This window comes from Carettochelys insculpta, chromosome 10 (genome assembly GCF_033958435.1).
Source record: "Carettochelys insculpta isolate YL-2023 chromosome 10, ASM3395843v1, whole genome shotgun sequence".
NCBI classification, from domain to species: domain Eukaryota; kingdom Metazoa; phylum Chordata; order Testudines; family Carettochelyidae; genus Carettochelys; species Carettochelys insculpta.
The window spans coordinates 21,514,413-21,778,263 of NC_134146.1; the positions used below are offsets into that span (position 1 = coordinate 21,514,413).

Genomic DNA, 263,851 nt, shown 5'->3' on the forward strand with positions numbered 1-263,851 from the left:
TATACCAGGGTGGGGAATTAAAAAAATGGCAGCTCACCAGGCTTAGTCCCTGGCAGGCCACTGCTGCTATATTTACCTGCACCTCTGTGGGTATTGGGCACCTGCAGCTCTCCTTGGCTGCGGATCACCATTCATGGCCATTGGGAGCCACAGGTAACTGCGCAGACCATGACACCATTTTCTGCCCCTCCTATTAGCTGCAAATGGTGATCGGCTGCCAACATAAGTTGCGATCAGCTAATGCCTGCAGTGGCACAGGTAATTCTAGAGTTGGGGGCCCACCAGGAACTAACCGTGGTGGACTAGATCTGGCCTGTGGGTGGATATTTGCCCACCTCTGCCATATATAAGCCCAGGTATGTGTCTCCACCACCCCACTCTCCCAGAACCATACTCTGCCCTCTGTGGGTTTCTGTTCACAGAAGAGTCTGCGAATTCTTCTTAGCTATTGTCCCCTTTCCATGGCTTGCCACAGGGATTAGTTCTGACCCTGCAGCATTACTCAGGCTTCCTGCCCCAGGCCTCTTCCAGAGAGAGAGGGAACTCCTTTCTTCCAGTCACTTGTTTCCTGGAGTTGTGTGTTTGGTAAATTTAGAAGGTTGGAGTGAGTTTCCACATTACACAACTTTTATGGGGTGGGCATATAAAGGTAATGATAAGCCACTGGACTTTGATGAAGGAACTATAATGAAATGTATCTGGTATTGTTTTGTTTTTTGTTTTTTGTTTTTTGTTTTGCCAAGCAAGTAAAGGAAAGGGTAAATACAGGGTACAAAACATTTTAGGAACCTCAGATGTTCCTGCAAGTTTGAGGAAAAACTTGCTCCTGACAAGATTCTGAGAAGAATTCTTAAGTGGCATCACATCTCATTAACCACTCTGAAATGTTTTTCTAAACATACATTATTTCATAAGGATATATCAAACATCTGTAATTTCAAGGTCAAACCCTGTATTAACAATATGAGTAAAATAAGATTTTTTAGGAGGATGGTGTTTATTCTTCTGAACTCTTGCTATACTATTTCTCATTGTTCAACTACTTTATAAATGACATTGGTAGCAAATAAGAATAAACTTGATCCTTACAGTTGGTTTATAAATTGCAAGTGAACATTTAAGAGTCCATTTCTTTTAAAAGTTGCAAGATACAGAAAGCAATTTGCTCTGCATTGCCTTTCAGCAAAGTGCCAGTAAGATTAATGTGCACTTTAAAAAGTACCATTACAGAACATAATATATAACAATATGAGAAAGGCAAACCAATTCGCATTAAGAAAATACAATTCCTTGAGAAATGATAATTACAAAAATTTCTTCTAGAGGCAGTTTCTGACATTTTCATTAAAATTGCCATTTTCAGATAAGTACAGTACAAATTAGTGGAAGCAACAAGGACAACTGACATCTCTCTGTTGTGGCAGAGCAATGTGTCAGTGTTTCTAGAAATGTAGTTTTTAGTACTTTAATCTTTGCCTCAAATAACAATGCATAAGAGCTAACAGACTAGTGATCAAAGCAATAACATTTTTTTTTATATTCCACTGTCCTGAAATAGTCAATGGACACCAGTGATTTTTCCTCACATGTGATATATTGACAGCATATGTCCAGCCCTCTTAGGTCGGCTTGAGTTACCAAGAGCTAAAGTAAGTAGATGCTCTTGAAATCTGTTGTGAGGCTTCTTTTATCCTACGTGACATTTTCAGGATTCACAAAGTTTGGACAGTAGTATGCAATGTGGGGTAGGGGCATTAATTTGTATGAGGGGGTGGGGCAAAGGGGATATTTTTAGGAGCATAATGGGGGAATTGCTTGTCTCTTAAACAAGTTCAGATTATTTCTACTTTGCTATGTGTGAGGGAGAACAGGATTCAATGTTGCTCTGGTTATACATAGGGTGAGATCATTATTTGTAGAACAGCAGCAGTTCTTAGCCTGTACTTCATCTAATCCAATTTCTGTTCCTTTGGAGGGACCAGCATATGATAGCAGTGAAATTTGTGCATGGTGTATTTGCAGCTCACAATTATGGGCCTTTCCCTAGAAAGTTGAAGATGTGATGGTTGAGAGTTGAAGGATGTGATGGTACTCATCAATCAAAACTGAGCCATTTTTTCTGCAGTTACGCTCTTCTGCTTTGTGTTTCAAGTATGACTTTTGAATTACTTTTGCATCTTACTAGAGCTTTTCTTCTATTTAATATATGTTTTAGTGCAATTTCCAATACCCCAAAGCTCAGAATACAATGGGAAAAAGTCAAGGAGATTTCCTGTACCCCGGGGCCACGGTGTCATGAGTGGTGAATATATATGTCAGATTTTCGGCCCTACTTCAACGGGCAAAGTACAATCAGGGGGGGGTGTTGCCTGTCCCAAGCACATTTTCAGAGTGGAAGGAGCCAATAAATGGTAGGCGAGAAATTCATGGCAGGTGCCATGAACAGTGGATGTGGGTGGGAATTATGGTATATTTAAGGAGCAGGAAAAGGTCTGTGCTGAGGGTCATCAGACAAGTTGTACCTATTCAGTGACGACAGTGGGAAGGTTTTCTTGGGCTGTCATCCTGCTGCCTATATATAGCAGGCCCAAAGCTCCTTAGAGAGAAACCTCTTACCAGTCACTTTCCACAAATGGTACATACACCTAAAGAGACTTAGTGAAAATCCTTGAGAGGTATTTAATGCTAAAGCAGCTAGTCTCCTCAGTGTCCCTCTGAAGCCCATACACAGGCAGAGAGAGGTGCAGGACTGGCCCACAAGCAGTGAGTAACTTTGCTCCACTCAGGTTTTGCCACCCCAAGAGTTTGCCAGGATGTGTGACATGGGGGGCCTGGACAATTTAATTGCCAACACAGCATATCTGCAAGCCAGGAAGAGCACGGATGGGGACCTCAAGGAGATGCAGAGGAGGCGAAAGAGCCTCTCACTGCCCAAACCTGAGCAGTGCACGGAGGTCAGGAAGGCTCTCCTGGCTGACTATGAGAGTATCTGTGAGCAGCAGCCCATTGGCAAAAGGTTCTTCAGGGATTTTTTGGAGACCATGCCTGAATACCTGGTGGCCAAAGACTTCCTGGATGAGGTGTCCAACTGGGAGCTGGCAGAGGACAATGCCAAAAGCAGCATCATGCAAGGCTTGGTCACCAACTTCCTAAAGTCCGGCTCCAAGAGCTACCTAGCTTTCATGAGCTCCAGCTTGGCCAGCAAGTGCCAGGCAGCCACTGAGAAGGACTATGAGAGTATCATTCAGCAGGCCAAGGAGGAGACAAAGGCCTTCCTTCAGGGAAAGCCCTTCCAGGACTTCCAGAAAACCTCCTTCTATGACAAGTTTCTGCAGTGGAAAGTTTTCGAGAAGCAGCCAGTGACTGAGAAGTACTTCTATGAGTTTCGGGTACTGGGCAAAGGCGGCTTTGGAGAGGTAAGGCAGCTGCCATCCCTCCCCTGCCTGGACTAATGGATGGGTATGGGCAATGCAAAAAGGAGCTTGCAATAGACTAGGCATCTGTCAGAGACCAGGGCAAGCTAACTTCCTCCTTGGGCAAACAAGTGTGATATAACGCCTTTTCCACTTTATTGCCACCCCCTGCCCCCACAAAAAAATCCACATGGTGGTCATTAAAGGGAATTTCTGAAATGTCCATGGGGTTCTTTGGACCTTTGAACTAGAATAAGACAAGCCCTCCTCAAGTAGTATGGCCAGCTCTCTACTCCCATTATCCAGTGCTGATCATTAGGAGTGCCTTCTGAAAGGATGGCAATGTATATCTTTCTTCCTTAGTCCCCATCCATCAACACTCTTCAATCACCTCTAGTCTTCATTTGTAATGCCCCTTCCTTTCTCTTTTTGTCTTGATCCTCTAGGTTTGTGCCATCCAGGTGAAAACCACAGGCAAGATGTATGCCTGCAAGAAACTGGATAAGAAGAGGCTGAAGAAGAAAGGTGGGGAGAGCATGGCTCTACTGGAAAAGGAGATCCTGGAGAAAATTAATAGCCCTTTCATAGTCACCCTGGCCTATGCATATGAGACCAAGAGTCACCTGTGTCTTGTTATGAGCCTCATGAATGGAGGGGATCTTAAGTATCATATCTACAATGTGGGAGAGAGGGGCTTGGAAATGAACAGGATCATCTTTTATTCAGCTCAGATCACCTGTGGGATTCTGCATCTCCACTCTATCAATATCCTTTATAGGGACATGAAGCCAGAAAATGTTCTTCTGGATGATAATGGCAACTGCAGATTGTCTGATTTGGGCTTGGCGGTGAAAGTCAAAGAGGGGAGAAGCATCAACCAGAGGGTGAGTGCATGTTCACAGCGCAGGGAAGGGAGAGAGGGAAGCCACTGTATTTCTACTGCATTATGAAACCAAAGCTTAATTCCTCAGGATCTGTTCTTCACTAATGACCTTATGTGGTCATTTCATTCTAAGTGACAGGCCGTAAGAGGATTTGGTTAATTAACTCTTCAGTACTATGCACAGTTAACTCTGTGTGCTTCCTAACAGAAATAAAAGAACAAAACTGATCCGATTTTATTGGGATATGTGCTTAACTCAAGCTAGTTATTTGAGAGGAACTACACTTTTCCTGGGCTACTTCATTGGTTGATCCAGGCATGAATCATAAGTATAAAAAAAGACAAATGTCTGATTCCACCCCCAATCACGAACCGTTATTTCAGAGAATAGCATTTTTACCTTTTTTGTAAGTGTGTTTGGGGTTTTTTTTTTATTTGCTTGTTGGTTATGTAATAGTATTATTCATGATTCATTGTGCTAAGTGTGCTGCACAATAAGTGAACTGTTTCAAACACAAACCTAGCAACAAGTTCTAGTCTCATAGACTTTGCAGTATAAAGATCTATGAAAACTAGGTGAGCGTTTAAATAAAAGTGTGTTTATCTGTAAGGGAAGGGCAATGGCGGGCTATTTTTTGGTGCTTCGTTTAGAATGTGCACCACATTAAGAACTACCTGCGGTGATTATAAATTGATTCAGATTTAAGGTGATAGTATCATGGAGTTCACAAGAAAGGTGTAGTTTATCATGTAGCACATTTATCTCCTGCTGGCTAGAACGCCCAGGCAGATAGAATGAATGAACATTCCTGATATATAATTGACCAATTATAAAGTGATTTCTAGAAATGCTACATCTGGGTCCTGTAAGTGTTTGCATGGTACTCTAACGGTGTCTGGGGATTTAAAATTTCTACATCTAACTCCCAGTGAATTGAAGGTGGTAGGCATAGACTGGTCAAGGAAGACAAGGCTCTTTATCTTTTTTCCTTCTCACACCAACCAGGCTTGAAAAAAGATATTTTTAATATTTTGCTAAGTACCGATAAGATGGGAATTTTTATATTGATGACCAACTTTTTTTTCCGGTAATTAATATTTTGAATTGTCCATTGCTGAATTTTCAGCCCAAGAAAAAAATACAAAACTGTTTTCCAGATACAGGAATTCAAACATAAATTACTTGTTTTAGAATGTTAAATATATATCATTGAAGGTATTATTTCAGGGATGATTAATATAGATTTTATTTTTAAATGGGTATGATGCTGATTTACCAGTTCTTCTGATGACTAGTCATTTAATGTTGGTTTTTCTTGTTAGCATTGTTCTCCTGACCAGTATGGGTGTGTTGTTTTGGTTTTTGGATTTTTTTCTAAAATAATGTTACCATGTTGTGTTATAGAACAATCATGGTTCTAGTCATGTTTTGGCTCTCATGTTTGCAGAAACATGCAAAATCCTGTTTCCCAATGGTCAAGAATTCTTATTATAGCAACTGCTGAGTAGAGCAAAATTGTTTATATTATATAATATATACTTGTTTTGCTTTCAGGCTTTCTAAAATCTAGGTTGAAAGATATTGTATGAATAACGTAGTTTATATATATCTGTATAGTTTTTAAGTGACTGTCAGCAACTCCGATAGTTAAGGTTGTCTAAAACTGTCCATCTTCGTATGTTATATGTGAGTGCATATTTGTGACAGTAAAACATAATTTATGGATCAAATTAGAGTATGGAAGCAAAACATGTATTTGAGTTTTATTTTAGTCTTCACATTGAATTAGATCACGGCCACAAAAATCTGTTTGTCACTGGATTAACACATACTGTGTTATTTAAGAAAAAGTGGAGGAAAGTAATTTTAAATGTTAGGTCATAATGTTAAGGATCTGGTATTAAGCCAGGCAAGAAGATCCTCCGTCACTCATAGGCACATTTAACTATCCTCTTCTATACTAGTTTTTGAATGGAACCTTGTGTGCCAACCTTTTAGGAGTCCTAACTTTGGATTTTTTCACTGTGGTTTTAAGGTTTTCATTATTTTAAATGTTGCATTGTTAGTGAAAAGGAAGAGAGAATTTAGATGTCTCTAGCCTATTTATTTATTTATTAGTTGTACTGTGATACCATCTAGAGGCTAGGGGTTCCACTTAGTTAGGCAAAAGTACTTTTCATTCTGGTCGCCGATAATGTGCAATCTTTTTCTATAAGTGAGATTATCAGTTTCTTTAAATTGTGTGTACAAAAAGATGTCATGAGTAGGATGTTGAACATTATTCAGTAGTTTGCATTTAAGCATAAACCACAATGGAATGGAATTCCTGAAGTGCTGTTGCAGAACTGGTTTGTTGTGAGAAGTGAAATCAATGTCTGAGTGTATATAACCTTCCGTTTCATCACTGACACCACTAGTTTTCATGCAATAAAGTACAGAAATTGATGTCAACATCCAGAAGCTTTAGAAATGCTGGAATTGTGTTTTAACTGGGTTGTGGGAATCTTTGTTATAAACTTTTCTTTATGCAGCTATTGTCTTTACCTGTTCAGGTAAATCTGTTATTTAGATGAAGTCTAACATTGTCTATGCATAAAAATCAACAGGTCATATTTGTGATGCATGATGATGAGGTGAAAATATAAAAACAATCTTATTACATTGTTGCCGCCCTTAAAGGTGACGTTAGGGAACAATAACTTTAAATAAAGAAAGTTGGAAGATTTTGTTTGATCACATTTTTCCTATGTTTTAGCTTTAAAATATCAGTAATATGAAGTGTTGCTTTTGTTTGTTTTCGCTGGCACACTCATCAGAGAATTAGAGTGGCAGCCTTTTTAGATCCTGTAACAGGGATGGCTGCTACCTGAGCTCCCCCTTATGTCCAGGTGTGCCTTGGCTGTGCCTCCTGTCTGTTTTTGACAAATCCACAGCCTCACTTTCAGTCACAGCCCTATATGGAGTCTGAGGGTTTTTTAATTAACTTAATAAAGTTCTCAGAGACCAAACCAATTTTCCACCCAAACTTAAGTGACCACTGGAGAACACCTCTCTCTCTGCAGCTTCACTCTGCAGTCCCCTCACTGCAAAAGTGCCATTCCTGAAGCTTTCTGCTACCTTTTACTTTGCGATCACCTAATTACAACCACATGTTTCTCATCCTGTAATCAGAGCTGGCTTAGTCCTCCACTTACAGCTCACAGGCAAACCAGCCTGTTACAAGGCAATATTGTGATATTTTACAATAAACCCTCGAAATACATGGCTTCAAGATGCACGAGTTACACACAACTTGAAGCTGCTCTGTGGCCCCTTCCCCCGAGGGCAGCTAGGCATGCTAAAAGCCCCCCCGGCTTTCCTCCAGCCACACAGAAGGCAGGGAGAAGCAGCCAGGAAACTGGCCATCTCTGGTTCCCACTCCCCCTTGACTTCTGCAAAAATTCAAGTTATGCTGGGGTTGAAAGAATGCAACCCCTGTGTAACTCAGGGGTTTACTGTCCTCATATGGAATCACACTACACACCAGAAGCTCCCACTGAAGTCAATGATGTTACTTTTAGAGTAATGAATTAATCATTGTTCATAAAACTATTGCCATCTGGCCTGTTGACAATAGTGAAAGAAACAGGGTGGTGATTATTTTCACAAAGAACTTTCCTCCCAGTTGTTTGCCAGGTTTTGAAGTTTAATGTGTGCCACAAAAGCAAAATAATTAAAAGGGAAACCCCTAAAATTTTAAACATCAGCCTAAAATGCCACCTTCTCACAATTGCTCTGATGTCTTTTCCTTTATATTCATCATGTCGTAGTCTAGCTATTTCTCTAGTTATTCAGAGACTCTTCTAAGGAAAAGACAGCAAAGAAGAAATCTAAATTTCTAATATAAATAAAACAAAACAAAAAAAACTGCTAAAGAATCAAATAAATAAAGAAAGATAGAAATCCACTTCTTTTTTCCTCTCCAGGTTATCTTAAAATGTTGCCAGTTGCATAAGTAACAAAATAATTTTACCTCCTTGCCTGAAAATTTCTTATATAAGCATAAGAAAGTCTCTACAGAAGGAGAACACTCTGATTTTCTTAAAATCCATTTCAAAATGTTAACAAGGATACTGTATTATTAATTATTATTAATAATAACGTAATCAACAGTCTCAGAGAGGTAGCTGCATTAGTCTGTATCTTCACAAAGCAAAAAAGCCGTCCTGTAGCATCTTAAAGACTAACAATATTCTTTATCAGGCAGACCCACTTCTTCAGATCTGGAGAATCCTGAAAACGGAGAGGGAGAGAATTTAAAGAAAAAGAGAAAAAAAATGAAAGAAAAAAACTGACAAATCAGCTAGATGGGAAGGGAAGAGAAAAAAATCCTCTGCAAGTGTCTGCAGCCATCCCACTTAATTTAATAGACACTTTATTTTTAAGGTGCTAGAGGACTGCTTTTTTGTTTTGTGAACATAATCAACAGTCCATCTCCATCTCTGCATATTTATCTTCTGTAATACTATGCTGGGGAAATACAGAAGAAAATCTTTGTTGTTTTTTTCTAAATTTAGACCTTAATCCTGAAATCAAAACCAAGGCCCTGGCTATGCCTCAACCTTTGGTTGTTGTATGAGCATACCCTGAGATACTCCCATTCGGGTTATGAGAATTCGAATTTACGAGGAGTTTGATTTAAAACCTCTGCGTTTTATGAGGCATTTCCTCAAATTAACGATGACTGATTTAAATTTTGTGCACCTCAGTGGGACGCGGACACCCAGCAACAGGAGAAAGGCCGTGGCTCCAGGCAACAGCTACCTGCAGCTCCATCCCACCCAGCGCATCTCTCCGCAGCGCCCAGAGGCGGTTTCCCGGAGCCCCCGGCCCAGCCTTTACATGTGGCTGGTGTGGGTCTCTGCCTCGGCGCTGCAGCAGCAGCGTGCCCTGGCCCAGCAAGTGGCTGCGGGCTCCCAAGCACTCCTGCAAGACATGGCTGCTGGGCGCGCAGCCCATCCTGGCGCCGCCCCTGCCACTCGCCGCCCACCCTGCACAGCTGTACCTTGGGCACCGCTTGCCACCTTCAGCGTTCCTTTGCATTTAGCGCCTCGGCCACCACTGCTGGGGCCTCTCCACTGCGCAGCCCCACACGAGTGAGGCATTACCCCTCGCCAACCGGGGGCCCCCTGTGCCTGCCTAGCTCCCCGCGCAGCCAGCCCCTGGCACCGCCTCCTCCCCGTGCAATATAGTAATCCTTCAATGGATTTTTATTCAATTTCTTCATAGTCCTCCATCGTTTCACAGAACTGTAACATATCAAGCTGGCAATGCATTAAACATCTGTGAGTGGCAAGTGGTTTTCTCCTATGCCCACGTTTCTGAGTCTGGTGCTATTTTATGCCCTTCCAGACAAATTCAATTTCTAGTGATCCTCACGTTATGGAATCTGTTTGGCAACAAGTAACAAAATCTGACCTTTCGAGTATCCATTGCAGCTTGCGTCAGCATGTTGGAACAGTGGCATGTTAAATTTTAAAGATCGTATTGGAAAGAAATGTATTTTTGGGTGCTCATTGGCTGCCAATAAATTATGCTACTTATGACAAAAACAATGTGATTGGCCTGCTTTGGAATTAAAATGTAGAAGTTACTCTGTCATTTGCAGTAGTACACAGTAGTTGGTGTGTGTTGCATTGAGTTCTTCTCTCAGAGTACTCGTGGTTTGATAGTTTATAGCAGTGATAAGTGTACGGTGCGTAATAGCTACAAAAAAGCTTAACGAGAGCAGGTAAACAGCCATATTATAGAGTAATTAATGAAGGGAAAATGTCTTGTTAGGTTGGCATTGTTTTAGCGTAAATGGATGTAAATTTTGGGGCTCAGGAACACATAAAATTTTTTCCCATTGAAATTAATGGTAATTACATTTTCAGCTTACAAGAATTCACCCTAAGAGGAGTTTTTCAGGAACAAATTACCCTCGTAAGGCGGGGGAAGACTGTACAGATACCAAAATTTGTATATTGCTTGTAGCTATGCATACTCAACTGCTGATAGATGTACTGTGTGTACTAATCAGAAGTGCATGTGTCAATGTAAAGTGTGGTGGACCACACTGCATTTTGGGAAATTTTCACAGTTTGCTCTGGAATAGAATAACTTACCTTGATCCTTGATGTCTGGAAGCAAGAGGTTAAATTCTCAGCATGCAACTTCTCCATCCCATAAAGTCATCCCGTCATTTTTGCACTTAAAAAAAATGAGACAGTTGGTCATCCTAGGTTGAGGAAGGCTGTAAAAGAGCACTGTAACATTTTGCCACAGTAGCATTCTCTACTTCAGTTTTCTGTGGGCCTGGAGTTTTGGGTACTGCTAGGAACTGTGTAGTGCTTACTGTGCACTGATAGGTATGACTTTTTGTTTTCCTAAACTGATGTTATGTGGTGCTTCCTTTACATTTAGACGTACTATGTAATTTGGGTACTCCTGTACATTCTGAAGTATGTGTAGTGAACTAAAAAAGATCAATTCCAAAAAACAGAAATGCATTGAGTGGCAAAAGCAGTAACAGTAACTGCTGGTAAAAACAGATAGATGTATCACTGGATTTATAATCGCGGTGGAAAGGAAAGTATAGCTTTCAAAACTCTCTTACATTAGTCCCATAAAAAGTTTTAACACAACATGATTATTGACACTTCAGCTTCAGAATATCTCTATGTAGCATTGCTCTCCAGCCACAGCCAGGGTGAGTATGGCCCACGAGGAGGGTGAGAGGAGGCGGACATTTCAGTTTCCTGAAACAATAACATTTTGGTCCGTATTCCATTTGTACAAGTGTTCTGTGCTTTGTTGTGTCTGGATCATATAAAAATCTCATTCTGACACAGTGTTAATGAACAAATTCCAGCTTTATTTTGGCTGCTTAAAACATGGATTCTTCAGTCTCATGGTTTTCAGACAGTTCCCCAAGCGGAGTCTCTTCCAAACAGTTTCCTCTGGGAAACAGTATCCTGCCTAAGAGAGTATGCTACTACTTTCATACTTTTACATCTCTTCTCTTTTCAAGAAAACTATCAAAAACCCAAGAACAACTGACAACGTAACCTAACGGTCATTTCACATGCCAACTGGGCTTGGAGTAACTGCATTCATTACCTTATCAGTTTTGCTAGCTATAACTGTGTACAACTTGGAAGCCCATCACACAAAATGCTTCACACGACCAAGTCTTTTAACAATCTGCCCTTCTCTAACATGGTATAGTTCACTAGTGCCTCCCTGGTTCTGTCTTCTTCCTGTCTAGTCAAGCACAATCTGTGGACTTGTATAATATTTTGAGGGGTTCTGGGCCAAGATGAGATAAACAGCCCTGGGCAAATAGCTTAAAACACTTACGGCTCAGGCTAGAGTCTCCTCCTCAGTAAGGCAAACCAAGCCAGCCACAAAAGTACCTCTGCCAGTCCCCCTGGCCAGCCAGAAGCTTTCCAAGCAAACGCACAGATTCTCCAGCTGCTCCTAATGCCCTGACCAGCAAACCCTCCTTATGCAGGTGAGAGATTATGAAAACCTATTTCACCAAATCCACACAGATTTTTCCAGGCCACAGAGGGTCCAGCCACATTCCCAGGTCAATATATATTTAGATCTTACCAAAACAGCACACTGTGCCAATCCTTTAGAATTTAAAATCTAAAGAATTATTTATGAAGAAAGAAAGAATAAGGTGAGGAAAAAATTGTTAAAGTGATACCGTACATGCATCAGTTAAAGCTATTGATGCAGGTTACAGCTGCTATTTTTGAGAGTCCCTGGAAATACATCCTCTTGAGAGCTGGGCCACCCAGTCCACACAGGCCGAGTTCATGAGGAATGAAGAACCAAATGGTCACTGCCAGGGACATCTTTATAGACTCACTATGTGGAGGGAAAAACCCTTTCTTCTTCACGTAAGCAATGGGAGGTCACCTGGTCAGGTTGCCTGTTGTGGCATTCTGCCAATGGCTGCTGGGTTAGCCAGCATGTGTCAGTCAATGTGGATTCAACGTCCAGGTCTCTGTTCCTTTGTTCAGCCCATGTCATCTGACTGGGGAGGTGATGACACCTTCCATTGTGAATCTCGGCACTAAAACATTTCTAATTTAGGTATAGAGCCAATATCTATAACTTTACATGGCAGACATGGCACAGATATTCCAGTAGCATAAACAGAGTCAGTGAATCACCAGCTTTCATTAGAGACCTCATTTGGCCCACCTGGCATGAGATTTGGTGCAAATTGAATGTAGTGATTACAGAAATGGTTTTCATATTTAATTTAAAAATCCAGTAATACCACAGCTTGTTGCTGCAGTTGCCACTGAGGCACACTCTTCCTCCGTGTCTTTGTTCTGATAGGCCCCTGGCATGTTTCAGTATTGTTCTTAGAGATTTCTTTTATATTCCTAACATTCATGTGTATTTTGCATCACTGATTTTCCATTGTCCATTTACGCTTTATATGATCTGTGGTTTCTTGGTGACTCCGCTGTAGGTTTGTTTCAGAATTCATCCTATTTTGTTAATAGTTGTATATGCGCTTTTTCACTTGGCTCCAGATCTGGAAGATTTCTCACGGATCTTATGACAAGTTGGGACTCAGCATCATGGTGCATCCTGCTGGTCACTCCAAGGATTGATTAGCTCTCTTCAGCACTGGAGCACCCTCTTTTGGTGGTGTCTCACCCTTTGCTACCTCTTCCACCCATCATCCCATCAGGACCCTATTACTTCAATCCCACAGCACCCTTCCCCAGGGTCCTGGCCCATGGCAGTCTCCACATTCTGGTATCCTCCCCTCCAGGGAACTCAGTTACCCATCAGTAATCCACTTGCCTCAGCAATCCTTTGCCATTCTTCATCTAGCACCTTCCCTCAGGGCAAACTTCAGTCAGGCTTGGCCACTCATCATAGGCAAGGGTGGGAGGGATGGATCTGCTGCTTGTTCCTATCCTGGCTGCCCCTCTGCAACCCTTCTGTCTCCTCAAGCATTAATAACAATGCCTCAACCTGTGAGTTCGCCAAACCAGAACATCCCAGCTCCTCCTGTCCTTCCCCAGCACTGCTGTTTCCAAATGCACCCCTATCTGCATAGGCAATTGGTCCTTCTCTCTCCCAAGCTGGAGAGAGAATGAACTCCCTCTGTTCAGCAGCCGTTTTTATAGAGCCTAGACTGACCCTGATTGGCTGCCTCAAGCCTTCTCCTGATTGGTCCTCAGAACAGCCCCCTCTCAGGGTTGTTTCAAACCTTGTCTTGCCAGTGTGAGGCAACTGCCATGTCACAGATCTGTCACAGAAAAAATGCTTGTCTTTTTTTGTTGGTGGTCCACCAAGTGAAGGATTTGAGTTCCCAGACTCTGGACCAAGTGGCAAGACTGTTTTCATTCTACATCTCGTCATTTTTTGGGCTGGACTAGGATTTAAGTCTTATGTAGGAGTATTCCTCTGATACAGTAGTGCTAAGTATGGGGAAGCATCAGCAGCTCTGACTTTTTTTCCAACAGTTTCTTGGCCGTTTTTACTGCCAATTCCACGTTGTCGTTCCTGTAAGGATACCCTGCTGAAGATATGTGGTCAAAATCCCAGTCCTTACTGAAAGGCTGCAACTCTTCTGAAACAAACTTTGGTCTGTTGTTGGAACATACACTATTCAGTATCCCACAACATGCGAAGTAAGTTTTTATTTTCTGTACAGCTGTTCTAACTGCTGGGTCTGGGTGAAGCTCCCAGAAACCGGAAAAATCATCTACAACAGTGGTTCCCAAACTTTTTGGCATCACACCCCCCTTTTGATTTTTGAGAAACCCTCTTGCCCCCCCAATCTCTTTTTTACCATGGGCCAGCCACCCCAGCAGCCTGTGAGCTGCCTGCCTGAGCCCCGCCCCTCCCCTCCCCGAAAGCCAGGCACTGCCAGCCCCTCATCTAACCTCCTCCTCCTCCTCTGCAACCCACACTCACTCACCTCTGCAGGAGGCAGCTAGCTCCACGTGGGCCTTCACTGTCTGCCTGCTTTTTATAGGGGCTGCACCGGGTTGCCCACATGAAGTGGCAGGGGCTGAGTGCCGGAAGCAAGGGCCAGCTTTTTCTTCGGGGGGGGGGGATGACTGGGTGGGGGGACCTGGGTTGCTTTGCAACCTCCCCCCCCAGAATTTCTTCACAACTCCCCCCAAGGGGGCACGCCCCCCGTTTTGGCAAACCATGATCTACAATGATCATTTCCTCAAATGCTGCTCATGTCCGTTCCGTGCCAGGGATGGAATCACTGCAGGCACTGTTGGTAATGATTTTTAACCTCAGTGGCATCCATCTGGCTGGCTCCAGCAGCCTCTCTTGCCACACATTCATGTGCAGGTATAAGGGGCATGGCTGGCCCTACACCAGGGGTCTGCAGCCAAAACAGTGAAAAGAGCCATTTATCCAAATTGGGTTTCAAAACCAATACTTCTAGGGCTGCAGTGCAGGTGAACATGAGGCAGTCCTCCCCCCACACGGTCCCTTCCTCACATGACCACCTCCCCATGCACAACTGCCCCATCCCCATGGAGCACCCCGGCTCACAGCCACCCCACACACCCCTGCCACAGCTACCTCCCATGCTTCTGCATCCTCTCCTGTCCCCCATGGCTGCCCCGCAGCACTGCGTGTTCTAGCTGCAGTCTCCCCTCCCCCACAAGCCATGTGCCACCAAGGGGCCATACCCTGACCACCTCCCCCCACCATGCAGCAGTTCACTCACACACTCCGACGGGGAGCGGGAGTGAGGGATCACAGTGGGGCAACTAAGGGAGAGGGAAAGTAGAGGGTCAGGCAGGGGCAGAGAAAGAAGCCACACTCCTGATGCAGCAGCAGCAGCAGCAGCTCTGGAGTGCTCCCCACTGCCTGTGCCAGAGGAGAGGAGCTGGGGGCTGCACTTACCCCGCTGGCCAGCAGCCACAGCCTTGGGCCTGCTCGCCCTCCCCCCCACACCATAGCCCTTACAGTTGGGTTTTTTCCACCACCCTTTCCCCCTTGGCTTCCCAGCCTGGCTCTGGCTCAGAGCCTCTGCACTGCCTGTGTGCTGCCTCTTGACCCCTCCTTTTTCTGCTCTTTCTCCTCCTCCTCTGCAGTCCAGGCAGGGGAAGGGGGCTGCCTGTGCCCAGCCCCCTGCAGCATGCTCAGCTCGCAAGACAAAGGCGCCTCTGCCCCTTGTTGCATTACAGCATCTGCAGCCGCAGAGCAGTCAGCATCAGGAGCAGTAAACGACTCCTTAAAGAGCCGCAGGTTGCCAACCCCAGCCCTACACCCTCTGTTCCTGCTTTTTGGCTAACTCTGGCAGAGGGGCGGGACAGTGGGTTTTGCAATGGCCATGAGCAGGACAGCTCCACGAACAACAGTTCCAGAAAGGTTAGTAAATGTTGTTTATCCTTCGTGTCCAAAGGTAAACAAAAGCCCTTCCACTTTTGCCTGTTGTCTTGCTGGAACTTTCTGTTGTCAATTGACAGTCGTCCCAGGAGCCGCATACCTCTCACTTTTCCATCCATGTCCAGAACTTCTCATTCATTCCTGGCAGGGATGTAGCCTCTCTGGCCTGTCAGGCGCTTTCAGGTCCCAGATGTGACAAATGAACTTTGAACGTAATCTCATCCCTAAAAGCTGTGGAATAACTGTTCTTTCACCCCAAAGTATGTCATTTTGTACATGTGATGGGTTCCTCCCTAGGGTGTCACCAGGAACTGGGGTACCACTGGGTTCCCTTTAACATTATACTGCTGTGTCAAGTTGCAGTACCCTCTCTAGCCTGCCCCTTCACACCACATATACAGGTAAAGGCAAACCCAGCTGCAATTATATGCAGATGCTGTGATCAGCCCTACATGGGAATGCTCTAGCTAGAGCACCTCAGGCATGCATCCCCTTTGGAGTGTGAGCCCTGAACTATACTGTCTTGTGCCGCACAGGGAACTGTACAATGTAAGCCCAGGAAACTCGCCCCCCCTCCCTCAATGTGGAGAGGACGATACAACTGCTTTCTCCCCAAGTTACGACTTCCCCACACTGTTTTTAGACAAAGCAAAAAGAAGTTTAACTATAAAAGATAGATTTTTAAGTGATTATATGGGATAGCAAACTCAGCAAAGCAGATTACCTAGCAAATAAGCTGAATACATGCATGCCAGCTAGAGACATGAAGGCTGGGTTTGCACTGGAGGGTTCTGTAGCCAGAAGGGGCCTTCTGTCTCCAGAACTCAGGGACAGAGCAATCACTGCGTCAGTCTGTATTCTATCAAAACAAAAAAGTAGCCAAGTAGCACTTTAAAGACTAACAAAATAATTTATTAGGTGATGAGCTTTCGTGGGACAGACCCACTTCAGATCATAGCCAGACCGGAACAGACTCAATATATAAAGCACAGAGGTCCAAAAATTGTTATCAAGGTTGGCAAATCAGAATTACAGAGGGTCAGCAGGAGGGGGCGTGGAGTGGGGAAGTTAAGAGTTAGATAAAACAAAGAGTTCTTATAATGGGCCTGGTAATTGCTGTCCCAATTCAAACCATGTGCTAATGTGTCGAATTTGAATATAGATGGCAGTTCTGAGCACTCCCTCTGTAAATGGTTGTTAAAGTTCCTTTTCAGTAAAACCCAGACTTTCAGGTTGTGAACAGAATGGCCCACTCATTAAAGTGCTGGCTGACAGGCTTGTGAGTTAAGAGCTTTTTGATGTCTGATTTGTGTCCATTCCTCTCGAAGGCCATGGCATTCTGGCACCAGACTCCTGTCTGATGCAGGATGTCGTCATCCTCCCATGGTGCAGGAGCAGGTTGGGGCTGGGATAGTCAGGCAGGAGTGGGTATAGGGGTGGATCAGGACGGGGAGAGTCAGGACCCGACCAGACCTGGGACAGTGTGGCGAGACGGGGCTCCAGGAGCTGACCAGGGCTGAGAGAGTCAAGTGGAAGGGTGCAGGACGCTACTGGGATTGGGAGAGCCAGGCCAGAAGGGGTCCAGCAGCCAAGGGGCATAGCTGGGCAGGAGCGAGGTCCAGGCGCCAATCCAAGCTGAGAGAGTCCGGCTAGGAGAGCAGGACCCAGCTTGGGCTGGGAGAGCTGGGCTGGAGGGGTCTGCAGGGACTGGGCAATGAGGGGAATCAGGGAGGGCACTTAACTGACTCTGTACTTCTGCTGTGCCCAGGTTCTACCCTCCGCTGCTCCCATTGGCTGAAATCCAGCCAACAGGAACATCGTGGAAAATACAAGTAGTTTCTAGCCCCGCCCCCGCACATTGGGACACACTTCTTTCTCCCTATGCATGCTGGATTCTGCCTGTGGGGCTTTGAGTTGCCATCTCCCACCTGCAACAGGAAGCCGGTGCAAGAACCTTGGTTGCAGGGAATCACAGAACTGGAATGCCAGTGTGGTCTCCCTGCTGGGGCTGGGGGGGACGGGAGGTCAAAACCGAGCCTCACGGCCCACCTGCTGGGCAGCTGTGAACCCTGCAGTTTGAGAACCAGTTAGGTAGGGGATCAGGCACGTTGGAGGTAGTTGAAGACTTCACCTTCCTTGATAAATGTATAGTGAGACAAGGTCTAAGTCACAGGGAAAGATGGTTCTGTATGGAAAGCAGTATCGGACCAAGACAAGCAGGGACCATGTGAGAGAGAGATTAAATAAATGCTACACTGGTAACTGTGAGCAGTAAAATTATGCAAGCACTTCAAGGGATTCTGTTGACATTATAGTAATTGTAAAAGCAAAGCCTCTTAAGATGTGTGTATAGGCTTCTTAACAGTTTTCCTGTGCCGTGATTTATGTGTTTGAAGGACATCATAATATTTCAATGGGAAAAACATGTTTTGGTTAAAATCATATTCAAAATGTCCCTTTGCCCTTTGCTGTGTTTGTTTTTTGTCAGATGAAGTTGCTTACGAAAACAAAACAAAAGAAAAACTCTGTACGTGTTCCTGAAACTTGCAGTTTCATGTCAAGACAGCAAAGAACTGGGGACGGGGGTCATAGTTCTGAAGTGAAAAATAACGTAACCAGTTATGATATTGCTAATCTTTGTTCCGTAGCGCACACACCAATTGTTGGTTAAGGTTCAACAGATGTTATTCCTCCTTTGTGCTTTTAAAGTGACAGCTTGGCATTTGTTCAGAATTAGCAGCAAAGTGATTATTTTATATACAACTACTATTTAATATTTGAAAATCAGCACTGGTTTCATCATTGCTCTGCTAGTGGGATTTTAACTAGTGGGATTTTGCAATTAAAAATAGATCCTGCTAGGTGGTATAAAGTAGTAGTTTTCAACATGTTGTTCAGGTACTCCTGGGGTCTACAGCCTATGTCTAAGGGGCCCACGAAAGGTTGTTGTTACCATAAAACAGTGATTTTCAACCTGTGACCCAAGGAATCCTGGAGCTCAGCTAACGTAGTCTGAGATTTCCAAAGGGGTTTGCACCTCTGTTTGAAATGCTTTAGAGTCCCACAAAGGAGAAAACGTTGGGAACTGCAGTTACAAAGTGTCTGTCAGTGATAGTATAATAGTAGTACTTAAGTAATAGTATGAGATGGTAATACTTAGTTTCTTTACCCAATTCTTTACCCAATACTTGGTTTCTTTATGTGTGAATCTCACAGCACTTTACCAGGACTTGATCTGTAGAGGTGTCATGCTAAACAGAGTGGGGAAAGCAAAGATGACTCTGTCCCACCTTTCTGCCTCCCCAAGTCTGCGCCTGGCAGAAGGGCTGTTTCTCTGGTCTAATATCACCAAGAGTGCTGTAGACACCTGCTTTCCTACTTCTGACCCACAGTGTACACAATCGGGGAGACTAGGTGACCACCAGGAGGATTCTTTAATGTCAGGGAGCCACTGGAGTAGCACAAAGGGACTTAGTTTGGCATTAAAGGCTTAATCCTGCACAGCCCAACCTAAGAGTCATGCGTAATTGCTAACCAATAAAAAGCAAGGTAATATGCCATACATAAAACAAAAGGGCGTTATGAGGATTAATTAGTGAACATTTATGAAGCTCTTGGAAGATGAAAAACACCATGTAAATATGATTATTAATTTGAGTCAAACAATTCAAACAAATTTGTTGTTTGAAGCATATTAGTTATTTTGGAAACCATGTGGCATGTTCATAGTGGAGTGACGTCTTCAGGTACCATCTAGCAGTTTCTATAATGGTTTGAGATTCACAACATTATCTGTGTAATATAGGAATATATCTGACAGTTTTGAGCAATGTGGTATGAATGCACAGCATACATTTTGTGTGTAGTTATTGAATCTTGCCAGAAACATGCCTGTGGCATGGAAAGGGTTATATGGCCTAAAATACTTAGCCAGTCATATTATTCTTTGAAATGTTGATTTGGCTACCTTTGCTGAAGGAGTTTTACATGACACTTTTGTGAGCAATCTGTAAGGTGAGCTACTGTAGACAGAGGCTGCTCACAAAAACCAGGTACCCTTGATCACATCGTACAAAAGTCTTATTGGCTTCAGAGTAAGGTTCTATTCAGTGTGACTAAGGGTATCAGAATCTGGCCCAAATGACTGGAAAAACCTCCTCCTCCTCATTACACCCAAATATGTAATAATACATTGTTAAAATGCAAAACTAGGCCAAGATTTTGCTGCCAAAGGAGCAGGTGAACTCTCTGGGCTTGTACCCATATATGTGTTGGCTGAAGCTGGGTCTTTATTTAGAGTGAATTTTAAGCTAATTGTATTACTACCATGAGTCCTGATTCTAAGAAGTGCTAATAAGATCCAAGCACTCTCAAATACCACAGATTTTAGTGGCTGTTAAGGGTGCTGAGCACCATAGAAGATTTAGTTCATCATTTGCTGCTACTATTTCTTACTAAGCTATGGAGAGAAGTAAACAGAGACCTTAACAACAGAGAGGGAAAATACGTACGTTCTGCTGGGAAATTCAAGTTATGTGAGGGTGTGTGGGAACGCAACCTTCCCTTAACTCAAGGGACTGCTGTAACATGATGGGAACTGTAATTCTGTATCATCGCTTTTAAGTTTTACTCTCTTATTTCCTCCTCACAGTGGCTCAGAAAAAAAATAAAACATTCAAATTACCATTATTACGTGAATGCAAAGAAAGATCAGTTATTCTCTCTCCTGGTCCAGGGTCCAGGAAATCACGTGCAAAAAACCCCCCTGAAATTCAGAGCTGTCAGCAGTTTCCTGTGGTCTAATGTTACATTCCTCCAAGGTCTGCTCAGGACACTGCTGAAGGAGTAGAGGAACAGCTGGAAAAGAGAACAAAGCAGTCAGTGGCACCCCTTGGAGGAAAGAAGAACTGAGCCCCAGGAAAGAGCTGATAGAGCTAAATTCAGCTTGGTTTTTTCACCCTGTTCAACAGTTCATGTGCCATGGTAAACAAAAGATAGACGTTCCTATTTGCTTTGCTGTTTCGTTTATGATATCAACTGAATTTGTTTTGTAAAGATTGATGGGAAAAGGGAGAGAGAAAGAGAAATCCTATTTTTTTTCAAGAATTGTGTTATGTTTCTTCCCCTACCCTTTTTGCTAGGAGCCAAAATGCCACAGTGTTCTGCTCAGGAAATTGCTAGTACTTTGCCCTTCTCAGGACAGTGTAGTCAACATATACTTATTTAAATTTTCAGCCCAGTTCTACTGAAAGGCCTCAAAGTCTGCTAAGCTCCTTTGGCTCCAACATGACTTGCATTCATTTAGTGACTCCCACAGTTGTCTTGTATTATGATAACACATTCAAAACAATGTGGCTTTTTAAAAAATATATCCAAAAAATTCAAAAAAGAATTTTCTCTTTTCAGCATGCTCCTGACATCCATTCAACTATATCTTGTTGTCAATCTGTTCTCAAAATACCTCTTTGCCCTTACTGGAAATTCCTTGTGTGGACAGAGCCTGGCTAAATCTGGTATCTATTCTGGAACCTAATTTTACCCTTGTATTTAATCTATGGGTACATAGCAATATGATTCATGTATCTGACAGAAGAATTTGGTTATTGACTTTCACTATATGTTTCTGGCTGTTTTTCTTTAAATAAAGAATTAAGTTAGAACTTGCTTTAAAAGTCCCACTTAAAGTTAAGTTTAAGGAAAGTTTTTTTTAATGAAGTAAGGAAAATAAAGCATATTACTCATGCTCTACAATTCAGATGCAAGGTTTCCATGACAGGGGTGAATGGAAGCACAGAATGGTTGGCATTTAACTTTATCTGTGTACCAGAAGAAATACAGTAAACCCCTGATAAGCACAATTTCGATTTGTGCTTAACTCAAATTGAAAGGAGTGCAGCTTCCCTGCTCCAGCCCCCAGCTCCCCCAGCTGGTGGAAACTGGGCAAGCAGACAGCTGCTGCAGTGCAGCTTCTTCCATTTCCCCACAGCTCCTGCAAGCCCAGGAGAGCCAGGAGCCAGCTGCCACCTGGTTCCCAGCCTGCTCCCCGACTTATGCAAAATATGAGTTATACAAGGGTGCACAGGAGCACAACCCTTCCATAACTCGGGGGCTGACTGTACAGGCAGAGAAAGAGGCACATGGGCTGCTTGGATTTTGCCTCCTCCAAAAATTGTAGAGAAACCACATTGCTGTGGGTCCTCCAATATTTTATTCTGAAAGTACCTAATGGGACTTGCCTAGCTGGTGCAGGGGTTGGTCTTGACCAGTGGTTTTCAACCTTTTTTTATAAAGCACCCTTTAAAAAAATTATAAGTGCCCCCAGTACCCACAGTTTTCAGACAAGCAAATTGTCTTGACCAATGGCCCCCAGGCACAAATGATTTCTGCTCTTAGCAGGATACTGTGTCACAAAAGAAAGAGTTGGTCTTAGGCTAGACTGGAACAACAATGTTTTGGCAATACAGTGATATGACTGAGGTTGCATTTACTACACCTGTTTCCAGGCACTCAGTAGAATTTGGCCTAATATTGATAAATCTTTAGTTACAAAATACCTTTCCAATTAGTAAAAAAGACCTTTTAAGCCTGTTGTGGCAGATCACAGCCAGCAGCTAACAGGTGCCTGGGGGAATGGGAACATTTTGGGCATTGGAGGAACCCCTTTTTGTTCCCAGAGGATGCAGTCCTGCCGGCTGCAGAGGCAGCTGGGGCTCATCAAGGGTCAGCCAGCATCAGGGAACCAATAAAGTTCTTCAATAAAAGGGTTTTGCCAGGCAGCAGGAGGAGAGGGGTGTGGTGCCCAGAAAGAACAAGGCTGGAGATGTGGAGACTGGAGACCAGACCAGCCCAGCCCCAAGCACAGCGACACGGTACTGGGGAAAGCTCTCAGAAGGTGGTGGTGGGGTGAAAAGGCTCAGGGAAAGAGCTGTTGTGGGGCAGGTGCAAAAAGCTCCATTGGCTCCCTCCCAGCCTAGGGTCCCTGGGCCAGAGTCCAGGGCAGTGAGTGGGACTGGACTCCCCCTCCATTCTCCCTAGTAGGGCTGACCACCTGGGGTAGGGCCAGAACAGCTTGAGGCGGGAGGAGAAGGGAACCTTCTCTGCCCCAGATTTGGACTAGCCTACGATGAACATGGCTTAGTAAAGGGAGACCCTTGCTTTCGGGAAGTTCCAGGGCACCGAGGGGGCCCCCCCAAGTCTCTGAGGCCCACAAGGAGCCGCCTGGAAGTGCTGAACCCTTTAGGGACGGTCAAGTGGTCTGTCACACTATTTACAATTTGGCCCAAGTAAAAACACGAATGTCTGCAAGTTTGTGAGGAATTTTTAGCTTCTGAGAAACAGCACTCATCAGCTTAAGAGCACAAAAAATACCTGACTTTGGAGATATCCTCATTAGTTAACTGAGTCAAGTATTCCATCATAGCCAAGATCAAAATCTCCATGTTGGAAAGTTGAACCCCCTTCTGTGATAGGCACTTGCCACCACCATTTCCTTCCTCCAGTGCGTTTTCATCCCTTTTGCTTCTTATCATGTTCTCCCTTTTATACAGTTAAATCAATGTACAGTGTCTTCCTGTTTGCTTTGACCTGGCTAGGAACAAGTTAAATGGTTTCTCTGATTCCTACTTTGAGGAACTGTGCATATATTTCAATTTAATTCACAGTCTTTTAGCTACTCTAACTACAAAGAGTTGTTCAGTTTAAAACTCACTGGATCAAGATGAGAATATGCTTCTATGCTGGGGAAAGCATCTTGAGTCATTTTGGCCTGAGTCGTTTTTTGCTGGGGTTTACTGTACTAGCTGAGTTATATCATTTTATAATGGTGTCCCCTTTTGACATGTGGAGTGCATAGTTGTCAACACTGATTTGTGCATATAAGAACAAGATTACGCAAATGCCAGCTTTCCTCCAATCCAATTCCATCCCCACAAATACAGCTAAATCTTTACTTGAAAGATATTTGCTCTGCCAGTTCAGGACACTGAATTGTTCTGGGCAGTTTGTTTCCTGACAACACCCTGCATCATCTTATTTCAGCACATCCCTTCCTGTTTTCCATATTTACCATTCAGTTGTTTACGTGGCTGAGTGCTTGTGGTTTTAAAGCCCTTTCTCCTGAACAAAAACTTTTTGCCCAGATTGGTTAGCTATGTAGGAGATAGGAAAAGGCAGAGAAATCTAAATTCCATTTGTCCCTCTGCTTTCCAGTTCGTGTGTTAACTGAAATTGTAGCAAGATTTTCTTTTTCTTCTTTCGTTCTTCCGTTCTTTCTTTTGCATCTGAGTTAATAACTGCATCTCAAACAATAAGCTTGTCAATTGTAACAAAATATTCCACAGAATTCTCGGGGGTGGGAAGATGGATTCGAACTTCTACATTTTAATTCATTCCTTTATTTTGGATTTTGTGTCAGGTTTAGAACTAGAGCTGGGGTTCGTTTCAATTGTTGCTGAAATGTCATGAAAAGAGCTCCTACAAGGTTTTGTGGCACAATGGTGACAACCTTGTGAGAATAGCAGCTCTTACAATTCTTCCCTCACTTTGAACCGAAACTCCGTAACAGCTCACAGAATTACAGGGCCATTACATTAGAATCTCAGCGTCCACATCTATTCAGCCTTTAACCCACATCCTGATCTCTCAGCTAAACCTACTCTGAACCCAACCACCATCTCGCTGACCCATCCTTAATTTCCACTGAAGCAATGATGCACCCATTGAACCCTGTCCTACAGTTCTTTTGAATGTATGGGTACAACTGGAGCTCCCCTTCCCTTGCCTGAGCTCTAGGAACATGAGTGCCATATCAGTCAAAGCCAGCTCTTGTATCGCTTGATTACATGTTTATGTGTATCATAGGCCAGAAGCCCTTGGCAACCATTCCTTCAAGCAGGTGCACTGGAGAAGGGCAAAGATGGGGTGAAAGAAGGTATTGCGGAATGGAGCATCAGTGAAGCCCCATGGATTTGACATTCTGACACGACTGTGTCACATCTGTCTTGATATCGTTCAGCACGGGATGAGGCTGAATTCCAGCACAACAATGTCTTCACAGTTACACAATGTCAAGGTGTAGCATTGTGGTTGTTGTGTTGCTCCTTCTGATTCCATTTGATGATGAAGTGGCTCACCAGCTTATTGGGCATCACTCAGTTAATCACCTTCAGCTCTAGCCTCACCAGACTGAAAATGCTTATTGCTACCCATTAAAACACAAGGAAAGGAAATAATATTACAATGGTTCCACCGAGATTCCCATTGTACCCTCTCCTTAGGGCATTTGTGTAGAAGCCAGACTCTTTATAGTTCTCCCTGATCCCTTATCTTTCCTCCAGGTAGCATGACTCTAGTTTCCAGTCCACAAAGTTACACAAAGTCCTCTTTCTGAATGGAGGAGTTACCATGAATAAGAATTTTTCTCTGCCTGGGGCAGAATCAAATTCCAGTGGGGAAAATGTCACACTGAGAGTGTAACCCACATACCTATTGGATGTGGTTTGCGGTCCCATGTAGTGGTACCCGGACCACTTACATAGAGAGAGAATGAATTTCATCTACAGCCTTAGTTGAGAGCCATTTTGCTTTTAGCTCAAGTTGTAGGGGCTCATGCAGTAAACTCCAGAGGTCCCAGGTTCCACTCCATCTGTCTGGAGTTGCAAGAGCTCCATCCACCCCCAATGTAACTATGCAAAAGCAGAATAACTTCACGTGGACATAGGCTGCATCTACACCAGCAAGTTTTTTCAGAAAATCTGTCCCTTTTTCGAAAGAAGGAAATCAAAAGAACACGGCTCTTCTTACAGAAGCCCTTTTCTGCTCCCAGACCAGGAAGAGCACCTCTTTTTGAAAGGTTCTTTTGAAAAAAAATCAAGCATAGATGCTCCATGCACCCTTTTTATGAAGAGCAGTCCTCAGTCCTCATGTGCCAAATTTTTCAATCCCTGGCCCATACTTTCTAAAGAGCAGGGGCTGTGTGGATGCTCTCTATCAAAAGAGCAGATCAGTCTTTCGATCTCCCTTTTCGTGTGTGGATGCGCTCTTTCGGAAGAAGATTTTTTTATAAGAAATTTTCTGGAAGAACTTTTGAAAGATTGCTGTAGTGGAGACGTAGCCTTAGTGAATGAACAAGGCAAACTGTGCCACTTTCACTCCATTCTTTCTGCACTCTAATTAGTCAGCTATTGGAGGGATAAAGATTGACACCAGCCTATCTAGACAGTAAGGCGCTTCTTTTCATCCAGAGCTAGTAAGTGAACTCAGTTACACAATGTAAGGGATTTGTCTAGGGAACTGTACTCTCAGCTCCCTCTTGTCTCTCAACAACGGGGATGATTTGGTTTCATGTCTCTAAATAAGACCAGTTACTAGCAAAGGGAAGAGAAGGTATTTCATCTATTGCTTATCTTTTGCAAACAATGGGCTGGCCTTGCCATTCTGTGGGATGCAATACACACACACTTGGTAGGAACTGAGGTTTAAAGGGGATTTAATAAGTGACTAGGAAAGGAACGTTGTGCCTGAAGCTGAATGAGTAATAGTCTTCCTACTCTTAAACGGAAATTGCCTCTGCATATGTTTAATTGCATCATTCGCAAATGCCTTTGTGTGCGCCACATGCTGTAATTTCAGCTATCCTTCCCTGAGGCACCTCTGTTTTGGCTCAGGCTATGTCTCCGCTACAGCATAAATTCCAATCTAAGGCACTTCGATCGATTTTAAATTGTGACTGTTCACATATCAAATACCATTATTTCGAATTTAGGGGGCACTACAGCCGCTATTCTTACTCGGACAACCTGAGTGGGATTAACAGGAAGTTTGAATGTAAGCATTTGGATTAATAGTAGCGTGGAAACAGATTCCATTTAAACTGGTTTTATTGGCCTCCAGAGGAGTCCCACATGTATCCCACAATGCCCCACAGTTGTCCGTTCTGGCTGGTTGCATCTCTGATGCTCTCCAGGTGTGCTGGAAGTAAGGTAACTGGAGGCCTGTGAATTTAAGCTTTCTGGGAGCTGGCTGTCACCAGGGGGAAGTCTCCCCACCCATCCCAGTAGCAAAGATTGCTGGGGCTGTCTGTCAGTGTGGGGATGTCTCCTTCTGAAAAAATGGCCATTTGTTTTCCATGGGAGGGGAATGAGGGCAATGCAATGTGGGAAGATGACATCACACACCCACAACCACTTGTGGGGCATTTTTTTCCCTATACCGCACCAACGAAAAAACCCAGATGCTACAGGGCTCAGAGAACTGTGGTATAGGTTCCCACAATGCACTGCTGCAACAGTCAATGTTTGGCGAGTTAGCCTGGCAGCATTCACTCAACTTTGTTGGGGCTTTGTGGGACGGTGAGGATACTCAAATTCAAATTTATAAAATTCAACATTACAAAATCGATTTTAATAAAATTGAATTTATCTCGTAGCATAGACATAGCCTCAGAGTGAGTCTCTCAGCCCAAAGTAGAACTCCAGTACTAATAGCAACCAGTCTTGCACCAACATCATGTCTGTACTAAAAAGAAAAAGAATAAAGATTCCCCTGGGTTCAGAAAGGCATAGAAAAAGTTGAAGTGACTTTCAGCGCTTTTACCCTCTGATAAATAAACCTGCTACATCACAGGTATAACCAATACAGGGGTCTGGTTGTGGAAGACTTATCTATACTATGGCTTCCATCAGCACTGTTGATGATCGCACCCTTGGCAGGGTAAACAGAGTGACTTCCTCCCTGCAAGGAAATCAACTTACCAGAAAGCCAGTTATGATACAGATCTGGCAATGGAAGGGCTGGAAATATACACTATCCATATGGCACGGTCAATTTCTCTTGTCTTGGAGTGTTCTTACTTCAGAATTTTGTGCAGCTCCTAGCTAATGCTGACTCCTTAATTCTTCCCAACTTGATTGCAGTATATAATGACAGTATTCAAGCAAGGCTCACTTGCTGATGCATTGCTTACAAGGGACCTGGAAGAGGGAAGTGAATCTGTTTCCTTTTGTTTCATAATGAATTTTAAAGAAAAACTGAAAGGTATTATTCTGTTGTTGCTTTGTGAACCTTAAAATATTGTGAAAATTGAATGTATTCTTTCCTGTTTTTGCCAGGAAACTACTTAGATGACTCAGAGATGTGGCTTGAGTGCTTTCTCTGCTCTTAATTGAGGGGCTGGGGTTAGCAGAGGTGACGTATAATTTGTGATAGTTGGCCGGGGGAGATGTATTTTGAACCCTCTCCCCCAAAACCTATATATATATATATATATATATATATATATATATATATATATATATATTATATTTTATATCAACATAATGCATGGAAGTGGGGAGGCACATGACCTTGCCTGCCTTCCCCACATGTCGCCTCAGGGAGTGTGACTCCTTCTTAAAGAGAGAATTTTTTTTTTCAAATAGCTAAGTCAAAAAGATGTTAACAGTTACTCAGTTTTCACTTCCCTGATTGTTCCTGATGTGCTGTACTGTGTGTTCCTCAGTATTTCTTAGTCTTCCAGGAAAAGAAATTAGATAAGACCTGAATGTGAAAGAACAGGCAGAAACATTTAAAAAAAAAACAAAAACAAAAAAACATTCAGGTTTTCCTTTATACATCACATAAAAAGCAAAAATGGCACAAATCAACACTTCTCCCTGGCAGATCATATTTAAAAGGTTTCTGTATAGAAAGATATTTAACAAAGAGAAATAATTCACTTACCAAAGCTCTTAAGTGGATATTACGTAGATTCACATCTCTAGAATATCATCTGTAGTTTCTGTAAGTGTAGTTCTCTCATGTTTGCTACCGATAATTTCAGATACATTTTGTGGCTTGAGGTAATTAACTAACTGTAGGAAACTTGTATTTACACCTCTGTATTTCGTTATTGCTATTGTCTAGTAAATCTATATGTTTGATTGTCTTAGGCTGGGACTAATGGTTATATGGCTCCTGAAATCCTGAAGGAAGAGAATTACTCCTACCCTGTGGACTGGTTTGCTACGGGATGTAGTATTTATGAGATGGTTGCGGGTCGGACGCCATTCAAGGATTTCAAAGAAAAAGTCAGTAAGGATGAAGTGAAGAGAAGAACCTTGGAAGATGAAGTGAAATATGAACATGCCAACTTCACGGAGGAAACAAAAGATATTTGCAGGCTGTTCTTGGCTAAGAAATCAGAGGACCGTTTGGGAAGCAGGTATGGTTTATTTTTAAGCCTAGATCAACGATGCAATCAGTATTTCATATAAATGGAGGCCAAAATCCTAAAGTTTCTACACAGATTTCAATCTTTCTTTTTACTTCCATGAGTTACAGTGATCTTGGTCTGGACAATCTCTCTTGGAAAGCAAGGAAGTGGGGGAATGTTGCCTCTGTAGTGTCAGCCCCATTGCCTCCCCAGAAACCCACAGAAGTCCTGCTTTGGGAGTTTTGCAAGGATTTAAGGGAGGAGAGGAGTCAAGCCAGGGCTGGATTCAGACCACGAGCTCTGGGCTGTGCTGCTGCTCACTGCTGTTTTCCCAGCTGAGGGAAGGGCAGGAGCAGCAGCAGCCTCGGCAGAAGTGCCCTGAGGCTTCATACCACTGCTCTGATTGGCCAGAATTCTGACCAATCAGAACAGCAGAGAGCAGTGCCTGGGAGTGGAGGGAGGGGTGCAGCGCCATGTGCAGATGGGGTTGAACAAGTAAGTGCATCCCCGTCGCTCACACCCTGTGCCCCTCAACCACTCCTGTGCTCCCCATCCCCTTCTTGCACCATTCCTCCCGCATCTTGACCCCTCCCTCCCAGACCCCTCACCCTCACCCCTCTATCTCTGAGACTGCACTCCAAACCTTCCCCCCAGACCTCACACCCTGCGCCTGCACCCTTCCCTGACCAGATTACTCACCCACACCTGCCTCTGCCCTTCTCTCCCTGACCCCTCACCCCCACCTTTACCCCTCCCTTCCAGAGCCCACACCCCAAACCCTCGTGCACCCTTCCTCCCCTCCAGATCCTCAGCCCACTCCTGTACCCCACACCTGCCCAGACTGCCCAACCTCAGCCTGCCCCTGTATCTTCCTGCTGTCCCGACCTCACAGCCCTGGCTCCCCTGCAGTCAGGCACCACACAACTGAGGTATGTTTGTTTTCCTTCTCATTTGTGTGGCCCTTGACTGATTTGTCTATGGATCAGTGGCCCTTGACCCAAAAGAGGTTCCCTACTCCTATGATAAATGGAAAGCTAAACATTATAATATTTAAATTTTCTAATACCTTTGTAGTGGTAGATGGTGAAATATTCAATACCATTTCTGTCAAGACAAAATAAATACAAAACAATCTGTAGGACACGAACATAAACTGTAATAAGATAAATACATAGTCATGTTCGTCAAACATAAGTGTAAATTTATCTACCCATTCAAGTAGTTAAAATTTCCAATATAATATGATTGAGAATTTACCAAAAAGTAGCTGAACAGACTTATTTAAGACCTTCATTTCGCATGCATGTGTATCTTGAACAACAGTACAGGGAAATCTTCTGCTGAAATCACTGGGAATCTTTTTTGCGTAAAGATTGCACATTTTTGCCTTAAAACATTTATTATAGCACTGTGAGTTGCAGAGGGTATGGTGAGTAACAGTTTATGAAGCTAGAAAATTATTTAGGAACAAAATATAATATTTGATAACACGTACAGTTATATTGTGAAATATGTATGACAATTAGAAGAAATTAGTGGATGATAAAGTCCAGATTGCTCTATGTGGTATGCAGAGTTAATCTGAAAGATGCGTTGTGGCACTGATAATGCTTGCAATGAATATAAAACCCCTATTTGCAATGGAAGAGCTTAAGATGAAGATATATAATTAATAATATTGACTTGTCATACTCTGTTCACAAGAAAACTAGAGATAATTGAAAGGACATTGAAGAATTTCTAATAGTGTCTTATATCTAATGTACAAGTGAGGACCATATAATTTTTCCAAGGACTTTGTAGAGATGTATGTGTCATTTTAGCACATGAATCTTCTCTCCATCAGGGCAAGTGGAACAGCGACACAAGTTTTTGACAGAAAACTGTCCAAAATACACATTTTTGCATACTGATATAATGTAGTCATGGTTTGATCAACCATCTACTGGACTTCTGTGGGGATTTCAAATGTGAACAAAGGCTGTGATTCCCCATTTTATCGTCAAGAGGAATCTGAAATTTCTAGCACTGAACGAAAACTATGGCTTCTGTTCAGCAACAAATTATCTTGCAACACAGATCACAGAAATTGCCTGGTTTAGCACAATGATAATAATATTCTTCATCTGGAGTATTCCACCTGAAATCTCTGTTCGCTCTCATACATTTAGCCTCAGAAGATCCCTGTGAAGTAAGCTTTATTGCCTTTACTTAAAAGCTTTCATAGACTCATAGGACTGGAATCAGGGCCATCCCTAGTGGCCTGGGCAAACTCTCCATCTGCCCCAGGCCCTGCACCACCCCATCTGTTCCCTGCCCTGCTCCCTCCTGCCCTGCTCCATTTCACTCTTTCCCCCAAGCTCCTTCCAACAAGCAACATGGTCCCGGGGATTAGCAGGAGGCCTCTGATACCAGCAGGCAGGGTCAGGCCCCTCCTGCAATCACTGGCAGCAGAGGGAAGTGAAGCGACCTGGCCCCAGCCCACTCCACTCCTTTGGCTCCCAGCCGTGTCACTCCACCTCCTACCAATGAATGTGGGGAGTGGTTTCACCCCTCCCTCAAGCCCCCTCCTCCGACTGACATGGCTGGGAGCCAAAGGAATGGAGTGGGCTGGGGCTGGGTCACTCCGCTTCTTACCGCCACCAGGAAGTGTGGAGATAGGCCCAATCCCTGCTGCCAGCATCAGGTTCCCTGCCAACCCTCAGGACTGCCCTGGGCCCCCTGGGGCACCCCAAGCGAGAGGCCTGGGGCAGTTGCTCCCAACCATCCGACGCATAGGTCAGCTCTGCCTGGAAGGAACCTTGAGAGGTCATCAAGTCCAGGCCCTTCCCTCGTGGCACGATCAAGCACCATGTAGTTGAGCAAACTGAAGCTGCGAGAGTGAGTGAGCGAGTGAGTTGTTCTGGATCAAACGGTAGGACTGTGGAAGAGCTAGGGATAGATTCTTAGTTATATGCCTTCAGCGCAAAACCTTCCATCCTCCTACTTAATGGTGCATTGGCCTCTAGTGGTTGATGGTTAATGGAATGGGCCATTCTGTCAATGACCTCAAGGTATGTGTGTTACTGAAAAGAAATTATCGCTCCTTGGCCTCTAGTGGTGTGCAGCAGGGCTAACGGCCACTGTGGGCCTGGGGGCTAGTTGGGAGGGAGGTCTGTCTCCACAGCCCTGGAAGGGGCCAGGCAAAGGGCAGAAGAGATGGGGCCTAAGGCAGTCAGGACTTAACCCCCCTGGACTGCAGCACAGGCCTCCCTCCCACCACCCGCCTCATAGCCATGTGGAGTGGCCCAGCAGCGCAGCTGCAGCACTTCAAAGGGGCCCAGAGCTACTTTGAAGCAGCAGTGGCCAGAGCTCCAGGCCTCTTTGAGCACTGGGCTCTGGGGCAGCTGCCCCCATTTCCTCCCATCAGCAGGCCTGGGGGTGGGTGGGAGAAGCACCTCAAGGCAGTTATTTGTCCTGAAATTTTTTGTTTTCTCACTTTGATTTTCCACAATATGCTGCAGCTCCTTTCTTTTCTGTTTGATGCTGCTTCATATGTCTGGGGGCACTTAGTAAAGGATCCCACTTGAATAGAATCTTAGAACTGGAAGGGACCTCAGGAGGTCAGGAAGTCCTGTCCCCTGCACTCACAGCAGGACAGGACCTAGCACCATCCCCATTCCTGACACATGTTTATCTAACCTTCCCCTAGGTACCTGAAACTGTTATCATTGCATTTCACGCCCCAATGAGGATTGAATACACAATCCCTCATTTACAAGGCCAGTGCTCTAACCACTGAACTACTTGCCCCCACGAAAACGTCTACCAGCCCAACAAGCAGAACTACAGAGGGACTGGCTTATCATGTGTTTTATGACACCTTGGGAGAGGAAAAGGGGACTCATTACCAAATGATAAGAGAATAGACCAGTCTACAACTATAATCTGTAATGGCACCTTGAGGTACTGAGAGGGAAGAACACAGTGTAATCCAGTAACATAATGGCCCATTTTTTCCTAACCCTCCCTTCAATGCACAGTTGAATGAGAAATGGACAAGAAGGAGAAGCCCAGCCTTACAGTACAAGATGTTTAAAAAACCTGCCTCTGCCTGTTACACTGGAGATATTGTTCAAGAGCAGCTCATCCTTATGTAAAGATTAGCCTTATAATTCTGCTAAGGTCAGTCAGACCTTGAGTTATCTGCATAAATGCCTGTTGCATAAGTTAAAGCTGCTCAAGGCAGCTTTAATTTGCAAACCTGAGCTTTCAAAAATGTTCCAATTTTTGTATTCACAGCTCAGGGGTGTTGGCATGTTCTGGAGAGATTAACACCTTTCTATCCACTTTTTGACCCTTTGCAACTTGCTCACCCCTCTCCCATGCAATAGTGAAATAATTAACTAAGGAATGTCAACTTGAGAGACATTTGATATGCTCATTCCCTTTTTCTGTCACAGTAATGCAAACACCGGGCTGGCACAGGAAGGGTCATGACTTGGTTGGAGAAGCACCATATGAGAAGGTGCCATTCCTGTAGCTTCATATTTTTAAAGTATTTTTTTATTCTGGATGGTATCAAAAGAAAATACAGGAGTTCCTCATTATAATTCCAGGTTACATTCCTAAAGAATGCAACTGATAGTGAAACGACTCATAAAGGAGAATTATTATCCATAAGGAATAATGTAATTAGCTTGATATAAGCTCCCAACCCATGCAGTTCACACACAGGGTTCATATATGTACTGGGATCCCTTGTTATAAGTCATTTTGCTATAAGTCATTTCACATATACGTTGTTGCGTAATTCAGGAAAGCAGATTCATAATAAGTTGCACTGACCTGCACTTACATCATTTAGAGGCTGAGGGACCAAAAGCCAGGAACATAGCAGAGCCTTGTGGTGGCCAGGTGGAAGTGTGCCCTGAAGTCATGGAAGACTGGCAGGGAGCTGCAGGGACAGGCGGGGAAGCTGTAGGGAGTCAGCAGGGAGCCATGGGGACAGGTTGGGAGCTGGAGGGGACTGGTTGGGAGCCAGAGGAGGCTGGTGAGGAGCTGGCTTAACTTTTCTATTTATTATTTATTTATTTCTATTCTATTTCTATTTATTGTTTTTTGTGAGTTATAGGGACAGGGGGTCCTTGTTATCAGTCCAGGTTACGTTCCTAAATAGTGCAACTTACAGTGAAATGACTTATAAAGAGGAATTAATATCCATAAGAAATATTGTAATTAGCTTGAGATGCGTTCCCAACACGTACAGGTCACACACATGTACACATAATGTACCTGTAACCCACAACTGGCTAGCTGCCAGCTCCCTGCCAGTCCTTGACAGCTTCCTGCTGCTCCCTGCTGGCTCCCTGTAGTTTCCTGCTGGCTCCCTGTGGCTCCCTACAGCTCTCTGCTGCTCCCTCCGGCAACCTGCCAGCTCCCTACAGTTTTCTGCCACACCCCCAGCTTCCTGCAGCTCCCTGCCAGTCCCCCATGACTTCAGGACTCACTTCCAGAGCCCCTGCGCTACAGTGCCTGCCATCTGGCCACCACAAGGCTCTGTTACATGCCTGGCTTTTGGTCCCTCAGCCTCTAAACAACGTTAAGTGCAGGTCAGTGCAACTTATGATGAATCTGCTTGCCTGAATTACGTAACGATGTGTATGCGAAATGATGTCTAGCAAAGCGACTTATAACAAGGACTCCCTGTAGATAGTATGAAGAGGTGGAACGCTGCAGTAATCCACTGTGGAGCCTACACCAAGTTCTGATGCTATTAGTTTAATGTTATAGAAAAACAAAATAAATTAAAGCCTGAATGAATATGCAGAGTATGACTTCACCCAGTAACCCTATAGAATAACTGACTGAGCAGCTTGAGTTACAAATCTGTGCATCCTATTATTTGAACTGCACTTCAAGCTAACAGAGATGGTCAGCAGTTAACTTCACGTTCCATAGCTGTACCAATGTTCGTGTGACTAACTGAAAAGGCCAGATTTTGCAGAAATGACATAAGCTCTGTTGAGCTAGGTTCGATGGGGGCAGGGGAGAAAAGCCCACAGGTAAGTGGAGAACATGGAAACCTGGGAGATGGGTCAGAAATGGGAGGCAGTATGGGCAACAATGTCAGAGTAAAAAGAGGGTCAGGGGAAAACAGGGAGGCAAGATCAAATCAATATCTTAGATGCCTGTATGCGAATGTAAGAAGTATGGGTAATAAGCAGGAAGAACTGGAAGTGCTAGTAAATAAATACACCTATGACATCGTTGGCATCACGGAAACTTGGTGGGATAATACACATGATTGGAATGTTGGTATTGAGGGGTACAGCCTGCTTAGGAAGGATAGACAGGGAAGAAAGGAGGGAAGTGTTGCCTTATATATTAAAAATGTACAGACTTGGACTGAGGTGGAGATGGACATAGGAGATGGACATGTTGAGAGTCTCTGGGTTAGACTAAGAGGGGTAAAAAACAAGGGTGTTGTCCTGCTAGAAGTCTACTACAGGCCACCTACTCAGGTGGAAGAGGTGGATGAGGCTTTTTTTAAACAACTAACAAAGTCATGCAGGGTCCAGTATTTGGTGGTGATGGGGGACTTCAACTATCCAGATATATGTTGGGAAACTAATACAGTGGGGCACAGATTTTCCAGTAAGTTCTTGGATTGTATTGGAGACAATTTTTTATTCCAAAAGGTTGAAAAGGCTACCGGGGAGAAGCTGTTCTAGATTTGATTTTAACAAATAGGGAGAAATTGATAGAGAACTTGAAAGTGGAAGGCAGTTTGGGTGAAAGCGATCATGAAATCATAGAATTCACAATTCTAAGGAAGGGTAGAGGGGAAAACATCAAAATAGAGATAATGGATTTCAGGAGGGCAGATTTTGGTAAACTCAGAGAGCTGGGAGGTAAGGTCGCATGGGAAGCAAAACTGAGGGGAAAAACAGCTGAGGAGAGTTGGCAGTTTTTTCAAAGGGACATTATTAAGGGCCCAAAAGCAAGCTATCCAGCTGCGTAGGAAAGATAGAAAATATGACAAAAGACCGCCTTGGCTTAACCAGGAGATCTTGCATGATTTCAAAATAGAAAAGGAATTGTATAAAAAATGGAAACAAGGACAAATTACCCAGGATGAATATAAGCAAACAACACAAGAATGCAGGAGCAAGATTAGAAGGGCTGAGGAACAAAATGAGTTCAAACTAGCTACAGGCATAAAGGGAAACAAGAAGGCTTTTTATAAATATATTAGAAACAAGAGGAAGACCAGGGACAGGGTAGGGCCATTGCTCAGTGAGGAGGGAGAAACAGTAACAGGGAACTTGGAAATGGCAGAGATGCTTAATGACTTCTTTGTTTTGGTCTTCACTGAGAAGTCTGATGAAGGAATGCCCAACATAGTGAATGCTAGTGGGAAAGGGGTAGGGTTAGAAGTTGGAATAAAAGAAGAACAAGTTAAAAATCACTTAGGAAAATTAGATATCTGCAAGTCACCAGGGCCTGATTAAATGAATCCGAGAATACTCAAGGAGCTGATGGAGGAGGTATCTGAGCCGTTATCTATCATCTTTGGAAAATCATGGGAGACAGGAGAGATTCCAGAAGACTGGAAAAGGGCAAATATAGTGCCCATTTATAAAAAGGGGAATAAGAATAACCCAGGAAACTACAAGCCTGTCAGCTTAACTTCAGTGTCAGGAAAGATAATGGAGCAGGTAATTAAAGAAATCATCTGCAAGCACTTGGAAGGTGGTAAGGTGATAGGGAACAGCCAGCATGGATTTGTAAAGAACAAATCATGTCAAACTAATCTGATAGCTTTCTTTGATAGGATAACGAGACTTGTGGATAGGGGAGAAGCGGTAGATGTGGTATACCTAGACTTTAGTAAAGCATTTGATATGGTCACACATGATATTCTTATAAAAAAACTAGGCAAATACAATTTAGATGAGGCTACTATAAGGTGGGTGCACAACTGGCTGGGTAACTGTACCCAGAGAGTAGTTCTTAATGGTTCTCAATCCTGCTGGAAAAGTATAACAAGTGGGGTTCCGCAGGGATCTGTGTTAGGACCGGTTTTGTTCAATATCTTCATCAACAATTTAGATATTGGTATAGAAAGTACGCTTATTAAGTTTGCAGATGATACCAAGCTGGGAGGGTTTGCAACTGCTTTGGAGGATAGGGTCATAATTCAAAATGATCTGGATAAATTGGAGAAATGGTTTGAGGACGAAGTTAAACAGGATGAAGTTTAATAAGGACAAATGCAAAGTGCTCCACTTGGGAAGGAACAATCAGTTTCACACATACAGAATGGGGAGATACTGTCTGGGAATGACTACAGCAGAAAGGGATCTAGGGGTTATAGTGGACCACAAGCTAAATATGAGTCAGCAGTGTGATGCTGTTGCAAAAAAAGCAAACATGATTCTGGGATGCATTAATAGGTGTGTTGTGAACCAGACACGAGAAGTCATTCTTCTGCTCTACTCTGCGCTGGTTAGGCCTCAGCTGGAGTATTGTGTCCAATTCTGGGCACCGCAGTTCAAGAAAGACGTGGAAAAATGAGAGAGGGTCCAGAAAAGAGTGACAAGAATGATTAAATGTCTAGAGAATGTGACCTATGAAGAAAGGCTGAAAGAATTGGGCTTGTTCAGTTTGGAAAAGAGAAGATTGAGGAGAGACATGGTAGTGGTTTTCAGGTATCTAAAAGGGTGTCATGAGGAGGGAGAAAACTTGTTCTTCTTGGCCTCTGAGGATAGAACAAGAGGCAATGGGCTTAAACTGCAGCAATGGAGGTTTAGGTTGTACATTAGGAAAAAGTTGCTAACTCTGAGAGTGGTCAAACAGTGGAATAAATTGCCAAGGGAGGTTGTGGAATCTCCATTGCTGGAAATATTTAAGAACAGGTTAGATAGATGTCTATCACAGATGGTTTAGACAGTACTTGGTCCTGCCATTGGGGCAGGGGGCTGGACTTGATGGCCTCTTGAGGTCCCTTCCAGTCCTCGTATTCTATGATTCTATGATTGATCTAAACTGGGTTTTCCTCACTGTGGTAACAGGAAACAATGCAAAGGGCATTAAGTATGCCACTGAAACTGGAGGATCTATTATTTGTGTGTGGTGCAGGCACTTGAAAGAGCTGGGCTTTCTGTGGTTGCTGCATCTGGTCACTGAGGCTATGGGGCTTTCACATATTAATAAAAATGATTGACAGAAATTTGCATGATCTCTTTCTTTTAGTCTTATTGTAGAGAGTTATGTCCATAGAACATCCTGTTCTCAGTGTTATCCAATATTGTGGAAGTGTGGTCTTTATTTAGTATGTGCTGTGAGGAGAAGGGATAGCTCAGTGGTTTGAGCATTGGCCTGCTAAACCTGGGGTTGTGAGCTCAACCCTTGAGGAGGCCATTTAGGGATTGGGGCAAATAGACATTAGGGAGGGTGCTTGGTCCTGCCAGGGGGGCTGGACCAGGTGACCTCCTGATGTCCCTTCCAGTTCTAGGAAATGCGTGTCTCCATTATATTTATTTATAAAAAGGTGTTAACAACTGTAGCCCATTAACAACATTGCTATTTACTGTGGCCAAGGACTAGCAACACATCTGTTTTCCCAGTGTTGTCATAATAGTTTGGTTCTTCATACTCCTTTAACTCATGTAGGAGCAGTCCAAGCTGTGTCACCCATATATCTAGGAAAAGAAGAATGTAACTTTCCTCCCTGTTCATAGGTTCTCCAAAACTCAGGGCAAATATTCAATGTAAACCCTCCACCGGTACAGCTGCACTGCGGTATCACATCAGTGAAGATGCTTCCTATGCCAACAGGATGGCTTCTCCAGTCGCTATAGGGTATCCACCTCCCCACAACACTGTCTGCACTGAAGTTAGGTGGATTTAACTGCATCACTCATGGGCATGGACTTTTCACACTCCTGAGTGACGTGGTTATGGTGACCTAATTTCCTAGTGTTGACGTGGCCCTACAGTTCACTTTGCACATTCCTGGCAGCTGGAGTTGCAAAAGTGGCACATTCTAGGATAGGGGAAAATCATGGTCAAAATGTTTTGACTCTATCTTTCTGACTCAGCTTATTCCTGTTTTGGAACACATCTTGGTATCTGAATGTGGATCTGCTTTGCAATAGTTCATGTGTTATTGTTTCTGCTTCAAGAGAAGAGAATCTTAATTCAGTCCATTGCGTGGAATACAGTTATTCTTTTCAAGCTGTACTTATTTTGAAGAAGTCTAAAAATGCTTGATGTATTTTATTTTTTAATTCTTGGATGAATTTTATTAATATTTATGTTCATAGTAGTGAAGAAGTTGGGTAGCTTTAGCTAAGAGAGTTATTGGGCATAAAGGAGTTAGGAAATGCGCTTGCATTCTGTTGCTGTCATACCAATCTCTGGATTTGATCTTGCAAGGTCTTGCTCACTTGAGTAGACCTTATGAGTATCCACGTTGATCTGTGTGGAGCTACCAATGTGAGTAAGAAATTCTTGTGAAAATAAGGGCTTTTGTACAGGGCTCTGTATGATTTTTGTTTTGTTTTAGTTTTTTTTGAGCTGTGGACCAAGGACCGTTTTGGATGATACCCCAAATATCCATTTTACTTGTCACCTGTTTCGCACTGAAACCACTGTTTTCAGAGTTGACAATTGAGTGCACTACTCACTGAAACACCTACTACAATTTCCTGGCATTCTAATTCCAGCTAAAATAAAGCAAATTATCTGTTCTTTTGTTCTTAACAGTAGTCCCCATACTTCCCCCTCCTTGGCATCAGTTCCATTGAAAACCTGACTTTCCTAGCTGAAAAGTGAAAAATAGCTGGATCCTATTATATACCTAGCAGCTCCTGGTTTTTGAAAGAACATACAAAGGGCTGGGTTAATGAAAGCCATTTAAGATTAAAGTAGTCCCATAGTTGTGCAATTGAACTCTCCCAAAATGTAGAAACATCCTCATTTTATGCTATGATTCCACTTTAGAGTTCTTTCTGTTTTATATATATAATTCACGCTCATTAGCTAATTAGCACATCATAGTTTTGCCTGACAATCTCTTGCTTTATTGCAGGAGCAGTGATGATGATCCAAGAAAACATCCTTTCTTCAAAACAATAAACTTCCATAGGCTGGAGGCAGGCCTTATTGACCCCCCTTTTGTACCAGATCCATCAGTTGTGTATGCCAAAGATGTAGCAGACATTGCTGACTTCTCTGAAATTCGGGGGATTGAGTTTGATGACAAAGACAAGAAATTCTTCAAGAAATTTGCAACGGGTGCTGTCCCTATAGCCTGGCAGGAAGAAATTATCAAAACAGGACTCTTTGAAGAACTGAATGATCCCAACAGAGTAGATACTGGAGGATGTGCAAATGGGGGTGAAGCCAAATCAGGAGTTTGTGTATTGTTATAAATATCACATCGTTAACAAAAAGGGTGAAAATGCACCACAGAACTTTCCAAATTCTAACAGCGTTCCAAAAACTCATCTAAGATGTTTAACAAGAGTTTATCAGTCTAAGATATGACATTAACAAGGCAAGTATGACCATAAGTTGAATGGCTATCAATAAGACCAGTAGGCCCACAAATTGAAGGGACAGTCTACTACTTTGTTTTAGCAACAGAGATAATCTGTTTATTGTGTTGGAAGCGATCAAGAAGAAGCATCAGGTTTATTTTAGGAAACATAGGAAGACAGCAGTCCATCACTGTGTGCATGTGAAATATGAAAGCATCAATAGGCACCTGTTCTGAAAATGGATGAGTGTGCCATTGCAATACACTCTTTTCTTGATTTCTCTTTCTCTGCCGATGGCCGCCCCCCCCCGGCCTTTTTAATTCAAATGTTTCCCTTTTTCTACAGTTTCAATGAAGGCTTTTAAATAACGAAGTAATACTCCCAGTAATTAGACAATGAATTTGGACTTCAGACATCACAACAAACTTAAGAATATGTAGCCTATCTAGATTTCTCAGTTCACCTTAGCCACTGAATGTTTCTGTAGTAAAATGTCCAAGTTCTCATTAATGTAAAAACTTCAGTAGGAATAAGAATGGAAAGAATAGGTCAAATTTTCCTGTGTTTTCACTTAATAAGACTGATGGAGAACCAGTGAAACAGAGGAAAGAAATTGACTTAATATTGTGTAAGCTTATTCTTTTGAATAGTTACATTACACCTCATATGAAAAACTGGATATTTGATTGTGAATGTACATCCATTTTTTGCTATCTAGTTCAACTTTTTATCAGGTTTCCTGATACACGTGTTTGTATTTGTTTCAACTGTAGTTTAAATTAAACTACAAATAAATCACAACACTTTGTTACTGGCCTTTAAAAAAGAGTAGTTTCTAAGTATAATAGCAATCTTAATTCAATCTGCCACAAAAATAAAATTCACTATTTTTGTAAGTGATGAGGAAAAATGATGTAAGTTGTATATTAGTCTAAATGTATAGCTTCACCGGTTCTTGAACAAACTTTATATATTTCTATTTATTGTGAGTTAGAATACCCTGAAATTAATTCACTTGGGACTCGATTCCACAAAAACTCTATACCTGACAGAGGTCTTCCTACCAAGAGAAGTCCTCATGACTGGTTGTACATTAGTAATTACCATAGTACACAGTAATTGCTAGCAGGAGTAGCCCCTTTTTTCCCCCACTTTCTGCTGATTTCAACGGGGAATGATGGTGTTCAGCTCCTTAGAGCAGTGGACCATTAACATTCAGTCCTGCATTCTTTATAGAGGCAAGTTTTCTACTAAACTGAGGTTTTCCTCAATAAAAATTGCAGGATTAGGCCTCTATATCTGAAACAAAGAGGAATTGCTAAAAATAGACTGCATCTATAGCCACTTCTAATGTACAATATGTGAGTTTTATAGCCTTAATAAACTATTAATGTAATAGTTTTGGTGATCCCAAATATGTACCTGTCAAACTATATGTTTCAGATATTTAAAAAAAAAATTAAAATTACAAGTAAATAAATAGATATCCTACTATGGTTCTTACCTTTTGTACTGAATGATTAATTGTAGAGTGGTTTCTTTTTCTTCTTTTAAAAATTCTTAACCAGTTTTCTTCTTTCATGTTCTGCACATGCATATGAAAGATATTATATCAGTTGGAGAATGCTGTTCATGAATGTGATTAGGAAGCCAGAAATTGAATTCTGATCTGGATCACACCACCTCAAAACAAAGCAATAAACAACCGCCACCTCGCTGTAGGGGTGAAGAGGTACCTAGCCAGCCTATCAAATTATTGTAAGGGGGTTATTGGCCAGATTCTGACTTATGCTGTTCATATGGCAATAAGGATGCTTTTGAAAAGGTATTAGAAAGTAGATGGACTTACAGACAAAAGATGATGATGTGGTCCAACACAGAAAGAGCAAAGATGGGATCTGTGGTTATTCCTTACTCTGTCACTGACTTCCAGTGGTTTTATTTCTCTCTGCCTCCATTTCCACCTCTGTAAAAACCCTTTTAAAAGCACTTTTGAGATTCACAGGTGGAAGTTGCTAAAGAATTGCAAAGCATTCTAGTAAATGCGCACAAAACTGTGTAGTACAGAGGGGAAATGATCCACAGGTCCGCCAGCTCCACAGAAATTACACTTCTTGTGTCCTTTGTAGTTAGGGCCCCTGAGAAGCATTGAGGAGCAGGTTGTAAGTGTTCTGGCAATACACAGCTGAACTCAGTTTCATAATCCCCTTTCAAGCAGATTACTCCTACAGTATCTTATTCTTGCTCCTGGTAAGATAATATGCAGCAAGGGCTGAGCTCGGGGGTGGAAAGCAGCCAGAATATTGGCTCACATTACTACTACTGTTGTAGTATAAACATGTTCCCGTTTGGAGGGAAGTGATGTATGTATAGAACTAGAATTTGACCCCATGGTAAAAGCATGTTTCACCTGCAATTTGCAAAACACAGCACTTTGCCAAATGGTAGAGCAAAATCTATTGCAATACCTAAATGGGAGAGTTCAGAACAAAGTTTCCCTCCTCACAGGCCCACAGTAGTATATGACTGTGGTTTTAAAAAGATCTATTATGTCAAGAATTCCCAAAGGGTGTGCATTAGTAGGCTATCAATGCATGCCTTAGTGTGCCATGTAAACTGCTCAAAGAAGTACATCAATAGTCTACTGATGCACATCCTGGCATGGCTCTTGCTGAGAGCCTAGCACAGTAGTTTTCCAATTCAGTTTCTAAAATCTGCCAGTGTGGGGATTTGTGACACAGGTGTCTCCATTACAAAGAGACAAGAAAGAAAAGAGAAGCAAGAACTAAAGCTTGCAAATGCATTTTCTCCGCTATTTTCAATGTTCACTTTTTAAAGGGCTTCAGTGAAATATTTGGGTTCCTTTCTCTTTCTCCTCCTCCTCCTCCTCCTCCTGCTGTTGCCATTAATCTTGATATGCTTTCAAGAAAAATTTGGTGGTGGATTAAAGGCCACTTTTAACATCTTGCTTTGTTTTATAAAATACAAGGCCCTGATTCTGCAAAGACTTACGAATGTGATACCAGTACCTGTTGAAGCGAGTGACATTGCTCACATGTATCAGAGAGGTAGCTGTGTTAGTCTGTAGCTTCAAGAACAACAAGAAATCTTGTGGCACCTTATAGCCTAACATATTCTGGAGCATAAGCTTTCGTGGGCAAAGACCACGAAAGCTTATGCTCCAAAATATCTGTTCGGCTATAAGGTGCCACAAGACTTCTTGTTGTTCTCATTGCTCACATGGATAATACTGTCCTGCCTAATCTACTTCACTATGGCAGAATTTAGAATCAAGTTGACCAATTCCCTAATTTAGTTTTTGTAATAGAAAGTGGGATTTGAAATGCTCAGAGGAGAATGACCTACTATCTATGTGTACCCTTCCAACTGATTGACAAAACTTTTGTCATGGCAAAGACAGAAAGGCAGCCACAGTTTGGGGGAGACAAAAGGGGAGAGACTGCTTTTACACCTGATACCTGTAACATAGTCAGTATTTATAGGACTTACTTATTGGTAGGAACGAAGTCCGAGCTGTGCACTTCAAGGAATGTTACATTAGCACAAATGCCCAACTGACCAATCAGAACCTGGCTTTGGAGAAGCAGTTCAACTTGATATTTTAAATGTCCACGGAATTTTCTTACTCCACATCAATAATATATTTGTGTCAGATGAGCCAGTTTTGTACATAAGTCAAAAGTTCCTTGGCAAGTCTATCTCTTCTAGGATCATCTCTCCAACGTAGTCACAAGCAAATTTCAGCACAGTAACAGTAAGTAAAATGGGATGGGCATGTGATTTCTCCTGGACTTCTAAGTATGGTTGAAAGACGGTGTTGTGCAGTACAATAAGCTATTTCGCATCACTACTATTTAAGCACGCAAAATTCTTAATAGTGATCTTCAAAATAATTTAACTTTTACTGTTTAAATATCCAAATAGGGCTGATTTTCATATCTAGAGATAAAAGTAAGCTGAATAATTGAACTCTTGTCACTCACTTTAAAGATGGCCACTGCTCCTCTGAAGCTAGGAAAGTCTATTTTATTTTTATCTGCTATCAGTACAATTTCATAGCAAAATGTTTAAATGCCTGAAGTCCACTGATACAATAAAAGGCTGTAAAATCCAATTTGTGATTGTGCACACTAGTCACTTGTTAATGTTGTATACACAATAAGATTAAGATTTACGATGTCTAAAGAAATACTTTCTAAAAAAGAACAAAAATCACACTTCTTTTTTTAATGTTGAAAAATAATTTCATTGAGAGATGGACAACTCACATCCCAGGTTTCTAAGACAAAACTAGTGTTTTTTCACTAAATTTTAAAACTTTATATATGGGGAAAAATTTCTGGCCCATTTTTGTAATAGAAGTGTTGGCTAACTCATAACAAACATTTTAACTAAAGCCCACCTATGATTACTTCAATTATTCAGCATTAATTGAAAGGCTTCATTCTGATGTTTCTAAGGAGCTCACTTCATAGACATGTTACAAATTAAAGGACATTAGGTGAAGGTAAGTTTTCAACATGACTGATTAATTATGTTTTACTTTATTGAAAAGAACTTTAAAAATTATGTATACTGTCTGATTTAAAATGAGAGTTTGAAAAGTACTCAGGAAATATTGGCTTGCTTTTCAACTGCCTTGCACTCTGTTTAATTATTTAAAGCAGTGCAGTGAGTGGGAAATGTTGGCATTCTTTCATAAGCATTTTGTACTGACTATGTAGTTTGTACACCTGTAAACATAAGGAAGTACAATATCAGGTCTTCCATTTGGTCCAAATTAAAAAATGTTGGGTCCCTGTGCCCTATGGAAATCTGAAGGATCCCCCTGCCTTCCTTAAACTAGAAAGGGATTATTTCATCTCTACTGCATTATGGGGGATATGGGATAATTTAGTCCATCACACATTTTTTGCCCCATTTAGGCAGCCGGTATCATGTCTTCTCTTAGAACTTTGCAACTACTAATCTCTGCAATATAACAAAATGTTCTACTTACAGTCGTTGGTGAAAATTGTTTAGATAAATGAAGGGTTTCATGTTTATGTTAAAAAGAATTCCGGTCTTATTAAATTTAATTGACATTTTTCCTTATCAAACCTATGTTTTGGCCAGTATGGCCTGACTAAGTCACTAATACGACAGTTGCACTTCACAGAGTGAAGAGATATCACAATGCTGAGTCATATATTTTATTACCTTTGCATCCTGTAGCATGAGAAAGTGGAGAAAATGTTATTATAGTGAATACCAAAGGGATTCCTCTGGTTTTGTCACTTGTCATATCTTGTTGCTCAGCTAACAGTAGTAGTGTAACTTTAAAAAAAACAGCTATTGAATGGAGCTGTTCAGGCGGACTGTATTTACTTTACAAGACTGCATGCAAAGATGGTATTGGGGATGCTAGCTTTGTTACATGACTGAATCACAAAGGCAGGCCTGCTGACAGGGGCTGGTGGGAGCTGCGGACAAAGGAGTCAATGGCTCCAGGCCTGGTGATACAAAAGGCCTTGGAATTCCTGATCACTGCTGCTGGAGCCCTGGACCTTTTAAATCACTCCCAGGGCCATGTGCAGTGCACATCAGGCAGCTCTGAAAGGCTGGTGGGTGAGACTACCACCACCCTGTTCCTTCCACTTGAGGCCCCCCCCTGCTATAGAGCAGGTTCTGCCCTTGCCTTGCCCAGTGGCCTGGCAATTCTGTTGGCTTCCCTGAAGTGAGGTGAAAGATTCCCCCTGTGTAACAGGAAATGTACTTGATGGCTTCCATCATACCCACTTTCCCACCAACAAACACATCCACATGAGAACACATACAATGTGTTGGGTAAGCCTAGATATTTTAGAGATAACCAAAAAGCTCTTTAAGCCAGAATTATTGTTGTTACTAGTACTAGTCTTGATTCTTTATTTCATATCCATGAAGCCATAAATCTTATTTAACTACATTGGGTAAATTATTCTGGGTAAAGTATTCTCAACTCCTCAGAAGAGGGCAGTGCTGAGCCCATCACTGAGAAGATTGCACCTGAAGACTTTAGGTCTCCTCCTGATTTCACAACAGTGCTAATTAGAAGTAGCTCAGTGGAATCATTTGAATTAAGCCAATGCAAAACTGAGGCAGGGGAGGGAAAAGAAATGAAGACTGGGTATTTGAAAGGATAAGATTAATAGAAGGGGAGAGGGGAAATTGGTGGAAATGATGAAGGAGAAAAGCCTGCAAACAAGCGTCACTGTCATGGTGAGCTTAGACCATTAAAAAACATTGGCAGGACTCAGGAGTGTTAGTCCTTAATGGTAATGGAGACATTTCCTGATTCCAAGGCTAGCAGTGGAGAGAGCAAAGCGGAACAAATGAGAAAGTAGCACCAAGAGTATTAGATGGTGCAATTGGTAAGGTGCTCCTGATAGAGTTCTTTTCTCACGTGGGGCTGTCTGAGAACTGGAACTTCTTGGGAGCTGTCTGTAGCCCACAATAAAAAGTACTGTGATGGCACTTAACAATGGAGAGCAACTGTGCTTTCCCATGAGGGCTGAAGATAGGGAGCAGCAGATGCTCTCTCTGTCTCTCTCTCCCTCTCTCTCTCTCCCCCCCCAGTCCCCTTTCCTAACTGGACACTGGCAGGTGACTAGAGATTCCTGAGGTCTGTCTAATGCCCACACTCCAGAATTGCTGAGATAGGCCACAGCTCAGAAGGAGTCTATGTTGGCAAAACTTGTTGCCCAGGAGAATGAATGTTCTACCATCGTAGTGACATAAGTTACACCAGCATAAGCACTAGTGTGCTCAACACATAGCTTATACCAGTCACAGGGTGGGGTTAAATGTCTTCACCATAACTGCTGCGGTGGCGCAGTTGTGCTTGTAAACATAGCCTTAGCTGCATGGAGAGCTGTGCTACAGGAGAAGGAGTAGCGAAGACAGGGTGAGGAACAGTACATGATTTCATGCTGTACAAAGCAAAAATAATACTCTTAAAAAGCTACTGTTGCATTTAGTGTTCTAGTCAGTATCTGCTGATGGAAGCAACTGAGTTTAACAAGCAGAGGAGCCTCATTATTATCAAAAGCAGCAAAAACATCAGAATCATCACAAAGAGCCACAATGTCCAGTCAGCAAGACTAATTGGTTTCTCTGTGATACACTGGAGAGAAATGCCTGCTGTACAAACTTAAATCTGTAAGCCAAGGAGAGTTTTGCTTCCTTTCTGAGTAATATCAATAAACAACTGGAAGTTACACATTGAAGTTACACAGAAATGGATGTTTTGGCAAGACATTGATCTCAAAGATGGTGATGTTTGTGTATGAACCAAACTGCAACAGTGGGACTGTAGTTCCACCCTAATAAGTCAAGGAATGTGTATGAGACTAATGTGAAAATCCACAGTAAGTCATTCTAGGAACTATTGCAGCTACCTTTCTGCCAGGATATTACCAAGACAAGATGGGTGAGAGAATATCTTTCATTGACCTGTTTTTGCACATGACAGAGACAAACTTTCCAGCTATATAGGGCTCTTCACCTCTGGGTATTTGTGTGGGAAGTACCAGCACCAGCACATCCAGGTTTTATATGGTGCCCTGATTGCTATTTGCGCATCTGGGGTGCCACTTCCTTGGAACAAAGTCTGGACATCGTGTATGAAGCAAGCAGGAGGGTTTATTACACACAGCACTGGTGGAGTGTCACTTCGCCCATCAGGACTCGGTGGAGCACTGCCAGGCAATAGATTACAATTGATTATATAGATTATTGAAGGGTGGGGGAAAATATAGCATGGGTGTTACCCAAGCCTGGATAGGTCCCAGCAGCAAGACAAAATGAGCACAATAAGCCAATAATCTAAAAAGGTTACAGAGTATCCCTGCCCATTGCTTACAGAACATTTTATCTCTAGTACAAGTGGTTTTCCTTAACAAGTTACTTAAACAAAGCAGACACGTAATGACATGTATGTGTCTAATTGGATTAATGATGTGTCTACAGGAGTAATGATGACACCTTCACACTGGCATATCTAGGAGTGCAGTATCTACAAGATTAAAGCAAAAGAGACAGTAACAGCATAGAGCAATAGCACATTTGTTTTGAGTTCCAGCCTGGAATAGCAAATGGGATGGTGCTATATCCTGGGTCTCACTTTCACAGCCTCTTCTTGCAATCTGGTTGCTGGGGCAACAATCCCTCCCTCCAAACTCCAAGGCCCTGTTTGAGTTGGGATGAGCTTCCCTGGGTCTTGTGAGTGAGATGAGGGGGGTGCAAGTGGGGATAACCTTCTGCTCATACTAACTGGGTTGCTGAACTATAGGTTTACAGGCCTACTCCAGACCTTAGGATTCAAATAGGGGGTCTTTAGCAGAATAACATAACCTGCCTCTGAAATTTCCATCCTACAGGTCTTGACAGCCAGCTCCACTCCCCATCCACTGGCCCTGGACCTTGTGCTCGGTCCTGGCTGCTAGCCCCACTGACTGCCTGCTAACCTGGGGGCCTGCACCCATGGTCCTACTCCTGGGGCATCGGCCCCACTCCTGGTGTTCCAGATGCCAGCCCTGAAGCTGGGGCTCCACTCCTGGCCCCAGGTCCAGTCCCAGCCTTGACCCTCTTACCACTGTTCAGGTTCTCCCTCCTGGAGACATGGTATTGCTCCCAGCCCCAACAATGGTGGGGATGTGCAGGCTGGGTAGGGAACTGGGTTTCAAGGCCCCCACTATTAAAAGGGTTCCAGCATCACTGGGTCTAGGAAAGAGACTCAGTGTTACAAGGTGGAACAGATTGATTAACACAAATATTTAGCAGACCTTGTAAAAGACCATTCACAGTAAAGTGGCCTGTCGACATCTTTGCAGCCAGAGGACTAAAAGGTGGGGGGTGGAGGAAGGAAGGGGTTAATAGGTTACTGGTTGTTGTAATAGGCCATAAATATAGTGTTTTTCTTGAGACCATGATTTTTAGTGTCTGGCAATGATATGAATTTAAGTTCTCAAGCTCATCTTTTGACGTATCCTTCGATGAGGAAAAAAACTCTCTCTGAATCCATCCAAAGGTTCAGACAGCACAAGCTGTGGATTGCCATACCAATCTTTATTTTTATACAAAGACCGTGTGGTGAAGCAACTGGCAAAGCAAAAAGACACACGCTGCTCAGAGTTAGCTGTAAAGTGCCATTGATTTTCTGTTGTTCTTCAAGCCATAAAATATGCTGGCTTCTGAGTCAGAGACATGCCAGCGCTAGAAAATTTGTCAGCTCAACTGATGGGAAAATGTCCTTGAACTTCTTCAAGCAATAGAATTCACTTGTGTAAACCTCAACATCCCTTTTGTTCTCTCTTCTTCCTTCCAGAATGGTTAACTCTATTGTAGGAAGTGATTAAGAATGTGGTTATTGGTAGGTGAAAGATGAAAGAATATAGTGTGGGATGAGCCACACTAATTTGGGGCAGAGGGGGAGCAGGAGACGGACTGCAAGATTCAATGTGCCGTGTGTAATGTTACCCTACTCAATTCTCTTACGCTTCACCAGCTGTGGCACAGGTTGTGGTATAAAGAACTAGGTAATCGGTCCAAAATTTTGGGTATGAGAGAATTGTGGGGCAAATTTTAAAACAATGGAAAGAATAAAATGTCAGTACTAGAAGGGTCACAATAAAGACTAAATCGCTTTACTCTTACAGTCCCACTCTCACATGCCTTCCCTCCCAGACCCACTCCCGCCCAGATTCCACAACCCTATCCTCAGCCCGCTCCCTACACGTTGTCCACATGATGCACTCCCACCCTCCGCCCACTCCTGCACCCTACCTCTCTGTCCCAACTCCCACTCCAGCCTGCTCCCACACCCTGCCCTCCTGCCCACACCTGCACCATCATCCCCCACTCCTGCACACTAATTCCCACCCAGACCCTACAACTCTACTTCAGTCCTTCCTTCTATTGCCTGCCCAGACCCTGTGCCCCCACCCACACACTGAACCCCATTTTGTCCCACCCCAGAACCTAGAAGGCCCCACAAAAATCTACCAGTCCCAGGCCTGCAGAAGGGTTAATGAATTTGTGGAGGGAAGCCATGAACCTCAGCAATCCCCATGGGGCTGGAGCATGAGGGGAACTCTGGTGTCCCTAACTGCATGTGGAAAGTGAGTTCTCTCTCTCTCTCTCGCACGCTCGCTCTTTTCCTGCTTCTCAGCTGGGGAGCCATGTCAGTGAGGTTTTTTTTTTTTTTTTCCCTTCTCACTTGAAGTGCCAAGTCTGCGAGGGGGCTATTTTGTTTGGTGTGGGTTGGGGTTTGTTTGTTTGCTTGCTTGCTTGCTTGCTTTTTGTTTTTTTGCTTTCCACTTGTGTGTGGCCCCCGACTGATGTTTTTCTGTGTGGGTTAGTGACTCCTGACCCAAAAAAGGTTCTCTATCCTGTGTGCAAGAGTCCACACAGACATAAAGGATTTTTTCTTGAATGCATATTTATAATGTATGGTAGAACACATGCTGACAATATCACGATTCATGTTGTTTTTTCCTTTGATGAGATAAATGAGGAATGCATTTTGAGTCTCTGATTTCTGGTCATCATAACAAGGGATGTTGGCTTTGAAATTAGCACTTTTTTTCAATGAAGTCCTTCATTAGCATTTCACAAGGCTTTTTGATGAGTTATTTGGTTATGGAGTATTGACAATTTAAATGTTTGTTATTGCATTATAACAGGATACAGAATAATGCAAGTGATGTCTGATTAGCTTTAGGAAGCCTCAACACCAAATATAGACCTACTTTCAACAAACACTTTGATCTTTAATAATCTCAGAATCATAAAATCCTGGGGCTGAAAGGGACCTTAGGAGGTCATCTAGTCCAGCCCCCGCCCCCCACCTAAAGCAGGATCAACTCTAACTAAATTGTCCTAGCCAGGACTTTGTCAAGCCGGGACTTAAAAACCACTAGGGATGGGGATTCCACCCCTTCTCTAGATAATGCACTACAGTGCTTCACCATTCTTCTGGTGAAATAGTTTTTCCTAATATCCAACCTACACCTCTTCTTCTGTAACTTCAGACCTTTGCTCCTTGTTCTGCCATCCATCACTATGGAGAACAGCTTCTCTGCATCCTCTTCAGAGCCCCCCCTCAGGAAGTTGAAGGTAACTATCAAATTGCCCCTCACTTTTCTCTTCTGCAAACTAAATAAGCCCAAATCCTTCAGCTTCTCTTCATAGATCATGTGCTCCAGCCCTCTACTCATTTTTGTTACCCTTCTCTGGACCTCCTTCATTGCATGCACCTCCTTTCTATACTGGGGTGGCCCAGAAGTGCACACAATACTCCAGATGTGGCTTCTCCAGTGCCGAGTAGAAGGGAATAATAACTCCTCTAGATCTGTTGGAAATGCTTCTCCTAATGCACCCCAATGTGCCGTTACCCTTCTTGGCTACAAGGGCACACTGTTGACTCATATCCAGCCTCTCATCCACTGTAATCCCGAATGGATTTTCTGCTCTACTGCTACTTAGCCAGTTGGTCCCCAGCCTGTAAGAATACTTGGTATTCTTTCATCCCAAGTGTAGGACTCTGCACTTGTCCTTGTTGAAACTCATCAGATTACTTTTGGCCCAATCCTCAATTTATCTAGGTCACTCTGGACACTATCCCGATCCTCCAATATAATAATATACATGTGAATTGGCCTGAATACACTGTGGCCTGACCTGATGTCTCAGGATCACACTACTGTCAACAGAGAGCTTTCTTGTCACAAAAAAAGGCTCCTTCTCCTGTCTTAAACATCAAACTAACACTGGTAGGGCAAATGAGTGCTGCAAATTCAGTAGTATTACCAAAATCAGCCCTATCCACTAAACATGGACTAACCCTCTTATAGCTCTTCTACCTGAGCAAAGACTGGTACCCAAACGCATTAGAAACGGATCACAACTGAGCAATTGTTTTCTTCAAACCAATGAAGGACACTGGTTTGGTTTGTTGCTCTTTTTCCAGCTGAAGGATATATCTGCTTTTGCTGTTGAATAAAACATTATTCTGTGTTTCAAGTCTTCATTTGCTCTGTATTTATTTTGAAAAGATAAACATAGATTAATTGCATTTTTAAAAAGTGAACTGATGTGAAGAGTGCTTTTGGATTTGAAATAAGTACGGGGAAAACCAGGTTGGTTCAATGTATCGGTTTTGAAAGATTGGATCCACCAACTGATGAGGATTCATTATTCTATCATTTACGCTTAGCCTTTAAAGCCGAAAGGGACCATCATGATCATCCTAGTATGATGTCCGACACAATGTAGGCCACAGACCCTTACCTCTCCTCTCCTGTAACACATGGACCTGTCACCTCTGGCTGAGTTACTGAAGTCCTCCAGTCTTCATTTAAAACTTCAAGCCACAGAGAATTTACACTTTACTTAGTTCAAACCAGCAGAGGAAGGCAAAAGCAAAAAACAAAAACAAAAAACCCAACCATCCAAAACAATCTAGGGTCACTGACACAGGGGAAAATTCCTTCCTGACCTCAGACAGGGCAATCAGGTAGAGCCCGATCATGTGAGCAAAACCCATCAGCTAAACACCTGAGGAAAAATTCTCTGAAGTAACTCAGAGCCATTTCCTCTGGTGTCCCATATCTCCAGTCATTCGATATATGTTCCTCTAACAATGGCATATCTGTTGGAGGCAATCTCATAATACCAAACCCTCAGAGAGCTTGTGTGAGATGTGACATGGGAGGGCTCAGGTCCCCCAGCCCCGCTGGGAGGGAAAGGGATTCTGTCCTCTCCCTGCACCTCCTGCCTCCTCGCATGTTTGGACATGCTTCCTGGAAAATGGGCAGGGAGCACGATGGAGACACTTCTGCCTGAGAGAGCCTGGCTGTTACACCAGAGACTGTCAAATAACCTCTATTTGGGGCTTGTTTCCCAAGATAACTGAGATGGCAACTAGTTTTTCTGGGATATACGGAGTCGCAGGATAGGAGTCATTTCAGGCTGACACAAACTGACAAACCATAGTCCTAATTCTAACTCTTAAAATTATTTTAAAATTGGATTTATGAGGCTTTCAATGTCCATTATGGTTGGGAATAGGAACAAATGTATTGTGTTGTATGAATGGCCATTGATTCTCTTCTGTTCTCATGATCTTCCTAGAAAGGAAAAAATAGCAATCATCCTAGAGAGGCTATTATTTTAAATGAACAATGGAAAAATTAACAATGGTAGAGAGGAAATGTTACTGTGCTTGTACAATAAATTAAAAAAATAAGATTGCAAATAATCCCTAATCTAAAGCTAATCAGGAAAACCATTTAGAGGCCTTTTCTCTTATGTTTTTCTAGATAGCAGATAATGAATGCTGCTACTGGTCTTCATTTAAGTAAGCCAATGCAGAACTAATGTTAGTGGGTTTTTTTCAGACCCAAAGGTTATGTCTACCCTAGAGGGTTTTGTCATCAAAACCAGGGGTGTGTCCAGACATCCCAGGAATTCTGTAGACAGCAAATCAACAGAAGGCAATGCTTTTGTTGACAAGCTTATCCTGCTCCTCACAAGGCATAACACCTGTGTTAACAAAGACCTGCCAACAGAAAGCCGGTCTGGAAGTTCCGGAGGGCCCTCTGTTGACAGACAGGACTTCTGAGACACTGGGCAGCCTTGTCTGCTGTGCTTCCAGTTTGCCCATTTCTCAAGAGAATGGCCAGGCAGTCCAGCCTCTCTCTGTTGATAGAGCAGGTTGCTTGGCAGTTTGGCCGCGATCTGTTGATAGAAATTTTGTCAGAAGATAACTTCCGACAAAAACTTTTGTCAGCACTTTGCTGTAATCTAGACATATCCCAAGGACATAAGTTTTGTCATCATAAATGGTAGTGTAGACATCGCCTTTGAATAACATCTAAATTCCTGAATACGTTCCCAATACATCAAAATTCAGAGGAGCTAATATAATATTTAACCCTCGTAAAAAATAAATTTAGTAAAATGAACTTTCTGCATTCATCTTTCCGATGAAATTTGAAATGCTATGAACTTGTTTTCTCTGGGTGTACATTAAAGACCTGTTGCACCAATCCCCGCCGTCCAGAATATGTTTATTTTAGATTAAAGGGACAAAGACAGAGGCTCTGATTCAGCAAACCATTGAACACTTGCTTAACTTTAAATGCATGGGTGTTCTCAGTGGCTGCAAGTTTAAACTAAGCATGGACCTGGTGGATTCGGACAAACAGAGAGCAATCTAATGTTTCTTAGAAAGGAATGGAAGTCTGTAATGTTTGTTATCTATTTATTCCCTTCTTGCTACCTTTGAGGGGCCACTTGCATTTTTGAGACCACCCATCTGAATACAGCTGCTGGCAGTTCAGGTCTGTGTAACCATAGCCATTTTGTGTGTAGCCAGTCAGTGAGTTTTGTCCACAGAACCCGAGTTTTGTCCATAAAACTCTCTAGTGTCGACATAGCCATAGTGCCTGAAAATCCTCTTATTTCTGTAATACAAGTAGTATTAAGAGTAGCTGAAGAATAATGGTAAACTGATTTCAAGAATTAAAAGTTTTCTTTTCCAGACTATAATATAAATGTATTGCATTTCTTAAAAACAAAACAAAACAAAACAAAACTGCAATAGAAATTGAACTTACAATATACTAAACCTGCCCAGTAAAGTTTTATTAAGCGATTATACTAGGAAACCTGACAGACATGATCTATTTGGACGTATATGTAGTTCTAGACAAATGCCATCAGGAAACAGAGATGAACTTAGCTGAAATGAATGGATCAAGATATTGTTTCCCGAAGTTCAGAGGCAAGATTTTTTTCATGGAGTTTTGTTAATTCTTTCTATTATAGAAATGAGGCCTATGCCAAAGTTTTAGATTCAAAGCTGAACTTTCTTAACGTATGAAGGTTTTCACAGCCAAGTTCTGGCCAATAATTACTACTTGGAATTACTGACTTTTCATTATATAGCATCAACAATTCATCAATTACTTTTAATTTACAAACTTACCGATCAATCTCCTTAAATCGATGTTACAGGCTAATTTATATATCTAGAAAGTATACAGTGAAAAGGTGAGATGGACTCATATTTACACAGTGTTATTCTGTATTTTGATTTCCTAAGGGTAAAGAATGGAATACATTCTTATGATATGAAGCTTTGAAAGTGAAAACCGTAACAAAGGATAGTTTAAAATTCAGCACACTCTGCTTTATAGGAGTACACCATAGCTGCCTTACCTGGAATTTACCCAGGAAACTGATTTATTTGTAATCGGAAAGAGTGCTGCTTAATTATTAACACTAATAAAATTGCTTTCTCCTCAAGATCCAGCTCAACCAATTAAGAATGTGCTTGAGGGGCAAATTGGGATAGTTACATTTTGCAGTCAAGTTTTAGACAGAAATTTTCTTGTACAGATTTTTGGGGCTTATAATGGATTTAGGAACACTTCTTGGTGGCATATACAATAGTAAGGATGCAAGCTCTCTGCCTTCTGTGTTTTTCCAAACACCCTGTTTTAGGTCTGCCTACCTCTAGTTCTCTGCCATGGCTGCATAACCAGCAAGAGTTATTCTTCTCTGATATTATAACTATGAACCTTCCTCTGTCCCAAGCTTGGATGGTCTACCTTGGCATGGGGGGACTTCTCTATGGACTGTGAAGGGAAGGACTCCTCCCTTAAGATTAAAGGGAGCAGCTTAATCTCCCTGTGGCCACTACAGAGAGGTTACATTGATGATTGTGAAAAAGCTTCCTATGGTGGAACTGCTTCAGCTCTTAATATACTGTATGTAGAGGTCAGCTACAATTTTCAGCTTAAGCACTTTTTCTCTAGCAGGTTGCATCTGGCCCATGGAGATGGAGTGAACTGATCTGAGAAAACATAAAGCATCCCAATGTCCACATGTTGCGATCGTATTCTTTTTGTAATGACGCAGAGATATTTAAGAGGTGGAACAAAAGATTCACCTTTTCACTCTTTTATAAGTACTGGCCCTGAAACAGACACAGTTAGGAAATATAACTTTAAAACCTTGTAGATCGTTTATTTGTTTTTGTGTCCTTATTGAAAAATCTCAGAGAATTGAAATAGTGGATCAAATTCTGTGTTAGTTGTTTTATAAACAGTTCTATAGGTATCAAAAAGAATATAATTAGCTATTGAATGCTGTAGGATGATTGACCTCTTTATAGTTTGTATTTTATGATTGTCTATTAAATTCTACAAGAGTGGTGCAATATTTTATAACAAATTAAAGGTGAAGGCTTCCATGATGGGAACAGACGACAACAATATGGTGGAGCTGCCACACTTTCCGGCTTTGGGAAAACTCTGACTCATTTCCTATTTTCAGAAGTTCGCATACTGCAAACTTCCTCTGGCACAATAATTTGGGTGAAAAGCGGCTGATTTCTAAACACAGTGATTCATTCTCAAAGTCAATGTCTTGCTACTTCAAATGATCAGAGAAAATAACTTCTTTATGAGTATTTCAGTGCTTTTCCGAAAGTGGAGGTATCCCATGGCATGGGGGGAATCCCATGAGTAAGAAGAAACATACTAAGAGATGCATTTAAGACCTGTTCCTGAAAGGTGCCGGACATTCTCAGTTCTGTCTGAAATCAAAAGGCATTCAGGGTGTTCAACAGTTCACGGAATCCAGCTCTTGCTGAATGGCAGTATCATCCACAAATTATTATTAAAATTATTTTTTAAATAACAGTATTCAAGAGTTAAGTGCATCTCATATACCATCTTATTAAGGCTTTATTAATAATACTATTATGAGGTACCTATTAACTAGGTATCCAGCTGTACTGAATATTGTTTTAATTAAGGAATATATAGTTTCGATTATGAAGTAAAACACACCCTTACACAGCCAGACTACAATCCATACTTTAATACTTAAATTAATAAATCCTGATAAGGAACAATTTATTCCAATAGTTTACACAGTACAGTGAACTTCCTGCTGAACAGTACAGAAAAAGCTACCTTCTACTAACACCTTTTAAACAAAAGTGCATGCTCAAAGAGCTATTAATAGGCACTTTTGAGTCAAGCATTCATTAAAAATGTCATTAGATGGTTCAAAGACAAAATTTGAAAGGCAGGGTGTTTGACGTAAACATGCACATTAACATGTTTAAAATGTGAAAATTGTGTTGAAAGACATTGTTAAATATAAGATCTAATTTATTGTATTCAAATACAGTATGTTGATTCCTATAATAAAGAAAACATCTTCTAGGACTTCTGAGTCTCATGACAGCTCCTGGGTTTTGAAAAGCACATAGAATGCTTGATACCCTGCTGATAGCCCCCCGGTGCAGAGAGACACTGCCTCACCCTTGTTTGTTTATCCAGGAAAGCAGAGCTCAGATGCACCACTTGTTATTTTTTTCCTGAACTGTTCATCTCTACAGTAAACCCTCGCTATATTGGACCCCATTTTACCAGGCACCAGTAATAATGAACATCGACTAGCTTCCCCCTCCCAAAGAAAGTAGAGTATAGTACTGTACTCTACAGTACTGTAAATGGCGACTCACCAGAGAAACCACTGGTCCCCCGGCAGCTAAGACTGCCACAGCTGTGAGGTCCCTGGCTGCGGCTGGAACTGCTGCAACAGTGGGGTCCATGGCCACAGCTTGGAGAGCTGCCACCACTGTGTTCCCCACACCCCATGGCTCAGATCCACAGTGGCGATCCGAGCCACGTTGGGGGGAAGGGACACAGTGGCGGCTCAGAGCCAAAGGAGTCACCGCACTCTGCCCTGAACTCAGATGGCTTGGAGCTGGAGAAGCAAATCCTCGGAGTAAACCCTATGATATTATGGGCTTTCAGTTTTAATGGACACCCCTCCCCTGCCATTAGTCCACTATATTGAGAGTTTACCCTCCTCAGTCTTCTAGCTGGCTTAACACGGGCATAATGAAGTCGAGGGACTTGTCCAAGATCGTATAGTGAATCAGTGTCTCAGCTAGGATGAGAAACCTGAATACTACTTTCTCCCATTGTTTGCAAAGCTAATCAGTCCTCTGCAAACTGGAAGGAAACAATGATTTTATTTCTCACTCCAGTTCACTGTAGAGACTGAGTTTGCATATATATAAAATTTGCATAGGTGGAATTAAGTAAAATAAAAAAAAATAACACACATATTACAAGCTTCTAAGAGGACATGCTAGGCAGAAACAGTTAATAGAAATATCTCTTTTAATCTATGTTTGTGTTAATCTTTTTAGGAAGACCATTTTTTTATAAGGTCTCTCTGCTTATCAAATGTTTAACCACTCCCTGTGATAAATCCTGGGAATCTATACTTATAAGCATGGTCCACTATGTGCACATGTGAAATGAAGGGGTTGGGGAAGAGGGGAGAGGCACTTTTGAGGTGTAATTGCCTCAGCCACCACTGAGTCCCTCCACTGGAGCATCTGGGAAGTGTTGGCCAGCTGAGCTGAAGTCAGTGATGTCATATTCACTGATTGCAGAAGTAGGAAGAAAAGGAGTAAGTCCTTAATATTTTCAATAACTGAAACAAGGGATGAGAAAGTTAGTTGTGGACATCACTGTCAGTCAGGCCATCTAAATGTGGTTGTAAGGTATCCAACTTCATCCATCCATGTTTGAAATTTTTGGTCAACGTGACTGAGAGGTTACACGGAAAGGGAAGTGTTCTAGTCGCCTGGTCTAACAATAAAGATTGTGGAGTACTTTAAGATCTACTAATGAAAATAATTTTATCACAGACAGGTATCAACAGAAAACCCTTCTCTCCCTCTCTTCGCCTCTAGTTATAATTCAACATTAGTGAATACAATGTTGTGTAGACACTTAAAGTGCAGTTCTACCCAGCAAATGATTGTTAAAATAATACAGTGGTTCCCATTGTCAATCTGTCACAAATTTCCACATGAAATTAGAACTGTTTCAGAAGCAGTGCTAGCCCATTAGGGCCTTAAGCAGGAATATGTTGACTCCTTCTCCACCACACATACTACAAAAGCAAACAGGTGGCCCTCCTGAGCTGCTCAGGGCCCTACGTAACTACTGAGGCTACATCTATACCACAACAGTAAATGGACTTAAGCTACACAACTCCAGCTACGTGAATAACGTAACTAGACTCAACGTACCTTGTGTTGAGTTACCATGGCCTCTACACTATGGGGAGTCAATGGGAGAAACTCTTGCATCAACTTCCGGTAGGCCTTGTGTACACCAACCCCCACTGTCAATCTACTTCAGCTATGCAAACAGTGAAGTTGAAGTTGACATACTTACCACTGCATCTTGCGTGCACTGAGCTCGGTGGGGAGTGCTCTCCCATCAATGCCAGCTACTCTTCTTGCTTTGGGGGAGTATGGCGTTGATGGGAGAGCACTTGGAGATCGATTTATTGCATCTAAACAGATATGATAAATTGACAGCTAGGGGATCAATCAGTGTTGTCCCTGGCATAGTGTAGACATACCTTTACTCTTCCCAAGGATCCAAGATCCAAGAAAAAGTAACAGGGTTGACGGGAGAGCGACTGTGATCAGTTTGGTGGGTCTTAACTACACCCACAAAATCAACAACAGTGGGTCAATCTGGGTGAGTCAGTGTGGGCTGTAGTGCGGATGTAGCCTTAGCCTGCTGATTCCTAATATAGACTCCAGAAATTCGTATGTAAAATATCTTTTCCTGCCCCGCCCATCCCCACACACAACTGCTGAACCTCACTCACTCAGGGCTCAGACTCAGCTGGCTTCCCCCCACCCCCGCCCCTTTTGCCCTAGCTCTACCAGTAAGAGGTTTTGCAAACCAAACTATGCCCTCATACAACCCAATTATATTGAATCCCATTTCAGCACAGGAGGATAGGGAACAGCCCCTGCTGCAGGTTGGGGAAGGGAATAGGAGGGTGCGGGGAGCTGCACAGAGGAGGTGACAGTGGCCCAATGAAGGAGAAGTGGGGTGCAGCAGTGCACAGAACTCATGTGAGGTAGGTGAGGGGCTGAGAGGGACTTAAGCCTGAGGTTGGGGGGATCCTACAGCTGGCGCTGCTGGCCAGAGCTCCAAGCCCCAGATGGCTCCCAGATGCAGGTCTGCCAGGGACCCCGCACCTCAGATTTCCTGGTTTTTGGAATTCTTATGCAGGACAGGCACCCCTGGCTGGGGATCCTGCACGTGGGGCTGCCTGTCTCACATAAGTTCTCAAAAAATGTGACAACCCTAGAGAGAGGTTTAAGCTGGGAAGGGGTAAAGGGACATTTCGGGGCTGAGAGGGTTTTAAGCTGGCGGGCGGGGGAAGTCCTCCTGAATTGTCAAAATGGGTCCCCATCTCGAAAAGGTTGGGAACCGCTGATCTAAATGAAGTCAAGGAGATAGCGCAGTTGTAGCTGAGGGAACAAATGGGTCTCTAGAACCTCATTTTCAGAGATGCTGACAAGTGGCAGGTCCCACCTGACGTAGGGAGATTGCAGGGCCTCAGCTCCCCTGAGAAGTAGATCACTTTTGTGCCGACACTCAGATTCAACCACAGTCTGAAAATCTGAGGTCCTGTCACTCACTGTTTCCCTTCCCCTGCTACCCACGTGCTTGACTCTCACAGCCCTTCCCCACGTCCGGATCAACGCGGTGTGTGCGCGGTTGCGGGGGTGGGGCAAAAGAGCTCCTGCGGTGCGGATAGAGCAGCCCCACTGAACCATGGGAGATGTAGGCTAGGCACGGGAGCGCTCCTCGAGGTGGTCTTATGCCGGGGCTCTGCGGCTCAGCACACACCGGCTGCTATTCTCCATCTGGCCGCCAGGGGGCAGTAGAGGCGCCTTTGAGGAAGCGCGGGCGGGGATTGGTTACGGGTGCGCTAACGTAGGTGGGCCCCGCCCTGGTAGCGGGAGGCGGAGTGAGGAGCTTTGCTGCGAGCGACCAGCCCGGCCTTTTTTCCCCTCCCGCCGGGCGCCCGAAGACAGTTACTTGGCGGCTCGGAGCAGGCGCTGCCGCAGTTGAGCTGGGAGTCTCCGCTGGCCGGACGCAGAGAGCCCTCGCCCCGCCGCCATGTCCAAGGAGGAGAAAAAGCCCTTTAGCCAGACCATGGCCGAGTGGCGGCAGTTCGTGTACAACCCGCGCAGCGGCGAGTTCCTGGGGCGCACGGCCAAGAGCTGGGGTAAGGGACTGACGGGGGGCTGAGGGGTGGCCGGTAGATGTGGGGACAGGTAAGAGCCCAAGGAGCCGTTGGGCGGCGGTGGGGGGAAGCCACGAGGCGGTTTTCTGGAAGCCGTTACTTTCGCAGCGTTCGGATCTAAAAATAGCCCGAACATGACAGCGCGTGAGGGAGGGGTTGGGCGCTGGGGGGGGCGCTCGGAGCCCGCGCGCTCGTTCCGCGGCACTCGCCCCGCCTCTGCCCGCTCCAGGCGGGTTTGAGCGCGTAGAGCGGATTGGTAAACGGGCCGCGACGGCAATGGGCTGAGGGAAGCATCTCGCACTGGGTCCCCAGCTGATTCACTCCGCGTAAATGCTGCAGTGAGGCTCCCCTCGGCAGGCTCCTCCTCCATGGCAGGGAGGGGTCTGGTGCTGTAACTGTAGCAGGTTACAAATGCACACGCCTGATGCCAGGGCTGGAGTCATCTCCCTCCTCTCGTCTGGTATATTACTGCAGTTTACACGCATGTCATGCTTCCCATCCACTCCGGATCGGCAGGACAGCTCTGACCTGTCAGTGGTGAAGGAGGTTTCCTTTGGGGTGCTGCTGATGGAAATGTTTGCCTGTTTGCCCCTCTTGTCCATATAATTTTCTCACCAGAAACTGAAACAGGATGGGGATGAAATCAAGTTATTCTCCCAAACTCTTAAATTACAATCACTGAGCAGAATCCATATTCAAGTGGTTTATACATGTCAAGTATTAATAATTGCTACAGTACTCAAGAGCGTACACATTTCCTTGCTTCAGAGAGCACCCTGCCTCCTAAAGTTTTGATATAGTTGAGATATTTAGATACCTGTACTTATGAAATCAAGAATTTCAACATGATGATGAATAGTCACAGAGAGGTAGCCATGTTAGTCTGCATGTTCACAAAAAGAAAAAGCAGTCTTGTAGCACTTTAAAGACTAAAAAATGATTTATTAGGTGATGTACAGGATTTCCAGATCTGAAGAAGTGGGTGTGTCCCACAAAACAGAATTTCCATATTTGAAGAAATGGGTCTGTCTCACGAAAGCTCATCACCTAGTAAATCAAGTTGTTAAAGTGCTAGAAGACTGGTTTTTTGTAACACGATGTTGAGCAGTTTTGGACATGTTCATGGCTACTACGAACTCCATGAGCAGTAACACGTGGAAAATACATGGGGTATGTTTTTTGTGGTGCTAGGGTGAGCTGTCCTCCATTCAGATGGAAATAAGACCCTACTATCTACTCTGTCACTCAAGTGGAGGAGGAGTCACTGAGGAAATTTCCACTCTGCTGTGGTCTTGTGACTTCTCTGTTCAGGCACCCCATCAGCAGGTTTTCTTAAAGTGTGTGGGTTGAATGAATGTGTGTGTGGTGAAGTGATCACAGAAGCTTATTTGTGTACTGAAACAGATAGTATTATTTTGTTATTGTCTTTAAAGTGCTACATGACTGCTGTTTTGTTAGAATACAGACTAACACAGCTACCTCTCCGTTACTATTCAACTTACAAGTGCTTTAAAATGGTTAGCAGATCTTAGGGAAAAACAAATATATTTGTGATTAGGTTTTGCAGAATTTGATTTTTAAAAATATCACTTTGACATGATATGAATATTTTAAAATGTTTTTATTATAACAGTTGCAGAAAATCATAGACAGCAGATAGTTGGCACTTGAGTGATTTATTTAATAACAGAGGTTCAGAAAGTTGGCTTTATAACCATTAAGACACAAATTATTTACTCCACAGGTCAAAACAGACAAAATAAATCAATCTGTAAGTTCTTAGTCAACAGAAGAAAAATGTTGCTTATATGTAAATTTCTATAGTTTTATGAAATTTTTTGACAACTTGTATGTGTATAGTGAAATCAGTTTACTGATTTATTGCTGATTTAAAAAAAAAAAATCTAATTTCAAGCTTGTACCTTGCTTTACTAGAGCACATCTTTGTAATGCTGCCATCTTGGTCTCTTCCTGTGCCATTGCATACTGTCTACTCTATACTTCTGTTTTAATGGCAAACCTACCTTAATCTGGAGTCGAGTGATTGTTCTATTTTGTAGCCATCTCGCTCAATAAAGGTACTTTCCCATATCAAGAATAAATTCAGTGTACATAAATTACTAATGAGTTATATAATGTTTTTTGAACTTCTGCTAAAGAACCAGTTATTTAATAGGATAGTGGTAAAGAGATTAAATGTTCCTAAGTAATTATTCCTTAGTGTCAGTGCTTGGCTCTGCAGTCACACAAATCATTTTTATGCTATGGAAGTGTTTGTTTCATACATTTCATGCTTAATATATTCAGTCTATTATGTTGGGCTACTTAAGTATTCTTTATATTTGGAGTCTTCAGTTTACCTTCATCCATTTATGTATGTTTGTTTTAATTGTAGTAGCTTAAAGAAAAAAATCAGTTGGATTACAGATTTTGAAAGTTGCAAGCAATTTCACATTCTTCACTGTGAGAAAGAAGTGGGAGAGGCTGCTGTTTACTGACTTGCCTGGGAGAGAGTGTGTACTGCTAGTGTCCCTTTCTTGTTGCCTTTTCTGCTAGTCTGTTTGCTCTTCAGGGAAGCCAGATAGTTCAGCTGTCTCTGTCTGAGGTTAGGGTTTTACAGAGTGAAAGATGGCTTCTCATCCTTAGACAACCAACTGTCTAGCACAGTTCAGTAAACCACTAAAGAAGATACAGCTCCCTGATTCTTTGCCTCAGACCAAAGTAGAGCAGCCTCAAAATTACCCTAATTTCCATTGCATTGGCAGCTTACCTGGGGAGTACATTCCAGTTGCCAGCTATGTCTACGCTACTGCTTATGTGGATATAAGCCTCAGAGGGGCAGGTGTATTAGTCTGTAACTGCACAAACAGTCCTGTGGCACCTTAGAGACTAACAAATTTATTAGGTCATGAGCTTTTTGTGAACAAAACCCACTTCCTCAGATAACAAAAGTTATGTAGGATGTGGATAAACCATCGCCTCAGTGACATAAGTTATGCTGATGTGGATATCCGTGTATCCACACGAGACGTTCTCCTGCTGTTATAGCTGTTGCCTCTCATTGGACTTGGATTTATTGTCGACAGGAGAACTTTTTCCTGTCAACTTACAGAAGCTCTAGACAGCTTGCTGTGGTGCAGCTGCATGCTCTCTAGTGTAGCTGTAGATTCTCAAATGTCTCCAGCACTAGGAGCTGCAAAGAGGGAAAGACATAGGTGCTGGTTATGCTAGTTTTGTTATTTCAGGGTACTCCTCCGTGGCAGGAGTACATCCAGTAATGGAAATGCTGGTCATTTTTTGCCAGTCTTAACTGTAGAACAAGTTGTTCAAAGTATTGATTGTAGATACTTGACTACCATAACTCTTTGGCTGACAAGGTAGGATATGTGATTTTTGTTGGGTGTATGTATTGGTAAGTGTTTCGGTAAATAGTCTGTATTTCTCCTGCCTTCTTAGGAGGTTGCTGGAGATGTTTTCTGACCTTTGCATATGAGTTCTCTGTTTTCTATGCTTTGTTTTTGGAAGTGAAGTTCTGAGAGTTCTCATATCTTGATTGAGAGATTTTCGTAGGTCTAAGCCAGTTGTAAGAAAGCTTTGTCCCTTGACTTCTGTCTTGAGGTTAACCGGCTGATCTGTGCTAAACCAACGTAGTGAATAATGCACGATGATGATGTGATTTTAAGCAGAAGGTATTGTTTAGGAGTAGTGCTGTTGTAAGCATTTTGCCCCATTTGGAACTGTTTTAAGATTTATGTCCTCGTTTTAATAAACACAGTAACTCTACAGTAGCAAATCAGATACAAAAATATAAATACAAATCAAAATTCAATTAGAATTTCCTGTGAAAAACAGGAAAAAAATTATACACAGATACCTTTAAAATAAGCTAAAAGGGAAAGATATGGTGATTACCTTGTAATGTAACAATAGTTTTTGAAAGAAGAGTAGATCTAAAACCCTAACATGGTTCATGGAAACACATTCACTAACACCTTTTAATTTTTCAGTGTTTACAGAAATTAAAAAAAGCTCTACAGCCCCTGCATTCAAACTACAGGCAGAACTTTAATTGATGACTCTGTCTAGTATGTTTCCCGTTTTTATTTGTCCTTTTCACCTTTTGAATGCCATGGGGATCTAATCTTTTACACTAGATAGTTAGTTCTTTAGGACCACTGGGATAAGCATACTGCATGTATTTGCTCAAAGAACATTAAACCTTCATTCATTGTATAGAATGCTATTTGTTGTAAAGCATACATGCAGACTTTTTTCATAAAATGTATCTATATACTTTGCTGAGCTAGCACCTTCTACAATTAATGGATTAACTGTGAATAATAGCATGGTAATAAGTACTACCTAGTAGTTCACATGCTGTTGGATATTAAGCACCAAGTGAGATTATTTTGAAAAGTGACATTTAATACCAAGTTCAAGAGTTGTTTAGAGATACAATTTAGTGCCTAAATTATAAACCATTTCCTAATGTGAATTATAAAAATTATAGCAGTGTAGGATAAAACTAACAGTTTCTCAGGATTCCGAAATGTCTCCTTAACTTTTAATTTACTCTAGGGCTGTGGCCACACTTGGCCAAAACTTCAAAATGGCCATGCAAATGGCCATTTTGAAGATTGGTAATGAGGCTTGGCTCTGAATTGAATATTCAGCACCTCATTAGCATTAGGACACTTCCAGCTGCAGTGCTTCGAAAGCACCGCTTTCAAACTCTTGCAGCTCGGCGCAGTTATATGGGGGTCCTTTTTGACAGGACCCTGCAGCTTTCGAAATCCCCTTATTCTCCTCAGCTGAGAGGAATAAGGGGATTTCAGAAAGTGCAGGGTCCTTTCGAAAAGGACCCCCATTTAGCCACACTGAGCCACGAGAATTCGAAAGTGACACTTTCGAAGCGCTGCAGCCGGAAGTGTCCTAGTGCTAATGAGGTGATGAATATTCAATTCAGCGCCTCATTAGTAATCTTTGAAATGGCCATTTTCATAGCCATTTTGAAGTTTTGGCCAAGTGTGGCCACAGCCTAGAGCTTCAAAAAAATCAAATAGTTTTTTACAGAGTTAACTTCACCTGCTTTTCCTGTACCAGAAATTGTCATTTGCTGAGCTGTGCATGTTATTTACATTGACTGCATTCAAAATAGTGCAAGGGACATAAACCAACTAGTATGGTTTGTGCTGTTAGCTCAAGTCCATGTTTGTTAAACGGAATATGTGAAAAGGAAACAATTTTTTGAGGGTTTAGAAAATTCGTGGGAAATAGACTTTGGTAGTAGTTTACTATAAAAGGAGTTCAAATGTTTGCTTCTACTTTGAAGGCAATCAGCAGTGGCTACACAACTTCTGCGTGCATAAGGCCAGCTTCATGTAACTTGAATAGCTTTCCTCTGTCCTGAAGCACAACAGTACCTGGCATAAGACCTGCCCTAATAGTTCAGAAGCAAGTGGCGGTAGCTCTGTGCAAGCTTGCAACACCAGACAGCTGCCATTAGTTGGCAATCACTTTGGAGTGGGCAGATGTACACGGGGTGGGGGCTGCTGTCATGCAGCTAGTCAAGACAATCAATACCCTTCTGCCATAAAGGACAGTGACTCTTGAAAATGTGCAGGACATAGCAGATGTTTTTCTGCGATGGGATTCTCTAACCATGGTAGGACAGTAAATGAAATGCATGTCCCTATCTTGGCAACAGACCACCTTGCCACGGAGTATATAGAAACCACAATGGGTGGTACTTGATGGCATTGCAAGCATTGATGGATCACGAGCAGTTTCACTGACATCAACATGGGATGATCAGGGAAGGTGCATGACATGTGCACCCTGAAGAACTGTGGTCTGTTCAAAAAGCTGTAGAACGGAACTTTCTTCCCAGATGGGGAAAAAGTACCATTGTGGATGTGGAGATGCCAATAGTGTATTTATTTAGGTCACAAAATGAACCACACAGTAAAGGAATTCATGGCAGGAGCTTCAGAGGTGGGTAAGCAAGGGCAAGAAGAGTCTGTCAGGGTGGGGGTGGTTTGGGGCTATTTTGTGTTCAGCCCCCGGAACATGTAAAAAAAATTGCCGTGTGGACCCCCGATGAAGAAAGGTTGGACACCTGTCTTAAACCTTAGGCTTCTCATCTGTTATATTGGCTGCATGCTATTAGTCATTTTGTTGACTTTTCCAGGCCCTATATAAATATTATAGGATATAAAATTACGTACTCTTCAAAGGTTTTGTAAAACATACTTGCATGTAGGTGAGTTATTCACCCAGCATTCTGAATTACTTGTTCAGTTGATTTACTTGAAACACCTAAGCTTCATGTACTGAAAGAAAATCTATCAGATTTGACTATTTTATTTTGTATGTGCAGAATATGCTTTTGTAAATGGGTTATTGGAACAGCTTGTTACAAATTTGCAGAATGGATAGCGTTCTTGTGAAAACTTACAGGTCAGTCTAGGCCAGTTTTAATAGGGGTCACTTACATGAGTAAATACATCCTTTACCTTCACATTGACTAGTAGTGCAGCACTTTTAAGGTGAAAACCTGCCCCACTACACTGAAATGATGCATATTAATAGTACTTCTTCATTGTACCATATCTAGTTATTTTTGGGACCTATGAGACTTTGTAACCAGTTACTTGAAAGTACGTTTTTCTCCTTAGCAGGTTTTCAGAGGAACAGTCCATCAGATATAAAATATGCAATTCAAATAACTAAATGCGCAATTTCTCTTGTTTAATCTGTCAGGCATACAGGATGCACTCATTAAATCAAGTTAACAAAAAACTGTGCTCTAGAGTGCACTGAAGTTTGGAGTAACCCATGCTGTCACTTCTGTTTTTTTGAGAAAACAAGTATAGAAAGGTGTTCCCTTGGAAAAGTTGAGTGATGCTGAAATAAAACAGGGTTGCCTTATGGCATCGCCATTGTGGTCTGTCACCATGGTGTTCCAAAATAAGCTTGTTTAATGCAGCATAAAATAAGACAATGACACTCAGTGGCAACTGGCAACTCTAGGTTTCTCTTACTGCAGTCTTCTGTACTGTATACTTCAGTGATTAATTAGTTAGCTAGGTGTTAGGATTTAACAAGCCATAAGGATTAGTGAAGCGAAACTTTTTCTTTCTAGCAACATCCAACACAGCAAACTGCTTAGGAATTGATTTGTCAAATCATACTTATACTAAAAGGCATGGTGTTTTGAAGAATGATGTATTGTAAAGTGAATTATTTAAGTTACTAACCAATTGATTCACTCAACCACATCCACATCATTTCCTCCCAATAAGCAATTTTCTTTGTTTCATTCTTGCACGTAGGCCCTGCATAATGTGCTTATGTTGTTTACACTTGACATGCTTTCCTTTTTTACCCAGGGATCACACTTCTTCAGAATATTTCCAAGTAGGGTCTTTTATGCACAGAAGCCATGGTAGTTTTTCTGTGGTAAAAGCGTGAGGGGAATATTGGAAGCTGTGAGTGTGCTGAATAATGTCTTCCCTTTTTCTTTCTACTCCACTCTACTGTTCCTTCATATGCTGTCTCCATCCTTTCCTATATATTGTCTCTCTGTCTTACCACAATGTGTTAACTACCTTCTCTGCTGTGCTTGGCCAAGGTCCACCACCACCTAAGCACAGAATAAAAACAATCCTATCCAGCTTGTGTCTGTCTTTGTGCATGTTACTTTTTAGTCTGCTGAGAAACAGAAAATAAAAGTCCAGACTTGTCAAGAGGCAAGAGCTCATAGATTGGACAGATTAGAGCCATTAATTTATTTTTGAGCTTGTAAGTGTATGTGTAGCGTGTTTGTGACAAGATTTAATCGTAGCTGTTACTTTTAAATGAGAAGCTTAGTGTGTTATCAACTTGAACAAAATTTTTTTTTTAAATCAACTCATCTATTCGGCAGGCACAATTTTTTCCCAGGGGTTTCATGCAACAGCTCTTGTGATTTATTTTTGTAAAACATTAATTGCCAGTGTGGTGGTAAACTCTGAGGTGATGAAGAATTCAGGCTTATGCTGAAATAGTATGGTGTAGAATAGAATTTGGCATTTAAAAAAATTTTTTTTTATATAACCATGTGTGTCTGGGTTGTATTAAAGTCTTTTTAGTCTATTTCCTAATTTAAAAAAGTTGAGTTTAACTCGTCAGAAAACTAGGCCAAGATGAGGATTCTACCCAGTTGCATTCCAGCACTGTTACTTAAAATAAGTTTTAAATCTCTAGTGACTGTCACGTTTCATCCCTCCTCTTCCACACAGATTGTTCCTTTTTGTTTTTTAAATATGTTTCACGTGGGATAGCCATTTGGCAACTTGGAAAGCTTCACAGCCATTGGGTTAGAGTGGGAGGCATGGCTGGGGGTGCCTGGCTGTGAGGAAGAGGAGGGAGATTAGGTAATAGTGGCGGGGGGTGGGAGAGGCTGGCTCTGGAAGGGAGAGATTGGGTTTCAGTGGGGAGCTGGGGTGCCTGGTTTTGGAGGAGGAGGGGGGATGGGATCAGAGCGGGAAGCTGTGGGTGCCTGGCTCTGCAGGAGGTGAGTGGGATTGGGTTATGTATGTTGGGTGCGCCATGAAATTGAGCGCTGAAGTGTGCCACAAGGTGATAAAGGTTTCTGAGAACTGTTCTAACTGATGAATCAGTTCAGTGAAGAGCAGGAATGCTTTTTTTGTATTATCACAAAATAGTGTAAGTGTTTTTAATGTCTCCCTAAGCAATAAGATAACATTGTCCAGGATTAAGCTTTTACATACATGATGGTAATAGTCTGAAAATTCTCACTTGTTCTCAGTACCAACACCTGTATATTTTAAGCTCTGTTTTTCAGTTATTTACTGGAGACTTGAAAATTTAGCACTTATGTGTGTCTGTTCAAATTAAAAATCTGGCCTAAACCTGCACCATATTGTTGTCTCATCCCCTTCTTCCACTGTTGATGTTGCAGGTGCTCTTGCTATATCTTCTCATAGTTGTCTTCTTATGTAGACTGTATATTTTTCTGGTTAACGTTCTAGGGGCATTGGAAGGAGCACCATAATGAAACTTGAGTTGTTTTATACTTAAATTTGTTGTTGGTCCTCTTTATTTTCTGTGAAAACTATAGCATATCTTCCCCAAAATTATAGATCTTACTCTTTTTGAGTACAGAATCAATATTCATTTATCCTGTTGTTCTTCTGAACTGAAAGGTTTTCATTCAAGACAGGAAGAAAAATGAACTGCCCACTTTCAAAATGGCTATGTTCTCCTTCTGTTCTTAGTGGCTGCATCTATACTACAGCAATCTTTCGAAAGAAGCTCTTCTGGGAGATCTCTTCCAAAAGAGCACATCCAAACGCGCAAAAAAGCAGATCAGAAAATCAGTCCACTCTTTTGATAGAGAGTGTCTACACAGCCTGCGCTCTTTTGAAAGAACACGCAGGGATCGAAAAATTCTTTGCCATGAGAATTGCCCTTTTGGAAAAAAGGGTCCGTGGAGTGTCTACTTATGCATGGTTTGGTTTTGTTGTTTTTTTGTTTTTTCAAGAGAAGCTTTTGAAAGGAGGCACTCTTCCTGATTGGAGAGTTGGAAGGGGGCTTCTACAAGAGGCACATACTTTTGATTTCAGATTGAAAGAGCATATTTTGTGTGTGGACTTGCCATGCGTTCTTTTGAAAACGGGCCTGACTTTCCGAAAGAACTTGCTAGTGTAACCTGTAGCTCTTTTGAAAAGGGTCTGATTGCTGTTGGCCTCACAGCATGAAGGCTCCCCCCCCTTTTTTTTTTTTGAGGACATCTGTGTCCATCCTTTTGAGAACAATGACAGATGATGGCCATTTGGTAAGGGGGCAATTCTGTGTGGCAAGTAAACTTTTAGATAGAAAGAAGGTAACAAAAAGAGCATTAATTAAATATTTTCCCAAAAGCAATTAATTGCACCAGATCTATTCAGTGCCAAATTGAGGAAGATGCTGGGAGGTGGGAAAAGTGTGTGCCCCCAGGTAGGTGGAGCAAGGCGAGGGATGGAAAACTAGCAGGGATGTGTCCTATTATGGCATGAGGTGGGGAGGTAATGGAAAGATTCTTTAAAAATCAGTTTTAGATGGATCTACAAGCGTTATAACTAACTGTGTGATTTGTATGTGATGTTAGTGTATGACATAGTTAAGGTTTTGCAAAAGAACTTTGCATTATGAAAATGATGCAAAGTTATCATTATTCTGAACAGTGACAACAGAAATCTTTGGATGGAATTTCAGGGAATGTTAAGCAATCTATGACCAACCAATATTCCTTCTAATCTTTTCCATCCATTTGTGGATTTTTTTCCACTCGGGTAAGGAATATGTGGGCGGGGGGGGGAGAGTGTGGTGTGGTGTTGTTTAAATAATAACATACACTTAGGTGCACATGAGTGTGCAGCACCAGTAGAAACAAAGAACCTAGCTGTGGGTGCTCAGTTAATCAGCTGAGCAGCATTTGAATTTCTTCTGAGTGGCTGCTCAAATGCGTAGTTTATAGGGAACGTACTTTTTGACAGGGCAAAAATTAAGTTTGTCCAGGAAAATCTAATTTGATGAATCTCTGTGTCTAGTAGTGGATACTCAGGATTGATCCAGCTCCTATGGAATTACAGTCTTGACTGTCAAAGTGTAAATTTAGAATCATGTTCCGTTTAAAATAAACATTTTATTAATTTGAGTTCTTTAATTTTCCAGGTCTAATCTTGCTGTTTTATCTGGTATTCTATGGTTTCCTAGCAGCACTCTTTACATTCACAATGTGGGTTATGCTTCAAACCCTGAGCAGAGATATTCCCAAATATCGTGACCGGATTTCTAGTCCAGGTAACTCTACTTTTATTTTTTTGTGTCTGGATTTTAAATTAGAATAAACTCAAGTGTATCTAGTAACTTCCATTTAGGATAACACAGATATCCAACTATTATACAGTATATAAACTGTTATATGAGTGAACCATTTGGGCTTTGTACTTCAGCAGCACAGAGCCATTTATGGGCTTTTATCATCTGTCTTTGATAACTGATATCTCTAAATTCATTCCTTTTTAGTTCTTTCTGGATTTTGCCATGTATTTAACTGCAATATTCAATCCCAACAAAGCAATGTTGGGTCATAAACAGCATTGTTGCTTCACTGCAAGAGCAACAGCTAGATTTTGATATTTTGTTGTTTAAAGCGTACAACTGAAATAGCAAAGCAAAGAATGACTGGAAAAACAAACCTTACCATGGAAATATTTTGGGATATTTTCTGTTTGCAGCAGAAGCCACCTTCAGATAATGATTGTTCGAGATATAAGCTGGTTATAATATAGAGGATAGTGAAGTTTTTGCATCCTTTAAATTACCAAACTCGGTAAGAAAAGAAAGTTTTCATAGCAAGATAGGAATATACGTTCTGGATCAGATTAGTGGTCCATTTACTCTCTTGATGCTAACAGTGGTTAGTACTGGATAGACTGCTATGTACGCAATTATAGAATTACCTGCTTTCTTGGAAAATTTCATTATAACCACAAAGAGAAGTGGTCTTAAGTCCTAAAAGGTGAGGGTTCTTCCAAAACTTTGAATATTTAGTATTGCAATTGTTAAAGCATTATCTCTATAAGTGGCTAATCTTTTTGAATAATGCCGACATGAAGTCACTTGGAGTTCCACAAGCTAGTTGTAAGGAAGAATATCTTCTTTCATTGGCTTTGCCCTTGCTATCTTTCAATTTAATTGAATATCCATTTGATCTTGTAGCATGAAAGAGAGTTGAAGTTCCATATTTACACTGTTATGCTATTCATTATTTGTATAGTCAAGTTCTTTTTAATTCTCTCCTTTGAAAGATAAACAAGTTTAAAAATGGAAATATTTTTTTCTTTGGGGATTTTTTTAATGCATATCATCATCATTCTCACCAAAAATAGTTTTACAGATGAGAAAGCATAATTCTATTTTTTATAATGGCATAATATTTTTATATTCTCTAGTCTTATGCATCAACTTTTTGTAAGCCCTGTTGAACATTTAAGTAGAGATCCTCGTTTGTAGGGCTTAGGGCTCAAGCTGAATTTAGAACTCAATAAAATATTAATAGTTCAAATTTTATATCTCCCCACGTGAATTACTTAGTGTTTAACAATATTATATTTGTTCAGTTGTTCCTTAAAGAATTTGGATTCAGCACAAATTTCCCTTCTGCTTTTGTTTTAGCTCCTTTTCTACTTATAGCCTGACATGTTCAGTCAAGCGATGTTAAGTTTGTAAGCAGATACAAGTGGCTTGTGTGCATATTACCTTATATAAAAAAGGGAAAAAAACCCCACCTCACCAAACATTTAAACTCAAATATTGAAAAATCAGTTGCGCTTCTTAGATAAGTGCCTGAATTACTTTCTTGTTCTCTGTGGAGATGCCAGCCTAGTATTTCCCCTTTTTGAATATAGAGTATTTAAAATACTAACTGCAGAACATTAGTTGTAGAATTTTTCATGAATAACATCTTTGGTAGCAAGCCTTGTTCCTTTATTGACTTGATTTTTTTTCTAATACACTAGGAATGTGATCTATGCATGTGAGGTTTATATGTGGGCAAAATAGCTAATGTCACATGGAGAATTGGCTGTTGCAGAACTTTAGAGTTGAATATATTCTCTGAACTGAGGCACTCCCTGCTCCCCAGCACTTTGAAAGATCAAGCTTTTGATGAAAAGCAGGAGTTTTGTTGTTTCCATATGCTGTTTGTCCAATCATGAATTGATGAAGTTGTGTGTATATGATGTGACTGAAGAAAACCATAAAATGGCACAGTGATGGTAAAATGTTGTAGTTTTGGTGGTCTCTGTTATCATTGAATATATTAACGTGTTCCAGGCCTTTCTGAGAGAGTGTGTGTTAAGGTAGTTTGGGAACTTACAAAGTTCAAACTTAACTCTTGTTTTTTTTCCTGGGTTTCTAATTTTTTTTTTAAAGGGCAGTATTCACTCAAACTATTGGTGCTTGCAACTAGAACTTCGACTTTAACGTTTTTATCCTTACTTTCTTTTAAAATGGTCCTAAAGTCTGTTGAAGATTTCAGTTCCTGCACACCCTAGGGTGTAATCAATCCAGCAGACCTTAGAAGGTTTGGGGGGAAATGCTGCTCTGGTCTGCTTGCCACAAAGATTCCTGCTAACTACAGTACCCATCCACCATCTTGTGGAGGTGAGTTCTGTTGCTGCAGACCTCCTATGTGGCTCTAACAGGCTTTGAGTTAGCAAAATAGGGGGAACTGGGGAGGAGAAACTCCTTACCTCTATGCTCCAAGTCCTTTGGCAGGAGTTGTGGGGAGTCAAGAATGGCGTCCTCACTAAGTATTACTGTCTCCAGCTGCTTCCTGGGCCCCCAGTTGGAGATGACATTTTCTCTCATAGTCTCTGTTGTGACACTTAACTTCTGGCCTGTGAACTGTAGGAAGGTCATCACAACCTTCAGGCTTTATTAGTTTCAGGTCATTTCCCTGTCAGCACCAAATGAACCAGTTGGCTTCTGAACCCCAGATGCTCCTAAATAGGTTTGTCTGCTGTGAGCTGCTAGCTGACAAAATGAGGTAAATGAACCTAGCAGTACATAACTTGCTACTTTTGGACCTCTCCCCTATGTGCAATCATCCAGAATGGAACTTGGATCCATAGTTTGCCCCAGAATCTAGATTGAATCTTATGACTATGAGAGGGGAGTCAAGAATTTAAGGCTCACTACAGGTTCTTTCCCCTTGCTCCTCTCAATCACTCCATGAAAAAATTGGAATGACTGTTCCCTCATCCACATAAATATCCTAAGATCTGCATGATTAGGGCTTCGTGCGTGTCTTAGGGCTATGTCTACACAGCAGCATTATTTGGAAATAATCCATTCCAGATTATTTTGGAATAGCACCCAGCTATTTTAGAGTAGCATGTCTGGACACGTTAGTACCTATTTGGAAATGATGCCATTGGATGCCATTATAGCTCATTTCAAAATAGCTCTATTCTGAGTCTTAAGGTGCCTGTTTTGAAATATCTATTTCAGATTAGGCATTGTTCCTCCTGCAGAGAATTTTACGCAATTCAAAATAACACTCCAACTCTTTTGAATTTTTCAGAATAGCATGTGCATAGTGTAGATGCTCACAAAGTTATTTTGAAATAACAGCAGTTATTTCGAAATAGCTTTGCAATGTAAACGTAGTTTACGAGCAAGGACCTAGCCCAGCAAGAAATTTTGGGCACTCGTATGTGATGTTTTCTTGGACCCTGCCTACTCCCATATTTATTGATAGACAGTTTTGGGAGAGGGGCCCTGAACTTCTGGCCCTGACACAGTTGTTCTTGTCCATGCCCCAGCCCCCAATCAGACCTAGCAATGAGCAAGAATAGGTGTTTAGGGGGGACTTGGTAGTTTGTTCCTCCAGAACTCCCTGACCTTTAGAATGGACCAATTTTACCTTAACAAGCCATTCCTACCAATCACATTGCATGTTGAGTTCAATTTCTGCTATGGAAAGGGCATTAAAGCTTTTATTTAATTATTCATTTTAATATAATTTGTATCTCCAGCATCTTTTGATAATATCTGACAAGGTCATCGAAGAAGTGTTGCCTAATGACAAGGCTAAACTAAATATTAAGTCTCACATTTGGCCTTTCTAGCTAGGTCTTAGTTTGGGATTTTTTTTTGTATGTTTTTGTGTGGTGGTTTTTTATTGAAGAAAATAGTTAAAAATTAAACTATATTTGTCAGATCTAATTTCATTATAGTTTAGGAACTCCTAGTATCTTGCAAATTTTGCAATAAAATGCTATTTCATCCCTAGATCTTACTTTAAGCCAAATATATTCTTTGTGCAATTTTTAGAAAAGGAGAGGGCAAAGTTCTAATATCAAGTTGGTTGCTTTCTATTTTAACTAGGAAGTGACTACTAGTTCTCTGTGAAAATTAAATAATAAATGATCACATTTAGGCATGCAGGGAGTTATGCCTCTCATTCTCTGTATTACCTGAAAATTTACCTTTGTTGCTGATCTTAATGTTGAGCCTATGAAATTATTTGGCAGTTGGCACAGGGCTTTCCATTTTTACCAACCTCTCATAGATTTAGGAAGGTAGATTCTTAAATGGAGTACAAATATTTTAGGTACTGGTGGTCAGGTATTGTATATTTAATATTTATGTTTGGTCAGATGGCCTGGTATTTACATACCATAACTGTTCTAGCAAGAGCCATTATAGTATTTACACATTACTTCAAAGAGTGTGTGCGATTTTCATCAACTGAAGATTTTGGTATTTACCTCAAATGTTGCAAGCAATCCAATTTGCTTAGAGATCAATATCAGAGAGGTAGCCAAGTTAATCTGTATCTTCGAGAACAACAAGAAGTCCTGTGGCACCTTATAGACTAACAGATATTTTGGGGCATAAGTTTTCATGGGCAAAGACCCGCTTCATCAGATAAGTGCATGAAAGCTTATGCTCCAAAATATGTTAGTCTATAAGGTGCCACAGGACTTCTTGTTATTTTCTTAGAGATCAAGTAACTTATGTTTTGTCTTTTTTTAAAAAAGATGGTTCAGCAGTCTCCTAACTCTCCCACTGACTCAAATGGAAATAGTTTTGCAGTGACCATTTTACCCAGAATGTGGAGCAACCAGCATGTGTGATATCTGGAGTCTAAACATGGGATGAGATGATGCCAAAAAATACAGATATGTATTTGAACATCTGAGTGCTGGGGGAGGAGGCTGGCCTCCCTGTAAACAGTACCACCCTCTTTTGCATTTGATTCTGTCAACACAATACTGTCCATGAACAAAGCATTACCATTATCCTGTCAGTTACTTTAAGGTGTTTTGTTTAGTTTCAGGATCTTGTTGTTCAGCTATTCAACAGGGTTCTTTTAAGTTTAAAAAAAACATAGTTCCTAGTGTAAACATACTCTCTAACTTCAAAGTTAGACACTACTTCGAAGTAGCCAGCAGAAGTCTATACACTTTCTCTTACTTCGAAGTTAACTTTAAGGAGGGAGCCCAACTTTGAAGTCTTTACTCCATTCGCAGAAATGGAGTAGTGCCCTACTTCGAAGTTTAACTTTGAAGTAGGATGTGTGTAGATGCTCTACTTCGAAGTTGCTTACTTCAAAGTAATTTTTGTAGTGTAGACGCAGCCAGAATGTTCTATAGGTTGAACCTCTCTAGTGCAGGAACTCTCGTCCGGCAATATCTGTAATCTGGTATGATTTCAGTTAACAGGATGACCACTTACAATGGTTGTGCCCATCTTTTCCATGGTTCCATAACGTTTGTTTATAGTCACCAGTCCTTGCTCTGTGTTCTGTACTGTCATTTAGCTCTAATTTTTACCCCTAAATGTCTTCTGAGAGCCCAGTAAACAGTGGAAGTATTGGTAATGTGCTAGACAATATTGACCTCCTGTGGTCTGGCATATTCTTTCATCTGGCTGCGGTCTAGTCCTGAGGGTGTTTGGACAAGAGGGGTTCAACCTGTAGTATATAAGATAGTGAAGTAAAACTCCTGAAACTTACAACAGAAAAACAGCTTATCTTACCTCCTTTCCTGTATGTCTTTTACTAGATAGTCGGTCCCATGCTCTGGAGACATTCTACAGTGGTTCTGACAATTCCCATATCATTATAGGCTGTTGCTTTGCTTGTGTGGAATAGGCGAGTTGGAGCATTTGCTTTCCTTTTCTCTTAAAAATGAATGTCTCCTTTTAAGGTTGTAACTCAGCTGTAATGTGTTAACTAAAGAACTTTTAAGGTAGAAAGACTGTGATGGCACTTAAAATATTTTTAATTTTGTGTTTTCTGTAAATTATCTGCATAATGTATTTATACTTGAAGATTACTGTAATATTGCATACCCTTGTTTAATGTTTGTTCATTTATGCTTGGAAGTTCATTTTCACCTTAAGTTTGTCACATTTGTACTTGCAATGTAATATGTCATAGACCTGGCTATAAATAATAAATGTGTATATAAAATGCACAAATGGTATAGGTCAAATATTTTTATTCATCTTTTAAATTTAATTCATCAACAACAAACATGGGCTCAGCGCCCACTGGTGTCCAGTGCCTCCTTCACTACTTCCTTCAATGTTTCCCTGTCCAGTGCAGAGTGGTGCAGAGCTAGTCTACAGAAACTAAGCCAATCTACTATATCATCTGCCCATTCTGCGTGGGGTCTGCCTCTCCTCCTCGAACTGTCCATTATGCCAAATGCCAGGGTCTTGGGTTTTTTTTGTTTTTTGTTTTTTTTTATTTATCCTTCGTTCTGCAGTTATGCCTGAATAGCTGTAACTTCTGTTGTATAATCTGCGGTAGGTTCTCTTTTGGCTGTGTCTTGCGATATAATTCTTCGTTGGTGACCTTCTGCATCCATCTTATTCTCAGGATCTTTCTATAACAACTCCTCTCGAACGCCAATATCCTTTTCTTCGAATGTTTTGTTATCACCCATGTCTCACATCCGTACAATATGCTGCTGAATGCCCACGTTTTCAAGACACTCAGCTTTATTCCTAAGCTAAGTGCTTTGCTTTTCTGGATCTTATCCATCGCCTTCAAACTCACTTTCTTTCACTATTGTAGTTGCTATTTCCTTCTTTCAGTCTAAATCATATGTTATGTTGCTCCCCAGATACGTGAACTTCTTTATATTCACTACACTGATTTTTTTTTCCTTCCTTTTTCCTTATCATCAAGTACCATTGTTTTTGTTTTATCGATGTTCATAATCAGTCTGTACTGCTTCCCTTCCTCATTTATCACCTGGACCGGTTTCCCTAGCTTCTCCTCATCTTTCCCAGTGATAACTTTATCATCCGCAAACCTCAAGTTGTTAATTCTCATGCTGTGCATCAATATCCCGTCTACCTCTTCCTTGATCTTGTCCGTCACTCTCTCTAGGCGCTTGATGAAGATACTAGGTGATATCCAATCTCCTTATCTCCTACCTCTACTCATTCTAAATCAGCTTCCCAACTTGCCACACATTCTCACTGCTGCCTCCGCATTGTCGTTGATATCCTTCAATAACCATATCAGTCTGGTATCCACTCCATACCACTCCAGCGCCACCCAAGTCACTTTTGGATATATACTGTCAAATGCCTTCTGAAAATCAACAAAGCAATTGCAGATGTTCTTGTTCTGTTGTTGAGCTTTCTCTGCTATCAGTCTTAGTGCCAGTGTCTGCTGTATAGTACTTGGGTCTTTGCTGAATCCCGCTTGCTCATCCGCTAGATGTTCTATCTGCGATCTCAGTCTTTCCACCAGTATCATCATCAGCACCTCATGAACCTTGTTTATCTGGGCAATGCCCAAGCCATCTTATTTTATCAGTTTTATCAGTACTGGCATCAGATTCATTCGTATTGTTGTTTTATGATCAGCACGTTGTCACTCATCTGACCAACCTTCCTCCTTTTTATCCAGGCTTGGGACTGACATGGAACCCCCAGAGGCTTCATGGCGGAGTTTAAATTTACTTACAAAAATATCTGATCTCTTATAATGCACATTTGATGTATATTGAGTGAGGGGATAAGAGTATTCACCTGGGACTGGACTTGAACTCTAGAGGTTCCTTCCAGTTTTATTCTCTGATCTGTGAAATCCAGTGAGTGTAATGTAGTCTAAATTTATCTGGGCAGTTCATGACTAAAACTGGGCTTATTTTCCATTTGTAAGTGCTATCAGATCATTAAATTTGTTAAAAAAACGTTGATGCATTCCCCTTCTGAATGTTTACATGGGTGCTGTGATAGTATTAAATCTTGGATCCTGCGTGCTCTTAGGTCTCTTTCTCCAGTTGTGGGTTTCCTAGAATGTTCTTGCAGAGCAGATGTAGCAACTTTTTTTTTTTTTTTTTTAAAGATATGTAACTTTATAGTCTTGCTGCCTAAATTCTGAAAACCAGTGCTAGTTCTCTCTACACCTCCTCCGTTTCAGTCACATGCTCCTAGAGTTCCACTGAAATAGTGGACCCTCTCGTTCAGTATTTCCCAACCTTTTTGAAATGGGGACCCAGTTTGACAATTCAGGAAGACTTTTTTTTGACCCAAGACAATTCAAAATGGGACAGGCAGGGCAGGGAGAAGAGGTTCTCCCTTGGGGAAAAATGTACCCACATCGCCACCCCTCCGCCCCCAGGCTTAAACCCCTCTCAGCTAGGGCTGCCAGATTTTTTGGAACACGTATGCAGGATAAGCAACCCCACCCACAGGATCCCCAGCCAGGGCTGTCTGTTCTGCATAAGATTTCCAAAAACCTGGGTGAGGGGCAGGGACCCTGACAGCTTGGAGTTGGCTGGGACATGGAGCCCTCGCCAGCAGTGTCAGCCACATGATCCCCCGCTGGGGCAGGGGGATTGTAGAACCCCTGCAGCCATGTGACTTGGAGCCAGCTGGGGTGCAGAGTCCTGGATGGCAGCACCAGCCATGGGATCCCGGTCATTAGCCCTTTGCTGACCCCTCATAAAATCCTAGTTCAGTATGGTGCTTAAAAGGCAACAGTGAAGGTACAGTGCAGTTCACATTCAAAATGGCATTAATCAAGCAAAATGGGGGCTTATTTTTTCATGTATCAGACAGGACTTGGTGCTTATCCTTGGACAGAATTAACTGCTGCTGGTTTCAGAGCGAGAGCCAGTGCTCTTGTCAACCCCACAGAAAAGGTGACTGAGTCAAGAAGTGCGTGGTGGGTGTTTTTTTTTTAAAAGGAATATATAAAATATTAGTCTCTGAAAATCATTCCTTCTGTGAAAACATCTAATTTGTTTAAATTGTTTCCCTAGCTTCAAAAACCCCATCATTTTCTGTGCCCTCATGTGGGGCTTGCAGTGGATCACTGATAAACTTTGGTTTATGTAATTGTACTTTCCATATGTTTTTGGATCAATGTATCCTGATTGACTATATAAATTTAAAAAATGTGACTCTGAGAGAGAGGGAAACTGATTTTTATTGCTTTTTTTTTCTTTTTATGATATATAAAAAGCCTGAGAAGTGTTTATATCTATATCTCCGTATTTTTGTAAGTGGGGGAAGAATCTTGTTCAGATTTCAACTTAGAAATATCAAGAATGGTATGTCTAGTCTTGTTCGCTAAAAAGATGTGTGTTTGCCTTTTTTAGCCTGAAGATGTGGAGCAGCTAGACATTATGTACTTAACAAAACAATTTTTTCTGCAAGGTTTTTCCTTTGTAATTATATAGGCTAACCGATCATTTTAAGCTATCCAAATAAAATATATCCTCAGAAGATCAGATTTTGTTTCCTCAGTGCTTGCTATGCCATCCTTCTAGTTTTGTTGCTTCCAATAATCTTCAAAGTTAGGTACAATCTGATCTCCAGTTGATGGGATGGAAGAAGGGTAAAAGTCAACTTAATTTTGTTTTTTTAGCTTGGGGCCTTTGAGACCACCTGTACGCATTATAAATAAGTTTTTATTATTTTTCAGGTGCAAGTCCTTTTTTGTTCTCTGTAGGTTGCCTTGAAATTAAAATTATATTAGCCTCCATGTATAGTTTATTTATGGAAAGCATGTCCTGGCTTTATAAACCACTCCTTTAAAATTAGTAGGTTTCAGAAGTATCCACAGTAGATCATTAGAAGTACTACATATCCATTATCTAGCACATTTATAATGGAATTAAGAATATGTAAAAACACACAGGCTTCCTGCCACATACTGAGTAAGTAAACTGACAGTAGGAGAGCTGTCCACTGGGCTTTCTTACTCAGCACTTGTCTAAAAATTAAAATGTTCTTTTGAAGCAAAGAAGTCTTAGTATAATTTTGTTGACTCTGGCAAGTATGAAGTAAAGTTGTAATCAATAAAATATTGAAACTGCAGATCATTAGGTAATTTTTTCTATTATCAGTTATTTGGGTTTTGATTATTGTGAATTAAAATTTTCTAGCGTGCATTTAAACTAACTTTGTTCAGGCTCTAATTTAGATTTTGATGTTCAAAATGTATTTTAAAAATCTACCATCAAAATATGGTATAAGGGTAATGCTGAATTTCCGTACTAGATAGTCTGTTCATAATTTGAAAAATGTATTTTTGAGAATAGGGGTGGGAGTGAAAATAGTTGTTTTAACATGACTTTTACTTTTTGTTTTTCTTTATAAGGACTTATGATTTCACCAAAGCCAGTCAATGCGCTGGAATTTTATTTTAACAAGTCTGACTCCCGGTCATATGCAGAGTATGTTTCAACTCTTAAACAATTTCTAAAGTGTAAGTAGTTCTTTTTTTACATTACAAATAGTTCTAATTAAACTAATCCAGTGTTTGGACAGATTGTAGCTGTAGTTAAATGCAGTTAATTTCCTTTAGGGGGTCATCTGTAGATTTTAACATTTATTAACTAAATCTGTGGCCTTCAAACTGTGGAATGCACTCCCCCATGGGGATGTAGTGAAATTTTGTGGGGGAGGGGCTGGGAGGTAGTGTCCCCCAGGTCCTAACAGTGGCTCCAGCTTCAGGTCCCTGGGTGTGTGGCAGATTCCATTAAGAGAGGGGTGTGGTGGGGGAGAGAGGGTGCAACAGAACAGGTTTAGGGGCCACACTTCTTAATCTTATGCTGATTTGTTTCAGTGTTCGTTAGAAATGCTAATGTGCTTATGACTAAAACCATTATAAACAGAATTCTACAGATCAGAAAAATGTGTATATTCTACATTAACTCTGGAACTTGTCTTTTTTAAATGTTTGGTCAGAGTTGACCATGATTTACAGCTGTGCAGCCTTCACTAAAGTCAACAGATAGTGTGCTTGCACAGATGAGGAAGGAATTGGAGTACTGCTGCAATCATTTCTAAGACTGCTATATTAAATTGATTAAAGAAATAAATTTGCATGCAAACAATAAAGTAGTATTTACTTTTTATACCTAATGTTATAATGATGCATGTATTTCACAGGTTTATAAAACATAAAGAAAAATGTCACAACTGATGTTAGTATGTAGAAAAAGATTGTCAGCCAAAGGGTAGACTACATGAATGGAAATGTTACTTATGTAATGTGCTAGTTTCTGGTTTTATGTGTTTATGTACAACTTTAATTCAGCCTGTTTTGTGCATAAGTACCGTGATACAGTCTATAACTATATGATCACCTGCTACTTTTTTCCATAGGACTTTTCATTTTGTGCTCTGAATAAAAGGTGCCCACCCAATAAAACTGTTCAGTATTACATGGTCTCTTTCAGTGTGTAGCCCATGCCTTATTTGCCATACACTATTCAGACCCTGTTCTGAAGACTGAATTATTTGTTTGCCTCAGGGTTTCTCCAGCAGCTCACTGCTATGGCATGATTGTTTCTTAGACATTAATGAATGTATTTTCACATGATTGCTGTAAGCTGAGAGGATGTATTATATTATTCCCATTTTGTAGATGTGCAGAGGTTAAAGGTATCTACTAATATTGGGAGTTTGATCTGAGAAACTGAGAGCTGAATATTTAAGTACTTAGTTTTATGTGTGTTCAAGCACAGCTTCCACTGATGTCAGTTAGCGGTGAGTGCACTCAGTAATTTCACAAATCAGACCAGAGCATCTCAGATTGGATACCTGGGAAATGATGAATACAGTGAGTGGCCACCAGTATTTCCTGTAAACTGAGCACTTGGGCTGTCACCCAGGAGAGAATTCAGATGCCTCTCTTCTTATTAGCAGAGTGCCCATAGTAGGTACCATATATTTCTTTTGATGGTGCACATCTGCACATGCCTTGGTGTACATAGCAATTTATTCTGCCCATCGATGCAAAAAAACTAGAGGGAACACTGGTGGTCACCTTTTAAAAAATTTGGTTTAAACTACTTGTGTAGCATCACCTGGGAATTCCTTGACATGGCGAGGATAGGATCCATTTCTCCAGAGCAGCATTCAGCTGCATCTACCAAGAAATTATCCTTTCCCTTTCTGCAGTCCTTATCCACATTCACTATCTACCTTCCAACTTCTGCAATAAATAAAGCAGGCATCCTACGCATAAGTTGTATATTGGCCTTTTATTGTAATTCATATGCCTATAGTGTTTAGGAGCCCTAGATTCCATTGTGCTAGGTTCTATACAAATGCAGACCCAAAAGACAGTCCCTGCCCAAAAGAGCTTACAGTTGAAGTGTAAGAAGAGACAACAAATGGATACAGAAAGAGATGCAAGGACTCTGACAGTATTAATCAGCATGATAGGCAGTGGTCTCTGCACATCTAAATATTATCTAGTTTTTTGCAGGTGTCATAGCAAAGCAGAGCTTTGAGGGAGGACTAGTTGATATATAATGAGGTAACTTTAGTTGTGTTAATGGGGCAACATGGGAGAGAGCATGAAAGTACTTGTTTGGAAATTTAACAAATCGGTGGTAGAGGATGGCATTATGAGTCAGTTGGAGGGGATCATCAGTTGCTCAGTAATGAATGAGAGGTGATAAGATGGGGATTGGCCAGAAAGGGGCTTCAGTGTGAATGCTATGAATCATAGCTGATGGAGTGTAGAAAGGGAAGTTGGCAGAGGGATTCAAAGAGAGAGGCAACAGCCTAAAAAGATGTTCTTTGCAACAGCATGCTGAATAGGAATGAGCAGGACAGGATTGCATTCATCAAGGTTTTGGGAAAGGGCATTGCAGTAACTGATGTGTGAGATGTTGAAAACTTGAATCCGAGTTTTAACTTTATGGATGGATAAGAAAGCTCATATCTACAATGTTATACAGAGGGAATTGAAAGAGTTGGCAAGATGTGTGGACATAGGGAATGATGCAAGTGAAAGACGATACCAAGTGTGAAAACAAGATGATCTTCACATGATTTTGAGAAAAGACCTGGTAGAGGAGGACTCTGGGGAAGAGTTCTTGTTTCCAACAGTTCTTCATACAGCTTCATCTTAGTCACCTAGTGTGTTCTTTTATTCTTATTCAAATATTAAAGTAAAGATCAAAAAAGCAATGTAGCTGAAGAGTAAACAGTGGATTCTGTTCTTGTGCACCAATTTTTTTTCTTTCCCCCCCTAAGGTATATTTAATTAGTTAAGGGTAGTAGAACTGAAGTTTTTGATAGCTGTAATGTCAATCACTAGGAAGAATTTTATATCTTTTACTCTTTTCCTACAGTCCTGAGATTTTGTAGGTCTGTTCCCCAGACTGGATCATCCTTCCATCTTATGTCACGTTTCTCAGCTTACCCTTGTGTCCTCCTTTCCAGAGACATGGAAAAGCTTGACAGCTTAATCTAGAACTATAGATTCCTGAGCAAAGAACACAGTGCTAATTTGTTGTCTTAGTATAGTTTAATGAATATAAAACTTTCAGTTCCACCTGTTAGTAAGTAACCAAAAATACCTGAAAATAGCTTTTATTATCTTGCATAATAGGAAAAGGAATTGTGGGAAAGTAACAGACTTTATTTTCAGGCTGAAAAATGTATAACTTTATGTAGAGAGAAGGGTCATAGAGAAGTAGATTACTATAGCCTTATGTGCTTATTTTATTAATTGCATGTGTGTGTTACACCAATAGATTGAGAATTTTTTTGTGTTTTTATAGCATATGATGATTCAAAACAATCAAAAAACGTAGTGTGTACCCCAGGAAAACTTTTTGAGCAGAATGAAGATTCAGCTGTTAAACAGGCATGTCAGTTTAATCGTACTAAGCTTGGATCATGTTCTGGAGTAGAAGACGACACTTTTGGCTACGCTAAAGGAACTCCATGTGTGCTTGTGAAAATGAATAGAGTAAGTGCATAGACTTCCCTTCTGGTTTTCTTAAGTTTTAAAACTTAAACTCCATGAAAAATTCTTCCAGAGAATGGCTCAATTATTTGTCCTGGCTTTTCCTTCAGTTTCTTGCTACGTGAAACAAAATAACTTTCTGAAATAACTAACCACTTTTCTGTAATCAGAGAGAGGTAGCTGTGTTAGTCTGTATCTTCACAAAACAAAAAAGCAGTTGTGTAGCACTTTAACAAAATGATTGGGTCTGTGCCATGAAAGCTCATCACCTAATCATTTTGTTTAGACTACTTTTTCACTTTACTTTAGTGGTTGAGAGAGGGTAAGTTGTTTGTCCTTAAAGCTTAAGAATATTGGCTGTGATTCCATGGATCAATATACCTGAAAGCTCAGTTTTAGACGTAAGGGTGCTATTCTTACCTTGCAAAAGAAATGCTTATCCCGTTGCCGCTACCTATCTGGTTATCACAAAAGTGTGTGCGCATTTCCAGAATGCAAGTCTGAACCAGAATGCAATGGTGCTTGCTTTAACTTTTCAAAACTATTTTGTGCTGGTAAAATAGTTCACTGTTCATTAGCTGATGGCAAGTTACATGATTTATTGCCTGGACATACCACTTTGATTCAACCACTAATGTTATATGATTAACTTGGAATACTGCATTGCCACTGACTGTGTGGTTAATGAAAACATTTTAAGGAGCAGGTCATCAGCACTTCAGATTTTTATGTGGCTCTTGCCTATGGGACTCCGTAAAAAAAGAAGTGGCACCTTGTTATTCACCAGGTTGGTTCCTGTGTGTATTTTGTCATATTTGCTTATATAAGGAGGTAGTAAAAACTTCACAAACTTTCTATTTTCATTTGTCTGATCTTGAGAAGCAGTGTAACTGAAGAGTGAAGAGTAGCCTCTAGTCTTTTTATGCATCAACAATGTTTATTTGTTGGTTACTAAGACCTAATTAATTACATAAGTGGAAGCCCCTTGAAGGAAATTAAACTACACAGCTGTGTCTGACCACATGAGCTATCCTCAGAGAACCTTTTGTGGGTGATGATGCCTACATGAGGTGGCTGGGGGGACAAAACAATTATGTCTTTTTACTAGGGTTGTCGACCTGGAAATGGGAGACTTATTCGCTTGTGAACCAAACACATTTATAGAAAAATGTTAGGCTCATACCACGGAATCAATATTGTTATTTTTAAAGTTCTAGTCAAAGTAGTAAATGTCTTCCATATGCTAACTTTTTTTAAATAAACTTTGTACAGCTCCAGCAGAAAAATAACTGCTCATGGTTACTTTTCCCTTTCTTTACTTCAGATAATTGGATTAAAGCCTGAAGGAGAACCACATATACAGTGTTCACCTAAGGTGAGTATTGAATAAAGATAAATACTTGAGGCCATTTTCCTTTGTGTTAAAATGGAAAGAAAAGCAAGTGTAAATGCTGAAAGCAAAGATTTTTAACTTCATTTTTTTCTTTGAAATGTCAGTTAATTTTTAGCTTCTCACTTTGATTTCTGTTATTAGCTATTTCAATTTTGAGTATGCATGTAAGTGCTTCTCTGTTTAATTTTTCCAAAGGGGTCTTTTTTTCTTGTCACTTTAAAAATTGTTCTCTGTTCAGTGTTTCATATCATTAAGACTTTTTTCTGAAAATCAGGAGGTCTGACAGCGCTGAAGACAAGAAGTATTCATGTGACCTTTGTTGTCTCTCTCTTTGCTATTTTTAGTTCAGTCCAAGTTATTTTATTTTCCCATTTCATAATCAGTGTTTTGTTTTTCTCTCCATGCTGCACATGCATCTTAGACAATGTATATAATGATGGGTAAGAGACAAGTGGGAGTCCTAAAATTAATATTCATTAAAATAAGACTTCTTCATACATGATTTAAAGGTAACTTATATAATCAATGGATCTATTCGTGTTTGTTGTATGCCTTAGTTTGTGTGATGTGTTTCTTACAGTCCAGATTATTTTATTGGTTTGACTTCTGCATGTGTATGATGGGTCAGCATCCTCTTGGGACTGTTACCTGATGTCTGAGACTTCATTGATCCTGCATTCCCTGACAGCTTGGGCACCCTGTAACGCTGTCTTTCTGAGCCCAGCTCTCCAGCATGCTTCAATTAGATACAGGGTCAGGGTCACACACCCAAGGCTGTAGACAGACACTGTAAGCAGCACAGTGTGAGCCCTTTTGCCAGCACTTGGGTACACAACCCCCTGGGACCTAAACCCTAGATGAATCTGTCTTGTGCTATATGGAGACCTGCACAGTATAAACTTACAAAATTTGCTCTCATTGTGATTGTTACAAGAGAGGTACAGACTCCTTGTCCCCCCCGCCCCCAGATAATGATTGCTTTACATTGGATTTATTAAGTATAAAAGGTAGGATTTAAATATCATTAGAGAGCATGCAGAAGAAAGTAGGTTATGAAGCAAAATAAAACACCATAAACTAAGATTAATGCACTAAAGAAACTTAATTTAGTTCATTCTAGTTCCTTCCCTCAGTTCAGTCTTAGTTTTTTCCAGCGGCCATCGTGGGTGGGGTGACCAGGGTTACCTCACTCCCAGCCTTAAATCAGATTTGCTTAAGGCAGGAGTCCTTTGCTATAAGTTTGACACACACAGACCCCAGCTTCTTGTGGAAAAGTACAGAATTCAGGGTGGATTCCAGGATGAGGTGACAGTCTCATGCTTTCCCAGGGCTTCTATCTCCATACTTCATAGGCTGACCATCATGTAAGCAAAGTTAAGCTCCATTGTATCTCATCTCTTGTTATGGGCCTTAACAGCCCTCAAGTGTAATCAGTGGGAGTGACCCAAAGGAGTGAATATAGAATTATGGCTACACAGTTCAATATTTCTAATTTGAGCTGCAAAATAATACATGCATACAAATTCATATTCAGTAAATCACAACCTTTCCAGTGATGTGTTACATGAGGCATCTTGGAGAAACCATGTCTCTCATGACACATTATCATACATATTTTCATAAAGCCTACATTACAGTGTTTTCCAAAGTCTGTGTTTAAAAAGGACAAAACAAATTCTTGGTTTTAAAAAGTTTCTAAAGCTATCCAGGTGATTCAGTTGGTAGATTCTAGCTTTGAGTCTAGATTGAGTTATTGACTCTGGGAGAAATGCTTTCTATCCCTTCTTGCCACCTACTATCCCACACAACACATGTACACTTTGTCTGTGAAAAGCCCCCAATCCATTTTTCCCCTGTACAGATGAAGTGAGAGCCCTGCATGTATCAGTCCTGCAGACCCCTTCCCATGATATACATCTGGGGTGACCCACTCTTTATTCTTCAGGGGTGTTTGCATATTGGCAAAGAGTGAAGTCATTGCTGTTAGTAGATGTATAAATTATGCAGACTTTGTCTGTAGTAGGTGCAAGGTGACTGTGCCCTACATTGTTCATCAAGTTTGGAGGTGTCTCGTAGATGATTGTTTTCCTCTCCTCTCTGCACCTTGTAGTTTCTGCCACTCAAAGTGTTTAAACTTCAGTTATGAATGAAGAATGTGCTTTTCACCTTATGAGACTTGGGAAACTTGTTTTATCTCCTTGTGCTTGTATCAACCCAGTAGCCAATTTGAAACTTGGCTATAGACCAAGATTGCACTGTAAACCATATGCTGTATCTGGATTGAGCTTTCCTTTGCCAAAGAAAGATAGCTAAAAACAGTGTGGTATATAAGGTGTTGGATATGTAACTTCATGCAGCATAATTAATGTATTCGCAAAATATACACTGACTTTTTTGTAACTGCTGCAAACTTCCAAATACTTAAACTGATTAAAAATAAGCTGTCTCTTCTGTGTGGCATGATTGAGCACAGATCCCATTATCATGTTCTTTCCATCGGGGTGACTAGTGAGGAAGGATATGGGGAAGGCAAAACCCAGACTCTGGCCTATTCCTGTTTCCAAGCCTGGCTGGCTGCAGGGCTTGGGAGGAGGGCACTCACTGGCATAGTTGGGAAGGACAAGACCAATGCAGACCTAGCTTGCTCTGTTCCCAGTCACATTGCTCTGCTTCCTACCTGCAGCCTCAGAGACTGGTGGGACATATTGCCAGACTGGTATCTGGAGAATCTGGCAATCTGTATGCACACTGCAAAATGCCTGGAGTTTGACCTATCTCACAGTAAGACTCTGACTATGCTCCTGTGTCTGTTTCAAACACAGTGTAAGTACTTGCTGACCTCCACTGACTAGTTTGTATATGGAAATGAGGAAGCGGTTGAATTCAAACTTGTGTCCGAGTCGAGGCTTAGAGTGCTCAGAGTATATTATCCCCTTTGGCACCCATAGTTGCCAACATCACAGTTTTTCAGTAATCTTGATTTTTTTTTTTCTGAGGAAGTCTGAAATTACTAATTCAGACTTCAGTCTACTAAGTTTGCACACTTAAATTGTTTATAGAGAGAAAGTGTGTGAGAGGGAGAGAGGACACATACACCCCACTTAGGTCTGTAGTACGTCAAGTAGGTCATGGTCACAGTGGGCATTTTTCTCTGCTGCGTCTGTGGCACATTCACAGGCTGTGCAGTGTGCACAGGTTAGGGGGAGGGAGGGAGCATATGGAGGAGTAACAGGGCTGAGAGGGTGAAGGTGCACGGCAGGGTGAAGGATGCTGAGAGTAGGCGTATATAAAGGGTCACTGTGTGAGCAGCAGATGTACATGCAAACAGCCACTGCCTGCCCGCACTCACCAGCCACCCCAGCAAGCAGCCAGTGGTGGCTGCAAAATGGGACTGGGGATAAGCGGGGGGAGCCTGCTGACCAAGAGATGGAGCAGGGTGTGGCTGGCCACAGACTTTGCAGCTTTGCCTGACCACCAGCCTTGTGTACACACTCCTTTTTGTCATCCACTGGATCCTCACCACTTATCTCAGGTGGATGGGCAGCAAACGAGCAAGGATCTGACTAGCATAAGACCCACCAGTACTGATGAGAGGAGAGAGATGGAAAAATATGGGACATTTTGCCCATTTTTAAGAAAAAGGGAGATCTGATGGAAGGCTTAAATAGGGACTGTCCTTTTAAAAACAGGACATCTGGTCATCCTAACACTAATTGCCCCAACATGGATCCTCCTCAACTCTGTCAATGTGCTCTAGGTATCCAGAGTACATTAGCAAGGACAATTAGCATGCAAAAGACAGCCTCTAGTTTTGGGCAATAAATCCAGCACTCTAAACTTCACTGACTGGCCATGGTGACAATAGAGTAAAGAGGGAACATAACTCAGGAGGAAGAGGATCATCCTGGAAAGGAAGTCCAGGCCTGGGATTGGTCGTGATAATTAGGGGTCCTGGGTGACATTAAAGGGCTACTTTCCTAATCCTGACCTCCCCTGCTTTTCTGTGTTTGGAAGTAGAGGTCTGGGGCTCAGTAGAGACAAAGGGCAGCCCCTTCCCCCAGCACAGACTTGGGAGGATACAAGTGGAGGCCCAAGCAACATTCCATAATTCTTTCCTATTTCTTTCATAATTTTCTCTATAAAAGTTGTAGAACAAATCTCTGCTCACTAGTCACTACTGCATTTGTCATGGAACATTTCCTAACTTTTTGCAACCCATGTGTGTTTAATTCTATGTGATCACTACACTAGAATTCCATTTTATGTGGGGCAGTTTAGCTTTGGCAGATTTAATCCAAAAGCCAATGGGGAGTGGATGAGGCTTGGGCCTTCCATATTAGACAAGGAGGCTTAATTTCATGATCTTCTGGTTTCCTCGCAAGTACATGTCCTCAAACCTATTTTGTGTCTCTTCATCACTGTGCAAACTTGTCCTACGGACAACTCACAGCCGAGTTTGCAGGTGCTCTATTAACTTGGTCTAAAGCTGTGTCTAGACTGCAGGGAAACTGTCAGCAAAAGGTACGCAAATTACCCACAGCAATTTGCATATCTTTTGCCAGCATTTCTGTTGGGAGAGGCTTTTCCAACATTTGGCCTATCCACATGGCACCAAATGTTGGAAAAAACCCTCTGCCAAGACATCCCTTCTTCCTCTCAGAATGAGGCATACAGGGATGTCAACAGAATATTTTCAAGAGATCTGCAGCCTGGACACACGCTCAGTCAACAAAACAGAAGTTTTGTCGACAGCAGTCCGCAGCTTAGACATAACCTCAGAGTCAAAAATAAAACGCAGAAGCTTTTTAGGTAATGGAGTTTAATTATGTTAGAAGGTGAGATCATGCTTTGTCATGATCTGCTCACAAAAACAGCATTGTAAGAAAGTTAATACTTAAACAGTGGGATTTTGTTTATTTTTGGGGGTAGCCTTTATCCCAGGAGCTCATTTGCCAAATGACCTTGCTCGTCACCAGAAATTTTAACCCTTAACTATGAACTGCTATGCTGAATTTCAAACAGGTCCTACAAGTGTATTTTAGAGAGATTTGAAAACTGGGATTTAAACAAAAATCTAGCAGCCACCTTAGGCAAGGATTGGCTATTGCTTCTTCATAATAAACGTTTTTTAACTTACCTGTGGATATATGGGAATTCACCTGCTGTGGTACCTTAAATATTTTTGTTATAGTAAGGGGAGTATAAATTGAAGTGTTAATTGTTAAGATGTGTGCTTTGGTTTTCTGAATGTTGGTTGGAAAATAAAACTTATGGATGCTTGGACCTCATTTCTAGTTTACTAGATATAAGTATTAATTCTATCTAGATTATACATGCTGCAGTCTTCCATTTTTAAACTAAAATCTGTTTTGGAAATTGGCCCTTTCAACCACAGTTGACTAGAAGAAAGTGGTTAATGCATTAAATGTTTAACAAGTGTAAATCTGTGTATGAATCTTGTACTTTGGCAAAGATAGTTCATACAGTTGTGAGCATTATTATGGTGTTGCAGTGCTCAAATATTTTTGTTGGGTTTTTACACTTTATCATTTGAGTGTCATAATTTTTATTTTACCTCTTTTTGGTAAAATTTGAATTAACTTTTATTATTGTCATCTGTAGGAAGAAGGCAAGGTTCAGATAACTTATTTTCCTGCTGGGGGAATGATTGATTTAATGTATTTTCCCTACTATGGGAAAAATTTACATGTAAGTATGTTTTAATTGTTTTTTGTAAATTTACAACAAAATACATACACAGAATATTAGTTATGTAAGCATTTCCGATTACTTGACAAGACTTTTGTGCTTCGTGTGCCCATACATAAGAAAACAGATTGGGCTTTACTGTCTTCTTACTGAAGGAAGGAAGACTGAATTCACACCAACATGATTTCAGTAGTTTTGCTATAAGAAGTCAGTTTTTTCTTAAGTTAAATGTTCATTGACTTATATTTTACTAGGTCTCAAATGAAAATATTTGAATGAATGGCTATTTCTTATTTTTTTATTTTATTTTATGAATATTTGAAAGAATGGCTAGATCAGATAGGCCTGTGTACTTCATTAATATTTAAAGACCAGTCACTGATGTGCTTATACACACCACATAGTTAAAACTGATTGCTAATAACCATGCAATTAACAGTTTTTCTTGTCCTTGTCAAAAATCTAGGCTGGTACACTGTTGCTTTCTTAATTATTGGCTCAGCACACACCTTTTTTTGACTGGTGCTGTTGGTGTCACACTCGTCCATGCCTTCATTCTTTCTAGGCTTTCCCAGAATTTGCTAGTACTGTTAGCATGCTAAATGCAAATAGACAAACATAATTTTGGTTTCAGAAGAGTGTCCACCTTGAAACAAACTGAACAGCATTACTTGGAAGGAGCTGATATTTTGAATACAAATTATAGTTAAAAGTTGAAAGGCAGAGAAGGATTTCAAAACATAATAGAGCACACATGGGAAGCATCTCCATATCAGGGCCAATGTCTTTCTTTTAAGAAATGTTCTTTCAGCTGGCAGCTTCTTAGTATTTTTGGTCTGACAGATGCACACACAACCTCTACTCTCCATCCCTTCTCCCTTCGTCTGTAATCTCTGAACTATTAGCAATTATATTTGAGAACTCTTGGAGGATGGGTAAGATTCCAGAGGACTGCGGAAGGGTAAGTGGAGTACCTGCCTTGTAAGAAGAGGAACAAAGTGAATGTAGGGAATTACACCAGTTAGCTTTACTTTGATACCTGAAAAGATATTGAAACAGGTTATTAAACAACCAATTTAGGAAGGAAAAGATCACATGTACAAATACAAAATGGGAAATAACTGGCTTAGAGGTAGTAATGCTGAAAATTATTTGCGAATTAGTGGTTCTTGATATATAATTACGGGGTATGTTAATAAGAGTATGGGGTATGTAAGACACATGAGGTAATTGTCCTGCCCCATATGTTACAGGAGAAACTCGAGCAGGAATACTGTGGCCAGTTCGGGGCACCAAATCTTAGGAATGATATGGATAAACTGTAGGACCATGTCTACACTACAGTGAACTTTCAAAATATGATCTTCCAGAAGAGCTCTTCTGGAAGATCTTTTGAAAGAGCGCGTCCACATACACACAAGCAGAGCGAAAGAACAGGCCAGTGATCAAAAAATGCAGCACCATGAAGACCGCCCTTTTGAACAAAGGGCCCTTGGAACATCTACACATGCTTTGTTCCTGAAAGAATCTTTTGGAAAAAGGCACTTCCTCATTTGGGAGATGAAGAGGAATTCAAAAGAGTGCATTTTGTGTGTGGATGCTCCACTTGCTCTTTTGGAAGAGGGCCTGATTTTCTAAAAGGACTTGCTAGTGTAGACACAGCCTAGGAGTCCAGAGAGGATCACTGAAAATTATAAAAGGTTTAGAAAACCTGAATTATGAGGAAAAGTTAGAAAAGCTGGGCATCTTTATCTCGAGAAAAGTAGACTGGAGTGTCAGGGGACACCTGTAAATAATCTCCAGATATGTTATAAAAGATTGTTCTGTGTCCATTGAAGTTAGGAAAAGAAATAATGAGATTAACCTGCAGCAAGAAAAATTTAGGGTAGACAGTAGAAGTGTTTTCTCATTTAAGTATAGGTAAACATTGGAAAAGGCTTCCTCTATACCTAAGTTCAGGTAGGGTAATGGAGGACTATACTGGGGTAAGGCAGATTTCAGTATAATTCTAGACCTATTCACCCTAGTTGATAAGGAATGCTCTTCTAGTATTTTCTTGAGCAAGGACTCTGCAACAGGAGGCTTAGTAACGGGGACATGTTGCATTCTCTTGGAGCTGGGGTTAAGTTCCTCTGGCTCTCAGGATGTCCCCCCTTCTTTCCATTCGGACAAGGCTTATAATTTAGATGGACAAAGAGTTGTCCTGTCATTTAGAAGAGTCTGGACACGATTTGTTCACAGGTCTGGGTTCACTGAGCTGTGACAGAGGCTTTCTGTGTGGCTTTGTTTCCCATCTTTAAAATGGGTATTATAAGCATTGCATAAGAATGTTGTGAGGATAAATTCATTTTTGGTGTTGTAATAATAGTATTATGAGAGCTATCTAAGTACTCTTTGGGAGCCTGGAGTGGCCGCCATCACCACCTCTCACCCTAAGTGCAAAGAAACCTTACTGCTTCATAATCTGTATTACCCAGTCTTTGTGGTGGGTCAAGCTTTGATGCCAAAACTGAGCAAAACACGCTTTGAGAAGTTCTGAGGTCTTCCTGCTTGCTTCTAGGTCTTCTCAGAGGATTGTTTCATCTGCCTGCCTTTTGGAAGGTTTTGAGTACTTTTGGCAAGAGGTTTGAGGAGCCTATCTCTGAACCTAATGAAGGGTTTAGACTTTCTGCTCTCTTGAGTACTTAAGATGATTACTCAAATTTGAAACTGATCTCTGTCCCGGAAAAATCTAGAGCCCCAAAAGCTTGGTGCACTTATGCCTCCTGTCACTCCTTGGCACACTTAACGACTCCCAAAGACCAGATTGCAAATAGCTAGGACCCCTTAGATATCCTCTGTTTCCATTCTAGCATCTTCTACTGAAAGTATTTGGATAATTTTGCCAAATTTACTACTTTTTCAGTTTTTTTCTCTTAATCACGTAACCAATAGAAAAGGCAATCTACATAGCTAAAATATAAAGACTACATGTATGAGGAGATGTGCTGCTGAAAACACTTCCCTAATGGGGTGGGGGAGCAACTATTAAGGAATCCTCTAGATTATATTTTATGGGAAGAATCTAGGAGTGAAGTTTCATCCATCAACTGAATAACATTTTGTATGGCAGTGTTTTGAGCTAGGAATAATTTTCAAAAGATCTCAGGGTTAACTTCACTTAAGCCAGTACAATCTTAAGCTTCCCTGTGGCAGATTTCTACAGAGATGCTGTCCTGAAGTTGTGTACCTTTACACAGCTGTATTCCCTACATTTGGCTTCAGAATGAGGTGCTCAAATTGGTGAAATCATTTTGAAACCTACCATTTATTTCTGCTTATCAAGCTTCACTGAATGTGTATTTATGAAAAAATGCTACACACCTACTCTCTCTTTAAAGGTCTGATTTTTTTTTTTTTTTTTTTTTTTTTTTTTTAAAAAGTGTTTCAAATTGGGCACCTAAAAATTGAGGCATCTGAAATCATGATGCACTTTTGGAAAAAATTGCTTAAGTCTGTGAATACGTAGATGTTCTCAGGTTACAGCATGCCCATGATGTATAGGTTTAATAGCATTTGTTAAACTTGTGTTTTATTAGGTCTTGAAGTGCCATCTGTAATAAATACAAAAGGTCCTTTTAAAAGTTATGGCTTGCTTAAATTGGACTTTGAACTGGAATTCAGTTGTGCAGTTTTTAATATAATTTTCCTTCCTGTATTTTAATTTTGACCACAGGAATTAGTTCAAAAACTCTAGTGGCTCCACAGAATAGAGATCATTGTATAATTAACATGAACATCCTTGTGGAAGGAATTCTACCAGAAACTGTAACATTGATACTGAAACTTTGTGAAAGGTGGTTGCCAAAAAAAAAAAAAAACATCCTAGGAAGCAAGTTCAGTCCCTCAAGTCAAAATTTTGAAAATTGAGAAATTTTTGGCCTCAGATTGAGTGCAACTTAAGTATACTCTTGAAAAGTTATGGAATGTATGCAGGTAAATAAGTAAAGATGGAAACAGAAAGGCAAGAAAATAATTCAGTAACAATGTTCTGTTTAAACTGAAGAGGTATTTACAAGAAGACTGAAGTTCAGCTCAAGTTAAGTGAACAGAAAAGATAAATTGTGGCAGATTTTGCTATATGCTTGTAAAAAGCAAAAGGTTAATGTAGCCTTTGAGTTTAAAACAAACATCCCCCCACCCCCCCAAGAAGAAAAAGAGAGAGAGAGAGAGAAAATGGAGAATTAGGCACACAAATCCCACTGACTTTTAAAGAAAGTTAGACTCAAAGGCTGTTTCTACGTGGCATGCTAATACAGGGAGCAAAAGATGCTAATGAGGCGCAGATGCAAATTCCCCGCACCTCATAAGCATGACATCACATGATTTGGAGTCCAGAAGACCGTTCTTCCAGACTCCGAAATGCTGTGCAGAAGTGTGGTGGTTGGGGGGGGTGCTTCCGGAAGGAAGTCCTTCTTCTGGAGCCCCCTTCTTCTCGGAAATCTTTGGGAAGAAGAGGCCTCCAGAAGAACTTCCTTCTGGAAGCCCCCCCCCACCCCCAGGACTGCACTTCTGCACAGCGTTTTGGAGTCCGGAAAAATGGTCATCCGGATTCCAAATCAGGACATTATGCTAATGAGGCATGGGGCATTTGCATCCATGCTTCATTAGCCTCTTTCGCTCCCTGTACCATGTAGAAACGGCCAAACTGTCTTGAACCCCTTGAAAGTCCTATCTTACAGGAGTTAATTTTATGTTGAGATTTTCAGCTAAGACTCTAAGCAGAATTTAGGCCTCATTAACTACACAAATAGTTTTAAGTGAGCTAGACATATCTACATCTCAAAGGTATGATTGTAGCATGAAGAGTCAGACTTGCATTAGCTTTAATTGAGCTAGCATGGCTGAAATAGTAATGAAGATGCAACAGCACAGTCCGAGCAGCATACTAGGAACAAGAGTCTGTGGTAAGTTTGTATGGGATGGCTAGCTTGGTGCCACAGCCCATACTTCCACATCTTTGCTACTGTTAGCCAGGCTAGATGTATTAAAGCTAGCATAAGTGTTCCTACTTGTACTACAATCCCACCTTTATTTTCCATGTAGATATGCCCATGTATGGGATTTGTAAAACTGGGGGTTTTGTTTGCATTTTGTAGTCTAGTATAAAAATAGATTAAATGAATCTGCAATCTTCATTCATTTTAATTTTAAAAAAGGTTTACTGTGGTATCTGAAATAATTTTCTTCTACCTCTATTTTTCCTAGGCTAACTATCTACAGCCTCTGGTGGCTGTTCAACTAGCAATTAACTCCAACAGTACCAAAGAAGAAGTATCAATTGAGTGTAAGATTATGGGATCCCCCAATTTAAGAAATGAAGATGACCGTGACAAGTTTCTTGGACGAATTTCCTTCAAAGTTCAGATGTCTGAATAGCATGAGTCAATCTTCACAATGTAAACATTGTGGTGTTTGGGGTTTTTTTTGTTTTTGTTTGTTTTACATCAACTGGATGTGCCATTACAAGATATAAGACCCCCTTGGATAATGTGGCACAAATCATTCAGGGTAGCATAATAGTGTGCTTCCAAATCATGTTTAAAATCCCTCCAAATAACTGCCTGTCAAGCTTCTGCCTGCCCCATTGGACCCGTGTTCATACCATAGTTATGTGACATTAGGGACCTGTACATAGTTGATTCCAAACATGTTATAATGGTGGTCTTTGTCTGTTCTAAAATGTGGTTATATCCCCAAGTAGTGTCTCCAACATAACGTGCTGTGCTATGTAAATACTGTATTGATTTTACACTGGTTTGACTGTCATATCTCAATGCTGACACAGTTTTAGGGATTAAGTGACACCTGACCAACATAGTTATTTAAAAAAAACAAAAAACTCTGCAAGAATTGTTTGTCTGGAGACACCTTAAGTTCTGTACTGGGTTGGGGAGGACTAAATAAAGTAGATTTTAAAAGTGTTAGTATGGATTTTTGAAATTATTTATAGTGCTGAACTTTTTTTTTTTTTATGCTTGTCACTGTGCAGGTATTGTGTAAACATACAATATTTGGTAGTTGAGAAATTCAATCTCATTTTATTGTTAATTGCTTGTGGTATGTGGAGCACAAATAAAATCTATACAATGTCATTTAAAAACTTTAGATGAGAAATATGATCTGAAACAGTTTCTTTGAAATGTTAATGATATCAAGTCCAGGTAACATCTGTACTACACAGTTGCTTAAACAAATGGCCTCACTATTCTGGGAGTAGCTTTTTGTTTTCTAATAAAGTCAGAATTTCTTAAAATGAAAGAATTATTTAAAATTAAAAGCAAAATGACAATTGTCTTAAACATTCCTTTGATGTTTATACTTAGTTCCCTCACATCAGTTTTGTTATCTTTTGCTTGTTTTATACTTTCTTTCATTTTTTTTGTGTTCTGCTTTACATCAAAGTGAATTCCAGCCATATAGGGGTCTTACTGTTTCAGTTCCTGTAATCTTGCTGATTAAGTTGAGTTACTGCAGGCTCTACACTGTGGTACCCCCATTGACTTACCTTACTTTTCTCCAAGGTTGAGTAACAGGGTTGACAGGAAAGTGATCTGCATGTTTTGACTAGACCCTCTAAATTGACTGCCAATGGATCAATCTTATAGTGTCCATCCAGGCTATAGCAGAGATGTAGACTGAGTAGCACTTTCTCTGCAGTTGCTCCTCCTGTGCTGTTGGATATTAGAAATGAGAAAAAACTCTCTTTGGGGCTCAGTGTTCCCCTTGCTAGTGCCAGGGTAGTATGGAGGAGATTTTTTAACTAATTAGTAGTTTGTTTTTTTGTTTTGTTTGTTTGTTTTTTTTCCCAGATACTCTTGTTTCTTGATGTAACAATTGAAAAACATTTAAATTATGTGAACTATGCTACTGATTCTAAAATGAGAGGTTTAGTTAGCTTATGACTATGGGTCTGCAAAAGTTTGAATGTGTTTAGAATTTTTTTAATTAGTTGACATTTAATATACCTTTTTGAAAAATCAAACTCTTCAGTAAACTGCTGCACACAATATTTTTATTTAGCATGGGGTTTTTTTCCTATAAGACTATAGAATCCCAAAAGCCCTTTGTTTAGGGTTAAATCACGTTCTTCAGTTATTTTAGTAACCTTTCAGTCAATAATAGGAGCGCATTAGTGGTAAAATTCTACCCTTCCTGAAGCATACTCTCAGCAATGTATGTTCAAATTAAAAAAAAAAAAAAAAATCAGTTCACAAGTTCCCAGAAAGGGGTTAAAGCATGTGAGTAGTAGTACTAAATGAGGTACCAAATTACTGAAACACCTCAGTGAACTGACCTCTATATTCTCCTATAGTCATATTTAATTAGTATATTTTTGACTACAGCTTTGGAAACTTTACAGAATCCTGGTAGTTATGAATATTCTAAATATATTAAGTACATTTTTATGGCAATTTCAGCATCAGTCCATGTTGTCATGTGACATAGTTTCACTTAATGAGAAATGTTAGAAGGGTTTTCTGTATTCGGATCCCTTTCCTGTTACATTAGGTCTATTCCATTATTGCATACCCTGTCACCCAGCTTCAAGATTTGCCCATCATATGACTCATCTAGTCCATTAATGATGGACTCTCTAGACATACCAGCTACAAGGGACAAGGATACATTAACATAGCATTTGTAAGTCACTCATTTTCCAACATCATTTTGAAATAGAGATGAGGAGGAAGTTATGCTTTCTTGAGAGAGTTATGCAACTACCTCCTCCCATCTCCAGGAAGACCAGTTAAAATATTGACCATATCCCGACTCAGCACTAGTTGGTTTCAGTTCCACCTTCCTCTCATGAGCAGCTTCCTCCCACAGCCTTATTTCTCAATGGTCAGCCTCTGTGGAGGACAAAGGAGTACTTTTCCAGTCTGAAGGTCACTCGTTGACCCTGAGTAAGTGACCTAGAATACTTTGGGCTTTTTCCACCAATACCTCAAGTCTGGAACCTCTGCTATGGCACCAATGAATAATCTGGCAATGATGGTATCTGCGTTCTGTAAAGACTGCACTGCCCTCTGGCACTAACCTTGCACAAAGACACTTAGCAACTACCTTCTTACCTCCATTACTAAATAGCCAGCCTTGCTCTGGTACTGGATGTTTTTTGGTTCAAAGTTCCTGGCACTAAAGCCCTGGTCCCAGCCAAGCTTACTGGAGTCACTCCTGGAGCACTTGAAATATATTCTATTAACCCATCTACCTCACTCCACACCATCTGGTACTGTGAAGACTTGTACTTTGGACAGGCCTGCTCCTCTTGTCATCACCAGAAAGTGCCAAGGGCTTCTGTCCTGGTGCCAGTTTCCACCATGGGTGGCCCAAGGAGAATTCTCTGCACCCCCTGTTGCATTGTACAGTGGAAAATATAAAGGATCAGAAGATTTCAAGGAGCATCCATTGTGGAATCTTCCTCTGTGCTAACATCCAGTTTGCCTACAAACGTTGGCTATGCTGGTCTGCCTAGGTTATGAATCCCTACTCCAGAAGACCTAAATCCCCTGTTCATTCAAGATCTCCGTAGTAAGGAGGTAATTAGAACCTCCTTCAACCACCCAGCTTCATCAACCCTAATTCATGAAAGATGAGTACATTAGGGAGGAAAATCATCACTTTTCAGACCAGGTTTCTCTGGCCCTTCCAAGGGTTTCATCTTGGATCTCCTGAGGGGGTGGTTCATCCATGATCTTTAGTCTCCTAAGTTCAAAACCTAGGACTTCTTGAAGAGGACCCTAAAGACCCTCAACATTCCTCCTATGTTATACAGGAAAAACAGCACGTTATTTTATGCTCTCCACGCAGAAAAAAAAGGCAGAATAGTAAGGTGAGCTGGCATACTCCTACTCCAATTGCACGCAATTTAGAGAGCAATATGTCAGATTTTTTAAGACACCAGTGCAGGATATTGCCTTTGAGACTCTGTGTCCCTCTGGATTTTCTCCAAATATCTATTTATTATTGTAGCAGCCGATCCATGCAGGATGGGAATGCAAGGATCTTACAGGATGATCAGCTAGTTTGAGTTAGCTGGCATGATTTTTTGGCTTCCTGGAGATTCAAGGTCAACAGGGATAATTCATTCTGACCTTGACTTAGTCCACAGTTTTACTAGTTTTGTGTTAGAGTGTCTGCCTCCATAACTCTTAGAAACCATGGTGGACTGCTTCAGCTTTGCAAGCGCAACAGAACACTAGTGAAGATACAGCTCAAGCTCATGGGCCCTTGGCAGGAAGTTCCTGCTTTACATGGCATACCAGACTTCTACTCTGTCCACTGAAAGGCAGGTTCAATTCAATCTTTTTACCCCAGAAGCTTCATGAGCAGTCTAGTTCCTGTCACTATTTAAGATTCTCTCTTCTTTAAGCTGCCAGGCAGATCAGATCCAAGTGAGTGTTCCATTCAGTTTCTTGTCCTACCAATACACTAGGCATGGATCCTCCAAGCTGAAATGGGATTTCACCTCAGGATTCAATGATGGTCACCAAAGAAGGCCCTGCATTACCTACAAGTACAGGTTGAACCTCTCTAATCTGGAACCCTTGTGGCATGACCAGTGTCGAACCAGAGAATTTGCCAAACCATGGAAGATCAGTATTGTCTAGTAATATTGCCAACACTTGCACTGCTTATTGAGCTCTTAGAAGACATTTAGGGGTAGAGTAGAGCTAAATAATATTAAAACGCTCAGAGGCAGGACTGGTGGCTATAAATAAATTTATGGGACTGGAGGAAACTTGGTTGCACCTATAATAAACAGATATCTGGCTAACTAAAATCATGCCGTACCACAGATGATGAACTAGAGCGGTTGAGCCTGTACTTGAGCTTGGGCCCATATGGTTAATATGCAAGGCTGTCCTAATTCTCTTTCCAATGCTCTTTCTTGTTGTTTAAGTGCTTATAGACAACACCAACACACTCTGTTACAGAAACAAAAAGCAAGGCGTGAGATTATCCCTCCTGTGGAAAGAACTGTATTTGAGAATGGTGCATACTTTGTAACACTATGCCAATAGTCATCCTCCAGACCATCCTGGTAAATCACTTCAGAAGGGGCTGGTGCAGACCTATCAAAGATCCCTCAGTAATTTTGATTGGCTGTGTCATTTCTTTGAAATGGGGACTGCATTCCCTTGTCCTCTACCTATGATAACACGTGTGTATCTGCTCCAGAAAAGATGTTGACCATCCTCACTCATGGATGTTTCTCCTCCCACGGTCTTTGGGAATGTTTTTATACCTTCCCACCAATCACCAGAGTTCTCAGGAGGTGCAACCATGACTCAGGTTGCATTATCCTGATAGGCTCAACATGGGCCAGACTACTCTGGTTTTATGGCCTGCCTGTTGACCATTTAATAATCTTACTACTTTTCAATCTGCTTTCCCAGAATTGGGGCTGAATCATAGAACTGGAAGGAACCTTAAGAGGATCTCAAGTCTGGGCACCTGCACTCGGGGCAGGACCAAGCAGCAGCTAGACTATCCCTGACAGGGTTTGTCTAACTTCTTTAAAATCTCCAGTGATGGAGATTCCACAGCTTCCCTAGACACTTTATTCCAGTTAAGTATGATGAGAAGCTTTTCTTTATGTCCAGCTTAAACCTTCCTTGCTACAGTTTAAATGCATTGCATATTGTCAGAGATTGAGACCTAATTTTTCTCCCTCCTCCTTGTAACAGCTTTCAGGTATCTAAAAGTTTATGTCCCCTTTCAGTCCTCCTGTTTCCAGACTACACAAACCCAATTTTTTCAATCTTCCCTGCCAGGGAAGATATATTCTAGGCCTTTAATTGTTTTTGTTGCTTTTCTCTGGACCGTCTCCACTTTGTCCACATCTTTCCTGAAATGTGGCGTTCAGAAATGGACACAGTACTTCATTTGAGGCCTAATCCATGCAGAACAGAGTGGAAGAATTAACTTCTTGTGTCTTGCTGCACCCAAATATGGCCTTGATGCATTTGGTGTTCTGGATGCTGGGTAGATAACCCTACTGAAGCCCGCCCTTATTTCTTTTTCATGCTCATTTAAAAGAAGTACTGGAGACTCTGTGCATTCAAGTACAACTCACATCGAAATCAGATCTATAAAATTGGGTTGTCTTACTTGTTGAGGCATATTTCTAGAGAAGCAGATTTTATATTTTAGCCTATGGAGGTGGAAATACTATGGAGTAATATGAATGTGGTAACTTAATGTGATGCAGTAAGCTGGTTGAAATAAAAGCTGCCCAACTTTGTTCTGTGACTCATGAGCATGTAAATGCCATTTCTGTTTTTTCTGGCTGTAGGGACCACCTGCAGCGATAACTCCTCTAGTGTTTACTGTACCCAACAAGTTCTTTCACAAACCTGCTGTGGCTTTTGATCCTGACTCAGCAGCTGCTGTGCCACTACAAACTCTTAACTGAAAATATTGGCAGAAAATATATTTATCAGCCAGCAATTGTAATATTAAAAAGTAATACTAAATGCCCTACAACTGTTCTGTCACATGTTCTTATGGCAATCCTGGGGGGATTTTGCAATTTCACTATGGCTCCAAATGCAACAATTGCTGAATTACCCCAGGACTTATTATAGGAAGGAAACAATTTAAGCAATTTAAAATTTCCTAAGTCCTCATTTGCAATGGGATTTGTAACTACTAGGCTAGTTGTATTCATGAAGACTGAGCCTTTCACAGGTAACTGTACCCGGGATTCCAAACAGCATAAGCCACAAAATACAAATACTTGTGCACATTATCTATACTAGGAAGCCAGTAGTGAAGCTACGCTGGTGTCTTGCAGTCCAGTAAAAATGCTCCCACTCTATAATGCTCCTATCCTGTCCCTGGGGGAAAAAAAAACAACATAGCCCCTATTGATTTTATGCTTTTGTTTAGCTTTTGTAAAAGATCGCTGCTCCTAGGTTTAAATTGGAATTCTTTCCTATTGCCATACAAGAAATATTAGTCACAATGTTTTGTTTCTAGAAGCTTATGGACTTAGCCAAATTCCATGGAATATAACAGTCATGATCATTCATTAACCACAGCCATTGACATGTTGGCATCAAAGTGTTCGTTCTCTCCTCCAGCTCCACAACACTTTAATGGGACCTTAATGACCTGTGATGTGAGAATGAAGTAGGAAGAATAAAAATTGTGTTGGAAAAACATGAGCCAATATAGACAGCCACAAAAAGGAATTCTTAAGGTGATTTGTTCCAGCCATGGAAGACCATAAATCTGATACCACCACCACCACCACCACCATAGCAGTTGCTATGAGCTTCACTGCACTACTGTTGACTGTGAATTGTCATGTTAACTTAAGACTATCACCTGTCAAGTTCAAAGAATCAGTGTATTGCTTTGAGAAAATAGCCTTACCTGCATGATAACCTTTGGGAGTACCAAGAACTGAACAGTGGTCACATACCTCATGCTATGATACTTTCCCTCTCTGCATATAGTCCCTTCACGCACAAGCAAGGCCTCAAATCACAGAAGGAAAGCAGCTGACATTACCCTATCTGCCTCTTGCCTTTTCTGGCAAAAGAATTAATGACACAGAGCTATGTATTGTCTGAGACCACCAGCAGCTTTTGGAGAATGGAAATCTGCCACCAAACCACTATTTCAATAACCATCACTGAGTACAATCTAGTTAGTAACTTTCTTCTCATTCTTCAGTGAGACTCTAGCCAAGAGCTGCTTCCAATTGTACTCAGATACTGTCAGTGTCCAAGGTTTCTATTACCAGGCTTCATGTCCAAATACAGTGCTCATAACGCTGTCACTGATGCCCTAAGTTTCAGGCAAGGGAGCAGGTAAGCAGTAAGACTAGGGACTTAGTATCTAGCCTCCCTTCTCCTATAACCTCCCTCCTTTCCCTTGAGGCCTTCTGTGTTCAAAGCAGACAGCTGTGGGATGCCCCTTTATTAGCAAAAGTGCTACCTCTGCTTCTTGGGCAAGTTGTACTGAAAATCTTCTCCCTCTCCTGGCTTCCTTCCCCTATTTGCAAGGACCTGTTGGCAACAAGGGATGACAGGGCGCAGTGTTTTTTTTTCCCCCTGTGGAAGGGCTGGACCTCTTAAAACAACACAGATGTGGAGTCCAGATTGTGCACTTGCAGCCATGATGCAGGGATGTTGAGAGAGAAACGCTTGGAACCCAAGGCAGGGAGACAGGAGGAGGCAGTGTAAGAGCGCAGGAGCCAGTAGCTCACTGCAGGGGGATGCTTCATCCTCTTTTGTGAAAAATGAATAGTCCCAGAAAGCAGCCCAGTGATGTTTTGAATATGGTGTAGACTGAAGCCGAGTGGGAAATTTGAGTTTCATCCTCTTTGGGACTGCCATTAGATGTGCTTTGTATTAGAATAGTGGGACCCACACGAGGAAAAAGGGATTTTTAAATCTCAAACTATAAAAAGAAGACTCTCTGACAGTGGTGTCCAAGCTGCGTTGAAGTGTCACTTGCTACCTTCAAACTAAATTGTGACACTCAGACACCGCTCTTAAAAAGAACATGTGTGTTATGAATTGACAATGCTTTCCCAGCTGTGTGCCACGTAACTTTACACAGAAGCGCTTGATGTCCCAGGACTAGCGCTGGTGTAAGCAGGGAGCACTTGGAGTAGCTTTTGTCCCTTCTTTGCTGCAATTGCTCATCAGTCCCCTGGCTGGCCACTTCTGAGAAGAAAATGATGACACCAGCCAAAGGAAATGCAGGGGAGAAACTCAGCTGGCTTTTCTTGAGCCTAGGAGAAAATCTAGGAAAGGTGCCCTCACTTTAGAAAATGCCGGACAAAAAGAAGAGATTGGATGAGAACCAACAACAGCCAGTTACAGTCCTGATTGTTTCTCCGGGGGGGCGTGTGTGTGTGTCTCAGGCTGTATGCAAGTTAGACTAGCATAGGGGCTGCTCTAACTTGATGTAGCACTTGATGATAATCTCCAATGGACCACATGCAGTGCTTCTTTTGTGCCAGTACTTGCTGCTACTAAGTACCAGCACCTCAGTAGCCCCAGGAGCAGGAGCCCCAGTCGGGTGGCAAAAGGACCCCAGCAGCACCGTGTCGGGGAGCCAGCTAAGGCATGGAGCCCCCTGGCAGCCTCAGCCATAGGATGACCACCCACCCCCCCGGTGGGGGAGGGCAGCAGGGTACTGGCTCCTCTCATTTAACAAAACAAGCCCTACCCATGAGGCTAGCCAAAGCAGGATGTGCACTATACGCTAGCCCTAAGAATTCCCCAGCACAAGGGCAGCTAGAGGACAGCACAGAAAATAGCTGTTCCCCACTGCATCCAGGAAGTCCCTGCTAGGGAAGTGTGGATGATTTCTACTCATTCTGCACTGCCAGAGTAGTGCAAAGGGAACAGAGTATCCCAAGCTACTGATTTTGGCCTTTGTTGAAATAAATGCGGGTCCTCAAGGTGAAAAATTACAGTCTGCTTCAAAAGAGTGAAAAGTACCTTATATATTAAAGCTGGTGCGCCTAGAAGTTTAGTATTTTAGGGAACTGCCATAAAGTGTTTATTTCTCTTTTCAAGTAGAAAATATATAGATATAAAACACACACCCATGCATACATAGATATACAGAGGACTTGGTGAGCCCCAGCATTGTAAACCAGGTCAAAAATTACATAACATGTCATTGCTTGACTTCCCTCTAGGCTAACTTTAGATATTAAAAACTCAGCAGGGCAACTGGCAGATGCAAGCTGATAAACAGAAACGCAGTCATAGCTAAAACATAAGCACGCTCTTTGAAAGATCTCTAGGAGTTGACCTCTTTTTGTAATCATAAAATATATGCTAAATTGTTGTGGTTTTTTTTTTCCTTGTCCCCTTTAGCCCCCCCATGCCAGCCACCTCTTCCCTGGATGTCAGCGGTTCCATGTTGCCCCTATGTGAATGGAACTTAGAATCAGTTAACAAGGCTGTTTCTGGATTGCAGAAGAGGTATTGTTTCTTAATGTAATGCAGCAGTAATTGTTGGGTCAAAAATTTATGCAACTTAAAAAGTGGCGGCCATGTGAAAATAAATATCTGAGCGCATAACTGATACGATATTGACCAGCATGGGGACGAGAGGACAGTCGCGAGTGATGCATGAGCTTAATATGAGCCTGTGGCCCTCAAGCAAGCAGCCCTCTGTTGGGTAATGTGTATCTAATGTGCTGAATAGAGCACTGGGTTTTTAATCAACGGATTTGTGGAGTGCTTCTAACTCCAGCAGTCCTGAGGTTATGCCAATGTCTCACCTCTTTGGCGTCAGCTTTAATTTCAGCCGGCCTCTTTCTGATTTACAAAAGGAATTAATGCTGGACTGATTCATTATTAAAATCAACAATATTAATCAGTGAAGCAACAAGCATTCTCAGAGGCTTTCGCTGAAAGTGCACCGATCCTTCATGCATTAAGTAGCCAAGCGGCACCTCCTGTGCGGCACTACCATACTGTAGTGTGCTTTGATCTATGCCCATTGTGAAGCAGAGTAGATTTAATGTGCCGAGTCAAGAGCCACACAACCAGTTAGTGATCTCAGATAGGCGCGAATTTGGGTAACTTGCACCAGCCTCTGCTTGTGCAGCTGGTGGCAGTGTTGTTTTTAGCAGTGCAATGAAGCTGTTCAGTGGTGTCTGTAAGTTGAGCTCTTGGGCGGCCATTCAGGTTCTACCTAGCTGATTAACAGCGCGTGCACAGCCAGCAGTGTGTTTCGCTTGGTGGTGCACATTCACACATGCCCTACTGCACATAAGAACATTTTTTCAGCCTATGGATGGAAAAAATTAAAACTGGACACTGGTCGCCAAGAGGAGACGCCACGAGTTGCCCTCTCACTATAAAACAAGTCCAGGTGCTTCTGAATTGGGGACACAGCCAGATTATCTGGAATTTTTTTTTTTCCAGCACCCACCTGAGATGTATCCCTGGCCTATGACCCTCTGCGCCACTCTTTTATCCAGGGTGGCACTCTTCAAGTTAGTAGCATTGCCTGGCTGAGGGAGGCCTGGCCACTCTCCACTGAACACCAGCGTTCAGAGCCTTCTTAGCAGCAGCCTTCTGCTGTCGGGAGTGGGGGGGGCGGGGCCTGCAGTGGGGCTCCTCTGTGGCCCACTGGGCTCTTACTCTCTGCCCTGCTGCAGCTCCCCCATCCAACCCAGCACAGAGGGCTCCTGCCTGCTAGGGCCAGGCAGGCAGGAGGGCATCTTGTGGGAGAGGGCCAGAGGGGTCTGGTGTCAGAACTAAGCAACCCTGACTCAGAGGGAATCCATTAGGCATGGAAATTGGAGGAGGGGTTGTTAGCATCCCTCGATAGTTAATGCTTTGAAAGAGGGTTGCCGTTAACAAAAGATTGCAAAAACTTCAAGGTGCACTGTGTGGGTAAGGGAAGCCGTGTTGCTGGCCCTGCCCTCTCGGCTGCTACAGAGCCAGTACCGTGGTGCCGCCAAATGTTCTGGCAGTCAGAGATGTTACCAAATCAAATACAAAGCATGTTGAGGCATTTTTTGCAAGGTGCAGACAGAAGGATTAGCCTCATGTCCTGGCTAAATTCCACCACAGGCCTCTGCATAACTAAAATTTCCACCTGCAGTTTCAATTGGCTGCCTCACTTCCTGTTCTCCTGAACCGCTCCTGTGGTTCACTGCTGAAAGGGCTGTGCTTCACTCTGGGTGTGATCTAGCTCAGTGGGATACTTTGAAGCATAATTCAGGTCTCTTCTTTACCTTTCAGGTGGAGCTTTGTGGTTATTGGCATTAGAAATAAAACATTAACCCCCGCAGCCGTAAGGCTCCTAGTTTGCACTGTTGATGTTGTTGCTAACCACACAGTCCTCCAATTGCAAGTAATCTGTTCCCATAATCAAAGGGGTTACATGCAGTCTTCACTGCCAAAGGTCACACCTGATTTCACTAACCAAGTGTATGGGTCTGTGCTGTTCACATACCATTGTATGTTGCTAAAAACCAGTGTTGTAGACAAACATTAGTGTCTAGCTGTGGGTGGTTTCTGTAATGCTCAGGCTTATGTGCTGCAAACTTGGGGAGAACATGCAAAAAAACTAGTAGTAGGCATCCTTCAGTCTGCATAGACTATGGATCGTGCCATTTATAGTTTCAATTGGGGACTTCATTTACAGCGTCTACTGTGACTATGAAGACCCACACGAGAGTAACAGTCCTTGCTGCATCTCTTGCAGATGTGGTGGGTGTCTGGCAAGTCCTTAGTGTGCTTTCTGTGCACTCGCTTCTCCTCTGCTAGCTGTCTGATCCTCATCTTGCCCTTCTGAAGGCCTTTGTGTAACCCCTGCCTCCATCTGCTGCGGTCATCTGCTAGTTCTTCCCAGTTGTCCAGCTCGATGTCTACCTCTCTGAGGTCTCTCTTGCAGACATCTTTGTAGCGCAACTGGGGGCGTCTGGGAGGTCTTTTGCCAGAGGCTAGCTCACCATACAGGATGCCTTTTGGGATCCTTCCATCATTCATCCTGTGGATGTGGCCAAGCCAGCGGAGTTGACGCTGCCTGAGGAGGGTGTGCATGGCTGGGATTCCAGCTTGCTCGAGGACAGCGGTGTTGGTCACTCTGTCCTTCCATGATATTCCAAGGATGCACCTGAGGCAGTGCAAGTGGAAGACGTTCAGCCTCTTTTCCTGGCGGGCATACAGGGTCCAAGTCTCGCTGCCATAGAGGAGGGTGCTGAGGATGCAGGCTCTGTAGACTTGCATTTTGGTGTGAGTGTACAGCTTGTTGTTATTCCACACTCTCTTGATGAGTCTGGACAGAGTTGTGGCCGCTTTTCCGAGCCTCCTATTTAGCTCAGTGTCCAATGACAGTGTGTCAGTGATGGTGGACCTGAGGTAAACGAACTCGTGGACGACCTCTAACGTATAGTTGTCAAAGCTGATTGATGGGGATTCAGCAACATCCTGACTGAGTACGTTTGTCTTCTTTAGGCTGATAGTAAGCCCAAAGTCCTTGCACGCTTTGGAGAACTGATCCAGCAGTTTTTGAAGCTGGTCTTCTGTGTGAGACACTACAGCAGCATCGTCTGTGAACAGCATGTCTCTGATGAGGACTTCCCACACCTTAGACTTAGCTTTCAGCCTTGCAAGATTAAACAGTTTCCCATCAGATCTTGTGTGCAGCAAGATGCCCTCTGTTGAAGATCCAAAGGCGTGCTGCAGGAGGAGTGCAAATAAGATCCCGAACAATGTCGGAGCAAGGATGCATCCTTGTTTGACACCGCAAAAAACAGTGGTTGCTTATCAAAGTGGAATTAAAAGAAAACTGCACTACGGCAGGTAACGGGTGATCCTGTAGGAATTCAGTAACTGTTGGCCGGGTGTGGGGGGGCGCCACTCTCTCACCACCTTTAGAATAAAACCTGATTATATATATTCCTGTTCTGTGTCACATGGGAGAAAAAAATATTTACTACTGTGCTTATTCCTTTACTCTGTGGGCCAGAATGAATTTGTACCACTCTGTCTTACATGTCTCGCCTTTTGTCAGTGCTCTAGAATTTCGTGTCTTGCTGAGTCCATGTGGTGCACCAGCTACATGTGAACTGAGGTGTGAACTGGAGGTGAGGGTGGGACAGAGGCAGGGACATGGGTTGGCCATGGCCCATTCAACTTGACCTTTTTGTAGGGCAGTGTTGTGGCATGGACGCCAGGATTCTCTGTCTATTAGTGCAGCTATCCAGGGCTTCTTAAGGTGTCCAGTGTCTGCAGGGGCTTTTCAGAAACATGGACAAACCCAAATACATTTAACAAATAGCTGATAGACCCCAGGATACTGAATAGACTGACACATACTGGAAAACTGCCTAGGAACAGGGCAGTCCTAGTTCATCCTGGAATAACAGCAGGGTTAATGTGTAGTGCTGCATCTGCTGAGTCTTCTGGGATCATAAGTGTTACTTTCTGGAGAAAGTATTCAGAATCTTCACTAATGGGGCTAGTGTGATTCACTCCGGAAACCCGGAGGCCCAGACTGTACCTACAGGTTGGGGCATTTCCCCTGTCATTATGGTTTAAATGCAAGTGTGAAATATTTTTTAATGCCAGGATGTACACACCCATACTGTAGCAACTTCTTAGGCATCCTTGTTCTCTCGCTTATGCTGTAGGCATTTTTGGTGTGTAAATGTTGTGACTTGCCTCTTCCAAGGTGAAGGTAGTGTATATAATGTTGATAGCATGTGGTATTGACTAACATGGGCAGTAGTCTGTGCTAGTTTAACAATAATGTTTTTAAAATCTGATAAATTAATTGCTATCTAACATCTGTGCATCATCTTTTGCTGCATGTGCTGGCCAGTGAAAACAGAGGTGCCAGCAGCTGGAGAATGTGAATCTTTCTGCTCCAATAACTGCCAACCGAGGCTTTCTGAGTCACTGTGCTCTTCACCGGTTTCCTTTCCTTCCTGTGAAAACCAGCAATGGTTGCTCCTTTCCCTGGGGCTGCCCCTTCAGTGCTGAAGTGCAGGGTTTAATATTATAGGGGAATGCCAGCAGGTTGAGTTGTCTGTTATAAAGGCCAACCAGTACTCTGAAATCTAATATGGAAGAGAATAAGGGTGTGGTCACTTGCCACATCTTTCCTAAAATGTAGGTCCCAGAAATGGACAGTGTACTTCAACTGAGGCCTAATAAGCGCAGCGTAGGGCAGAATTACCTCCAGTATCATGCTTATACCATTCCTGTTAATACGTTCCAGAATGATGTTTTGCTTTTTTTTTGTTTTTAAAGGTGTCACGCTGTTGACTCGTACTCAGCTTGTGGTCCATTATGATACTAGGTCCCTTTCCGTAGTACTCCATCCTAGGGAAGACCAAAAAAACAGTCCTGCAGCACTCTAAACACTGACACAGCTACCTCTCTGTGACCATCCTAGGGCGTCATTTCCCATTTTGAATAGTAACAGAGAGGAAGCCGTGCTAGTCTGTACACTATCAAAACAAAAAGCAGTCAAGTAGCACTTTAAAGACTAGCAAAATAGCTTATTAGGTGAGCTTTCATGGGACAGACCCACTTCTGCAGACCATAGCCGACTCAATATTTAAGGCACAGAGAATCAAAATTTCTCTGTGCCTTAAATATTGAGTCTGTTCTGGTCTGGCTATGGTCTGAAGAAGTGGGTCTGTCCCACGAAAGCTCACCTAACAAACTATTTTGCTAGTCTTTAAAGTGCTACGTGACTGCTTTTTGTTTTGATTTCCCATTTTGTGAGTGTGAAACTGATGTGTGCCTCCCTAAGTGGAATTCTTTGTATTTATCCTTATTGAACAGTATCCTATCTTTCTCAGACAGTTTGTCCAGATCATTTTGAATACTGATCCTGTCCTCCACAACACTTGCAACTTCTCCCAGCTTGGTATCATCTGCAAACTTGATATGCACACGCTCTATCATTGATGAAGATATTGAACAGAACTGGCTCCAAAGCTGTAGAATTCCACTTTTTATGCCCTTCCAACCTGACTGTGAACCATTAATAGCTACTCTTTGCACGTGATAATAGCCCCATCTAGGTTGCATTTCCCTAGTTTACTGACAGGGAGATCCTGCAATACTGTAGCCAAGTTGATATCACAGAATCCGCCTAAAGTCTAACACATCCACTGCTTTCCCCTAATCCATAAGGCTTTGTTAGCCTCTCAGAGAAAACTATCAGCTGGGTTGACATGACTCATTCTTGACAAACCCATGCTGACTGCTACCTATCACTTTATTATCTTGCAGCTGTTTGCAAATGGATTCCTTAATTAGTTGCTCCATCAGCTTTCCTGGCACTGACATTAAGATAACTGGGCTGTAATTTCGTGGGTATTTCTTATTTCCCTTTTAATAGATGGACACTATATTTGCCCCTTTCCAGTCTTCTGTAATTTCTCCTGACTTCCATGCCTTTTCAAAATGATAGCTAGTGGCTCAGCTGCCTCCACTATCCATTCCTTGAGTAGTCTAGGGTGCCATTCAACAGGTGATTTGCAGACATCTAACTTTTCTAAGGCTAGAGCCACACTGCATCTGTGACATGATGCTCCCAGAGGGCAACATCAACTGCTGTACTTCCTGTGGGAGGCAAGGAATAAGGAAGTTTGAAAGGTGGTCAACCTTCTGCCATGTAGCCAGAGATGGAAGGTGGCTGCAGTAAATTGATTTGAGCTATGCAATTGGTGTAGCTAAAATTGCTTCTCAACAGTCAACTATGTCTAGTGTAGACATAGCCTAAGCAATTAACTCTTTTTCCTCCTATTTTAACTTCTTGGCCTACCCCATTTCAACTAGCAGTCACTTCATTAGGCACCCAGTCTTCAGCAACTGTCTTGGTGAAAATGAAACAAAGAACTCATTAAGTACCTCTGCTGTTTCCATACTTCTTGTTAGTGTTTCTCCCTCCTCAGTGAGCTGTGAGCATAGCCTGTCCTCGGTCTTCCTCCTTGCGTCTAATATACTTGTAGAATATTTTTTTTGTTTCCTTTAGGGGGTCAAGTTAGCTTGACCTTGTTTTGTGCATTCATCTTGCACATTTTGCCCCTGCCTTCCCGTGTTGTGTTTACATTGTACTTTGACCTGGTTTCCACATTTTACTACACTTCCTTGTTGATATTTAGGTCATTCAAGTGCTCTTGGTTAAGCCAAACTGGTCTTTTGCCAAAACACCTCTCTTTCCTAAGCAGAGGAGTGATTTGCTCGTGTGCCCTTAGTAACATCTCTTTGAAAAATTGCTGGCTCTGTCCAGCTGTTTTTCCTTATGGTCTTGCTTTCTGTGGGACCTTCCCTACCACCGCTGAGTTTATTAAAGTTTGTTTATTGACTTCATTGGCTTTATTTTGCTGTTCTCCCTTCCACCATGCCTTGGAATTATGACCAATATCATTTCATCATAGCATTTGCCGACACTGCCGGCCACTTTCAAATTCTCGACCAGTTCCTCACGACTTGTTAAACTCAAATCTCAAACAGCTCTCCCCCCGCCCCCAAGTAGCTTTTGCCATCTTCCGAAATAAAAATGGTTACCACTGCATTGCAGGAACTTGTTGAATAAGCTGGCGCTTGCTGTGGTCTTTTCCCTCTCAACCTGTCGTCTTAGCAGCGGTGTTTGGTGCCCCCCCCCCCCCCGGCAGCTCACAAGCTAACCAGCCTCATGGCGCCGAAGGAAAGAGCAACACCAGTCTTCGCTCTCTCTGACATTATATTACTCCAACTACTGTGCAATAAGCCGAGTAAGGCTCTGGGGCATAGCAAACGGCTGTGATTTCTTTCAGTGGGCTGGATAGAAACCAGAGACCTTAGATCACACAGTCCCTGGCCTGCACCAAGCCGGAAGGTGTGGCTTGCTGGGACACTGTGCACTTGTCTCTCATTTCCTGCCATTGCCCACCAACTGCGTCGAATGAAAGCAAGTCTCCACCTTCTACCAAAAGGGAGCCTGGGTGTCAGAGGAGGGGGGCCGCGCAAGGGAGGGGCAGTCCAGGGCCCTTGGCAGGTGAGTCCCAGCCAACCCATTTTGCCTGCTTACGTCGTAGCACAGCAGCCTGCAGAAGAGCCCTGGGAACCCAGCTGGGCGCATGCCACCCCACCTTCTCTGGCAGCTGAGGCCCCAGCCAGCTGTTCTTTGAGCAGCACCCCCACCTTACTGGCACCACCCCCCGCGGGCATTATGGGCCCATTACACCTCAGTTTAGAACTGTGTCAACACGCCTGCATTCCTGCTTTTTTTTGGGGTGGGGTGGGGCAGCCTTTCTGTGGCTCCCCAGCTGTGGCCAAGCTTCTTCAGCTGCGCTGCCCCACGTCTTTGCCATGCAGTTTTTCAGGCAGCTTTGTTTTTCCCTTGCCTTCAAGTGTCCAGCTTGGTGTAGTAGAAAGTGGCTGGAGCCCATTAAATAACAAAGGGGGGCGGGGGGGGAACCCAATGGAGATGAGGGTATTAACTAGGGCCCCACGTGCATGGGTCTGTAGTAGTGCTGGACGTTAAGCTCAAGGGCCTCAGCATACCCAGTTCACACTTGTAGGTGGCTGAACAAACACCTTGGCTGTTAATGAAACTTGTTGCTTGTCAGACTCATTTTTTGTACAAAGGCCTGATTGTCCAAACTGGTCCCGTTAGCTTACAAGGGGATTTGAAACAACGTTTAGTGAATACTAAACCTAGTCCCTCCCCCCGCCACTGCTCCCACAGATGTTTAGTCCTCTTTCTAGCTGAAATGCATGAATGTCAGTAGACTAGGAGTTTTAAAAGTAATTTCTGCCCCATTGGCAAGAAAAAGCCAAGATAGTTGAATGGTTCTATTTTTCCAATGATATGTACATAAAGAAGCTTGGTATTGGAATACTGTGAATATTGCTTATAATTCACTTACAAAATTACTAGCAGATCTGTGCAAGGACAAGTTCAAAAACAGCACACGTTTGCCCCATGCTGCGTTATAGGGAAAGGAGGTTGAGTAGTTTACCAGAAATATTTGTAGTATTTCACTGGACAGCCTTCACAACTATTTTATTTCAATCTTTTGCGAGAGGACGTGGGGAAGTAAAGAGCCACATTAGGTTTAATCATGCCCTTAATCTTTTTTGGTAGGATCAAAAGGGATGGTGAAAATCAGTACAAGGAAATACAAAGTTTGCTAATTTGAGAATTGCCCCATTTTTACTCAGAACAATGCGAGGAAAAATATTTGCAGGAGTGCGGTAAGAAAGAAAAATGTTTTAGCTATGAAGCCGTCACACGGCAATTTAGTTGAGTGGAGGAGACAGACAGGATGGGTTACTGGGGACTAGTGTAAAGGAACAGGTGAGACTATTTTTTTTGTCCGCTTTAGAATTTTATTTGACTCAAAACCCCTGAAGAGGGTGTCATTGTAGAACAGCAAAAGACCCTTGGCAGATGACCACACCCCTCCTTCATTTAAAAGCAGCTCTGACGTACAGAAACCATGTTACATAGTTCTTTGAAAGGCAGGGGTGGAGCTAAGAATACTACTTGGTCCTGCCACAAAGGCATCCTTCCAAGTGCAAGGTGGCCTTAAACACCATGGCAAAGCAGCATATTTAAAAAAAAAAAAATCTTTCTTGTGTTTGGATTGGTTTCATGGGTGACCTCCCAATCCTGCAGGTTTTTCATGTTTAACATTTAACAGCAGCTAAAAGACGTGTGAGCCCAAGGGTTTCAGCCTGAGGTTTATGGGTGCCGGGGGGGCGGGGGGGGGGCAGCTGTAACAAGAGTTCCTTCACACAGGGCTGACCCATGCATACCTTAGGCGACTTAGGAAAACAAGTCTGGTGAAAGTGCATCTGAGAAGTTATGGTTAATCTAGGCCACATCAATCCAAGGAAAAAAAAAAAGGAAGGACTTTCAAGATCAGCAAAAAAAAAGATCAAGAAGGAAAATAAATTAATATATAGATACAGGTTGCACCTCCTTGCGCTGGCATACTGGGGACCTGATTATAACCCAAACCAGGGAATTTGTCAGACTGGGATTAGGGGGTGGGGGGGGGGGCTCTATTCCGGCAGACGCAGAGTCTGAAATTGTCATCCCAAGCCAGGGCAGAGGGGATCTTTTGGGGGAAGAGGCAGGGCAGCTGCTGAGCTGCACTCTTGGCTCCCCAGTGCTGGTTGTGAGGCTCTGCTACCTGGCCCTGTTACTGGCCACAAGGCTCCCACGAATGGATGTGAGGTGTGCTACTGGCCGCCTGCCATCGGGTTCTGCAGCCATCTTGCCTCTTCCCCTTGAGTGCCTCCCTTCGTCCTTGCTCCTCCCCATTTCTCCTTCATGTGAACACTGGAGATGAGCTCTGCAAGGGTGGAGGGGATGAGCTATTGTGGGCAGGGAGCTTGGCTTTTTGCTTTGAGTGTTCCATCCCCACAGATGCTGGACAAGGGAAATCCAGATTATAGTGGTCCAAACTGAAGTGGAAGGATGAAGACAATAGAGGACTTATTTAGCATGGAACATAGGCAGACTTTTGAGTGGCAAGTTGTGACTAACAGAGGGAGATAAGGAAGAATACCAGGAAAATCTTTGTGACAATGCACTTGAGGGTTAACTCTAGAGCAGAGGTTCTCAAGCTTCATTGCACAGCAATACCCTTTTGACAACAATTACCACATGACCCCAGGAGTGGGGACTGAAGCCTGAACCTCCCCTAGCCCCACTGCCCTGGCTGTGGGGGGAGGAGGCAAAAGCTGAAGGCTAAAGGGTTTCAGCCTGTGGCCGGGGCAAGGAAAGTATGGCTCAGGATTTGGCTTTAGCTCTAGGCCCCGGCAAATCCAACACCAGCCCTGATGACCCCATTAAAATGGGGTTGCAATCCACTGGGAGTTCTGGATACAATCATCACATTAGGTTCCTCTGAACCGAAGACTATCCATGAGGCTACAATTAGGGAATTTTAAATATTTATTTTCAAAACATCAGATTAACTTGACCTCTTTCCCCTGGAGTTTACACTGTAAGGTGGCTTTTTTGAAATGGAGAACCCATGCTACGAACATTAAACTTGAGCAGCTTTCCTTTGCAAGAATGTTTTGCTTAAAAACAAGACCAACCCCAGTTGTCTTCAAATTCTTTTATTCTGTTCTTCTAAAGTTCAGCTTTACTTCTCAACTTATAAACAGCTGGATGCTGTTTTTCTCCATGTGCATGCTTTCCACTTCCGTCAGATGCATTTATTCCCCTCCTTTCCCCCTCCCCCAAATTTGGTGGAGTACAGTTCCCTTTGCAGCATTTTCAGTAAACATGGGGGTCAGTGGAGTATACAGAAATAGTTTCTTTTATAAAATTTCCATAAAAAATAGCAGGTATTTATTTACAAATGTGAAAGACTGCAAAGTAATAATTCCATACTGGATCCAATACACTATATACTAATGCCAATGTTCCTCTTAGGAATGTAAAACTTTATGTACTTTGCATTTGTCTGGCATTTCTGTTTAAAGCATATATAATCACATTCCTTTTATGCTAATAGTAACACACAACATGGTAGTAAAATTTAACATTACTTGATCACGGGGGGAAAAAAAACTCAAAAGAACTTCATAGCAGCCTCAGCCAAAACAAAATAATAGGGTTTTAATTAAAAGATACCCAGCAAGAAACTCATGGACTATTGCAACTCTGCATCAGACTGTTTGAAGCAGGCAGCCCAGAAAGCCTGTAATGCAGTAGATGGCATTCTACTCTGGGAAAGTCCTAAGGCTATGTCCACACAACAAGCACAACAGTGGCGCAGCACAGCTATGTCACTTTAGCATACGTATTTGCTATAGTGACAGTTGGGACTTCCATCACTATAGTAAATCCCCACCTTTAAGCACTGGTTGCTAGATTGGTGGAATATTCCTGCCTTCCATTTACCTGCATCTACAGGTATTAGGATGACCTAACTATCTCGGTCTTTTGCACATGGCAAGAAAGTTCTGCACAGCCTTGAGCGAGGTAGCTCAGTTGACTTAAGTTTTAGGTGTAGACCAAGCCTTAGTAATAAGGCTTCAGCAGTACAGGAAAGGGAAAATGTAAAAATGCTTTTATTTAATGCATTAACACTTTGGCAGAAAAAGAGTAAATTATTTTATGCCAATAAATACTTTAGGGAAAAGATCATAACGTTATTGGCTTTATGAATCAAACCCTCAGTTGACAATCACAAAGCAAATATCAGCAATTTCCACTCATTCTATAGCTGAAGTACTAAGGAATAGGGTAAATCCCACACAATTTACAGCAGCACCAATTAAAGCCACTACAGCTAAAGTTGTTTCAGGGCTTCCATTTTTCAGGAGTTCACTAAACTTCTCATTTATTTTGGCCTGAGTTGAAACTTGGCATAAAATCACCAAGCTCATGACTGAGACTGCTCGTCTGTTAACTTTGATAGAAAAGTGGTTAAAACAATTAATGGGCTTTTAAGTGGTTTCAACAATTCAACCACAAAAAGGGGTTTAAAAAGTTTACTCCATGTGGAATTTAGTTCATATTGTGGATAAGTACTTCAATTATCTTTAGAAAATTACAACGAGCATATTCATGCTGTAGTGGCTCCATAACTGGTTGATACAGAAGCCAGTTACCCAGTGTTATTGTATGTGTTAAGAAAGCAATGATGTATTGCCAGATTCTGCTGTTGGGAAGTGCCTATGTATATGTACTAACTTCAAAACGTGTCCTGTTGTCATAGCCCACAGTGCCACGCAGGAAACCCAGCTAAAAATACCCAACTTGATGTCTTCCTTCTGGGATAATTATTGCACTCAGATCACCAAAGAGATGGGTTCAGGTTGAGGTCTGAACCCTTAATTTTTACAGGCTTGTAATCAGCAACACTATTGGAAGCAGGACTAAGCTTTCACATCAAGAATTCTGAATGATACAGATTTTATAACATATACATAAAATTAACTTAGGAGCCTAATTGGCATATTCTGTGTAAGATGCACAAGCCAGTGCATCAGAGATAGGGGAACTGCTGAGAATCTGTTTTTACCTAGAAGGTGCTTTTCTGAGAAAATGTCTCTAATCTCCACGTTACCTGAAGAAACAAGCCCAAAGCTGTTATTAATCCTCACCAGTACATTAAAGGTTTAACAAACCCAAACATTTCAGGCTAACACACGGATTTCAAGGGCATATGGAGAGCTTCTTGTCCAGGTTGAGCCTCTCTGGTGTTGGACTCTCTGGTCCAGCAACATTCGTGGTTCAGCAGGGGGTCAGGATAGTGGAAGAGCCCAGCTATGTCTGCTGATGAACCCAGAGAGAGGCCAGAGTTCATCAGCACAGGGGCCAGAATGGATCTCCCCTGGCTCAGCAAATGTCCTTATTTGGGGCTCGTCAGGTCCCAAGGGTGCCAGACCAAGGAGGTCCAACATATATATATATCTATATCTATATCTATATATATCTATATATATTTGGTGAATAGACATATTGTCAACACAGAGTTTAATTTTTAACGCTGAATTTTCTTGTTTTGGTGAATTTCAAGAACCTGCAAAATGTTTATCACATGGTATAAAATCCACCTTTATCCAATCAAACATTCTTTAAAAGGCACCAAATTTAGATTTTACAAGAAACAATATCAACTGAAAATGTTCCCATGAATTTGTTTTTAAATTCTAAGGAACACTTTTTTTTACTTGGACTAGAATACTCTCTTGCTGCATTACAGTCTCACTATTACAGCTTTTCTAGTGCATGAGAACCAGAACATGGTAGGGGTAAACTTCTGCATTTCACTCAGCCTGGGTAACTATTTGAATATATCATTGCTTAAGAGTAATCGAAATTTTAAAATTCTATTAACGATGAAGATAAATGACTCTCCTCCAAGTTTTGAAGTTATTTTTTATAATGTCTTAATGAATGTTGTGTCATCTAGCAAAGGCTCCCTTCTTCTAAATTAACAGCTACAGGCCTTGTAGAGAGATAGCTCAGTAGCTAGAGTATTGCTCTTGTACACCCATGGTTGTGAGCTCAGCCCTTAAGGGGACCTTTTAAGGGTCTGGGGCAGGCTAGGTTTAAAACAAGAGTGTGCTCCATCACAGAGGGTGATAGGTCCTGCTGTGAGTATGAGAGACCAAACTTAACAACCCCTTAAGATCCCTTCCAGCTCCGTGAGCTATGCATATGATATGGCTTTGGCTTCATCACATCCCAGTCACAGGACAACTGCAGGAGCATTAACAACCCTGAAATCTCATCTGACTACAGGAAGATTACATTGACCATACAGATGGTGACTTTTCAGATTGTAATAGCTTTTATGATATGTAATGCCTAAGAGTAACAAAGTTAAATAAAGATCAAACATTACCCTCCTCCTGTCTGACTGTTTCTGGATGCTGCAACAATTGAGACATCTGCAATAAAATGTAATACATACATCTCTGTGCATCAAGCAGGAAGCCTGTTTTTGGTTTAGTTTGTTTATTCCACGTTAAATGCAACTTGCCATTACTTGATTTAATTTTAATTAGGCTAAAAGCCAAACCACCCTGATTCAGAAAAAAAAAATTATTTTAAAAAAAGTGTTTTAAAAGCCTCTGGATATTTGCAAAGTGTCTCAATCATCCAAATGAGCATATCTAATTCTTAGCTTGAAACAAACTTTAAAGGTGTTTTTGTTTCATGCAGAGGAAAAAGTAAAGATCACTTGACAGCTGTCCCTTGAAATGACAGATTCTACCCTATTTATGGTTGACTTGAGAAAATTATTATTTAGACCAAACTCTGGCTCTATCACACCTTGTTGCAAGATGGGTGAGGTAGTATCTTTTATTGGACCAACTTCTGTGGGTGAAAGCGACAAGCTTTCAAGCTACACAGAGCTCTTCCTCACCTACAAGAAGCTGGTCCAAAATATATCACCTCACCCACTTTGTCTCTCTAGTATCATGGGACCAACCCAGCAAAAACTTTTCTATACAAGAAAGGTCTGCCCATTTAACTAAGTCAACGTCTGCATCACACCATACGTTGGATCATGAATAAATTGCACCCCCAAGCAACATAAGTTACAATGATGTAAGCGTCGTTATGGACAGGAGCTTTCCCCCCAACACAGCTGCTGCCACTCGTAGAGGTAGTTTTATTCTGTTGGCACAGTGTCTTCATTAGGTGTGCTGCCACAGCAGTGCTGTATAGGTAGACATGCCCTAAAGATGTGATTGTAAACTGATTTAGTTAAACTGATGCAAACTTGTGGGGCTGAAAGCAGCCTTGTTGCAATTTAGCTTAAGTCTTAAAGAATCTCTGTAACCTACATCAGACTAAGCCCCTCTTAAACCAGAACAAAGCTCTCTGTGGATATTTTTATTTTGGTTTCGTTAAGCGAATTTAAACAACAAGAAGTCCTGTGGCACCCCATAGACTAACATATTTTGGAACATAAGCTTTTGTGGGCAAAGACCATTTCATCAGATGCATCTGACAAAGCGGGTCATTGCTCACAAAAGCTTATGCTCCAAAATATCTTTTAGTCTATAAGGTGCCACAGGCCTTTTTGTTTTTGCGGACACAGACTAATGTGCCTGTCCCTCTGATAAGTGAGTTTAAAATTACACACTTCAGTTAAAGAGCGTAAGTTCCTCGTATAGATGAGACCTTAGAGTAGATTAATTTTACCACCAATACAGTGGAACCAACATTTGGTTTGTAGAAATTAAAAATTTGGCACAACTGTAGTGTAAATCATTAATGGCCAGATTCTGTAAACAGAGCTAACTTCCACACAGTAGAAATATCCTTCAGCCCCATCCTGGAGACACACACATTTCTGGTATGTTTATGGTACAGTTTAGCAGGCTTTATTGACTCTTTCCCTAAGTTTAAAAAGCCTCCAATCTTTAAAGTAAGATGTTATATATGTAAAAAAATGTTTACTGCAATAGATTTAAAAGGTGTACACACAATTAGATCGGTCACGGCTAATTACTTCATGTATTTCCTCAAATTATTTTAGTAAATCATACCCAATAAATAAACATTTAAATTATCCAGAACAGCAGTACAAAAACCAAAACAGTAAAAAAAGAACTCTCAATCGCTAAGTCACTTGTCATATCATAATTCTCTTTATGCTTTAAATTTAATTGCTACCTACCACCAGATAACAATGGACATATTAGTGGTATCACACAATATGGCAACTAAATAAAAGATGAAAGAACCAGTCCAGCTGTTAATGATCACATAACTATGGTGCCACTCAAAGTTAAAGGGGCTTTCTGAGGGCATGACCACCCAATGACACAATGGAAGTCATGGGTACTGAATGTGAAATCCCCTTACAGTTCAGATCTATTTAAAGATCAATTCAGATGCACCATCAGTATCTGGTGCAGTTCTGCAATTTTGCAGCAGGCCTTGTCAGACAGAAAGGAGCTCAAACAGTGACTTTCCACCCGGAACAGGGCCGATTCCTAGATGTTAAAGAAAGCATAATACCACAACTGCCTGTGTTAAAACTCTCTCTGGAACATAGGCTCTCAAGCAACTTCCTTTTGAAGTTCCCAAACTGGTTTAATGTATTTTGGCTGTTGTAGGATTTAAACTGTTTTCAGGGGTGTTTCATGAGATCAATTTGTGAAGGTGACCAGGCAAAGATACAAACTATGAGTATTAAAAAAAAACACCAGTGGAGGTTGCTGGTGCTTGCCAAAAGGTGAGCGGTTGTGCAGTACTTTTGATGGGAGTTCTGCTATGGACTTCAATGGCAGCCAGCATGCCAAGTTCCTTGGAGAAAACATTTGTCAACTTTTTATTGTTAAATGAAAATTACTGCTCCTCGTCTTTGGGCTAGTGTTCAGAGTGGTTCTTATTAGTTTCCTTGTTTTCTGAGGCCTGCTGCAATACTTGGTGGGTGGCAAATTGGGCTGGTTCTGGGATAACATGATGACATTTTTTAAAGTGGTTTCATGAAAAGAGAAAGCACTTTCCAAAGGAATTCTCTCTAAACTAAGAGACATTGCTGAAATAACCTGCCTCTATCAGGTAGTACTGACCTATCATTTACACTGCCACTTCCAGTTCAAGTGTTAGTTACACTGGCAGCTGAGAATAGATTATTAACAGGAGTCAACACAGAGGTCATTTACCTATTTCACATGCCTGAATGTGTGTCTGATTTTTGCTCGTGGCACAAGTCTTGTTCAGATTGGTAGGTAGGTTTGAAATGCACTGAGGAATTTTTCCTTGAAACTTTGCTAGCCACTTTTCCAAATTCATGCAAACATGACAGACTGCAACAGGTAATTTTCAAAATGCCTAAGTAACACACTCATAACTCATTTTGGTCTAACAGCTAATATTGGTATTTTGAAATATCTAAAATATGTACATGGACAAGAGAGTCAAAAAAGGACTCTCACAATTATCATTTCATTATTTGTTCTTGATGAGGTTTAGCATATTGGAAAGAGTAAAAACAGACTAGTTTAAACTTACATATCAAAAGACTTAAGATTAACCTGTTCTGTTTTGATACTCAAATTTAAAAATTCTCTTTCCAAATATGATGCTAAATGTAGAATTGCACTCGATTCCGGGAGCCTAACTGAGCCCTTAAAGGGTTTAATAGGTTTTTGTGTATTTTACTATTGTGTTGGTATGATTTGTTGTTAAATGCAGTGACTGCACTGTAATTCAACATAATTATCAGCATCTTTGGTCACAAAAGAGTCAACTGTATAATCTGATATTTTAGACACTTCTTCCAAAATTGCAAATAAATATTTGCAAATCATGTGACCTTTAGAACACAGAGGTGCAATGTATTCACTGAAGAACCTCAGTTTACTAACACTTTGGGTAGACATAATTAAGAAAATCTTTTGGGTGATGATAAAGCAAAATTATTACCACTCCAATACCTATATCTGAAGCGTGAGAAGTATTTTTGTTAACTTGCCAGCATATAAAAATCAGATTTAATTTTTCCTTAAAAAAAAAGTCCCATGAAAACAATTGTTTATAGTTAAATATTCCTCTGCAGTGCTAGCATGGTGTCAGTTAGTGCAGAACAATGGGAACTGGAATTAAATATAAACAAAAAGTTAATTTGATTAGTCTATTTTCATGATCCTAGCTGAGTGAAATGCAAAAAGTCAAACTGCATAAATAGTGATCAGTTAGATTTTCACAAGAATCTTAAGTTCTTAGTTGCTAAAATAGTTTTATGTGACTGTATCCCTTGAAAATTAAAACACCACCTGAAAATATATGAAGTTCTTGCTATATAGAAGAACTCTCTTGCTATTATATTCCATTTGATTTTCTAGTTTAGGTTAAGGTTGTACAGAAAGTCAAAGAAGAATTTATTTTTAACTGTCAAACAACTTATTAATACTATTTTTTCACTGACATTTTTTCTTTAAAAAAATCACGTTGGTGTAGAGAATACCACTATTTTTATCCTGCCTATACGTAATGGCTACAATAATCAGTTATTTATAATAAATTAGGCCCAAAATATCAATGGACTAAAGCAATGGAAAAAACACGAATCCTTCAACAGAAATATACTAATTTCATTTTTTACAATATCTAAAATTGATTTCATTTAATTCAAGATTAATTTTGCTGTTTATATTTTATATTACTTTAAGACTCTTCTATACAGCAAGTTGAACAGAACAAAGCAAACATACTAACAGCCTCTCCCCATAATGGTTTTAATACATAAGATATTTAAAACTATCTATTTCAGCCTTTTTTAAAAAGTAGTGGAGCCTAAGGGCAACGCAAGAATCAGCACCTGCTGATTGACACTTTAGTCATCTCTCTTCTGAGAGAGGGAGAGAGACAGGCAGACTGGAGAAGCAACATCCCAAGTTATGGAAAATAATCTTGTGCACGTAGAATTTAGTTTGCCAAGTCTTCAGGGACTTTGATTTGTTTCTTGGTTGCAGTTAAAACACTTTGTTTGCTCTGTGGCAGTATATCACACTGTGTTCAGTTATAAGAAGTTTTCAATATGTTACTTAACTTTGGGTGCTCTGCGTGTGTGTGTGTGTGTGTGTGTCCATCTGTGCAAATTTCCACTTAGTTTCACTGAACACAGTGCAAACAAAGGCAAGAAACTAAAGTTACATCAGCAAGACTAGGAGCACACACTAAAAACACATAAAAGCAGCATCTTGTATATTCTGTTTTCTACTGTCTTCATTCTGGGGAAGAGGAATCGTCATCATCATCATCTTCATCTTCATCATTAAATGAGCATGGTGTTTCTCCTCGTGATTCCGAATAACGTGATGTTGCACTGCTGGACTGTTGACTACCTGGGGCAAGGAGCTGCCCAGTTGCTAAGGCCACTTCAGCATCCAGACACAATCCTGGATTCCCGCTACCAAAACAACAGAAAAGTCACCCTGTAACTTTGGCAAATTTCTCTCTTTTTTCTTTTTCTCCTCCCCACCCCCACCTTTTTTGTTGTGTATCTTGATTTTATTTAAAAAGAAGCTATCAACAAGCTATCAACTTCAAACATTTTAATTTAAAATATAGTATTTGTGAAAGGTCTTAGGAATGCAGGAAAGCAAATGAAACTCCAGGATCAATAAGGGCTATAAGAATAGCTTTTGTCCCAGCTAATGAAACTCTTAAAGCCAAGAGAAGGAATCAAAAGTGAATGATTTTCCCATTGCCTTGTGTATGCTTTAGTGTATGTGCACAAGGAGGTGAACTGCCATGAGTAGGATCTTCCATTAGGAATTCTAGGGACCAGGAAAAAAAACCAACAGGATTTCTATCCAAATACATAATGACAAACATTTAGGTCCAGTGAACAATTTGTATTTTAAAGTCAATTTACAATCAAGATATTTAAAAATTAAAGTGAAAATTAGCCAGCGTGGAATCTATAACTTGTACCAGTACTATCAGGGAGATACCATGTATAGTCTCCAAAAATTTAAACTAAAATTCTCAAGGCTCCAACTTGGCTGGAAATGACACAAAATGGCCTCATCCTATTCCTTACTGATGAATAATGTATAAAAAGAGTTTGACCTGTTCACAAAGAATTCTGAATTATGAACAAGCTACTTTAAATCTTACACTTCTTATCTGGGCAGAGTCTACAACTCAGAAATTGTCTGTGGAAAGAAGCCTCTTTTTAGAAAGTTAGAATGTTTCAAAACTCAGTCATCACGGAAACCTACTTTGTATACTTTTGACATGTTACAGTGGTGCCTCTTTAGTGCTTATGTGTAGCCTTTACCTACATTAAAAGGACAAGTTCTGTTGTCAACGTAGGACATGAACCTTCCCTAAAGCTGGTACCTAGGGCAACAGAATTCTTTGATCAACCCAATAGCGGGTTAGTTTGGTTTAACTATGTCTAGGGGTGAGGATATTTTCACGTGCCTGAGTGATGTAGCTAGATAGAGCTAACTTTTCAGTGTAGTCCAGGCCACAGTGTCCTTTATATTTAGTTGGGGTGAATGTCATTCCTGTGCAGAGACACCCTAGTCTGAGAGGATTAGTGGTGCACTGGAGTGAATTCTGCACTCTATCAATAGGAGTACCACAGTAAACTACACTTCATTGCTTGAAATAGAAAATAATTTTCTGGTTACCTTGATTTAGAAATAGAGGTACTGCCAGCAACTTCTGAAGCTGAAACTGCTTGAGCTGAATTTAAAAGTAACCCCTGGTTCAACCATGAAAGTCCTGTAGACATATCTAAAGAAAACAAAGAGTTAGTAAAGTTACACCAATATTGTTTTCTTTACAAAGTTAGAATCTGCATTTAATGGAATTTAATTTAAACACTATGGCTGTGTCTACACGTGCCCCAAACTTCGAAATGGCCATGCAAATGGCCATTTCGAAGTTTACTAATGAAGCGCTGACATGCATATTCAGCGCTTCATTAGCATGCGGGCGGCAGCGGTGCTTCGAAATTGACGAGCCATGCCGCCGCGCGGCGCGTCCAGACGGGGCTCCTTTTCGAAAGGATGCCACCTTCTTCGAAGTCCCCTTATTCCCATGAGCTCACGGGAATAAGGGGACTTCGAAGTAGGTGGTGTGCTTTCGAAAAGGAGCCCCGTCTGGACGCGCCGCGCGGCGGCAAGGCTCGTCAATTTCGAAGCGCCGCTGCCGCCCGCATGCTAATGAAGCGCTGAATATGCATGTCAGCGCTTCATTAGTAAACTTCGAAATGGCCATTTGCATGGCCATTTCGAAGTTTGGGGCACGTGTAGACGTAGCCTATATAATCATTTTGCACCAGTAACCAAAACACTGCTAGTACAATCATACTCATCAAAAGTGGTATTCAGGAAATGTTCAATACTTATTTTCCACCAATGACTTTCAGATGAAATCTGCTCATTGAAAATGTCAAATAGATTCTAAGTACTTGGCTTCAAAATTAGCCTAATATTTAAATTCTGGCTGTAACTATACGTAAACCTCTGAAAACCAGGAGTTAGGGCATGTTACCCAGCTTACCATTCAACCGTAGGCAAGGAGCTAATGCTGATATACTCTAAATATGTTTCAGCCAGGGCTGCCCTAAAATAAGCCGAGATGAGGAATGAAGTAAATGGGATATGTTGCACAGAACAGCATTCTCTCATTTATCTATACACACTCCAGTTACACTTCACTGTGCTACAGATGGCTGTGTTGACTGGTACAGAGTTTATTTTTGGTGGGGTAACCACAGATTTTAGAGCAGTTAAATAATAAACTAACCTTAATCTAAAGTACACCCTACTCCCGTACTCTAAGTACATCTTCTTGTTAAACTGCATTGTCTTCTCAGTGCTAGTAAAAGGAACCTGCCCTCACCTTGCCCAAACATCCCCACAAACTTGTTTCTTGTTTCTGTTAACAAACTCAGCATGGTGGTTCAAAATACAGCTGTGTGGATATCAATAAGGTATTTTAAGTGAAATTCTGGACTAGGGTACTATTAACCTAGCTTGAGCAGACTCTTACCTTTCAGTTAGAACAACATGACTAATTTTTGCACAATGGGAATTAGAGAAAATGAAAAGAGAATGTACATTTGTAAGAGTGGCAGGAATGGAGAAAAGGTACCCCCCCTTTTCTGAAAAGAAAACTTTAAAAAGTTAATAAATGAAAGCATCTTCAGTAAGGATTTCAGGTGGCAGACCTGCAGCAGTCAGAGATCATACCCAGGTGACAGAGCTGAACCAGCTGAAATTCCTCTTATAGACACAGCCTGAGGCTCTCATCATTCGGTACAATAAGTATGTTCTGTTAAGAAGATGACTAGCAATGAGCTGATGCAGATAAGTCTTTACTTCTGATCCTACTATAGAGGTTTCTCTTCCATTATACTCCAGTTCATGGGCGTACGCCAGTGTGGGAAAGCTCTAACCTTTGCTGTCTGTAACAACTTAACCAGTAAATACATACAAGTTATTGATTTGCTATTCTAAAGAGTAGTTACTCGAAGTATATATATTTTAAAGCACCACGGCAAATTTCATGGAAATAAGCCATACAATGTGGATATAAACACTTAACCTTAAATTCACTGCTTTGGTAATATAATAAAACATGACAAGGTTAAAAAGAGAATGCTTTCCTGAGAGAATCATGTAATCGGGCAAATGCCCTCTTTTCGATACCTTTGCAAAACATATTTAAACAGTTACTCCTATTTATTAGTACAATAGGCTGCACGAACTACATAATTTATATTGATCTTGTTATATCCTCACACTGCACAATTATATTAGGAGTAATGAATAAAGAAACCTTTGAACTAATTGCATGCACTTTGGTATACAATACTTGGTTAAAAAAAACCAAAACCTTGGCCATATTTTTTCATAACCAAAATAAGACCACTTTGAAATATGTACTCAGAGCAACCCACATCTAAAGAGTAAAGTAATGGTCCAGAGAACTTTGAATAAAGGCAAGTCAATACAGGATTGTGATTAACAGCCAAAAGCTTGTATGGAATGCTAGTGTGTTACTAAAGAAATTATGCCAACAACAATTTTTCTTCTTTCAGAGTATTAAACTTATACCGCTGTATACATTCTAAATTGTCATATTTATGACTGGACATCTTCCAGCTGCATTATCCTCCCAAGAACTGTAACATTACTTTACTTACAAGAAAAAAAAAGTCTTATTTACTGCAGAAACACCATTACTTTCTATAGAGCTTCCACACCTAGGGAACAAAGTATTAAAACCTAATCCATTCTTATGTACAGGGAAGGGACCCAACATTTTTAAAAATAAACAAAGCAAATCAGTACAACAGCCACTGCTGAACTGAGAATCAGATTAATAACACAGGTGCCAGGCTACTGGGAGTGCTGCAATTTTTCTGAAAAGTGTTGAAATGTCTTTTTTCGTCAGAGATGGATGGTCTCCTGAAGTGAATCAGAGTTTAAGAGCACTTTAGAACAATTTAAGTTTAGACTGACAAGAGCCAAGGACCAGAAGCATATAAGTAACACTACATCATGCTGTCTCAGTCTATAACTATAGCTATGACCAGTAAGCAACTAAGCCAAGCAGAATGTCTAGAAGAGAAAATTCTCTTTGTCTTCAGGATGTGACCAGCTTTGGAGTTAACATCCAGAAAGACTTTCATTATACTGAGAAGTAATGTCACAAACACTGGACTCCAGTATAACAGCAGAATAAAGAGAGAAGACTAAACATATATGAGAAAGCACAGGTTTACAATTATACTGGCAACAATAGGAAAATACAGAAAGTAATAATTTCAAGAAGAAATAGTTACCTTTCATAACTGCTGTTCTTTGACATCTGCCGCTTACACATTGGAGATGTGTGCCCACATGCACAGATGTCAGAAATTTCTGCCTTAGCAGTATCAACAGGGTTGACTGTGACACTCTCTGGAGCGCTTGGACTTATAGGTCACTATATTAGGTGCCGAAGAGGCTCTATGTCCTCTGATTTTTTTTGTTTCTGGCAACTTCACAGAGAGGTAGCAGGTGAATAATGGAGTGCTTGTTCAAGTTGTTTTCAGAGCAGGTTACTCACAAGCACTATCCTCAGAATCAGGCTCAGAGTTCAGAACAGCACGTAACAGTACTATACTGAAAAAAATGTATTGCCCCCATGGATGGAAAAAAATAGAACATTGCCAGGAACTCAACTTTTCAGGACAGGAGCAGGAGAGACACAATGCCAGGGCTTGAAGGGAAGTACCATGAGCCAAGACAGCACCAGATTCAGGACCGTTTGGAGAAAGGGGTCGTTGATGTGCTGGTAGACACACTCGAGATCCCTCAGGAATCTGGGCATTGTGTCCCAGTGTAAAGATCAATCTGCCCTAGAATGGTGGATGGAAACCAAGATGGCTGCCAAGTAGACCTTTATAAATGAACAAGACAAGCCTTGAAGCTTAAGATGCAGGAGGGTCAACTGCAGTGAGCCTTGCCTGGGCCTGATAACTTTATCCAAAGTTCAATAGGGGAACCTCTTCCATTTTTCCAGGCAAGTCACTGTGATGGAGTGCTTTCTACTTCCTAACAAGACCTGATGTCCATATGCCAAGCACTGCTTGTTCAACTACAGAATATCCAAGCAACTGGAAAAAGTGACACCCCCAGGTTCAGATGCAGAAGACTGCCATGAGTTTTGAAACAGCAAGTCCGGTCTCAGTAGGGGCTGGAATGGAGTTGTCACAAAGAGTTAGAGCAGAGTGCTGAACCAGTACTGGTGCAGATAAACTGGTGTTATGAGGATGACTCTCACCCTGTCATTCTTGATCTTCATGAGGACTCTGGGGAGAAGCAGCATGGGAAGGGGGGCATACTCTAGAGCCCCTTATCACTGGGGGACAAAGATGTCTGATGAGGGTCCTGTGGCCATATCCCAAACCTAGCAGAATGTGTGGCATTTTCTGTTCTGTCTGGATGCAAACAGGTCCACTTGTGCAAGATGCAACTGTAAACTTCTGCATGGAGGGACCACTCATCTCGAAATGAGACGGTCCAGCTGAGGTTCTCTAACACAGTATTCAGGGCCCCGGAAGATGAACAGCTATTAGGTGTATGCTGTTTTGTAGACAGAAGTCTCAGAATCAGAGGGCTTCTTGGAAGAGGACTAACAAGCTGGGTCCACCCTTCCTGTCGATACAGTCTCCAAGTTGTCCATGAAGATCTGAACAATTGTGCCTTGTATACGGATGGGGAAGGCTTGGCAGGCGACCTGTCCTGAGCCTCCCAGCGTCGATGAGCAGAAAATGATTGCGACTAGTCAAATGCCCTGGTATACCGAGACTGCCCAGGCAGGCTCTCCACCTTAGGTCTGAGGCTTTGAAAATAAGGGCAACCAATGGGGAAGAAGCCAGGAGAGGGACTGCCTAAGCGTGGCAAGAACCGCTCTGATGAATTCTGTGCACTGAACTGGGGTCAACATTGATTTGTTTTTGTTGATTGCCAGCCCCAGGCTGTGATAAGTTGAACAAATCAGACTGAGGCGCCTCTCCACCTTATCTGGGAACCAGCTCTGTATGAGCCAGTCATTGAGATACAGAGAAATCCAGACATCCTAATGTGGCAGGTACATGGCCACTGGTGCTATACACTTTGTGACCACTCTCTGGACACATGAGACACCAAATGGCATTACTGTAAACTGGAAGTGGCACTGGCCAGTCATAAAAAGGAGGAAAACAGAAATGTACAAGTACACACCCTTTAAACTGAGGGTGGCATATCATTCTCCCAAAACCAGGGAGGGAATGATGGCCACGGAATGTGATGCAAAATTTCAACTTCTTGAGAGGCTTGTTGAGATGATACAGATCCAGGATGGATATTGGCCAATGTTCTAATTTCTCCCATTCGTGTATGGGATAAATTTTCTTGTGTGTACCAAGGCATGCGCAGATGTGCAGCACCAACAGAAAAATGCTGCCAACTGTGAGAGGCTGTGGGTGTTCTGCTAATCAGCTGGGTGACACCTGAATTTCTCCTGAGCAGCTGCCCAAACACTCAGCTTACAGGAAACACTGGTTTGGGCCCCCTTTGCTTTCAAAATTAGGAAGTAATGGTAGTAGAATCCTCTTCCAAACATGTCTCAAGAGACACTCTCTTCTGCTTCCAGGTGCAGGAGTTTCTGATCTCCCGAACCAGCAGTTACTTGTGGGAAGGGTTATTGAAGAGGGATAGGGAACGGAACTGGGAGGGTTGGTTGGCTACTTTGCTGCAGGAAAGAGGGCGAGGTATCCACTGCAGCAACTGGAATATTATTCTTGGAAACAACCTCAAAACAGCTGCTTTTGGCCTCCCTGATCTGTGAGGGGGTCAGGTATGTGGCCAAGTGTGAAGAGTCCTGCAGTTAAGGTCCCTTGTCCATTCTCCTGTAGGAACCTGAAGAGGGAATTCTCAAGGACTTCAACTGCAGAGGTGGAGAACAGAACAGCTTCCTGGCCTGTTGAAGAGTGAGAAGGCCCAAGGAGTAGAGGGGGATTAGGGAGTCTTTAAGGCCAAAGCCTTGACTCTGTCAGCTCAGGAAAGAGCTCTACTCCTTAAAAAGGGAAGTCTTGCAGGGAGGGCTGCTTTTCTTGGGACAACCCACAGGACTGCAAACAAGAGCTGAATCCCATGGCCACTGCAGATACAACAATCTGGCTGCAAAGTCAGTGGTGTCCCAGCCCATTTGAAGGACTTGCTGAACATCGCCATGCCCTCACATATCCATACGGCAAACTTCTGAGCATAATCCCGTGGGACAATTTCCTTTAATCTGCAGGATTCCGTTAACATGTTTAAAGTTATATCTACCCTACAGGGCCCTGCGTGGTCAGGCACCTGACCTGTAGACTGGCTGTTGAACAAACTTATTCAAGGAGACTTCCAGCTATCAGACTGACACACTGCTGTTCTAACAGAAGAGATCAACACTCAATTTTAACAGCAAGGTCTTCTACTTTATAACAAAAGAGGGTATAACATTTTCTGTTGCGTAGGAAGTTTTAGTTAATGACATTGTTTTTCATCAGTAGTTCTCAAAATACTATGTATAAGGCACATAGAGGTGAAAATGACTTGCTCAAGATCAGTAACAGCTGAGAACAGAATCCATATCTCCCGCCACATGTCCTATTTCCTCAAAACCACTCTCTGTCTTAATGAATATCTATAATGCAGTAGTACTCAGAGGGCCAATTAAAATCAGGGCCTTATTTTGCTGTGTTGCACAAAGAAATACGTGGTCCATGCAAAATGAAAGACATTTATAAGGTGGTCTCCTCAAAAGGCTGAAGGAGCCATACAAACATTAACAGTTTGTAAATTTCAAGATCATCAGTGTTACTGGTCAAGTATCAGATCTGCCCTCTGCTAAGGTACTCTGTATTCCATACATTTTGGGAAGAGTGATCGAAAAGAGATGAGATGAGGAATGTACTGCATTTTATAGGTCCTTCCTGTTCCTGTTCACCAGGATTCTTTTGAGTCTAAAAAGGAGTCGCAATGACATAAGGAAAATAAAGTCATTTTGAGGTGTTTTGGCTATATTATGAAGTTTCAGGGGTTATCTTGTCACCAGAAACTATTAATAGAATTATTCCTTTGCACTGCAGCTCATTCACCAATATCTATTCTGAACAATTTTCAATTAAGTCTACATGTGCCCATTAAAGATTAATTTTAAAACCAACATTCATTTGTGGGCTCCTGCTGGTTTTCATGAAACTGCTTCAAACTGTCTTATGCCTCATACTTATGTAGTTTGACATAATCAGAAATGGTTCAGTAAGTTATGGCTTTGAATTTAATCATGGATAATATTTGAAAGCTTCTTTCAACTTACCTGTGACATAGCCTTCTAATGCTTTTGGCACCAATGATTTTGCAGTTCTTAGATCCTCAGCTGAACATTTGCCTGCCTCTAGGCCAAAAGACATTCCCATTCGCTTCAGCACCTCAATGTCATCATGAATCTCAAACGTATTATCAAAATTAAAGAGGTATTCGAATCTGTACAGGAGAAATATCAAAGTGAGATGGTTCTGGAAGGAATAATGGGCCTAATTTTTCTGTGGTTTACACAGAGGAAGAAAGTGTCCACATACAATTACTTTAGGATTTCTTCAGAGATCTAAGATGCTTTTTTCCCCCCATAAATACTAAGGGTAAGTATAGCAAGAGCTTTTTTTCCTGTAGTTTTACACTGGCATCTCTGTAGGGTTCAAATGATCATCTTTCCCAATTAAAACTTTTTCCATGGCATGCAGTAAGGGTCCATAAAGTTTTCTCCTTCATTAAACAGATTAAAAGATGAGGAAAAAATTCCTGCTCCAGCAAGAACAAATAGTTTTTGAAGGTCTTCTACAGCCTTGCCACCAAAAATGACCTTTTTTTTTTTTTTTAAATTTTTTGCTGCTTTTCCTTAAACTTTCCGTACTAATCCAAAAAATCCACACTGTGAATTGACCTATTTACTTCAGTGTAAATCACTGGTTGGATAATTTGTTAATTAAATAATAGCCTTCTAAATTTGTTTGCTTACAGTTCCTAGACGTTAGAAAAAAGACAGTTACTTACTTCCATAACTGGTGTTCTTCGAGAAGCTTTGTTCATGTCCTTTCCAATATAGGTGTGCATATCTCGTGCATAGCCAGTTACCAGAAATTTTTTCCCCTAGTCAGTACCCGTTGGGTCTGTGTGGCGCCCTCTGAAGTGGCACCAATACAGGCACCACCAACCCTGCTCAGTTCCTTCTTGCCAGCTACTCCGGGAGTGGGGAGAGGTGGGAGTCTTTTGGAATGGACATGAGCAACACATCTGAAGAACACCAGTTACAGAAGGAAGTAGCTGTCTTTTCTACTTCGAGTGCTGATGTGCATTCCAATGTAGGTGAATGCAAGCTGTTTTGAGAAGGTTGGGTTGGAGCCCCAGAATGACTGCAGGACAGCCCCACCCACTGCAGCATCCTCTCTAGCATGCTGCGTGATAGCGTAATGAGCTGAAAATATGCGAATGAAAGACCATCTGGCAGCCTTACAGATTTCCTGAACAGGGACGTGGGCTAGGATTGCCCTGGAGGAGGCCTCTACCTTGTCGAGTGAACCCTGATCGGAGGAGAGGGAAACCCTGCTAGCTTGTAGCATTCCTTAATACAAGCCACTATCCCAGCGGAAATTCTCTGGGACAAAACTGGGAAGCCCTTCATCATATCCACTACAGCCACAAAGAACTGCTGTGACTTCCTCAATGGCTTGGTCCTGTCTATGTAAAATGCCAATGCCCTATGGACATTTAGGGTATGTAAACTCTGCTCCCTCAGGGTAGCATGAGGCTTAGGGTAAAAAACAGGTAGTGAAACATCCTGATTGACATGGAACGAGGAGACCACTTTTGGCAAGAAAGCCAGATGGGGTCCTCAGTCTAACCTTGTCCTTGTGCAATACCATAAAGGGTGGGTCCACAGACAGGGCTCTCAAATCAGACACCTTTCTGGCCAACGTGATAGCCACCAAAAAGGCTGTTTTGTAACTTAGAAACAGCAGGGTGCAGGAAGCAATGGGTTAAAAAGGGAGTCCCATAAGCTCAGTCAAAACCAAATTGATGTCCCCAGAGGGTAAGGGGTCCCTTTCTGGTGGCCTAACCTTTTCAAGGCCTTTCATAAATCTTGACTGCAGGGTTTGAGAACACCAACGAAAGGCCTGGACCAGGATGGAAGGCAGAAATAGCCACCAGGTGAACTCTGATGGAGGACAGGGATAGCCTTGATTGACTTAGGTCCATAAACAATCCAGAATTGAGGGCATTGTGGCCTGCAAGGGAGACAACCCCTTCCTGGGATGACCAAACTGCAAACCTTTTCCACTTTGCCAAGTAAGTGGCCCTTGTGGAGGGCTTTTGGTTTAAAAGCATCTCCCTCACTGAGCCTGAGCAGGAAGGTTCCATGGCACTCAACCACGAAGCTTCCATGCTGAGAGGTGAAGGGATAGGAGACTGGGTGCTGGACCCACCCCTCCTCCTCCATCAATAGGCCTGCATCAGTAACAGGAGTGTTATCAGCTTGCACAACAACAGGTCCAACAGAACCGAGTACCAATGCTGCCCAGCCCATGGTGGTGTCTCGAAGATTACCAAGGCCTGGTCCACTTGAATTTTCAGGAGGACTCTGTGGATGAGGGGAACCGGAGGGAATGCATATAGCAGCAGGCCTGTCCAGGATATGACAAACGCACCTACCCAGGACCCTGGCCTCCAGTTCTAGTAAGAACAAAACATTTGACGCTTTGTATTGAGGTGCGTGACAAACAGGTCCACCTGGGGATAGCCCCACACTCAAAAAGTTGATTGCGGTATGTCTGGGTGGATGAACCACTCAAGCTTTGTGAAGGACCTGCTGAGATGGTTCACTATGGTATACCCTGGGTAAGTAATGGACATGCAGGAAAATTTTGTGATGAATGCAGACCTCCCACAGTCTGAGGGCTTCTTTACACAGGGGAGAGGAGTGTGCACCCCAGTCTGTTGACAGAATACATTGCTGTATAGCAATGCCCTGCTAGGTTGTCCTGAAACACCTCACACGCCAACCTGATGCCCCTGAGCTCCCACACATTGATGTGAAGCTTGAGGTCTGATGCACCCCATAGAGCCTGAGTCTGATGCTCCCCCAGATTGGCCCCCTGCAGCCTAAATCTGACACATTGGTTAGCATGAACAGGGAAGGCTGGGGAGTCCTGAATGGCACCTCCACGCACACAGCCTGAGCGTCCATCCACCAATGCAGGATCCACAAAGCCTGCTGTGGCAATGTCACTAATTTGTCTCTATTGTCCCTTATCAACGTGAGACACAACTGGAGGGGACTTAGACAAAGTCTGGTGTGTTGCATCACAAATGTACAAGCTGCCATGTATCCCAGGAGCTCCATGAAACACTTGGCCATCATGGTGGGGAACCTGATAATGTTTATGATGCCGACTATACCCTGGAACCAGCCCTCTGGCAGGGAGGCCGTGGCAAGCAACAAGTCCAGGAGAGCCCCGACAAACTTTATTTTTTTGCATGGGGATGTGCATTGACTTTGCTTCATTCAGGAGGCCAAGACTGTTGAAGGTTTGGCAAATGAACTTCATGTATTGATGGACTTGGGCCTGGGAGCTCTCTTTGATTAACCAGTTGTGCAGGTATGGAAACAACTGGACATCATGCCTGGGGGGGAAGCCTGCAACTACTGCCATGCACTTGGTAAAAACCCTTGGCACTGTTGACAGGCTGAACGGAAGGACTGAACTGATAGTGTCCCCCATTCACCACAAATCTCAGGAACCTCCTATGGGGAGGATAGATAGCGATGTGAAAACACATGTCCTGTAAGTCGAGACTGGCAAACCAGTCCCCTGGATCTAGCAGTGGGATAATGAGCCCCAGCCAGACTTTGCGAAACCTGGTTTTTTGGTCTTTTTTTTTTTTCCTTTACAAACTGTTTAGGCCTCAAGTCCATTATGGGCCTCATGCCCCCTTTTGATTTTGGGATTAGGAAATAAGGTGAGTAAACCCCTGCCCCTGAATTGTGCGGGAACCTCTTCTACCATTCCCCATTTGAGGAGCACTTTTGTGAGAGGGGTCCCTGAAGAGGGACGGGAAAGGAGGGTTGAAGAGGGCTGTAAGAGCTGAATTGGATGGTATATGCCCTTTTTACTGTGCAAAGGACCCATCAGTTTGATGTTATACAGCACAAGGCAGGGTAGAAAGGGGATAGGTGGAATGAAAACAAAGGGCACGCTGGATCCAAAACGGGGAGTGGTGTGGTGTTCTTGACCAGACTTTCAAAAGTTGGACTTAGGCCCTGGTTGGGCTTCTGCTGCCCTAGGCCTTGGCCAGGCTGACTTGACCATTTACTGATGCTCCGAACTTGCTGCCTATTTTGATTCCTAGGCTGCTGAGGGAAGTGCCTGTGAGATGTGTGGGTGGTGAGTAAAATGTCTGCGCTGAGTCACCTGGGTATGGAGGCCCAGTGACCTCAGGGTGGCTTTAGAGTCTTTAAGACAGTGTAGCTTTTTTATCAGTTTTTTCCATAAGCAGGGAATCAGGAAAGGGGTGAGTCAAATGGTGCTCACTCCCACAGAGGGGACAAAGTAGCACCTTTCATTTTTCCTCACTGCAGGCTGGGCTGACACTGGGCTCTGCCACACATTCTTGGCAGTCTGGGCAATGGTCTTTATGAGAGGTAACGACACTCTGATGGGACCTGATGATGACAGAATATCCATCATCAGGTTGGCCTTATCTTTGACCTCCTCTGCCTGAACCCCCAAGCTCTCAGCTACCCGGTGGAGCAGCTGTTGGAGGGTCAGGCTGTCATCTAGGACTGGGGATGCAGAAGAACCGGCGACCACTTCGTCCAGAGACGAAGATGAGGAGGTGCCAGCCTGCACCATGCAGCCCACGTCCATGGCTGCCAACAGGTCCAGTGCGCTCACCCCTCAGTGTAGTGGGAATAGCTGCGATGCCTGCTTGTGCACCAATTAGCCCACAGAGGGCGGTGCTCATCCCTGCACTGGTGAGAGATGGGGAGGAGCCATTGATACAAATGCCACCTAGAATGCTCCAAGTCTTGTAGGTGCCAGCATGGTTGGCACTGAAGGAAGAGGCAGTGAAGTCATTGGAGCTGATGACAGTACTGGCACCAAGGGGGCTGGTGCCAAGGAGACCATAGGTGCTGACAAGGAATGGTCTCCAGAGAGTAGCTGCTCCAACAACACATCCTGTGGTGGGGCTCTTAGTGCCAAATGCGGCACTGGGGCAGTGCCTGACACTGCCAGAAGCAATGGGACTTGGGGCTGTGGGCAGATGAAGTGCACCTGGTTCTCATAAAATGCCCATGGGATCCAAAAGGGCCATTATGGCACCAACTGCCAGTTCGGCGACCACTGCTCTGACACCGATGGGAAGAAGATCAGGCACTCCTACTCCTGCTCAAACTGGAGAAGTAGGTGTTAGACTCCAACTCGGATGCCTCTGACACCGAAGACCAAGGGCCAGCCTGTCCTGAGAATGCTGGTGTTGGCACCGTACTCATCGGTGGTGCTGGGGGGATAGATGTACGTAGCATCATGGAGGGTTTGCCCCGGGATAGAGAATGATTTAACACCTGCCTCAGGAACATTGTTCTCCTCAGCGATGGGAAGGGTGCCATGATTTGGAGGAGGCTCTGTGACACTCTGAATGCCTCTGGTGTTGATGGCAGCTCCGGGGAACAGGGATTGAGATCCTGACCAGCATTGATGCTTGGCCTCCTGAGGTATGCCCATGGCATGGCTCGCCTGATAGTGCCTGGAGATCCTCTGTCCATTTTGATGCTGCAGGAGAGTGGCCCCGTCATGCTTTTTCTTTTTGTGCGGCACCAGGGACTGAGACTTGTGTCTCCTGGGAAGGTGAGGTGCTGGCCCTTCACCATGGTGCTTAGGCTCCCTTCTCCTTTGCCAACACTGCAGCTGAGCTTGGTGCTGGTGCACTCTGCATCAAAGTGGATGTGCTGGAGATCTGCCTCCGTCAATAAGACCTTGAGGCACTGTGCCCAGTCCTTCAAGTTTCTCAGTTTGAAGGTTATACAAAGCAGGCAGAGGTCGATTGGTGGCTCTCCCAAACACTTTAAGCAGGTGGAGTGAGGCCTCAAGGAAGGGGAGAAGCCTCCCAACTCAAGCCCAACGAACTACTCTACTAAGAACAATTACAACTATTTACCTATTTAACTGAAATATTTAAAACTATTAACTAATTAAAACTATCTGCAGACAGGGGCTAAGTGCTACCAGCTTTTGATATGATTGCTTGCATGAGCAAAGGGAGCTCCAGCAACCAACTCTGTGGCAAGAAGGAACTGAGCGTGTGTGTGTGCGCGCGCTAAATGGTGTCTATATTGGGCACCACACCAACCTGATGGCTACTGGCTAGGGGAAAAATTTTCCAGCAACTGGGTACGTGTGAGCACGCACTCCTACATTGGAATGCACATGAGCAATCACTCAAAGAAGAACTTATAGTCCTGTCAGGTTTTGCCAGAATAGTTATTTCAGGTAGAGTGAGAAAAAGAAAAATCATACCCCGTAACCAGCTTAACTTAACCAACCTAACTATGTTGGTGAGATCCCCTGTGTAGATGCAATTTACAGAAGAGTAAGAAGGGTTGTTTTATTCCTCTTGTTCTGGGTGGCCTCTCCACCAGCAGGGGTTCCAGGAATAGCTAGATTGTAAAATCTTTTGTCATGTAGACCAGCTCTCTGTTCCTGAACTGTTGCATTATCAGCTCACCCTACACTCTGTCCTGCTTGCAACACTGAGAATGGGCCTGGAGGTCAGCTATTCTTTCTAGTACATAAGGGACAATAATCAACTGTTTAAAATTTATTTTAGTCAACTTGTTTCTTCTTCCACTTCCAATTGAAAGAGAAGTTTAACCACACTGTGGTGAAGGCTCTGAGAGGAAATGTAGGTGCAGGTGGGGGCTGGGGAAGCGTTCTCTGTCAGCTGTGCAGCCACTCAGGAGAAATTTGAATGCTGCCCAGTTGATTAACACAGCTCCCACAGCTAGATTTTTTGATTCTACTGGTTGGGCACATTCACAAAGGCCTTGATGCACAATAGTTATCAAAAATAGTTATCAGAGAGGTAGCCATGTTAGTCTGTCTCTTCAAAAACAACAAGTAGTCCTGTGGCACCTTATAGATGAACAGCTATTTTGGAGCATAAGCTTGCGTGGGCAAAGCTGGTCTTTGCCCATGAAAGCTTATGCTCCAAAATAAAAATAGTTATTCCACATATGGATGGAAGAGAGAATTTGCCAAACCACAGGAGGTCAATACCATATAGAAGCATTACTAACACCTCCACTGCTTACTGGGTTCTTACAAGAAACTTGGAGGTAAACTAGAGCTAAATAACAACACAGAACAATGAGAGCAAGGACTGGTAGCTGTAAACAAACTTTATGAGACCACAGGAAACTTGACCACACCCATGATAAGTGCACATCCAGCTAAATAAAATCAAGCCAGACCACAGAGTGCCAGACTAGAGGTTCAACCTGTATTTTTCAATTGTCTTCACGCAATTACTATTGCGTGATCTCTTATTCATGAAAGTGCAACTTACAAATGCAGTTTTTTACTTAAGTGAATGTAAAAATAAAAAACATTTCAGCTTACAAATCCACATTTGTAAATTGCACTCTTGTGAAGGAGATTGCATTACAGTAATTCTATGACCTGAATTGGAATAGATTATCTTATTCTTATTACAAATACTTGCACTGTAAAAAAAGAAATAAAGTGAGCAATGCACACTCTGTATTCCGTGTGGTAATTAAAATCAACACATTTGAAAATGCAGAAGAACACCCACAAATATTTAAAATTGGTATTCTATTAGTACAGAATAACAGTGCAATTAAAAGTGATTAATTGAGATACATTTTTAATCATGTTAATTGTTTTGAGTTAATCACTTGAATTAACAGTAACTAACAGACAGTCCTAATTTCATGGCAATTAAACCACCAGCAGCTGCTAGGACCATACCTATGCAGGCACCCACCTGGTGTGAACATCAGCTGACTCCTCTGAGGAGTAGCAACAGAAGAAAATTGTAAGGGGAAAAATAAAAACAGGTCCCTGAGTGCAAACATTGGCTTGAGGGGTGTGAACTTGTCTCATTCATCTCTTGTAGTGTCAGTACTGAAGACTGATTGTATCAACAACTTGAACTGTCACTACTTTCCACGCTTTCCAAGGTATCAAAACACTTCTGCTTAAGCCCCCAAAACTTGTATAATTCAGTTATGAAGTTTCAATACAAAATATTTCAACTTATTTACAATTATTTAATTTGATATAAAATTTAAAAATCAAGATCAATGTAAATAAAGTTGAGGAGATGTTGTGCAGTGCTGTTTGGAATATTTTATTCAATAAAATCTAATTTTTTCATATGCCAGTAACTAGCATTGTATTCCCAAGCAATTGCACTGGAGGATTGCAGAAATTGGGTCTCATAAAATTTCAGCCAATGGTGCTGCAGAGTGCACTGGGTCCTGAGTATACAAATTCTCCATTAACTTCAGCATAACTACAAATGTAATTTGGATGTTAAAACTGAAGCCATTAGGGAGTATTAGACAACTAAATTATGAAGTTTCACTATGTAAATCTGTAATGCAATAAACCACAAACCAAGAAATAACATGATCATAGAACTGGAAGGGACCTCAAGCAGTCATCATGTCCAGTCCCCTGCCCTCACAGCAGGACCTATCACCATCCCTGACAGTTTCTTTTTTTTAAATCTAACCTGTCCTGGACCCTTGAAAGGATTGAACTCACAACCCTGGGTTTACAAGGCCAATGATCTAACCCAGTGTTTACCAATTTCATTCGGCCACGGAAACCTTTCAAATGCAAAAGAATTTTGTGGAATCCCATTCCCAGGGCTTTTCCCCTTGGCCTCCAAACCCGCCCCTTCATCTCCAGGCTATATCTGCCTTAGCCCTCAGTCCCCGAATCCACCCCCATTCCAAAGTTTTACCCTCCATCCCACAAACCCTCCCAGCCTCAGGTTTAACTCCTCTCGGCCCCAAACTCGCCCCCCCATTACCCAGGCTTAAGCCCTCTCAGCTCAAACCAAGCCCCGGGCCTAACCCATCTGTGGCGCTGGCTGGGGAGCCTACGCTAGGTGGCCACATGCTCCCAGCGGAAGGAAGGCTGGTATGGAGGTGCTCAGCTGGCGGGGGTGAGCTGAGCCATACCCATCAGAGGTATGGCTGTTTGGGTAGCAGGGTGAGTGAGGGGCTCTCTGCAGCTCCCTGCCCTGATGGCACTGAAATAATGGAACTAAATTCATTTGGTTTAATGGCTGCATCCCTCCTGCTGCCCTGTCGGCTGTTAAACCAAATAAATTTAGTTCTACTGTTTCAGAGGCAGCAGGGCAGAGCAGGGAGCCACAAAAGAATCAGCCATTGCAATGGAATTTTTTCACAGAACATTTACTTTCACTTGGGTTCCACATACTACCATTTGGAAAACACTGCTCTAACCACTGAGCTAATCCCTTCCCCCTAACATTTTGTTTAGAAATGGAAGGGCCCTGGAGAGGTCAAGTCCAATCCCCTGCCCGCACAGCAGAACCTATCACCATCCCTGACAGATGTTTTTATTTTTTGAATCTAACCTGCCCCAGCACCTTGAAAGGCCCGCTCAAAGACTGAACTCACAGCCCTGAGTTTACAAGGCAAATGCTCTACCCACTGAGTATTCCTGAAATATTTCTAACTGTTGTATACTTTCACTCTCTTCTGTCTGGCAAAGCACCAAGGACAGTACCACTGGTACCACTAAAATGAACCAAATATCTACTTCAGAATGTATTTCACATAACTCTGACTAAAAGTTGCACAGCATGCGTTATACAGCATATAAAACCCCATGGTGGGGAAGTACGCTGAAAGAGGTATCACATATCACAGATGTGGGTTGTCTTTTCCCCAGTGGTTGCTCTGCCTCCAAGTGCAGGCCCACTCTCCCCCTTTCCCTGAGACCCCACACTTACTCTGCTTCTTCCCAATTCCACTCCCTCCCTCCAGCCCCCTTCACCTGCTCCTCTCAGCCCCCTGCACCAAGACTGCCTGGACTGCGCCCTCTCCATTCTCGCCCAAGCGCATCCTGTCAGCTGATGAACAGCTGGACAGCGGCCAGCTCCAGAGCCCTTATCAAACAGCTTTGGCTGGAGGGTGCTAAGCATCCTCTTTTTTTTAAACACGGGTGCCTGAGCTCCAAAGCACCCATGAAGTCACTGCTTAGGCTGAAGACCAGGAAGATGAAAGAGAAATGAAAAAATGTAAGTAGTGTAGGTATGAAATGCAAAGACTGTTCCTGTTAAAAAAAATTCCTTTCTAACCACAAAGATTGAATATTACAACAGGTATTTCCATATCACACTCACTTATCACTTGATATGCTGCAGTCTATAACAGTTCTTTTGCTAGTGTTGACTATTAGGAAAGGGAGCTGTATTGTAGAGTTCAAAGCTGGAGGACCTTGGTTTTGTTGTTCACTTTGCTGATTCCTTTGCACCAAATTTTTGAATGCTATTTGCTGTAGAAAGAAGAATAAAGAAGGGAAATTATCATTGCCATTCAGATGTAAATATGGACTCTTTCATGATCTGGGATTTTACAGCTGTTTTGGTAACTAAGTATCAGTACCAGCCTGGCAACTCTCCTTCAACACCTGTATGGCACCTCTCTGGAGACGGACACAGCCTCAACTCTCTGCTGGCCAATAAACCCTCCTTTGTGCTGGTCAGAAGAAAGAAGTACATGCTGCACCTTTTCAAGGGAGACATAGCAGACATGGTCCCTTTGTAATCTCTGGAACTTTGGAAGGGAAAGTACGGTACTGAGTCCAATGCCCAAGTAGGATCCTACCAAAGTCACAGCCACGAAAAATACATCATGGACCATGAACTCTGGTCCTGTGTAATTTTACTTCACAGGGAGACCAGCATTTCTCAGACTGGGGGTCCTAATCCAAAGGGAGTTGCAAGGTTATTTTAAGGGGGTCACAGTATTGCCACCTTTACTTTGGTGCTGCCTCAATACTACCCACTTTCAAAAATGTTTGCAAGTTTCCCTCCTTCCTTTCCTTCTCTTTACAACTTATTATAGGATACTGTATATAGTGAAGATTGCAGTGACTGCGTATAATCTGGGATGTCTATGAATCTTCTGTACTCCATGTGTTGCACTACTGATTCCAGGCAACAGGAGCACAAACATACAAAATGGAAAGAATTGCCAAATTACTTGTATGGTCAAAGTAGTCAAAAATTAGAGTTAAATATGAAAGAGCGATCATAAAACAAATAAATAAGCATGTGAGCGAGGAGTTAATAGGTTTAATTTTTGTACCACTTTCACCAGTGTGCCTTAGTGGAGTTGCTTTAGATGTACACTACTGTTAGCAAGGTCAGAATTAGGTCCCATTATTTAGGGGAGAAAAAAAAAACCCAACAACTTGTGCTACAGTTAAAAGCTGAACTGTTCAAATGCTTAGAATTTCACTACATAGCTGAGTGGATGTAAAACAGCATCATATTTTGCACGAAGAAAAAGAAAAAGTTCGTTTATATTATCCTATGACTTTAACTCATGATCATATACAAACACTCCATTATGCGTAGAGTATTCAAAACTCAGGCATATATCCAAACACTACAAATACAGCATAGACTATTAAAAAAATGACATATCCCTTTGCAAACGTAAATCATTTGAAGTTAAAGTATTTCTTCATTCCAGGCCTAATCAGCAGATTTCCTAGGTGATTGCATCCTAATGTGAAATAAGTGCCAGGCCTGGATTCATGCCTCTCTTATCATAAAGATTCTGCAGTTTCAGTTCCCCAGCACCGAAGATTCTCAGCTATAGAATGTATCACTGAAGCCATACAAGTGTGTGTTGCAAATTGCATTTTTAATGGTAGCTGATCAAAGGGATCAAGCGTTGGGCCTGTGGTACTGCTCCTGTTCCCACTGGAATTAAGTGGCAAAGTAGTAGGAATTAAATGCCTGCAAAATGTAATAACGATATGAGACAGAAGATATTCATCTGCTCTGTAACAGGCAATGACAAGAGACTGGATCTCTCCAAGAGGCCACAAGCTAGGACTGCAGGGGTATTTTAGACCTGGATTAAGGTACATTATAATATTGCTCATAAGCTCTAAAACATTTAAAAAATGGAGAACAATACTCTGAACCTTAATAGTTTTTGTTACTATATTATATTTATATCCTGAAGGCTGTACAAGTAAAAATTACATTTACCTGCAATAGCAGCTCTTGCAGTTGGGCTCGCTTCTGTTTTATTCGTTCTAGCCGTCTCTGTTTCTCTATCTTTGGAACATAAATTTAGACACACTAAGATATAATATTGTAAACATATAAATTGCCTTGTCTTGTTTTGGGTCTAAAACAAAATAGATTTTTGGAACAGAGCAAGTGAAATACTGGTACCCAGATATGTTGAATAGCGACAGGGAGATAGATGTGTTAGTCTGTATTCTATCAAAACAAAAAAGCAGTCATGTAGCACTTTAAAGACTAATAAATCATTTTGTTAGTCTTTAAAGTGCTACATGACTGCTTTTTTGTTTTGGTACCCATATAGAAATTCACGCTGTAATTTTACTTTTTGAGGGAGGTGGGTTTTGGTACCCATATAGAAATTCACACTGTAATTTTATTTTTTGAGGGAGGTGGATTACATGGTACTTATACTTAGAAAATACACAAAGCATTTCAGAGAGGATTTAAACATCAAATATTGGTTTTATTTATATAATAATCACCAGCACAAAGCAATCAGTTTTTTAAAGTTCACTTTTAAAAAAATTATGTAAATATAAACACACACACGGTTTCCAAAGTCAAGCACCACAAGAATCATCTGCAACTGAAGGGATTTCCCCTCCCCTCCACTTACCTCTAGGTTTTGACATTCTTGAGCTGAGTTTGTAGGAAGACCAATCCATTTTATTTCCTTTTTCTCTTTCGAAATGATGTTCATTGCCATCAACACATTGAGAGCATCATACACTCTCCGCCTAATATTCTTCTGATCATAAGCCTGCTAAAAAAGTGCTGCAGTATTAAGTAGACCTACACCATTGCAAAAGCTAAAAGCTAAGATAATTACACCATTACAGTTTTTCAAGTGACATATGGAAATGGCAGTTGAAGTCAATATGGCACTAAAACTTATGCTTTAGTTTATGGTATTAGTTTGAATAAAACACTACAATGTTTGGACTAGCAGCGGGAGATCATGCAAAACCAGTCATATAAAACTTGATACAATAGAATGTAAACTGTCTGCTTCTTGACCTTGCATATTAAAAAAAATATTGTTTTGTTTAATCTCGTCTCCCTTTACATGCTTGAGCCCCTACCTTGGAATACATTAGTTTTCAAAGAATTACTTAAAACAGAAGCAGATCATTCTCAAAGGGTTGTAAGTGCATAAAGCAAGGTACATTTAATGAAAAAAGAGATGTATCAGTACCGTGAAAGACTCAAAACAAGTAGCTGGATTGTATTCTTATAATTACATTTTAAAACAAAGAACTGCCTTTAACAAGTCCATTGTAATGAAACCAATCTTTAAATATGCACCACAATTAGTTTATGGAGAAGACTGTTTTTTACCATTGGGACTTTCAAACTGCTGAGTTAAGAGAATGAATAGTATTTTTGTTCAACTTAGGGGTTGCTTTTTTCTTCTCTTCATATGTATAGGCTAAGATCAGTATTTCAAACCCTCACAAATGTCTTCCTTTAACCCTGTTAAACTAATTACTCTACTTTGTTAACATGACCCAAGATTAATAAAATAACCCCAAAATTATGTTTTTATCCTGGAAATTAATTTATCCCATGAATTGCTTAAATTCCTATATATTACTAACAACCTCAATCAAATACAATTCTACCCTATAAAAATATTTCTACAGAAATTAGTTTTTCTAATCGTGTTTCCACCATGACAAAAATGATTGATTAAATGTAATAACTTGTGCAGTTTTGGGTGCACACAATTGAGACTATGGTTGGCCTTGTAATTACAAATATGTGTCTTCCTTTTCAGAAAGAATAAAGCCCCTCAGACTCAGTTACAGGGGAGTGGGGTGTGAATAGAATGTTTTAAAGTTCAGTTTTAAGGCAGCTTATTGTCTCTGTATTTTGTTGTATTTTGAAGGGTATTCACTGGTATTACATCTATATTTAAAATGGAACCTGTTTTATTTAGTGCATGGTGGTATTTTTAGGAATAGTCTAGGCCTAGATCTATAGTTCTGAAGCACATTTGTTTGAAAGACAGCAAAACATGACAAGTCAAGGAAGAAACTAATAGAATCCTATGAGATCTGTGACAGGATGAGAGTAGTGGTATAGCTGTAAAATAAAAAATTCACATCTACTTACCGAATCTGTAGCCAAGTGACTATTAGAATTTGTGAATTCTGATACCAGTTCATCAGCTACTTCATTGTAGGATGTAGTTCCTTTACGCTGTACTTTTTCACATACTTTCATTGAAAAATGCCTCAGACCCTTTCCATTTTTATCCCCTTTTTTACTTCTTTTACTAGGGGAGGAAAATAAGTCATTTTGAGATAATGACTTTTTGGAAGTTCTTCTGGTTAGGAAGCAAAATGTCAAGCTTTGCACACTGAGCTGGCTTGCGTCAGACATTAGTATCACATTTGTATGAAAATTACATTAGCCAGGACAGGGATTTTTGAAAGCATAGGACCTCTGTCTAGGCCTAGCCCCACTTTTACCATGGAGAAACCCTTTCTGATACAGCATTTATTATATTAAGAGATAGTCTCTTGTTCTTCAAAAGCAACGTCCCTTGACAGTGACAAAGCATTAATTAAAAGGGTATCAACTTCTGATACAGTATACAGATCTTCCATTTTAAATCCTCATAGGAAGTTTCACATTTGACTTAAGTAAGTGAGGGATAAGTCCATTTCAGCAGGTGCTAGGTATCTGACTAAAGCATTCTGCTATCAAAAAAAAAAAAAAGTTGTAGATTTCTTGCCCAGAGTACCTAAACAAGTAAATGGAGGCAAGCAATAAAATGGATCAAGAATAAGCAAGTTATGGGCCCAATGTAGCATCCAAATATTAAATATTTTTTCATGTACTTCAGTGAATATTGGTATAAATCATAGGAGAAGTATACAAGATACACCTGATTGGTAAGAGAGTGTGATTCAAAAGACATGGACCTATTAGGAAACAGTTTTAATATGGACTTTTGAATCACTTCCTGTTTGTAAAAGGCCAACATAAACCTTCTCCATAAGAATATCAAAATTAATAGATTAGTAGGAGTGGCAACCAGAGAAGGAGGCTTGCTCTACTGCAAAATAATTTGTCTACAAATTCCTTCTAAATTAACATCAGCAAAAGTTTAGTCATTAGTAATAAGATTTACTGGCAGATCTAGCTTTTACTGGTCTACTTGGAATGGAAACTCCATACTTTATTGAAAGCATTATCTATGTAAAGAAATAATCAAGTGGTACAATAGTTTATTTTTCTTTTGATCAAATGTGCAGGATTCCTGAGGATGGGCATATTTCCTATATTGGACTAAATGGAAACCAGTGTTAAAACCAAATTTGATTTTTATAGCTCTTCAGTCCTGTGATACAATGCAATAATTGGGTCTGATGCTGCACTCTTGCAACATTCCCAATGACACATTGGCCATGTCTACACTAGGCTCCTCCTTTTGGAGGGGGCATGTTAATCAGGCAGTTCAGAAGATGCTAATGAGGCGCTGAGAGGAATACGCAGTGCCTCATTAACATAATGGCAGCAGTGTACGATTTGAAAGTGCCGCTTTTGGAACATACACTGCCTGTGTAGATGGGGGCCTTTCGCAAGGACCCCCAACTTCGAAAGCCCCTTCTTCTTATTTGGTTTTAGGAAGAAGGGGCTTTTGAAGTCAGGGATTCCTTTCGAAAGGCCCCTATCTACATAGGCGGCGTGCATTAAGAAAATGGAACTTTTGAATCACACATGGCCACCATTATGCTAATGAGGTGCTGCATATTCATGTAAGTGCCTCATTAGCATCTTCCAAACTGCCTCATTAACATCCCCCCTCCAAAAGGAGGGGGCTAGTGTAGACACAGCCATTATGAATATCTTAAACAGGAATCGGGTTGTTGTAGTTTAACTGTGTAAATAGTTTTTTGTTTTATAATATAATATGGGCCAGTTTCTAGCTGCTCTCTTGTTTTTGATGGATTGCACCCAGAGCAATTTTCCTCCAATGAATATCCTTGAAGCGTGCAGACAGATTCATGGTGATTGCATTCCTTGAGAGCGAGGAAGGTGTGAAGTGGGTAGGGATTTTACCAAAGAATGGCTTACCATAGAGGGCAATTTATGCTTTATCATGAAACATAGGGCCAGTACTGGGGCAAGCATAAGTCCACTCTTTAATGGGTATAATAATTGCCACTCTTGTGCATCTTGACCAAGAAACCAGACAAACATTCTGGCTGCTAGGGGCTGGAAGAGCTAACGTGAGTCTGTACTGTATTTGCTACAACACAAAAGCAGCAGCAACAGCAAAACATAAGTCATAGAAATAAAGTGCTTAATTCTGGAGCTAAAATGTTACCTTGCTGGAGAAGCAACTTGTCACAAGTCTTCCTTCTAAATTCCAGTGACTAATTTAAAGCTTTAAAATTTAGTCTCAGAGTAGCCGTGTTAGTCTGTAGCTCCACAAATAACAAGCATTCCTGCAGCACCTTTGAGACTAACACATATATTAGATCATGAACTTTTGTGGCTAAGACCCAATTCTTCAGATAGAGTCAATCATCCAATCATTTGGAGAAACAGGTCTTACCCATAAAAGCTAATAAATGTGTTAGTTTCTAAGGTGTTACATGACTGCTTGTTATCTGAAATATGAAGACAGTGCAAAAAGATTTATTTATAACTCTTTACAATTCCCAAACAATTTCACAACATTTTGTCTAACAAATAGCATGAGCAAAACAGAACATTTTTGGTGCATACTCATCAAGTCCTGATGTGCCTAGAAGCCATTTTTGTACTAAGAAGGACAGTTAAGAGATAAACTGATGGTTTACTGTGCTTCAAAACTGACAGTGATTACGGTTTTAGAACAAAAAGGCTCAGCAATCAGTACTGCACCATAGAGCACCTATTCATTTTAATCAGAGATCTGTCATAATGCTTTGATGCCAGTGAGTTTAACAGGCTGATTACTCCCACAGCAGATTTAGTACTGGGGAACTACTGGCTCTTGATGTCCAGGGTTCATATATATGAGATCTTAATTCCCTAAAGATCTCTATTTGAATAACAACATACAAATTAAACTTAGTTATATTTGCTCCCCTTTTCTTGTAAAAATTTATTATGGTAATGAAAACATTGTAAGCAAGCTCAGCTGAATTTAATAGCCATAAACGGAGCATGCATTTCAAAATGTACTTTCAATATACTATCTTCCTATTGTTAAAAGGATACTTTCAATTTAAAAACATATCCTCCAAATAAACCCTTCCTGATCTATATTAACTTTTAGATTATTAGAAGCAAAAACTTAAAAAAAATTATGTTTGTTATTAACATATTGAATGACAAATAAATTGGGTGTTTTAGATTTTTACTTTTTGCATTTTGTACAGATTGGACCATGATAATCTCTATGGGGACTATTTCACTTACAGGTCTTAGTAGTAGTGTCTAGTATTCAAATACTACAGGGAATGTTTATTTGGGAGTGTTTGGGGTTTTTTAGAAGTGTTTTCACTGGACTTCTTAAATTGTGGAAACATTGTCTATTGACCCTCTAGAAGTGTGTTTTATACAAAATTGAAACTAAGGAGAATCAGGGAATTTCACCAGGAGTTTTGAGAAAAGTACCATACTAGAATCTCAAACACCCAAACAATCATAAACATCACCAAAAATGTAAGCGCAAATTTTATTAACTTAATTATTTTCATTATAATAGTATGCTCTCTAGTCATCACAGAGACAAAAAATAAAGACATTAAAAATAAATGAAACACTTTCCCAGAAGTCAACTTTATGGATCCACAAAATACACACCTATTAAGAAATATAATGTCACACTACACCCTTATGAGAACCATGTGAAATTATAGTAGGGTGCCAATCCACAATTGTCTAAAATAAAATCATTATGACTATTTAACCCAATTTCCAGCAAAATTATGTTTTGGAGGTATGTGGGGGAGAAAATGTAAAGCTGCTAAAATATTTTCCAAGACACACATACTCAGGGAACTTCTTGCCAGAGTTAATAAGAACATTATTCCAGATGCGGACCAAAATTTCTTTAACATATATTGATCAAAAGCTAGACAATTACTGTAGAACACACACAGGCTATGTCTACGCTAGCCCCACCTTCGGGATATGTTAATGAGGTGCTGCAATCAATATGCAGCGCCTCATGAGCATAATGGCAGCCGCGGCACTTCGAAAGTGCTGCTTTCAATCGTGCGTGACTTGTCCACACAGGGTCCTTTTCGAAAGGACCCCGCACACTTTGAAATCCCCTTATTCCTATTTGGTTATAGGCATAAGGGGATTTTGAAGTGTGCAGAGTCCTTTCGAAAAGGACCCTGTGTAGACAAGCCACACGTGATCAAAAGCAGCACTTTCGAAATACCGAGGCTGCCATTATGCTCATGAGGCGCTGCATATTCATTGCAGCTCCTCATTAGCATCCTCCCTTCAAAAGGGGAGGCTAGTGTAGACATACCCACAGAGGCAGAGGATGACTGGCTCTCCTTTTTCTAAGCTTCTCAATTAGCCTGAAAGTTTGGATAATTGTAAAAATTAATATAATTAGCAATTTTTCTGTCACCTCTTTGTAGATTTCAGGGTCAATGAATTCTAGCAAGGGGACACTTCACTGCAGCACTAATTTTGCACTATGCAAGCAAATGATGCAGAAGATACTGATCTTTACCTGTGAAACATGACTGCCTCTTTCCCCGCTTATGAAATCATCAACGACACATTTTATTAAGTATTGACTTAAAATATTTATGACACTTCCTATGTGAGAAAAGAAAAACATCTACTTTATATACCTAACATAGGCTAAGACAAGCAAAGCTATTATTCTGTATTATTATTCTTCCTTGACAGCAGTGCTAATATGGAAACATGGAAGCCAGAATGCTTTCCATCAAATGCATTAGTTACTTTCTGGAATGGCAATTTGTGTCAGTGTTCTAGTCAGCATTTCTGGACAAAACTAAAATCTAGAATTCTTTTTCAACAGATAAATATTAAAGGCCATATTAATACTTTAGGTATTTATGTTACTTTTAAAGTTTTTATGCCACAGCTGTACAAACCGGCCAGTCTGCCAACATATTGGTTTACAAAACTAACAGACATAACACCAAGTTCTCCCATTCATTTTGAAGGTATCTGTGGAAACTTACTGGAAGGCAGAATTTTGCCCCCTAGAGAATGCTGGGAAATTTTAAACAATTTTAAACTTTTAAAAATTGGTTTTGGTGACCTCAAACACACGCAAAGTAGGTATGTGAACTACACTGGAAAAGAGGGGGAGAGGGTAAAGACGAAGAATAGCAGTAAGCATAAATAATTTATTCTACTGGGTTAATGAAACTGGACAAGCCTGGGTACTCAAAGAAATAAATGCACAAGATTTTTTTGAAAGCAACATGAAGAGTTACTAATTTTGTGCACTACCTGTGGTTCTTTCAAATATGTCCCTCTACGGGTGTTCCATCCAGCCCACGTGCCTCAGATCAGAGAGTTCACGTAGTAATGACCATTCTTCCCATTAATGCACTCTCTCCCCATCTTCTGCTCTGCTTTTTTCATATGTAACATTGTGTGGGTGAACTGCCATCAATTTCCTTTTCTACCACAAACCTCATAGATAAGAACTCTAAAGCAGAGGGGAGGAGAGCAAGCAGTGGAACACCTGCAGGCACATTCGTCTTGAGGAGTCAGAGTTACAGCACAAGCTGAGTAACTGTTTCTTCTTCGCTGAGTAGTGTATCACTAGGTGCCCCACCCTAGGTGATTCTACAGCAGTATTCCTACTGGAGGGGTGAGTCTTTGGAGTCAAATCTGATATTGAAGGTAATATGGTGGTGCCATATATGGCCTTGGATGCTGACTCATAACTGTATTATGTTAAGCAAAAGTATGAGCAGATGGCCAGGTCACTGCTCCATATATTTCTCTGATCAGAATGTTCTTGAGGAAGGCTTGAGGAATGAGTTCACATTCCAAAAGGAAGTTGAAGGTCATCAGCACGATGGCAACAGGCAATGCTGTCCAATGTCCCTTTCAATTCCTTTTTAAGAGCTTGGGGATCTTTAGACCTTTCTCCAATGAAGCAGAAGAGACATGGAGATCTTCGTAAGTATAAACATATCGATGGCTAATGCTCCCTTTTGTCCGAGTGTGGTTTGGGAAAGAAGGCTGGGAGGTGGATAAGCTGATTTATGTAGATATTTGAAAGTATTTCCCGTAGGAATTTAGGATGTGGTCTTAAAGCAACCTTGTCTTTGGAAAAAACCTGTAAACGAGTGGGGTATGCCATGAGTGCCCCTTCCTCTCCCACTGTCCAAGCAGACATGATGGCCAGTAGGAAGAATTTTCATAGCAAGATGGATAAGAGAGCAAGTGATCAAAGGGAGACCTTGCAAGGCACTTGAGGACAATGTTGTGATCCCATACTGGTGCAGGACTGATTTAGGCAAAGAGGTTACCCTACCTTCAGAAAAAAAGAAATGGGAACAGCACATATGTGGGCCAAATGAAAAATGCAACATAAAATCTCTGACCTAAAGTGCAGAGATATTAATACATGAGTATATGGAGTAGAGCACCCACATGGACAGTACTTGAAGAAAAAACAATTGAACACCTGTGTTTGCTAGATAGAAAACCAGAACCATCCCACTTCTGCGAAAGTGTTTCACTTATTTGTAATGATTTTCTTTTCCTGTCTCTGGCTATGTCTACACTAGTCCTGGATCCTTATCCAAAGATGCTAATGAGGCGCAGCCATGAATAGTTATAGGAAGAAGGGGATTTTGAAGTACGTGGGGTTCTTTCGAAAAGGACCCCATGTAGACGAGCAGCGTGGGATCAAAAGCGGCACTTTCAAAGTGCCACAGCCACCATTATGCTAACGAGGCATGGCACATTCATGCCTGTCTTGAAGTTCTGGGCTAGTGTAGACATAGTATTTCATTTATTTTTAATGACTTTCTTGAGGCGCTGCCATGAATAGCATCTTTCGATTATGTTCATTATCATGCCACTTTTGAAGTTCTGGAGATAGTGTAGACATAGCCTCTATGATGACTAGAGACATACTATTATAATGAAAATAATTTAGCTAAGAAGTAAAAGTAATGGAAGACCACTGAAAGTGGGAACTGGACATTTCTCCATCTTAAGTTATAACTGTGAGTAAATCTGGCTACAAATATATGTAGAGAAAACCATCTCAGAGGGGTAGCTTTGTTAGTATGTATCGTCACAAAAAAAACAAGCATTCCTGTAGCACCTTAAAGACTAACAATTTTATCAGGTAAACAAAATAGCTTATTATCTAATAAATAAAATTGTTAGTCTTTAAGGTGTTATAGGACTGCATGGTTTTTTATACAGAAAATATTCAGCAATACTCACCTTTCTGAAAAATCTGATTCTATAAATTCCCGAGCCCGTTTTCTGTCCCTAGGGAGAAGGAAACATTTTTTTTTTTAAATTTAACCTCTTTCTTATATGCACGGACCAAGAAAATCCATAAATTTTGTATATAGGAATGTTAGAGCCTTGGGCATTTAAAAATCATTCACTTTTAAGTACAGTTAAAGATACTATGCAAACTATAATCAGAGAAAAAATAAGGCGAATATCACCTAGGAGAATTTTAGTGAAAAATAGTTACGATCTTGGATGCAGCCTGGTGCAGAGAACAGACTAGCATGGTAAGAATGAGGAAATATGGATTCTATTCCCAGATTGCCACAGATTTCTTCCTAACCTCGGGCAAATCAGTTGGTCTGACATTATTCAGAGTGCCTAAGGAAGCTGGGCAACCAAATCCCAATGAAATTCCAAGGGTTTGTGTCAGTAAGTCTTGTTTTGAAAATTCTAGCTTTAAATTTTGTGCCTTGGTAATTCCCATCTTAAGGAGATAATGGTTCCCTTTATAAAGCACCTTGATATCTACAGATGAAAAGATGAAACAATATTGAGTATTAAGATTTCACAATGGTTAATGTATTTCTACATCAACCCACTTATATCTTTGTTATAAAACAAGGTGCTAGAATTTCAGAATGAATGAACAGATGCTTACCTCTACACTAACTATACGTCAATCAGTGTGCATTCTACTATAGGTGCATGTCCAAATAAATTTATTTAACAGTATAACACAGTGGGGTTACACGTGAACAATGTGGTTTCTTCTGATTGGACATGAAATGTGGGATTGTCATGACCCTCCTTCAGTTCCCTCACAACTTAAACCCTGTAGTAGCAGAGGATTCTGAAAGCAGGGAGGGAGGGTGGCTTATAGGACCCACATGGACCACAATAACCTGAAGAACCACAGTTATTAAGGGGTAAGCACCCCTGTTTTGAGTATGTATCGAGAGTGGATGTCACACTGCAAATGAAAGGCAAACTTGCTAGATTGTGGAATGTGCAGCAGCTGTGTCAGTCAGGGACTAGAGCACTGCTGTCCCAAATTTAGCATTTGACAGCTAAGTCCAATGTATAATGCTGCTCAAGAATCAGTGAACTCCTCCATGTTATCATCTTGCAGATCTTGAAAACTGGAACACTCCTGAACCAATCAGAGGATGCTGCTTGAGCCTTGGTAGAATGAGTTTTGATGTTCAGTGGGAAAGACAGACCATCCAAATGGTAACACAGTGAGATACAGAATGTTATTCACGCAGATAATCTTTGTGATGAGATAGCTTGGACTTTAGAGTGGCCAACTAAAGCCATACAAACAGTGAAACAGCCTAAACTATTTGGTTCTCTCAACATATAAGGAAGGCTCTTTGAAACACAGGATATGTGTAACTTCTTCTCCAGGCAAGAATGGTGTTTTGTGAAGAAGGCAGGCAAACCAGTTGATTCGGGTGCAATTTTTAACTAGCTAAGTGATGTATTTACAGATAAGGCAATGCTATAGCCACACTACATAAAACATCAGGAAAGAAAGGTTAGCCCCAGCAGCTTGGAGCTTGCACACTCTCTTGGCTGAAATGACCGCAAATAAGAGGACAGTCTTCAGAGCGAGATGACAAATCGTATTCTGAAAGGGACTCAAAGAGGCCCCATAATTCACAAAGGATAGTATAAAGGATACAGATATGTCTCTGTCCAGGCACTGAGCTACTGTGATATTATCAAGTGAGAGAAGACCAGATAAGACTGTACAGGTTGATAGAACACAAGTATTTCTGTGATCCCTAATCAGGTAGCACCCTGCACTGGCAATGACTGGTCTCCACTGTAATTCATAGGTACCTCATGTGCACCAGATGGATAGCTATGGGAATCTCATTTCCTGTGCTGTTCATGGTCTGGCTGAGAACTCTGATGCTCTATCCTTCAAGGAGTGATGTTATGTGTCCTCCCTCTGAGACGTCCCTTCACATTTACTGCAATATTTGGGCTCCATCTGTTGCGAGTATTGTCTTTACCCACTGGAATGGTTGCAAGCATTACTGCCGGGATATCTGTGTTGGAGTAATCAGTGCAGGTGTGAGAGCAGTTGATGAGGATACTGAGACTTCTAGCGTTGAAGACTTCACTGATGTTGAAGTAATCTGTGCCGAAGTCCTGTTGCCAGTTACGGTGGTGCTCTTTGCCTTGTCTCCCATGCTAGATTCTGGAGCATGATGTGTGCTTGAGGCCTCAGTGCTGCCTCATCTGGCCTTGTTCTATATGTGATCTTCATTTCTGGGTTACCATCATCAATTGCTATAGCAGAGACAGACTGAGCTGTTTGTCCCTGGATTTGCAAGTCCTGAATGAAAAGGTAGTGGTATCTGCTGGGAAGGACATGTTGATGCTGGCCTAGTGGGTATACTAGTTGTACAAGTCTGGAAAATTAAAACCTATCTTTCAAAAGCATTGCACTAAATCTTTGGATGACATCTAACAGTGCAGGAATGCCTAAATTTTAAAAAAGTGATTCTGAAAGATTTTAAAGCTCAAAACACATTGCTTTTCAGTCAGACATCTCTGTGAAAACAAGAGATTACAACAACGTAAATTGGTAATCTGAAAAACACAGTCATCCACGTCATTTAGAGTTTGTCACCAGTTTTATAGCTTGTTTTTTAAAATGTGACTGTTAAGGCTTGTTTGACAAGCCCCCCTAATGTTGCCAAACAATAATATCCTCTACTGTAAAGACAATGTAAATTTATGTGAATCTCTGAAAAGTCAGAACTTGTTTTAATTGTGCAAATACAAGCAGTCCTTTCCATTAGGAAAACAGGTGTCATCAAAAACCCACACATAAATTAGGTAGTGAAATGAACCCAAACTGAAATCACTGGTACATGTAGTTACATGCTTATATATTAAATAAATCAAAAGTAGAAAATACACATAACAGCACACATCCTTTGAACAGTGTAGGAACTGGGATACTTGAGCCAAGATACACATACAAGAGTATATAGAAATAAAATCAGAATACATTTTCCCCACCGGAGCATATCTTTAAACAAAATAAATCCTTACCCTGGAACCCAGCCAGTGGCTTCTGTTATGTGTGTCTGAGTGACCATTGCTGGTGCTGTGGTGTATGGACTCCCAATCAGAACACTCCCTGAATTGGTCAGTCTTTGTGGTGTGCTTATGATCTATGGAAATTACAAACATTATGTTTTATAAAACTATTTAAATATAAATGCACATAAATCAACACTGATCATGATCTTAAGCAAAAGTAAAACAATTTTAGCCTTATGTTAGCTACAGCCATATGCACTTAACACTAAAAAGGCATCACTTAAAATACGGCCTCAAAATTAGCCACTAATATATTATACCCCAGGCCTTAATGGGAGGTCCAGTTCCACTGTCTTTTGGTAATTTCCTTCAATCTAATGACATCATTGAGAGAGGTTCTTATGTAAAGAGTATAAAATTGAAATTTTTCTCATAAACACAGGCTTGCAATGCATGTCAGAGATGAAAGGTAAATGTGGCAGTATACATATACAAATCAAGAAAATTCTGCAGGACTGTAGATGAATTATATAATCACATACATAAACTTCTGAAATCTCTATCTTAAAATTTTGTCTAAAATATCTACATTAAAATGTTGACACTGGTAAAGCTGAATCAGTTCTGAACATAGTTTAATTCCAAGTGTAGACAAGAACAAAACAGGCCAAGCTGAGCCTTGATTAATCTATACCCTTTACCAACCCACACTGTCAGCAAAGGTCAGTTTTGCAGCATAGACAAAGCTTTAAAAAACAATTGTTGAGGCCTGGGGTGGCTGTATTTATAATGGCTGGTTACATAGTCCTAGGACTATTTGGCCACAACAGCAGTTAAACCACATGTAAATAAAGGTTACTCACCTTTTATTGAAGATCTTCAAGATGCACTTTGCATATTCACACTTATGAATTACATGTTGACTGGGTGCAATTTAGACAGCAAACTTTAATTAGTTGTGCATGTTGTGTTCTGCATATGCCTAAGGATGGCCCTGAGTAAGGAGGTTCCAGGTTCCACTTCCGCTTGCTGTCTCTCCACACTTGTTGGAGTGTTTAAGTACCCTTCCCCTCAGCAGTTGCAAATATTTTGTTGGTGAGACTATGAAAGTCTGTGTGACACTCTGGCCACTTCTGTTCATTCCATGGGACCCATTAGGTATTAGGACTCCAGCTAAGAGGGGAAGATGGGCAGGGAATGTTAATATGCAGAGACTACCTTAAAAAACTCCAGTTATTTCATTTTCTTCTTTAAGTAGCTTCTGCAGTAATCCCGTAAGGTTGGTGAAATCTAGAGTCCTACTTGAACAATGACTGCAGAACAGCCTTTACGCAGACTGGGATGTGGGACATACACCACTTTAGTGTGGGATTCTCACCATTTGAACTTGTGTACGGATGTGAGGGTAAAGGCCCTTTGCAACGTGTAAGGTAGCAATGAAAGGAGGCTACTCCTCCTCCACCAGGGATTAACATTTAGGATTTTGTAAACAACTTATAAAATACTATTAGAGACTCTTTAAACCTGGCTCAAGGAAATCTGCAGAAGGCTCAGCAAGAGCAGAAGGCCTGGTATAATAAACATGCCAGGGAACAGTTAACAGTTAATTCAAGATAGAGGAACAGGTCATGGTCTTGAAGGCTCTCCAGACCAACAAGACAGAAGCATCCTGGGGCGGGCCATTTACAGTCCAAGAGTGCCTAGGTGCAGTTAATTACTTCATCGCTTTCCCCAATCCTGATTTGAAGCCTAAGGTATATCATGATAACTTTCTAAAGCCCCTTTATTCTCCGAGAAGTCAAGGTCCTTCAGTTTACCACCCTGGAGAAGGAAGACGTGCTATGACAGGAAGGACGAGGGTGGAGTACAAGGGGTGCCCCTTCCATGAACCTTAGCTGTAAGCAGAGATGGCAGAGAGTGGAGCTTCACACCAGGTACACCCTGATGTTGTCAGCCATGCCAGGACAAACAGAAAAGGCAGTACACTCAATAAACAGAGGTGATGCTCAGGTAGTCAGAGCTCAACCCTACCGAATGGCTCCTGAAGCCAAAGTAGCTATAGAGAAAAAGAGATCAAGGACTTGCTAGATATGGGTGTAACTCACCTTTCTGACAGTGCATGAACTTCTCTTGTAGTCCTAGTTCCCAAACCGGATGGGGAAATACACTTTTGTGTGGACTACCATAAGCTAAATGCTGTAACTTGCCCAGATAACTATCCAATGCCATGTACGGATGAACTACTGGAGAAACTGGGACACGCCCAGTTCATCTCCACCTTAGACTTAACCAAAGGATACTGGCAAGTACCTCTGGATGAATCAGCCAAGCAAAAGTTAGCCTTCATTACCCATGCAGGGATGTATGAATTCAATGTTCTCCCTTTTGGGCTACTCAATGCACCAGCAAAGGCTTCCAAAGGCTTGTAGATAGTTTGCTAGTGGGATTTGGTGACTACCTGGATGATGTAGCTATATTCTCTGACTCTTGGGCAGAACACCTAGGGCACCTCCACACTGTCTTCCAGTGTATAAAGGAGACAGGGCTGATTGTTAAGGCTTAAAAAAAATCAAATTGGTCTCAACAGGGTGACTTGCACCTTGATCTACAGCAGGTTTGTCAGAATCAGATGGATCACACAGGTCTGGTGTGCATGAACCCGCACTACTAGTAGTGGCTATTTTGGCTCTAAGACTTCTTTCTTTTGATGCAATGACAGAAGAAACCAATGGCATTGACAACTCAGATTTCGCCCCCCTGAGCAATTCCATCTTCTTGACACCAGAAATGGAAGTTAGAACTGGTAATGGTCCTGCAGCTGTAACGATTCCATTGGTGTTGAAGAGGTCAGAGGAACAACGTACGGCATCAGTGGAACTCTCAATCTGTCTTCCACAAATGAAGCTGTCAGATTTGACTGCATGGAGCTCCATTTAAACATTTGGACTCTGAAGGGCTTTACTGAGAACCCCAGGAACCAACTCCAATAAGTGTAGTGGCTTCTTGTAATCATTCAATCATTTGGAGCCATGAGCAGCCACAAAGCCAAAGGCAGGTTTCTTACACTTAGGACCTAAGTCCTGACCAGGTTTAGATGGTGAAGAAAAATTCTGTAAGGTTGAATTCATTGGTTTGTGCCTTTATAAAGCAGATAAATATGAAGTTAACTTGAACTTTAATTACTATTTTCTTTAAACCACTGGGCTGACTATAATTTACATACAGTATAACAACTTTAGAAGAAGGTGTGAGTCTCCCTGTCCCAGATGTGAAAGTTTAACAAAAAGAACAGAATGCCAAAGCACTTTTACAAGTTATTTGCACGCACTGCAACCAGACTGTTAGACTCATTATTTTCAGAAGTGCACTCAAACATGCTCTGTGTTTGAGTCCTTCCAAAAATTACAGGGAACACTGGTTAAAACACAATATTTAGAGCAGGAGTGGGCAAACTTTTTGGCCAAAGGACCACAGCAAGACATGATAATGGTATGGTGGGCCACGAATGCTCATGAAATTGGGATTGGGGTGCAGGAGCGGGTGAAGGCTCTGCTTGTGGTGCAGAATATAGGAGGTGGATGAGGCTGGGCTTGGGGCCAGAGGTAAGGTCTGAGGCTTAGGCTCTTACATGGGTCCACGCATGAAGAATTTGGGGTACAGATGGGTGTTCTGGGCTGGGACCAGGGCAGAAGGGGGATCAGGGCTGGGAAGATCCTGGAAGCAGCAGTATCTCCTGACTCTGGCTCCTATACGGAGGCACAGCCAAGCAGCCTGGTGCACTTCACCATTTGCAGGCACTACCCCTGCAGCTTCCATTAACATAATCCAGCCAATGGATGCTGTGAGGACGGCATTTGGGGCAAGACGCAGAGCTCCCCGGCTACCCCTGCATTGGAGCTAAGGGAGGGACAGGGTACTGCTTCCAGGAGCTCCATGGAACCACAGCATGCACAAAGGAGGGAAAGTCCTCAAGCCCAACCCTGCTCCCCAGCAGGAGCTCAAAGGCTAGACTACAATTGCTGATGGGAGGCATCTGGCCTGTGGGCCATAGTGAGGGGAAGAGAATGGAAGGAGTATACTCTACATCAGAGCTTGGAAAACTGCCTGTCATTTCCAAATTCCTTATGGAAAGATAGCCAATGCTGGCAATGGAGGCAGGAGCAACAGGAGAGGTCTCCTGTTTCATACTGAGAAAGAACAGCAATCAGCTATTTATCTTAGGTCCTTGTACACAAATGCAAAAGGTCTGGGAGATAAACAGGAGGTCTTAGCATAGTCAAGGAACTATGATGTGATTGGAATACTGGAGACTTGGTGGGGTACATCACACACCTGGAGCACTGTCATGGCTGGGTATAAACTGTTCAGAAAGGACATATGGAGGAGTTGCACTGTGTGGCAGACAGCTGTATGGTTGCTCAGAGCTACAGTATGGAACTGGAGAACAGCTTGTTGAGGGTCTGTGGGTAAAGATATGAGGCAAGAGCTACAATAGGGATGTCACAGTAGGCATTTGCTATGGACCACTGGACCAGGAGGTGGACATAGACAAGGATTTCTTTCAACAACTACCAGAAGTTTCCAGATCACAGATCCCTGTTCTTATGGCAGGACTTCAATCAGTCTGACATCTGCTAGGAGAGTAATACAACAGTGCATAGACAATCCAAGAAGTTTTTGGAATGTGTTAGGACAACTTCCTGGTGAAAGTGGTGCAGGATCAGGTCATGATCCTCAAAAATAGGGAAGAATTGGTAGGATGATAGTAGACGATGGAGATTTGCACAGTAGTGACTATGACATGGTTGAATTCAGGATCCTGACAAAAGGAAGAAAGGAGAACAGCGGAATGCAGCCTCTGGATTTCTGAAAAGCAGACTGACTCCCTCAGGGAATTGATGGGCAAGATGAAAGCAATCCAGGAGAGCTGCCTGTATTTTAAAGAGCCTTTATTGAGGGCACAGGAACAAATCATCCTGATGTGCACAAAGAATAGCAAATATGGCAGCTTGGCTTAACAGATAAATCTTCAATGAGCTCAAACATGAAAAAGAAGCTTACAAGAAATGGAAACTTGGACAGATGACATGGGAGGAGTATAAAAGCATTGCTCAGGCATGCAGGAGTGTAATCAGAAATGCCAAAGCACAACTTGAGTTGTAGCTAGCAAGGGATGTGGAAAATAACAAGAATGGTTTCTATGGGTATATTAGCAACAAGGAGGAGGTCAGGAAATGTGTGGGACCCTGCTGAATGGGAAAGGCAACCTAGTGACAGATGATGTGGAAAATGCTGAAGTACTCAATGCTTTCTTTGCCTAGGTCTTCACAGACAAGATCAGCTCCCAGACTGCTGCACTGGGCAGCACATTACAAGGGAGAAGGTGAGCAGCACACAGTGATGAAAGAACAGGTTAAGGACTATTTTAAAAAGCTGGGCCTGCACAAATCTAATGCCTCAGAGGATATGTCTTAACTATGAAATTAGGTCAAATGTATTTAAGTTGACTTTTAGCATCTGATATTACAAAGTAGAACATGCATGTTCTTGCTATGTATGTTTGACCACAGAGCCCCACTACCATGGCTAGCACTGACTCACAGAGCAATGGACTTTGGGTAGTCATCTCACAGTTCCTACTGCCCATTTGAATTCTGTATTGGTATCCCAAAGCCTGGCGGGACAAAAACATTGTTGTGGGTGGTTTTGGGTACATGTTGTCAGCCTTCCATGATGCTTTTTCCTACTCCCTCCCTTCCTCCTTGAAAGCAACAGCAAACAGACATTGTTCTTTTTTTTTCCTGGGTTATATGTCCAGACACCATAGTACAGCAAGCATGGAACAGGCTCAGTTTGCAAATTGCTGTTCTGGGCATTGCAAACACCTCACGCATTATCCTGCTGTATATCCAGAGCTTAGCCAGGAACCAGTGACATGGAGATGCATCTGAGGAGGCCACACATGCAGACGTGCTGGAAGTCATGAAATGGAGCAACTGGCATTTGCTGGTAGCGGCTGGGCATATTGATATAGTGAAATGTCGATTCTGGTCATGGGAACCAAGCACAGACTGGTGGGACTACACAATTATGCAGGTACGGGACAGGGACCACTGGCTTCAAAATGTTTGCATGGGTAAGACCACTTACATGGAACTTTGTGAATTGCCTTCCTTGTTCCCTGATGCACAGCAATACCAAAGTAGGACTTGATCTGACAGTTGAGAAGTGAAAGGCTCATGGAAGCTTGCAATACCAGACTGCTACTGGTCAAGGCAGATTGCCTGGTGGCCAATTATGAGTAGCCAGATACCAGGGCAGTAAGAAGAGCTCACTGAGGTGTACTGAGCATCTGGGAAGCTTTGAAAACCATGAATAACCAGACAATGATGTGACAATTCTGTGTGTTGCTCATCATCAACCTGCCCCCATTCTACATGTACTGCCTTGTTAACCACACACCCACCAACCACAGCTGGCACAGTGAATAAAGATTCTATTGTTCTAAATTCATGAACTTTTATTTAGAAGAAAGAGTAAACACAGGCATTACTGAATATTAAAGGAAACAGGTATAACTAGGTTCTGATAACATAGGGGAAGGGAACGCACATGATCATATGGCTTATTACCATTGTTCTGTATAACTGCGGGAACAAGAGCCTTCTGCTCCATGAACTGGAGCTGAGTGAAACGGTTCCTGGTGCTCTTCTGTCCCCCAGAATCTAGGGTAACTAGAAAATGAGGATATGGAACTTGATGAGGAGGACAGGTGGCTTACCAAAGGGTACAGAAAGACTGTGGTCTAACTGCATTTCCTACTCCTCTATCAGACACCTCATCAGGTCTATTTGCTCCTCCATAAGATTCAATGTCTTGAGTGTTACATGTATTCCTGGAATGTACTCCTGTCCTGTTTACTACATCTGACCTCTAACAGCATGCACCTCCATACACTGAGTGGTGCCATACTGGTGTGGGTGGATTGCATGAGCTCATTAAACATGTTGCCGCATGTACATTTTTTTGCTTTCTAATATACAATAGGATTGTTGCTGGAGTGAAGGCAGATCCCAGAGACAGGCCCCCAGCTACATGGGAAAAATGAACAAAGGTAGACTTGTTAGGGTCTGAGGGAATGAACTGAGGCAGAGACCAGGACCTTTCACTGCTCTGCTTTTTGCTGAAGTGATGCCAGGTCACTTACTGCTGGCTTGGCATGATAAGTTTCCTACCATGACTACCTTCTATGATGAGACAACAGGCTCTGTGGCGATTAGGAGTGGTGGAAGTGATATACCTTGACTTTAGCAAAGCTGCTGATACACGGTCTTCCACAATACTCTTCAAGTAAGTTATAGTAGTATGGAATACATGAATGGACTATAAAGTGGACAGAATGCTGGCTAGACCAGTGGTTCCCAACCTTTTCAAATACACAGCACACTTCAATGACAATAAAAATTCCACAGAGCACCCGATTGTTCAGCTGAATCAATTTCTCATAAATGTCACATTTACTTACATTTACAATGGATATGGTCTTACTAGGGAGGTCTGAAACATAATATTGCATACAAAAAGCTAAACAAGGCTCAAATGCATTAATGGTTTCAAATCCAACACAGAACACACTGCCTTAGACAGCGAGCACAGACACAGTTTCGAAATCTGTTCAGTGTCATGCTAAGGATGTTGAGTAAATGAGTAACCAATGAAAGCAGGCTCCCCTCCCCACCAGTACATTGGAGACAGGAGTGGAATTTAAAACTTCCTGGCACACTTGACCAGTTCTCTCAGCACACCAGCATACCACCACACATTGATTGAAAACCACTGGGCTAGACCATCTGGCTCAATGCGTAGTGATCAACCACTTAATGTCTACTCGGCAGTTTCAATCAAATGGAGTGCCCTAGAGGTTGCTCCTAGGGCTGGTTTTGTTCAACATCTTCATTAATTATCTGGATGGTGGGATAGATTGTATCTTCAGCAAGTTCATGGATAAACTTAAGTTTGGAGGATGGGGCCAAAAGAAATTCAATGAGGTTCAACAAGAACAAGTGTGGAGGCCTGCACTTAGGATGGGAGAATTCCATGCACTGTTACAGGCTAGGGATTAACTGGCTAAGTGGCAATTCTACAGATAAGGACCTGGAGATAACAGTGGACAACATCCATGCTGGATAAGAGCCAGTGTGCTCTTGTTGCCAAGAAGGCTAATGGCATATTGAGAGGTATTAGTAGGAGTATGGCCAGCAGATGAAGGGAAGTGATTATTACCCTCTAGTCAGCAATAGAAAGACCACATCTAGACTTTTTCATCCAGTTATTTGGCCCTCTACCACAAATTTCAGTGGAGAGCAACAAAAATGATTATGGGGCTGTAGCACATCACTTATGAGGAGAGGCTGAGGGAACTAGGCTTATTCAGTATACAGAGAGTGGAGAAGGGGGATTTGATAGAAGCTGTCAACTACCTGAAAAGGGAAAGGATTCCACAGAGGATGGAATCAGGCAGTTCTCACTGATGGTAGATGACAGACAAATGAGCAATGGTCTCAAGTTGCAGTGGGAAAGATCTAGGTTGCATAGGAAAAGTTATTTCACTAGGATATGAAGCACTGAAAAGGGTTACCTAGGGAGGTAGTAGAATCTCCATTCTTAGAGGTTGGTAAGGCCAGGCTTGACAAAGCCTTGGATGAGATGATGTAATTAGGCTTGGTTTTACTTTGAGCAGGGGGTTGGACTAAATGACCTCCTGAGTTCTCTTCCAATCCTAATTGTCCATGATTCAATGCTTTCTTGCAACAATGTTTGGTTCCTCTTAAAAAAACCATTCATGTTTCTGTTCCTAATACTGGCAGCTGTTCCAGTTAAGAGATGCTTTTGGAAATGGAAAAAACAATACAAGTGAAGGTATTTGGAAAGTTTGATATTATTGGAGACAGACTGATTTAACTGTGTTATGATTGTTTTAGGGAACAAGAGATACCCCAAGACAGTTGTAGCCATGGAATGTAGGAGGACACGAAAAGATGATATGCCTGTTATCAGTTTATTTCAATACTGATTTAAGAATCAGAAAACCTTAATGTTAGAAATTAAGCAGTGCTTAGTTGATTAGGTTGAGTTTTTTAAAATATTAGGACAACACTGAAAGTGAATGATAAGCAATTTAACATTCAGAGTTTGAGCTAAGCATTTTGATTAAATATTAGAATATTGAAGTTCTGTCTAATTGTTAATCCAGTATTGAAGATTTTAACCAACTGTTCCTACAATGGTCTCCTGAAGTGCTACAAATCATACAATTTTCGGCAAGTTGGATCCACCCAACATCTGACTCACACGTGACAATTATAATTTAAAATATTATTTTCATGTTTTGTAGCTTGCTCTAAGCTTTCATGTTGCTATGTTGAGCTGAAGAGGCTGAATTTTCCTTTAAGGCATAATACTAGCTTACCGCACGAGTCTAATTTAGCCATAATGTCATCACAGAATCACTGACAACTAGATAATATTTAGATTGTGCAAACCACTTGAATTTTACAAAGGATGAGCATTATGGTCTTTATTTCTTGTACTCTAGTGCCCTCTAGAGTAAAAAGACAATAAAGCAGGTCACAGAATGCATTGTTTTAAAAAGTCTCATCTACAAACAAATCAGGGCCCCAAACTGGTTAATATACTGTTTTGTCTTGCTACTACAGATGGGACCTAGTGAAGTTTTTAAGCTTTACAATGAATTGTTCTACTTCCTGTGTCATAATGTTATAATTAAAGGCATTAGAGAGAATACGTGGGTGATATTATATCTCAAGTTAGTTTCCATGATCTGAAGAAAAGCTCTGTGTAAGACTGAAAGCTTGTCACTCACTCATGTTTTATAGTATGTACAATCCAAGGGTTTTCTTTTAAAAAAATCACTTCAAATTGTAGCATTTTCTGTTGCAAAATAATAATCTTACTTTGTTAACCCAAACTGACAACATGAACAGACAGAAGAGGGGACACAGCCTGATGGCAGCAGCAGCAGGGGTCGCTTCCCCTTGCTCTCACCATGGGGCGGTGCAAGCAGCAGCCTGTGTTGCTTGCACTGTCTGCAGGGTTAGTGCTGGGGGACTAAGGGAGAGGTAATTCTCTGCTGTGGCTACTGCCACCTACAGCTGTGCCTTGCCCTAGGTAATCGGCAGCCTGGTTGGTTCAGCGGGGGGGGGGGGGGGGTAAGAAGGTGGAGTGGTGGGGCTTTTAGGGTGGGGGTTACCCCAGACCACGCTTCCCCTAAGGATGGCCCTGATTACAATAACAATGCCAATCTAATGACCAAGATAAAGTCTTATGAACTAAGTAGACTGTGGTATTCAAATGTTTAGCAGGTCACACTAAACCCCTGGTATTTACTGCAACCAGATGAAGTTGGCCAAAACTGCAACTGTCTTATCTTCATTTGGATTTTAACATGGGTTAAAAAGACATCTTTTTCAAAGACTTACAGAATACTAGGGTTGGAAGGGACCTCAGGAGGTCATCAAGTCCGGACGGCTGCCTGAAGCAGGATCAACCCTAACTAAGTCTTCCCAGACAGGACTTTTCAAGATTGGATTTAAAAACCTCTAGGGATGGAGATTCCCCCACCCCTCTAGGTTACCCATTCCAGTGCTTCACCACCCTTTTGTTGAAACAATTTTTTGTAATATCCAACCTAGACTCCGCCCCCTCACCCCACTGTTACTTGAGACCATTGATCCTTGTTCCACCATCCATCGCTACTGAAAACTGCTTCTCTCCATCCGCTTTAGAACCCCTCCTTCAAAAAGGGGAAGGCTGTTACCAACTCTTCTCTTCCGCTAACTAAATTAGCCTAAATCCCTCAGCCACTCCTCATAGGTCATGTGCTGCAGCCCTCTAATCATTTTGGTTGCCCTCCTCCGGACCCCCTCCAATGCATCCACATCCTTTCTATATTGCGGCTCAGAACTGGACTCAATACTCCAGATGTGGCCTCACCAGTGCTGAATAAAGGAGAATAACAACTTCCCTAGATCCGCTGGAAATGCACTCCAATATGTCATTAGCCTTCTTTGCTACAAGGGCACACTCTTGACTCATGCCCAGCTTCTCATTCACTGTTCACTCATTCCTGGTTCTTTTCTGCTGCACTGCTACTTAGTTAGTCAGCCCCAGGCCTGCAACAATGCTTGGAATTCTTCCATCACAAGTGCAGGATTTTGTGAAGTCTTCCTAGCAAAGACACAGATTTTTGTTGCTCTGTGCAGATGAGTCCCATACATTCAGATGAGAGTTACAACAGACACTGGTAAAACACTCAACACTTACACAGGTTGAACCTCTCTAACCCTGAACTCTCTTGACTGGCCACATCCATAATCCAGCATGATTTTAGTTAGAGGGATGACCACTTATTGTGGGTGTGGCCAAGTTTCCCATGGTCCTATAAAATTTGTTTATGGCCACCACTCCTGGCTCTCAGTGTTCTGTGCTGTTATTTAGCTGTAATCTTCTAAGAGCCCAGTCAACAGTGGAAGTGTTAGTAATGCTGCTAGACAATACTGACCTTCCATGGTTTGGTGAATTCTCTCGTCCAGCACTGGTCAGGTCCCAAAGTGCCAGACCAGAGAGCTTCACCCTGTACTAAATCAGTTCTTTCAAATGATATCACAGATTTTGGCCAATAAAAAGGAGTAAACAAACAGTAATAATATTTAGTTCTTATATAGCACTTTAAGTTCATGGGCCTCAATATTTTATAAAAGACAGGGGAACATCATAACCCACATTTTATATGCGGAGAAACTGACGGTATGTCTATACTTACTGAAAAAGTGACATATTTGTAGTTAATCTTCTGGGGTTCAATTTAACGTGCCTAATGGGGACATGCTTAATAGAACCATAGGGACTCTATCATCGACCTTGGTACTCCTCATTGTTGCAAGGAGTGAAGGGAGGTCAATGGGACGATTTCTCCTGTCAACCACTGACTATGTGGACGGGCTGAAAAAATGAGCTACAATATGTCACTTCCAGCTATGTAACTGTCATAGCTGGAATTGCGTATCTTAAATCTACCGTTCAACATAGCTTAGATCTGGCCTGAGGCTGAGAATGGGGAAGTAACTGGCCTCAAGTCACATGGTGGGCTAAGGGCTCTCCTGAGAAAATAAAACCCAGGTCTCCTGACTCTGAATCTGTTTCTTTATCTACTGGTCCTTCCATCCCTGACACAAAAGGACCACAACAAATAATTACTAATCTCAAAAGGGACACTCAGATTTGTCTTAAAATTTATGTTTTCTTCAAAAAAAGTTTCAAGGGCCAGAAGAAATTTTTTAATGACTAAAGCTAGAACTGACCATTGTGATCATTTATGTGTAACACAGGCCATGAAACCTCCCTGACCTAATTCCTTTCTTAATTGCAGTGTATCTTTTGGCAAAACATGAAATATTGATTTAAAATTTGCCAGTAATAGAGAATCTACCACAATCCTTGGTAAATTGTTCTAGTGGTTAATTACCTTCCGAGTTTACCCTATTTCCAGTCTGAATTTGTATATCTTCAACTTTCAGCCACTGGATCTTGTACACTCTTGTCTAGCAGACTGATGAGCCATTATCAAAATGTTGTAGTCCATGTAGGTACTTGTAGATTGTAATCAAGTCATCCCTTAAGTCTTCCATTTATTAAGATAAACGGATTCAGCTTTTAGAGTCAGTTGGTCTATAAAGCATGCATTTCAATTCTTCAGACACACTCATGGTTTTTCCCTGAACCCCCCTCCAACTTGTCAACATCCTCCTTGAATTGTGGATACCAGAATGAGCCACAGTACTCCAGTAGCAAATGCAAGTGCCAAACAGAGAGGTCATGTGTCTTTCAAATACCTATTCTATATTCTCATTTATACATTCAAAAACTGCATCAGCTCTTTGCTTAAAGCTCTGCGCTTGGAATTCACACTAGCTGTTAATTTACCATGACTTTTCAGATCTTTTTCAATCACTGCTTCCCAAGATAGAGTCCCTTATCTATGAAATATAGTGCATATTCCTTGTTCCTTACACATTCATGAAAAAACCTCATGCTTCATCATGGCTGAACGCTTGCAAGATGCAGGAAGGGATTTTCCCCCTTACTCTTTCACATTATGGGTGGCATTGGGCTTTCTTCTCACCTTCCTATGAACGGGAAACTGACCCACTTTGCCATGTGCTGGGCACAATGAGAGGGAGGCAGCTCTGCAACCCCAAAAGTGTAGACTTGGGCAGAGGGGGTGACCTTCGGTGCCACCTGGGGGCTCTGCCTGCTGCCATCGCTGCTGTAGCAGATCAGTGTTACTATGCCGTGCTGACATTCATAGCAGTAGTATCCTTCAGTCTACGTAGACTATGGAACGTGCCCTTCGTAGTTCCATTTGGCATCCTCATTTGCAGCGCTGGCTGTGACTGTGAAGACCCACATGAGAGTGAGTCCTTGCTGCATCTGTTGCATATGTAATGGGTGTCTGGAAGGTCCTTGCTGTGCTTTCTGTGGGCTCGCTTCTCCTTTGCTAGCTGTCTGATCCTCAACTCACCCTTCTGAAGGCCCTTGTATAGTTCCTGCCTCCATCTGCTGCGATCGTCTGCCAGCTCCTCCCAGCTGTTTGGCTTGATGTCTACTTCCCTGAGGTCTCTCTTGCAAACATGTTTGTAGCACAGCTGGGGGCATCCAGGAGGTCTTTTGCCAGAGGCTAGCTCGCCATACAGGATGTCTTTTGGGATCCTTCCATCATTCATCCTGTGGACGTGGCCAAGCCAGCGGAGCCGACACTGCCTGAGGAGGGTGTGCATAGTTGGGATTCCAGCTTGCTCAAGGACGGTAGCGTTGGACACACTGTCCTTCCATGACATTCCAAGGATGCGCCTGAGGCAGCACAAGTGGAAGATGTTCAGCCTCTTTTCCTGGCAGGTGTACAGGGTCCAAGTCTCACTGCTGTAAAGGAGGGTGCTAAGGATGCAGGCTCTGTAGACTTGCATTTTGGTGTGAGTGTACAGCTTGTTGTTATTCTACGCTCTCTCACTGAGTCCGGACAGAGTTGTGGCTGCTTTACTAATCCTCCTATTAAGCTCAGTCTCCAAGGACAGGGTGTCAGTGATGGGGGACCTGAGGTAAACAAACTCGTGGACGACCTCTAACGTTTAGTTGTCAATGCTGATTGATGGAGAACCAGCAACGTCCTGAGCAAGTACATTTGTCTTCTTTAGGCTGATGGAGAGCCCAAAGTCCTTGCGTGCTTTGGAGAACCGATCCAGCAGCTGCTGAAGCTGGTCTTCTGTGTGTGACACGACAGCAGCAGCATCTGCGAACAGCATATCTCTGATGAGGACTTCCTGCACCTTAGATTTAGCTTTCAGCCTTGCAAGATTAAACAGTTTCCTGTCAGATCTTGTGTGAAAAAAGATGCCCTCTGTTGAAGATCCAAAAGGAGTGTTTAAGGAGGAGTGCGAAGAAGATCCCAAACAATGTCGGAGCAAGGACACATCCTTGTTTGACGCCGTTCCTGATGCTGAAAGCATCTGATAATGTGCCATCTTATTGGACGGTTCCTCTCGTGTCTTTGTGGAAAGACTGGATCATCTTGAGTAACCGTGGTGGACAACCTATCTTGTGGAGCAGTTTGACAAGTCCATCCCTGCTGACCAAGTCGAAGGCCTTGGTTAGGTCGATGAAGGCAATGTAGAGTGGCTTCCTCTGCTCCCTGCATTTCTCCTGCAGCTGCCTCAGAGAGAATACCATGTCGACGGTAGATCTCTCTGCGCGGAATCTGCACTGTGATTCAGGATACACCCTCTCAGCAATCTTCTGGAGTCTGCCAAGGATGACGCGAGCGAACAGTTTACCAGTGATGCTTAGGAGAGAGACTCCACGGTAATTGCTGCAGTTGCTTCTGTCTCCTTTGTTCTTATACAAGGTTATGATGTTAGCATCACGCATGTATTGTGGAACCTCTCCCTCTCTCCAGCACAGGCGCAGTAGCTCATGTAGGGGTTCCAGGAGAGTGTCTGTGGCACACTTGATTACCTCTGGTGGTATACCATCCTGGCCCGGGGCCTTTTCTACATTCATAGGTCTCTCATTACTGTCTATGCTGACTAAAATGCTAGACATAAGTTCCACAATGGTGTAGATTACATCAAAATGTTAGTATTCTTTTTCCTTAATTGCATAAGATGTTACTAGTACAGCAGCTAGGTAAATATTTTCTAAATTTATGATTTTATCCCAACAATACCCTACTGGTTCTAAATGGATATTTAAATGGGTTTTCTCCAGAATTCTTTTCTTAGTATATATTCACTTAAAATTAAATTCTGAGCCTATTCTATTTATAAGAAAATATTGCTTAAAAGTTACATCTTTATTTTTTCTTTATTTTTTTCTTTATCATCATTAATACCTTCACATGTAAACTGTTGCTTTTTTGGCTAATTTTAGTTAACTCAATGCTGTGCTTGACAGAGCATGTTACTGAACAGTAGAAGATAACTACCCTCAAGGGAACAGATTTTTCAGTTTGGGGAAATAATATTTCCATGATCACCCACTTCCTCCCAAAAGCTGTGGGGAGCAGGGTAAGGTAGAATCATTAGGTTAACAAAGGTTAACATTAATTTTTGCTTTTAGAAAGGCTCATGAAAACACAGGAGAGTTCACAAGGTAGACAATAACCTCCTCTTTGAGCTTACTTGAATTTTTCATTGTGATAAAAAGCTAGATGGATTTAACTGTGGACTTTGGTTTTATGAAATGTCGCAAAACACTGAGTTACCATGTCTGTAGACAGGTTACTGAAAGTAGGGTAAGACAATGGCTAGCAAAAGGCAAAGACTGTTTTTGAGTGAAGTCAACTAATGACACTACACATTTCTATATTACATGTAAGACTCATTTTATACATCAATAATATGGAACAAGATACCTGCAGAAAGAAAACAACATTTGCTGATAGGTACAGGGGCAAGCATATACCAAGTTTCACGTCCTGGAGAAACCATAAAAGTTGGAGTGACTTTAAAAACACAAGCAGTGTATGAATCACAGCCTAAGGAAACCAGTAATCCAGGCAGAAGAAAACGGGTACATCTCCATTTGCTCTACATTAGAAGAAGCCAAGCAGGTGAAACAATTTAGTACAGAAAACTACGGGAAAAAATAAAATTCTATAATACTATAGTAATATTAGGTTCTCAAAGAGCAAGGTGATTAGTTTGCTGATGGTGAATGAGATGCTGATCTTCTGGATACTGACTGAAGAGTGATCAGGCAGCCAAGAGGGGAGGTAAGATTGGGACTTTTCAGCTCGGAAAAGAGACAACTAAGGGGGATATGAGGTGTATAATATGATGACTGGTATGAACAAGGAACAGTTATTTACTCCATTCCATAATGCAAGAACTAGAGATCACTCAATTAAATTAATGGGTAGCAGGCTTAAAACATACAATGCAGTCAACCAATGGAGCTTCTTGACAGAGGATGTTGTAACGGCCAACACTACAACAAGATTCAAAAATGACTTAGATAAATTCATGGAGGATAGATCCACCAGTGGCTATTAGACAGAATGGGCAGGGGTGGTGTCCCTAGCCTCTGTAAAACACTGATAATGTGCAACATAGGATGGACCACCTGTTCTGTTCATTCCCTCTGGGGCTCCTAGCATTGGCCACTGTCAGAAGACAGGATACTGGGCTATAAGACCTTTTAGTCTGACCCAGTATGGCTATTCTTAGGGTTGACCCCAAGGCACTCTGCTTGATACTGTCAATTAGATATAGAGCTGTTGATCACTACCATTGACCTTGATGATCTAGCCAATTTTCCATCCGCCTTACAGTACATTGATGATAAACTAATAGTCTTTTTTTCTTTTCTAAAATGAAAGGTTAGTGAAGAAATGTGTTGTTTAAAATTTAATAGGACTGTGTCCATAAATTGACTTCATTTTAAGTGCAAACTGGATGTTCAGATCCCTAGAAGACCCTACCTACCCCCATTCTGGGCCAATAGGCAGTCTGCTTCTGCCAAAATAGGTGGGGACTATTTCAATGGAAACCTCTTACACTCAACTTGAATCTGTTCCTTTTAAAGAGGAGTTTAGACTCTGAAATTACTCCTAAACCTGCTGCTGAATTCCCATGTCAAATATTATTATGCAAACATGTTTTTCTATATTTAAATTTCGCTACCGTTACTCTGAGAAAAAAGTCACAACAAAGTAGAAGAGCTACTATAATAAAGATTTATATTTAAATTATGTCTATACAAAGAACTCTCATATGGATAAAAGAGGTAAAGTTTCCAGAATCAGGCCTTGTATGTTTGATTTTATTAATATGAATAATCCCAGTAAAATCTAAACCTGTCAAAATAAACTGTTTCCTGCCCAATATCGTTCAGGTGTAGTAGTCTCAGGTTTTCCTTCTAATAGTAGATAAAATAGTTAAAACAGAAGTGTGGTTTTTAACTTCACAGCATTCCTTGAAGTATTCAATTGTTCTGTTTACCCTACTGTGCAGAAATAGGTTGCTCCTGATAAGCAAGCACACACCAAAAATGTGTTGATTTTGCACTTACAGGCTGATGTAACTCACATTCATTTACACACCCTGTTCCCTTTCCACTCCCCACTTCCATGTTTTTGGCTACGTCTACACTAGCCCCATCTTTTCAAAAGGGGCGTGGTAATGAGCGAGGTCGGAAGATGCTAATGAGGTGCTGCTAAGAATATGCAGTGCCTCATTAGCACAATGGCAGCTGCAGCAATTCGAAAGTGCTTTTGAAGATGAGGGAGTCCTTTCCAAAGGACTCTGTCTACACGGGCGGAGGGCAATTTGAAACCAGCAATTTTGTATCACTGTGGCTGCCATTATGTTAATGAGATGCTGAATATTCACAGCAGTGCCTCATTAGCGTATTCCAACCTCACTCATTAGCATGCACCTTTTGAAAAGAAGGGGCTAGTGTAGATGAAGCCTTTAAGACAGGGGCTTGAAGTTACCTACCCAGGGTAGGGGCAGCATTTCAACTGGCAATAATAGAAATCATAACTCAACACTTGCAGCAGAAAACAGGAAGTTGTAGCATGACAGAACTCAGGCATATTTTCACTGTTGTGATGGTTAACTCTGGAGAGAAAATGTGTGCACTCAGATGAGTGATATGGCAGGTTTCATTTTTATGATACAGCTTTCACTACTGCTATCACTGATGGAATGGAACCAGTAGCCAATAGTGGTAAAAACTGTTTCCATTTTTGCAAAAAATACCATACCAAACTGGAATTGTGTTTGCCAGGCAGTGATTATATGAAGTTGGTTGTTCTCACTCTCCTTTTTAAAATCACTTATAGCATCCACATAGTAACTCAACTTTGGGTAAAACCATTTGTTATATGGAAATATACCTATCTTGGAGAACTGGAAAGGACCTTCAGAGGTCATCAAGTACAGTCTCCTGCAGTCACAGCAGGACCTATCATTCCTGACAGAATTTTTTTTTTAATCTATTTGCCCCAGATCCCTAAATGGCCCCCAAGGGCTGGGCTCACAACCCTGGGTTTAGCAGGCCAATGCTCAAACCACTGAGCTATCCCTCCCTCCCCTTTTAAGTCTAGCACATCATTATAGTGCACATCTTACAAAGATCATTCTATCAATGTTTCCAGGAACTTCTAAAACACCAATTCCAAAATGATCCACATTACTCTAGGACCAAGACTTTCTGCTAGTATCAAATGCAAGACACCATACATTGGGAAATGAAGTTGAGAGCTCTAGATATAGTGCTAGCGGTTTCCTGTCCAACTTGGACAGAAACCACGGCAGATTATGGGTTTCACAATCTAGAAACCATTACAACAAGTTGTTGTAAAACACGTTGGACGGCTATAGGGAAATGTCATCATGTAGTCTACGCAGTAGTTACTACATTTTGCAGTTTATGGATGCAAAAATACTACTGACCTATCTACCATTAAGAAATTGATCTGAAAACATTTGTCAAAATGGACCCTCCAGAACCAATGCCATACATTCCTTACCTAGCATAGACAGTAATAGATAAGTTTAGCACTTTTACAGACACAGGAACAAGTTGACACCCTTGGCACATAACAGAATTCCAGCCACTTTCTCACCTCTTGTCTGGAGGCAATGTAACACAAAAATATTCAGCAGCAGCTGCACCATTCTGTTGGGGGATTTTTTTTTCCAGTATAATTTTGATTAAAATATAATTTTGATTAATTTCGATGAAAATGTTGATTAATTTTTAATAAATTTTGATTAAATTAATTTGATAATTTTGATTAGAAAGGTCATGTAACAGATGTAGCTGCGTATTTTTGCATAAGCAGCCTGTCCTCATTCTAGAAAACATAGGTATGCCCATTCAGAACCTCTCCTGGGAGTGGTGTCATGGTAGAGTTCCAAGAACTTTGCTCCTACTTCATTATCTATGGACACAAGGGGAAGCATTTCGGTCTATTCAATACCATTGACAGCTGGAAGAGAAAGCTGCAGTGGTAGTTTGCATTTTTAAACTTTTTATGAGACGTAAACAGAAAGTCAGACATATAGCTATACAACGTAACGTTGTCCAGAGTTAAAGCACTTACCATTTGGGGTCCAACATTCACGTTTATTGGTCCTAAGGTTTTTGGCAAAATCTTAGCTGGTGAATTGGTGCTGGAAACTGGTAATGCAATTACTGAAATATTACCTAAAGAAAAATAATTAAAAAAAAATTATAAATTATTCCCTTAAATGTAAGCAGTGAGCAACATAGTTGCGAACTCTTTCTTACGTTAAATTATGAAATATCTTCTCTTTCTTATATGGTGTACACATACCCTCCCAAAACGCCAAGGTCTTTTAAAGACGCACTGTCAACTCAACAGGCTCTAGATTTTTACCTACCTAAAAGCTTATGACGTAACTTACATAATTCTCAAAATAGCAGCTAAATCCATGCATATCTGCTTTATAGTGGAGCAGATACCTGCACAGGGATCTCCTCCCTGCTACCCTGCCCAGGCAGTGGGGAAGGGGCACCAAGGTAGGCCCCTACACTGCAGGAAGTGAAAGGATGCAAGAAAGCGAACCCTAAATCTCCCTGCAGGAGGGGCTGAATGCTGACCATGTCCACACACCTCCCCTCACCACACATTTGGTTAGCACTGACCTGGGGAACCTCAACCCCAGATCCCTGCTGCCCATTGTCCCAGTCCCTGCTTTCGTGCTGCCTGCCTCTTCCTGGCCGCCTGCCTCTTCCCGGCCTGACACTGCCCCCTCCTCTTTGGTCTGTGCTCCCTTCCCAGTCCCTCCCCCAGATTGCTGATTAGATGAGAAATTGAGCTTGGAAAATATTGATTGGATGAGGAGCCACATTTTTATATCCATGCAGGGTTCTATTATATCCTCTTGTCTCAACAAAAAAGAGAAACCCACTGGCTGTCACATACTTCAATACAAAAAGTTAAACTTATTGGCATGCCTACGAAAGTAGACCCAAACATGGACTACTTTTCTGTACGCTCATAGTGCGGTCACTGTAGTGACACCTTACTAGGATGAGGACACCTTGGCTGGGATGACTTAGTGGGGGTTGATCCTGCTTGAAGCAGGGGGCTGGACTAGATGACCTCCTGAGGTCCCTTCCAGCCCCATGATTCTATGACTCTGCTTACAATAAAAGAATGGTAGTTCCCACTACAAACTATCATCAAATAGCTGTCTGTTGAGAACCTATGTGGTGGTGATGGAAAGTCCACAACTGGTACTCCTGCAATAGAGGTTTGCATGTCCATGCATACTCTGCCCTGAACAAGCTGTCAGATCACAGAAGCATTCAAACAACTGTAACAATGTGACCAAATTGCTTTACCCTTTTGTCTTACTAAGCCTACGAGTACACTGAAAGGAAATGTTGATGTTGAATTGTGATAGAGCCATTAGCAGACCACTGGAGCAGGTTCCTTTATCTGTTCACAGGTAGGCAGGCAGGCAAAGTGGACATAGCAGAATTTTGAAAAACGGTCTCCCCTATCCGCCCCCATGAGTATGCAGAGGGCAACTCTGTTCGCACCAGAGAACATGTGAATCTCTATAGTCATTGTAATTGACCAGGGTTCCCTCTAGTTTTCCATCCATGGCTGGAATAAACTTTTTTATGTGCATCAAGGCATATGGAGATGCAAACCACCAGTAGAAACATATGCTGCCAGCTTTGGACACTCTGCTAATCAGCTGGTGGCACCTGAATCTTTCCTGGGTGACTGCTCAAATGCCCAGCTTACAGGGAAAACTGCTACTGACCTTACATATCCCCTTTCCCCATGGCCAGGAGTGAGCAACCAAATGAGCAAGAGCCATTTTTTTCAAATTCAGTAAAAACTCAATAATTCAAGACCCACAATGCATATGAATATGAGATGGTCCTTCACAAATAATATCAAGCCTTACTTTTTGTAACAACTATTTGAAGAACGCTACTCACACAATGATTTCTACCATGATACACGTTTACTGCAGGACTTGAAACTTTTTACATATTTGGTTTTCTCACACTTTACATGTGTGTTTGCACTACTATCTCCTCGACTTTCACTCCCAAACTCACTGTAATTATGCCAGTTTTACTTTACATTTTATTTCAGATTTCTTTCTTAAAATGCATGTTGCCCTTCACAGCAGGAATGCCACAAGCTTCCTTCCCTTCTCTCCCACTGCCAGGGCTGCCAGCCTGGCTGGGGGAGGGGAGCCCTGCCATTCTTCCCTCTCAAGCTCTCTTATGGGTACTCATCGCCTGATCTGCTTTTGGTTTCTTCTTATCTCCCTCATGACTCTCTAACTCCTCCTCCACCACCTCCTCTCTCATTCTCTGTCTCCCTCCCCAACTCCACAGCTGTTTGCCTCAGTTGCTTTTAAGCCTGGGGTCAGTCAGCTCAGCTGGCCCTTGTTAATTGATTGCCTGCCACCACATCCTATTGTCTCCACCTGGAAGCTTAACTCACTCTTTCTGTTCTTCCCCTAGCCCAGGCTGGGTGCTGGGCTGCCTTCCACCCTTCAACATGGGGTCGGCTGGCTTGACCCTGTTACAATAACTATAATCTAGCTTCCACCTCTTTATGAGAATCAGTCTTCTCTAACTCTTGGTCTGCTGCTCAATCTTAAGGCCATCATCAGCCCTTTCACACCGTCATGGAAAAGCACCACATCCAACACCGGTTCTAGCAACGGGAGCCCTGACCACCAGTCTTGGTGAGACCAATCGTAACCCAGGCTTACAGGAAAAACAAGACTATTCACTGATCACTGTATTGAGTACTGGGACATTAGTACTCAAGGAACTTATCAGTGGCTTTTATTAGCACAGACATACACAGGTTTACCCTTCATACTTCTTCTAACTTCAAATACAGAAAAAATACCTGCACACAAATAGAATATATGCATTCAGGGGATTAGAAGCTCTGCAGCGATTGCTTACATTCTACATTTTGCATAAAACATTTATGTTAAACATATTCATATTCAAAACATATTTGCATACAACATCACACTGAGCCACAGTTACATACAAGCAACCTAGCCTAGGATGCCAGAGCAGTTCCATTCGGCCCTGGACAAATCTGGTCTCAATAAGGGTTTAATAAGTGGCCTGCCTCTCCCTCAATGTGAAGAGAGCAATGCACATCTGTGGCAACCAAGCAGAGATTTTTTCCCAGCATTCCAGTCAAAGCTCACTGATTTAGATTAAAACAAAGCCAAAATTAATAAAGACAAAAATAGATGCTAAATAATTATTAGAGAGAGCAAACAGATCAAATCAGATTACCTACCAAATCAAAAAAAAATGCTGTCTAAACTTAAGATACTATATAGAATGGACAAGAATAGGATATTCTCACTCTAACAGACTTGTGTATTCCTAAGGCACAAATGAAGGTTACTCACCTGTGCGGTAGCTGACGTTCTTTGAGATGAGTGTCCCTGTGGGTGCTCCACTCCAAGTGTTGGTGCATCCCTCTGCCTTCACAGAGAGATTTTTGCTGGGGCCTCCCTCTGAGTCGTGCACACACAAGCAACCCTATTTCTCACCCCCATCCCTCCATTTAAAGAACTGTTCATGGGACCTGGGGCCTTCACATCCATTCCCACCATGGAGACTCTGAACTCTGAAGTAGAAGGGAGAAGGGCAGGTAGTACAGCACCCACAAGGACACTCGTCTTGAAGGACCTAAGCTACTGCACAGGTGAGTAACCTGTATTTCTTTGAGCATTGTCCCCATGGGTGTTCCACTGCAGGCAACTTAGTAGCAACGTCCCTTGAAATGGGAAGGACTCCAGTGTTGTCAGAATAACTGTTGAGAGTACTGCTGTATCCAGGAATGTGTCTGCCTGAGATGCCTGGGTGACAGCATAGTGATGGATGAAAGCATGTTGGGATGTCCATGTCACTGCCTTACATGTCAGCCAATGGCACATTGCGCAGGAATGGCCAAAGCGGTCACCGCTCTGGTAGAGAGTGCATGCAGTGGCTGCACTCCTTGTAGTTGGTAGCAGAGTCTGATGCATCCTGAAATCCAATCAGAGAATGTCTGTGTGGACATTGGGTTGCCCTTGGAACATTCCACTATTGAAAATAAAAGTTTCGGTGAGGCCTGAAACAGCATAGTTCTTTCCATATGGAATGTAAACGCTCACCTGACACTGAGTGTGCGCAAAGTAGATTCTAATGCACTGGTATGCGGTTTTAGGAAAAACACTAGGAGATGTATGGGTTGGGTAATGTGAAAAGATGTGCAAACTCTAGGGCAGAACTTCAGGTGGGTTCTGAGTGCAACTTTGTCCTTGAAAAATGTTTGTATGTGGCGGGGGGGGGGGGGTTTGCCATAAAAGTTCTCCCACATCTGGCAGAAAGGATCCCCACTACAAATGAGACTTTCATGGATAGGTGCAATCATGAGCAGGTGGGTGCTGGCTCAAATGGTTTATAAGTTAGACCTGTGAGGACTAGATGCAGGTTCCACGGAGGTGGAGCAGGTGATATGTTGGGGTAGAGTGCGGTGATACCCTTCAAGAAGTGCTTAGTAATAGGGTGAGTAAACATAGTTTCATTGCCTGTTTTGACTTGGAATGAAGAGATAGTGGCTAAATGTACCCTCATGGAACTGAGAGGAAGGCCAGTTTGTTTTAACTCAAGAATATAGTCCAGGACAGAAGGAACTCTTGGATCTAATTGTTGTGCAGGGCACCAGGCCTTAAACCTGTTCCATTTGTGTGTGTATGTTGGACGGGTAGATGATTTTCTGCTGCTTAGTAGGACATTCTGAACTTGGGACAGGCACATTAGCTCTGTCTCTGAAAGCCAGACAGGAGCCATGCCTTGAGCTGAAGCATCTGGGTATTTGGGTGTTGCAGCTGGCCATCGTCATGTGAGCAGATTGTCGATGGGGGGTAGCGTGAAGAGGGACAGACAGACATTTGGAAGAGGTTAAGTGTACCATGTCACCCTGGGCCATACTGGGCTTATTAAGATTACTGTTGCTTGACTGAGCCAGATTGTGTGTCTCACCCTATCAAGCCTATGAGCTCTTGAGGGAGTCAAGCAGTGAGGAGAAAAGCCTGCATCCTCGTCGGAGGAAAAAGGGGAAGCCTCTTGCGCGTATCCCTGGTGCACTGCCTCTGAGGTAGGCAAGGGGGTGCTGCATACAGCGGGGAGGCTGGCACTACGGAGGCTTTCAAGTCTCTAGGCTGAGAGAATAAGCTTGGGTGTGGCCAGCCATGGAACTGTAACCTGAGCTGCAGTGTGCTTTTCGGGGGAGGAGTGACCAGTGACTGCTCCAGCACTTGCTGCTGCACTGAGAGCAGATTGAGACTCTGGCTGGATCTACACTTGCTGCAGAAGATTGAACACTTAGGTTTGATCTTCCAGGGGGCCATTTTGCACGCATGTTCCAGGGTCACTGTCAACCCCAGAGTGCCTTGCAAGCTGCAAGGATTAAGGAATGCCGACAGGAGGAGTGCTCCCATTGGCATTCTGCAGTGAGGACAGGGATGCAAATTGATGGCTGCAAAATCGATTTTTGGTACACAATTGGTGTACCCAGAATTGCCTAGCAGCCGTTGACATTCAACATAAGTGCAGACCCAGCCTCTATGCTGAGTCTGAGATGCTGACGGTGCTGTAAGAGTGACAGAGGGTGGCTGCATTAGCTTTGGCACCAGTGGCACCTGAGGTGCCCAGAGCTGTGACAGAGCTTACTTTCTGAGCTGTTTTGGGGGGCAGTTCTTGTTGGAGATTTTTTCTTGTATGTGCTCTCTGTGGTGAATGTGCCTTCTGCTTTTTTGCTGCTCTCAGCAGCTTTGGGGATCTTGTGAGGGACGTTGTTGGGGAGCCCTTTGCTGAGCATGTTCCTTGTCCAGGTCAAAGTTTGGTCAGAGGCACTTCTCCATTATCAGGAGTTTCAGCCACAAGCCCCTTCTCTGTGGGCTCTGGATTTCATTTTGGCACAGTAGGCACATTTCTGAGGGATATGCCCCGACCCAAACAGCAGACACGTGGGTTGTGTCCATCAGAGATGGGCATAGCCTTGCTGCTGGAGGTACATCTCTTGAAACACTGGGAGCCAGGAGTTTCTGCAGGAGCCACTAAAACAGCTGAAGCAGGCTTCCCGCCCCACCCCCAGCCCTCATCCTTTTCTGTTCTTCTAACAGTAAAAGACTAACCAACTGAAAAAAACTTTACAAACTATAAACCGTGAGGGGAGCACTGATAGTGCGACTGCTGTACTATGTCTCCAGACAGGGACGGAAGAAAGGGAGCTGAAGGCTCCAGGTCCTGGGTGCGGTTCTTTATACAGCGGAAGGGCAAGGACATGAGAGACAGAGACAGGCTCCTGCATGTGCATGACCCAGAGGGACATGGCTGAAAAAAGAATCTGTGTGAAGGTGCAAGGACGCATCAATGCCTAGAGTGGAGCACTTCTGGGGACAACTCTCAAAGAAGAAGTTACACTTGCTCTGTAGCTTGGAATACCCTAAATATCCCTTTAGCCTGAGTACGCCACTTTCCCAGTTCAGTCTTTGTTCTCGGGTGTTTCCAGGAATTTTCTTGCATAGTGTGTGAAGAACCACAGATGACCTCTCTCCCAGTCTTACAATTAGCATATGACACAAGCCCTTTGTTTCAAAACATGGTTTCCAGACCAGTTTGTAGAAAAATACTGACATCTCAAGCTGGAATCCACAGACACGCAGCCAGTATTTGCAGGTTGCCTGGAGAGTTCTTAAGGCGGCTCACCAGGTGGGGATAAGCATCGTGTAAGGCCTATTGTTTTTCCAAATGGCACGCTGTTCTGAAGAGGACCTTCCCTACCCACTGTCTGAACTGAAAAGTATAAAAAACAATACCTCATACATACAAAACACAGAGAAATAGGGACTCTCGGCTTCAGCTGCAGGGGCGTGGAACTTTAGCCCCTCTCTGGGCCTGTGGGGCTTCAATCCAGCTTGAGCTGCCAAGGCTCCTGAGCCTTTGGCAATATTTATGGCACTCTATTCCAGCTGAACTGAAGCCCTGAACATGAAGACATTAACAGTTGGATCTGCTTTGCATTAACCAATTATCTAGCTAATAGAAGGTATGACCTTCTATCCTCCAAAGAAGGCTGTCATTACTGCCTGCTACTTACCAAATAAGCATGGGTCCAACAACAGGCGAAAGGGAAGTAGTGTACTGATTACTGTTACTAATCTCAGAAACTCCCTTTGTCTTGGCAATATTGTCAAATGGAAGTAGGCATCTTGAAAATCAAGGGCAGTAAACTAATTACTGTGATGGAGTGAAAGGATTGATGCTGGAGAAGTCATGCAAATCTAATAATCTTGATATACTTGTTGATATTTTGAATGGTTGTGCATGAGTCTTGGGGCCTCTGCTAACTAGGGATCAGGAAGTCTGATGAGTAAAACTTCTTTCCCACTGTAGAAGAACTTCTTATACTGCCTCTCTTAAGGGCAAAAGGAGCAAGGGTACCCAAGAGAGGGAGTGGGGACTGAGGGCAACCTCCCCTCCAACGTCCCAGTAGCAGGGTGGGAGGCAACCTCCTTGGGCCCTCAGGTCCAAACGCACTCCTGCAATAGTCCTGCCCTGTCCCCTTGCTCCCTTCTCCCAAGTCAGGCTTTTAATGTAACAAACTGGTAGGGGAAAACCTGTCTGAGGCCTTCCATGATCTGATGGCCATATAACATGCTTGCTAAGTTAGTAGTGGTCACACACATTATAGCTTGCATTTGTTGAGCTTATTGCATACACCAACACTCTTTGTATCCCTTCATTCTACTTCTACAAATTCCAGGTGTATCATACTTCCTTTCATTTAAGGGGATCACTGCATTTTCCACCACCTTGTGCCTCGTGACTGGGGCTGTGGGGCCTTGTGCTGATTCTGAGTATCTGTAAGTACAACTGGAGGTTACTTACTGTAACTCAAGGTTCTTTGAAATGCGTGGTCCCTACACATCTTCCACACATGTATATAAATGGATGCCACAAACCTGAGTCTGGAAACTTTTCAGTGCACCCTCTGACACACAAATGCACAGTAGCATTCCTCATGCTCCTGACTGAGGGTAAACAGGAGTGCAGGCTGATGCACCTCCATACTTTTATTCCAACTTGGATCTGAAGCAGAGGAGAGGGAGGGCAAGTAATGGAATACCAACAAGGACCATACATCTTGGAGACCTTCTAGTTATAGTAAGCAACCTCCACTTCGGAGAGTGATATGAGTGACTGATAAACAGTGTTCAGATTAAAGGCAAGTATAAGCCAGTACAAAAATGCCTGCAATAGCACTGATCTTAATGCTGCATCAGCAGACAAGGCATGAGCTGGAGAATGGCATATCATAATTGTGTGGACAAAACTCTAGGTGGCCATCTTGAAGGTGTCCTCTAGTGGGACATCAGCTAAGGATGCTGTGGAAACAACTTGTACTCACATGTATGAGCTGTAACTCCCTTGTGAGGGGGTTTTATTATTTCGTAGCAGATGACTCCCAAGCCCACCTAAATGTACTCAGAGGACAAGGCTTGCCCACACAACCTCTCTAAGACAATAAAAACATGATGATTTCCTAATGGGTTTGATACTTTGCAGAAATCAAGAGATAATACAGGGGACTGTGTGTGAACTGCCCACTTGTGGTCAATCGAGAAGCTGACATTTAGTTTGTCTGCAAAGGAGTTGTGATGGTCTGGAAGATACATGGCCTGTATCATGATATAGTTACTGACACAACAGTTCACAAGGCTAACAGCTCCCAGGCAGAGAGGATGAAATCTTGTTCCTCATTATTTGTTTATATAGTCTACAGTAGTAATAGTTTCACACAGATAATGTCAGAGAAAGTGAGCACTTGAGTGGAAAGAAGGCCTTGCACACAAGGTGGATGACTCAAGTTCAACAGCTCTCTTGTGCGGCCCAGGTATTCTGAGTACCGTGGTTATTCAGGTGAGCAACCCATCCACCATGATGGTGGCCATGGGGGTGGGAGATCTGAAAGGAGTACCCACTGTAACCTTTTCTGGTTTCAATCACCATGAGAAGAGGGGATAACTCTGGTGGGTACAGGAACTTTAGAGTTGATATGATTCTTGGTTAGTCAGGATATCAAGTGTAGCCAAGATTGCAGGCACTGCAAATGGAACCTGGCAAACATCATGAAGTAGGTACACAGAGCCCCCATGGCCTAACAGTGAATGGTACATGTGCACTGTGGTTCACTACCTATGAATATTACATGAAATCAGTTTGTTAGTTCTATGAAACCCAGCTGCAGGAAGGAATGCTTTCGCTGAAGTCAAAATCCAACATTGTCCCTCTAAAGTTTATTGTGCTTGTGGGTAACAAATTCAATTTTCTCCATTTATGCAAACACATCAGGCTGATAGAAGTTGTAGGAGAAATCTTGACATCAACCTGACTTCCTGATGAGATTGGCCAACCAGAAGACAATGGTTCTGGTATGAAAATATTATATAGCCCTGCTGTATCATCTGGGCTGCTGCTACAAAGAAAACTTTTGGATTAAGTATGGCACAAAAACTATTTACAAAATGGAGGACTCAAATTGTGTGTTCCTGGCCTATCCTAAAACAAAGGAACTTTCTATGGGATGGGTGAATGTACACGTGGAAATACAGATCCTTAGTGATTGAGAACAGCATTCCCTGTAATTGGAGCACTTCAGCGGCCACTACGGAAAGAGTCAAATGCCACCCAACTGATTAGCAGAGCACTTACAGCCAGCAGCATGTTTCTATTGATGGTGCACATCCACACATGCCTGGGCATACAGAACGTTTATTCTGCACACAGATGGAGAAGTTGGAGAGAACATTGGTTGAGAGCCATGAACCGTATCTTTTCCTGAAGGCAGGGGATTACTGATGCCAATATAATTATCCAGAATTTTATTTTTGGTGCATCTTTTAGCCAAAAACTTCAATATGACTTCCCTAGGAATAAAAGAAAAGGTTGAAGTTGCAAAATACTTCTGTAACAAACCTTTTGTTTCAGCTTTACTGAAGAGATCTGGAGGATCCAAACTAATTCTCCCTCAGGTTGTTCTATGGTTGATTGTTTTGAACAATTTATTAAGAACTGACCTATTCTCGTAAAAGTGCCCAGGAGGCCCTGTGATTTGGTGTAAGGCCAAGCAGACTGATCACAAAGGAGGAGCCAATCCAGGAGGGGGAACATGCTGCTGCCACTACCTGGAGGAGGTACAGTGGGGCAATCGTCTGGAGAAGTGGCCCGGGGAAGAGCTGCAGTGTTCATGACGAGGGGAACCCTTCCCCACCACTTGGAGCCACATATGGTCCCTGGGCTAGAACCTGGAATGAGTGGGTGGGGCCTGAGTTCCCCCCACACCACCATCTCCCCCCACAACCATCTCAAGAACGGTGACAGTATCCAGGCTGTGGGGTTAACGGACTAAACAGAAGCCTGGAGCCCAGGAGCAAGGCTAGCCTTGCCCCATTACATATAAAGGTGGTTGCCAAACTTTTGAATGAGATGCTGCTGCCATTGCATGGCCATCTCAAAATCATCCCGCAGTTATGCTAGTCATAGGACTTGTCTACACTTGCCCCCAGCTTTGAAGGAGGCATGGTAAGCAGGGTGATGAGAGATTACTAATGAAGTGCTGCAGTGAATATTAGGCCAATTCTCCACTGCAGGCACTTCTAAGTGCCCGTGGCTACACGTATGCTGGCACTTCAAAGTTCCTGGGGGGAGAATTGGCCTAATTAAATGGTGCATATTCACTGCAGCACTTCATTAGTAACCTATTGCCCTGCCCCCTTCAAAGGTGGGGGCGAATGTAGACAAGCCCATAATAAATGTCATGTCCATAGCAAAACAATCTAACCAGTACATGTTTACTGATGTTGTGAACAAAATCACTTGCCTGAACTGGTGGAAATCGTTAGCCAGGCACCTTGAAACAGAGTTCTTTCAGTCACTAAGCCAACTGTTCACAGCAGTAATTTCTTTCACAGACAGAGAAAAGATATTTTCATTGTTTGGTATCATTCACTCAAAGGTAAGAAACTGACGAAGGTGCAAAAGCAGGAAAACTTGTACTTTTGTTTCAGTCTATGAATCAAAATGACAGTGGGAGTGGGGAAAAGGAAAGCTTGTTATAGAAGCTTTAAGGACACAGTACATTTAAGTGCTGTGATGACCTGTCAGATTTTTTTTTTTGCAAGTTGAAGGACAGCCATCAGCCTGCAACTGAAAACGTGAAACACGTAACATTTAAAACTTAGTTGAATAGAATATAATTATGTGCCATTGTTTGTGTGCATGATTTAGTCCTTAACATTCCTAATGTACTGTTGCTTCATCTGCAGCTTGACACAGGTAATGAGTATTCTGTCTCATTTCCTAGAGTAATAAAAATCAAGTTATCTAAAAAAATTACACAAAGTATACCCTCCTAGATGATGTAAAATGCCGTAGAGCTGTAAATGAACATGTTTTAGTGATCAGATAAGCACCATTGTTTAAGAAATATGAAGAAACGTCCATGGGTAACTTGATTTAAATCATTTATTTTCTCTTGTTCATTTTAATTGTGATTTAAATCAATCCACCCTAGGAAAAAGCGTCTCCTGTGCATTGTATGCTACACTTGACACATGGTTTTCTGAGAAAACTAAATTATGAACAAGAAGGAGTCCATTCCTGGTGGACAGTGGGACAACATTCTTTTAAGCTCCAGGGGTATCTTGGGAATCACCATGAGTCCTGCAATAGGCCTGGGAGCTTAACACACATGGGTTAAGGGGCTCCATTTCCATGAAGGTATAGAGTCAGAGTTGGTGCCCTTGCAATATACTAGAGAGACCAAGAGAGGAATGAGTGCTGCAGCCTGCTGCAATCCGGGGACCCAGAGGTTGACCTTCTGCATGAGGTGCCACTCTGAGATCTGAGAAAGGACCCCATTCATGTCTCACTCCCATTCTCTCTGCCCTGTGCCAGTGTTCCCTACACTCCTTCCTTGCCAACAGCTCTATGTGCCACATTTCTTCTTTTCAGTGTTTCCAATTCTTCCCCAGTTCCAGGGTCTCTGTGTTCCTCAATGCCATGACAGGATTTCTCAATCTTCCTACCATGGGAGGGACTCTACGTGCATTCCTATTCACAAAATACCAGGGTATCCCACTGTCCCATGCCAGGTGTTCTGTATGTCCTATTTCGTCCTCCTACAATGCTAGGCTCACTATTCCACCTCCATGGCAGAGGCTGTCTTGCATTCCCACTTGGCCACTTCTCCCCCTTCACCACTGTTATGTTAGTCTGGGAGATAAGTCATTCAGGGCGTCAACATGTTAACTGTACGGGGAGGCTGAGTACTGTTGAGTTGGGGTGTTGAAACATGGACACTACATAGGCGTCACATCAAGCAGCTCAAAGCATTCCACATGCACTGCCTCTAACATCATACAGATCCGCTGGCAAGACAAAGTGCCCAATCTTGAGGTCCTTGAGAGAGCCCAAATGACAAGCATCAAAATGATGATTATGAAGTCACAACTACGTTGGAACGGTCATGTCAGCCGCATGGATGCCAACAGAATCCCTCACCAACTTCTGTACGGTGAACTCTCCCAGGGCATCCGGTGTATAGGTCGTCCACGGAAACACTACAAGGATACCATCAAACCAATCTGCAGTACAGCGGTATCAAACCTAGGGACCTTGAGGACGCCGCCAGTGTCAGAACACAGTGGCGTGTAACAGTCAGAAATACCTGCATTGCCTTTGAGGAAGACCGTTTCTGGCGTCTACAAGAGGCACGCAAACAACGTCACAGAGCATCAGCAATGCACAACCCCCAGATTGCAAACTTCCCATGCACCATCTGCAGCAAAAAGTGCACCTCTAGAATTGGCTTATACAGTCACCAGAGGGCACACCCTGAAACCAATAACAGATTATCTGCACAGATTTGCCATCATCGGATCGATGGACTACCATTAATTAATGCTGAAATGCGTCAATGGGTGCCAGTTGTTTGATCTACAGAAAACTGCAGGAGGTGCAGGAAGCTGTGGCTATTCTCCAAAAATTTGGAGAAGTTCCCTCAGTTTCCATTTGCTCCCCACAAATCAATAATGTTCTGGCCACTGGCACTTAGAACACACACTGAAAACTTGGTCTTAATCAGATGTGGTGTTAAAAAATCATGTTACTTACAGATAAATGTAATTGAGGAGTGCAAGGATTTCACAAACTCATCTTCAGCTTACTAAAAGTGTTGGTTTTGCAAATCTGAAAAGTTTTAACATCACTTGGTTTTAAGCTTGAATTCACCAACAAAAATGATTAATGAATACATGAAGCCAAAACTTTTCAGGGGTATTTTCAGTTGTTTCTTCCTTATCAGAACAAGACCAGAATTTATTTAAAATTCTCAGTGAACTGAAGATTTTTATCTTGGAAACAACCAACTGCGTTGTGTCTGATAGTAAATGTGAAACTGATGCCAGACTAGTCAGTGAATGATATGACTTATTTTCACACAGGCATTGCTGGGGCTCCAAGGTCCATGGCTCCAGGGCAACATCTCCAGGTAGACTGGGTACTTATGTATAGTCCAGCAGGATTTCCCAGCTCCCTCTGCTATTAAGTTGGGAGTGAAGCCCTAGCTAGAACTAGAGCTTTCAATCTCCCAGCATGGCAGAGCTGCCCTGGAGCCTGAGTAGAACACTCAGGCCTCTAATCTAAAGTTTCCTGCTTTGAAGCAAAGATCCCAACAGAACTGGTACCCTAGAATCCTCAGACTCCCCCATCTCCAGGGCTTACATGCAAAGAGCCCAGATACCCTCTAGAAAGCCCCAGGTTCAACAGGAACATTGGTGGCTGAGGCTGGCTTGGTGTCTGATAAAGAGTAAGGAGCCTACCCACTTCCAAAAGCTTCAGCTATAATCTTGGGGCTGGCTAGGTCTCTGCTGTGTCTGAGAGGTTGCCTAACAGAGCTGATTGAACCTACCAGCCCTCAGAGACATGACTCCAGCTGGGGCTCCTACGGCTGAAAACGTGTCCACCCTGTGATGTCATCATGATTCCAATGGAAACTTGCTATTTTTATTTAAAAAAAAGGTAGTTCTGACCAAACATTTTGTATGTGAATTGGCATTTTCTGGTTAAATTGTGTCGGATAATTTCTAACCAGCTCTACTAATAATGTGTTGCCATGTTTTAGGATACATTTTTCATTTGATCTCATAAACGCCTTAATGAAAAACTCTGCCACCTCTTTGTACTGCTATATTTACATAGTTCAAAAAAATGTTTATAGTTGGGCTAAATTTTAGAACATCTGTTTTTTACCAAAAAGTCAGTCCAGACATCTGATAACCACAACCTTTAGTGTGTCTTGCACATTTATAAAATACAAACCCTGCTCAAAAAGAGAACACCATTTAACCCTGGTAAATGTACGTGTACATATATATATATATATATATATATGAGGTTGTAGTTACACTGATGCAGACTTTTATCTACCCTCAGTCCCTCTACAAATCCCTTTTGATGGCAAATGAAATGCAGCAGAAACTAATCATACACATACCCTCAAGATATTTTGTGCCCTTCTTGCATAGCTATGTCTTTATAATTCACAAATATGGCCTTCTACTCCCTCAGTGTCAGCCCAGACCATGACTCCTATATTAGCCAATCACCTTGTAAATATTTAAAAATAGAAGCAGAACACCATTCTTCCTTCTCACCCTATAGGATAATTATCTGGATTAGTTGTAGATTCTGTCTGTGCACTCCAAGTTGCAGTAGTGAGTTTGTTTGGAAAGGCCAAAACCCATTCTCATCTCTTGTATGAATGTTTCATATTCTAGGTCTAGCTCTGCAAAAGTTTAAGTCCACCACACTGGGTCCAGTGGAACAAAGCTACAGTGAGAGGTCAAGGTCATGAGAGAACTCTCTCAGGCAGCTAGGACACAGATTTTGAACTACATTCTGTTCACCGGACAGCAGCCTCGAGAGCAGAGCACTAGGGGGATTGTTTTACAACTCTCACCACTGAGAAACTGACAGGCTGTGGTATTTCATATCACTTGAAATTTCCTCAGACAGAGCTTTATTCCAAGTTATCCCAAGAGGTGGGTTAAAATGCCTTCAGGAATGCACTGAGACCTATGCCTTTACGTTGCAGGTGAAAGATGTGCTTCTTTTTACCTACATAGATAAGAATCTAAATTTAAATGATTTATATCTAGGTTTAAGTTTTACTCCTATTATTCATTAATAACTCCCCTGCAGTCTCCCCAGCTGCAGCTTACCCATCAGCTGCCATGTCCTGGACCTGGCCAGGGCTTCCAGCTCTCAGCCCTAGCCGCCCCTTCCCTGGCTGTGGTTTTCCTGGGCCACAGCTTCCCACCCAGCCCTGGTCACGAGTGTTGTAAGGTGCTGCTCCCCATCCTGGGCTGTCAGCTTCCCAGCCCCTGGCCACTGCTGGCACCCCCTTGCCTCCAGTCCACCTGTGGCTGCCCTGCCCTGGGCTTAAGCTGTTGGTCTAGCTTGACTCTCCTTTTTCTCCCAGCACTGGGACTCTCGGGTCCTGGAAGATCCATTGTCCTACTGGACCACAGATGTTGCCAGATGAAAGAATCCTGGATTTTGGAGCTTCAACCTGAACTTAGGTTTCAGACCAATACATCCCATAAGACGAGCACTTCAAATGTTCTGAGGTTGCTGGGTTAGTCTGCTTCAGCAAAAACAAGGCCTCCAGTAGCACCTTGAAGACTAAATTTTATTACAGCATAAGCTTTTGAGAGTTGTAACTCACTTCACCAAATGCAACCCTGTCTGTTTCTTTCTTTCACTTCATGCATCTGATGCAGGAAGTTGCACCTCATGAAAACTTGTGCCATACTAAGATTGCTAGTCTTTAGGGCGCTTCTGGACTTTTAAAAAAAAAAAGATTTAGTCTGTACATTGCATCCTAATACACAACACTGATCACTATAATGTTACTGTTTTTATAAGAAACAAAGCTACAAATATTTCAATTATTTTTTCTATTTAAATTCTGTCATATCTGAAACTTAGTTAAAACAGTCTGAAACACCAACAATTTGGGAATAAATAGAATCAGTCATTGCTCATTTGAAGCAAGCTGCTTCTGAAATGAAGTACACATCACCCAATGGGATCAATAAGATATCAACTGTTTAACAGGGAAAGATATTAGAAAAATGCTGCTAATTTGGATTTAGATTTAACAGCATTTAAAACATAGGGATGAATATTCAACTTGGGCAATTTTTTGTTATGTTTTATATTGACTAAATAATTAAATCCTTGTAAACAGTAAAAGTTGTAGTTTACAGAGAGCTTTAAACTGGCAAAATTAAAACTGCTCTAAAAGTTGTGAAATACTTCATGTTTAGTAAGTTATTTTGCAATAAGGGTATGTGATGTTTCTTCATGCTTTTGGTTTCTACAAAAATAAAACATTTTAAAAGGAGCTACAGAAATTATGCTACAATATTGAAAAGTATTACAGAGCTGTATTAGATGTAAAGCATCAAATAATTTCATTCCCACAAGTTCTCTTAAGACCTGAGCTGGTTAAGCCAGATTTATTACCTCCTAGCTCTCACTAGCTACTGTGAACTTTGAATGAAACTACCTCAATTGTAATAGGAGAGACATCTGTTTCTTTTTTCCTGAATCAAACCCTCAACAGGAGTTTCCCAGCTCAAAGGTTTGTTGTGACTTTTTTTTAAACTGCATCTTACTGATTACTTCTATGCATTTAATTAGTATTCTTGTTATAATTGTGATCACATTACAAATTTTGTATTTGATAAGGCTAAAGTATTAGATTCATCTCTAAATTAGAGTTAGTAGTTTTGCTATTGATAACATGAGCACTGCTGTGTTTTTTTTCTGCAGTGCATATACTTCAGGCTACTTAAGTATATACCCTCATTTTGGCTCTCTCAAGTATACTCACTCCATTTCCTGAGAACATACAATAGTAAGCCTTTGCTTACATTGTTCAGGTCTAGGAGAGATCTCATTTATTATATTTTCTTGCCAATCCAAACCGCCCCCCCCCCCCCCCGCAGCATAATTGCAGTTACTACTCCAGCAAGCAGACACCAAATGGTGCCACCCACACTCTCACACTGTGCCTCATAATAAACCATAAAGCAATGGAATGCACTGGCCCCTTTATGAGCAAACAATACCCTGGCTTCATTAGAATACAGCTGACATTTTCAAAGCACAAATACTTCATGAGAATTGTACGAGATAAAAATTATTACAGTGAAATGCCACATATTAATGCATAGATCTTAATCTACTTTTAAAATATATTTCTAAGGATCAGTACAGAATAAGATTCTCCTTTTGCATGTTTTTGAAAGAAATAACTGACAAAGTATAAGCATAGAGGGCAAAGTTCATTTTACCAGTTTAAAATAGGTATAACCATTATGGCTAGTTTTAAGGTCATAAGGCCACTTTCAATATTCCACACTCAAAGCTTTAATTGGCTAATAATACTTCTGACAACTGAGCTAAGGAAACAAGAGTTCAGATAATTCCAAAATTTAATCTGTTTAGACAGCATGTAAATGACAAACTAGGCTAATTCTTCACCCTTCTCCCCACCCCCAACACACTGTAGTTCTCCTGCTTGCAACTTTCAAGAATGTCTTACATTTAACATGCCAGGAATTCTTTATTAATTTAGAACAGCAGCTGTTTCAAAATGTCAAATACTTTCTGCAAAATACTCATACAGTAGACAGAAACAAAACGATCTCCCTTACCTGGACTAAGGAAGCATGCCTCTCACAGCAGTACCAACAACACTCTACAGTCTTTGTTACCATTCAGAGGAAACTTGAGACTGTGCCAGACATGAGCAATCAAACTCAGAACAAACCTACTTCAAGTACTTTGCTAGAATTCCAAAAAAGATGCTGAATCTAGATGTTCTACAGTAACTATACATGATAAAGATGAACACTTTTAACTGCAATAAAGCTATTTTTAAAGACCATACATACGCTCATCTGCAGAATGAGCAGTATACTATCATACCCTCCAGGTATGTAAAGTGCAAGCTTACATTTAGAGATTTAAAAATAGTTTTTACTCATATTAATGTGTTTTCTAATTTATTTACTGTTTGACCCCATTTAAACAAACAGCCATAGCATTACAATCTATAGCATAAAAATCTAAAACAGTGAAGCCTGTATATGCAAGTTATAGAAGCTGAAATGTTGTTTTGGTTCCAGGCTGCATCAGAAATGTGCTACATGCTCAGAGCAGGAAGCCTTAACATTTCTTGAAACCAGAACAAAAGTACCACAAGAGACTGAAAAATAAAAAAAGAAAACTGAGGGCCAGATTATAAAAGCACTCTGCCCCCCTTTCTTTATCCCAGCGCATCTTTGCAGATGTTGGGGTTCCTTTATTAAAATCTGCCTAGTCATGTCCCTGCACACGAAGTTCAACAGTCCAGCTGGTGGTCAGCTCAGGGTCAGATTGTCTTTGGTTATACTAGCATTATTATATTTGGCATCCGCTCATATGTTTGTCTTCAGAGGTATTCCTATCATCAGCATCTGATTTTGCCAGTCCCATACCCTGAGCTCACATTCTACTCTCTAACTTCTACAGTCTCCTGCAACATCAGAACTTTTACCCAAATAAACAGTCCTGTCTACTCAGTAAAATTACTCGTATGTACATTTGCAAAATTTGGATTTCATTGCTCAGCTCTGCACAAATTCTAAACTTTGAATAACTACTCAGCTTTCTTATTTATAGAGCTGTACCTATTAACCTCTGGTCTCACATGTTTGATGCTTTGACCAGCAGGTCCATCTCTAACACCAGTGAAGAATAGCCTAGAAATACTATTTTTATTTATAGCATTAGGACCCATTGACCACAGATAGAATCAGAACTATACTGTATAAAGTCCAGTATCCTGTAAAAAGGCCCTAATCCTGTGACGAACACCACATATGCTGGCCTCAGCAGCTGAATGAGACTGTGTGTGGGTGAAACCATAGAGGCAACTATGGTCCTTGCCCTGCAGTCCTTATAATTTATGGTCCCTAGCCTGCAATAGGAAGTGCACAGACAGACCACTGCAACTATGCTTCTAACTACCACTGCACTCAAAACACAGTTTTGCCGAGTTCACTCATTTCTGTGCTTACTGTTACAACTATATCTTCCCTGCTATCAATTCCAGTTTTGGAATATACCTTTTATATTCCCATAAGTAGGATACCCAGTTTGAAAGGTCATTTTCGACATGCCCAAATAAAAAGCAAACGAAACCATAAAAACCTGTAGCTGTTTTAGCTTAAAGTTATACCTATTGCCTTTAAAATAATGTCTAAAAGTTGAGGTGCCTTTAAATGTCTCTCCTGGGTGATGGACCGGTCAGTTCCTGATATACAGGAACATCTTGAAGATGTTTATTCCAGGCAAGGATGAGAAAATTACAGAAGAACATCACCCTCTTTCAATAGGCATGACTGAAGTTGATGTGCACTACTAGTTGCCTGACAGAAGCATAGCAACTACTAGAAACCAAAGTAAATAGAACAGACAATGAAAATTATCTCAGCGACACATCTCTTCCAGCTGGAAAGCAATTGTCTGGGACAAAAGTATTTTAAGAAATCATCCGCAGAGTTCAACGTTTGACTAGTCAAGTTCATGTTTACTCACCCCCAACTTCACAGATATGAAAATATCTCTGAGTTGATTGTAAGACTGTAGAAAAACTGACAGAACTATGAATGCTTCTATGGTGCCCCTCTAGATAACCAGGAATGGGATTCACCAAGGTATTTAGGCACCTAACTACCATCGATTTGCCTGTGATTTTAACAGGAGACAGGTGCCTAAGTACATTAGTGAATCCTAGTTAGTTGGTTAAAGCCTATTGTGCTCACTGGTGTGTAGGGCAGTAACAAAGGTACTCCACTTCTGTCTTTGGCCATTTTCTCCAGTGTGTCCCAATTGTAGTTCACTGGTGAATCCTAGCCTTAGTAAAAAAAAGCTCCTAATGCATTTAGAAGATGCTGGAGGGTCTGAGACACAGTAACGCTCCTTCTGTGGTCCCCCAGGAGAGAGACAAACAGCAACTGGCAGATTAACAGAGCACCCCCAAGTACATACAGCCAGCAGCATGTGCTTCTACAGATGGCGCACATTCACACATGCCTTTAATGCATATAAGATTTATTCTGTACATTGATGGAAACATTGGAAGGAATATTGCCAAGGAGCCAGTTGGAGCACAGTGTGGAAAGGCAGAATACCAAAACCATGTTAAAATGCAGAAAAGAATGGAAAGTAATTAGAAGCTAGGTAAGTATATAAAATATGTAGGAACTGAACTTTAGAAGGTCTGAGGACCTGTAACTTCAGTCAATAGAAGCTAGGCTTGCTCTGAAAATCAAGTGTACCTTCTATAGAAGATGAAATATTATTAGAAACAGAAGAGGGTCATGGGAAATACCACCAATTGCAAAGAAAAATATTTACACAAAAATCTCACCCCAAGTCTTCAGCGATGCCTTTTTTAGAATTTACAATAGTGTATTTTATAGATTAATGGATTTTATGATAAGAGATTCTCTCACCTAGTCTGAGTTTCTAAACAACAGATGATAGCTTTCACCCAATTAAATTCCTACATCAAGCTCAATAATTTATGGGTGAATTTCTCTCTTCTTTTAACTACTATTTAACCAAGATATTCATCACAAAATGTTATTGCCACATTTATAACAGGATGATTAAACTGACACTATTAAAAGAATGTTTGTATTGATTTACAAAACCAATAATTGTTTACTCATCCCTGTTGGGAACGAATCTTGTATATACGGAAAAATATATTAAGAACTAGGGAAGGCTTTTTAACTTTTTTTTTTTTTTTTTTTTTTTACAACCAGTTCTGGTGTCCCTGTCAGGCCATGAGGAATTTAAGATTTCATTTTAAAAACAGATTACATTTTCAACTCAGTTGTTGCAAAGATAACCTTTTTAATGTGAGTACTACAGTATGTCTGAAACAATTCCTGTAAAATGGGGGTTGAACTTCCCTATTAATCGTACAGGGAATGACCTTTGAAGTCCTGTTATGTTAAATACTAATTTTAAGTTTTACAATGAGTGTTTTAGCACAACATGGCATTCAGTGTATCTGGATATTTAAGAGCTAAAAATAAAAATAGTAGCTAACTGACTTATGTATTGTCAATATACATCATGTTGGTACCTAAACAAATAAAACAATCAATTAGCTGAAGACCAGCCAAACCAAGAAGCAGAGAGAAAAGGGCCAGGTTCTCTGACCATATCCTAGTCTTGCCTCTCATTTTAGTCAACTGAAAACTTATCAACCTGTGATCTCATCTTAACCTTTTTACTGACTTTTTCACATTGATTGGTACTTGGTTTAACTTGCACGCCCACCATAAATCACATCTTTTCATTACCTCACAATGCTATATTTCCTTGCCTCTAACAATTATGCTTTCTCTGCCTCCCCTTTCCTTTCCTCTTCCCACCCTTTCTTTGGTCCCATTACCTAATCAACCTTCTCCCCAGCCAAAAATGAACAGTTGTTCAAAATATAAACATGTATTTTTAATATTAAATAAATTTTGTTTATAAAATTATAGTATGGTGGCTGAAATCTGCTGATCCCCCATGACAGTAAATGCTTGAACTCTGCACAGAAACTCTGTCTCAGTGAGTTAATGATCCACACCTACCCAAACCTTAAGGTCAGGCTGATTGGGTTTTGGGAGAGACTAACTTGTAGAAATGCCCAAGCAAAGGGAAAAAGTTTAGATTAAAGTTTGTTTTACTTATAAAGCCACACCCAAGGAAGAGGATAAATCTGAACAATAAAACTTCTGGATTGAAGTCTGGATCCTCAAAAGGTATTTAGGCTCACGTCTTTCATGGATTTCTATGGAAACTAGGAACCTAAATACCTTTGATGGCTTGGGTCACAGGGTATACATATCTGGTGTGAGAAATGGGTTTTGAAGGCATGCTCTGCACAGAGGGAACACAAAAACATCCTGAAATGGATGATTGAAAAAAATAATTGCAGCAACAAGAGCAAACGCAGGCCACAGCTTTACCGTAACAAACACAGACTGCAGACCAACAAGTTGTGGCTGCAGCTTGACAGACTTTGTTGCAATACATGAAGCAGCAGCAAACTGAAGTTTGCAGCCTATCAAGCATGAGCAGTAATTTCACCCACTCACTAAATGGGCTGCTTATGCAGCAAGTACCAGCACCAATCCTCCCTTAGCAAAAAGTAAGTCTGACAAGTACTTGACCGAAAGGGCAATTCATTGTCTGAAGTGACAGACCTAAACAAAAGAGGAAATTTATGGAGAATCCCTGTGTCTTCCTGGGAAGATGTAGGTTTGAGTGTACCTGCCCTTGTTATATACATTTGTGGAAGCAGTGCAGTAGGAGAGGAGTACATAGAAGTGCAACCACAGTGGCAACCACCACAGCTGCAACTGAGTGTGAGAAATATCCAGGATCAAATACAAGTGACTTTAGAATGCAAGAGGAAAAAGGAAGGATGAGGACATTATGCTAAAACGGGGATGAGAAATGTGGGGGGGGCACCCATAGGTGGACATGAAATTTCAAAAGAGGAGGTGGAGCATGATTGGCTGCTACATCTCAGACTCATTTATCTCATTGACCAACATAGCATCCAGCCCCTCACACTGCAGCTTTGTGCTACAACAGGCTTCAACATCTACCCCACCATCAGTACCTAAATCCACCCCCGCTCTCTCTTGGTGGGTGGCTCCTAGCAAGCAGGGATCCAACCAGCAGCAGGACCTGCCAGTATTGATGGAGGAGAGAGAAAACATGGAAGAATCTGCCCATTTTTAAAGAAAAGGTCAGGACACCTGCAGGACTTAAACATGAGCTTGTCTCTTTAAAAATGAGACATCTAATTACCCTAACAAAGGATGGTTATGATTAATTGTTCTTCAGGCCAGAGAGTTCTCACATGAAATACTAGAGGAATTGTCATTGCTCGCATTCAAAGTGTATGAGGCCACTGGAGAGAGCTAGTGACAAAGATTACAGTGTATTTATCAAACTATCTCAGTTTCCATCAGACCTTGTCGTCATCATCACCCATGCCTTTGCCATGTCCTGCAGGCAGTGCTACATTTCGGAAACACAAAGAGCAGGGAAAGACACAAAGAGTGAGGCTAGTATTAAATGGAGCCACCTTTTGCTGAGCCCTCTATGACAGAAGCAGCACAAGGGGCACTAGCTATTGCTAAATTTCAAGTTATTGGATTTTAATCCACATGTCCTAAATTATTTAGTGTTGTGATTACCCTTCTCCTCATGTTATCCTGCCCCAGTTCTTTACATATGCCCTTGAGTTGGAGCACCTGAAGTTAAATGGAAGAGAGCTGAGTTTCTTCTCTTTACCCACAACCCCTGTAATCTTCTACATCCTGGATTTGTTAACCTTCTGGACACACACAGCAAAGCTGTTTAAAAACAAAACCAATCTTATGGCAAAAGTGCAGAAGGCGTAGTAATGTGCTAGAAAATATTGACCTCCTGTCATCCGGCAAATTCTCTCATCTAGCACTGGTTAGATCCCAACGGTGCCGGATGAAGGAGGTTCAACGTGTATGAGCAATTGGCTAAACAAGAAGTAGGACTGAGCGGAATTGCAGGCACTAAAACGTTTTACATTTTTTGTTTGAGTGCAGTTATGTAACAAAAAATCTGAAATTTTCAACTGTACTTTCATAATAAAGAGATTCCATTTATGAGGTAAATTGAAAAATACTATTTCTTTTACCATTTTAGCGGAGATATTTGTAAATATAAAATGAACACTGTACACTTTTCATTCTGCAGATCAATTGCCTTCAAATGAGGTTTATTTTCCCCACATTATTTAGGCATAAATATTTTAAAGATTCTTTTGCCCATTTAAAGTAATGTGGCTGACAACAATTTGTTGTAACCTAGGGGAATATTAACTCCTAAAACGTCAGATTTAATATAGCTTATTTTGAAGTCTGACATCTGCTCAAATTACAGAGGCTGAATCTACACTTGCTGTGGAAGACTGAACACTTAGGTTCAATCTTCCAGGGTGACTGTGTGCAAAACGGCGTGTTCCGGGGTCAATGTTTACCCCAGAACTCCTTGTGAACTGCAGGGATTAAGGAATGCTGACAGGAAGAGTGCTCCCACAAGCATTCTGCAGTGAGGATAGGGATGAATATTAATGGCTGCAAAACCAGTTTTTGGTATGCAATTGGCATACCTAAAATTGCATAGCAGCTGTCGATATTCAAGTTAAGTGTAGACCCAGCCAAAACCAATTTTTGTATATTTAAACAAGGCTTCTGGATCTTGCAAACAAACAGAAAACATCAGCTTACAAAGCATTATTTAGTTTCATGCAGAAATTCTTTTGATAGCCTTTATCAAGGGGCTCCTTCTCATTTATGGTTAACGGCTCCATCACTATAGCAAACAGAGGGGGGAAAAAAAAAAAATTAGGCAGCCCTATATTGTACTCATCAAACTAAGAGAGAAAGTCGACAACATTTAACCAAAGCAGCCACTTATGAATAAGTATACAGGGCCAAATTAATTAACATATTTGACCTTAGTCTCTCTTTGCCTCAGCTACACATCTGGAAAATAACGAACGTCCACTCATTTCATTGGATTTTGTGAGGATAAAATTAATGTCTTAAGCAAAGACATTATTATAGTGAGAACCAGAGAGAGCTGTGCACTGAATGAGGCTGAGGTTGCACATAAAAAAATTAGCACGTATTCATGTAATTAAAGACTATTATAAAACTAGGCTAAATTAACACTGCACAGATGACCTTAATTCAGACACTTCCTAATCGGTGTGTTCTTAATTTTGGAATTAAATGTTCTTGGGTGTGTAATGTACATATTGCACAAGTAGATTTTTTTTTTAAGAAGGAAAGCAAATGAGTTTTCTCCAATGATGAATAAGATGACAGTTATTTCCCGTATCCCAAATCCTCTCTCTCTCTCTGAGGGCACAAAACACTTCTGTTTTTTCAAATACAGTTCCCTTAAAGAGTGAAGGAAAAGTATATATAGGTTTTCAGTACAATGCAGGAACATGACTAAGTTAAAATGAGCACACTCATGAATGACCATATAATCCAAGAGTTAAACTGACTATTTTTATTGTGGCGGACAATTATATTATGCAACCACTTCAGAGAAAGCAGTAAGAAATAATTTAGAAGTCAAAGCTTCTCTGCTGTTTAACGGTTGAGTAGTTTTTAATGTATGTAGTACTAAAACTGACAAAGCCCCCTTCACAGAGTAATTCTGAATGCCAGTTTGGAGCATCTTTGTATTCTCTAGAATTTGTAATAAGAATCTTGCATCAATGAGAAACGATACCGTAAAGAACACTTTCATCTTAAAGAATAGATTATTTGAATATGGATATTCTAGTGTATTAAACAGTTACTGAATATTTCAAAGGTGGAAAAAGGATTTAGACATTGAGTAAAGTAAAATACTTAATTAGGAAAAGGAAAACAAATGATTTTTAATTATTCCACAGGTATAACAAAGGAGTCATCATATTTCTGTCAATTATGCTTGTTTATTAATGTATAATATACTGGAAAAAAAGATGAAGGGATAAAAGGGCTAGTTCAATCCATTTGAAAACAGAATCCTAATACAAAATGCATTCATAATTAACATGACAAACCTTAGTAACAATATGGTATAAAATTGTCCTTTATTCAGCTATCCACTGGAAAAGTAAATAAAATACAAATAAAAAGGACAAGTTAGCATTGTATTTGTTTTCAATCCTTATATTTACATTAAGGCTATGGTCTTTTCATATGGCATTTGAAAAGCTAAGATTACAATTGAATCTCGATATTAGAAAGCCATTCCAATACTTGTAGGACACCTGGGTGTATCCTCTCTACGCCACCCCTGTAAGCATGAATGGGAAAGTGCGAATCTGTGATGTGGTGCACAGCTGGAACTCAGTCACAATTTGGCAATCTTCTTGAACTCAAGGATCAACTCCCACTAGAGCCCATTTTGGTCAATTTCACTGTCATAACATTTAAAAATTGTAAATTTAAATTCCAAATTTCACAGTAATTGTAGAGGTCCCAACCCAAAAAGAAGTTGGGGCAGGATCACAAAGTTATTTTTGGCAGGGGTGAGGTGTGTGTTGCAGTAATGCTAACCTTACTTCTGCACTGCAGCTGATGGCAATACTGTTAAGAGAGTAGCAGCTGGAGGACCAGAGCTGCTTGCTGGGAGTCCAGCTCTGAAGGCTGGGATACCACCAGCAGTTGTGCAAAAGTAAGGATAGAATGGTAAAACATCACCACGCCTTATTTTCTGCATCTCTGCTGCCTGTGCTGCCTTCAGAGTTGGGTCCCCAGCCAATTGCTGCTGCTCAACTCTTATCTGAGTACCCCATTGCACCCCACCCCAAATAGACTGGTGACCTGCATTTCCCCCAATTTCTCCCTTGAAATCTGTATAGTACAGGAATGCGCAAAGTAGGGATCACAACATTTTGTAAGTGGGTGCACAGTGCGATCACCCCCCTCCTCGGCTTTCGCCACCTCCCCAGCGCTTTGCTTCCTTCCCCTGCAGCCTCCGCCACTGCTGTCACCAAGGCGGTGACCAATGGAAATGGTGCCCCAACCCTAACACTGGGCCAATCAATGTTCAGAGGCCCTGAACCAAGCTGTGGGAGCAGCCAGCAAGTTCCTGGCTTGGTAAGGCAGACACATTGGTCCCTGTAGCCTGCATCACACTGCCCCCCCACCCCCAAGATGCTGGCGTGAAGCAAGTGCTGCTGCCTGCAGGGGTGCAGAGCCACCTTAAGCCTGGTGTCACTGCCGCCTGTCAACAGCCCGCAGTCACCACCTCCCCACTCTACAGCACCACCAAGTTCCATGGCCAGCAGCACAGCAAGGGCTGAGCCCCTGGGGTCCTCCCTTTAAGACACCCCCCTGAGCACTGTTCCTCCTTTGGGACACTCCTTGGGTCCCCCACATACCCTTCTGGGATCCTCCCCCGAAGCACCCCTCCCCTTTGGGGCACTCCCTGGAGCCCCCAGCACCCCTTTCCTGAATGCCCCCCCACATTCCTTTCTGTGGTCCTCCCACAGGTTGAAGTGGACCGCAGTTAATTCCAGGGCCAAAAAGAGGGGCCCAACATAAAAAGTTTGCTCATTCCGGTACAGTATATGGTAAAAACAGACAAAAGACTATTTCGTGGTGAGAAACCACATTTCTTGGTCTGTGATATCTTTTTCCATGGCTGTACATCTGGCAGGGCCCTATACAAAGGTTCAAGACAAAAATAATAGTCACTTTCCTGCCTCCCACAGTTAATGCATTCATGTTGTTCATTCAGCTAATAGTCTGCTGTTTAACAGCACCTTTTATGAGGATCAAAGGCTGCATCTACTGTACAAAAGTAACTTCAAAGTATAACAAGTACAACTACAAAGTTGAGCGTCTACACACACACACCCTACTTCGAAGTTAAACTTCTAAGTAGGGCACTACTCCATTCCCAGGAATGGAGTAAGGACTTTGAAGTTGGGCTCCCTACTACAAAGTAAGGGAAAATGCGTGTAGACTCTCTGCTGGCTACTTCAAGTTAGTTAGTTCCTAGTGTAAATGCATCCAAAGTGTTTTGTGAAATCACTAAGCTCCAGTCCCACTCTGAGGGCTCATTTCAACTATGGCATTGCAGCCACCTTTTAAATGGAACAGCCTAGCTGTTCCAAACAGTATGTAACAGCAGCAGTTTAGGGCCAAAAGTAAATAGTGTACACAACATGAAATGCATGAGAAAATAAGGTGATGGAATTACGGTATTGGAAACTGAAAAGGACACAATAAAATGCAATGGGATATTTAATTTAAAAAGGTAGTAATCAGAAACTCTGTTTTGGGGCTCGTTCATCGCATCCTTAATACCACATCTGTCCGCAGAGGGAAGAGCATTAACTACTGAATCAGGCCTGGTCAACACTGACATTAGTGTCAAGTCCATTGGAGGTGATGTTTTTTATTTTAAAAACAAAATTGCTGTTTCCAAAACATTTGTCTACAACATTAATACAGACAATTATACTGGAAAAAAGAATGCTTTGGTAATATAGCTTACATAGGGTCCCCAGCCTGTTATGGTCAGGCCATACACTCAGAAAAGTCAGATAAATGCATTGCAACCTTCCAAGAGGAGAAACACAATTGCTAGAAGTTAGAATAACAACACACGAACTCCCAACATAGGAAAGAAAGCAAGCTGCTCACTAAAACTCACCAACGTATTCAAGGAAGAACAGACTCAGACCACATACTTTCCTGAATCCCCTGAGCCTTCAAGCTGGATGAGGAAAATCCTTACAAACTGCAGTGCCAGCCTACAATTCCAATGCTGCTTTTAAAACATACCTCAAAACAAAAAAAGCAATACTGACAAAAGCATGTGTTTGTCAATTTAACTGTCTACCCAGCAGAGTTATACCAGCAAGCCTTTTCTAGCGTAGTCTAGGCTTTCCGCTATATCCTGACTACTACAATTTACTTATGTAAGTGCTGGCCAGACGTAAACCAGTTTAGTTTGTGAAATCTTATAGGTCCTCTGTATACAAAGTTTTGAGGCATAACTATGCTGATTAGGAGTGTGTTTACAAAAAAAGTAATACCACCTGGCTGACAGCTGCATCTGGACTGCTAGCATAGCTATGCTGACCAAGAGTGCTTCTGTCAGTGCAGCTAACATAGTACTGGGACAGGTAGTTTAGCAATGCAACAAAACCAATCTGTTGATTTTTGCTGGGTCTCCATTACTGCGCTCTTCTGATATTGCTACACAGGTAAGAATTTGTAGTGTAGACAGCCAAAGATTAATGAATAAGCGTAGATGCATAAAATACAACACACCACGCTATGTTCCATCAACACTGGGCCTAAAACTGCATTAACATTGGTTTTGGATCCTTAATGCAGATAAGACTTTAGTACCTTTGTGTTTTGTATTTGGAACTCAATTCCCCAAAGCCATCTGTGGTCATATTTTTTGCACTGCTTTCCTGTGCAATTCACTAAGATTATGTTATCGTGCTAGTCCTGATTTTTGGACCACAGCTTTCAAAGATATGCTGTCATCCTATAATGAGCCAGAGCAATTAGGACTAAACTCAAAAGTGCTTACTGATTGGAACAATAGCTTGAAATCCCCAAGTTGAGTCAAGAACTACGATTATTTTTAGGGCCTTACTCTACCTGCCACACACGTCTTCTTACACTTAAAAGTACCAACTTTTTGCCCCACAAAAGTCTTCCCATTTCTATATCAATAAATCACTTTTATAAACGGGGATTAGGTCTACGCCTGATTCAGTACTATTTTTGGAGATCAGAAAGCTACCTTGTTTGAATTTTATAATTGTTTAGAATAATTTTAATCTGCATTTTTTTGTTTTTGTTTTTTATAGAAATGAAACACTTTTTCAAAGACACACTAAAGACATGAGGTAAAATAAAGAAGAGAGGAATATTGCTAACGTAAAAAACCCAGAAAGATACTTTTCCTGTGATGCTCTTGTTCTTTTTGGCATTGCTATCTGGAACCTGCTGGAGCCAAGCAGCTCCACCAAGAAGGAGGTGGTGAGAGTGGGGAGCAGCATGGGGGGGGAGGGGAGGGGAGGGGAGCGGCTGTGGAAAAGTTGCATGCGCTGAGGTGAGTTAATCCTGGGGATGAGGCTAGAAGTTGGGGCTGAGGCAGGTTAATCCTAAAGACGGGGGTAGTTTGGAGCGGAGAGAAGTTAAACCTGGGAATGCAGGTGGGTTTGGAGCTGAGAGAAGTTAAACCTGGGGATGGTGGGGCAGGTTTGTGGAATTCGGGGGGTGGGGGGGAAAGCTTGGGGATAGAGGGCAGATTTGGGGGCTGTGGCAAGTTAAGCCTGGAGATGGAGGTAACAGCTTTCTAACTGGTAACAATGTGTGCGTACTGTTCTTAAAATATGGGTGGATAAAAAGTTCATAGTCTGACATTATTTATCAAGGACTTTCTTGTATTCATGTGCACTGTAGTTCTTGAAGTATTGATTTTGTAACTCAATTTGGGGGAAAAAAAAGTCTCTTCTTGCTATTTTGGTTGCAGACCCCTGCACTAGAAGCTTCTCTCTTTGCGTTCCACTTGAGGAAAGGAAGAAACATTTGGGATGAAAGGAATAATATAAAATCTGTCTCTTTCATCACTTCCTTATTATCTCACCAATAAGTATGATTGAAAAATGTTTCCATGAATTTGGATTAATACAAAAAGTGTGATTAAATACCTACTTAATCTTTATCAGAGGGGTTGCCATGTTAGATTGTATCTGCAAAAATGAGAAGTCCTGTGGCACCTTACAGGCTAACATATTTTGGAGCACAAGCTTTCATGCGCAAAGACCTGCTTCGTCAGATGCACAAATCAGGATTCCAAAGGAGGGTCTAAGTATGTAGGCTCATGAAAAGGAGGGAGTCCCAGTCAAGAGGGAGGCCAGAGTTGACAGCTGTGACTCCCTCCTTTTCATGAGCCTGCATTTTAGACAGTCCTCTGGAATCCCCACTCATGCATCTGACAAAGCAGTACTTTGCCCATGAAAGCTTATGCTCCAAAATATCTGTTAGTCTATAAGGCGCCACAGGACTTCTTGTTTTTACTTCATCTTTGAACTTTTAGGCTGGGGAAAAGGGTAGGGTTGGGTGTGGCAGCTGCAACTGGGGCATGGTGAGGTGCCATGGCTGGGTTGGGAGTCTGCTACTACTGGCCACAGCCTGCTTTTGAGTTTTAAAACAAAAGTGAAAATGAAACTCCAAAACAATAATCCAAAGCAAGCCAATCTCAAGGCCTTGAAGAGAAACCTGATGAAGAGGAAAGTATGTCAGCTGACAATGCAAAAACCTTTAGCGATCACACATCTCCCACCAACATGAATGCCAGTGATGTGTGCATTAACAGGAGAGTAGACCCACAAGGTATTTTACTTCCACACTCAAAAGTTTGAATAAAGTTATAATGGCAGTGCGTTGTACCTAAGTTCCCATACTAGTACTAATCCTTCATTTCCTAAATTTATAAGATCTTGGAGCAGTGCAGAAGCTATGAATTCAGCAATTCCCTCTGGCCAATATTTCAAGTTTATTGTATTATAAAAAAGTTATAGTGCCAGGTGCACCATTCACCCGTCAGGCAGCAGGTTTTCGGTGTTTACTTCTCCTGAGTAGAATTTCACAATTCCAGGCACCCAGAGGTACAGAACTGTGTATCAATCATGTTAAGTTGGCAAATCCCACTAGGACCTAGGGTTTGGCATCTGCAATTCTCTCAAGGAATATGTGACAGTGACCAGATGGTCTTCTTAAAAGTGTTCATTGTAACAGTGGGAATAAAGCATTTAGAGGAAAAGGTTTTAAAATTGTCTGCACCTAAGCCTGTGGTTGCCATGCTGTGAGGCACTCTTACCCAAGAATAGATGGTCTGGCAATCACTTAAATTTGGTGTCTCACAGCAATTGCGATACTGTATTGGATCAGACCCTCACCAGTACTAAATATTTTAGAGTAATTTTATCATATTCTATAGAAAAGTTTCTATACTTGCATCATCACCATAGTATATTGACATCATCTACTGGTGCATTAAAAAGACATATGAAAAAACTTGCACCCCCGCCCAGATGGGCGGAGTGACCTGGGCCAGCCCCCCACAAGGGGAACAAAGAGCAGTACCCTGCACCTCTCTGCTGCGAGTTATGCTCTGGTCCAGCTCCCAGTATTGGACAGACTTCAAGCCCAGCCATGGCACCTCACCAGGCACCAGTTCGAGCTGCCACATCCAATCCCAGCCTTTCCCCCCACTCCCGCAGCCTCAGACATGATTCTGCTCCTTGCTCTGCCTTCAGCCTTGGGCTCTGGTCCTAGTCTGGCTGTGGCTCCAGCCTTAGCACTCAGCTCCAGCTGTATCCCAGCCATAGCCCCAGCAAAGCTCAGGCCACCAATTGAAAATGATGGGGAGGAGGTAAAAAGTTTGGGGACCACTGATCTAAACTTAATGTCCTATGACAATCGAGGCAGCAGCTAGATGATGCCGCAATGGGTGGGGGGTCTGTGTTTCAATCTGGTTTTCTGGAACAGTTACCCACCAGCTGCTTCCTTTCTTGAGAAAAAAAGCCTTTATGATCCAGCCAGAGTTCCTTTGGTTCTTCTCAGTTCTCATACTTTTGTCCTGTTTGTCATATCAGATCAGCAGGGCCCATCATGAGATTTAGCAGGCTCCTCAGAGCAACGACCCATAATAAGCCACAAGTGTTTGCCAAGAAGAGTCACATCTTGAGCTATTCTCTTGTTCTTGTTTACAGCCCACTGTTGAGCTAAACCAATATATTCATACAGAAACACCCAGGAACCATGTCAACATTATAATATTTATAAATTATAGAAGTTTCATCTCTGCCATAATTACATTGTCACGCAGAAGTCTCAAAAAAAGCCCGGAGGTCCGCTGGTGTCTATGCTATACAAATACATTGAAGGACTGTCCTTATCCAGAAGGTTTACAATCAAAAAATCAACACAAAAGATCTATCACAATCCCACATTTATAGATGGAGAAACAAGGTGCACACAAACACAATTAAATTGTGCGGTCATGCCACAGGTTGTTGCGAAAACATCAGAGAGGGTTTGGGCATTTGCATGGATACTGTTATCTCTGGATATTCTTGTTATATTTTGATGACAATATAAAATCCCATACTTCCCAGTTTAGGCCAATCTATAAATGAGGGAATAGAACTACACTTTCATGGGTGATTTGCTAAAGGGCACATGTCTATGGCAAATTTGAGAACTGAATCCAGATCCTCTGATTCCAAGTCTAGTACCTTAACCACAAACTCATTCTCCCATAGATTAAACTTAAGAGAAGCTCAGTCCACCTTTCCTTTAATCAGGAGAGCCTCTGCAACATGGAGATTGAGGGTTCAGGTAAGCAGATGGCATATTCACATATTCCCCACTCCCAGATAAAAGTAACTTAATAGTCTTATAGCTTTTATTATAAATCTGATTTGGCTTGTCATCTAAAAGTCTTAGCCCTGCAGACTGTTGTGGGTCTGCAATATAGCACTTACAGATACAGAGGTATCAAGTAATTTATCCTTCAATATTTGAAGCTGAGTCAAAAAAAAAATTAAAAAGTCATATGTAGTGGGTGCACCTACAATTCAGACAAAGATTTTAAATTGGTGAAATCTGGCAAGATGATAGCATTGCTATGGGTTTCTTTTTTGAATGGACAAATTCAACTCCTCTTACCTTTTGATGGACTCCGATTCTGATCTATAAATCCTTTCAGGTCTCCATTTGTGGAAGTTACACCAATCTGAATAAAACATTTTAGAAATCTTAAAATATGATCAGCTTTGTAATGATTTTCTACTATGCATCCAACAGTAACTCAAAAAGGTAAATTTTGCTGACTCAAGTGCTTAGGAAACAACTTTTACAAGCACCTCACTATATTACTCACCTGGTAAATTCAACATCTTCAGACTAACAATGGTAAAAAGAAATCAGTAAATTATTTAAGAACAGCCTTAGTGGGTCAAACCAATGGTCCATATTGACCATCTGATAGTAAGTAGATAGTGATCAATGCCAGGTGTTTCACAGGGAACAAACAGAACAGGCAATCAGTTAGTGAGCCATCCCAGCCATCCACAGCAAGAATCTCTAAATCAGAGTCTGAGGACCTCCAGCACATGGACTTGCATCCATTACTATCTTGGCTAATAGCCATTGATATATTTATCTTCCAGGAATTTATCTAATTCCATTCTGAAGCAAATTACAATTTTGGCCTTTGCAACATCCCCTTACAATGTATTCCACAAGTTTCGTGAAGTACTTCCTTTCGTTTGTTATAAACTTGCTGCTTATTAATTTCATTCTGTGGTTCTTGTATTACGTGAAGGAGTATGTAATTCCTTATTTTTTCAACATTTCACAATTTTATAGAACTCTATCATATCCCCTCTCAGTTGTCTCTTTTCCAAGCTAAGCCGTCCCAGACTTTTTAATCTCTTCTCATACAGAAGCTATCCCTTAACCGTAACCAAGTTTGTTGCTCTTCTCTACGCCTTGTCCAATTCTAATACAGGTTGAACCTCTCTAGTTCAACACCATCCATAGTCCATCATGATTTTAGTTAGATGGATATCCACTTATTGTAGGTGTGGCTAAACTTCCTGCAGTCTCAATGTTTATTTATAGCCACCAGTGTTCTGTGTTGTTTGTTAGCTCTAATTCATCCCAAAACATCTTCTAAGAGCCCAGTGAGCAGTGGAAGGGTTGGTAATGCTGCTAGACAACATTGACTTCCCATTGTTCAGCAAATTTTCTGGTTTGGCACCAGTCAGATGCCAAGGGCAGTGGACTAGAGAGTTCAATACGTGTGTGTGTATATATTTTTATAAAGATAAGCTGACCATAACAGTATGCAGAATTCAACACATGGGCATACCATGGATTTCTCCAGTAGCGTTATATTTTCTGTCATATTACCTACCCTTCCCATATATCAGAGAGAGAGCCATGTTAGTGGTTCTTAACATTGTTAGCTTGTTTGCCACTGAGCACAGAGCAGATGTTTTCAGAGAACGACTGACAATGACTTCACCACTTCTTTCTCAAGTGATAATTGCTCATTTAAATCTCATTATTTTGAATGCATGGTTGAGATTGTGTGTTCTAATGTGCACTACTTCACATTTATCCACATATAACTTCATCTGCCATTTTACTGCCCGTTCAGTTCTGGGAGATCTCTTTGCAACTCTTCACACACTATTTTGGACTTAACTTTTTTGAATAATTTTGTATTGTTTGCAAATTTTGCCATCTCACTGTTTACCTCTTTTTCCAGATCATTTATGAATACAGGTTGAACCTCTCTAATGTGGCATTCTCTCACCCAGTAACATCTGTAAGTTGGCATGATTTTAGTTAGTTGGACAGCCACTCGTGTGTGGCCATGTTTCCTATGGTCCCATAACTTTTTTTTTTTTTTTTTTTAAACAGGCAGCAGTCCTGGCTCTCAGTGTTCTGTGCTGTTATTTAGCTGTAATTTACCCAATCTTCTAAGAGCTCAATAAGCAGTGGAAATGTTGGCAATGCTCACTAGACAACATTGACCTCTCATGGTCCAGCAAATTCTCTTGTTTGGCATTGGACAGGTCCCAAGGATGCTGGCTGAGGGAAGTTCAACCTGTATGTTGAACAGCACTGGTCAGAGATCCCTGCTGGGTATTATTGTTTGTCTCTTCATTCTGAAAAACGACCATTTATTCCTACCCATTTTCTGTCTTTTAACCAGTTACTGACTTATGTGAGGATCTCCCCCTTTTATCTAATGACTACTTAAGACCTGTTGGTCAGGTACCTTGTTAAGGACTTTCTGAAAGTCTGAGTATGTTACATTGCCTGGAGTGCTCTAGTCCATGTTTGTTGACCCCTGTGAAGAAATCTAATAGATTAGTGCGTGGTATTGCTTTACAAAAGCTGTGTTGATTCTTTCGCAACAATTCATGTTCATTTGTGCGTCTGACTCTAAGCTCTTTATAGTACCAGTCAGACTGATTGAAACTTGTAGTTAGATTCTCAGCTTGTAATTGCCAGAGTTGCCTCTGGATCCCTTTTTAAAAAAATAAGTTTCACATCTGCCATCTTTCATTCATCTGGCACAGAAACTCATTTGAATAAGTAACATTCCATAGTTTAGCTGTGACATAACTCTCACATGAATATTATCTGGTCCTTACCAATTATTTCTGTTTATGTATCAATTTGTTCCAAATCTGCTTTATTAACAACTCAATCTAGGACAGCTCCTCAGATTTGTCACCTAAAAAGAAACGGTTTCCCACACTACATCTCAGCAAAGTAAAACACACAAGCATTTGTTCTAAAACCGTGAAACACTTTTTGCCAGTCAGCACATCTGAGAGGAAACACTGTTTACATAGCCCAAGGGCCAAAGTTAAGGTTTCCTCTATACCATTTATTACCACTTCTTTCAGCACTTTAAAAAAAGGAAGGCAGCACCATGCTACCAGTCAATTTCTGTTGATCTGTAGAAAAGTATTTGTATTATTGTAGCATACAGAAAGTGTAGCCCAGCATGCTAAACACTGTACAAACAAACAAAAAGTTGCCTACCTCACAAATAGTTTACACAGCATGGTCTGGGAACCACAGCTGTTATTAGTACTAAGGGTTGCCACCTCTGAGGCTATGTTTACATTGCAGAGCTATTTTGGGATACCAAGGTATCCCGAAATAGCTACTCCACATCAATCTAACAAAAGCTTCCTTAATTCAAAATGTTGTGTAGTCACCAAAGTTAAAGCATTAATTTAAAAAAAGTTTTACATAGGCCAACATTCTATTTCCTTCTAATAGTTCAACTGTCACATTTTGCTTTATGAGGCTTAACTAGTTCTCTAGCCACTCTTTCAGACAAGCAACTATTTGAATGTACTCTAAGGTTTAAAAAAAAAATTTAAAGTTTCCTCACCTTTTTGCTTTATAAAGCATCAAAGAAAATAAAAAGGTCACACAACTTTCCTTTTGTGCAGGTCACCTTTAATAGTCCTAATGCACAAGTTTAACATTTAGCTACTAATGTTGTTGTCCTTCTGTTGCTTTTTAAAATATCCTATTTGACATAGCAGATTTATCATTGAGAACTCCCTGACAAACTTTAGAAAGGCACTAAGACGGTCTCTGGTATCAAAAAGATTGAGAAACACAACTGTAGAATACATGTGCATGCAAACAGTCTCTATTACAAGACATTTGATTCTAAGAAATTAACAGTTTCTTCTCTGTTATTCTGGCTATTAAGAAAACTAGCGATAGTAGTTCTTAGGATGACCAAAATATTTAAGATAAAATTTGAGAAAGATAGGAAAGTTTTTCAGAAAAGATTGTTGCTGCGGGGAGAGTCGTTGGCTTTCTGGTGCACTATAAGGCTTCTGGGCAATGACTGTGTTCTCCACTGGCCATCCACTGAGCGGCCCACCTCCCATCATTGCACGTGATCCCTGAAAATAATACAGGGGCCTCAAAATATCATACACTGAACTTATAATGCAAACAGGAATCTCAACTAGCCCCGTCCCCATATTTCTGAGAGTGTCAAAGCATGAAGACAGACAGATGTTAGCAAAAAGATTTTATAACCGAAACATAAAATCAGCAGGTGTCTGCAGAGGACAGCAAGCCCCTGAAAATATTTTTGGCAGGGTGTGTGTGTGTGTGGTGGCGGGGGAGGGGGGCGGGTGCTGTGGTCTGCGGCTCAGAGCTGCTTGGAATGTTCAAGTAACTGAAGTAGTCCCCCTGACTATCTCACCTGCTCGGGGAGACTTCCCCCCGGCAGCTGCAAGCCCCAGTGGTCCCACGCTATGGGCATGAGAGAGTTCAGTGGGGGCCAGCTGAGGTGTTCTTCCCAAGTATCTTAGCTGCTGGGGGCAACCCCCCCTCCCCCCGGCAGTGGTAGCATACTCCCAAACATCTTTCCCGCCCTTGTAGCCCTAAACACACTCAATCTATGACATGGTGCTGCCTGGCAGCATGATCAGTACTGAATGCCAGGCACATCCTTTTATTGGGTTGGGGGCTAACCACGTCATGTCGCAGAGTGTGGGAAAGACCAGGACGGCATGGTGCCTGTGGGGGAATGGAAGGGGGTTCACGCACAAATGTCAACTGCTGAGAAGAAATTTCTCAGCATCTTAGGCAAGCACGACCCCCACAACAGCCTTGTTGCTACGTGGTGCGGTGGGGCAGCAGCTGGAGCCAGGCAGTGCAGAAAAAAATTACAAGCACAGAGACAGAACCACAAACTCCCTGCAGGGGTTATTTGTAATGGGTAGATGAGCTCACAGCACTAATAGCAAAGACAGACAGACATTTTCAGGCTCTCATACAAACAGGAGCCTACAGCCACAGGCTTGCTGCTTCTGCTTTGAAATTCATGGTCTTCCTCTTACCTAATTAACTGGAGAGCAGTGGCCAGACCAGACTAGTGTGGGGCACAGAGTCACATACGGAACACCTTTGGAAGTTAATAAATTCAATTTTAAGATGTGGTGCTTCTACACTGGCCTTTAATTGAACTTCTGAATTCAAGCTTGATGCAATACCCATCAGGTAACTGATATTGTAATCTTAATATTAGTGCTCCTTAAATTGAGCTAATTATATTTACAGTGAAGACAGTCACATAGTAATATTGAGCTAACTGTCTTAAATTTGAATTTAATTTATAGTATAGACACAGCCTAGGAAAGGCTATAAAGTTGCATATAACCTGGTATTTGCAAGATGAAGTACTGAGTCAGGACACAGACTCAGGCTCACAGACAGACGAAAAAAGCTCATTTTTCAATTCTACACCTCCACCTGAAAAGATTGGGGGACTTTATTTGTGTATACCAATGGCAATTCTTTGAGTCACCAATTTATAATGGTATTCTGAAAAGTAATAAACTTTTTTAGGGTCCCCAATTCCCCAGAAGAAGTTGCCAGCCAATCATGTACAACACCATTGGCAGAAACCAATGGCACCATTGGCAGAAACTAATGAAACATACCTGGGACACCAAGACATGGGTTCCAAACCACTTTAAACTATCTGTCCACAATACATAATGCAAATATAGACACAAGTTCATGCCAAAATACCTTTGAACTGTTTTTCATAACTATGGGTCATACGCTAAGTGTAGAAGAAAAGAGGAACTGAACAGAACAACAAGGTACTCATCAACACCGTGAGGTTTCACTGGAAAACTAGAAGTTTATTCCACCATCTGAATGGAAAATAAAATAACATAGTGTAACCTTCCTCCCTGCCATATCAGCCAGGGTGCCAAGAACAAAGTCAAAAATGTTAACCAGGCAAAGACTATCTGAAGTTGTGGAAAGGACCTGGGACACTAGATCATTACAGTCAGCTGTTTCAGGTTCTCTCCTTCCGCATTTATCAGGAATCAGTTCACATTTGTTTAACCTACGGCCTACTTCTAAGAATTCTTGAGTTTGGGGAACCACTGGCAAAATCTTGCCAATTAGTCCAGTTGCAACGCCCTTGAAGGGGAAAAGCCTGGGATTAGCTCTTTAGGGCTAACATATCCGTTTAAGGAAAAGGGGCGGCAACATCACCTTGACTTTCTGTAGATTATGAGAGAACACTAGGGCTATGTCTAGATTAGTCAGTAGAAGTTTTTGTTGGATGATATTCTGTGACAAAACTTCTGTCTGTAGATTCTGTTCAGATAGTCAAAGTGGATCAAAGGAGCAATCGGCTCTTTCAACAGTGTGTGGCTGGACTGCCAAGCCACTCTATCAGCAAAACGGTCAACCGGAAGCACAGCAGACAGGGTTGCCTAACGCCCTGGAAGCCCTTTCTGTCTGTCTACAGGAGGACCCTCGGAACACCCAGATTGGCCTTTTGTCGACAGATCTCTGTCAACAGAGGAGTTCTTCTTTGCAGCGAGCCGGTATAGATATTGACAAAAATGCTGCATTCTGTCAACTTACTGTCAAGAGAAGGCCCTTGGGAATCTGGATGCATCTCAGATTTAATCAACAAAACTGCCTATTCTTGACATAACCTAACAGACAGGAGGAAGGAATGTCCAAGCAACCTGCTTTGTGTCACAAGTGGATAATCTTATGGATGTCAGTTCAGCTAGCTCCCAGCCAGCACACTATAGTTACAACTGTGTGGTAAAACCAGGGCCCCCTTAAAGCTTCAAGCATTACCTAAGATTATGTTAGAAACATGGACATTTAACAATTGTAGATTAAAATAAAGCTGTAATCTCTCGCCATCACACAAACGCGTGCCACTGTATGTACCAGTGTATCACCCACAAACGCAGAGATGACAGAGCATGAAGAAGAAAGCCAGAAAGAGTGAGAGAAAAGAAACAACTGTGCATATCTATAGGCTTCTGACACGGCTCTCAAAAACCGTAAGTCAGTTAGGTGCTCATACCCCAAACAGCATGCCAACAGAATAATAAAAATCATGAATAAAGATTTGTTTTCTTAAATCTGTAAGTAAGATGAAGTAATTTGCGAGCTCAGTTTGCTAAAGAGTATCATTTGGGGTTGCTTTTTCAGATTGAATAGTTTGGTTTTAAAAAAAAAAAAAAAGAGCAAATTGACCAGAAGGCCTTTGAACAGCAAAGTTAGTGTTTTTAGTTATCATGAATCTATACAACTCCTGCACATTTACAAACACAAATGACATACCAGTGGTCAAAATTTTTCTAACCCTGGTGACAAAATGCTTCCTCCCTCCCACCATCTACATGGGAATTTCTTTTTTTGTCTCACTTTCTACTGCCCCTCCCTGTTCCACCTGGGAGCCACCAACGCCTTTTCCCACAACCTCTCCAGATTTCCTTAGCCTGACCCCCTTTCCTTTCATTTACAGCTCTGCCACCTGCCTCTCTGCAGCACCAAGGGCTTTTGACATTTAGAGATTGTGGCTTTGTATTGCTGGAAGGCAGTGTAGATAGGTTAAATGCAGTACTATCAGCAGTGTAGGTAGGTTAAATGCAGTACTCAGAGGACCAGGGCTGCTCCGGCCCAGCTGGAGCATCCCTGCCTGCAGCACACCAGGGACCAGGCCTGCTGTGGCTGTGCTGGAGTGCTTCCCACCAGCATCACAATCAGAGATGCACCAGCCCAGCCAGAGCTGCCAGTTCCCTGAGTGCCATGTTAACTTACTATTTAACTAATTAACCAAGATTTTACATCTCTAAGCCCCATCCATAGTTAAGGTTACCCAACATTCATTAAATATCCTGTTATAGGCAACTGACAACTTAACCACATTTCACTCTCCAGGCTGATTTTTTTCCATGAAAATGGTTCAGCCATTTCCAACAGTGAGTTGTGGGACAAAAATAGGTTGTTCTGCCAATGTTAAACCAATTTCTAGAACTGTTTAGCTGAGAATCTCTGGCATCTCTGTGCTTTAGGCCCAGAACATGAAATTTGGCAGAAGACAGACACAGCATCTCCATGGTGTCAGGGATGTACATTTTGTCATCACCATAAAAATTGCACAGACTTGGCCTACTTATGTGCTTTTGAAAAAAACTAAGTATAAACTTCTCAAGAGATTTCTAGTTACTTATCCAGGACTCTGTGCTGGGCATGTGCCATCCTCTCACAGCTCTTACAGGCAAGCCATACCGATCAGGCACTATCCCAACAAAGCTGCTTCATTCCAGGGCTTCAGGAATAGAGCAGGACCTTTTCTGCAACCATGCCATCAGAAATCACAACCGAGAGCAGGGAGACATGATGCAGTGCCCCTCCCTCCTTCCCGCAATTCACTAAAGCCCAGGCAGTAGACACACCAAATAAAAATCTTATCTGCCTTGAACAGAGTGATGAAAAAAGAAGTTGAGGATGGGAGCAGGAGCTGGGGATGTAGAACAGGAGCAAAACAGTAGCTTGGACAAGACCTGAGGAGGGAGGGAGCAGGACAAGGAGTGGCTTTGTAGAAAGAAGAAAAAGTCTAAACCATACTACCTGTGGAACAAGGAATATAAGCTGTTATTCCTCAACATTCCTTTGCTGTCCAGCAAATAACTGTGAAAGTCATTGGCAAAACACATCTCCCCATCCCTCTCTAATGGCTAGTTTGAATAAACAATTCTACAGCTATTAGTTGCTCTGTTAACTCACCTAATAGAAGACCATGGTGTGGACCTAAATATCCCAATGACTCCACCCATGTGGGGGAGTCCATATGCTGAAATGATTTTTGTCAACAAAACCGTTATACAAAAAAAACCCCAAAACCCTACATTGAAAGAGCTCTAGGGTTGCAAATTCTAGTACACTGATGTTAGGAAATGCTGCCAGGATTAAGGTTGTCTGTGCAATTGTTAATTTGACCTCCATATATATATTGAAGTATGTGACTATGTAACTAAAAACAGTTTTCCACAGGACACCTGGAAACTGGAACCAAAGTGGTAGGGAGGAATTAGGAATTCCTGGGCAAAGAGACTGGAGCTGCAAGGCAAACGAAAAGAATCTGGATGAGTGGCATGATAAAAGTACAAGACATAAGAGCTGGTGGTATTGGTGAGGAGAAGAGAGAGAAGAGTTACAGTTAGTTTGGGCACTTCTAGAAAACATCTTGACCTTGACTTTAAGGTTTCAATTTCAGCTTTGCAATTGTATGTTTTTTCTCCTTTTCTTCATTATGCTTAGACCTTGGAAACTACATTTTTCTCATTAAAATTTGAAGATTTTTTCTGTGCTAAAACACAAATGAAGTATCTCAGGCTTTCGTTCTCTATGATGGACTGAAAAGATTTAAAAAAGTTATAGCAGAAGCTTAGTAATATAAAAAAGTGTATACAGTTCATTCCATGTAACAGTGACTAACTTTCACTATTAGACAAAGCACCTAGTGAAACAGCTCAAACCTTATAATCCCTGCAGCCATAATTCTCTTTGAATGCATCCTATATACCCAAGGTTTAAAAACCTAGTGAAGACCCAACTAAATCTTAGACAACATTCTCAAGTTAAAAGTGGTTGGGCTAAAGGAACACGTTTGTTCAAATGAACACGTTATTACATGAAATAGGATGGCAGTTTGGTGCACCAAAATACAAGCACATTTTGTCTCAGTATGATGATTTTACAAGATCCAAGTCACTTTGATACCCATATCTATAGAAGAGGACTTGTCTCCCTTCAGCACACCCACACTGTAACCCCCCTTCCCTCCCCCACCCCCCAAAAAAAGGCCTGGCAACCCAATCCAGGGTAGGGTCACTCCACATATGCTCTAAAAATTAAACGTGTGCAGGTTTTGTATAAATATTTAAAAGCTGAAGACAGTTTCCCTTCAGTCATCCGTTTCACAGCCCTGTGGTTAAAGGCTGCAGTTTTGTCTGTGCCACACCCTAGCTCAGGAAGATATATAACTATACTGAACAAGAATGAGTAATTATAAGGAGGGAAGAATGACAAGAAAATATACATGAATTGGGGAAGACAACAAACCTACTTTCAAATTAAAGAAAAGCACTTCTCTTTCACAGCCAATATTTTAAAATATTGAAAATATTTTGTTCATCTTTTGCAAGAATTTACACTTCTGTCTGAAGCATTTTAAATCACACATTTTTTCTGCTTGTAAAGATATAGGATTGTTTTAGTGTGTGACGTGATAAGCTTCTTGTCAGTAATTCACACAACAAAGTCTGAACATTTACAATGCGCCCTATGAATAAATGAAACCATGCATATTGTGAAAATCAGGTCTGTCCCATCTGTAGATGGAACTGGGATGGCCACTCCAGGCCCCATGCTTTTGGGGACCCCTGCATTGACCGCCCCTGCCATCCTATGGATGGGAAAGGGAAGAATGACCTGGGGCAGGGTGTGGTGGTGACAGGCAGTGGAAGCAGGGGGGCTCCACATTGCTATGCTACACCTTTGAGCGCCACTTCTCCATGGCAGTGGGAAGCTACCTCCACTCCCCACCTCCTGCAAAGAAGTGGGGCTCAGCAGGTCAGGTCATAGTGGAGTGGACCACACTGCTGCTTGCACCATCCAAAAGGTGAGTGCAGGATGGGAGGGCCAAGGAGAGGCAATCCCTTTCTGCTACTACCATCCACCACTGCTCCCTGCCACAGGTAATCCCTGGCCTGTTTGGTGAGGAAGTAAGGGGGCAGGGTAGGGGCGGAGGGTTGGGGGGGAGGTGAAGGGCCAGCAGTGCTGGAGTGCTGCCCTGGCGCTGCGCCTGGGGTGACAGTTGCCCCAGACCCCACAACCCCAGGGACAGCCCTGAAGAAAGTAAATGGTCATTAGTATTCCCAGTAAGCTGGGCTCTTGGGTGGCCACCCAGGAGAGGATCAGATGTCACCCAGGTGATTAGCAAGACACCCCCAGCTGCTAGCACGTATTTCTATTGGTAGTGAACATCCGCATTTTCATTTTCCCTCTTTCCAGGTTACAGTAATTAGTTTTCAGTTATTCTACAAATCCCAGACAAAGAGGTTTAGAATGCACCCGAAGAATTACAGAAATACTGCACGATGTGTAGACAGTTATACCTTTCAGACATGGGATTCAGCACCTCATGAAGAATTAACTGTATGCAATTGACAGTCTGTAGTCTGAAAGGCAATTTCTTGCACCTTCTCAGTACATGACAATGGAATTTTACCACAGTGACCAATTATCGCAATTAATGACAAACTTCAAAGTGATTTTTATGCTTGTCTACAACGAAAACTGTTTGTTTGTACAGTGATCTTGATACAGCTGCGCCAGCAAACCCTCCAATGGAGATGCAGTTTATACCAGTAAAAGAGTTTTCGCTGGTTTAACTTTATTTCGCTTAGGAAGCTAGTATTAACTATGACTACAAAAGCACTCTGTCAACATAAGTGCATCTTGCATTAGAGATTTTGCCAGCACAATATGTCTATTTGGGATGTGATTTCTCTCACTCTCTCTCCTTTGAAAGAAAGATTCCTATCCCACATAGCTATCCCAATAAAACTTTTCAGGGTAAACTAGCCCTTAAGTATTTATACTCTGTAATCCCAACCTCCCATGTCAGTTATGTGCAACCAGAACATTTAACCTATCAGTTAGAAGGGCCTTGTGAAAAAGTAGACCTTTCACTAGGCGCTGAACCTCATTTGCAGGACTCAATATCCACCCCCCCCGCCGAAGAAAGACTATGATCCTAATCATTTTTCAGAAATAAATGCAAGACTTATTTCATAACAGGTAGCAAGGAAGTTAAGTCTAACAGAAACGCTTCGGAAAAACCACGTAAACTAATGAAGCTAGTTCTTCTACGGGCTGTGGAAGAAAATAAATATTTTAAAAATACTAGAGAAGTGCTTATACTGACACAACAGAGGGCTCTCATTCACACAGTACCCATGTACTATAATTTACACTAATACAATAATTAATCCTTTGCCAAATTAAAAAAGACTGAGTAACAGAAATTTCAGCGTGTAATACTTACATTTTTCGCCGACATGCCAGGCAATATTTCTTCATATAGAGTAAAATGATAAGTTTTCGTTTTTCATCTTCAAAATGTACATCCTGTTTAAAAAAAAATTTTAACATCTTATAAAAATTAAAATGAATTCCTGAAGAACATCACTAATACATACCCCATTAGGGTGTCTCGTGTGGTGATAATTTCCAGTGACAGACTAAGCATCACCATGAGTCTCAGTTTTGCAAGGGCACTGGAAACATAATATGATTTTTGATAGCTATTGAATGGTGAAAAAGCAGGGCTTTTTTTTTTTTTTTTTTTGGTAGAACACACTGGAACAGAGTTCCGATGCCTTTTTTCCATTAGCACACCAGAAAAATTAACTGCCAGTCCTGAAGCAGCACAGAGCCCAGGGAATTGAAACTGAGCACCCTAACCCCGTGAGGAATCATCAGACTTGAGTTCCAGCACCTTTTTTCCTAGGGAAAAAAAGCATTGTAAAAAAAGGTATCAGGAATATCATAAGGGCCTAACTATACCAACCACTAATAGTAGAGGAACAGGCTACTCTAAGGCTACATCTACATGGTACCCTAAACCCGAAATAAGATATTCAATTTGTGCTACACAAATTGCGTATCTTATTTTATTTCAAAATAGGCTATTTTAGTATTCACCACTGTTAAAACAGCATCAAATTTCAAAATAATGTGCTGTTTCGAGGCATCCCTTACTCCTCCTGCAACAAGGAGTACAGGGATGTTGAAATAGCATGCCAGCATTTTGAAAAATATTTCAAAATAACAGGTGCATTTCAAAGTCATGGAGTAGCTATTTTGGGATACTGAGGTATCCCAAAATAGCTCTGCCACATAGACATAGCCTTAGTGTTGAAACCAAAATCCCTGACTTGATTATGGTGGATGCACACTGATTCTAAATCAGAACTGAATGAATTCTCTCTAACAGATGAAATGTTCTGTAGGCCACCGATAGACTTCCAACAAAAGACTTGAGATTCTAGCTCTCACATTTTTAAAAAATGCAAAGCATATTTTGTTTTGTTTTTTTCCAGGCCTTCCTTTTAAGTCCCAGAAAGGAAGAGCACAAACCCAGTTCTCTCATCTCTTTCAAGTTTTTAAAATGAAGGATACTTATAAGTAGAATTCTTTAAGACTGACTATGTAGACTAGACTGGAATCTTTTCTAAGCAGTGCTACAAGGGTAGGGTTGCCAGACATACCACAATCTATGGGACAGTCCCAAATTTCCATGACAAGTCCTGTGTGTCCTGCATTTAAGCAAAAATGTTGCACAGGGGACTTCTGCGTGAATGCAGGACTTATGGAAATTCCTGGTCCCTGCCTAGCCTCCCTATGGCTGTTGCTGCCACTGGTGGGCTCCTAGCCCATTGGCCCCCAGCCGCAGATCCCCCCAGGGGCAATCCGGCAACCCCGCACCTGGGACCTAGCTGGTATGTGGGGTTTTCTGGACAAGCAGCAGCCTCCTGCTGCAGCAGCCTCCCAGTTGTGGAGCTGCCAGGGACACCCCCCGACTCCCCCAACTGGGGATCCTGTGGCTGCCTGCCCTGTAAACTCCTCAAAAACCTGGCAACCCTATTGTCGGAGTGTCAGAGTGGGAACAGAGCCCTGAGCACAGAAAGTGGGGGTCCACAAACTCTTAAGTCACCTTGCCTATACACAGGCTTTATTTTAAAACTTTCCAAGGTCACTGATCTCCTGGACCTGGACTTGCCACCACCCAGGTAAAACACAAACCCCTTAACCCAGGAAGACACACCTGGGACCATCTTGTGGTGATACCCCCAAGTTCTTAACCCTCCCTCCAGAGAGAGCATAGAAACAAAGAACTGTAATTTAGTAGCTAGCCTTGTAGCCCAAGGCATACACATTCACAGAACCTTGCCAGAACATGGGTATCAGGTCAACTCCTTAAAAAGAGTAATTTATTCACAAAACAAGAAAATATAAATCATGAGGTTGTATGCAGAGAAAATATTTCCCTGGGATTCAGCTTAACAGTTACAGGGGAAATCATCAAGTCAAAGCAACAACAAAGCAGCAAAACAACAAAACGAGGCAACAAGAAAACAGATAGTCAGTCCAACCAAATTGAAAATAACCATAACCTGCACATCTAACTATCCATTTCCCTTTCACTTATCTCTCTATGGTTGATTTTGAGATGGCCTGGATATTTATAGGATTCATTTCAGTTGGCTGGGAGACAACCTTCTCCCTCCTTCCTCTCTCAGCCTGCCCAGAAGACAAAAGACCCCTTAAACTGCAATTGTTCTCAGTTCAAAAAAGTCACTACTCCCATTGGCTCACCTGGGCTCAAGTTACATCAGGAAGAGACTAACCCCTTCTGTGAACTCATTCATGACACCTACCTAAAAGAGAGGCTATAAAATGGGGGGACAGTGCCTTCCACTGCCTCACTTCCTTCTACTCTTGTCTCACAGAAGTCATCTACAAAGTCTTGTAGAAAGAAGCATGAGACCAGAGTGTGCGAATACCAAACAAAAAAACTCCCCACAAACAAAATGACACAAAAAAATAAAAAACCCTAACTATCTCCAAGAACTCTGTTAACAAGTAGCCAACCTCGCTTTTGAGTGGTGTCTGCATATTCCCACTCATTGAATCATTTGAAGAAAACCACTTTTTGGATGTTATCAGATTCCAATGGTTTGCAAAATGAGTCAAGACTGCTTCTGAACAAAAGGGGAGGAAAGAGGCCCATTTCTTGGCCATGCTTGATCCTAATGTCAAATTTGAGATCCCCAACTCAATAATGATGTAGTACTGTGGTGTCCAACGTGCTCATTGTTTGCCACTGGACACCACATTATGGCGAAGTGTGGCTCCTTAGAGCCTTACACATGGAGTGCCCTCCACCTGCTCTGTGCACGTGGCCCAAGTGTGTGGCGGGAGAGGCGGCAGTTCTGATGGCTGCTGCGGTGCAGCAGCTCTGGTGAGTCGCTGGCAGCTTGCACCAGGGTGGTGCATTTATTTTGAGGGGTGGGCAGCTGTGGCAAGCCTTACATTTCCATTGGACAGCACTGATGTAGTAGCTGAAGACTATTTAGACTGTGAGGTTGAAATGACTTTCTTTCAATGGATCAGAGAGGAAGCAGGCTGTTAATGTCTATTTGAAAATACCAAGCTGAAAGGAGAATAGAATTGGCTCTGAAATGCATAAGAAAAAGTAGACTCTTAGCTTATATTCTACATCCAGAAGGAGACAATGAGCAGTTAATGCTGCAATTTAAAAAACTTCTCCAGATTAATCAGTTTTATTACTGAGAAGTCAGGTACTCTCAAAACAGAAAATACTCAACTTTTAACCTTGCCTGTGCAGCCAAAGTGGATCTCAGAAGGCGTTCTTACTTAAATGTGACAGTAGATAAATCTCTAGCGTCAGAGCCTAAAGCATCAAAAGAAGCTGTAAAAGCATTCTGTCCCTGTCAAAACAATATCATCCAGCTTACACTACGTCATCTGGTAAGGCTTTTATAAAGTTATCCCACAAATAAATTCAGAACTAGGACACAATAACTTAATATTAGCTCTTCTAATACCAGCCAAAGCATATTTCTTCTTTCCTAAGGTAGACAATTTTTCCTTTCCCTCTTGTAGGGTGTAGAACGTGCTTGACTTCCACTGTACTTGTTGCTCACAGCTGCTACCACTCAAGAATACTGAATGGAATGAGTATGAAAATTGAAGATCTCTTATGTGGTAACTGATACAATTTGTTAATTTTTTGAGATGTAGGTTGGCAGGAAGCTAGGATGGTGCAACAAGCCTTCTGCAGACTGTCAAAGGTTATCCAAACTAGGCAAAGGTATTATTTCAGGGGTGTCCAATAGAAATTTAAGGATCATCTCAACCCTGCCCCCCACTCAGTATAAATGTGCAACCCCTCCTGCAAACTGCCAGCAACTCACAAAAGCCACTGCTGGGCCATGTGAGCTGCATGACAGCTGCCAGAGGAGCTGCCACTGTAATGCGCTTGTCCCACCAAGTGGTAGGGCATGTGTGTGGAGCAGAAGGAGGGTACTCTATGGCCATTTCTACACAGGCCACTTTCTTCAAAAGTGGCATGGTCATACATGGCCCTAAATATGCTAATGAGGTGTGGATGCAAATTCCCTGTGCCTCATTAGCATATGGTCACATGATTTGGAGACCAGAAGACCATTCTTCCGGACTCCAAAACGCTGTTTAGAAGCGCAGCCCCTGGGGAGTCTTCTGGAAGGAAGTCCTTCTTCCGGACACCCCTTCATCCCAAAAATATTTGGAAAGAAGGTGTCTCCAGAAGAAGGACTTCCTTCCGGAAGCTCCCCCAGGGCCGTGCTTCTACACGGCGTTTTGAAGTCTGGAAGAACGGTCTTCCGGACTCCAAATCACGTGACCGCATGCTAATGAGGCATGGGGAATTTGTATCCACGCCTCATTAGCATATTTCAGGCCATGTATTACCATGCCACTGTGTAGAAATGGCCTGTGTGTGCAGCTAAGGACCCTCATTTCACCACACAGTTGTTTCCAGTTCCCTACCCCGGGCAAATGGCAAGAGTATTGGACACCACAGCTCTGTTTTCAGAGGGAAATCCCAAGATATTAGGAAGGGGGCAGGATGCATCCTCCTTAGCCACAGAAGGTAACTAGTGATAAAGGCACATGATCAAAGTTCTGGAACAGGAGGCTATGTTCTGAAGATGAAATCATGCCCACATTTTCATTCTGAGAAGAATCTGTCTCAATCTTGGCCTCTGACTGCTAGTCCACATGCTCAGCTACTTCATCTTCCTTTGAAAAAAATATCATGCTGCAGTAGAAACAGCAGACTTCTCTGCATCCACTGAATCAGATCTCTGGAAGCAGGGACCTGCCTTGATCAAGCATGCTGTGGAGATGCTACGAATTCCTTATATGGGGGCCAGTATGGATATGGAGCCCAGTGAAAATGTTCCTATCAGAAACCCATCTGGAAACTTGTCCACAAGTGAGTGGATGTAGCGTTAAGTTTGAATTTAAAAGATTGAATTAATGCTAGTATGGAAACACAATTTCTTTGAAATCAACTTTATTGGGCTCCAGAGGTGTCCCATATGTATCCAATAACATCCCAACGTTTGTCTGCTCTAACCATTTCCATCTCCATTGCTCTCTGGGTGTGCAGAAAGTAGGTCACAGAAAACCCATGAATTTGAATTAACCACCACCAAGCCTGGGAAATTTAAAGGGTATCCAGAAGCCTGAACTTCTTTCTCGCCATCGCATGACATCAGTAGCCATCTCTTGCCATCATGAGTAGTCAGGTTTTAGATCTGAAGTCTTGGTCACAAAAGAGCTCCAGCATGGTCCCATAATGAGATCCTGGATGTCTTTGCAGTTTGGGGAGAGGAGCCAGTGGCGGGCAGACTTTGAGTCTGCAAGCAAAACGGGGACATTTATGAAAAGATATCATGTGGGATGATCACCAGAGGTTACTACCAGGACCCTCAGCAATGCCAGGTGAAAGTGAAAGGTCTCGAACAGGGTTATCATAAAGTCCAGGAAGCCAACAAGCTGTCTGGGTCATCTCCCAAGATGTGTCAGTATTATGAACATCTGGATGCCATTCTTCAGAGGGACCTGGCCAAGTTGCCCCATCTTAATTAGGACACTTCAGGAGGACCTTCTGCGGAGGCCATGGGAGCAGAGACTGAAGAGGGAGCAGGAGGAAGAGGCCAATGCAGAGGAGGATGGGGGCAACCAGCAGGGGCCTGAGGAAGCTGTTCCCGTCACCCCAGAGCTCTTCACTCTCGACCTCGAGTCAGTCCCCTCTATGCTAATACCAGAACCACTAGTGCCCAGCAGTTCTGGTGAGCAGTTCTCTCCCCCCCACACCACCAGAATAGTACAAACAGGTTGCTGCTGGCTTTAGGTATAGGTTTTCTATGGATCTATGCCCCTCAGAAAAGAGTGTTGATATTTCTAGGGATGAAGTGCTTATCCTTTTTGGAGAGCTCTAGAAAGGTCTCATCCAGGTACTCATGTATCTTTTGCATGAGATTTTTGAGCAGGTCAGACTTATTGTGGCTTCCACGACAGCACATCTTGCCATGCCAGGCAACCAGATCTGATATCATGACACCACACAGAATTTTGGCAAATTTTCCAGGCTTGTGCTCACACAGGATTAGCATTTCTTCTTTTTCCATTATCTGTTACTCTTAGGAGGATGAGGTCTTTTCTGGTAACCGAAAGAACCATGGGAATTTGGATTAAGTTTATTCACGATGCTCCCTGCCCATTTAAATTTCCTGGGACCGCACTGCCACAGCACATGGTGGGCGGGCACTCCATCTCCCCCATCGATGCTGCTGGCAGGCTCTCGTGGCCTTCTCTCCTCCCACCACATTTCTGGCTTGATCAGAAGCCACCGACAAACATTTTTCCCTTCGTCACGTGGCTGGAAAACTCCCCTCCGCCTTTTTTTATGCTTTATACGGATTCCTCCTCACCTAGCTAGCCACGTGGCTGGAATCAAACCCTTTCCCCTTGCTGTGAGGCTAACGGGCTCTGCTGACCCCACTCCCAGACATGCCCAGCGAGGGTTTTCCTGCTTTAAATGGCCTTTTCCTCTACGAGAATTGTTTCAGGGACCACAGGAAAAACTTTTTCCCCTTGCCATGAGGTGGGAAAACTGCCCCCCCGCAACTTCTTTGCGCTCAACATGGATCCCTGGCCACCCACACAGCTATATAGCTAGAATCAAACCCTTCCCCCTCGCCACACAGCTACTGGGCTCTGCACACCCTGCTCCTGGACACCAGCATGTCCAGCGCAGGTCTTCCTTGTGGAGGACTGCTCTGGGGACTGCCAAGAAAACTCTTCCCCCTGCTCCTGGACACAAGTTGGCTTCCCTGGCATTAAACATGCCCTCCCCCCACCCCATAAAGCGGGCAGTAGCTTACCATATCCACAGTGAAATGGTCTGGATAAGTGATGGTGTGTGCAATGCAGAGTTTACTTCCTCGTCATCTTTAAGTGTCTAAAAGTGGCCTTGGAAAAAAAGTTTCACTGATTGTAAAGACAGAGACCCATTCATTCTATGGGTAAGTGCTTTGTGTGAACTGTATCTCAATTCTGGCCTTCACTTTTTAGCAGGCATCTTCAGTGTGGGAGATGGGATCAGGAAGAGCAAAATGTCCATGCAGGACTTAATCCTGCAGCAGCTGGAGTGGGCTGACAGAACAGCTGCTGACAACCAGAGGGCCACAGAACAGTGGCAGCAGAGTGTCCTAGAGCACAGGAGAGAGAGCAATCAGTGCAGCTGAGAGAGGACATGGCACAGTTCCAGTCAGGCTGTGAGAGAGCAAACAGATCCTGCATTCTATGCTGGAGCTGCAGAGGGACTCCCTACATAGGATTCAGTTTGCAGACTGTTCCCTGCTGTCCAGGCTCCCCTCAATATAGGTTGCCCACCCCCCACTTTGCTGTGGTCCCCAAACATGGGGACAGAGAGCAAGAACAGTCTGTCACTCCACCCCCACAAGCTCTACCCACTGCAGAAGATTATTCCACCACCCTTGACATCTTTTTTTCCCTGCCATTTAACCCTCTTCCCCACAAATAAAACTATTCTTTTTATGACAACCACAGTTTGATTTATTTGTTCACATGTATGGTGCACAAATCATTGTGGGGAGTACGGAACAAGGGCCTGGCAGGGGTGGAGAGGGTTGATAGCACAGCTGTTGCTATGCAAAGATTCACAGATCACTTGTAGCAGAGGGAGCCATGCAGGGATTGCCAGAGCTGCTGAGACACCAGAGGCACTGCCCAGAGTCCAGAATAGGGGGCTGGTGGGCCGTAAGTGGTGACTGCCCACAGGCACGGAGAAACCAGGTGCCAAACCTGGTTTATTCCACATGTGTGCACCTCTGCTAAAAAACCTTTAGCCTTCCCCCAAAATACAAACAAACATTCTTTTTGTGAAAAGAACCCTCCCTTTATATGCCTTCCTTTTCTGGTCCTTAATCCTCTCCCCACCCCAAATAAGGGTACTCCTTCTGAGAAAGCCATGCTATCCGATTTACTGGTTCACATTTTGTGGGTTGCACAAATCACTGCAGTGAGTGGGGGTTGTACCACAACAGTCAAATACAGCAGAATCATATGGCTACCCGATCATTCATAAAGCTGTTTTTCAGGGCCTCCCTGATTGCCGCTGCTTCCACGTCCGCATTGGTGAACACCCTTGTGGATGGCTGCACATAAGCCCTGCTCATGGCAACTGCCTCTGCACTTCAGGCTGTTATGAAATTCTCCCATCTGGATTCACAAAGGTTATACAAAATACAGCATGCTGCAACCATGGTGGGGACATTAGTTTAGGAAAGGTCCAAATAGGAACCTCATTTTTAACGGCCAAATGTGCATTCCATGAGCATTCTGCACATGCTGAAACTGTAGTTGAAGTACTCTTTGCTGCGGTCCAGGGTCCCTGAATACGGCTTCATGAGGCAAGGGAGCAGAGGGTAAGCAGAGTCATGCAGTATTGCTATAGGCATCTCCACATCAACAATCTTGATCCAGAGGCTAACATTTGTCTGTGTATCAGAGAGGTAGCTGTTAGTCCGTAGCTTCGAGAACAACAAGAAGTCTTGTGACACCTTATAGACTAACATATTTTGGAGAATAAGCTTTTGTGGGAAGACCTGCTTCATCAGATGCATGAGTTAGGGGGGTGGTTCTTGTTCTCCTTTCTCTGTGGTGGGTATTGACAAGTCTTTCTCAGTTCTGATACTGCTTCTAAAGCCAACGCTACTGACTGAGCCAATATAATGCCTTCAAAGCATTTTTGGCTCTAGGAAAATCTTAGGATTTGCAACTTCAGTTCCTCAAGGCAAACCTTGCCTGACAACTGATCTTGACTTCTGTCTAAACTCAAAAGAGAACAAATACAAGTCATAGAACCAATGAATTATCCGTGTGAGATGTGGCACTAGCTTTTTTCATCAGAACCACAACTGACAGCTTAGGAGCCATAAGCAGATCTAATGCTCTGAGTGGCACAGCACTCATTCTGGCACCTATTCCAGTCATCTGAGCCATCAATCTTGTCTGATGTTTAAGATGGAGCAGATACAAGAATTTTTCCTTCATGCTCTAATTTCTCGAACCTGAAATGCTCATCTAATAGAGCTTCCTGAAGTAAGAGTGTCTGAAGTCTGTTCTGTTTCTCCTTGCAGGATCTAGGTCAGGCGTGGGCAATAATTTTTGCAGGGGGCCCACTCCAAGAATTTTCTTAAGTCTTCAGGGGCTACACATTTATATTAAACAAACAGAAGTAGTATGAAGTTTGGGAGGAAGTTTGGGTGCAGGAAGGAGTTCCGTGCTGGGGCAGGGGATTGAGAGACAGGAACATAAGACAGGCCAGATTTGGTTCACCACCTACATTTTGCCCATCCCTGCTCTAGATGTATACCTCAATCAGGCAGCACATCTGGATGGAGACAGCTTTTGCCAAGGTATGCTAGTGACTTCATATCACACTCCAAAGTTGGACAACTGCCAGAAAGGGAAACATTTTCTTTTTTTCAGATCTGTCAGCCTGCATGAAACCACATCTTACTTTATACACCCATCCCTCATTAAACAAGTACTTTATTTGAGTACTTGCTTAAACGAGGGACACACATACCTCCCCAGTTTACTCAACAAGTGAACTCCCCCCACTAATGCAAGACTTACTCTCCAACCAGCTGCAGCCTGACCCCCCGCCACCCAGCCCCACAGACACCAAACCACTGAAACCTAAACCCCCCACCGCCCTCCCGTACACCAGAACTTCCAAAATTTAGCCACCCCCAGTGCCCTGTGCACCCCGAACTGCTGAAATTTAAACCCCCCACCAGTCCCACACACCTGGATCCGATGAAATTTTACCGCCCCCCGCCCCTGAGAATCCCAAACCACCGAAATTTAACCCCCCCCAGCCCTGCACACCCAACCTGACAAAACTTAACCCCCCTGCTGCCCCCATGCACCCAAACCGCTGCAGCCTTAACCCCCCACCGGCCCCACAGACTCAAATTGCAGCAGCCTGACCCCCACCCCCAAACCCAACCAGCCACCATGTTTTAACTCTCCCTCCCACTCATGTCCCCAAACTGCCCCCAGCCATTAACACCCCACAACCCTAGGCTCACTTACCTTTCAAAAGCAGCACCACCTGCTGCCACTCCGAGCACTTGGAACCAATCAGAGACTTTTACAAGTATTTTAGGAGGAATTTAGTGTCCCTCTTACAAGTTTTCGCCTATGAGCAAAAAGGTTAGGAACCAATTGTGCTCGTATAGTGAGCGATGAGTGTGTATTAAAAACAAATCTTCATTCTACCACCTCCAAGTATCAGTAAAATAGTAAGAAATAAGACAAAAGCTCCAGGTTCATGAGATCCAAAGAGATTAATTTCCAACAAGTACCATGCTTCCTTTTATAGCTTTGCCCTTGGAACATCTGAATGCTAAAGGGGTAGAGAGGGCATGCAAGTGCCCCTCTGCCAGGCAACACTTGGAGGAACTCCCATCATGGAGATTGTGTTACCAATGCCCTCACAAAAGTAGCATTCTTGCTCACTAGTGTAATGAACATTACCTGAAATATGTGTTAGGCTCTCACATACAGGTGATCCTCTCTGAGTAGCATATAGAAATTTCAAGCAGTTTTATAAAAGAAAGTTCTAAAATTGGAGGCAACTGCAAAGAAAAAAAATCAAGTGGATTACTAATGTCACAGCAACGTTGGTAAAAATATAATATTCATTTTTAAAAAAATAGAAAATTAGTTTTTTATTTAAAAGTTTTTTTAAAAAAATCTATATGAAATTGATAAACATGTTAAGGCCTAAATGTATTATAATCTATTCAAATAATCAAAATTATACACAAGGTATTTAGGAGTATATATTTGCTGCCAAGTTTTATAAGAAAGTTAAATTACTGAACTGGTAAAAATCACTGTAAGCACCTGAAACCACAGTTGTGCTGAAATGTTAAAGCAGCTTTTGACAGCAGTAGTTTCTTCTGTAGATAGAGAGAATCTGCATTTCATCTTATTCAGCACAATGACTAGTTCATTCAGAGTTGTGATACTGATTGGGAACTGAAAAAAAAAAAGCAGGAAAGCTTATTTTCTTCTTCCAATCTATGAATGCCATTTAGATGCGAGACAGTGAGAGGTACCAGTTCTGTGGTGTCCAAACATGCTAGCCACTAGCTATATGTGGCCATTTGACACGTTGAGTATGGCCAGCTTGCTACAGCTCTCATTGGACACCATGGTAATAGCTCTAATTTGAATGACAGTGACCAGAAAAATCAGTTCAATTCATCACCTACATATACTACTTTTGTTTAATTTGTTTTAAATGTAAAACATGTATCCATGCTTTTTTGTATTGTTTAGTATAGTTAAGGTAATCTTATTTAATAAAATTCAAATACTCTTCTTATGCGTTTGATTTAATTTCCATCCAAAAAGAACTTGATACAAAGCCACCAAGGAGTGAGAGGACAGTACAGAATACCAGCTGTAGAGTTGGTTGGTTTCCTTTCTGACCCTCCTATTTCTTCTCCCCCTACCTCTCTCCCTCTGTGATGGTCAAAAGAGGAGGCTCATTCTCCTGGCCTCAATTCATTACACACTGGATCCAGTTGGCTCCTAGCATCTCACAAGCAGATAACTAGGAGGAACAGTGGTCTAATTGTCCTATGGACAATCTGTTGGCTTGAACTAAAAAGAGTACTTTGTTTGCCAGTCAAGTCTACATGGGGCAGTTACACAACAATACTTGTAAGTGTTCTTGGCATCCCATCCTGTGGCCTGGGATGGTGAATCCAGTCCAAAACCCACAGGAAACTCACTTTCTTTGAGACCTTGACTGTGTGATCTGCGCATAGGCCACTGTGCCAGAAGAGAATACATATACATATGGTGAGCTTGCTATGACTGAAGGACCTCTTTACGCCAACTAGCAGAGAGCACAAACGTTCATAACAGTCACAGGGATTCCTTGGGTCTGGAGATATTTAAGAACAGGTTAGATAAACATCTGTCAGGGATGAGCTAGATGGTCCTTGGTCCTGCCATGAGTGTAAGGAGACTGCGCTCGATGGCCTCTTGAAGTCCCTTCCAGTTCTCGTATGCTATGATTTACATAGGAGTTCACCAAAAAGTATCAGGTAAGGTCTCCACTGAAAGCCTGTGTCACACTAGTTATCATAGTTTTGCAAAAATGTGTGTGTGGACAATATATAAGGAGATGTGTAAACCAGAAATCATGTTCTTAAGGCAGATCACCCACAGTAACATGTCTTAAGACAGGTTTCACCACACAGAAAAACGGACACATTTCCCTGACTGAACACTATATTGCATGTCTTTTGAAGGAAGTCCACTTACATTCTGAGTCAAATACTAACTGACTGCAGAGGATTCAGAATAAGAAATTAAACAGAAACAGTGAACAGTAAGGGGAATGGGGGAGAACAACAGACTTGTCTAATATATGTAGGGGTGCAGAAAAATACGCGTACACCCTTCATCTGGGAAGACAAGTTGCCAGCTGGCTTATTCTTATGAAATGAAGCTCTCAGACATGCTGGTTGAAAAGAACTTCATATTTGGACAAGAGGGCATTTTGTTAGTTAAGTAAAATAATCAGATGCATGTTATTTTACATATAGCCGTTTGTTTCTGTGGAATCAGCCCCTGCTCCTCCATAAATTTTGATCACACTTGGGTCAAAAAACACTATGGGGGGTGGGGAGTCATCTTACTGAAAAGTCCAGGAACACTAATAAAGTACACCAAATTTGCCTACAAAAAATCATTTTTTAGTTAAGAAAAAACACATGTAACAATTTATGCTGCATTTTTGATAGCTGTGAAAATTATGAATTACAGTAAACTCTCATGTCTGGCAGCCCAGGACCGGAAGGTTGACAGTCAAATATTCTGAATAATAGAGAGGTATACAGTCATACCCCAAGATATGCCCATTCGAGTTACGAGAATTCAACTTTACAAGGAGTTTCATCCAATACCCCTACTTCAGCTTACAAGGCATTTCTTCGCATTTATGAGGACTGATTTGGAAGCTGGAGGCTCTGGTCAGCAAGCACCGAGGAGATGGAGTTGGCTGCGTTGGTCTTGATGAAGAGGCCATGCAGGGGGGAGGCGGCCCCCTGTGAGAGGGTGGCAATCTGGTGCGGGGAAGTAGACTTGTCCAAGTCCCAGCAGTAGATAACGTTGCTCTGTGAGACACAGATGCTGGGCACGCAGCCCATCCCAGCCCCACTGCTGCCACTCACACCCCGGGTGGCTAGGGGGCCACCGCTGCCCACCCTGCGCAGCTGTGCCTCCAGCACCACTCATGGTCTCTGGCGCTCCCTCCCATATAGCACCTGGCTCACCCGCCACTGCCGCCGCCGGGAGGGGGGGGAGGGGGGGGAGGGGAATTCTCCGCTGTGCAGCCCTGCACAAGAGAGGCATCACCCCTCGTCAGCCGGGGGCCCCATGTGACTGCCTAGCTCCCCATGCAGCCAGCCCCTGGCAGCGCCCCCTCCCCCATTAATCTAAGCTGCACTCAGGCCTGGCTGCCTCCCCATGCCCTGCTCTACCCTGCCCTCCCCTCCCCCTTGCACTGGATTTAATGGGATTTGGTGTTGTTTTAGCATAAATGGGTGTACGTTTTAGGGCTCAGGAACGCGTAAAGTTTTTTCCCATTGAAATTAATGGTAATTACATTTTCGACTTATGAGAATTCACCCTAAGAGGGGTTTTTCAGGAATGAATTACCCTCGTAAGGCAGGGAAGACTGCATCTAGCAATGCATAACACTAAAGAAAAACAAGATTCAATATTAAGAAACAAAAATGAAAGCAGAGTACTTTATTTACCAACAGTAGTACCATACTCTGTAAACTTATACTGTATTTGCTTTCACAATACTGCACTTATGAAAAGTGTAACTACAATTTACCCTAGGGTTAAAATGCCAGTTATTCGAGAGTTGCAGATGATAGAATACCATATCTGAAAGTTTACTGTACATAATTTATGGTTGACAAGTCAGCTGCCTTCCATAGCAGTACTGCAAGTGTAACCTACATACCTGTATGTGGTTAACTGATCCACATAGTGGTACCTAGACCATTTCACAAAGAAAGAATAATTGTCCTCTACAGCGTAACCTGAGAGCCAGCTGGCCTTTCGCTCAAGCTCTAGTGGTGCCTGTCCTAAGCTCCAGAGGTCCCAGATAAAAGTCTGTCAGTGGGCAGTTACACAAGCACAGTACCACTCTGCAAACACAGGATTTAGTTTAAAATGATCATGTCAATAACAGGCAAAATATCACAATGCTAACGATCTATGTGCATAATACCTGAGAAATATTCTATAAGTAGAGCTTAATTTTCTACACCCTGCTACATATAGCTTAACCAGTAGACTGCAGTCAGGAAAAGAAAGGTTACTCACCGTAGTAACGGTGGTTCTTCGAGATGAGTCCCCGTGGGTGCTCCACAATAGGTGTCGGGCTCGCCCGGCGCCGCAGATCAGATCTTCCAAGCAGTTTCTGCCGGACCACGCATGCGCCGGTGCGCGCCGCTCCCTTGCGCGCTCCTGGCCACGTGCGCGATCCAGTCCCCGCCAGTTCCTTGACCAACCGCCTCGGATGCTCCTGAAAAACACTAAACAGAGATCCGAAACGGGGAGGATGGGCAGGTAGTGGAGCACCCACGGGGACACATCTCGAAGAACCACTGTTACTACGGTCAGTAACCTCTCTCTCTTCTTCAAGCGTCCCCGTGGGTGCTCCACAATAGGTGACTACCCAGCAGTAACCCAAGATAGGAGATGAGTAATTGGATTATGTGCAGCTTGTCCCCGAGAGGACCGCTGTCGAGAGACTGGTATCCTCTTGGAATACCCTGTGAAGGGCGTAATATTTGGCGAAGGTGTTATAGGATGACCAGGTCGCCGCTCTGCAAATGTCTTTTAGCGCAACGCCCTTGAAAAAGGCTGCTGATGCCGCCACCGCCCTAGTGGAATGAGCCCTGGCAGTGGCCAGTAAAGGAGTCTTTTTGAGTTCGTAGCACATTTTTATGCAGGATACGATGTGCTTCGAGATTCTCTGCGAAGAGAGACCTTCTCCTTTCGATTTGGGAGCGAGAGAGACTAGGAGTCTACCCGTTTTCCGGAAGGACTTGGTCCTGTCTATATAGAAGGCTAGCGCCCTCCTCACGGCCAGGAGGTGTAGGCGCGCCTCTTTGTTAGAGTTTATGAGGCTTTGGATAAAACGAGGGTAAGACAATAGGTTCGTTAATGTGAAACTCAGAAGAAACTTTGGGAACAAAGGCTGGATTCAGCCGTATGGTTACCGCCTCCTCGGAAAAAACAGTGCAGGGTGGCGTTGCCATAACTGCCGCAAGTTCGCTCACCCTGCGAGCTGATGTGATTGCGAGAAGAAAGGTCGTCTTTATCGTAAGGAGGAGGAGGGAAACCATGGCCAAGGGCTCGAACGGTGGTCCCGTTAGCACATTAAGCACCAGGTCCAAGTTCCACGAAGGTGGAAGCGGTTTCCGAGGGGGGTATAGGTTTACCAACCCTTTGAGGAACCTGGTAACCATGGGATGGGCGAACACCGTGTGCCCTTCCTCTTCGTGTCTGAATGCTGAAATGGCGGCAAGGTGGACCTTTAACGAGGATAGTGAGAGTCCTCCTCTCTTGAGCTGTGTCTACACGTGCACGCTACTTCGAAGTAGCGGCACTGACTTCGAAATAGCGCCCGTCGTGGCTACACGCGTCGGGCGCTATTTCGAAGTTAACTTCGATGTTAGGCGGCGAGACGTCGAAGTCGCTAACCTCATGAGGGGATCGGAATGCGCCCTACTTCGACGTTCAACGTCGAAGTAGGGACCGTGAAGACGATCCGCGTCCCGCAACGTCGAAATTGCCGGGTCCTCCATGGCGGCCATCAGCTGGGGGGTTGAGAGATGCTCTCTCTCCAGCCCCTGCGGGGCTCTATGGTCACCGTGGGCAGCAGCCCTTAGCCCAGGGCTTCTGGCTGCTGCTGCGGCAGCTGGGGATCCATGCTGCAGGCACAGGGTCTGCAACCAGTTGTCGGCTCTGTGTATCTTGTGTTGTTTAGTGCAACTGTGTCTGGGAGGGGCCCTTTAAGGGAGCGGCTTGCTGTTGAGTCCGCCCTGTGACCCTGTCTGCAGCTGTGCCTGGCACCCTTATTTCGATGTGTGCTACTTTGGCGTCTGGACGTAACCTCACAGCGCCTGTTTCGATGTGGTGCCGTGCAACGTCGAAGTTGAACATCGACGTTGCCAGCCCTGGAGGACGTGTAGACGTTATTCATCGAAATAGCCTGTTTCAATGTTGCTACATCGAAATAAGCTATTTCGATGTTGGCTTCACGTGTAGACGTAGCCTTGAGGTCCAGTAAATACTCTAATATCACAGGTATAGGCACCGAAAGGGGGGCTAGCTGTTTGGTAGAACACCATGCTGTGAAGCGAGTCCATTTCTGCTTGTAAGTCTTCCTGGTGGAAGTCCTCCTGCTACTTTCTAGGACTTGCTGCACTTCCTCCGTACATGTGCTCTCTAGGGAGCTGAGCCATGGATTAACCACGCTAGTAGTCGCAGGCTTTGGGGGTGCGGATGCACTATGGACCCCTGGGCTTGCGTGAGCAGATCCGGCGCCACCGGAAGGGGCATTGGTGGACGGTCCGACATGCGCAGGAGTAGGGGGAACCATTGCTGTCGATCCCACGTTGCGACTATCAGGATCATTCGGGCTCCTTCCCTCCTGGCTTTCTGCAAGACTTTATGGATCAGCACTCTGGGAGGAAAAGCGTAAAGCAGGGGGCCCCTCCACGAGATCGCGAACGCGTCCCCCAGGGACCCCGGTCCCAGTCCTGCCCTGGAGCAGAATCATGGGCACTTCTTGTTGTGTTGAGTGGCAGACAGGTCTATCTGGGGAAAACCCCATGCGTGAAAAATCGGTTGTAGCAGATCGGGACGGATCTGCCACTCGTGCGTGAGTGCAAAACGCCTGCTCAGCTGGTCTGCCTTCACATTGTGAGCGCCTGGTAAGTACGAGGCTTTCAAGATTATATTGTTGGCGATGCACCAGTTCCATAACCGGACTGCTTCCACACATAAGGCATGGGACCGAGCTCCTCCTTGCCGATTTATATAAAACATGGTGGAGGTATCGTCTGTACTGATCCCGACAACTTTGCCTTGTATATGGTCTCGAAAGTGTCTGCAGGCATTGAACACTGCTCTGAGCTCCAGTATATTTATGTGCAGTGACTGCTCCGTGGAGGACCACAGCCCTTGAGTCACCTCTTCGCCCATGTGTGCTCCCCACCCTATGAGGGAGGCATCTGTAGTAAGAAAAACCGATATTTGTGGTTGGTGGAAGGGTACCCCTGTTAGCAAGTTCTTGGGGTTTACTCACCATTGCAGGGATTTGCGCACCTCTGCTGTGGGCGACACCACCCTGTGAACGGTGTGTGCTGCTGGTTTGTATACGCTCGCCAGCCAGTGCTGCATGCTGCGCATGTGTAACCTGGCGTTCTGTACTACGAACGTCGCCACTGCCATGTGGCCCAGCAGCTGTAAGCACGTCAGGACCGGCACCGTAGGGCTGAAGGTGATGACCTGCACGAGGGAGCCAACGGCCCGAAAGCGAGTCTCTGGTAGATACACTCTTGCTGTAATAGAATTTATGCGTGCCCCTATGAACTCTATGTCCTGTGTGGGGTCTATCTTTGATTTTGCCAGATTGATAACCAGGCCGAGCGAAGAGAACGTGCCTGCTGTGACGCGTATCATGCGTAGTACCTCCTCCTTCGAGGCCCCTTTGAGTAGGCAGTCGTCCAGATACGGGAATATAAATACCCCGTCTGTGCAGGTAGGCTGACACCACTGCCAAGGTCTTGGTGAAGATTCTGGGGGGCCGAAGAGAGGCCAAACGGTAGGACCTTGTATTGAAAATGTTCTTTGCCTACCATGAACCGGAGGAATCGCCGGTGAGCCGGATGGATAGTTATGTGAAAATACGCGTCTTGTAAGTCGAGGGCTGCGAACCAAATCTCCATCGTCCAGTGCTGTAAGGATGGAGGCGATTGTGATCATCCGAAAGCGTTGCTTGCGCAGGTACCGGTTGAGGCCTCGAAGATCTAAGATGGGCCTCCAGCCTCCTGTCTTTTTCTCCGTGAGGAAGTACCTCGAGTAGAACCCTTTTCCTTGCAGTTGCTCCGGCACTCTTTCCACTGCCCCTATGAGCATGAGATGGTCTACCTCCTGCTTGAGCCTCGCTACGTGGGAGGCCTCCTGGAGGTGGGGCCTGGGTGGAGGTCGTGGCGGTGGGAGCGACTGGAAGGGGATGGCGTACCCCGGGGCTATGATCTCCAGCACCCATTTGTCTGTGGTGATCCTTTGCCACTGGTCGTAGAATGGTCGGAGGCGATGGTGGAATAGCCGCTTCGGATGACCTTGTGCGATGGTAGTGATGGCGCAGCCCTGGATCTGTGTGTCAAACTTGTGGCCTTTGGCCCTGCCCCGAGGACGCATGGCTCTGTTGGGAACGTCGCCTGGGAGTTCTGTACTGCTGGTGCTGTTGATGTCGCCCTTGCTCGTAACCCCTGTGGTACTGGGGACGCTGTGGCTGGTACTGGTACCGTCTTTGTTGAGGGTAGTACTTTTTCTTTCTGTATGGAGGGGTGTAAATCCCCAGGGTCCTAAGTGTGGCTCTTGAATCTTTACTGGAATGAAGGACCGAGTCAGTTGATTCGGCAAACAGCTTCTGCGAGTTGAAGGGAAGATCGACTATCTTTGCCTGCAGATCCCTCGGTATACCCGAAGTCTGGAGCCAGGACTCCCTTCGCATCACCACTGCCGTAGCTGTGGAGCGTGCTGCTGTGTCCGCAACATCCAGGGCGATCTGAACTCCCGTCCTCGAGGCCGCGTAGCCTTCTTGCACGATGGCCTTGAGCACCGGTTTCTTGTCCTCTGGAAGCGAGTCCATGAGGGAGGTTAACCTAGTGTAGTTGTCGAAATTATGGTTCGCTAAATGCGCTGCATAATTTGCCATTCGCAACAGTAGAGTGGAGGAGGAGTAGACCTTTCTGCCGAACAGCTCTAGCTTCTTGGCATCTTTGTCTGTTCCCCCGTCTTGAATTGAGATGTCTTTGATCTTTGTTGCGACGACTCCACCACCAAGGAATTTGGTTGTGGGTGGCTGAACAGGAACTCCATGCCCTTCGCTGGCACGAAGTATTTCTTATCCGCTCTCTTGTGGACAGGCGGAATAGTCGCAGGGGTCTGCCATATCATAGTGGCGGACTCCAAGATTGCTTCGTCAAGCAGTATAGCTGTTTTGGAGGAGGCCGGAGGTCTCAGATTTTTGAGGAGCTTATGGTGTTTCTCTTGCACCTCTGCTGTCTGGATGCCTTGCGTGAAGGCCACCCTCTTAAACAGCTCTTGAAACTGTTTGAGATCGTCCGGAGGATGGACGTCCCCCGGGGCCGTAGCCTCGTCCGGGGAGGAGAGCGAGGAACCACCAGGGTATGCCTCTCTGGACCCTTCCGGTTCCTGTTGGTGATGGTACATCCTCTCGCTGGAAGCTTGCGAGGGAAAATCTCGGGGTTCCATAACCAGTTCCCCCTGAGATACTTGAGTCTCTGTCCCCGTTCGTGATTGCCCTCGGGGATACGGGACCGTCTGTGGGGATCTTTCCCTGGTAGATTGCCGGTGGTGTCTATGCCCCGCGTGATAGGGGCGACCATGGCAGCATGGGCACTGTTCTTGGGAAGGTGACCTAGACCACTCCCTTGGTGTGTACCCTCTGCGTCTGGGGGAGCGAGATCGTCGAGAGACCTGGGACACTGGAGAGAGCGATTTGTGATAGTATTCCAGCGGCTCAAACCCCAGGAAGGGTGAAGGTGGTCCCAGCCACGGCGAGGCTGGTTGTAAAAATGGAGATGGGGGCTCCGGGTAGGCTAGGGGGGACCCCTGCCTTCTGGTTGGAGTCTGCAGCATAAGCGGAGGGCTGAGAGAAAGCAACTGTGCAGCCCTGTCTGGAGAGGGTCTGCGGTGCCTTGTTTTGTGTGCAGCCTTCCCCCTCCCTTGAGGAGGTAGCTCCGCCCCCTGACGTGTAGGCGATCTCAGCCCTGTTCGCGCCGTGCTCGGCACGCTCATGGGCGGTGCCGCACGGGCGGTGTCCTCCAGTGCCTGCAGGCTGCGTGCCTGCGCGCTCTGCACCGCCGGTTCCCCGAGGGTCGGTGCCGCTGCTTGCGGTGCCGCCGGTACCAGCGCTTGTTTAGCCGCCGCCCTGCCTGCGGTGCAGGGCGGCTGTTTGATTATCGGAGGCTGAGCCGCCTCCACGTGGCTCTCCGTGCCGCTGCCAATCAGCTGTTGCTGCGGCTGGGGGCTGTGCGCTCCTCCCGGCCTGCTCGCTGTTGCTGCCAGCAGGGATCAGGCTGGGGAGGCTTTCCTCCGTTTTTGCGCTGATGGGGTGAGGGAGGCGGCTTTCCTTTTATGGGCCTCGGAGGGTCTCTCCTGCTGCAGCCGCTCTGGCACGTCTGGCTGGAGGGCCTTGTCGAAGAGCAGCATTTTAAGCCGCATCTCCCTGTCCTTCCTTGCTCTGGCTGTTAATTTTGCACAGAAGGAGCATTTCTGCGTGACATGGGACTCCCCCAGGCACCTTATGCAGAGACTGTGCCCATCAGACGCTGGCATTGCCTCTCGGCAGGACTCACATTTCTTGAATCCTGAAGAGGACATTGTTGGTGAGTCTTTCAGTTGTTAATGGGGTACTTAGCACCTTCTCTGTGCTGTTTTTCCCCCTCTCCGATCGCCTGCCGCGGCAGGAGGGCTAATGGCCCAAGGCTCCTGGCCTCCGGTGCTCCGCTTGTTACTAGGACTGGACTGAATGCCGTCCCGCTTGTTGTTTGTTTTTTTTTTTTGAGAATAACAACTGGCTAACTTAACAGTAGCCTAAGAACTTGAAAACTTTATAAAGAAAAACAGTTAAAACCATTGAATACGCTAACTTGGCCGTAGCCTAGTCAGATTCCGTCTGCAGCCGACGGCGGTTAAGAGGGACTGGCGGGGACTGGATCGCGCATGTGGCCAGGAGCGTGCAAGGGAGCGGCGCGCACCGGCGCATGCGCGGTCCGGCAGAAACTGCTTGGAAGATCTGATCTGCAGCGCCGGGCGAGCCCGACACCTATTGTGGAGCACCCACGGGGACACTCGAAGAAGAAGCTGTGATAGATACTTGGAGAAAGCACCCCACACACAAAAGAGGGCTTGAAATCTGAAGAGCACAGAGAGCAAGCAGCTCAGGAAACTTTGTGAGATGTCTGAGGAAAAAGAGGAGCTACTTCATAGAGGGACATTTGTAAAGCTTACTGAGGTCTTGTTCAGCAAATTTGCCTCTAAAATCACATAACAAACCATAAAGGAGTATTTAGAATGTAACCTGAAAAACATTGATTTCAAACCAAGTTAGAATTTTTATGGATGGCTCTGTTTGCCACGAGTACCTGAAAATTACGTAAAAGAAAAGTAATAAAAACCTGAAGATTTGGGATTGAATCAGTATAGTCACACATGGTAGATGCAGAAGAAGATCAACATACTGTTTTCAACAAATCACTATGTAAACATGAATTGAAATTAAGTGTACTTCTATTGGATTGTGGGGCATTATTCTGAATTTTAAGACTATCAGCCAAGCAACACGGAAAACACTGGATAAATATGACGTTTCCTTTAGATCACTGCTGTTGTGCCAGACAACACAACTTATCAAAAGAGGCCTGGGAGTGCAGCATGAAAGTGCATGAGCCATGTTTTGCTCAACCAAATCACTTGGTGCCACATGGCATAAAAACCTTGAAAAATGAAATGATGTGGCTGTCATTGTGCAACAAGAACTTACAGCCTGCCCTGCCCTGCCCTGCCTGTAAAGCTTGCTTCTGTATGCACTCAAACAGTCAATTTATTCCACCCATTCCAATTATAATGTGCTGGAACAGCAGGATTAACACTGTTTCTACTCATCTCACACAGAAGACTACTGTACATTTCCCTTTTCAAGGAAGAGAACAAATGCTCAAACAGGTTGTGCATTACACGTCATCTACTTGTGCCGATCACTAAAAGTCCTTAAATAGGTGACTATCTTGCAGAGGTATGAACTTCCTACCACTCATACTTCGATAAATTATGAAGAACCTGTGATATGTTCAGATATGGTGAATAAGTACATGCACCTGACTGAAGAGCAGTGCCAACAAACACGAGTATACAGTGGGCAACGAAGTGCTCCTTAATAGCACTGAAAATTTTAAAACATGCATGCAGAGCATCTCTGCTGCCTTCAGATAACCTGCAGCAATACTTTTCAATGCTTGCCTAATATGTGACACAAATCTCATTATACCCGAGAAGCAACTGAAGCTAATACACTTTTTGAACATAATACTGTAACAGCACAAAGACATCTGTGGCTAACACACTATTGTCCTCAAAACATGCACCAGAGCGAACACCATGCTAATATCAAAACTATGCATGAGATGCAAAATAACAATGTTTACCACTTTTGGAGAAACCTGAAACAAGATTCCAAATACCTGCAGTGATTGTGGTCTTTTGCTTGATAGTTCCAGTAAATAGTACTAAGATCTTTCTGCACACAAAAATGTAATTCAGGATGACCAGTAATCTACCAGGTATCAAACTTTGCGCCAAAATAACTTAAAAAAAGTAACTGTACCACACACCACATGCCGGCCATTTCCTAGTGCTATTTTTAAAAGTGTGTTACTTCACATCGTGATTGTTAAGAATCAAATACACTTTTGAACTTCATCTGTGCTTATAGATGGAAGGGATTTATGTCTATTGTATTTAAGGAAGTACGGATATTTGAATTTTCATATGTACAGCTTTACACAGCATTTCCCTTCAATCCACTAATTTTAAATAAATTTATCATGAGCGTTCTGGGATTTTTGATAAAAAAAAAAAAGCCACAATGAAGCTGCTGCCCTAAAGATGATGAATCCAACCTCGATTGGTTGCAATTCTGTCCAACCTAAATTTATTGCTTGGATGATTTTAAGAAACCACACAAGTATGTTAACAAACACTACCCCTGCTGAATCTTAAATAGTGTTCAGAGAAAACTGCCCACACACCCACCTAATCTAATTTTTGTAAGAAAATACCAAACCATCAAAAGTACTTCCCAGATTATACTAGTACTTTAAGATCTACTACAGTTAAGGTTGGGACCAACCTTCTTCTATAAAGCTCAGCTGTTCTAAGCACTCTAAAATCCATACAGTTAATTAAATGCCCTTGAAATTTGGTGTGCCACATGGAATCATGCTGCATAGTAGCCAGTGATCCAAATCTGTGGCCTTCTCAGCGTGGACTGATTTAAAAATCACCAAGATTGATTTAAATCAAGGTTCCCACTGATACTTCAGATTTGCACCATTGTTTAAGAAATATGTGATTACTAAAACACACTACAGCATTTAACAGAATTTTAGTAGTACGATGTAAAATCCTATTTAATTGATTAACTGGCTTAAAAATAGGCTAACCTACGGTTTAAGCGGTTAATCATTTAAGGGGGGGGCGGGGGTTGAGGAGGCCTCTGCAGCCAGGCCGGAGCAGCCCAGGTCCCTGGCATGCCCTGGGCAGGAGCACTGCAACCAGGCCAAAGCAGCCACTGCCTGCAGCAAGGGGCCGCTCCGCCTGGCTGGGCTGGCATGACCTCCCTCGGACTACCACAGATGCGATACTCCGGATGTGCTGGAGCGCCCCTGAGCTGCAATGGACCCACTGGGCTGGAGCAGGTCTGTGCTGGGTGGGAAGACTACTTCAGCCCCTACCTGTTAATGGAAACCAGTAAGCCTCATCCATTTAGGACAAGGCTTACTGGTAAGCCATTAACATCCCTACTAAGAGGGTATACATCATATAATTTTTGGATAACTTGATTTTTATTAATTTAGGAAATAGAACATACTCATTACCTGTGTCAAGCTACAGATATAGCTGCAGTATATTAGAAAAGGGTAAGAACACACACACACTTTATTAAACTAAAAATCTTAAAATATTTCACATGTGCAATTGCAACAGTCTCACGAGTTGCCGGCTGGCTATTATCCTTCCACTTTATTTTTCTTTTGCTCTTTATTTTAAATTTTATTAACTCTAACAGATAAGTGCTCTGAACACTAAAGCTGCGTCTACACGTGCACGCTACTTCGAAGTAGCGGCACCAACTTCGAAATAGCGCCCGTCGCGTCTACACGCGTCGGGCGCTATTTCGAAGTTAACTTCGACGTTAGGCGGCGAGACGTCGAAGTCGCTAACCTCATGAGGAGATAGGAATAGCGCCCTACTTCGACGTTCAACGTCGAAGTAGGGACCGTGTAGACGATCCGCGTCCCGCAACGTCGAAATTGCTGGGTCCTCCATGGCGGCCATCAGCTGGGGGGTTGAGAGATGCTCTCTCTCCAGCCCCTGCGGGGCTCTATGGTCACCGTGGGCAGCAGCCCTTAGCCCAGGGCTTCTGGCTGCTTCTGCGGCAGCTGGGGATCTATGCTGCAGGCACAGGGTCTGCAACCAGTTGTCAGCTCTGTGTATCTTGTGTTGTTTAGTGCAACTGTGTCTGGGAGGGGCCCTTTAAGGGAGCGGCTGGCTGTTGAGTCCGCCCTGTGACCCTGTCTGCAGCTGTGCCTGGCATCCCTATTTCGATGTGTGCTACTTTGACGTGTAGACGTTCCCTCGCTGCGCCTATTTCGATGTTGGGCTGAGCAACGTCGAAGTTGAACATCGACGTTGCCGGCCCTGGAGGACGTGTAGACGTTATTCATCGAAATAGACTATTTCGATGTTGGCTGCACGTGTAGACGTAGCCTAAATGTCCAGGGTTTTTAAAACTTCTACAATGAGCTCATTTTCTCCACTCCCACTCATTTTGATTCATAGACAAACAGAAATAGGAGTTTTCCCCCTTTTTTCAATTCCAAATTGATTCACTAGATGTCTGAATAATGCCCTAAGTGAAGAAAATATTCTCTAGTGATGGTAAAATACTAAAGTAATAAATTGACTTAGTTACTGAAGGAACTGTTTCAAGATGCCTGGCTAATGGTTTCCACCAATTCAGGGGAGAGACTTTGTTCAAAATATCATCAGTAAATGTGTACTGATCAGATGGTCTCATTCCAGCCCCGACATTTATGACAACTGAGGATAACTGAGGTGTAATTTTGACATGCCCATGCCATGGCAGCAACATCACCTTCATAAAGTTAGACATCTACCTTTATATCTGAGCTTAAGACTGTTCACAAGAAAATGTGCGGGGACTTAGTGTTTGAGCCATTAGCTTCTTTATGGCCTCTAGTTTAACATTTTGGTGAGGTGCTTCTTTCATCAGTCTCTTGAAGCACCTTCCAAATTTTGACCACCTCAGCAATGCCGCACATCATCTAAATTCCTTTTTAATCCAGTGTCAAATATCCCCATGAGATACTTGCATCCATGCAAGCATAGTTTTCTTCAAAAAAAAAATTTGAGACTAGGCCAATTCATGAATTATTCAAAACAATCAGCCACAAAACCCCATGGAACATTTTGATGGAGAATTACTTTGGATCTGAGTACTCTCTAAAGTGAAACTGAAACAAAATAGTTTTATAGAAGTATTTTATGACCTCAACACTTTCTTTCCTTCCTAGAGAAGGCGTATTGAAGTTTTTCGCTAAAAGATGCATTGAATGGGCCCTGCAGACATATGTATTAAGCAGCACCCTCTCATTTCTTCCTCCTAATTATCCTCTCATCTTTACCATGTTTGCATCATTGTCTGTGACAAAAACCAACAAGAAGTCCTGTGGCACCTTATAGACTAATAGAAATTTTGGAGCATAGACGCTTTCGTGGGCAAAAACCCGCTTTTGCCCACCAAAGCTTATGCTTCAAAGTTTCTGTTAGTCTATAAAGGTACCACAGGACTTCTTGTGGTTTTTGAAGATACAGACTAACACAGCTACCTTTCTGATACTTGTGACAAAACTGAGCATGTGAGAGTTGAATTTTTGTTGATAGTTTGACAGCTTTCTCTGCTACTGTTTTCAAAGATTCTGTTGTGTGGACATTTCCCCATGCATCTATTGTTTCTGAAAGACAAGGAAACCCATCTTCTGTTGTTGCACAGCTACATATTACTGAATCACTGTGTACATTGCTCCACCCATCAAGGCTTAAACTGGCAAATTTTCCCTCAGCCTTTCTTGCATGCTGTTCAAGTTCCTTCTCATCCACTTTATCTAGAAATCGTCCACCACCATTTGCTGTTTCAGGCAGAGTGCAGCCTGGTTGTAAAGACTTCACCACATCAATGAAGGTGTTGATTAACAACAATGCGAAAAGGAGAATTTGTGGCATAAATGAACCAAGCAGTCTATGGTGTCTTGTTGGTACTTGCTGGTCCTTAACATAAACCCATCCCTCATGGTAGTATTACTGGATAACTGAAATTTTTTCTTGCTACTGATACTTTGTTGTCTGAAATGTTTAGTTGCAGCACTGCTGCTAAAAGTACTAACAGATGACTCTGAAGTTCTTGCAGATAGACAAGTCTCTTATGCTTAAATGGAATCCTTAAACAAAATTCAAGAATGATTTTCAATAGTCATTCTTCTCACTCTATTATTCAGTTAAGTATTTACATTTTTTTCCCCAGATCCAATTCCAAGTTACCAAAAAAAGCTCAGAGTGACTGCTCTTAGATTACACATAACACCGAACTCATTAGCACTTCCGCTTTTTGGAAAAAAATAAAAACAAGTACAAGATGGGCTTCCTTTGGAAAATCTGAGTTATGCTGAAGTAAAACAGGGACTAGACTTATGGCATCGCTGTTGGGGTCTGTGGTCATGATGTTCCAAAGTAAGGAGCAAGTATTATGTAATTACACCCACTGGCAACTCTAGATTTCTCTTACTGCAGCTTGGGTAATTATTTAACTAGGTTTAGAAACTAACAAATTGTAAAGATTAGCTAAGCTAAACCTTTATTCTAGCAACATGCAACACAGCAAATTGTCTGGGAATTACTTGTTAAATCACATGTATACTGAAAGCCAGAGAGAGGGAGAACCAGAGAGATATTGGAAAAATGATGCATTGTAAAGTGAATGATGTAAGTTAGCAACCAGTTGATCCATATTGTTCTTCAGACATATCCACATCATTTTCTCCCAATACACAGTTTGATTTATGGATGTTTCATTTTTACAACTAGGCCCCGCATCATCTTGCATTGCTCACACTTGAGGCATTTTTTTCTCTCTTACCCAGGGAACAAATTTCACCCAAATTTGTCTCTCCAACACCCAGAAGCTAGCACAGTTCTTTTGGAGCAAAACTGTGGGGGAATATAGGAAGCTCTATGTATACTGAATAGTGTCTTAGCTTTCTCTTTCCAGTCCACTCCATGGTCCCTTTCTACGCTGCCTGCGTCATTTTCTATATATTGTTTCTCTGTCTTTAAGACAATGTCTTAACTAACTCCTCTGCCTCGCTTTGCTCAGCTAGGCCACCACATAAGCACAGGGGAGAAAAAAAAAAAAAACACACTCATCCAGTCGGTGTCTCTCTTTCAACATGACTATAGTCTTCTGGGAAACAGAAACTGAAAGCTTAGCACTATCAAGAAGCAGGAGCTGGTAGTTATGCTGGGCAAGCTAAGTCATTAATTCATTTTTAGAAGACTGAGGCGATGTCTACACTAGACTAAGAAAGTCAACTGCAGATATGCAATTCCAGCTGCGCCAATTGCATAGCTAAAAATCAACGTATCAGTGCTCGGCTAACTTGGCTGTCTATATAGGGCAAGGTCGACAGGAGAGTTTCTCCCATCAACCACCCTTAGTCCTCTTGTCTTGCAAGGAGTACGGGTCAACTGTGACCCCTGAGAGGTCGATTCCATGCATCCCTACTACTTAAACAGGCTGATCTTCCCAGGTAGTATAGACCTGATCTGAGCATAAGTGTAGTAGGTTTGTGATGAGATTTAATTGTAACTTTTTTCAAATTTAATATTGATGATTTAAAAAAAATAAAATCTAATTTAAATTAAAAAAAATCATTGATTTTTGTCAACTCTGCTTTTGACCAATGGTTAACAAGACAAAAATCTCAGGGATGCGGGGAGCAGCTTTTTCCCCCCTCCCAGACAGAGATCAAACCAGCACTCAGATCACACCAGGGTGACCCCAATTGAGTACATGGCACCCACCAGTCCTCTGGGCAGATATTAAAGTGTTCTTTGAAAGAGAACATACTTCTCCAGTTATATGTACACACACACACACACACACACAGGCTGTGTCTACATTGTACAGCTTTCAACAAACAGTCCTGTTGCTAAAGGCTGGGCAGTGTAGCCACTGTTCATCAGCTCTTTTGCAAACAAAATACTGCCATCTCCAAACAAATGGTATTCCTATTTTTAGCAAGAGACTCCTCTTGCTGACAATGTGCTGTTCACATTGGCACCTGCCATGGCAACATTTTTGTCAGAGGGAGTGGAGGCATTTTAGTACCTTTGAATGTCAAAAGTTGTGCCATTCAATTGCCACTGCAGACATAGACCAGGGGTCAGCAACTTTTGGCACACAGCCCATTAAAGCAATCGGCTGCTGGGCTGCAAGACATTTTACGTTGACCACCTGCTGGCACCCAATGCAGCTCCCAGTGGCTGGGAACAGTGAACCGCAGCCACTAGGAGCTGTGGGGGGCAGTGCCTGTGGACAGTCAAAGTAAATGTCTCATGGCCCATGAGAGGATTACCCTATTGGGCTGTGTGCCAAAGGTTGCCAACCCCTGACACAGCCTAAGGTTCACATGCCTAACTGATTACACTGAGCATGTGGCAAGAGAATCTAACTGTGGATGTGTTACGGGCACTGGGTCAAAGCACCACCCAAGGCATTCTCAATTCAAACTCAACCTAGGAAAGAAATCTGATGTTTAAAAAATGAGGCATAATGCTCCCTTTTGTCTTTGTCAAAAGGATGGGAGTTTTTAAGTTATTTTAGGGAACTTTAATCTGAGCATATAAGTATTCCGAAAGACTGATGCTACTTTTTAAAGAAAAGCTATGCAGGGCAAAGGGGATAACTGGGTGGAAGCGTGGATAAGAAAAAGGGGGAAAGGAGGTGGGGAATGAGGTGATGCTGATACAGGAGTGGGAAGGCATAGGTAGGTCATTGGGAAGAGTGATACGAGGTGGGGAGGGGAGAACAGGAACAGGGGCACCTGCTAACCCACATTCCCTCTTTGTGCCACAATTTCAGGGGGGGGTTAAGGGGGCCTTAGCTCATCTGCAGAGGTGTAACTCTCCCTTCCCAGTCCCCAGGGTGAACCAGATTCTGGGAGAGCGGTGTCTTGTGTTCCCCTCACTCCTCCATGTGCACACCAGTCTCTGAGACAGGCTGCTTATCTATAGGAGTAAGGAAGGTACATTCCACACCAGTCACTGAAACTTAGTTTGACAGCTTTTTGTCCAGTAAGGACCCACTCCCCCATCTCTCTGTTGTTTATCCATATAGTTCTATCCAAGTCTGCGATTGTGTCTGTCTCCTGTATAACTAATTATGCTGGGTGTAAACCAATTAATTGGATGTGATGCAACTGGTTAGAGAATCACATTGTAATACATTAGGATTGGTTAAGGTGTACTTGATATTATGACTACGTATGTTGGAGGGTAAACAGGATGTAGGTGGGGGAGGAGAGGGAAAAAAAGAAAAAAATTCATGCTTGCTGGAAGCTAACCCCAAAAAATATCAAATTGTTTGCATCTCTGGACTTTGGGTATTGCTGTTCTCTGTTCAAAGGAGAAAAACAAGAGAAGTAGGAGGGTGAAATGTAAGTTTCCTAACAATCTGATCAGCTTTTTCCTTCACCCCTCCATCATGTGAGCTAAGTTCTTGAAGAAGCTTGACTTTATGGTATGTCTGAAGGACCCCGTTTCCTCCAGGTGGGACTGACTGCAAACCTCTGCTTCCACATGAGCTAGGCTGGGGGTGGGAAATGGTCTTCTGGGAATGTACACCTTCTGTCCTGCCCCATGTGAGTCAGATCCACTGATGTGGAGCAATTCACAAATCTTGGAGCTATTGTTTCAGGCTGCTGTTATTTCCACCTGGTATTCTCTTTCAGATGACAGCATCTTATTGAGATGAATGGGCCACTTCACACTCCTAAGTACACTATGCTACTAATGAATGAGCAGAGCCCCTCACCTTCATGCTCCCTGTAATTTCATACATGTTACAGTGGTGCTCAAACTCCCTGTATTAGCGAAGCTTAGGAACTCCTTTCGTATTTAAATGACGACTTTGTTGAGCTCGAACATCTGCATGCTTATACAGAGGGTTTTGAAATCTACTGTGCCTCTCGGAAGAGCATGGTAAGGTTACTGATCCAAATGGGGGGTCATCTGAACAAGGTATCCCCCTCTCCTCCATGATGAGGGGAAGGGAAAAAAAATCAACAATCCACCCCTTTCATTAAGTTCATGGGTACTAGGAACTTCAATGTTGGAAACCACCCTGCGCAGAAATCTGAGCATGACCTGTAAAAATCTGGCTCTGTCAAGAATTTTTTTTATGGGGGTGTGTGGTGGTGATGGTATGTTACATTTTGTTTTTAAAGGAACATATTGTGAGTACAGCAGAATATTCAGAATTAACTGAAATTCTTTTTGAAATAAAAATAAATTACACTTCCATATGCTTTTTGGGTAGGGATAGGCAATAAGCACTATGCTTTATGTATAGTTGGTGTCTTAAGGTGACTAATTATTATCAGCCAAAGCTATTGGAAGGAAGAATTTACCAAAAATGTGGAAAACAATTTAAACACACATTTTTACAGACCCACAAAAGCCATAATCCCACAACTAAGGAAGGAGGCCATAGGGTTAAAAAAAAAAAAAACAAAACAACCCCATCTAGAGGAAGTGACAGCAACGACATGAAAAAAATATTTTATATTAAATGGAAAGAAGGGGAAATTGATAGTAATAAAGAAGTCAGAAGCTGTAGAAAATTGATATAGGAAGTCAAAGGACAAGAAGAGCAGAATTATGGACAATGAGAAGTTTCTTCAAATACATTCAGAAAAAAAAAAGAATGACATGTCCAATACAACACGGCAATGTAGAGATACTAGAAGCTACTGAAGTTAATGCTGAGTTTAAAAATGTCTCTGATAAGTTGCCTCCAAGAGTTTTTAAAGGAGCTGGTTGACCAGCTCACTGGACTATTAATGGTGGTTTTCAAAAATCTTGGAAGTGCTGAGGAAGTTCCAGAAGACTGGAAGAAAGCTAATGTGCCAATGTTTGAAAGGGTAAATTAAATGACCTGGGTAATTATAGGCCAGTCAGGCTAACAATGATCCCAAACAAGATAATGGATTTTTTAAATTAAAATTAGAATGACCTAGAAGTAACATGGCATACATTAAATGGATTAAAAGTTGGCTAGTAGATAGGTCTCAAAAATGTAACTCCATGGAAATAGTATAAATAGTGAGAACAAAACCTTTAGCCTTCATAGCTGCACATTCTAGTTTTCCGCCCCCATTTGAGTGTCATGGGGCTTGCCAGCAGGTCTTGCAATACCTATGTTAAACCAAATTTAAAAGTAAGGGTGCTCTTCCTGCTACAGTCTTCAGATCACAGACTTGCAAAATGAAAGAACTGGCAGCTGAAGCTATAATGGTGGGAAGCGTAGGCTAAGTACTTGAGTGGAAAGAACACAGTTGCTCTATGTAACAAAAATGTCCTGTTAACATTTATGTACTTCAAAAGGCAAATCACCACAGAGCGGGCATGTTTCCAGAAGAGTCCTGCAGGGATCAGTTCTTGCCCCTCATTACTTAACATTGTGTCAAAACAGAAAAGCAGCCTTGTAGCACTTCAAAAGGCTAACAAAATTTATTAGGTGATGAGCTTTCGTGGGACAGACCCAATTCTTTGCATCACAGCCTTACCAGAACGAACTCAATATTATAAAGCACAGAGGTCCACAAATTGTTAACAAGGTTGACAAATGAGAAGAGCAGAGGGACAGCGTGTGGGGGGGGGAAGGGGAGGGGGAAATTAAGAGTTAGCTGAAGCTTCAAATGTAGTAAAAGAATCCTTATAATGGGTCAGGTAATTGCTGCCCCTGTTCAAACCATGTGTTAATGTGTTGAATTTGAATACGAATGATAGTTCTGAGCATTCCCTCTGTAGACAGTTGTTAAAGTTCCTTTTCAGTAGGACACAAAATTTCAGGTCTTTAACAGACTGACCCATTCCATTAAAGTGCTGGCTGACAGGTTTGTGTAGTTGGAGGTTTTTGATGTCTGTTCCATGTCCAATCATTCTCTGTCGAAGAGGGTGTTTGCACTGTTGGCACACGATGGCATATACAATGTTAGCTGAGGAACAGGAGAACGTACCCATGATTCTGAAATTAACGTGGTTAGATCCAGTGATGGTATCTCCAGAATAGATATGTGAACAAAGTTGGCAACGTGGCTTGTCGCAAGGAAAAGATCCAGGATTATTATTATTGTGGTATAGCCTGTGGTTGCTAGTGAAAGTCCTCATAAGGGTGGGAGGACGTCTATAGCAAAGTACAGGCCTGTCACCTACAGCCATCTGCAGTGTGGAATCATGATTTAGGATAGGTTGTAGGTCTTTATGTGTTGCAGTGGTCTGAGTTGGGTTCTATGAGTAATGGCCAGTGGTGTTCTGTTACTGGCTTTTTTGGGCCTATCTTGGAGAAGTTGGTTTCTGGGTATTCCTCTGGCCCTGTCGATTTGTTTTTTTACTTCTCTGGCTGGGTAATTCAGGTTTATGAATGTTTGGTGGAGATCTTGTAGTTTTCAGTCTCTGTCAGTAGAATCAGAGCAGATGCAATTGTATCTCAGGGCTTGACTGTAAATGATGGATTGCATCGTGAGTGCAGGATGGAAGCTAGAAGCATATAGGTAAGTGTAGCGGTCAGTGCATTTCTAGTAGAGAGTGGTATTGATCAGGTCATCAGTGATCTGCATTGTAGTGTCCAGGAAATGTCTCTCTTGTGTGGAGTGGTCAAGGCGTAAGCTGTCGGTGGGGTACAGATTGTTAAAGCCTCTGTGGAATTCTTCTAGAGTCTCTTTACCCTAGGTCCAAATGATAAAGATGTCAACGATGTATTGTAAGTAAAGGAGTGGTAAGAGGGGATGAGAGCTGAAGAATTGTTGTTCCAAGCCAGCCACAAATATATTAGCATACTGTGGAGGCCATGCGGGTGCCCATAGCAGTGCCACTAATCTGGAGGTATAAGTTGTCCCCAAATAGGAAGTGCAGGCACAATGATTCCCAACAACTCTTGCCACAAGTATAGAAAAGCTGAAGCCAAGAGGCTGCAAAAACAGCTATGGAGAGCCCCACAATCTACTCTTTACCCCTGCTCTTCTAAGCACAAAGTCTTGGATCCTATGCAAGGTGGATGGATGGTTATGATTTCAATTCAATTGAAATACTTCTGTATTTTAAAGACAACTTGGCTCCTGTGAAACTTAAAAGCTTCTCTCATCTAATATACCAAAAGCTAGAACAGGACTCAATTGCCAAGCATATTTAGTCTTCTTAGAGATAATTTAATTAGTGAAAATGAAGTACTGATAATTACTCAAAGATTCAACTGTGTCAGGTTTAGGGAACTTGCAGATTTTAGCCAAAAACTCCACTCGTCTTGTCACCAATCTCTATGCCAGTAAAAACAGTTGGTATTTTTCCAGCTTTATGAACACAGTCAGTCAAGCTCAAGAAGCCGAACTTTGTGATCTCACCATCTGCCACGACCTCGTCAGTTTCAGACAAAAGAACCCATGCAGATGGTCTCATATTGTAGATTCTTTCCTATTCCAGTTACTACTTGACAGCTTGCACCAAACAAATAGCAAAATGCAAAACTTGACAACTTTGTTCTCTCAAAGGTTTCTGATTAAATCTTTGTATAATTTCAGGGCCAAGTCCTCTGGCACAGAAACTGTGTTTCAAAGATTCAAGATCTCTCTCTAGAATGTAAAGCTTTTCTTTCTAAAAAGAAACTATCATAATTAGTGTTCACCTCTGGCTTCCACATACTCCAACAAGAGAAAAGTGTGGTAAATTTAGTTGACAGCCAAATAATACGCTATGCAATAGGAATACTAGGGCAACAACAAAGTTCAGTTATGATCACAAATGCTCAACAAATTAAAAGTCTTGTTTGATCACTAGTTTAGTTAAAAGATAGCTAGGCCAATTCTGATGCATACAGTAGAATAAATAAGACCACGACATAGCCTGATCTCTACAGCTTAGAAAGCCTAATCTATTCTTAAATTTAATTAATATTAGAGTTGACATAACTTTATTTACTGGAAACAGGTAAATTACAGAATGTTTTTCTGCAGAGCAATATATAAATTCTCCAGAAACTGATTTGCTGTTAAAATTTCTAACATTCATTTTCAGTCGATACCACAAGCTTCAGGCAAATAAGCCTGTTAAACCCTTACGAAAACTAAAAAGAGCCTCCTGCACTGCAATACAGACTATTTCATTTCTACGCCAATGTTTAAGGAAACTTCATGAGATTGTTTTGGATGTAAGGTGTCAATTTAAAAAAAAAAAAAAAAAAACAGTGAGAAAGAAATTAAAACAAATGAGCACCAATAGATCCCTCCCCCTACCTCCTTTCCTCGCCCCGCTCCCCACATGCCATGCTCCTAAATTCCATCCATCACCTACCCAACGGAATACAAGTCTTCCAAGGAACAGTACTGTCATCCTGCTAGTAGTATACTGTTTTTCACACCAGATGACAAAATAATAATGCAACTGGGCCCTCTAATTTGCTAAACAGTAATTTTAGAATTTAAGCCACTGCTTCTACTGTATTTCATGAGATACTTGTAAATGGTCATGTGGGCACACAATATTTTTAAGCACAGAAAAATCATTCCTAACACTCCAAGTGGCACAGCTAATAAAGCTCATGTTTACTGCAATGTAAAAATTATTTTGTACTCCATGTGCCTCTCTTCCTTTCTGAATTATGGCTGAGCTGCTCCTAGTTATACAGTGCCTGTATTTTAAAAGAGAAGTACAAAGAACAAATTTCTCTCTAGAATTAATATGTTAGGGTTCACCACAGTGCAGAACAAGATTTGATTTCATAAGGCTCCCGGGCAACAGAACAGCTCCTTGATCAATCAGTACAAGTTCGGTTTTAAAACTACTAATTTATGCACAGTGGCTAAATGGATTAGACCACCTGTTGGACATATGCTGTTAAACTGCGTCTTGGTTTTAAAACCAGTTTTTTTTAATTGCTCAAGGGTTCAGAATTCTCTCTTCCACTGGAAAAAGTGTATTGTCCTCTTGTTTCTACAAATTTTAGATATGTTTCAGTATCCAATTTTGATTAGAAGTTGCTCCCAGATTGCATAAAAACCAGACAACTGTTACTGAAAATATTACGAATCAGTAATCAAATGAAGATGAAGAAAAAATGTTTCTATAGGAACAACTGTAAATTTGCTAACAAAAATAAAGTGGGGACTTCTTACTTTGGAATTTCTATTATTCTGTGATCCACCTATGTGAGGCAAGAAATTAAGTTATTACCTACATATTTAATAATGGTTTCTATTAAGATCATTTGCACAGATGTAGAATTTGTCCTTTGTGCACAGAGATATTACCTTGTTTCCTACTATTTTTAGTGTTCTGAGTGTGTACAATATTTCTGCATAATGCCCAACTTATTATTAATGAAGCAGCTTTATCATAAAAGTTTTAAAAAGATGTGTTTAATAGGCAGGATACAATCAGAATCTGAAACCAAAACATAATTGACTATCACAAAGTTCAATACTTATTTTAAAATAAAATTAGAACAAATGAGTGTACATGATTCATTAAACTTCAATGTGAATGCATTTCAAGCAACAGCTGGATATGAGGAATAGCAGGCAGGTATTAGGACCCCTCTGCTTTCCCCACTGAGTAATTTCACTAATATAACTCCACTATCCCTTGCCCTGTTGTCAACCTTATACTATATACAAATACATCAGTGCTAGGAGCTACTGAACATTAAGTAGCATTGCCACCAGAAAGAGAAAAATACAAGAATGGTCATAAAGGGTTAGCCTCTAGGAAGCTAGAGCCACCAATGGGGTGTGAATGTGAGAAATCAGGCAACAGTGCTTAGCATACTGAGTGGGGGCAGAGCTCTAGGGTCAGATTAATTACACCGGACTCCTCTAAAATTATCAGATTTTTCATTTGAGGATCCAGTTTAGATATTTAACCCCACCTCTGGGGCAGCAGGGTAGAATACCAGCCTAGCACCACACCAGCCCTCTGCAAAGTACAGATAGTACATATGCCCTCCAAACTAGTCAGATCCTGCAACTGCATGGAGGGCAAAGCACCCCAGGAGAAGATAAACCCATTCAGAAGGACAAAGCCAAAAATTAAAGATTTTAAATAGTTTTGTTTGGAAGCTTACACATATACACAGGCACACAAGTGCAGGGTCACTAAAACAACACTGAATTCTGAGAAGTACGCAAGAGAGAGAGAATCCTGTTGGAATGATATTTTCAGAAAAGGTGATATACAAGTAAGCCATTTTTCTTATTCTCTGCATTTATTATTGTAGTTTATAGTATTTGTTGTTTTCTGTTGTGTTTTTTAGCTGATATTACTCTAATTCCTTAGGTCATCTTCCCTATAAGTAAAACTAGTCACCCCAAACCTGCCTTGACCAGATAAATGGTGAAGAGAAGTTGAAAGATCTGCTGCAAGAGGGCCCAAAGAAACAGCACGAAAAACTGCTTGGACACTTAAAAACGAGCAAAATGTGAGCATATCCTAAAGGAATGGAACAGAGGAAGATCCCTATTACATTGAGGCAATTGACACAGAAAAAAATCTCTATTACCAAACCATCTCCTCAAAGGTGAGCAGTTCACTGATGGCCCAAATCCCTTGTCTGGTATTGACTGCCTTGTGATAGACTTTGCAAACCCCTCCATCTCTATCTGAAACACCATGGCTTTGGAACTACCAAGCCATGTAAGAGAGTAGGGACTATGCTGAGTAAGAAGAAGAATTCACTCTGAAGCACCATGCTCAAAGCACTTTAAGTAAAATGTGCAAACTGGAGCCAGAAAAAGCTTGAAGAAAAGGTGCACACACCCCATCAGTGAAGCTAGGCTCACATTTCATGGGGATGAATGCATCTACCTATGCCTGTTCGGAAGTATGCAATTGTCAGGTACCAGGTAACAACTGAGATGAAAGAGGGGCAAAATGGTCATGTTACTGTGGACACAATGGCTGTGGCTACACCGCCGCTACCTTTTGGAATGGGTGTGCAAATGCAGCTGATCAGAAATGCAGATGAGGCACAGATTTAAATATCACATGCCTCATTTGCATACTCACTGGCAATCTCGTCTCCTGAAAAAAAAAATTAGGTAGAAGAGGGCTTTCTGAAGTGGGGCTTCCTTTTGAATGAAGCCCATCTACTTGGCTGTTTTGGCTTTCAAAAAAATCAGCTCTTCCGGATTCCAGATCCTGCACAAGTATGCAAATGAGGTGTGAGATATTTAAATTTGCACCTCATTTGAATTTCTGATTGGCTGCATTTGCATACCACTTGCAAAAGGGAGGGACAGTGTAGCCAACGCTTGTTATATTCCAACAACTCCCTTTCATCCTTGGAGGATGTGCAGCAGCATTTTTCATCTAGAAGATTTGATAAGATCTTGTAACACACATGGAAAATTTGCAAGTTACTACTTCAGTCACTGGAGGATATCCACACTCTCAGTTATGGCCCCTCTTGTACCGAAACAACTGAACTGGAACTAATGGGACTACTCAAGTGTGTATGTTGTAATGCCTAATAATTTAAGTATAATGGTGGTAGTCAGATCCAACACAGAGTGAATTCCAATACTTGGTATTTAAGAACAACCCATCAAATTTTTTATAACTTGTATCGTCATTAAAAATTGTGTTTTGCTAACCTGGTTTAAATCCCTATTGTATGTACCAGAATTATGCAGGATCTTTTGCAGGGGGTAAGGCAAAATGCCATGTTTATTGGTAATACATATACCAATCACTACTTTACCATATGCGTATGATACATTACACTCATGCACTCACTTGCACACAAGCACACTCCATCTTCTTACCACCAACTAATGGCTTGCCCTAACTTCAGTGATCAGCTGAGTT

At 42.2% G+C, this 263,851-nt stretch overlaps 3 protein-coding genes across 6 annotated transcripts; 2 read left to right on the forward strand and 1 right to left on the reverse strand.

Annotated features, from left to right (window-relative positions):
- The first annotated feature begins 1,873 nt into the window (after window positions 1-1,873).
- On the forward strand, window positions 1,874-41,918 carry GRK7 (G protein-coupled receptor kinase 7). Of its 3 annotated transcripts, XM_075003827.1 has the most exons (5): window positions 1,874-2,151; window positions 2,787-3,416; window positions 3,860-4,297; window positions 28,645-28,916; window positions 39,985-41,918. In XM_075003827.1, the coding sequence occupies exons 2-5, from the start codon at window positions 2,814-2,816 to the stop codon at window positions 40,325-40,327; spliced, it is 1,656 nt and encodes a 551-aa protein (XP_074859928.1). In that variant the 5' UTR covers window positions 1,874-2,151; window positions 2,787-2,813; the 3' UTR covers window positions 40,328-41,918. The 3 variants fall into 3 exon arrangements, with proteins under 3 accessions (XP_074859928.1, XP_074859927.1, XP_074859930.1); XM_075003826.1 differs by lacking the exon at window positions 1,874-2,151 and having other exon boundaries at window positions 2,392-3,416; XM_075003829.1 differs by lacking the exons at window positions 1,874-2,151; window positions 28,645-28,916; window positions 39,985-41,918 and adding an exon at window positions 9,046-9,877 and having other exon boundaries at window positions 2,392-3,416.
- Window positions 41,919-61,351: 19,433 nt separating this feature from the next.
- On the forward strand, window positions 61,352-99,509 carry ATP1B3 (ATPase Na+/K+ transporting subunit beta 3). Its single transcript, XM_075004288.1, has 7 exons — window positions 61,352-61,621; window positions 72,359-72,487; window positions 82,833-82,940; window positions 86,257-86,447; window positions 87,769-87,819; window positions 93,460-93,546; window positions 98,794-99,509. The coding sequence occupies exons 1-7, from the start codon at window positions 61,513-61,515 to the stop codon at window positions 98,962-98,964; spliced, it is 846 nt and encodes a 281-aa protein (XP_074860389.1). The 5' UTR covers window positions 61,352-61,512; the 3' UTR covers window positions 98,965-99,509.
- A 19,559-nt stretch (window positions 99,510-119,068) lies between these two features.
- On the reverse strand, window positions 119,069-236,055 carry TFDP2 (transcription factor Dp-2). 2 transcript variants are annotated; one of them, XM_075004290.1, is made up of 13 exons: window positions 236,033-236,055; window positions 225,372-225,454; window positions 213,590-213,656; window positions 180,151-180,254; window positions 160,476-160,597; window positions 157,386-157,433; window positions 150,081-150,243; window positions 148,582-148,725; window positions 147,924-147,992; window positions 146,040-146,191; window positions 135,895-136,061; window positions 128,679-128,784; window positions 119,069-127,444 (listed from the first exon to the last, which is right to left on the reverse strand). In XM_075004290.1, the coding sequence occupies exons 2-13, from the start codon at window positions 225,384-225,386 to the stop codon at window positions 127,261-127,263; spliced, it is 1,341 nt and encodes a 446-aa protein (XP_074860391.1). In that variant the 5' UTR covers window positions 225,387-225,454; window positions 236,033-236,055; the 3' UTR covers window positions 119,069-127,260. The 2 variants fall into 2 exon arrangements, with proteins under 2 accessions (XP_074860391.1, XP_074860392.1); XM_075004291.1 differs by lacking the exons at window positions 213,590-213,656; window positions 225,372-225,454; window positions 236,033-236,055 and adding an exon at window positions 197,921-197,976 and having other exon boundaries at window positions 148,582-148,728.
- Between the last annotated feature and the right edge of the window lie 27,796 nt (window positions 236,056-263,851).

Coding starts and splice junctions, on each gene's coding strand:
- TFDP2 (XM_075004290.1), bottom strand. Junction 146,192..147,923: donor TGCAAGAGCTGCTATTGCAG/GTAAATGTAATT, acceptor TTCTTTCTACAG/CAAATAGCATTCAAAAATTT. Junction 127,445..128,678: donor ACCTCTATTTCTAAATCAAG/GTAACCAGAAAA, acceptor TTGTTTTGGTAG/CGGGAATCCAGGATTGTGTC.
- GRK7 (XM_075003827.1), top strand. CDS start 2,814: ATGTGTGACATGGGGGGCCTGGACAATTTAATTGCCAACACAGCATAT. Junction 3,417..3,859: donor GCAAAGGCGGCTTTGGAGAG/GTAAGGCAGCTG, acceptor TTGATCCTCTAG/GTTTGTGCCATCCAGGTGAA. Junction 4,298..28,644: donor GGAGAAGCATCAACCAGAGG/GTGAGTGCATGT, acceptor TGATTGTCTTAG/GCTGGGACTAATGGTTATAT.
- ATP1B3 (XM_075004288.1), top strand. CDS start 61,513: ATGTCCAAGGAGGAGAAAAAGCCCTTTAGCCAGACCATGGCCGAGTGG. Junction 72,488..82,832: donor TGACCGGATTTCTAGTCCAG/GTAACTCTACTT, acceptor TTTCTTTATAAG/GACTTATGATTTCACCAAAG. Junction 93,547..98,793: donor ACTATGGGAAAAATTTACAT/GTAAGTATGTTT, acceptor TATTTTTCCTAG/GCTAACTATCTACAGCCTCT.